Source organism: Haemorhous mexicanus, chromosome 1 (genome assembly GCF_027477595.1).
Source record: "Haemorhous mexicanus isolate bHaeMex1 chromosome 1, bHaeMex1.pri, whole genome shotgun sequence".
Classification (NCBI taxonomy): Eukaryota; Metazoa; Chordata; class Aves; order Passeriformes; family Fringillidae; genus Haemorhous; species Haemorhous mexicanus.
Window position 1 is genome coordinate 146,574,617 of NC_082341.1, and position 288,358 is coordinate 146,862,974.

General features: G+C 42.2%; 4 protein-coding genes across 26 annotated transcripts; 1 reads left to right on the top strand and 3 right to left on the bottom strand.

The window, feature by feature from the left end:
• Window positions 1–22,376: 22,376 nt before the first annotated feature.
• Window positions 22,377–52,979, bottom strand: TMEM65 (transmembrane protein 65). 2 transcript variants are annotated; one of them, XM_059866579.1, is made up of 8 exons: window positions 52,585–52,979; window positions 49,665–49,904; window positions 32,015–32,059; window positions 29,905–29,972; window positions 29,091–29,145; window positions 27,878–27,920; window positions 27,139–27,244; window positions 22,377–25,618 (listed from the first exon to the last, which is right to left on the bottom strand). In XM_059866579.1, the coding sequence occupies exons 1-8, from the start codon at window positions 52,901–52,903 to the stop codon at window positions 25,526–25,528; spliced, it is 969 nt and encodes a 322-aa protein (XP_059722562.1). In that variant the 5' UTR covers window positions 52,904–52,979; the 3' UTR covers window positions 22,377–25,525. The 2 variants fall into 2 exon arrangements, with proteins under 2 accessions (XP_059722562.1, XP_059722572.1); XM_059866589.1 differs by lacking the exon at window positions 49,665–49,904 and having other exon boundaries at window positions 52,585–52,931.
• Window positions 52,980–85,262: 32,283 nt separating this feature from the next.
• Window positions 85,263–93,618, top strand: RNF139 (ring finger protein 139). The gene is made up of 2 exons (XM_059866602.1): window positions 85,263–85,589; window positions 90,509–93,618. Exons 1-2 carry the CDS (start codon window positions 85,409–85,411, stop codon window positions 92,317–92,319), a joined length of 1,992 nt encoding a protein of 663 aa, XP_059722585.1. The 5' UTR covers window positions 85,263–85,408; the 3' UTR covers window positions 92,320–93,618.
• TATDN1 (TatD DNase domain containing 1) lies at window positions 93,089–109,140 on the bottom strand. 9 transcript variants are annotated; one of them, XM_059866625.1, is made up of 13 exons: window positions 108,915–109,140; window positions 107,598–107,663; window positions 106,966–107,015; window positions 104,537–104,600; window positions 103,191–103,334; window positions 103,048–103,090; window positions 99,367–99,452; window positions 99,220–99,260; window positions 97,792–97,868; window positions 97,044–97,114; window positions 96,064–96,190; window positions 94,302–94,430; window positions 93,089–93,341 (listed from the first exon to the last, which is right to left on the bottom strand). In XM_059866625.1, the coding sequence occupies exons 1-12, from the start codon at window positions 109,117–109,119 to the stop codon at window positions 94,340–94,342; spliced, it is 1,065 nt and encodes a 354-aa protein (XP_059722608.1). In that variant the 5' UTR covers window positions 109,120–109,140; the 3' UTR covers window positions 93,089–93,341; window positions 94,302–94,339. The 9 variants fall into 9 exon arrangements, with proteins under 9 accessions (XP_059722608.1, XP_059722598.1, XP_059722618.1 ...); XM_059866615.1 differs by lacking the exon at window positions 94,302–94,430; XM_059866635.1 differs by lacking the exons at window positions 94,302–94,430; window positions 108,915–109,140 and adding an exon at window positions 108,399–108,730.
• A 5,992-nt stretch (window positions 109,141–115,132) lies between these two features.
• On the bottom strand, window positions 115,133–240,016 carry MTSS1 (MTSS I-BAR domain containing 1). 14 transcript variants are annotated; one of them, XM_059866786.1, is made up of 16 exons: window positions 239,316–240,015; window positions 223,120–223,181; window positions 220,314–220,387; window positions 149,623–149,707; window positions 148,085–148,176; window positions 146,347–146,421; window positions 140,583–140,594; window positions 135,260–135,417; window positions 133,896–134,003; window positions 132,841–132,938; window positions 130,652–130,862; window positions 122,982–123,101; window positions 121,784–121,978; window positions 119,631–119,795; window positions 119,129–119,291; window positions 115,133–118,080 (listed from the first exon to the last, which is right to left on the bottom strand). In XM_059866786.1, the coding sequence occupies exons 1-16, from the start codon at window positions 239,385–239,387 to the stop codon at window positions 117,389–117,391; spliced, it is 2,382 nt and encodes a 793-aa protein (XP_059722769.1). In that variant the 5' UTR covers window positions 239,388–240,015; the 3' UTR covers window positions 115,133–117,388. The 14 variants fall into 14 exon arrangements, with proteins under 14 accessions (XP_059722769.1, XP_059722686.1, XP_059722779.1 ...); XM_059866703.1 differs by lacking the exon at window positions 122,982–123,101 and having other exon boundaries at window positions 239,316–239,452; window positions 239,603–240,014; XM_059866796.1 differs by lacking the exon at window positions 140,583–140,594.
• Window positions 240,017–288,358: the final 48,342 nt, after the last annotated feature.

Consider the following 288,358-nt stretch of genomic DNA (forward strand, 5'->3'; position numbering starts at 1 on the left):
GGCATTTTTATGAGAGAAACAGCAGTGTCTATGTGAAGACAATTGCTACTCATCCGCTCACCTTGTAAAGGTTTCTTGGCCCCTGCCCCTTCTAATTGCATCCTGTTGATGCAGCTCATTACTTCCAGCCTGCACTGACATTTCTCACAGTCATTTGATGCTTTGTCACTGCTCTGTAAAGGAGGAGATGAAGCCATAGACCTCCTCACCTCTTAACCAAGCCCATACAAGTAATCATCAACCAGATCATTTGCTCTCAGCATGATTTTGAACAAAGCTGTCAGAAGTTGCCGTTATTCTCCATTAGACAGAATTTCAATTCTCCATCAGACACACACACAAAAGAGCTGTCCCTCTGCTACTGGATTTGGCACAGAGGCCACCAGAACCCAGTGACTGGCAGCTTTCCCATCCACAAGCACTGTTGGTGCTCATCCAGCCTCTGGATATTTCTGACCCATGTGAGACAAGTGGGTTGGTGCCATTACCTCTTTTTAGAAGTGGGCACTTGAGGCACAGAGCTGAAATGGCTGCTGAAGGTCACCCACAAAGCCTGATGAAGGAATGGAGGACATCATTTCCCCTCCCCTAGATTAGACCAAATCCTTCTATTTTGGGGGAAAGTGAGCATCCTTGCCCAGCCTGCTCCTAGAGCTGCAGGAGGTTTCAGTGGTATAAATCTTGGGAAAACTTTCCCTGCTTTTAAAGCAGGTACCTCCAGTTTTCTTGGTGGAACACAGTGCTGGGGTCACTAGGACATACTGTTTGAGTTCTAAGGAGGTAACTGCACAGTCTCAGCATGCACAGAGAAGAACACTTCTCATCAGCCTTGCACAGGCAAGTCCACTTCTTTCCCTATCACTGCCAGCCTGCAACAGGACAGTACTGATGAATATGGCAGTCTCCATTTCTGCCACAACTGAATGACAATGTCACCATCTGCTAAAGAGTGTCACAGTTACTGGTCTTATTTTGCATTGCAGCAGTTTTCAAAGCATGACCCATGTGCCCTTGAGCAGTCTGGAGCTGGCAGGTTTTCCACAGTAAACACGCTTACAAACTGAACAATTAGAAGTTGGATGCTATGGATATCTGGCAATCCATCAAATGAGTTAGCCCCAAAATGGTTTGGGATTGTCTGGATCTTTATTAACAAAAGGAAAAATGTCTGCATCCTAGCTTGTGTTCCAGGTTTGGTTTTATCATTATTTGCAAATTAGAGGGAAGATAGTGGGTATCAAAATGAGCTGAGTACATTACAAGGAATGGAAAATATAAAGGGAGGAAAGAAAGGAGTCATAATGGTGGAAAATCATGAGGGATGCAGCTTTGACATCAGGTGAAGTGTTGGGTAAATCCTGTGAATCCTGTTAAGGGGAATGAGGATATGCCTAGGCCTGGGTGTGCTCAGAAGCATCTCTTTTCTGGGTGAGCTCAGGAAATCACTCTACTTTTCAGGTCTCCAGTGAGCTCTTGATCTTCCCCTGGCCCTTTCCTAGCAGTGCCTTGGTGCTGCAGAGAACTTACAGTGGCTGCTGTGAGACCCAGCGAGGAAGGGCTCAGCAAGGAGAATCACAACACCCTGGGACTGGTTAAAGCCCCTCCTGCTGTTTTCCACTTCCCTAAGTAGCAGCAACACATGTTTTCAGTGACACAGGTGCACCAAGTGGAGTTTTGTAGTGATAACTCTGCAGTCTCACTAGCTCACAAACACAAAATTGATGACTAGCACTGCTGATCTTCATCCTGAGCACCTCTCCTTCATGCTGAGCTATTCCCAGTGTGGGATGCATCCCTAGGACGTGTTTGGAATGAGAATCAGCAATCTGCACAGTGCTTCAGCTGCTTGGAATGGGATATACAAACATTTGTTTCTTCTTCTGCCACCTCCCAACTAATTAATGCATGAGAGCTTCAGAGGGAAAAAATGCTTCTGATTTCATTAATGATGTGTTAACTGGGTGGTGTGAAGCAACCAAAGGAACACTGAATTTCAAGAGTACAAAACCAAAGTGTGGAAAGTGATGGAAGCAGATAAGATTTGTGCTATTTGGCTTTCTATCAAATAAGGTAGAAATTACTCCTGCACAGGAACAGCAGCAAAGTATTTACTCTTGACTCACCTTGTCCTGCCCAAGTAGAGCTGCTCTGGCACATTCTGGTATGGGCAATCAAATGTGGAAGCAGAATGTCTCTTCCTGGCACCCTTCAGCAGCAACTCTGCCCTAAGAAAGTTTAGTGCCAATTCTTCAGAAAGGTTTTATCAGTATAACACGTAGTTGGATCCCAAGAACAAATTCATGGCTCTTACATAGCCACATCCAGACCCATGTCACTTTCAGAATCATAGACCAGGTCAGGAAGGAACCTGAAAGGTCACCTGAGGCAGCCTTTTGTGGAAGGGGGAGCCTGGGTTAAATTACCTGGCACCATATCCTCTCACACCTTGAAAACCTCCATCGATGGGGACTTTGCCACATCCCTGAGGAGGTTGTTCCAGTGATTGTTCTCACTGTAAAAAAATTCATTTTTATACTAGGATGGAATGATGCCCTCTGATACTTGGTGACTGCTCCATCAGAAGCACATTCCATTTTTCTGGTCATTTTTCCAGGGCACTGCTCCTTGTGGCTTCCAGCACAGCCTATCATGACACTTGACAGGCATCTGGGTTGGTGAGAGTAGCTGATACTTGCTACTCCTGCAGCAAACAACTGGCTTCCCTCTGCCACCACAGGACACATGATGAAAATAACTTTCCAGTGTAAGGTTTCTACAGACACTTTAGCATGTTTTTCTCCTTTTTTGCCATTTCATTTTCAAATATAAATGCTTTTGTTCATAGAAGGACATGGACTGTCAAAACACTCACCTATATTTACAGGCACCTCAGCTCCTTCCTAAAGCTCTTCCTGCTGTGATGCTTCACCACCTGCATTATGATGTTAATGCTCTGCACAAGGAGAGAGTGGAAGAGCTCCCCTAGAGAGTGGAAGAGCTCCCCTAGGAAGGACAGCACCTGAGGCACCAGGTGCTTGTTCAGATCTGCGCTGTGTTTGGGCCCCCTCACAGTGTCACATCCCCTCTGTACAGATGACAATTCTTGCCTTCTGCTATTCCTATTTCAAGCAGAGCAGCTGTGGCTCATCAGACATCCCTCTGCTGCCCCAGCACTGACAAACCCATTTGGGTTACAGATGTGAGTTGTCACCATCACATTAATAAGGCTAATTGATGATTTTTCATCAAGTGAGCAATCAGGTGAGCCATACATTAATTAGTCTCCTTCACCTGCCCCAGTTGTACTGGTGGCTGGTTCCTGGTGCTGATCTGACAAGTTCTGGCAGACCATGTTTATGAAAAGGCAAATGCTCTATCCTCCATCCAGGGTAAGCATTTCCAACTTACCCAGAGAGATACAGATTTTACATCCTTGTCCAGCAAATCAGATCCCAAACCAGATCATTAGCGGGTTAAGTATTAGTTCTAATATTTTTAGAGCCTCCTAGAAGAACCCATCAATACATTTTTCCCAACCTGAGCAGCTGGATTTGTTACTAAGCCAATTCACAGCAAAAATATACAAGATAAAGTACTGGTATGGAGTCTTATAGTCCATCTCTTTTCCTGTGCAAGTCTGGCAGAAACAAAATTGAGATATTTTTTAAAGGGAGCCCATATGATTGAAGTCAATAAAATATTTATGCCAGCTACACATCTGAAAGAGAAAATCTAGACTTCTTAAATTTAACAGAATTCAAATGATAACTGAATCCATTTGAAGAGGGCATCAGTAAAATGCTTTTCTATGTGATTCTAAACACCTAGCTGTTCCAAAGGACAAGCACAAGCCCATCCTAACCCAGGGATTTGTGTGGCTGTAATAGCTCATCTCTAGGGAGGTCTCTCTTCCTCCACTAAATATGGGAATCAGAGGTTTTGATGTGGCTAGACACCATGAGTCCAATCCTACCTTCAATTTTCAAAAATCTAACAACAGAAAGGCAAACATTTTTTAGTAACAGCAAAATGAGCTTGAGAAGTATCTTCCTTGAAGAAGCACAAAGCATTGATCAAAGGTGTTGTTGACTCATTTATTGCTTTGTCTGCCTCTGCCAGTCTTGCAGCTTTTGACAAATGTAATAGGTCAGTCTGGCTTCCAGTGTAAAATTGCAGTAATTATAATTGTTCTCAAGTTTGAAATTATTGGCAGTATTATTTTGCTGTCATTACTACTGATGTAATGATGATTCATGCCCAAAAGATTCTGATTTGTTCATCACAACCAACCAGATGACTTTTATTTAACAGGCTAGGGAATTAAAAAGTGAAATTTAAGGAAATAATTTATAACAGTTCAAGCATTAAATCTGTTGATTAGATCACCAACAAGAAGGATGGCTTCTACTTATAGAAGTTATGCACACTGAACTACTGAAAGCAAAAGGCTAAACCAAAGCAAATGTGACCTTTCAGGATGAGAGACTTACTTGCTCCAACAAGTAAAATGCTGGACATCCAGACTCAGACCTAGAAATTAAACTGAAGATAAAATGTTCAAGAGCACTTTTTTTTTTTTCAAATAACTGCTACCTGCCTAATAAAAATGTGTCATGACAATATGCTATGTTAAGACAGATGAAGAACTTGGCATTTTGAGAAGCTGTCCTGGGAGTCCATCCAGCAAACTTTGCCTTTGAAACACTGAGGTGATTAAATCTAATGTTAGCTCATAATTTTTAATGGCATAATAAGTCATAACAGAAAAAAAAAAATATTATTTAATCTGAAAGGGTTGGAAAGAGAGAAAACCAGACTACTTCATAGGAATTTTTATCTGTATGGGTAACCACAGAAAAGCCAGATCACAATGGATTAGGTATATCCATGCTTAATTTGGAAATTTCATTTGTGAGATGTGTTTAACCTGTATTTAACCTACAGGCATAAAAATAATTTTTGCTTTGCTATTTAACAAACAATTTAGAATCCATGGGACAAAGCTAGCCAGGGAAACTTTTAATGAAATAGAGAAAATTATTTTGGCTATTTGGAATCATTTTGGAATCATAATGCACTTAGCTCAGAGTTGAAGATTTGAATCAATGAATATAAGGGCATTTAAGGTCACCTTCACCAGACAGAAAATAAAATTATGAAATTACAGGCCCTTTTGAGAAGGTCTTCCCAAAATGGCCAAGGTCCTGCTGGGCAAGAGGCCTCTGAAAAGCTGAGCAATGAAATGTTTAAGTGAATATCTAAGAGCTGTCAGGTGGATGTGAGCAATATGCTGAGGAGCCTTGAAAGCTGTTGACAGAGTCACTGGAGATTCAGTGAAAAAGTACAGTCTTAGCACTGTTCATTCAGACCATGCCAGAGATAAGTGCAGCACCTTATCAGCAGGAGAAAAGCCAATTTCCTGTGCTGGCCTCAGCCCAGCTGACAGCGACCCAGAAATCCCTGGGGGCTTCTGCAGGCTCAGGAGTCCTCCTGCCTGATGGCATCACCTAGCAGGAAGAGGACACTGCAGGTCAGCAAAGGTCTTTAATGAAATCCAGAATTTATTCAGAATTTATTCAGAATTTATTCTGTGTTTTTTGCTGTGTTTTTTTTCAGAAAGCTGGACAGCACCCATTAATAGCAGGGGGGCTTCACTCTGGGAAGCAGAACTAGCAGAGCCAGAAGTCTGAATGCCATCACTGCATCACACTGAAAGGAAAAGCAAAAAAGCATCAAAAGGGCACTTTTATTGCCCTGTTCAGTGAAATTAAGATAGAATGTTTTGTCTTGTTCTACAAATGATATTTTATCAGCCAGCAGTGATTTTCCCAAAGAAACCATTTACATCTGACCATCTCACAGCTCTCCTCCCACCAGCTCCATTTCCAAGTTTGACAGCTTGCACTCTAATGCCTCTAGATTTTGGGAAAGGCAATACCTTCTACATCAACCACCAGTTCAAGCAGCCAGAAACCTGACCCAAAGTTGTGTATTTATGCAGTTAGAGAACATGCCAAGGCTTCTGAGAAAACAGATACACGTTTTAACCTGTTTTCATTATTCATGTTGTCTTTTAGTCAATGCTGTGTACATAACTGGCCAGTTACCTTCCCCCCTTGCAAGAAAATCCCTGCATTGAGAAAAACAAGAAAACATATTTACAATGGGTTTTAGGAAATTAGTAAAAAGTCAGATGCTCACCTGGCAAAAGGCCAGTAAAAGCTTCACATTAATTGCACAATATTTATTCCAGATGAAAATGTGACCCACTCTCTAAGGAAAGCCTTAAAAATTCAGTAACCCTGAAAATGACACATAAAACCTTTTTTTCTTTTTCCTCAAAGGCATAGAGTTTCTCTTTAAAATTCTATTTACCCTGCAAAAGAGATTTGTAATGTTCAGCCTTTAACAAACGCCAGATAAATCTTACAATCTCTGGAAATGAGAATTTCTTACTGCTCTGCAGCAACCCTGCATCTGCTGGAGCAGCCACTGGGCTCGCTCTGCCCAGCATGCAGAGGAGAGAGCACCCTGGGTGTGAGCTGGAAGATTGTCTTGGTCTCTCAGCCTTCTCAGGAGAAGAGGGTCAGACATTTTTTCCTTCACAAATACACTGAACAGACAGAGCAGGGTGGTCCTGCTGCCATCTCAGCTACCAGCACCTGCCACAGCACTTTGAGACATCCTCCCTAAGCTGCTGGAAATGTGCAAACAAGCTGCAATACATTATCATGAAGCCATTGATCAGGAAAAGCCATTGATGTCTCATATGCATATTTTTATGCATCAAATATTTGTTTTCCCCTACCAAGCCTGTAGAGAAAGAACTGCAACAGCTAGAGGGCCCTGACTTTGCAAGCTGTGGTATAATTAAAGAAAAAACACTTAAGTTAGTGTGGTGTTGCTGGTTTTCAACACTTGTTCAACAAGCCCTGAATAATTCAGTGGTACCTTTGCTTCTTATAAATAATGTACTCAGTCTTGAATTTGAGCCAGTAAAAACTTACATTGCATCACTGAATTTTCTGCCAGGCACAACACCAGCAGTGAGGCTTACAGATAAATGTCTAATGGTTTAAGGGACATGTTTGTTTTGCCTGTACTCCAATATAGCCATACCCTTACGAATAACACCTCCTTACCATTACTTAAATGCCCCATGACACATGTGACTGGAGTTTGCCATATCTTGAGGTGTATGTTAGCCTGATTTCCTGAGGCTGCTCAAGAGTCACAGAATTTGCTGCTCTGTCCTCTTCCTACTGATTCCTGGGCACCTTAACTTACTTTTTTGAGCACTGTTGAGCAACCCAGGCAAACCACTCCTGAATGGCAATGGTCAGCTCTGAGCCAAACATTTTATACATGATGTTAGGACTGGTTTTCCCCATCTATATCCCTGTACAATTACAAGTAGTGGAATCTCATGGTTTTCTGCCCAGTCACTATGTCTCCAAAGATCCTTCTTGAATTCTTCATACATGGTATGATTTTTTACTGCCCCCAGTAGTCTTGACCCTGCCTCCTCTTAGAATTTCTATTAGCTGAACACTGCTGCAACCAGGAGTGGTAGTTATGTTTATTCTTTTTTACATCTTTTTTGTCTTTCTCACTTTCTTCTTCTTCTAATTCCCTCTTGGGATTTTGAGAAACTTAAAATCAGACAGGCTTAGTGTTTGCTACTTGAATGGGCTAAGTTAATGCTTTGAGAAGGGCTTTATGCTGATTGAATGCTGCTCTAAATCTTTTGTCAAAGTTCTTTGATTTTCTAAAGTTGCCAGTGAAGTTCTTTTTGTTGTTTTGATCTCCTGAGCACATGACCAGTATTTCTCCTGTGTGTCTGACTCAGAGTACATGAACAACTCAGTTCTTTTAAGTGTCTCCTTGAGGGAGATTCTGGGGCCTTACACAAACCCTGAGGGGTTTGGTTTGCCTTAGTGCTGAGCACTGGCACCACAGTCAGTGCCTGCAGCAGCACCCAGAAAGGGAATTCTCCTGCTTGCCAGCAAGTGAATTAATTTGAATAAATAAATCCACATCCTGACTCCATCCAGAGCCTGGCATCTTTATAAAACAACAGCACCTCTTCAAAACTCATTGCTTGGGGCTGACTGCAGAATATTGTCCCTTTGGCAGGTCAGGTCCCATGCACCCAGGCCATGGCTGCTGGTGGCCCAGAGAAATGCTGCCTGGCCTCAGAGCTGGAGCCTGTGGGAAGACAGTCACCAGCAGGGGCACCTTCTGCACCCCACCTCCATGGCAGGAGGTCTGGGGCCCTCCACTCATCCCCTGTACCCCATGGAAAGGAGGAGGGAGGTGGATGGAGCTCTGGGACGTGCCAGATTCCTGCTCTGTGCCTTAGAAAAGCACCAGCCTCCAAATGCAACACCTTGCATTCATTCATTCTCTTCCTCTGTGCCCAGGGTTTATCTGACATTATAACCCACCTCTATTCAAGCTCCAACACAATGTATCAAGGGTCAATTTAAGGGAATAAGATACAGAATTTAGAAAAGAATACTAAAGTAAAATTCCAGGAGTCTATGAGATCAGACTAAGTAATCTCACAACTGCTCCAAATCCTTACTGAAAAAGCCCCTAAATACACCATACCTCAAGATCAAACATTATCACAGCTGAGGTACATTTTATTTATAATAAATTCTAAATTTCTAAATTATACATAAATTTTTACTTATAATAAATAATCTTTGCAGTAGTGCCTCTGACAAGAAACTTCAACACCTTTCTTACATAACAAAGTCTCTGCTCCTTCTGGCACTTTTCATTTGCATCTTTGCCACTCACTCAAGTTTGAATATTGCATTACACCAAAGGGAATACAATAACCTCTTTGCAGACCTAAGTCTAAAAGAAACTCCTAGACATTTCAGAGGAAGAAAAGAAATCTACCAGTTAGAGACCCATAAAAATCAGCAGGTATCAGGCAAACATTTCCATTTTGATGAAATTACACTCTTCACTGGGAAAATAATCCACCTGAAGATTGAACTTATTCTGTGAATAAGTGAAATACTACAAAATACAAATTTTAAATGCCTGCATGCAGGTGATGACCATTTAGTTCTGGTCATTCATCTATGAGGAATGACTGGTTTGCAGCACAAATGCAGGCACCACCTGGACCATACCAATGCAACCAGCCCATCATTCTCAAAACCATGGAAGAGACTCTGCACATCAGATATGCAGGTGCCCTGTGGTGTCTGTGGGTCTGTCCTGAGAGCTCAGCTGCTCAGCAGCCCAGGTGCAAATAGCCTTGTACTCCAGGAGAACCTGCTAGTGAGGCCCAGGAGACAGCTCTCTCTTCCAAAGCTGTAATAATGGTTCAGAGATTTTCCTTTTGCCCTCTTGTTTGCTACTCATTTATTCATGTTTATACCAAAAACTCCAAGGTGATACCCAAGATTTTACAACAGTCCTTACAGAGGTTTCAGGAAACAGAAATAAGATTTAATTGCTCACCAAGCTGCACAGTCCCCATCCTACCTCCAAGTTATATTTGATCTCATGTCCATGTTATGTAAAAGGCAAATGACCTCATGGGCACCTCTGTTGCAGGTTTAACTCAGCAGCAGGTCTGTGCTTGGTCTTACAGTGCACTAAAGAAGTTTTCTCTGCCCAAGACAGGCTGCTCTGAAGCAGTCTCTGAAAGTCCCCCTTGACCTGGCTCCTTTTCCTCCTCCCAGATTTCAAGCCCAGGCTGCACCCAAGCCCCAGCAGACAGGTTCCTGCACACTTCTCTGCCCATCTTCTCTCAAATGGCAACTAAGCCTCACCATTTGCTTTTCTAATTACCACAGAGAGTTAAATACTTTTTCTATCAGCATCCTTATTAGAGAGAGAGGGTCTGAATGGGTGAATCCTGCTTGAGGTTTCTCTGTAATGCTGCTGGTCTCATAGGCTCCCTTCTGGTGATCTGCTCATCCCTGGTCTCTGCATTTTCTTGGTCTTGACCAGCATTAGGGTCAGGTTCAACCTGAAAATCCTCTCTACAAAGGCACAGCAAATAATTCCTCCAAATGGGAAAGCCTCTCCAACAGCCTGGAGAAGTGATTGCAACACAGTTCTGGCTCTCTCTAAGCCTAATATTTACTTTTACTTGAATAACCACAGACGTGTTCCTTTCTCCCTATCATCTCTTGTTTGTTTACACATTGTTGCAAACACTTGTCAGCAACACCTTTCCTGCTTTTAAAAAGACCAGCCTCATTTCATGCTGAATTTCAAGTGTTCAGAGTCCAAGGCACCCTGAGACACCAAGGGAAAGGAGCACTCTCCAGCAGTTCAGCTCCCATAAGTGGGATTGAACTCACCAACAGCAAGTATCAGCTCTTGCTGTGGCTGCTGAAGGAGGCTCACGCTGATGCAGCTGGGCCCTGGGAAACTCCAAGGATAAACACAGAAGGATTTGTTAGCTGCACTTCCTCTGAGTTTCAGAATTTCTGAAGATCTTCAGTTTTTCTCTAAATTTTAAGTTTAGTTCCTTGCAGGTATCCATAAGCATTCCAGATCCGACCCTGACCCATCCTAGTGGGCCTCCCACCAGGCCAGCTATGATTCACAGCAACCACTGACTGTCTCATCATCCTCTGTTCTTGTGTATTTTCCACCCTGACTCTTCCTTGCCTCCTGCCCCAGGGCTTGGTGAAAGCCTCCTCCAGTGTCCAGCCTGAGTCCAGAGACAACAACTCTGACCAGCTCTGCACCAGCCTCAGAGTTCTCTGAGTCCTGAGATGGTGCCACAGGGCTGAGCACCAGCACACTCTGAGGAGACACAGGGAAATCAGCCCATCCTGAACTGCTCTCAGTCCCACTGCAAATGACTCCTCATCATTCACCCCTAGAGCTACTGGGCAGGGAAAGGCCAAGGGCCTGACCCTGCCATGACTGCTCTGAAAGTCAGGGAAGAAAGGGTAAAGAAGAAATGTTCTATCTACTTCTTGTCCATGCAGGAGTAGCAGGATTTCTTTCTTAATGGAGAAATCCAACCCTGCATCCCCAGGGAGAGGGATCAACATGAAGTTTCTGTGCCTTACCCAGAAAATCCTGCAGAACCAGCATAATTTCATATACTCTCAAGGTACTTGGTTACTGCAGGATTTGTGTCTGGATGCAGGCTTTGGTATAGTGAATTCACACTGCTTCCACATGGGCCCAAAAGTCTTGACTGTGAAAGAAACCTGAGATCCAGGAGTCTAACACAGACAGCTGGAAGAAATATGTTTTCATCATGTCAGGCTCATGCATTGCCCAAGGTCATCCTGTGGCTCAGGGTACAACAGTTTAACCAGAATTTGTCAGCACAGCTGTCTGAAGGCCTTCCCCACACTGCACAAAAACATAAAGCAGAAAATAATTGAAATGGGGAAAACAAGTGTTGATTTGCAATTAAATAACAGACTTCACATTTTCTAAGTTTTATTCCAGCAGCTTTTACATCTCATTGTGCACAGACACGTCTCTTATTTAATATTTGCATAGAGCTGATGATGTGCAACAGTTTTTATTAATAAAAAACCCCAACTCCTCTCCACTTTTTAAATTCACAATAATAAATACATTTAGAAGAAAATTCTCTCCTCCAGCTGCAGCCCCACAGCCCACTCACCCACTAATTACACTGGGGGTGCCTGTGACCAGGATTACTATTCAGCAGATAGTACTTCAGAAGCTCTTCTTGCTAACACCTTTTCACCTACACTACAACCACTCTTTTCCTCATGCCCACCACCAGTCAGCTGCAGATTATATCCCCTCCCCAGCCACTGTTTAAACCACACATTAATACCAAAGATAGTTTAGAATAAAATTCTTCAGTTTTGTTCTCTCCCCTACAGACAAAAAGAAATGCCCACTCCTGCTGCTGCCACCTCCAGTTCAAACAGAGCACTCAAAACCTGCCAAGTTATTCTCTTCCAGTGATCAATACTCTCCAGGCTTGATTACACAATAATGGCTTTCAGGAGGAAAGCCCAGAGGGCACAGATAATGCTCAGGGGTTGCTCAGAAATAAACTTGGCCCACAAGAGAATCACAGAATACCTCGGGTTGGAAGGGACCCACAAGAGCAATTTCATGCCAAGCCCTGCAAGCTACTGAAGGTTTAGACTGCATTTCTCACAAGTGTTCCAAGAAACTCATTCCAGGGAGATCAGACCCTGCAGCTGTTATGCTCCCAGCTTTCTCAGAGCCAACCAACTTAGAAAGCCAAACACACAAAAAGGGAGGTAAGCAACAAATCAGATGCATTTAAAAAGCAATAGAGATCCTGGTCCTCTGTACTGCTGGCAGGGAGGCACAGAAGCAGACAAGCTCTTCTAGGAGTTGTCCCCAGCTGTGGTACATCACCCACAAAGGTAACACCATGTGCATGATACACTGCTTGCAGGAGCTCATCCTGCTTGGAAATTCAAAATCACTTTTTCCAAGCCAGGCTTCCACCACCAAAATTCTCTTGGTATAACTGAAAACAAGTGTCCTTCATTCTCTTCCAGGGCCAGGCTGGATGAGGTCCTGAGTAACCTGACTTAGTGGGTGGCATCTCCTGCCTATGGTGGCAGAAGTGGAATTAGCAGAATTTTACCATTCCTTCCAACCCAAACCATTCTACGATTCTGTGATCCTCTGACAAGAACTGACAATCCTCTAAAAGGTAAAACATTGACCTGAACACAGCAATGTTTTCAAGTTTTAACTACCAATGAACTTTCAGCTACACAGTGCTTTTCACTCCTATTTTTTTCCTGACACCATCTGAACAATTACAGCTTCATTCCAGTGAAGATTTTTTTTTTCCCATGATAACAAAAAGATATCCTACCCACAGAATCACACAGCAGCTGGGGTGGGAAGAGACCTCTATAGATGGCTTAGTCCAACCTCTTTCTCAAAACAGGGTCACCTACAGCATGTTGCTCAGTGCTGTGTCGTTAGGTTTTCAATAGCTCCAAGGATGGAGACCCCACATCTTTCTGTACAACCCAAAGTGTTCCATCACTCTCACAATAAAATGTTGGATGTTCTGTTATGCTTAAATAGATTTTCCTGTCCTAACACTGAGAACTAGATCTCACTTCTTTACTCTCCCCCCAAATCAAGTACTCACCCATGGGTAAGGTCCCCTTGAACCTCCCCTTCTCCAGACTCTCTGAATAATCCCAGCTCTCTGAAGCCTTCTCATATGACACATGTTCCATTCCTTAACCACTTTGTGGCCCTTTACTGGATTTGCTCCAGTATGTCCAAGTCCCTTCTGTAACAAGGAGCCCACCTGTTGGCACAGGTCCCAGATGTGGGTGGTCACTCTGCCTCAAGGGCAGTTGATGGCTCATGGTCATCTTAGGGTCCACCAGGGCCCCAAGGGCCTTTCTGGGATCAGCCCCAGCCTGTAGCAGTGCATGGGGTGCTCCTGCCCAGGGCCAGCACTCACCACATCCCTTGGTTGGACATCATGGGGATCCTGTCACGTTCCTCCAGCCTGTCCAGGTCCCTCTGGATGGCAGCACAACTCTGGTGCATCAGCCTCTCCTCCCAGTTTCACATCACCAAAAAATGAAAATGTGCTGACACAGCAGCACAATCAACCAGGTTTGTTAACAATGAGGTTAAACAGCTCTGGCCCCAGTATCAACCCCTGGGCCACCAGTAGTGACTGTCCTCTGGCTGGACATGGCTCTGTGCCCAGACATTCAGGCAGTTTTCAGTCCACTTCACTGTCCATGTGCTAAAGGCAGGATAAACATCCACCACTCTCTGCTTGACCACTCTGCCCATCATCCCTGTAGGAGGGTGCCCAAATTCAGCCAGAACTAGAGAGAAGTGACACACAGGACACATTACATTGTATCACAGTTTCAATAATGATGATCCTTGAATTGTGATTCCATTTTATGATTACGTGGAACAACACACATTCCTGCTTTGTTTAAGAATAACCAATTTATAACATCAGAGTGAGGTTTGTGTTAGTCAGTCAGGTAAGTAGCTATTTCCTCCCATATCTCCCCTGGAAAAGCACACTTGCTAGAGCTCCAGCAGAGACGTCATCAAGATAAATCCGTTCTTGAGTGAAAAGAATATGCCACAGCCATTCATATGCTGACTTGCTCTTGTTGCCTCTTGACTTAAATTCGTGATCTATATTAAGATTAATGAGAAAGACTAAGTATGTGCTCTGAAATATGCATGCTAATGAAGATGGCTTCGTTTGAAGCCAGTTGAGAGGGAAATATCTTGACCTTTATCTGCTATTGAGCTACACAATTACCCCCCCCCATCAATTTACTCATTTTCCATTTTGAAATGCTGCACATCTCTGCCAAATTGCAACAAAATGCCAAACATTTCTAAAACAACCCTGAGATCTATGCAGAGGCCAAACTTTTCAAGCAGGTTAGAGCAACAAAATGCAGTCTCTCAAGCTCTTCAACCAAAGCATTTCTGATTTTCAACACCCACTATCTGAGCCCAAAGAATACTGGCAAGGTGTATTCCTGCTGCCTGCCTTAATACCCCTAACAGTCCACACATCCCATGAGGTTTTAATATGTAGGTTAATTTGATAACATTTTGAAGCATTTTTTCCTTATTTCTAATAATTTCTTAGAAGTGAATTCTCATCCCTCTTTCACTTGTCTGTGCTCTGTCCTACTGACTCATTTCTTTCCCCTCCCCATCAGCCAGTTTTTAGCACCCAAATACTGTTTTCTCTCACACCCATCCATTCTGTGCACACTAAGTAAAGCTCCACAGCAGCAGGCATCCCTCACATATGTCACATCCCTGTTTGAATAAGATTACATCCCATTTGAAATTCCATAACTTCAGTGCTACTTTTCCTCTTTTCCTCCTGTCTCTCCTTCCTCACTGACTCCACCTTTTTTTCCCAGTTGTGAGCTTTTAACAATCTTTTAGGCCTCTCTTCCACAGCACCAAGCATTGAGTATGAGCAGCTGGACTTAGCACTGAGCTGCTGTGACAGTTGGGTTTTGTGTCCAGTGCCAAATTGTCTTTTAAATGCAATAACATCTCCCTGTTGCTGGTACAAACCCAGTCTCTCCTGGTGCCAGACTTGGCTGGAACCTTTTGCTGTCACTGATGCTGCCTGCCAGCAGCTCCTCAATGAATGACTTTCATCAGCAGATTTCTTCACCCATGTGACTAGAGGCCAAACTTCAGGTCAGCAAGGGGGGCTGAAGCTATGACAGGATGAGTGAGTGTCTCAGGCAGAGGACAAACTGAGGCAACAGGGATAGAAAACCTCTCTCAATGTCATGACAAAATCCACCACACTTGTGACCAAAAACAACCTATTTTTTCCACAATCTAAGGAAAAATCTTTATTATCACTTGGTCAAAACAATCCTGTGGGCACAGTTAGTCCTCATCCTCTAGACTGAAGGGACATTCACATCTTTCATGTTGGTGCTGTACCTCAGATACTATGAACCTTTTACTCAGAACAGTCTGCAGGGAGACACTGAACTGTAACTTTCCACACCTGAGTGACTCCAGCTTCAGCCAACTGGATCCTTAGTAGTTACATATGAACTTTGGTGTTAAAAGCCCAAGTAAATTAACAAATAATACACCTACAGCATTGCAGAGGGCAGGAATGCACCATATGTATGGTTAGATGCTCTGTACCTATGCACAGATCTTACAGGCCCAACTAAACTTTAGTTAAAGGGCTCATCACAAGAAGGAAACTGGAGTGGCCCCAGCACAGCAGGAATTTATCCCAGTCTTGTGCACACAACAGGTGCTCATCCTCTTGCAGCTGCTCAAATTTAACTGGAGCTTATGCTCCTGGAAAAGGAGCTTCCCCAGTTTCCCAGAAAACCATCATGCACCTTACACAGACAAACAATGCCCATGGTGATCTGTGCATCTCACCTGGTGGAGAACCAGACCAGCAGCCACTGGACACAAGCCCTGCTGTCTGTTCACTGAATTTCACAGAGGTCTTTGCACATTTTCCATTCACTATTGTGTTCTGGATACAGCTCTGTCAAATCTGCTTCAAACTGTCTAGAAGACCTGGTATACCACTGCCAGAATCTGCTCTGCCAAGTTTCCAGAGCTGAATAGGGAACCAGAGGCTGCGAATGCCGTTTAGCAAAGAACCTGACCTGCTTTTCCAAAAGTCACTGAAGACATTAAGGCAAGTCTCCAGTAGGGATGAGGCACTGTTATTTCTTTCAGGCCAAGAATGAAACAGCCTCCCTCTTCATCCAGTGAAGGACAGCAGTCCTTTTATTGTCTGCCAACAGAAATGCCACTCTGCCAATCCCACACCACAACCAAAACCAGTGTCTTTATTGTTAATTTAGTAGTGTTTAGTCCCAAAGGAGAAAGGCTTTATTGTAGCTTTGCGTTTACTCCAAGTTTGGAGCACAGTCATGTTAAAATGAATTCTCATCCACCACTATTATTCTTCTCTACAGTCACACTGATTGCAAAAGTCACTCATCTTCTAGACCCTACAAGCTATGTATCAAAACTGTCATACAGCCAAGAGTCCCAGGAGTCAGGGAAATTAATGTGGGACAGCTCCAGGAGGTATCCATCACATCTGCAAATGTCCATTTCACTGGGCTGGGTCACCCCTGTGATTCAGCTGTGCAATAGATTTTGCTGGCTCATCTTCTCCCAGGATCCACACTGGGCAGCAAATCTTCAAAGTCAGCCCCACCATCTGATACACCATGAGCACAGGACCTGGTCCTGAGGAGCCAGAAACTGCACACAGCTCAAAAGCCATAAAGTGCTAACACTGGATTTACCTCAGCTTACCCACACATCTAAAGTTTGGGGCATAACTTAGTCAGCTATTCTTCCTCTTTGGAAGCAGGGGGATGCACCATCCTCCAGAGGTGCCTCTCTGACTCCCTGCATGGCTCAGAGAGATGTGTGACTTCTAGACAGACACAGTTAAGCGAGACAAATACCACCCTGCAAAGAGAATGACAAGCTGACATGCTGTAGACTCCTCCAGCAGTATTATTAAGTGATATAACTGCCAGTTTCTATAAATTGATTCACTAAGATCAGCAAAACCAGACTCTGCTCCTGTGGGTTGAACATTTAGTAATTCTTCAAAATTATGGAGGAAAAAAAAAGAGAGAGACACAGATTGAGGAGAAAACCAGCAAAAAATTGGTTTTGTGTGGGTGGTGAGTAATGCTGAGAATAAGCACAGTTTGACATAACTGGCATTTAGAAGACAGGAAGCAAAATATTAATGTTAATATATAACATTATAACATAATAAATACACTTTCCCCTTAACTACTGCTTACAGTCTGCCAGTGGCAGGATACTGTCAGAAGGATTCAAAGAGGTTAGGAGAAAATTCAAATGTTTTAAATACAAAAAAAAATCTAATTGCACAGGCAGAAATTTGGAACAACCAGTGAGTGTTAGGAGGCATCAGGGTTGGAAAGCCAAAGGTGAGTGAAAATGAAGGACACTCCCTCTGTGCAGTCATAAAGGCTGACACAGTTTTGACTGCACAGACAAGAGTATCAGGAAGAAGGGAACGTAACTTAAATCTTCCTACTTGTTGCAGCTACCTTGTGACAGTCCCTGAACTACTTCATGCTGTGTTTTAAAGCACTAGAAAATGGAACTTATTTACTTGCAGAAATAACAGTGCTACAGGGGATTAATGGGATATACAAAAAAGAGGGGTTATGTTCCAACAGTGACTAAGTGTAGTTAAAAAAATGGACATATTTCCAGTAGATGAATATTTTTCAATATGCATATACACTTACCATGGGGAGGAATTACTCAGTATGACACACTGAGGAGTACTAATTCAAAGCAGCAAACTGAGAGCAGTTAAAAAATGAAGGTTAGGAAGAAACTTCCACACAACTGAAAGCAAAATATATCAAAGCTGTAGGCCACAGTTTGTAAAAAAGCTACAACGTCACCATGCCTGCACCATCTGACACAATGCTGCCAAGTGCAAGCAGAAGAGTCATTTATGGACAGCAACAGCTATGGATGCTTTTTTTTTTTCTAACATTTACACATCTCCAGAGCATTGATCTCTAGGGATTAATTCTGGTGTTACTATGTGTGTTAGGGTTTTTTATAATCTCTGCTGGCTGTGAAAAAGGACTATAACACCTATGGAAATGACCATGCCCTTTGCTTCTGTCAGTTTTCAGTCAATATACAAAGTCAAAAGTAGCACAGACTGAAACAGGTGCATGATGGGAGAACTCAATGTTGGATTTTTATTTTCTTTTCACAACTGCCACATTTCTGCAGTTTCCTACTTCACTGCCATCTTCATTCTTTTAGGCCAAGTAAGAGATGGGAGACCTGGGAGATGAGTGGAGAGTGTACAATAACAAGAATCAATCTATAACTCTTGAGCCTGACCTCTGAAGGGATTCTATTCTGAATGCCACTCCCAGCTTTACCCTGAAGTGGTGTTTGAATGCTTGTTGCAAGAAGAAAGAAAGAAAGAAGCATATTTAGGAAATGCAGAAACTCCCCACCTTTTGTTCTAACCATCTGTGGCACTACTGCTCCTTCTGCACTTTCTTATCATGTGGAGGAAATAAAAGAAATAACCACATCACAAACTAAAGGACTCTATCTGCAAACTTTACCCAGAATAAGATGAGATGAGGATGTGAGATAAGATCTGCAAAAACCCCAGTGCATATTGAGAGTTTATCAGAGGACACCCCAGGTATGTTAGAAGACACCTATGACTTGTCCTGCAGCAGACTGTTTCTTAAACAGGTGCTTCTGGCAGCAGGAGCTTTCCAGCCTGTGAGTTGCTGTCCTTGCCCTCTGGTCTCTGGTTTTACAGTCACTAAGTTTGGGCACTGCCTCAGGTATGCTTTAAGCTCCTTTTTGTTGGATTATCTGTTTAATTTAGCAGTCTGCCTTTTTCGTGCAAAGTAATTTACAAAGAGATCCCCACTGCTGTGCAACACATAACATTGTCACAGCAGCTGAAACGACAACCAAAACAGAAAACCACTGTAATTTGCTGCTGACACGGGGTGTCAGAGAGAACAACGATCAAGAAAGGAGCAGCTCTTCCCCACTGGGAAGTTTTAAAGAAGTCATTTGTTTCCCTGTCAACCCTGTTTGCTACCAAGCTGCTCCAATCAAAAGGTCAGTTTGTTTTACAACAGTCAGCAGTTTCCATCCAATGAACCAGTTATTTCATGGGGAAATAAACTTCCATTTCATGGAACAAGCTACCTTGCACAATTCATAATTTCATTGACCAAAAGCAACATGGCACAGGGCAGGTCAATCGAAACCTGTGCAAACTCTGGGCAAAAGACAGGGCTGAAACTCCATTACACTCCAAATATTCACCATGGCTTAAAGAATATTAGAAGACTGTAGGAATTAACATCAGCACTGTATTTTTGCTGCAGAGGCTGTAAGCCAGTAGCCTCCTGCCTGCAGCATGTGAGAAATCTCACCCTGAACTGCAACACCTACATGAGACAAAATACACTCTGCAGGACTGGTTCTGCCATACACTAAGGGGTCATGAGATATCTAACACAGATGGAGCAGCCCAGTTGCAACACGGAAAACCTACATTTAGGTGGGGAAATCCCGTTTCAAGAATCCCCCCAACATATGAAAACTGAGCCTTGAAGCCTGAAGGATATCCACATGTGACTGAGTTTACAAGTACCCAAACCCCTCACATGTCATCTTGGTGACCTGTAGAAAATTGACATGCAATTGCCTTTTGGCTTTCCTAGGACTTTATAATCTGCAAATCATACAGCCAGGCCATTCATCCACTGCAGAGATTAGAGGAGGACTATCCTCTGAGATGTTAAGGTTTCCAATGGGGGGTCAGGAGGAACCTCTTCTTTTTTTAATAGCCACATGAAGGACTGCCCTGCTCCTCAGTATGTCAGCACAATAACCCCTGCCACAAATGAACACCATCCAAGATAAACATTTCTTTTCCCAGAGAAACTATCCCAGTGTCTGCTTCCCTTTACAATGCAAGTGAGGACTACAAATGAAAATAAGACCATTTATCACAGCATGGGCTCTTCTTGGGATGTTTTCCTACAAACAATGGCTCTGGTTACAGACTCTTCTCCAGTCCTGACATTCCTTAGAACATTGTGGAGCCCTCAGAGAGCACAGTGGTAGAAGGAAAATTATACTCCCTCTCCAGTGTTCCTACACAAAAAGGGGCAAGGAACTAACAGCAGAAACCATGCAAAAAAGCCAGTCACAGATCTTCATGAAAGCCTACCTGAAACTTCACCAAAAGAGATTGTTCCCCTTTTAATATGCAACTGGCTTTTTGGTGTGGTCTTTGGTAGCTTGTCACTTGTATAGCAAAGGGAAATCACCTGTAAACATTCTTCTCTTCCTGTTCAAGGACCCCTGACCTTTTGTATCCCCTTTCCTTTGATGGGTCCTTCTATGATTCAATGGCTGAGATGACCAGAGAAGCCAGTCTGGGGGAGGGAAATCTCCCCAGCTCTTTGGAATCTTCCAATGTTCCAGCACGTCAAAAGCACTCTCAAGGCACAGAGAACAGCAGGAAAGTACCATGAATAAGAATCATAGGGTTTTTTTCACTCTTTTAATAAGACCCTTATGCATCCCCATGTAGGGAAAATGACTGAGAAGAATCTCATTCTCCTCACTTTCCTTGCTACTAGAGGAAGTAACAGACAAGTCATTTTCACAAAACTATAAAGAAACACCATACAGCAAACAGACCACCCTGCCAAACCCAAGCAGCAGTGCTGTGCCAAGACAAGGCCACACTCCCTGTTATTGTTCTACCAATCCATGGTACTACTCAGTGGAAAGCTCTTCTCAACAGGAATGGCAGCAGTAGGTCCCATATGGCAAATCTTACCCTTTGGATCCAAGTTTTCTAAACAGAGAATGGTTCCACTCAGGACACTTCATATTCCATAACAAGATACTCTGTTTTCTAACAGACAAATCAATACTCACATGTTTGGAAGTGCTTAAGCTCTTCAGGTAAAAGCATAAGGTCCTTTTCATACCAACAGACAAAAACAAGACACTCTGATAAGCACAGTATCAAGAACAGAACACAAAATGGACACAAAATACATTAATTTAAGGTCTCAAATAATTTTGGTATTTTACAGCAACTTAATCTTTGCACACATACACAGAAGGAGTTACTCATGACTGTGAAGCAGCATTTAGTTCTTTAAGCCATTTGCTCATATACTGTCTACTACCAAGTTGAAGACTGTTAAGTCAGAACTGTTTCCTGCTCACAAAAGGCCTTACCCTGGCATCATCTACTTACAGGAGAAGTACTGCATCAGCACTCTAACACACACAGCTGTCTTCCAACACAAAATAAAAAAATCCCTTCTGCATTTCTCTTGCCTGGCTTCAGAATCTGAAGTTTGCCCAAGCTCTCAGCCCACAGTCCCCGCCCTGCCCCAAGGCTATTTTGAAGCCACACTCTGGATGCCAAGGGTCCTGAACAGAGAGACAAGGGAAAAGCCTTAACACCTAATAAAAACCTTAAAATGGGAGCTTGAATTTGTGTTATGAGGTCTAGCTATTTTCTTAATATTTTAGATTGAAAAATTCCAGAGGCATAAGACTCTCAGAGCAGGGTGATAATTCCTCCATAGTTTATTAAGGCCTTCAGTTTATATACTGCTGCTCTGTTAGCTTGTCATTAGACCATGTAAAACATCAGACCAAGAAGAGGGAAATGTCAGGTAGAAGTGTGACAGGCTCTCTGAACAGCAGGAACGAAGTTCAACTACACAATGCAACCACAATGGAGTAAAACAACAGCCAGCCTGTACAGGTTCTCAAAATTAAATGACACCATCCTTACAGTACAGATGTTTTACTCACAGCACTTCTTCTTGCACAGCCATGCACAAAAAGGACTGACCAACAAGTTAAAAAAAAAAACTGAAGAGCTCCCAAGTCCAGGAAAGTTCAAAAAGGTTTAGATTACCTACAAAAAAATTCAGTTAATTCTAAAAGTTCAAGTGCAAGTGAACTTCTGATTAATATTAATCACAAACACCACCAGTTTATCATGCAAATATTTTAATTTAAATTGCTCTCTTCTGAGCATGAAGAGACAGAAGTACCACTCCATGGTGGTATTTCCTATGACAGTGACAAAGGACCACTTGCTTATAACTTAAATATAATAAATTCCTGTTTTGTATAACTGAGGCTGAATACCCACAGGATATTATTAATATTTCCCCTCCAGCACCTGGTCTAATAAAGAAACACAGAACAGCTTTGCTGTAGTACAAAAGTTTACAGAAAGTTCAACAATTTAATTAAAGACAATACAAAATATGTTGTCTGAATTCAAATAATTTATGTAAAAGTACACACATGAGAAAATACTGGCAAGAAGATTTGGGTAACCCTATTATCATATGCACGTTCTTCGTTCCTAGAGATAACATACAGTCAAAAATACATTTATAATTTAAATTACAATAGAAGACAGTATTTCAAACACTATTTTGGGTCTACCAGCCCTTCAAGGCAAAAGAAATTCCTGTTAACACAGGACAAACTGATAGAATTAAAAAAAAAAAAAAAAAAAAAAAAGAGCAATACTGAAGTCACTTAACAAGCCTGCAGTGTTTTGTTTTTCCTTTTATCAAGGAGGGAGAAGATACCAGAAAGCAAAGGGGACTGTGTCTTCTCAGTTAGGCTTTTAGTAAGTGTGATCAGAGCATCAGGGATTACTTTCATCCATATACCCGAGAAAAACCCATTCTCCTTGTGGAGAGACAGGGCACAGATCTTCTCTTCCACACACAGCAGTGCCATGCCCACACAAGTGTGGATCCTGAAGTGGTTCTCAGGGGGGCAGCTTGGCCCCAACAAACACCTTCTCTGAGCCTCCAACAGCACCACTAATCCTCTCACATCACAAGTTATTCCTCACCTTTATCCAATTCTGAAACCCCAGAAGTCACCTTCTTCATTATGGTATCAGACTGAAATACCCAATATTTCTTACCATGTGTCACTTGCCCTCCACATTTTTGTGGTCAATTAAACAGTTTAACAAGACGACACATGATTAACTTCTTTCAAGATACTTTAGTTCATTGATTCTCAATTAAAGCACTGGTTGCAGTACAATAGTTTGACATACAGCAACAAAAGGTACTCAATTTACATGCACAAGCTATTTAACAATAGTACACAGTCTTTCCTATTGCCATTATGAAACAAATACTACTGTGACAGCTGGCACAACCTTCCAATTGTTCTCATGAGCTGTAACAGAGTGATGAAAACAGTGTTGCAATGGTACAATGCCAAAGAACAGAGATTTGGCCACTGCTGGAAGATTCCAATCAAGATGCCAGTATCGTAATGGGAAACAGTGTTGAAGTAATTGTAAAACCATCAACAAAAGAAGCTATGCAAAATTGCTTTGACTTGTACTTCAGTTTAAGAAAAATGTGAAAAATACATACAGCTATGTATAGAAACAAAAGTGCATGCAGAGGCAGAAAAGTTAAAAGTTCAAGGCAAGACAAATGTGTGGATGAGTAAAAAAACCTCTGAACACTGAAGTACTGTAAACTAGCAGCAATCTGTTGGTGAAAGAGTGCATAATTGCCTTTCTGGATTGTTTTTGTGGGTTGGGGTTTTTTGGTGGTTTTTTTTTTCTTTTTTTTGTGTTAGAGTTGTGGGGGTTGATGTTATTTGGATTTTTATTTAATTTAATAAAGCTTCCACCTTTGAAGCATAAGCTGAAACTCCTCTGCATTTGTGTTTGATGCTTGGCTGAGCTTTCATTCGGTTTTACAGCTTGGTCCAGATTTTCCTGGTTTAATGTGCAAAGTACAGCACATACTATTAGGACTACTCACTCCAAGCTTTCAACATCTGCTTTTTAAGAAACAGAGACAAGTGTCACCTTCATTAAAGTCAGTTTCAGTACTGCTATAAAAGGGCTTCTAGAAATCGGAACAGAGAAGTCAGATTTATAACAATGAGCTAAGCAATGAGCTTTGTAAAACACACATGTTACAAGAAGACTTTTCCTATAGCAAATAAAAATCATCAGGGGACTTGATTTTTTTTTTAACATTTGTTTCTAGGTTTCAGAAGTGCTAGCAATTTCAGCAACAAAACTTTCAAAGTGCCTTGGCTGTGCCACTTTTCAGTGGCTTTCCCAAATGTTATTCAAACAAGTAAGAAACCTTCTCCTCTAAGGGACAATTAGGAGTTTAGCATTATGCTATTGGCAAGTAAGATCCTGAAATATTATGAATATTCAATAGTTGTCATCATTTTATTCATAACCATATAAAAAAGCACAGTTACATGATGCTGCACTGTCAGGTCTATAATACGCCAAGTAAGACTACAAAAATAAAAGTAAAAAAAAAGTAAAAAGGCCTCAATTCTCCTAATTTTGTTGCTTGGGTTTTTTTTAACTAATTGTCTCAGAAAAAAAAAAGGTAGCAAAGGCTTAATCTTAGACACAAAGGTATTATCATCAAATCAGGTCCTCTAATCCAGACTGATGGTACACTTATTATTTCAACTGAACCACTCATAACAAACTTGCAATGCCAGCATTCATTCATACCCTGAACTGTTCCCTGGCCTCATCTACCCAATCAACTATTCACACCTTATATTAAACAGAACAATTTAAAAAGTTGTTTGTGGTTTTAAAACAGTTGGTCTTAATTCTTTAATACCACACTCAAAACGAAGGAAGACAAATTAAGGATATTTCAACTCAATTCACAAAAAACACTGTTTAGAAAGGGAAAAAAGAGGCATGAATATGGAAGTACAGAAGGTGTTAAATCACCACTTTAAAAATGGACTTGGTAGAGAGCCTACACTGGAAACACTTACCTTGTCAAAGCATCAACATGATCATCAGAAGACAATTCAGACACACTTAAGTCAGAATTGTGAAAAAATGAAACTATACTGTCAAAGATACTGAAATATCTAATCTAAGGCAGTGCAAAATGATGCCTGGAGAGGGGCAACCAGTCTCCTTGCAAAGTGAGGGACTTCAAATTACTCATCACTGACCTTCTTAAAAATCTGTATTGAAGGACCTGATGAACACCAGTGATATTTCTGTCATGCAATTACAACTGTTAAGCAACCAATATGCAACTCAAGAGTGATACTGTCATCCATGGTGGATTATTGAAGTAATAATCCGTTAAAGAATAAATTCAAAGGGGAAAGTGGTAAACATCTTGCCATAAGTGAAAACACTTTGAAAATTTACAATTAAATAAAAAGTTAGATGATATCTTATAAAAAGAAGTACTGAACACAACAAGGCCACAATAAATTAGTGTTTCCATAAAATGACATGCTGAAGGTTTTGTTCCCAAGTCTATACATTTTTTTACTGTCTGTTAATTCCTAAATATTGACAGCATAATTGAATAATTGAGGTACAGTAGTTTACATTTGTATATGTCTTGTAAAAAGATTATTATTTTTCTTCCAGTTTTTCTTCCTCCTCGCCAAAGAACAACAAAGGAAACATTCCTAAAATGCAGCCAATGGTCACTCCAATAGCTTTACCCTAAAGAAAGAGGGGAAAAAAATTAAGTTTTTCACTGATCAGTTATTACTCATTTCTCATGTACCACCACAACCAGGGGCACACAACCCTTGTTCTAGTTTTCAGCTGGGAATCACGTTTTTCTTAGCATGCAGACTAGAAACACAGTCTATGAGAGAGAGAGAGAGACAGATATGACAAGGTTAGACAGTGTTTGCTATGACAAAAGACAATTCTGAAGAAGAAGGAGGGCAATGATCATGAAGAGCTGCACAAGTGGTAAGGGAGGAAACAGACATTACAAAGGATTAGCAGAAGGCCAGGAAGACAGAAAAGGAAAAAAAATAACCAAAACAACAAACCACCAAACAACACCTACACACATTTTAGGTGCAATTATAAATGCATCTGCTTGTATCTGATACTGCAAATCATCAAAGGAATGAGTGGCTCCTTGCAAACATGATGGCTTTCAAAGGCACAAGGTAAAACCAACAAAAACTGGAAAACATTTCAGTTGACCTGAATGTATAAGTCAAGAGGAGAGGAAATAAAGTAAGACCAGCAGCCTCCAAACCACATCAATAGCAGTAGGTAGACAGTGTTGAAAACTTGAGACAGCAGGTAAAAAAGACAAAATGCTGCAGGCAAAGGTGCACAGAAGTCTTTTCACAGAAAAGGAATATGAACAAACTGAGTGCAATGACAGGGTTTTGCCACAGGCTCAGCTTTTACTGAGAAGACTCTTGGACTATGGGGCAGCCCCCTGACATGCCAACTCTTCACTGCTCTGTGCTTTGATCTATCACTGCTAAAACCTGACTTTTTCTACCATAACTTTTCCTCAGTAAGTGCTATTTCTTTTCCCTTACATCTGCAAAAGTATTTTTCCCAATGAAGGCTCATTCTGGCAAAGTGAATTATCTGTTTTTTTACTCAGTTTCTGATAATCTATTTCTTTAATCATTGCTCCCACTGCTGAAGTGGGACCACTTCAAATATTTAAATGTTAATTAAGTAATCACCCTGAAAATGCATCTGCAAGGTGAGTGTCCTGGAACTATAAACACAGGCAGTGAATACTACTCAAATGCTAAAAGTTTGGCCAGAGAAAAGCTGATTTCATATCCAAGCAAATTACAAAATATTAGAAATTGGTACAAACCAGCACGGTATATGAATAGCAAGCACTTGACAAAGAATGCATAGGAATAAACTACTAAGTGCCATAACTTCCAAGTAAATTATCACCATAGCCAGAGCCCAGACCAGGTATCTGCACAGCATACACAAAGTCATTGCAGAGACTAGCCATGTCACTTGTCACTTGGGGCTTGCTGCATACAAAAAAACCACTCAAGCTCAAAAAAATCCAATCTCTTGATTCTCCCTGAGACGGGCTCAAGACTAAAACCCTCTGGGGAACATGCACAAAATTGGTGGTCATTAAGGAATAAATGGAAAAAGTGACAAAAAGCATTTATCAGCTAGTTTAAACACAAAAGGCTCCACACCAGCAGTGCTGCCCACAGGGTACTCACCAAGTGTGCACTGAGACGGGTCTGCCACATGTCAGCTTGTTTGGGTGTCAGGTCAGGGATTGACAGACCCAGCCGGGAAGCCAAAGCTTCCACATAACCTGCAAGACTGAAGAACAAGAAAACAAGAACAAACGATTTTGAATGTCACAGTATATTCTAGTGAGAGTTTTAAAATACTTATCTTAAAAACAAGAGATTTTCCTTCAGCTTACCAATAAAGTGATTGAGAGAAAACTATGGGACACAGTTCAGACTTCTAAAGGTCACGTTTTGCAACGTAATTTAATTATCTCACTGATTGAAGACACAATATTTCTAAAAAACCTTATGCAGTACAACACAACTGGTGTGAATGTTAACGCATTTTTACAGAGCTTTTTAAGTAACCTTTACTGGAGGAAAGGTCGCACACAGACTAGTTAGTGGCAAGCCTTGTAATTTGCAGAAAACAAAACAAGAGGGAAAGTGGGAAAAACAGGCATAACAAACAGCTTTACTTTCAGCAGCTATGCAGGAACTTCCTGTAAAAACTAAAATAAGCTGTATCTGCTTTTATCAGAAATAGATATGCCTAGACCTGAAGACATTGCAGAGATATTGTTTTAGCTGAGGAGAAGGAAATCTCTTCAGATCTGGTGATAACAGCCTGAGAAGGTATATTAGGCAGAGCTAAAAAATTATTTTTCCACTTTGCATCTCAATGAATGCACTTAAAATATTAACATAAGTTAATACGTACCCCAGTCCAGCTAAATCTGAAACAAGGTTTCCCAAAGCTGCAGCTGGAGGGAGGAAGAGGGAAGAGAAAAAGGTGTTATTTCAGCTACAAACAAAACCAACCAGCTCCCACCCTCCAGTGACCTTCGCATACTCTCAATTTATAGAGAATTAAAGACTAGACCTAAGTTCCTCATATTTTAGTTTTTATTCTGACCTTATTACAGTTTAATAACAGCAGCAGATTAGAATTACTAAGAGATGCAACTATTTTTCTCAATTTACATGGAGAAAACTTGACAAATACAAAAAGACAACATTAACACCTGGAAATCAACATAACTTTTGAGAACAGCTGTGCATAATTGTCAGCTCCATGCAGCTAATGCTGGACACCAAGCAAGGCCTTCCAGTGCCTGAAGAGGCACAGGAGCACTGGAAATAGGAGCTGTCACTCAGGTATGCAGCTTTGACAAACATGTCAATATATCCATTAACTGTGTCAATTTAAGAAGAAATACTGTACACAAGTGAACAAAGTTACACACAAAATACAAGATTTCACCGAAGACCTAAGAAAAGCTTCCCTGTGACTGTCTCACATTGAACCAAGGCCTGCAAATTTCCAAATCTCTAACTCGCCCTGCTGTAACATTTTCAGTTCAGCTCTCCCTCCTCGTGCTTTTGAGCAATGCTGCACCTGCAGTGGTGGATCCATGAGCACCCTCTGACACTGCAGAGGCACCAAAGCTGCGGAGCAGAGCTTATCAGTCTTGGCCCAGGGCAGGGGCAGGGTGGCTGCTTGGCCTTCCTGTGCTATCTCACCAAGGCAGAGGAGCCACCAAGAAGTGCAGTAAAAAGACACCAACACTGATCTCCTCTGAGCACTGCAAGCCAACAGCAAGGTACAAACACATATATCCACATACATTGACACTGGGCCCTGGGGAATTTAGAGCAGTTCCATTACAGAAATGCAAATACACTTTCCCAACTGACCCAGGATTTGAATTATTAGGCTGAAATCAACAAACAAGCACTTCAAAAGCTATCTGAACTGAAATTCCATTTCTACAAATGGAATATGCCCTAGCTTCACCCAGAGCTTGTTTCTTTATTAGGAAAGGCAGCTGCAAGACTGAGGAAGAGCCATTTCCAACCCTGTGTGCTACTTTCAGCTTAAAATATAGGAGTGTGCCATATTAGTCTAAATGTACTGCAATTTTAATACTTGCCTGCCATAGTTGAAATTCCTAAGACAACTCCAATTGACAATTCTATCTGGGTTCCCTGAAAAATAAACAGTTTTCTCGTTATTTGAAGGATTTGGAGTTAAAATAAATTATATTGATACAACTGACAAAAGTATTGTTTATTGCTTGTCTACACTAAAAGTGAAAGGATAAATGGACATTTCTTCTATTTAGATCACAGAGATCTTATCTTCCGGGCATATATTCCCCCTAAGCCAAGGGCCTACTCCTGAAAGTCTTTTAATATTTCATATGTACTCTCCCAGGCAGCTGGGGGACAAATCTGCAACCCCTGTCCCTGCACAGCATCTTCCCCACTGCAATTCTTAGCTGAATGTAGAGCTCTGAACAAAAAATTCTACAAATACCGAGCAAACAAATAAAACACAGTATCACAGCTCCTTATGTTTTCAGCTGAAGAAACAAAACCACATGGTCTACATTATGAAACACCAGTATATGGTCAAAAGATGAGAGACAATGTGAATGAACTAAAACAAGACAGGTTCCAGCTGGATAGAGCAAATCATTTTCGATCCTGAGGACAGCTGAGCATTGGAACAGGTTGCTCAGACAGGCTGCCCTTGGATTTCTCAAGTCCCTCAGGATAAAGACATGAACAATTTGGTCTCATCTTACAGCTGGCTCTGCTTTGAGCAGGAGGTTAGACTAGAGACCCTGAGAAGGTCCTGAGCAGGGGGACTTTCTAGACTAGACCTCACAGGCCATTCTATTTTGTTCTCTTGAAAAATATGAATCTTACAGACTTGTTCAAGGAATTAAACAGTGAACTTACCGCAGCAATCATAATTGCGTTATCCAAAAATCCAAACCCTACAAAAGGTAATGCATTGTGGAAGAACACTAAAAGAAACAAGTAACAAAGAAAAATTAAATATTTATAAGAGAGTTCACTAGTGCACAGGAACAACTGAAATGTCTAATACTGGGTTTAAAAGAAAAAAAGGCAAAATACACAAAATTCCTTTCCTATAAAAAGGTCACCTTTTTGTTGCTGGCAGGTGTGGTAAAACCCTTTGCTACACAGAAATGTTACTAATGGCTTGTGAAGAACCAGTTAAAAAATCTACTTTGCAAACACTTTTACAATTTTAGGTGGAAACCACTTATGCCTATCAGCGCATAAGAGAAATACTTAAAACTAAACGAACTCTGGTATTATTTGCAGACCTTACGGTGATGTTGCAGTATCACTGAAGATCACCAGACTGTCTCACCAGTTACTGTTGAAATAAAGGTCCTTTTTCTGCATGTCCCTCACTATTTCTGTGCAAGAACTCCATCTTCTTCACACATTCCTAACATTTAGTATTTCAATTCTTGTCAAAACTCCTTCAGCCAAATCTGCAAATGCTAAGGTGGGTTTCACCAGGGTGTCAAACACTGTTAATTATCTCACAATTTCAATTGTGAATTGTATCTTGACTTTGTGTACTATCCTCAGAGCAAGTTAGACTTGTAGCTGCTTCTTAATACACTGCTTAAGGAACCAAGCTCCACCTTCAGTTTCACACATTTTCTTCTTGTTTACTTCGAAAAACCAATTAAATCCTTTCTGAAAATATTTTCTGTTGCAGAAGCTTGGAACATGCTGGTCTGGGTAATTTCTCAGAATGAGCACAGTGCTACTGTTTCATTCCTTTTTGTCTATGTTAATTTTCTCTCTCAGGTTTTAGCCTGTAAGCTTTTGATGGGGGTGGGATTGAATTTGCACAGCACTGCCTCCAGCTGAGTTTCAAGGTGCTCACTTCGTAAGATTAAATGCAGCACGAGAACAGACTACATGACAACAATACAGCTGAAAGTTGAAATTTTTCATTTTTTTAACATTTAAAATGCAGCATTCAGTTGGGATTTGGTTTGAGTTCAGGGTATTTTTTTTTACTCCACGTTGGACTGTAAGTCCTACATTTTATAAATTTTAAAGAGATGCAAACCTAGAAGAGGGACAAAAGAAGAGTGCATGAACCTCAGAGTCATGTGAAAAGAAACTGGTATCCAGTACCTTCTGGGTTTCCTTTCTGCAGACAGTATGAATTCATGACCACACAAAAAAAACCAAAGCTACATTCAAGATATTTCATGCTTAGGTACTGGAACATGAATGCTCATCTGTAACTATTTTGTGAGAATACACCTATTTTCTAAACTGCACAGGTAAAAGACTACAGCACAAAACCTATGAAATGTTCAAATTATTTTTAAACTATCACAGGACAAACCCACCAAAACACAAATAACAAAACAAGCACACAGATATGCTCAGTATTTTCAAAATGTGTGTACTGGAGCTAAACTGGGACCTCAAATTCTTGTTGAAACGCACAGAATTTTGGAATTCATAGAGTAAACAGAACCACATGGACAAAGGAATTGGGGGGGGACAAATTGGAAAAAGAATGTAGATAATTAGAAAAGGAAAATGTTTGCCTAAATAAATTTGCTCACTGCAGAGCACAAAACCACAAAAATACACTAATTTGGAAACTAAATCAGAATTTGAATCACGGTATTATGAATGCACAATCTGTTTCCAATTTCTTTGCAATTTTATACCACTTCTCAGTCCTTTTAAAACACAAAACCTGCACACGGCACTGCAGCACCAACACTGCTTGGCTTAGAAAAACAATGTTTGCTGCTGGCTTTGAACAGCATGCTCTCATTTGGGCTTTCTGTCCTACTTTCACTCAGTGTTGCTCATTCTCCAGCCGAGGTGTTATGAAACAAAGGCAGCAGGGTGAATGTTGGTGCTTGCTTTGGTTTTCTCTTACTCCATACAACAGGGATGAGGACAGACCAGCACTTGTGGAACAAAGATGAAGCCAATTCAAAGAGAGACTGCACAAATACTGAACCACATTCAACAAACATTCTTCTTTTACCATGTCTCAGTTGTCCTGGAGAGGGTGGTGCAACCTCCAACTTCTCTAGAGAAGTCAAAATGAAATGAGAAAGTTAGCTGCTTCATCACAGATTCAGTTTATTATCAAGTCTTTACCAAATTTCTAACAGGCAAAAAAGCAGTTGTTATTTAACAGCTTTCAAATGGGAAAGAAAAATACTTCACACCTACATCTTTATTATTTTTACAAAAGATAACATGGTATTAAAAGCCAAAATGTCTTAAGACTATTACAAGCTTACACCAGTATAAGTGATTATGCAAAGTTCAACAGCCATCAGAAGCAGTTCAACAGCCATCTTCATTGGAAAATTACAAAACCACACCACAATTAGAAAAATCAAATCTTCTACAGACAATTGTATGTTATTTTTTTAGAGGTCCTCTAAACATGTAGTAGACAACCTTCTTTCCCACAGAGAGTCTGCAAAACAAATACTGCCATTGATATTCTCACAAAAGGTATTTTTCACAGCAATATAAAAATGAAATAAAAATAGAGACCACTGATTTTGGTAACAGCAAATTAAGTTTGGTCATTTGGTGCATGTTTCAGGTATCCTGGACCTAAATCAGCGAGAGTTTGCAGGGACCAAGGATCACTCCTGAACCTGACAAAGTACTTTCTCTACAGGAAACCAGCTCAGTTGTGATCAGAGATGCTGTTCAGAATGCAGCAGCAAGTTACTCGTTTAACAGCAGCAAGGGAAAAAACCTAGCTACTTTTTTAGGTTTCTCTAGTGCATTTTTTAATGTAGATATAAGTCCTCCTTTTTAAAACAGAAAAAAATCATTCCCCAAGTATTTTTTAATATTATGAACCCTGAGATTATGACAAGTTGCTTCCATACTTCTGCTGAGGTAACTTCTACAGACAAAGGTTAAAAATGGTAAAATGTGGAACCTACAACATTCAAGTATTCAAATTTTACTTGGGCAGACAAGCACATGGAAAGACAATGCTGCAAACAGAGTGTGATTAATTAGAGTCTATGTCTGAGCACTGCAGACTGGAGTGAGAATTCTTGCATCCAAGCCACTCTTATACTCAAAGCTATTTTAAGGAAGAAAGGAAAACATTCACTTAAAGTACCTTTGAGGAAAAAACATTCAATCACAATACCAGTATTTAGCCAACCAGGACACTGACTTCCAAAATAATTTCACTAATAGAAGGACTTTAACACTTTCAAGCTCTAGCAGTTACTGAAGAGGTGCTTTCTCTCTCTGCCCAATATAAACACTACCTAAGCTTTACAAACACCAGATGCACTCACCATGCAAATGGGATAAGTATAGCCCAAATACTACAGAAATGAAGATATTCTGCTCTCCCTCAGAAAATGCCAAGGAATCCACAGGTTCAAAACTCAGGCTGGAAGAGGAACATGGGAAATAGAGGGGGCCCCTGTGAGAGTCAATCTTCTGAAGCCTCAAGTATAGATGGAAAGAAAACGTCAGACCAAAATTTTCAGCATGTGTTCAGGGTGAATGGGATTGGGGATGGGACCTACTTTGATATGGTCTCCTCCTGTTTTAACAGGTTAAGCAGATCTTTTACAGAAGCAGGGACAAAGAAAGTACTGTCTATATACACCAGTACTGCCCTTTGGGCAGCATTTCTCAGAGACAGTAAATTTCCACAACACTGGGGAAAATCAGAGCCACCTTGAAATAAAGAGATTATTAGCTGAGGCCACTGGTTCCAAAAGCTCCAGATGCCCTGAGGGTGGCCAGGAAACCTAAGTCAACACTGTCACATTCCTAATGAGGCTTCCCTGAACTCATTTGCTCCATCCTGCTGAATGCCAGGGAGAGAATAGAAACCCCAAACTGAACAGAAGCACAGGAGGTCACAGAGTGCTGCCCTCCATGGCTTTCTGCTCTGATGGGAAGTTCCCACACCAACCACTGTGGTTCCTGGGCTTCCTGTGGCACTGCCACTGAAACCACCCCCGCTGCAGTGCCCATCTGGTTTTCAGATCTAGGTCTCCTTAGACAGGATTTTGTGATAAGAAACTGTAAAAACATAAATTTCCAGGAAACACTCCACCTCTAAGAAAGACATCTTTTCAGTTTTCCCTGATTTTGACAGCCAGTTAGATTAGATAATTTCAATCTATTCTGGGTATCAATACAGAATACAAAAGATTATTCAGCTGTCATAAAATTGTCACAAAATACTACAAAGCTCTAGAACATCAGCTCTCTGGATTTAACTACAACTGAGTTTGATAGCACCTGTCAGTCTACAAAATTACATTCTACTCTGTCTAGCTAGACAGCTATTAAAAAAAGCTGTAAAAAAGCCAGTGACTATTTGATTTCAGAAGCTTACTATCAAAAGAAGGAAGAATTAAGGGTGTTTGGTAGAAGGACAAAGAAATAAAAATGTCTTACCTCTAGACATAATGGGAGTTCCAAGTTATAATAACTAAAAAGAACATCAGCTCCTCCTTCTGAACATACATCAAGGGCTACCTTGGGATGTTTCTAAAAGAAGGGAGGCTGGGGGACACTACTTTGAGGTTAGAGGAAAGACAAGTTAGTGCAAGCTAGAGGGAGATACCAGGAGATCAAATATAAACAAAAATTACTTAATCATTGACATAATCTGTTTCAGTAGCATGGGATTCCTGCTAAGCAGGCATTTTATCAAGTAGTCCTTCAACACTATCAGGGCAGAAGCTGCAAGAGAGGTCACTGGGGACAACATGGTGGCACCATGCTCTGGAGACCAGACGGCTCCTGATCAGCCACAGGGAGCTCATGCCAGTAATGGCATCTTCCTACTGCACATGCAAGAACTTTATTTTATAAAAGGGAGTCTTGTAAACTCATGTGGAAGCATGCCTAGTTACAGCTTCCCTCATCATCAAAATAAAAATTAATCTGTGAAAAAAATCTGTGATTACACATATTAATGAGACAAGGATGGGAGAAGCCTGCCAGATGAAGTTCAGTAACTGGTGCTGGTGAGCCCTGCAGATGGTCTGGACAGGGCAGCTCCTTCTCTGCCTGAGCCAGGACAGAGCCTGAGAGAGGATCTCTTTCCTCCCAGCACAGAGCAGGGCCAAGTCAGACCAGGGGGCTCAGGACCTTGTCACAGGGTACCTGCAGGACCAGGCTCATGGGAAAGGCTATTCCCTCTGGAGCACTAAAACCAGGCTCTAAAGCACAAAGACAACTTCCCTGAGAACTGATGCTCTGCCTCTGCCAGGTACAGAGCACTGCCTGCTGCAGGAAAGGGCTGCTCCAGCTCAGCTCTACTTGCAGAGGCCAAAGATTGGTCTAAAGCTGGGACATGGGGAAGGAAAAACTGGCATGCAAGCCAAAAACCTTTTTACAGAATCACTTCCAATATCACCTTTTTAAAGCGTAACACACTTTAAAACTCTGCAAGACATAAAAGCACCAAGAGCCAAAAAAATTCTTTAAACCAATTTTTTAAAACCCTAGATAGCAAAATGTATTTCAATATAGGGTATTTATTCATAGGAAGTTGTTCTGACTATTTGAATTTTCAAGACTCAGCAAAAAACGAGAATAAAAATATTCAGAGAGTACAGAAAAGGAAACGTGTCCTTTGTTTATTTTCCCAGAGGGAAAACAAAATCCAAATTGCAAAACCCTCTTTAAAGAGCTGAATTCAGTCAGAATCAAACAATTCAGAGTTTAAATATCTGGAGGAAAAAGAAAACAACTCTAAAGTACTCCAGAATTGCATTTCATGATGGCCATTCACCAGCCCATCCTGCGTCACAGCACTCAATAAGACACAGAATTCATCTTACTGCAGAGGGACTAAAATGAAATGAGGGAGTGAGGAATTGCTATTTCCTAACTGACATTCATTACCATAAATGAGGTTATAAACCAAGGTTCAAGTGCAATACATGTCATGAGCCCTGAATTAGCAAAGTCTGGGAAGCAGAAAAACATTTACTGCTTCTTAAATCTCTTCTTGATATTTTTACAATTTATACTACCATATTTTTCGCTATTTTAAAAATAGTTAGAACCTGGGGGGGAGCACAGGGGTGAAGGAGTGAAATATAAAACCATCAACATAAACAATACCATCATCCACAACTTGGTCCAAACCCAGCAAGTTAAAGTCATTCTGCCAATTGTAGACAAGTACTTGCAATTTAGTTTTAGAATTATTATTCTTAGCTGACAAACTAACCACAACTGACTAACAGCTAATGGGAGTGCATTTATTAAAAAAAAAAAAAAACTAACAAAACCCAGCAAGTTGTCATCACCAGTTTCTGAATTATCCATTTTTTAAGAACTGGCTTACAAGAGAACTTGCAAGCCTAAAGGCATGTATTATGTTTTATTCAAATTGCAGCTAACACCACCATAAAATTTTATAACTGAATCTGTTACTGTCACTCAGGGGCAGGAAACACTAACACTGAATGCAGGTACTACTGCCAGAGGTACCCTAGGAAAATACTAGCTTCTGCTGACTATTGCCATATCTGAGACAAAAATATGAGCAGTGTTTTATAGATTTTTAAATAGTGACTGAATTGTTTAAATTAATTATTTACCAATGAGTATCACTGGAATGGGAAGAGGAATACAATGAATATTAATAATCTAGATCAATTATAACATCATTTTAGGCTCCAAAGGCATGTAATCTAGAAGTTAAAGAGGGTTTTGTCTTGAATTCATCAATTGGTTTCCTCCAAAAAGCCCGTCCAGATCATTTCAGCTAATCATTCAGATACACATCACTGAAACAGCAAAAACATCACTTACACAGAACAAGAAATCAGAACAAGTATTGTCTACTAAAAAGAGGCACTCCTTTGCACATGAGTTCATGAGAGAGATCTATACAACCAAAATTCTGGATTGGAGCTTAAAAATGAGATGTGTTACTGCTTTGTTCAGAGGTGGATCCTCACAAGCAATTCCTGACTCTGATGTATGAGTTCATTCATGGAATAAGATCATAAGGCACCTCCTCATCATCCTTTTTTCTTCCTCTGCTCTTCCTCAGTGTTTTTACCAAAACTGCAATCGAGCAAAATTGAAAAATCTTGTCCCATTGATCTTCAGTTGGGGTCCCTTAGAATTCCAGATGGGGAAACAACAATTCCTGAGTTGACAGTAAAGAAAAAATCTGCATCATTTGTTATAACTCACAAGTGGTTCCCTGTTACTACAGCAATTAAGGCATGAAAGGAGGCTGACTTGTGCAGTGCTAAATATAAACCTGGCTGCCAGCCCCTTCAGTCACATGCCCAGCAGAGGGAAAACTGGGCGAAGCTCTGGTACAAATAGACAGAGGAGGTGATAGAAAAATTTCTCTATTACTATGGAGAAGATAACTATGTCGAAGCAAATATTCTGCATAAATAAAATTGGATAGTGATTTTTAATACTCCCTGTAACTTTGCAGAGAATTACACAGTGATCATGTTGCATCACCTTCCCTGAAAAACCCTGAAGTAGCAGAGAATTATCACCTTTATTTGCAACCTTTGTTACATCTACTGAACAAAGAGCTGAACAAGCTTTGCAGGAATGCAGTGTGCTCCCTGGCCAACCAATTCCCTTCAGAACAAACCCCAGTAGTGACTTCAAGCTTTAGTTCATTCCTGTGATCCCATGTAGTAACACTCTTATCCTATTATCCCTTCCAAAAATGTGGCACAGCATGCAAATCCTTTTAAAGATGTTTGACAAAACAGAGAGACCTAAGATGGAAACCCCAACTGGAAATGTAGGAGAAAGCATGAAATGCAAACAGGTATCCAGAGCCTCAAATCACTGCCCTCATCATTAAGAGGGTTTTATCCTTGACCTAATTTTCATCAGTGCTGTATAAATGTGAAGGTCAGCATTTCCACTCAAACAGGTTAATGCCAAAGTAGTATTTGCAGTGGTTTGCTTAAAAAAGGTCTCAAACCACAGCTGGAAATAAAAGACTTGAGATGCTTGCCTTGGGATTCAAGGGGGTTAATCAGCTAAAGTGATGACAACACAGAAAGGACTTGCAGCTTGTACTAGAGAGCATAATAATAGAAATAGAGTTTGAGCTATCTTCTTCAGAGAGAAATAGAAAATGTCAGAAAAACAGCTGAAGTGTTTGCATAAAAGTGTCAGCAATGTAGTAAAACTGATAGGAGAGCAAACAGGAACAATAATGAGATCTCTGTTCCAGAAGTAAAGGGTTACATTATTATTTATTGAAAAAAAAAAAAAAAAACCAAAACCATAAGAAGGTTCTTGAGAGCTGCTGAGAAACAAACTTGCTATAGCAATTCCCTGACTGGAAAGAACCATCTTCAGAGTTAAAATTCTCTGCCACAAAAACCAAATACTCATCCTACCAAGAGGAGGCTGGCTCTGTCTTCCCTCCTCACCCGCTCCATTACAATGCCTGAGGACTGCAAGGAGTTCTTGGGAGCCAGAGGAGGGTCATCTCCCAGTGGCACAGCATTTTGGATGAATGAATCTTTGCCTGGGATTATTAACAACCTCTCCACTAGATTTGGAAAAAGACAAATGAGTCCTTCTGACTAACAGAGTGGAATTAATGTCACACAAATATATTCATTTAACTGTTTCAGTAAGGTGAGGTTTTGGCATTTCTCTGCAGCAAGGTTTTTTCTTGGGCCCCTCTCGTTCAAGGGAAGGATCTATCCATCATTTCATGGGTTTGCAGTTGAGCAGAGCAGCAGCACAGCAACAGTGCTGAACTGGAAACAAGACCATGGTATCTGTGTATTATCAGAGTTCAATACATTCCCATTAAAGGACAAGCAAAGCAATTCTGTGGGACACTACAGAAGATTTGCTAACAAAAATTATCAGCACTCTGTGTACAATCAGAGATCTCATCTACTAGAGAACTTTCATCACCTTTAAATAGGGTTGTGTTAGGCAACACTGATGTCTAAACATGAGAGCTCATGAATTATCTAGGGAGTTATATGTACAATATCCTTTATTCATTTATGCTCCCCCCAGCCTTGCTTTAACAAGAAATCCAAAAAGCTGCCGAGAGACAAGCTTGGTTATTCCTGCCCTCCTCTCCATTATGCCCTTTCCTATCCTGCACAAAACTGTACTTCTTTCCCCAGGAAAGAAAGCCAGTGGGAGAACAGTTTTAAGAACAGGGAGCAGCTTTGGCTTTCAAGGCCAGGTCTGGTATCTGCAGCCAGCAGCAGAACCCCTTAGAGGAGACAGCTCACCGACAGCAGCCTGTGCAGAATGCAGGGGAACCAGGCACTCCCTCCTCTCCTGCCCTGGCACAAAACTGAGAGTGCAATGACACAAGGGGCTTGTGCCTCAGCCACAGCTGGGCTTCAACAGCCCCTGGCACCAGCAGTACCTGCACTCAGACAGCAAAACCCCTGCCCACAGCCACCACCACCTGCAGTCAGCTGCAGCAGCACCAGGCAGGGGCAGGGGGGGTCTGGCTCGTTAAATTTGTTTGGTGAGATTATTCTTTTCCTTTAAAAAACTCAACTACAATCTTTACAGAGGGCTGAAGACAAACTGCTATTAAATCACATACCACTAAGTACCAGCCCTCTTGTAAGCAGAAAGTTCCATCCCCTGCCTGAGGACGACCTTGGAAGCAAGAACAACTGCAGAAATAAGCTTCTATCTGAAATAACCTTAAATGCATGTAGACTTTATTGCTTTTCATCTGTCTCAGACTTAATAAAGCAACCCAAAATAAGAGACTCAGAGAGGACAGAGAAACTGAATGACTGTCAAACATTCTGTTACAGACTCATACTAAGTATAATGACATTCCTCCTTTTCATTGCATTGGGGCATTAAAGACAGAAGTATGAGCTGCCTTGAAGTCTGTAAGAATCTGTTCATTCCTGTCAGCAAAAGGAACACCCTAAGAAACCACTGACAATTTAAGTTCCAGCCATAAATTACACTCAAGTAATTTGTGCCTCTCTATATAAATGCCTAATGAATGCAGAATGCAGTAGCAATGAAGCTATTCTTAACTCTTCACCTGCTGCTAGAGGTAGTGCAGTAGATTCACCACTTTGATACCCCCTTCCCTTCCCCATGTAACTTAGCAGAGCCTCATTTGTGAAACTAGTCTGACACCCCCATCTGACTTCCTGCATAGTCAAATTCAAACTGCAATGACAGCTTCCCCTGGCAAACAGCTGAAGGAATTATTATAATATAAAAACAGATAAAATCACTCCACATGAACTTCACTTTAAAATATTTTCTTTTAGCTTTTATGTTATAAGAGTATGAAATATGGACTCGGTTGTTCTGCAGCTGCATTATGTAATAATTTATTCTGCACAGGAATTTTAAGTTCTAATAAAAAACTCTCTCTGTTCACAAAAATTGTCTGAAATATTAAGATTGCTGGTTTTGTAAATAAAGTCATACAGAAGGAAGAAGCAGAAAACAAAGGCTACCATGCTCTACTCTTCCTAAAAGTTCTGAGTTCTAAGTTCACTTTTTATTCTTTCAATCAATTGCCTTTATTCTGCAAAGCAAAAAAAGGAACACCCTTCTCCTGGTCAGTGTTTCTCCAGCCTCTGGCAAGCATGAGGCCACTCAGGAGGCTTCAATTGCAAGTGCATCCCTGCAATTCCAATTGCAAGTGCATCCCTTCCAGCTCTTCCCTGCAGAGCCAACGCAAGCTTCAGCTCCTGTCACACACCTACAAGTGCCAGCTGTGCATACACTCTCTCTAAAGCTGCTTCAAGACCTCTGCTCCATGGAGAGCTGCACACCTGTCCATCTATTTAATCCCAATGCTTCTTAACTTTTCCAGAAAGTACCCAGGGTCAGTTTATGAAACACACGGTTCTGCTATTTAGGACAGTTTGTTTTTCAACTTTACGCATTTCCCCTTTTCCACTGACAGGGTTTTTAACCTGCTCTTCTGTCACAGCTTCACTGTAAGCAGGCAGCAGAATCCTGTGGGTGCTGAAATTACACCCTTCACCTCCAGTTCTGCTAATCAGCTTGAGAATTAGTGAAGTACAAACACAAATCCTCGGCTCAGAGTTTTCTGCATACCAAAGCCTGTTTTGTTTTCCACAGGACAGGAAATATGGAATCTAATGTATTTAACACTTCTCCCCACGGCAATGGAAAGTATGCTGTGGCACTGCCCCCATCAGTGACATACTGCAATGCCACTATTTACTGGAGATCTTAATGAAATATGCACTCCTGTAGTTTTTCATAGTGTGCAATGGAGACTGATCACTGTGTGCCTCCAGCATCCTTCCCTGCCTCATTCTCTTCTCCCTCTGCTTCTCCAAAATCTGTGCAATGTTTACACAGCCCCTTTTCCAGCAGCAAAGAAGGGGATGGATTCAGGCTGAGGTTGCTTTTTGCAGTGCTGAAGCAAAGTACTGTGTGATGTGGTGGGCAGCCACTCAGACCACGATGAATAATCCTGAATAGACAGCCAGAGGAAGGAAGAGGAGAGACAGCTCCCTTCCGAGGCACAAGACAAATGTTGAGATAAAAACTGTAATTGCAAGTAGTTGCCAAAACTTCAAAGGTAACCTGGGAGATGAAACCAGTATTGCTCACTAGTGTAAGTCACCACATGCTCTTAGTGACACAGAGATCCCAGAACAGACTCCTGCCTGAGACCAAGAACCCTCCTAGCCCTACCCATGGAAACCAGAAAGGCAGAACCTTAGGTCAAATACAAAACTGCACCCTGAAGTGATCTGAAGGGGTGATTTGATACTTTTCCTCCTGTTTCTAAATTCCCTCCTGATCATGTATTTGGGACTTCTCCTTAATTCTGGCACTTGCTCTTAGTCAGGTACACAGCCAGGCTCAGAGGAGAACAGCAGTGCTAGAATGGGAAGCAGAATTGAGACTTCCATACCCAGAGGTTTTTGGGACAGGGAAAGAACAGAACACTCTTTACAACAACACAGGTGAAACCAGCAATAAATCTACACCCATATGGCCAAGTCACATCTACTACACATCACCTCATCCACAGCTCATCCGGCCTGCTCTTACCCACTATGGGAAACCCAGAAGAATGCTTTTCTACTATGGCTGGGAAACAGTAATTAAAGTGAGCTTTCATTTAACAGAGCTTTTAACACAGGATCAGATAGAAATCATAGTAAAACTCAGCCATAGTCATGTGCAATTGCAAAAACTGATGTAAGCATGGGAAAGAGGTAAATACAATAGGTTCCTAGAACCCAACCCTGAGATGTAATCCAACAGTGAAAAATTTACAAATCCAAAGACTTTTTAGTTTTGTTTTGGTAAGCCAGATCAAATAAACAAGTAAAAAACTTACAAAAGGTCACATATAATTCCCAATAAGAACAGTCTTTTTCAGCCTGGACCATCTGTGATTTACCAGAACTCAACTGCACATTGGTACACTTCTTCTGTTCAGGGAAAGAGACACTGAATCAGAAGAAGTCTGTTGAATATTTGCAAGAGGAAAAGGTCACCAGGCTGATTATTTACAACAGCATTGTCACTTTTGCAGCTACCTATTTACTTGATTTACTTTACTCCATAAAATAATATATATATATATATTTAAAAAAAAAAATGAAATTGCGGAAGGAGTGGTGGAGTGGTGGATTTCAAGCTGTTCTCCCATCTCTTATTTATGGCAAAAACCTCTATTAGACAACATGGCAGGAAATCTAGCTGGAAATTGTTAAATCTCATTCATGAGCCAAACAGTTAATTTTATATTTGTAACATCAAAGCTTTACTTGCACTTTGTTGCCAGAACCGAAGCAAAGAAACAACTGGCTCAAGAGGTTATCTGTAATCTGAAAATACAAGCTGATGGTATTTGAAAGGGCAGCGGGCTAAAGAAATTGGTTTGTTACATGCACATTTTTCTCTAGTCTTCCACAAAATTAAATAAAGCAGGAAAACCACAGTTTCTACCAATTCAGATTGTTATGAATGATGAGATAATAGCCTCCTGGAGACTGATGATTCACACCCTTAGTGTAAGATAAGTTACAGCAAACCAGCCAGCACTAAGGGATAGATCACTGCACAAAGTCAAATGCTATCAAGTGCAAATAATTTAAAAAGTTACTGTAACAGTACAATAACCAGAAACTGATAATGCCTAGAAGAAAAATGTAGCAGGTCAAAGTGCAGCAGTTGTTGGCTCCCAGTAAGCATCTGGACCTGAGCTATGTGGCAGTACAAGTTTACATACAACAACACAACCCAAAGCACAGACCTATGTCCATAGCACAGACAGGAATCACATACCTGGGACTATCTCCTAACCCTCCCCCAACATTCCCAGAATGTTTTGGGAAGCCCAGACAACAGGTCCCAGACTATCTCCAAGAAGAGAGCTTTGGGAACCTAAGGCCAGGCTGTTCTGGACACTTATCTGGCTCCTCTTAGTTGAAGTTGGTCTCACTGTAGAAACCTTTTTGTCTCAAACTTTTCCATATTTCCTGAAATTAGAAAGAATTTTCAAAGCTGTGTCCTTCCCCCAGGTCATGCAGGAGCCTTTCACCAGGATCACTGCCAAACAGTAAGGCATGTTTTAATTCTGGAAATGCCTAAAAGCCATGAAGTATTTTAACACCATTAAGGAAAGGTTTTATCCCTACACACAAGCAGTAGGAGATAATACAACAAACTACCTACTTCTTATGGCTGCTTCAAGCCAATAGGATAGTTAATACAGAATATGATCCATATCAAAATACAGAGGCTTAAATATGCTTCTATTTCCCCTTTCAATTATCAAGAGAAAATAATATGATTTTTTTAAAATGACCTGTTAATATTTGCCAAAAGTATCTGTCTAAATAAAATTTAATAAAAACTCAAAAGATACCAAAAAATAAATGAATATTATGAGCCTATCACATACATAATGAAACTGGCAACTGATGCAGGAGAAAAGTATAGCAAGTAGCAAGAATCACTATGTATTATGGCTGCTAGGGAGGGTATTTTATTAACAATTAACATATAAATATCTAAGATTCCGAAGTAAATGAACACTGGAAAAAAAACAGCTATGGTTTTATATTCCATAGTTTTTGAATGAAACATGCACTCTGCTTGAGTTGAATAAAGTATTTTGTGGGCTTTGCCTTGAAATACTCCCCATGTTTCAGAGGAAGCATGTGTTTCAGGCATGAGTTAGTCACGTCTCAAAAATTCCATGTTCATTCACTGTTAAAGGAAGTTCTCACACACAGCAACAAAACAGAAACAAAAAGGCATGCTTTCAGAATATTTGAAATATCACTGCGCTAATTTAAGGATAAAGTAGAAGGGAGGCACAAGGCAGCTCACATATTTATGTCCAGCTTTCCCCAAAATGAGCCATTTTCGTAAAAAAATCTCAACAACAGCACAGGGACCCAAGACAGCTTCTTTAAGTACTCTGCTTGCCTGATATATTTATTTTTCCATTTACTTGTTGTTTTTAGAAAGGATATTTTTTCTGGAGATAAGAGATGCCTCTGTAGTTTCATATTTGGATTGATTAAATAATAAATAAAGGCTGACTAAAGCTAAGAGTTTTCAGTTGAATGAGTCAGCTTTAAATAATTTCTTTCTTAGAGAAACTGGCAGACATCCTTTTCTTTTAATTGAGGTTACACACTGGAACCTCTGTGTTCACAGAATAAACATGATCTATTTCATTTGTTCCTGTTGCAGGGAGATCTAAATGTTTTGAATCTATCACTCTCAAGGGTTTAAGTTGCACTCTAAGTAAAAGCTGCATTTCAAGTGATCTTTCGTAAAAAGCCCTGATTCAAAAGCAGCTTTTGTACTGGACAAGAGAGTTCTTGGGAGACAGATTTTCTTTTTAGCTCTAAAATGTACTATTTTATGAAAGACACAGCTGAAGAACAATGGCTTAAGAATCAGATATTTTTTCTGATTGGTGATATAGAAGATATTTGTGCATGTCACCTACTTTGTATTCATCACATGCTTAAACACATGCAAAAGACAAAACAAATTTTAATGGAAGCAATCATATTTTACCTCTGGCAGGAAAGGGCAAAGGCAGGTAACTAAATATTTTTTTTTAATTATAGTATCATTCCTGCATTACATTTGGACCTCGTAATTTAATGCACATCACTTTCCAGGAAAAAAAGCATAAGGTAGCTGATACTGAGCTGCTTCAAAAAAATGAAGTTGTTTCATCTGGTCAAGTATTAACTAGAAACTCTAAAATAGTGCAGCAGTTTCGAAAAGACCTGTGCTTGAAACACCTTGGTCAAGTTAAGTGTAAGTACCTGAAGATGTGGATTGCTGAAATTCTTGAGACTGAAGGCTTTATATGAACACGAACAAAAACTGGGCACTTTTATTTCTTGCAGCAATACATGCCAAATGCATCAAAACAAGCATGCAGGAGGTCTGTCAAACCAGCAACCTGCTGGCCTTATGCAATGCACATATCAGCAAACACACTTTTCCATTTGGGTTTTTCTACTGTACCAAATGCACTGGTCGTCTCTGGTGACTCTACATCCTCTGCTGGCTTCTCAAGTGGTACCAGTGGTTTAGGATACCTTAAGGCTACAACAAGTTTTCAAAAGCAAAACAGCAATCAGTCATTATTTAAAATCTTCCAATCAATACTGGAGCACCTGCCAGCAAGAAAAAAATCCTTCATAAATATTAAGACTGGATTTCTGTGGCTTTTACATCAATTCCACTTGATTGTTTGCAGGGTTTTCACTGCAAAAAAAGGAAGACAAAGTTTCTGCATTTAAGTAGACTAGAACCTGCTTTAAATTATGCGAGCAAATAAAATTTCAGAATATGGAAGCAAACTAAACCACAACAGAAAAATCATGAACTTCAGAAAACATTACCTTGCTGCAGGAGGTTAAAAGGTAGAAAGTTACAGCTGATGTTTTCAGAATAGTTCTACCATGAGTGACCATGCACCAATTTTCTTGTTTATGACATTAAACTTCAGCCCCTAAATTACCTAACAGTCTGAGTTTGAAGGGATTTAATGATCATCTAGTTCCAACCCCATGGGACACCTTCAACCAGATCCAGTTGCTTCAAGCCCTATCCAACCTGCACTTTTAGGAAAGGAGCACTCACAGCTCCTCTGGACAGCTTATGCCAGCGTCTCACCACCCCCATAGTAAAGAATTTCTTCTGAATAGCTAATTTAAACCTACCCTCCTCCACTTCAAAGCTATTCCTTTTTGTGCTATCACTAGATGTCTTTTGTGAAAAGGCCTCCCCAGGACACTTGCAAACCTCACTTATGTGCTGGAATGTGCTACAAGGTATCCCCAGAGCCTTCTCCTCTCTGGACTGAACAGCCCAAACTTACTCAGCCCAGAGAAGCAGAGGGCAGACACTGATCTCTTGTCTGTGGCAGACTCAATGGAAAGGTCTGAAGTTGTGTCAGGGAAGGTTGAAGTCGGATATTAGGAAAAGTTCCACACTCAGTGGCTGGGAACTAGAACAGGCTCCCTGGGAAGTGGTCACAGCATCAATCCTCACAGAGCTCAAGGAGTGTTTGGACAATGCTCTCAGACACATGGTGTGATTCTTGGGGGTGTCCTGTGCAAGGCCAAGACCTGGACTCAATTAATCTTTTGGGACCCTTTAAACTCAGGATATTCTATGATTCAGTGATGCATGAGGTTCAGATATTAATGAAAATGATCAGTAGGGCCTCAGTAGCACTCTTCCTTCTGCACTCTGCCTTCATGAGAGAGCTTCAAGACTCAGGGCAGGACATGGAGGGTATATTTAAAAAAAAAAAAAAGTTTCAAAAGCAAAATGTAGCACATCCTTCCATCTGAAACACAATATTTCTTTCACCACCTAGTATTTTTGACACAGCAGTGAGATTGGTAACAATCCTGGTGTAGGCTGCAATGGTCTGAGAGCATAAAGGAACTCATATAGGCAGGCCAGCAAGAGTTTATCATTTTACCAGCTTGACAGGACACTTCAAACTTGTGAACTGGACACTTGCCAGCAGTCTGCCAGAAGACCTTTTCCTAGAATAGCAATCAAACACTAGAGTTAAAAAAATGTATTGACCTAGGTCACAGCAAGGGAGAGAAGTAGATGACACTGCTCCACACACAGCATGGCACTGACCTGCATGTGCTGGGTGTGTGAAGGAGAGAGGAGAGAGAACTGTGCTCACCAGGTGCCATGGTACCTGGCACAACAGCATGAACAGTTCCTGTTCTCCAAGCTCAGGGGCTGAGGGCAGTGCTTACCACAAACCTCACACTTGCACTGTGAAATCACTCTTCAAACAAGACAAGTACTTCCAGAAGGAAGGAATTATGCTTTGTCATGTTAGCACAGATTCAGTTCTAACAAAAAGAAGCCCTAAAATCCAAGCAGACCTAAACCACCATAGCAGATGAACCATTTGTTCATATCAGCAAGAAGCATCTGACTCATGCAACAGAGGGAATCTTTTTCACAGGAGACTTGTTTAGAGTGTCTAAAAACCTCCATGAAATCCACTCATCTTTGATGACTTTGCATCTTTTGAATTAATTTTTCTTGTAAAGCTGTGGAAGTAGAGGCACATAGGCTCAAACACTCCCTAAGCTATTCTAGTAAACTGGGGAGCTCATAAATTTATCACCAAAACATAAGCCAGTGAGGTTTCTTCTGACACCAAATGAGATTTCACCCAACAAGAGCTAAAACCTTGTGATTTCCCTGAGATTCTGCACCAGCTGTCAGCCCAGCTGAATGCAAGGAAGCAGAGCCCTTTACGTGCACACTACGGTTTTGTTGTTGGTTTGTTTTTTTTTTTTTAAACAAAAACAAGGTGCAGTAACTTGAACTTAGGAACAGTTTTCTATCAGAATGCACCCTCTTGGTCAGATTATTTATGTATCTCAGATTATTATAGATTATTATGAATAGTATGACATATCATGCCTTCAAAGAGAATCTAGCTAGAAACTGCATTCTCCAAAATCTGCAAATTAAATTACAAAACCAGTCATCAAGACTCATTGCTATGGTGTTTTTGCATGTTTTCCAAGTAATACACAACTTCACCAGACAGAGGAAGAAGGAATTCCACTTCAAAAGACCTTTCATTTAGTGATCATTTCACAAAAGTCTTCCACTTAAAATATAAAATGCAACTGAGTGCTTTCAAGGAATTGTATTCAATATACAATGTACATACATTACATACTAAAAGCATCTATTTTATGTATTATATACACACATACATATGTATTTTATGTGTATGTACAGAAAGATAGGAAAATAGGAATTGTTTTCCCATCTTTGCAACAAAGATGGGGAAAATAAAGGATTCTTTCACTGTCAAGACCTGAGATTTCTTAGAGGCCCTAAATAATCACTGTGTTAGTAATATTAATGAAAAGTAGTTAGATCTGGGCTCAAGAATATTGCAAAGCAACACATAGAAGACCAACAGTACCCTATGAAGCAATAAAGACACAGCAAAAATGCCAAGTTTAGTATTTCTTACCTAAAGTCAAACCCTTTAGTATTTTCCCACCTCATTACCAGGCTTGCTGCATTGCTTACAAGTGCATCTTTCATGAATCATCTCACATCACACACTGGAAACCAAAGGTAGAAACCCTAAATACGAGCTCCTTAAGAAAGAGGTTCCATCTTCTTCCTAATGCCACTTTTGTCAATGGAATATTGCTATAGAAGGTCAGAAGCATTAAATAATTCTCCATATTTCCTGAAAGATTTTACACTTTCACCTCCATCATGCAAGAAAGAAATAAGAGAAATCTGATTATCTGACGCAAACAAAACTAAGCCTTGTTTACACGGCACCACTTCTAGAAACAGAAAGCAGGACTATTACATTTGAAATCAACCAGCCTACTTGCTACTTCTGTGTTCCTGTAACCATGAAAATAGAAATATACAAATACTTGCATTCAATTCCACATGTATCATCTCTATCTGGTGTGGCTGACATGCTTACAAGAAACATAAGCTAAAATTTTAAATCTTTGTTTCAAAGCTCCTTCTGGGAAACTAGGACACTTTATTCATCTTTCCAAGGTTCAAAAGGGGAAAAAAGAAACAAAGAAAAAAACTTAAAGATTTCAATGCTGAAGGAAAACTAAATCCAGATGAGAAAGGATTTGCAGCTGTCTTCAGAAAGAACAGCTCAGTGATGTTTTGACTAAATTTCAAGATAGTAAGATACATACTATAGTCTAAATCAGGACAGTTTCCAAAATATTTTCTGAGAACTATTCTATCAAGATTCAGTTTCACAGTCTTCCCCCCAGCTTCTACTATGCAAAACACATCTATGAATTTAAACTCAGGCTTTCAGCTCTCAGCCATCACATTCTCACAGACAGAGTTCTGTCTTCTGAAGCACTACAACAAACAGCAGGGTTTCAGTCAGTGTTTATTCTTAAGCTAGGCTGCTTAACCGACCTCTAGTGCCCGGTATCTGGAAGCTCCATGACCCTGCAGGTAATATAGGTGGCAAGGTGATGGCAGGCAGGAACACACTCACAAACCTCTCCCCACCTACAGTTTTTGTGACTACAGCACAAACAGATGTTTTAAGTTTCAAAAATGCTTCAGAGACTCAGCTAACTTACAGGTAACAGCTACAGCTCACCTACCTGAGGACCGTCCTTCCGCGTAGCAGCCGCAGCAAAGGATGGGTTTCCCCGCAGCCTCTGCCATTAGCGGAGGCCACAGATAGTGTGTCCTGTCATATTTCCTGCTAGGGCAATTAGCTGCTGGAACTGCATCCTTCTGGTGGTAGGCCTGGGAATGGGCTGAGGAACTTGCCCCATTTGGTTCTTGATGTGCCCAGGTCTCCCCATATTGCTGACAGCCTCCCCTAGCTGATATGGGGTCTGTTAGGGCACAGAAGAGGTAGTGAAGGAAGAAGGTCAAAACTTAACCCAATAAGGACTGTGTTAAGAAGGGTATGGACTAACACCTCCCTTTCCATAAAGAATTATGAAAAGATCACAGGCACAAAACAAGCTTAAGCAGACTAGCAAAACTACATAGGCATTTCATGATCAAGGAGAGACTGATTTTTCAGACTCAAACAGAACACGGGAATTTACACAAGCAGTAAAGAAGAGAATTTGAAGGCTGTGTTTGGATCACTTTCATTGGAAATCAACACAAAAGTACAACCAGGGACCTCAGCTAAAGAATCAGCTGCTGGGAGCTACAGCATGCTGCCAACGAATGAGAGGATTGCTAACATTGCTATAACAGTTTTGTCTTGACTGAAGTCATGATTTGTAAAGATCAAAAGTGACACAAGTCAATCAGAGAAAGTACCTGGAAAGCAAGGCACAAATAGCTCTCCCCTCATCTGTTACTCACAACCTGTGTATCTATTCAGGTCATTGCTACACAGTCACCATTTCAACAGTGGGAAAGAGCAATCATACCAAATATTTCTAAACATAGTGAAGCACTTTAAATACAGAATACAAACACCTAGCTCAGAAAAGTCTCTAATTTTCTTTCAAGTGTCGCCCTTCTATCCACCTTGTCTTCTTCTGGCACTGCACAGCATTGACAGTGATGATACATATCCAATACCTCTCTGCCCTTCTTCACACAAAATCTGAATTCTTTCAATAATCCTCTACAGAAAACAGCTATGAGCAAAAAAGTCAAGACAGGCTTTTTCTCCAATTTCTATTTAACAGACTTACTAGAAGCCCTTTTCAGTTATGATTTTTCTTTTTTCGTAACACATGAAGAAACAGAATTTGTTATAGGTAAAAGCTGACAGCTGTTACCATGCTGCAGTCTGGTAAAAATACCCCATGAATAGAGCTGGCTAAAGGAAAAGGTTATCTACAAAAAATGTCTTATCAAACTAGATGGGCAGATCAAGAATCTGACTCCAAGGATGAGGTCCGATAGCACTACAACACTTTGTGCAGCCCTTACTTATGAGACTACTAAGCCCACAACTGAGATTTTGCTGAAACAATCTTTCCAGCAAAATTAATGATTACAGTTTCAGGCACAAGTGAACTGCAATTTCCACTAGTGGAATAAACTTAGAACCAACTAATAAACTCCCATGCAGAAAAATGTCTAAATGCAAACTGATGCTATTGTTACTTCGCTTCTACATCCTGGATCATCAGAAAGTCACAACATTTTACACAACAGACTTTCACATTGTAACTAACAGCATCTGAGCAGCAAGATATTAAATACAACCATCTGTTGATTTACATCTGTATAAAAGTTGAGACACTATACTGAAATTTTAAAGTCTCATTTTGATATCCACCACATAATCCTCCACAGGGTTCCGTTCTATTTAATCTGAGCAATAACCGATGAGACAGAAACTCGCACAAAAACTTCACGGCAAGAACCCTTCAGACGCTGAGAAGGATTTCTTTGGGAAGAGTATTAGTTGTTAGTATTCAAAAGTTAGTGTCAACTTACAGTTCAAAGCATTCTACCCTCTGCGCTGTAAAACAAATAAAACTGATTCACTGTCTGCGAAGCAGAAGCGCTGCTGCTCCCATAATAAGGCGTTTAAGCGAACTATTCTCACTCTAACTAGAAACACTAGTGTTTATATGCAAGTATGCTACAACAAAAGAGATACCTGGAAGGGTTCTGTCTCTTCCCAAAAGCAACACTTTTACAGCTGACCCTCAGACCTGCTCTCTGCCCACCCAAATTTTCTTCCAGACATCTACAGAGGAGCCACCAGACACAGAAATGCCCTTTCCAAGGGCACGCTACTATCAAAGTCACAAAGAGGCCTAGATCAAATGCACACTGATCTCTTAAGTACCCGCTATCATCCTCGCTGCAATAGGGATTGTAAATTACAGCTGAGGATCAGAACTAGAAGTAAGGAGGCTGTAATTAAGAGGATTTGGTTTTGTCAGGTTTTGATTTGTTTAAGGAACAGTGTCAAGTTGGCAAGAACAGTTGGATCGGACGAGAAAAATCACTGTGAATTACTTCAATTGGCGTTGCATAGTCCTGTATTCAGAGACACATCTGTAAACCTCCCCAGCACATACACACCTTCCCGAATGAGAACCGACACTTCCAAGAAGCAGCGCCGGCAGCTCTCCGGGCAGGGAAGTGTAACTCATGAATGAGCTCCCAGAGCAGCAGCAGCCCGGCGTCTCTTAAGAGGTCTGAAATCAATTTACTGCTGCCCTGGTGTCAGGGGGATTTTATGAGATACACTTTCCTACTCCCATTCCGAAAAATGGCCACTCGTGACTCTCTGAACCACCCGGTGAGATGAGACCCACCGAGGATTTGGCACTCTGGGCCGATTTAAGCTCCAAAGGTGCTGCGGATGCTTCTGGAAACTAAATTTCAGGTCGTGGATCTAATTTACACCCAATTACGCGAACACACAGGGGCGAGCGCTTCTCGATGCCTTCCGCTGGAGTTTCCTACTCGCCCGAAGGAGTCGCTTGGGCGAGGGCGGGAGCACCCCCAAACTTCGGAGGCTCAGCCCCCGCTCCGGCCCGGCCCTCCCACCCCCAGCCGGGCTCGGGGTGGGTCGCGGCTCACCTTGGGCGATGGCGATGGACTCGAAGCGGTGGAGCTCCCGTAGCAGGCAGCTCCGCTCGGTGGAGTGCAGGCTGTAGATGAAGTCGCGGGCCCCCTGCGCTGTGTTCAGCGCCTCCATCGGCTCCTTCTTGGGGTGGGTGCCGAGCGCCCGCGACCCCCGCGGGAGGAGCAGCCCCTCGGCGCCGCCCCGCAGGCTGCCCAGGCGGCGGCGGCAGCAGCACCGCGGGCCCCGCAGCGAGCCCAGGCAGGACGAGGGGACGGCGGCGGGGCCGCCCGGCCGCCCCAGCAGCAGCGCCGCCCGGCCGAGCCACGCCGACATGGAGCCGGGGAAGGGCGCGGCGCTCGGGCCGCCAGAACCGCCCGCGGCCGAGTCGCCCGGGCCGCGCTCCCGCGGCTGCTCCGCCGGTGGGGCCGGGCGGTCCGCACCAGGCACCGCCCCGCCGAGCTCCCGCCAGCAGCGGCGGCAGCGCCGCCCCGCCCCGGACCGGCCCCGGCCCCAGCCCCGCTCCGCTCGGGGAGCCTCGGCCGCAGGGCGGGGCGGAGGGGCCCGAGGGGCGGCCCCGCGCAGGCGCCCGCCCGGCCGCGCTGAGGGGAGAGGGGCGGCAGCGCCCGGCGACCTCCGAGCGCCGGCCGGGGCAGCGCCCCTTCCCAAGCCTTCCCGTGCTCCCGTTGCTTAGTGCCTGGGAGCTCACAGAGCTTCTCGCAGAGCCAGGCTCCAGCAGCTTAGCAGGGCAACAGAAATGAGGTTTCGCTTGTCTTTCCCGTTTTCCAGGCCCTTGCCTTAGAGTACTGTGGTGTTGCATCATCCAGTTTTAGGTTAAGTCCACTCGCTTGCATATAGCGGTTGTATTCTTTTAATTTAGTTGGCAGGTACTCTACCTGACACACCCGGAACAGTTATTTTAAAAAAAAAAACAAACAAACAAAAAAAAACCCCACCAAACCAAACGCATTAAGGACAGAATTTATATCTTGAGGGAGCAGAGGTTGCTTTGAAATCAGGTTTGGTTTTAAACCTCTCTTAGCTTTGCTGCTACAAATACCATCCATGTGGGTTAATCCACAATTGTTCACTGTTTTGTCAAAACACTGTATTCAAATTGTGTTAGATATTGTAATTAGACTGCGAAGAACCTACACAACCACAAGAGACTCATGTATTTTATGCCTGTATTTTGTTTAATATGAAGGTGACTTCAGAAGGCACTCAGAATTTACTGCTGCATCTCTAGCTCTTTAACACCAGAGGTAACAGACCTATTAATCTCCATCCAGGTGGTTTCTTCAGCCAGGGGGATCTGCTGTCTTCTTGGAGGAAGGCAAACAGAAAGTTTTAAGTTTTTATGAAAAAGCATCATTTTATTTCCAATTTCCATGGCTGTAGAGTTAACATATGGTATAAAGACAAAGATCTCATGATAAACAGAGGTGCCTTAGACTATGCATTCAAAACTATGGGTGTTTACATATACTACGTGTACAGGACAGAGGGAGCAGAAAGTGAATGCAGAAATATAGAAAATAAGTTGTAAAGGCCTGAAATATAGTATTTTAATTCTCACTCTGTTAGTGAAATAGCAGAGATAGATGAGTATAGGCTGCTACTTTCATTTTAGGGCATTTTCCCCATCCATCTAATAGAGCCTGCCTCTGAGAGAGAGATTTTATTCAATTATGTCTCTCTGTATACTCCTGACCCAGAGCCACTAAGCCTTTGATGGTGTTCAGAACTGTGCTTATATTCCCAATTGCTTCATTGAAAAAGTAGAATCTTCTGCTACTCTTTGGGGGAAATATGGAAATCAGTAATAGTTTTCAATCCCAGAGAACTGTAACAACAATATTCATAATTCTGTTCAAAAATGCTGTTAAAATTTTGGTAACCAGATTGCTTTTACAGTAAAAATGCATGCTTCCACACGGAAAGGCAGGACATGCAATGGGGCTATAAACACCTGAAAAAAATGGCACATGAAAATAAGGAAAAACCAAACTTTCCAGAGGCCAAGCCTTTGCTACTTCAATTTGATTATTTTGGATTGTGTTATATATTATATATGATTTTACATTCACACAGCTGGATTGCACCACACTACAGAGAAAGAGCAAATCAGGAACACTGGCCTCCGGCAAGAAAAGAGACTTTTATCTCTTTCCCACCACTGCAGCCCATGTCACACTGCTCAGATATTACCAAAAGGGATTGCATCTGAATTAGTCTTTGGGTGTTTTGACAAGACTCAAAACACTGCAGGCCTTTTCAGACACTGAAGGACAATGAGCAGGAAGTTTCTAGTGTAGCCTTTAGGTATTTGCTGTTAAAGAATATTCACTCTAGAGAGGTGCAAGGACATTATTTAAGTAGACAATATACAATATTGTTATGAAAATAAAAGTACTTGTGTGTCAGGGTTGAGATTAGGGTTTAGCAGACAGTAAATTCTTCTGTGGCCATCAGCTGTGGTTTACACCTTTCCAAGCCTTTAAACTGCATTGAACAAATTGGAAAAAAAAATGGCATTGGAGGGACTATTCTGCAAGGACAGGAAATTACCTAAATAACCTAATAGATTTTTTTCCATATGTTTTTTGCTGGAGCTTTTATTTTGTGTAAAAGGGAAATTGAAACCATTGGCTGAACTGACACTTTAATTAATCAGACTGTCTAGTTAACTCTGTTCAGTGGGTGGTGTACAGTAACTTTCATTAGTCCCTGCCACTCCAGCAGAGCTTGAGAACCTGCTGAAATTCATATTTCTCACATTGTTTTTAAAAATGCAGAAGTTTCCCTGTATTTTTTAGGGTTTTTGCTGACAGCCTAATTTTCTCCTAATATGATTTATATTATGAGTGACCAAATTAATAGAGATGGCTTATACACCAACTGACAGAACTGGAAGGAAATTGTTAAAAATATTACAGAGAAAGTTAGATAAGTTCAGCCTTAAAAACTGGAAGGCAGTTTATGTAGAAAGCAGCAGAAAAATGCCAACCATTTTTAAGAGAATTCTGCAAGGGCTTCTAAAGACTGCAGAGCTGAGAGAAAAGTCTTTTTGTGGATATTGGCAGGAAATACTTTGCAGTCTTCATCCTATATAAATAATGGGTGTATAATATAATATAATTATATTCTTATGTGGTCAAGTAATAGAATACTAATGAAGGAACTTTCTATTAAGGATGATTTCTCTGCCCAGTGTAAAGGTAAATATTGTTAGTTAAGGTGAGACCAAGATTTAAAGGTTGATAATTGATAACATAAATTGCAGCTACACACAGTTTGTGTTTTACTAGTTAAGTACTATATTTTTATATAAAGTACTGTATTTTGACCTATGCAGGTCAAAATTTCTAGGTAACTTGCAGATAAATAGCCCCAGAGAACAGAAGCTACTTTTATTTTCCCTCACATGATTTTGCCTCTGAAAAACAAGAGGCTCCTCTGGTCCTGCTAGACCAGCTAGGGGCTGACCCTATAGTCCTTCATGTGCTGGCAGGTGGAAGAATCCACAGAGTATGAAACACAGCTGCTCACCCAAAAAAGGAGCCCTGAAATATATTGACAATTTGCTAAAATTAAAAATTCTATCTACAGTCTTAAATATTAATGTAAGACAAGTATAGGAGGTTAAATTACCATTAATTATTGCAATAGTGCAAAAAAATTAGCAAGATCTTATCATTTAGGAATAAAAGAAGAATTTGTAGTAGTCTTAGAATAATAACCATAGAATCACAGAATGTCTTGGGTTGAAGGGACCTGAAAGACATCTCATGTCCAACTCCCATGTCATGGGCAGGGATGTCATTCACTAGACCAGCTGCTCAAGGCCCCTTCCAACCTGGCAATGAACACTTCCAGGGACAGGGCATCCATAATTTCTCTGGGCAACTTGTTCCAGTGACCCACCACCCTCTGAGTAAAGAGCTCTTTCCTGACATCTGATCTAAATCTTTTCTCTTTTAAAAGTTTAAAACCATTGCCCCTTTTCCTATCATGATCTGCCTGTGTAAAAAGTTGCTCTCCCAGCTTAAGAACTTAAAGGAGATCAAGTGCAGCCAGAGGATCTTTCTCACCATCACCACTTCCCTCCTTGTAGAGCTATGTACAATCATATGCATTATAATATTGATAAACACTTATAAATAATTTGAAGATAATTTTTGGCTTAGACTCTACTGGCTTTGTCAGGGACAGAGTTAAAATTCTTTGCAGTAACTGGTGTGGGGCTGTGTTTGGGATTTGTGCTGAAAACTGTTGATAACACAGAGATGTTTTAGTTACTGCTGAACAGTGCTTACACAGTGTCAAGATCTTTTCTGCTCCTCATCTTTCTCATGTAAATTATTCCATGCTTTGAACAAACCTGAACATTGTGGTAGACAATCACTGAAGTAAGCTCCCTCTGAACGCTGTGCCTGAAAGGGATAGTGAGTTTTTTTGAATTATAAACATGGGGTTATCAAATACAAGGTGTGAAGTTACATATATTCTGTCTTGTCTGTCTTTCAGGGTAAATGCTTTCAGAATATTGTATTCAGCTTCAGTGTCCTCAATCTGGGATAATTTGCACAGAGTTAAAAAAATATTGGGAAAATTAGTAAAGGTTTGGAAAAATGCTGGTTAATAAGAGACTTCAAAGATCAATTTATTAGTTGGAAGCTTGTGAGTTTAAAATAAACACAGTCTCTAAGACACTTCATAAAACAGCATTTTCATCACACAATGAAATTATACAGTACTCTCACAGCCACCCATGTATATTGATGTATGGCAATTCTTGAAGCCAACACTAGTCAGAATTAAAGTTTTATGTAAGCAGTTAAAATAATAACAACTGGAATGATTTTTGAAGGGTAATTTTCTACAGGATGGGATCTGCTTCATATAATAATGAAGTCTTATCTTAGTCAAGCTCTTAATTCTGCTTAGACAATCTCTTAGTTCCTTTTTTAACTCTGAAGAGCCAAATATAAGTGTTTACTGTAATTCCTCACACAATTATAATATATGGTTCACAACATTTCTTCAAATGAGTCCTGGAGCTTTTCACACTAAACATAATGGAAAATTTTGCCCTTGTTCTCCAGTATTTTTGTTCTACTTGAAAAAGATAAAGATCAGTACATCCTTTGAGATTAAAAAAAACAAAAAAGATTGTGTTTGTAAATTGGTTAAGGTGAGAGCACTGAACTGTTTCAGTTAGCTAAATGCATTAAAATGTGTCAGGGAATGTATGAAAGAAGAGAAATCTTCCAAGAGAGGGTCAGGAATGTCAGAGGAAAGCAACATATATAGCTTACATTTATTGAGCCAACTTAGCTGTTTTCCATTTCATCTCTCCCAAAAAAGGACCGGGTGGTCCAAAATTTTCTCTGGTAATTTCTGCTGTACAGAGGGTCTCCAGCATCAGTGTGAAGCTGTGACTGTCATCAAGGGGTACTTAGACATACTTCCAGGTGTGTAAGATTGATTTTTGGGTCTGTAAAAATGCTGAGCAGGGCGTGGGGTGGCTGATGTCCTGCGAGGAGCGAGCAGCTCCTGCCCAGCTCTGGAGCCAGCTGAACACGTGGATGCCCTAGAGCAGCTTTGCCCAGCGCCTGCATCTGGCTGCTCAGTGCTGGGGTGGTGATTCACACCCAGGATATCATACCATTGCCTTCCTTTGAAACATGAAAGAAAGATAAAGGTCTCAAAGCCTTACAACAAGCTGGGTTAGGGCCTTGGAGACATCCACCACTTTGCAGAGTAAAATGGTTGAGATGACCTATAGTGACCCATCTTGATAATGTTTTGCTGTGTTGGAGGCTGCTGCTCCCTCATGCTTTAGAGAACATCGCCGTCACCATTATCCACATTGCCCCTTGATCCTGTTTACTTCTAATGAGCAAAGCTAATTAGTCACAGGAGATGAGAATTAAATACCACCAAAAGGGCAGCCCAAGCTGTTGTTCAGCCTATTTACACATTCGATGAAAGAGGTCATGAGCAAAAGCTTTGTTACATCCCCCCAGAGGTTTTCAGGCAGTCTGACATCACAGATTTCTCTGTTTTCCTTGCTTTTCCTTTACACAAGACTCTTACTTTCTTTGGCTCTCTCACTTTCTAATCTAGAAGTCTTCCACCCACACTACCCTGTTAACATAATCAGCCTGGCTGTGCCTGATCCGGTACTTTAGAAAGGCCCATGGCTGCATTTTAGAGGCTTTCTCCAGTCCAGTTGCTGCTTGCTGGTCCCCTCTTTTTCCAGAAGTAACCATGCCAACTTGTGTTGAAGCCTTCAGTGCAATTTTCAATCTCCATTCCCTAATTTCTTGGTAATTAGGTTGCTGTTTGAAGCTGCCTTGTTATACAAAAGCAAATATGATTATACACCGTGATAATGTGATGGCCCCTGTCAATAATTGTAAAATTTCATAGCTTAAACTCTTTTATGAAAATTCAATTTTAAAAATCACATGAGTTCTATGAATACAAGTTCGGATGCCAATTAATCAACTGATTCTATCACCTAGATGGTTTTAAAGAAGGAAATAAACCGGTGTGAGGTACCAAAAAATCCAATGTCTTACTGTAAAATTATTTGTATCTTCACTGTCTGGAAGCTTGAGTGTCGTCTAAAACCAGTGAATTAACTCTTTCCTGAACAAGGTCACATGTGCATATGCCCTCAAATTAAAAAAAAAAACTAATATTCAGAATATATTAGAATCCACATTTAGATGTTTCCTGTTGAATAGCTGCTGTGCAGATTTAACTGCTGGATTAATTCATTCTGAGAGTGGCAATGAATATTTAATTACTGTCTGTTTAAATTTCAGACAACTTCCACTGTTTCAGTGAGATCATCAAAAGTTCTATTGCCTACAAGATTTATTTAATTGTTTGTAGAGGACATATAAATCTATGTAAAATAAGGAGATATATGATGACAGAAAGATGAGAAAATGAGCAGAAACAGGTGGTGTGTAAGATCATGATGATAGTTTGCACTAATATTTCATTTAGAAATGGGAAGAAAAAGCTATAGGCAGTTCATAATAACTACAGAGATATAATAATCTCTAAATGTGCAAGTGATTGTGAGATGCTAAATCCACCATTAAATCAAATGGTGTTTTTAACATGTTTTATGTCGTGGTGGTTTTGTTTTTCATCATCCATTTTATTTCTGCATGGATTAATATAGATCAAAATTTTGAAAGTCTTGATTTCCATATCCTTTAGTAAAAAGAAAGTAACTTCCTAAGGATAAGAGTTACAAGGTAGAGAACTTTTACAGTAAATGGCAACTCACAGCAAAGAATTGGAATGTGCGTGTTATGCCTGCATGACTGACTCCTGTGCAGGTAAATAATGATGAGTTACTCCAGCCAGCTGCTCCTAGTATTGTATTCAACCTAATAGCAAATTGGATATGAGAGGAGGCAAAGAATTTGTTCATAAAGAGAAACTTCACCCCAGAAAACCAGATGCAAACGTGAAATAGATCAGTAATGACCAAAAGCCACTGCTTTGCAGTGTCTCGGGCAGTACAACACCCTGAGCTCCTTCCTGAACAGCAACATTTTGTGTCAAACTAGAAACAATCTGAATTGTCAGGGGCAGCTGGCTGGGTACAAGGCACAGCCTGATGTTCTGCTTCACTGTCACTGAGGGTTCCCTGCTGTCAACCCCAGGGAGTGCTTGCTGTGCCAGAGGGGTGGACAGAGCAGTAGCACATGGAAAGAAGTCTTGCCTTGGCACTTAATTCCAAATGACCCAGTGAAGCTGATCCCCAGCTGTTACAGGTAAGGAATGGCTATTGCATGTGTGTTACAATATTAGCATGTATTCTGTGAAAGTTGGTATCTGTGATGTTTTAGTAGTTTAGATTATAAATGTTATACATGTTTGTATCTTTGTAAAGCATACTAAAGAAAGAACCTGGTTTCCTTCCCAAATTTTGAATACACAGCCTTATCCAGGAGACCTGGGCAAGCAGCTGACAGAGGGAATTCTCTCAATCTCACAGGCAGGGGCAGAAAAATGTCAATATTCATTGCAACAAAGTATGAGGTTCTGGGCACTGTATTTTGGCTCCTTTCCTGTGTTCTCTTGATGTCCTCACCCCTTGTTTTCTGGGCTATTGCTGGGAGAATTTTTATGAAACAAGATGAAAGGTATGAAATTTGTCCTTGTACAAGCCCTTAAGATATTGCTCTGAAGCTAAAGAAGAGTCAGAACAAGATGAGATGTTTAGCAGAATGGTTATCAAAATTAAATGTGAAAACGTTGGAAAAGAGAATGAACATTATGAGTCAGGAGTGAAGCAAACTCTAGTTATGAGCCACTTTCTATGGAAAGCAGGTTATTCCATACCTACCTGCTGTGGGTTTCTTGCATTCATGCAAAGGTCAGGTAGCAATCACTGTCAGAGGTGAAATTTGTGAACTAGAGGGACAACGAGCTGCATGAACAATGTCAGGATCAATGCTTCTGGATTCTCTCACACCCTTAGCCATTTGTTTGGAAGGAGTTAGAGTGGATACACAAGCAAACAGTCCTGTTCATAAAGGAGAATACTTGCTGTCACTGAATCTCACTTGTGAAATCCAGGGATTTACCTTCCTTTTAAACTGCTTATATTTAACTTGAATTTTCCAGCACCTTCATAACCCATGGAGGAATGTAGTGCTGAAATACGTTGACCCATGCTCTCTCAGACAGAGCAGTGCCACTGTTAAGAGTGGCTGAATTGTTCATTGCTCTGATCTTTTTAAATAAAAAAAGGACAGATCAATCTTGCAACCATTCATTACCAACACAGTAGGCCACTATTGCACTCTTGTTTTTCTCTTTTGGTCTCAGTCTACAGCAAAGTGTCTTAGAATTACTGTCTTTACATACAGGGGATTAATAAATGTACAAAATTTGCATTTGGACTTAAAAGGGGCTACAACAACTGAAAATATATTTATTGACTTGTTTTCTTCAGGTACTTTAATGCTATATGGGAATTCTTTTCAAGATGATTTTTCTTCTGAAAGAAATAACAGATGGGGAGGGAATAAATTGCCTTTTGGGGGGATTTGTGTATTATGTAGATATTTGGTTTTGATAAACAAACAGACAATTTTAAGTGCAACACCAAACTTTTAGGTGCCTGGAGGTAAAGAGGCTCAGTGGAGCTATGACACTTCTATCACTCAGTGTAATGCTCCATAACCATTCAGTTTATAGTCTAGTTTTAACAGCAAAATGAACTGCAAGTTTATATTTCTATTTTTTTTTGTTTATTTGCCTTATTCGACTGTTTTTTTATATGCCTGCACAACTACAAGAAATAAAGATCTTATGCTAAAAAAACTTTTCCCCCAACAATGCTTCTCAATATCTAAGACTGCTTGCCCATAGGAAGAACACAGTCTGTCCTGCCTGGTTTTTTCACAACTGTGTAATCCAAGAAGCTATTGATTTTATTTTATTACTCTACTTCAGTACTGCCTCACCTCAATGATCTCTGCCAGGCATGTGTCTCTTGCATTTCAGTTCTGTGCTGCCTCACCTCTTACTCCCTGCAGCCTACGTGATCTGGAGCAGCAACAGAAATTTTTACAGTTTTGACCCTGCGTCACGCTCTTCTGTCAGTCTCCTTAGTCTGGCTCATCTGCAGTTTTTCTTCTGGGCTTTACTGCCTGAACCTCAGGTTTCCATGGACTACAAAGAGAGAGTAGAGCAACCAGCTCATATTTGCACACCTAGCTTTGTAGATATCCAAGGTAGCATGTAAGTGCAGGTGTATGTACAGAGGTGTCTGGCCTCCCAGTATTGGTGGGGAGGGATGCAGACAATGTGGAAGACAATTCACTCGATTTAGCTTAGAGGCTTGTCCAGTGAGGAGCTTAACCACCTTTTAATGGTGCCTGGGTATCTGCACAGACTGCAAAGGGAACTGGGAGTGACTATGACTTAAATGCTTAGATGCATAAGCTTTAGCAGATAGGCTTACTCAGAAACACTTTTAAAGCACAGATACTACTTGTGCTCACATGCTACTTTAGTTTATTGACTCTGCTTTTTCTACTGCAGACTCTGGGTAGGATTTTAAATGTGCTCAGCAGAGTGCTTGCTCTTCAGGAAATAAACCCAAAGGACAAGAGGACATGAGTTTAATGCATGGACTCTCAGCTGGTTGGCTGATTTGTGCAGAACGAGGGAACCTGCATCTTCTACGAAATGTGTCAGAAGGTAAATCTCACAGTCCAGAATAACTTCATCCATATTTATCTCAATCTTTTACACCCTCTACTCTCAAATTATTCTGGAATATAAACTAGTCTTGCCAGTACAAATTATTATCTGAACAACAACTGCTATTTTCTCAACTATGTATTTTGGAGAGAAAAGGAAACAAATAGTCTCTGCACATGAACTGCAACTGAGGGAGAAGCAACTACTTTTCTAGAAGTTTCCAGTCATGATGCTCCAGAGGAGCAATTTGTTGATATCAAGCATTGCTATTTTCTATTGTATTGCCACTCACAAATGTGATTTTTAAGTGGTTCACAAAATTATTGCTGTGGAGGGCTCCAAAGCACATTGTGTTTGACAAATATAGGTGGTAATTAGACACAGTGTTAAGGACTGGAGGCAAATGTTCCTCTCTAGATGTACTGAGGATATGGTGTCCTCCAGAGAAACAGCCTTCAAACTGGAGACTGCAATGCCACTTAAAAGTACAAGTGGAATCACAACCAGAAGTTTTGCTCTTGGCATTGCTACAAGCCAAGTAAATGGTAAGTTACACACCAGTGGTTATACCAGTCATTGCAACACAATTTTTCCTGATTTCTGTCCCTCCCGATGCAAGATAATTGTGTGATTATATGAGAAGAAAGAACAAACTCTTCAAAATGTATGACAAAAAAGGCACTGTGTCTTCACTTGTGTTCTTTGTGTATTTTACCTCTTCCTCTTTGCAGTTCAATGAGCTTACTGTACTCACTTTTAAGTAAATACTTCCCAAGGCACAGAAACAAATGAACTTGTGATTTGAAACTTTGCAGTTTAACATTGCTCATAACCCATAAAACCAAGATATGAGATGATTTTTTTAGAAAATGCAGTCTGAGCTCTAGTGATAGAAAAGGTTGTTTTTTTGTTAAATTGACATTGTATATCAGACACCACAAAATGCATGTGAAGAGTTTCAGAACAGAAGAATGTTACTTTCCCAACAGTGGAAATTGCCCTTGGTTTTTCCACAGCACAAAAGGCTGAAGTTGTTGCTTCCATGGTTGTGTTGTATTTTCATTACCAAAGTAATGAAAATTACTGGTTGGCCAGAGAGATTTATAAACACAGATACTTGATTTGGGGGATAGAATACAAGAAAAACAATTTTTAACACATCTATAAACTGGGAATTGCTTCAGAGAATTAGCATGAAAAATTGTTCTCTGTTTTTTTTATTCCAGTCCTGTATCATTTTCTGCTTACCTATAGCTCTTGCTTACATTCACTAAATGGGAGACGCTGGTCACGTTAAAATGAGACTACAGACTGCACCTAAGTCAGAAGTTCCCTTACAAAGTTGTACTGCTTCACCTTTACAAAACACCATTTAGGTTATGCTCCCACTTTTGTAATTCTTGGGGAGTTTGGGGCTTTTAAAGTACATTCTGTCAATGTTCTAAAGGTTTTTATTATAGTCACAATGAAGAAACAACAATGAAAAAGCAGCTATTATGTAAACTTTAGACTTGATCTCTCCCCACCTGTTATCATGAGCATCATTAAAACTATTAATGATTGCCCAGATCAGAGTTTTACTCTATGGAAAGGTGATTGAAACTGCTTGCACATAGCTTTTAGGTTTGCTAACCTCATCAAATTAAATGACATTAGGGGGATCATCAGCACATATAAGATCAGATAGAAAGTGAGACACTGGAAATTTAGGGCTATGTGTACTCTGATTTGAAGGTCAGAGGTACTTAGAGCGTAGCCTGGCGCCATGTGCCCATTTTGGCTTTACAGCTCTATTTATAAATATTGTTTATAGTCAAATGAATAAATTAAGATTTTTAGGAGTGTTTTGAAAAAACTGTGCCAGATTTCCAAACTGTCTATATAATGAAATTTTCCATGTTAATGGATTTCTGGGTACATTTAATCTAAAATGCAGATCTACGACAGAGCTAATGAAATCTCCATGAACTCTTACAAGAGCTCTGTGCAGCTGAAGCACAAGCAGCCAAGATTATCTAGAAATTTGCATTTCTTATATAGAATATGAAATTATGCCTGAAGTATGTTACAGAACTTGTTTCAAATTCTGCTTGAGCATGCACTTTACCTCTGGGTGTGTTCTGTCTTGTTTTGGAAGATCTGACTGAAACTTCTCTTTTTCTATCATGTTCTCAGCAAATAATCAGGAAGGGAATTGCTCAATAGAAGACTTAACAAAAAAAAAAAAAATTACAGCCTGTGTAGGATCTCTTTATAATCATAAAATGAAAAAGGAAAAACTTGGCTCAGTATATGGAAAGATGTTCTGTAAGGACCCAATTACACAGAAGTATAGAATTAATGCCAAATAGGTAAAATTCTGTAGGCTGAAATATGGGAGAACATACAGATATTCATGAATATTTAATACATGATCATCTGTGTGGATTAAATTACAAGCCGTGGTTTTTGTTTGTTTTACTAGTTCAAAGTCTCCACAGAGGGCTCCTTGCTGCAGCTGCTGCAAATATTGTGAGGAAATAAGAGAATAGGGTCCTGACTTGGAGAGGTTTGTGCCAAAGGAGTCTAGCACTGACCATCCTATTGATAACCTTGATACCAAACCTCGAAATGGTAGTGACAAGAATACACAGCTGTCAAGGAGTCACTGGTAAATTTCCCTCCTGCCATTCTGGCATCATGTTTGAATAGCACTTTATACTTCTGAAGAGGCAGATAAACACCAGTGCATTAATTCTCTCTGAAAGAAGGTACTTCCACTTTATTTTACAAGCAGTGAAAACACCTCACAGTGAATCAGTGATTTAAGACCTGCCCAGGTGTGTCCACTGCATGTGAGGCTTGACTCATTTGATTCCCTCTCATCATCCTCTGCTGTGGCAGTCCCGAGTCAGAAGCTTGCTGTGCAGCCCCGTTGCTGGCTCCTGCTCTGCAGCTGGGTGCTTTGGTCTGTTTGCCAGCGGCATCCCAGAGTCCTTTCCCAGCCACAGCCGCTGCGAGGGGTAGGAGCTGCTCTCTGCAGCTGGGGGCTGTGAGCTGGGAGCTCTGTGAGCTGCTCTCTGCAGCTGGGGGCTGTGAGCTGGGAGCTCTGTGAGCTGCTCTCTGCAGCTGGGGGCTGTGAGCTGGGAGCTCTGTGAGCTGCTCTCTGCAGCTGGGGGCTGTGAGCAGCTCTGTGAGCTGCTCTCTGCAGCTGGGGGCTGTGAGCAGCTCTGTGAGCTGCTCTGTGCAGTTGGGGGCTGTGCCCTGCAGTACCCGAGGCCATCCAGCACTTCCAGGAGCTACAGCCCGCAGCTGTAGACCTGCACCGCGATCTGTGATGCAGGCTTACCTTGTTGTGTGATCTAACACAGCCAGCACTGGGACAAGTTCATCCTGCTCTCAAAGCCATTGAAGTCCTACTGTAGGTCATGTGCCAAGCAGCCTGAATTGGCTTTAAAGCCTTCTAAAAATGGCTGTTAAAAATTCAGTAAAAAGAGTCCAAGGCACTAAAGCTTTGTCCATCCAATAACCCCAATTGAGTTTAAAATTGACAAAGCAACTCCCCAGTGTGCAGTGGGTTTTAAAAAGCTAATCGTAGCAATTATATCTATCCAGAAGCCTCAGCTTTGCTGTAGTCCTATAAAAAGTTTCCTAGAGACCATCAGCTCTCTGAAATAGCTAATGAAGATGTTGAGCAACAAACATACAGTGTCTTGTTTTGGGTAGATTTCAAAATATTTCCACTATTTAAGTGTCCTTGAAACTATGTATCAGTATAAATTATATTAGGTTAGTAATGAATATTACTACACTATGCACACCTTATTTTCTGTTATTTATATATATAAATTATATATTTTATATATTTACCAATTAAACTACTTCCCAAGACAATGATCAACTCACATAAAGTCTTTTTTACCACCCTTAAAGAGGGTCAAATTGTTCTGGTCATGCAGACATTCTCTGTGCATGCTGAGAGTGGTCTCGTTAGCAGTGTGATCTCTACCTCTTTGCTGAAATCACCCCTCTCACCTGCTTACTCAGAATCCTGAAGAAAATTTAGTTCAAAAGCCCATCCTCAGGCAGCCACCCAGCTTCAGCTCAGTGGGGCTTTCCTCAGAAGTGTGGCAGGTTACAGCACAGCTCCGTCTGGAGGTGATAAAGGGCAGCTCTCATGCAGAGCCGAGCAGGGGAAAGCTGAGTTCAGGGGAAAGGGTGACAGAGAATAATTAGTGAATTAGTGTTTTAGTGATTTCATTCATTTTTGGAGTTCTTATGGTTTCCATTGTGGAGTACACAAAATGAATCCCGTGTGAGACAAATACAGGCAAAGGAGGAGCACCTTCTGTGTTTTTCAGCACAAAAAAATCATGATCTTAAAAGCTGTCAGCCCTGTTCAAAAAAAAAAAATATGTGTTCACAAACACAAACAGGGTGCAGCATGCCTAACAGTGACATGCACAGCCAGGCCTTTTGATGAAAGTTTGGAAAATCCCCTCTATTTTTCCCCATTTACTTTAAAAATCTTTTTAAAATCTGTCATATGTTATGCCTATGATAATAATGAGGGAGATTTTGGGACAAAGAACATGTTCTTAACTCTTACGTGATTTTTCCACTGGGTTATTATTCTGTAGTCATGTGATGTTCTTTGTAGACCATGAAGCTTGGAAGATGATATCCTCAGCAAATGAGGGAGAAATCTGTATTATTTACAAGAAGGAAATGTTTCTACACACTGATCCTGGCATTTCACTACAGCTGAAGAAGAACAAGCTCAACAGTGTTTGTCAGATTTTGTTTCCAAAGTAGCCTGTCTCCGTATTCCTCTTTAATTTCAAATTAAAGCAACATTTGACCATTAAACACCTAGACCTTTATGCAATCGTTTAAAATAGCAAATTTGAAAGTTTGCATTACTTGATACTTGCAAATTTAGAAGTAATTTCAATGAAAAATCAGTTACATTAATTTAAAAAATTTCTTCTAGATCCCAAGAGAATGATCATACCAAATTCATCCATACCAGCTAGATACTTGATTATCTTGTCCAGCAAAAATATATTGATATCATATAATATACTATAATTGCAGTGGGATGGAAATTAACAAATCCAAATGCAAGATTCTGCACCTAGGGTGGAATAACACCAGGCACAAGTATAGACTGGGAGATCAGCTCTGAAGAAAGGGATCCAGGGGTGCAGTTCAGCAGCAGCTCAAAAGGAGCCAGCAGTGTGCCCTGGCTGCCAAGAGGGCAAACCCCATCCTGTCACAAACACAGCATGACCAGCCAGGGAAAAAGAGGTGATTATCCTGCAGTGTTCAGCCTTGGTGCAGCCTCAGCTGGAGCTCTGTGTGCAGTGCTGGGACCCACCAGTGAAGAAAGATGTGAAGGTCCTTGAATGCATCCAGGGGAGGGCAACAAAGTTGGCAGAAGAGGTGGAGGACAGGTCCTGTGATGAGTAGCTGAGGGCTCTGGGTTTGTCTGGTTTGGAGAAGCGGAGGCTGAGGGGCAGCCTCATTGCTCCCTAACAGCTTCCTGGGGAGGGGAGGGGGAGAGGGAGGTGCTGAGCTCCTCTCCCTGGGATCCTGTGGTAGGGTGCAGGGGAGTGGTTCAAAGCTGCCCCGTGGTAGTAATAGACTGGCTATTAGGAAGCACTTCTGTACCAAGAAAGTTCTCAAACATTGGAACAGGCTTCCTGGGCAGGTAGCCAAAGCCCCAAGCCTGTCAACAGGCCTTAACTCTTGGTCAGCCCTGAAGTGGCCAGGCAGTTGGACTAGATGAGCTCTGTAGGTCCCTTCTAACCAAAACTGTCTATTCTACCCTATATTACTCTGCTCTATTCTACTCCATTCTTCAATACAATATAATGTAATATTTACTCATACTCACTGTTCTTTGACCTTATCCCAGATTCATCTGTTCCTGCTCTATAACTCCATCTTGCATGTATAAGCAATAGGGAAACTTTTTTCCAAAACCTCTGAAGTTTGTGAATGAAGACAGTTACCTCTCCTTGACATAAAAGAAGATCCTTTCACTGACTGGTTTTTACACAACCATAGTGGCAGTGCAGTAGTGCTTGAACTCAGCATCCTTCTTAATATTCCTGTCCTCTCACTTCTTTTATCTGTGACTAATGTGTCACTGTTCTTCCTGCCACCCACTTTCTGTCTAAACTAGGTGTCATTTGTTTCTTTCTTTTTTGAGCATTTCCTTTTCACCATCAACTTCATTAATATAACATTTCTCATTCTCAGCTTCACAGCCTTGCAGGAAGTCCCATTAACTTCCTTTTCCCCTTCTTCCTGCATTCATTGACTTTGTCAATTATTTTGTGTCTTTTCATTCTCACAATTCAAGCCTCAGGATTGAATCTTAATGAAGCAACTCCACCAGCACACCAGGGCCTTTTCCTGATGACCTCCTCCACTCACACTTCTGGCCAGCAGCAGCAAGAGAAACAGCTGGATTTAGGAACATGCACTGGTTTGCATTCACAGTCAGCCAGACACATGTGTGGGCACTAATATGTAAATTGATGGTTTATGTGGCTACAAATGCTTTAGGAACAGCAAATCACCCTTGATTTATTTTGATGTTGTGCTTGACATTTCATGTTATTTTTGCCAGTTCTGGAGGAGGGAAAATGATGAGGGGGAGTGAAACCTACTGTCAATATCTCTCCTGTGAAGATACATGGTATCTTTACCATTAACTGTCTTAAAAGATTCTTAACTTTAAAATGATCACTTTACCGTGCAGAGTGGGCTGAAAGGAATCATATACCTTTATGCATATTTTATTAGTTATTATGCATCTCTTAAGTTTTTGTACTGTGTGGTGGATTCTGGCTTGCTAGTTTCTAAATTTCCTTGCCCTGGAATATATTCTAACCTTGGACTGACAGTGCTGTTTTTTTGGTTTTTTTTTTTTTTTTTTTTTTTTTTTTTTTTTTTTTTGTGTGTTCTTTCATCAGAGTCAGAAAGATCCCACTAAAATGCAGTTGTTCAGACTTAATTTTGATGTTATGGAAGAATTCGTTGGCACCTCAGCTGAATTCAATCCCAGAAGAGGAATTTTGGTTATATATAAAAATGAGACTGTTACTTTTTATCATAGTTCTGTTAGTTTTTAGGACACCCTTGGGGGGAAAGAAGAAAGCAGTTTTCTCAGCCTTTGCTGTACACATTCAGTTTTACAAATTATAAATTGGTGGAATGTTCTCCCTCTTGATTACTGACAGAAATATCCCATACTAAATTAGTTCACTACAAATTTCTTTTCTATTGTCAGCAATGAAGTTTGTGTCCAAGTCATGTCCATATCATATCAGCAACTCAGACGGTTTAAAAGCAATCTGGAAACATGGGGTTTTATACAAATTTATTCTTACTGCTTAAAGTGGTTTCCACTTTTTTTATGGAAAAGCAACAGAGGAACTGAAATATGTTCCATTAAAGAGGATAATATACATAGAGAGGCACAGGTGAAGCTGTCAGGTGATTTTCTGTAATACTTTTATCCACAGTGTTAAGGTCAGCCATGTGTTACAGGGGAGAAATACCATCCTTCTCTCTTCAGCCATCTCAGGAGGCTGAGGCTGTTGTGTACAATTACTTCAGTTCTGATCCTGGATGGGCACTGGAGAAACAGGAGCAAGGAGCATTCCAGCTGGAGACCTTTCAGATCCCAATCCAAGCCTGCAGTAGCTGAGACAAAGAGGCTGGGCAAGGACTAAGAAGATGCAGAAGCTTGCGTGGGACATAACTAAAGGTGACCAGTGCAGGCAGGTTACTCTGCTCTTCAGAAGCCATCCAGCAGACCAGTAAGGACACAGCTCATGACACAGCTCTCACCTGTGCTTCTCTCCCCAGCCTCCAGAGCCCACACAGCTGGTGCAGCTGCAGAGCACTGTGCCTGTATCTGTACCCACTAGCAGCTGGAGACAGCACCTTGCAGCCTCAGTACCCCCACGTGGGAGCCCCTGGACATGTTCCCATGCCTTTGCTTTACTTTAAAAAGCAAGTAAAGCCTCAGGAGGGGCTTGGTTTTCTCCCATGTTAACGACATTCAGCCATCACAGTTTTTGCAATACCTGACAAGTTGACAAAGACAATGGATGAGAGGCATTTGAATCATAGATTATCCTGAGTTGGAAAGAACCCACAAGGATTATTGTTTCCAGCTCCTGGCCCTGCCTAGGACAACCTGGGGAGTCCCACCATGTGCCCAAGAGTATTGTCCAAAAGCTTCTTGAACTCAGACAAGCTTGATGTTGTGACCAAGGGAGCCTGTTCCAGTGCCCAGCCACCCTCTGGGTGAATAGCCTTCCTGATATCCAACCCGAACGTCCCCTGACACAGATCTGTGTGCAGCCATTATTCTGTGGAGAAGAGGAGCAGGGCTCTGAAGGCTCACATCCATCAAGTGACGTGGAACCACATTGCACCAAGAGTCAGAGCTGCAGGAGAGCCACCTGCCCAGAAAATACATGCCATCCTGGAACTGGCTCCAGCAGGCAGAACAAGTGGTAGGAATGGAAGCATTAACACACGAACCTGCCCCAGTGAATTCAGTTGCAAAATTCTCATTACTTCAAGGGACTAAGATGTCATACATTGCACTTGGGTATGGGACCATGTCTTCTTAAAGTGATTAGGAGAGGCTCAGCATTTGCTTTGAATAGCCCATTATGGGATAAATTAATCCTAAAAGTCTGCTGGCTCCCATATCTTACTGTAACTGCTTGCTTGAGCTTTACATTGAAGACTATGGTAAAAAGCAGCTAATAGGGAAAGAAGGAGGCTTTTTTCTCTTCCCAGTTACAGTTCAGCTTATTTCATTCCTTATTTGCCATCTCTATTGATGTCTAAGCACATATTGAAGTGGGAAACATTTAGAAAACAGCAAATTGGTCCTTGCTCCAACCACCTCCGTGTACATGGCAGCAGAGGTGATAATGTGTCCCAGAATGGGGACTTAATGTGCTTGTCTGGTGGAATATTACATTTTGGGGACAGAGAAGTGAGAACAAGAGGTTTCATGTGGTTAATTGCTTAAGTAATATGAAAACTATGTGAGTTTGAAAACAGCCTGTATGAGAAAACGTGCAGGCAAATGAAAGTAAATTACTCACTTTGCTGCTCTCACATCCTAGAGAAAAGCTGCCAGGTATGTGGTACTAGCAAAAGTAACAGTGTGTTAAACTTTGTTGCAGTGTTGATTAGCACTACAACCAGGTCTGTGTAACCCAGCATTTACTGTTGCATTCTGAATTCTTGCAAACAAAGTGTTTGGCTGAGTAGAGTACAAATTCATACTTATATTGTATTTATCATATAAAGCAGATATCTTTCTGGGAAATGAAGGGTGAAATATCTTTACACATAAATCACTGGGAATTTTTCTTTCAACTTCAGTGAAGAAATCCAAAGACATTAGGAGATGAAGAAAATTAGCATAATCAGCTCATGTTGTTTAATCCCCCTAGTCCAACCCAGGAATGTTCTCTATGTGCTACTGGTTAACACTTTTATCCCAGCCAGGTTTAGATGACCTGTAATTCCCCACTCTGCTGCCTTTGGTGACTGTCAGAGAGCTCACAATGTGCCTCTTGGATCTCACAGAAAGACATGCTGCACACAATATAATTTAAAAGTGTAGTTATATTAAGTATAATGAGAAAGACCACAAGAAAATATGAGAGCTACAAAAGAAAATGCTTTCAAATCTGATTATTTTATATGGTATAATACATGTGTATATTTTTGATTCCTTCCTTTAAAAGAGCTGTTAAGATTTGATAGTGACTGGAATGATGAACGCAACAAGAGAAGGAGGGCTTGTAGTAGGAGATTTTTCAGAAAACAGACTTCCATTGAAAGCTGTGGAGTTTCTACTGGACAGCACAAGCATTGAGGGCTCAGAACTGCCACAGGTAAGAAAAACAGCTTCTGTTATGCACATATTTGTATCTTGCCTAAGTAATGTTTGTCACATGTCTCTATAATGTTTGTATTAGAAACATAAAGTCCTGTCAGGTTTCATTTCAAATAAAAGAGCTTCGAATTCTATCCCTCAGATCAGTCAATTTTCATCAACTAAGGTGAAATCACCCCCAGGTACCTTCCATCTGAAATGAACTGAATGTGCACTGATTGCAGAACATGCAATGCATGCCACAGTATTGCTGGAATTTATACAAATCACTGTTATTAATGCAATGCCTGCTGTTACAGTAGAAGAAACAAGGTAAAGAGCTATATTCTAATAATTTTCTCTTGAGAGTTGAAGAAAAACATTTAGATCTAGACACCTGTGGTTGATTTTTGTGTCATTAAACAGAAATAATGCCAATTCTGGAGAAACTTTCCCCATTTGTCATAGACTCAGCTGGTTTCCTTCATTCCACTGAGCTCAACAATCTGAGAATAGCTGACAATTTGTCCTTATGGCTAAATGTTATTCCATTATATAAATCCTGGATGTTATTCTAATACACAAAATCTAAAAGAAGAAAAGGTAAAACTAGGGTATTAGGTTGGTTGCTGACATAAAAATCTTGACAGAAATGAAATATTGATTAAATCTAGCAACATAACTTGGTGGGAACAGAAATGGGTGGTTCAAAATGTCTCTAAGAATGTTTAACAAAGATGTAACAATATCAACACTATAGGTGGTCCCTGTATAACAGACTTTGGGTAACAGCCACAATTATTTTGTATTTTCTAGAGATTAATTTGCCTTTGAAAAATGCAAAGTTCATAAATACACATACCTATGCATCATTTTCCAGTGGCACATTTGTATTTTGTTGTCTTCCAACACAAGAAGAAAAGCATTCCAGTTATGACAGTTTCTATTTTTAAAATGGCTTGGGGGAAAAAAAAAAAAGCCCAAACAAAGTGCTACAAAAATCTGCAGCAAGAGACAGAATAATAATGGGATGGGCTACTCAGCCCTGGATAGTCAGAAGCATTACTCTAAGGTCTAACGTACTAAGCTACTAAGCTCTTTCCATGGCTTTCTCCTCCCTCCCACAATTACCACAGGCCTGTTTGGTTAGGTGTTTGTTTGAGCCAGTCTGACCATATGACATTTATTTTTCCCATGAAGAGCCTCACCAAAAGGGATTACTAGTAGTTGTCAGGGTTGTTTGTTTTTTGGTTTTGGTTTGGTTTTTTGTTTTGGTTTTTTGCTTGTTCGTTTGAAATTTATTTTGATAATTTCTTTTTTTAAAAGGCCAGTTCTGACTCCCAAGAGATATTCCATCCAGGAATATCAAGGAAAGATAATGGAAAAGCTGCTAAAGCTCTTAGTTCCTGTAGTTACAATCTTTACCATATGTGAACTGCAAGGTTTTGGGACACTGATAATGAAAAAGTACAAACAGGTTTTCAAAGATTGTTCACCTATATTCAGTGAGGAGGATCTGGCACAGGTGGATCTGTCCATATCCCTTTTTGTGTGTGATCCCATCTGCTTCCTCAGGCCAGAATTGCAATGGTGTGTTCATGGGATAATGCAAATCAGGGAACTAATCTTGGGCTGGGAAAAAAGGATGCTCAGTCCATAGTCTGGTTCATTGTGAAGCCACATAGAGCTCCCTGCTGGGATGAAGGGAGGGCAAGGATTAGACCAGGGACCACCCATTTCACTAGTGACACAGAAGTCCATTGGTTCAAACAGATCAAGGAAGTTTAGCCAGATGGCCTGATCCAAATCCTGCTAAAGCCACTGTGAGCCCTCCACATTATCTCCTCTTGGAAGGATTTCAGAGAAGGGTGAGCAGAGAGAGAGACTCATAGTAACACTGTGGACACACTGGCCAAAACATCTGGGGATCATCCACGGCAACTTTGCAAAGGTTTCTCACAGCACTGACCTGTAGGGAGTGAATCCTCTTTAACAAGGTCATTGTAGGGACCAAGGATTTGGCTCTCAGAAAGGAGAATACACCATATTTTTTTGCTGAAAGTGTAAATAAATCCTTTTGTAAGAATTGTCATGCCAGACAAGACTAAAGGTGCAATTCCAGGAACATTTCTTTAAAAGCAGTCCTGGCACATGGCTTTTGTGGAAACACTAAGATGGACACAGGAACTTCCAAGCCAGAAGAAGAGAAGTATTTTTTCCTTCCAGATTTTTTTTCCCAGCAGGATGCCGTTTAAAGTTCACTGCACCTTGAAGAGATGCTGTGCAGCTAAATAGAACAGAATAGGATAGAATAGAATAGAATAGAACAGAATAGAATAGAATAGAATAGAATAGAATAGAATAGAACAGAATAGAGCAGAATAGAGCACATCACAGTGGCACAATACAAATGTTAGAAACACTCCATCATTTACTATATAGAAATTAATAATGAATGTTATGTAAATCAATACACTGATAGGAGGCATAAAAATAAATCTTCATAGCTACTTCCCTGCCCTCCTGTTACAAAAACCATCAATAGTAGAATTTCCACATTTCACTAGGAAGCTCATCACTGTGCTGAGCTGCCTTTGGAGATGGAAAGCTTTCTGTAATACTTAATTGAATAATCTTTTGGTGCATATTATGCAATACAATTTTTTCCTGCCCTCAGAAGGAATGCAGAGAATGTTATCACCACTGGTCATTTTGTCTTCAAAAAATCAACTGATGTTGATTTTGATTGATATGTTTTCGTCTGAAGGCTGCAATGCTTTTAGCTAGAAAAAATACATCCTCTGTTAAATGAAAAAATGGAGATGAGAGGGTAACTCCTTCCTCAACCTCATATATAACATCAGCCTTGTCAGGATTATTTGAAATTTCTGGCAAAGCTGCAGTGTTTTAAATAAGCAGAAGAAATCTACCCTTCCTGTGTCATTTCCATGCACCCTTTTGACTACTGAAACATCTAAAATTTCTGTTTCATTCCTTGTTCATGACATTCCTAGCTGCTCAGAATGTGCATATGAAAATCAGCTTAGCAAAAGTCAACCATAATGGAAATGCATGGAAAAAAAGCCTTTCTCCTCTTTGTGCTATGTTCTATTTTGTTTGCATCGGCCTTCTTTCCCAAAAATTCTTTTCCACTGCTTAGCTCCACCGCAAGCAATGACAGACTCATAGAATCGTAACGGCTGGATCATTGAGTCCAGCTGTGCCCAAAGTGACTGGAGTGTTTGGACAGCATTAGTGTTTGAGCTCACCCTGTGCAATGACAGGAAATGGAACATTTTACAGAGGATCCATTTTCTCTCTGATCCTTGAGTGAATGCAGCCCCTCATGGCCTGGTCAGAGGCATCCAGTTCAAGCATTATCAATACTCAAACCCCACCTGTCTGAGCCATCATGTTCAGCCACTTCTGTGGCTAAAATATTGTCTGAGGCCCCCAGTAGCTCACCTAAAACATTCTGCAGCAGTGGGAAACATTCTGTGCCTTTGAATCAGCTGCAACACAGCAATACAACACATCTGGCCTTAAACCTTTGACAAATGTCTTTGTAATATTGCCCTATCTCTTCACAACCCAATATTTTGGTCCCTGTGACAGTTCATATTACCAAGTGTAATTAAGTTCAAGACCTCTGTCCTGACCCTTAGGGGAACCAGTGACCTGTGCCGAGGATATCTGATAGATCATCTAAAGGCTTCAAATGAAAATCAGTGCCAGCAATTCAGCTCTCTACTAGAGCAGATTATCTTACAACTACACTAAACCTCTCTGGTCTAGAAAGTCACACTTCTTGCAGTTCTGATCCAAAACTCTGACATGATTTCCAGTAAGTTCAGAGGCATTATGAGCAGCATAACATTTTGCCCTAAGTGGTAAATGTTTCCCCTCAATTTAGTCTTCCCTACAGAGACTATTTCCACTATGGAGAATGTTAGGTCAGTGAATAGGAGCTTTGTAGCATCTGAATGTTCAGCCCCTACTGGGAAGCAGGTATTTTGCTTTCTCCAATTTGCACTTCCAGCCAACTCAAAAATGAGTTGATAAACAAAGAGCTTTATCCAGTTACCAGTGGCTGGAACACTAAACAGAATTATTCTACTTCTAAGGAAGTAAACAGACTGTGTAGCATTCTGGAAAGGATTCAGGAACTGCAAGTCTTTGATAGCTGAGAGAGAGAAGTGCCAGGCTGTAAAGCAGAATCTAAATTCACTGCATGCCTGTCCTTGCCCCTCCCCATGCCAAAGGTATGGAAAGCAAGAAAGAAATAGCAGAACAAAGCAAATAATTAACTGAAGATTGTAATTCACTGTCACTTCATAAGGCAAGGAATATCTCCTGCTCATTGTGAGGGCAGATGCTGGGTCAGAAAGCCCAGAGCTGGGAGGAGAGGCTGGGTACTATTTGTAACCTGTGTGGGATTCTTCTGTGGCTGTTTTAGAACTGCTTTTACAGAGACAGACACTAAATGTGGGGCAGCAGATGTGCAAGGCTGGCACCTGCTGCATCCCTCAGGAGCACATCCCGTGTCAGTGGGGGGATTTGCCTCCCCGAGTGCTTCCTCCCTCCCCCTGTTGTGCATATGCAGCTGTAAATTATCACAGGTTTTGTCTCTTTTCTTATCTCACAATTCAAGCCTTACAAGGATCACGTAAGTAATGTTAACATTTCTAGTCTTGACTGTGAATTGTTTGTTTCTTACACCACCAGAACACCTGTCTGCCTGGCACAGTTCTGTTCTCCCACAAAACACGCTTGCCATCTTCTGGCCAGGCCACCAAGCATCACAGGGCTGGCTGGAAATGCACTCTTCAAGTGTCTATACCACACAGACTTTCCCAGCTGTTTATACAACCACCCAAGCAAACAGTTTGAAGTGAAATTTTGCTTTGGGAAGTTCCCCTATCAAGAAGAATTTAACTTTCAAGCTGTGCAAAGTTTGTCTTTCTTGATTCATAAAGATTTGCATGAGTTTCAGCTTCTGTCTTCATACCTGCAAATATCCTGAGTTCCATTTATTCGAGGCTTAAAGAAAACAATTGGACTAAAGTCTGTATTATTATGCTAATTTTACATTTAAACCACAAGTTTCAGTGGTTTTTGTAGGAAACTAGTGTTGAACAAAACTGGAATTACAGTTTTCATTAATGGTTATTAAACACTAACCTTGCAGTGGAAGGTGAGGCTGAACAAAGTTCATGTGGTATCAGGTTCCAACACAAATATTTGATGTGGCTGTAATTAAAGTCAGTGCTATAGTTTGATATTCACCTTGATATCCTCCTCAGCCAGGGAGGATCTTTCAGGAAGATCACATCTTCTGCAATGGCAGATCTAGTCTCCTGTATAATTCTGCATTCTCTCTACTTTTGTCTCTCTCATGTTGTCTATGAACACATATCTCCCAGATCAACTCTTCTGAAGACTGAAATCATCCTCAGAGGTGTATCACTTCAGACAAAGGTATAAAAATTATTCTTTCCAGTATGTAATAACAATAATAACAATAACAGTTATTAGTGTTACTATTACTATTATTTTAATGCTACTATAGAGAGCAGCTGACACAGTCAGTTGTTTGCACCTAGTTTTGTATCAGCTAGCTGGTGTTATCTGGCTGCAGGTACTGGTGACCAGCAGTACAATCTGGTCTGTGAGCTGTTTTCAGCTATCAAGAACCAGCTAAATTTAGCAGCCCACAGATTAACAAACAGTTCCTGTTTGGGACTGCGTAGGCAGAGGACAGGGGAACTAGGGGCAGGCTTGTCCTGTATGTGACTTCAGAAAGTAGAGCAGAGGTTTTCCACTGTGATTTTTTCCACCAAAGCTTTGTGCTGACTATGAGTTTGGTGAGACTGGGAATGGCAGCGTGAAGCTCAAGGCAGAGGCAAGCCTGGCAGGCAGGCTCAGCTCAGGTGTGACAGGAGCCTGGTGTTTCACAGATCACATTTCCTCTACAAGGCAGGGTTTGCAGGAAGACCACATTTTCTGCTGTGGCATGGCCAGTTCCCAGTAAAATTCTGATTCTCTCCACTTCCATCTTCCACAAAACAAGCAGCACAAATGGCAAAATGAATGTTGAGCCCCAAACTAAAGGAACTTGCCTTGCCCTCTGTTATTTCACTTTGTAAATCAGGAGCTCCATAACTGCATTCCAGATGTTACTAAATATCTGAGCAAATATTGAATTAGAATAAGCAGATCTTGCATTTCAGTGATACAGACTCCCCACATACAGACATGCATCACCTTGTAAGGGGAAAAAATGTTGAGTGTAATGCTTAATTAATCTCCTTAGCTACAAAAAAACAACATATAGTGCAAGGTACAGCTGTTACTTAATTTGTTGTTTCAAAGGGAAAATTTTAATTAATGAGTTTAAAAATTAACACTAGATCTGCATTTTATTTCTTATATTTACAGCTGCCTAAGACAAAGCATGGCTGAGGTCAGAAAAACTGCTATGATGGCAGCATGTGCTTTTCCATGTGCTCCACACACAATATCACAATCATTTCCATTCCTCCCTCTCAGGCACACCATTTCTGAGCTGCTGTCTGGCAACTGAAAAAATGTGCTGCACCAGCTGTCAGGGTGTTCCAGCTTCCCGCCTGTTTTAGCAGATACATTTTTCTTTGAACAAATAGATACTGAACTTCTATTACAAGTAATAGTCAGGAACAGCTACAGAACAGAAACTAATATTAAAATACAGAAATATTAGAAATATAATGAATATTAATTCCCAGGAAATATTTCTAGCAGCTGGTCTGAGATACTTTTAAAATATTTTACTACTTGAACATTCTAGACCTGTTTTTACTGCGTATGCAATTTGTAGGAAAGCATGCTGGTTTTTTTTTTCTATGGATTAATAACAGGATTAGGGGGCTGGGAAAACCACTAAGAAAAGGGATGATATGCAACAGGCAAGCTCATAATACTGCCTGTCTCAGGCAAGATGCACTCAAATACTGGAAAACAATGGCAGGAGACAAAAAAACACATGGCAATAATGAGGGGAAAAAAGGGATCTTCATTCTTTTTGTTTCTGCTTGCTTAGTTATGTCATCAAATCAGGCATAGGATACAGAGTCAGCAGCTCTGGGAAAGAAGGCAGAACTGCAGGAGGAGCTGCAATGTGTGTGTGTAAAGACAGATATTTCTCCGTGTAGTGCTTGGAAAACAAAAGAACAACAATTACAAGGATCAGGAGGGATCTGGGAGGAGCGATCTTAAGTGGTGCATTTCCCAGAGCCCGGGCAGAGAGGGGATGTGGAGCCGAGGAGGCTGGAGGGGAGCGCTGCCTGGGCACGGTGCCTCGGGCAGGAGCTGGCAGAGCCACGCGGAGCTGTCCACCAGTACATCCCTTCCGGAGACACGCAGGAAGGGGGCTGCACTCCTGAGACATACTCCTTGTCTCTCTCTTTCTCGTCTCCTTGCTAAGTATGCTGGTCCGAGTTAGGAAATTAGAGAAATGTGCCAATGAACAACTGTTAATATACTTTGTTCTCTTCGCCCTTTTATATTTTCACAGAAGGCAAAAGCCAAAGGCCTTTTATCTGCGCTGTTTTGTTCCACAGAAAATTGTAAAGCCATATGTTACAGACATTGTGAAGATAAGAAATCAAAATCAATCCTTCACATAAACAAGTTATTGCAAATTGGTTTGTTACATGCTAACTATAAGTAAATCTCTTTCTGCTTTGTTTGCATCTTTTAAGACATGCTATCTAAGCCCATGGCATTTAGCTGTAGAGAAGGAGTAAAACCTAAACTTAATAACTAATCTTAACCACATGGATTTTTGTAGGGAAATTCTTAATATGTTCAGAAAATCCCTAGGTCAATAACTATATTTACAGGTTTTATCTTAGCTTTTAAAATATTACTTTGATTTGCTTTTTTTTCTTCATAAGAAGACACAGATATAAACTACTCCTGGGTAAAGAGTAGTGGTGTTGTTAATAATATTAAAAATACTCACATGAATGTAAATAATTTCTATTGAACTTCAACCAGCAATATGTTCACTCATCTTTCAATATTTTGCCATTACTGCATTGGCAGTGTCCCATATGCAGGTCCGTCTACCCTGAACACAAGAGATGTAGGAGAGCTGTGCATCTTTGTGCCTGGGTGGGCCTTTGCTGTCCCAGCAGTGCTCACACCAACAGCGCCAGGACGCTGCAGCAGCCGTGCAGAGCTGGGGCACAGACTGTTCTCTGCAGGAGGCACAGAGCTGCTTCACCAAGGCACAGCTGCCTGCTCAGTCCACCAAAGCCCACATTAATAAAACATTGATATTTGGCTTTTTAAAAATGCAGATCAGTCTATTTAATGCAAGAAGATCATCCTAGGAGAAGAAAATCCATATTAGGTTCCTTTCACAAGTCTGTGGTTTTTGTTTCAGTCCAAAATATAGATGTCCTTAGTGATCACAATGAAAAACTTACAAAAAAAAGAAAGATAGATTGTACAGAGCTTTATTTTTGTACGAGGATTACAATACAATATCAGAGAATCCTCTGAGAAAGGTCTCTGGAAAAGAGAAATGAAATGTGGGAATAGTTAATGGATTGCTGCACACATTGCAAACTAAAACACAGTTTTGACATGCGCATTTGCACTGTTTTTCTTAAGAGGCAACTGTTTTCATTCTTTCAAAAATTACTGTTACTGAATCAGGCTAAATTTACACAGGGTGTTTCAAGGCAAAGGTATTATGTGCATTTAGTTTTTCAGGATCTTGTCATTAGGAAAAAAAAAGCTAATCCTCTTAAAACCCTCCCTGCATTTTTATTCTTTTAATTATCAGAATGTGATTTTTGCAAGACCATGTGATTTTTCACTATCTGATGTGAGCACTTGCATTAATCCAATAAAGCCTTTGGCTCAAAGGGATCATGAGAGCATTCAAGCAAATGGGGGAGTTTCAAGAAACCTAAAGTTGTTTTGCTAAAAAGTGGGTTTAGATTTGATCATAATATACAGGCATAGCCCCTAAGTATGGTCTCAGCAGACTGACATAGAAAATAGGCTGTTCTACCATTCCAGAAGATAATAAAAATTCCCTTATGTCCAGTTAATTCAAGACACGTGACTTATACAGCTGATAATTTGCATTAATGCAATTCCTCTTGTTCTAAAAATCTCAGATGAAAAAAAATGCTAACGTTTTTTGAAAAAAATTGTATTAATTTTGACCCCTCCAAACTACCTTAGCAATCATTTTTACATGACAGAGTAAAACTCAACCTTCTGCCACATACTGTAAAGAACATCAAAGAATTCCAGTGACTTTTAATTGAAATAGACTGATCTGCATCTGACTCAGCCTCGTACATGAGGTGTATTAAATTATTCTGAAAATATTTTTGAATATTATATTCTTATTTATTACGAAACAGCTCCCTAGAGCTTGTTCTTTTGTGCTGCCGTGTCCTGGGTGTGGGCCTGACACCTGACACCAAGCCAGGGCAGGTACATCCAGTCCCAGTGATACTCCAGGGAACAACCTTCATCCTGAGCCAGCACTATTTCCTCTTAACAATTCATCTATCCAGACAAATAAAGCAGCTTTCTTCTTAATTTGAATATTAGTTATGAATGAGAAATTGAAGAATTCCTCAACCAAGGAAACTTTTTTTGGTGTATTTATAGAAATGTACTGGGAATAGTATTTAACCCCCAAATATACAAAGAAGTTGAGACTGCATTTAACTCACAAGGTCATATGCCAAATTTTCCTGCACTTGCGTCTATGACTGAAGTGATTTCAGCAGAGGTTTTCTTGTGTAACGCTGAATTTGGTTTATTACTCTACATTTGAAGCTAGGTAGTGCAAACTGCAAAATGAAATATATCCAGTAGATGTCATCATCCTGCATCCCATGTGCCTGATAATCCAGTTTAAATTTACCTTTTTTTAATTGAACTGAAACCAAAAGTAGGAGTCCTAACATAAATAGGTTTTCTGAAAAACTTGTGCAAAACATACTCATTTGATGTGATGCACCTTACTAGCACTAGGATTTCTGGAATGTTTACAACCTGGAAGTGTTCATGCACAAAGTAATTTGCAGACATCCGTGACTGCACTTACATGCCCAAATAACATCTGTAAAATATGCCAGTAAATGCATGTATTTGAACCTGAAAATCTATTTAATGGGTTCCATTTAATCCACGTGTTCTTAAAGCAATATAAATATGTACTACAGCATCACCTCTGATCCTAAAGCCTGTACTCCAAAAATAGATTTAAGATCCTCTTTACAAATGAGAATATTAAATGAAGTTGGAAGGGCTTTGGGAGGTCAGGGAATTTCATTTCCATAAATAGTGCTTTGAGTTGTTCATTTATTGAAATTACACCTCATATAAATTAATATCTTCATATATATTACTGGGATTTATCAAGTACTCTGATGTACTTTATTTACATTGTTTTTAATTTCAAATCAAATTGTGTTATTTACATTCAGCAGCTTTATACTTAGTTGAGAAGCAAAATGATTCAGTCAAGTCCAAATCACTGTGATTCAGCCATCTTCAAACCTTTTCACAGTTTAAACCCTGACCTCTATTATTTGCTGTGGGGAGACTTACTAGGTCAGAGTAATGCCTCTCAGTATGTGATTAAAACATGCACTTTGTCCATGTCCATGGATTTTGTAATACAATCCTTTAGCAATCTGGCAACATTTCTGGCTTTGTTAGCTGGGGCATTGCTTAGGAAAATTCCTGTGCAATACTGTTGTGGTCTGATCCAAACCCCTTTGGAAACAATAGAAAGGCTTCCAAGGGCTTAAGCCATGGACAAATGAGGTTCATGCAGAGGCTGAGCCCCAGCAGGTGAAGCAGCAGGCAGACACTGGTGGGAAATTGCAGCGTGGCAGATGCCAATAGGCTCACAAGCTCATCTTGGTTGTGTCCTGGAACAGGCTTTTAATTCCCACAATGGAAGGGGTGGGAAATGTCCCAGTTTCAGATGGGCTAACATTGTTACACATTGCTTTCAACTTAGTAATCATTTCTTTCTTTAGTAAAAATGGTACAATCACAAAATGTTAAGGGGTTGGAATGGATCTTAAAGATTATCTAATCCCAGCCTGCCCTTCCATGGGCAGGGACACCTGCCACTAGACCAGGTTGCTCAGGGCCCCATCCAACCTGGCTTTGAACACTGACAAGGCTGGGGCAGCCTCAACCTCCCTGAGGAACCTGTTCCAGTGTCTCACCACCCTCACAGCGGAAAATTTCTTCTGTATGTTTACCTTGATTTTTCCTCTTTTAATTCGTACCCATTACTCCTTGTCCTATTACTACAGCTCTTGATGAAAAATCAAGGCAGCTTGAAATTTCCAATTGCCCTTGTATCTGTGGTTTATATGAAAATGCATGAGGAAGGAGAAAGGATTTGAAAGGAAAATGCCCTTCTTCCTCTGACCCTTCTCTATGTTTATGCATTAGCTAGGACAGGTCTTGTGCAGCCCACTCAAGAGAAATAGGAATTCTGACTAAAGCCCATTCAATCAGGCTGCACAGCTCCCTGACAGCCCTGGATGGGGCCGAGCACTCCAACATTCCCAGACACCGTGGGGCAAAGCTGCAGGGCAAAGCTGCAGCCGTGAGAAGCACTGCGGGATGGGGACGCGGGGCTGACCCCTCCCGAGGGGCTGCAGCACGAACGCCTCTTTACGGCTGGGAGAGGATTCCTGCCATTAGCTTGGGCTTTAGGGGCACTTTAGGGACACAGGGGGCCAAAGCGTTCATGGGACCAGGCCCGCTGCCATCCCGTCATTTGAGCCAGCGCGTGCCCTCACGGGCAAGGAGGCCAGCGGAATCCAGGATTGTGTCAGGAACAGTGTGACCAGCAGGACCAGGGCAGTGACTGTTCTTTGGCACTCCGTGCTGCGGTCACAACCTCACCGCTGTGTCCAGGGCTGTGGCCAGTTCTGGGCCCCTCAGTTCCAGAAGGACACTGAGGGGCTGGAGTGCGTCCAGAGAAGGGCAGCAGAGCTGGGGAAGGGACTGGAGCACCTGGAGCAGCTGAGGTTGCTGGGGGTGTTCAGCCTGGAGAAAAGGAGATCCAAGGGGGATCTTATAGCTTCCTACAATTCCCTGAAAGGAGTTTGTAGCTAGGTGCGGGTCGGTCTTTTTTCCCACGAAAGCAGCGACTGGATGAGAGGAAATGGCCTTAAGCTGCGCCAGGGGAGGTTTAGGTTGGACATCGGGAAGTTTTTCAGAGAAAGGCTGATTAGACGCTGGAATGGGCTGCCCCGGGAAGCGGTGGGGTCACGGTCCCTGGAGGTGTTTGAGGAAAGCCCGGGCGCAGCCCTCAGGGCGCTGCGGGGTCACAGCCCTGCCCAGGCGACCCCGCGCCCTTCCTCAACACGACCGACCCCGGCAGTCCCGGGGGCGGGACTGCGCATGCGCCCCCTCGGCGCGGCCCCGCCCCCAAGCCGGCGGGCGGCGCTGCCGCGGGCGCGCGCAGGAACATGGAGGCGGCGGCGCGGGAGAGCCGGGCGCGCCGGGCGGCGGGCGCGGGGCGGTAGCGGCTCTTGGCCGCCCTCCCTCCCTTCAGCCCTCCCTTCCTTCGCTCCCGCCCCCTCCGCTACTCCAGCGGCGGAGAGAGGCGGCCCGCCTGCCCCCCCGCGCAGGGCATGGCGGCCCCGGGCCCTCCGCGGCTGCCCCAGCTGCGGCTGGGCCCGCGGCTGCGGGCCGGGCTGGAGGTCGCGCTGCGGGTGCCGAGCCTGTTCCTCATCGACGCCATCTTCAACTCGGCCCCGCTGCCGGGCGGCTCCGTGAGCGCCGCGCTGCTGGGCGCGCTGCTGCGGCTGCTGGGTGAGACGCCTTCCCTTCCTCCCCTCCCGAGAGACACGGACCGTGCCCCGCCGGCCCCGCTCACAGCCGCGGGCACGGCGCGGCCGCCGCTGCTCCCCGCCCCTGACCCGCCGCCTGGCTACTGCTGCTGCCGCGGCCCGTCTCTCCCCTTCCCCCGTCCCCGATTCCCGTCCCCACCGGCTCCTATTGCCACCGCCGAGCCCCTGCTTGGCCGCCCGGGTTGGATCATCACCTCGCCCCCTCGTGCCCGCTCCGGGCCCGGTTCATCCCCCCGATCTTTCTCCCCGTCTCCTTCCGCCTCCTCCTGCCCCCGCAGCGGTGCGAGGACCCGGCGAGGGCTTGGGGCTATGACCGAACCCCCCCCCCCCCGCCCTTACTCTGGGGGCTTTCAAGGCGGAAGACATGTGACTTAGTGGGTATAGGGTTTTCATGTGGTTTTTAAAAAACCCTTTGGATAGCGTGATGTCTTCCTGAAATACGGTTTTAAAGCCTTATTTTAGCAACAGCAGTTCAGAAGTGCCGGGAATTTGGTTCTCAGAGGAAAGAGAAGCCTCTTGAAACTTGCCAATGGTTATTTTCAAGCTTTTTTTTTTTTTCCTATGATGGATGAAAGTCAGTGGTATAACTAGGTGATACTGTTTCCAATGTCGTTAACTTGGGTTCTGAGCCTCGGCTCAGTGGGAGTCCCGTTCAGCGAACTGCTGTACAGGTGATACTGTGCTGCCTATCACGTTTTGGAGCTGGCGATCCTGAGGCAGGAAGGAGAACACAAAACAAACCAAGTTGTTGTTTCGGTTTTATTTGGTTTTTTTTTTTTTTTTGCAGGCCCGAGAGAGATGGATTTTATTTGACGTTTATAGTAGAAGAGAAACAGGAAGGAAATAGGCAGTACAGCTTTTGGGGCAGGAAGCAGAGAAGAGAGGGTTAAAGGAAATGTGCTCAGTGAGAAGTGTGGTGTGACTGCATCGAACAAGTCGAGGAGCAGAGGGGGGAAAAAGTAAACAATAACCTATAGCAAGACAGCAGAAGAGGAGAGCAAAGGAAGGAGGTTACAAAACACAGCAGGTGTTTTGTTTTTTTACATTTATTATATGTTTTATGTTTATTATTATTGCTTTGGTTAAGGGTGCCAGGGAAAGTCCGTGTTCACATCAGAAGTGATGCTGAGGAGACCCTAAGTTGCCTCCTTTCCCTGCCGTGCCACGGGTATGGTGTATCTGGGATGGGGAGCAGGGGTTCTTCCTCCCTGCTTTCCATTTTCTTGACCCTTTGTTCAACACTTATGGAATTGCTAAGAGTGATAATTCCTTTTTTAAAAAATTACATTGCAGTGCCTCACCAACTTAATTTTAGGAACCCTTCATCATATGATCCAGATGCTGTGAGAAGAGCATCAAAATTAATCCCACCTGTGTAAATGAGTGGTGGATATATTGTTCAATGATGTCCCTTAAGTGTGTGGTACTGGGATTAACAGATTCAGCCACTTTTGACGTTTTAAATATATGAGCACTTTTCTGGAAGGGGTTGGGGGAAGAAGTGGGTAACTTTTGCCTTCTGCAAAAAAGCTTTGGGAATGTTTTATGCCAAGAAACTTATCTTGAACATTTAGAAAAGGGGTCTGTGGTCCTTGGCTTTCCAAAATTGAAGATTAAAATGTAGGCACCTAAAGATGATCTTAAACACCTTCCATGTGGTTCAGACAACAGAGTGCTTCTGCATGTTTTTTTTCTCATCTGAATTTGAGGATTACAGGGTTGGGTTTTTGCTGCTGTTAGGAAAGTGATATAGTTATTTTGGATCATTCTGTATTTAAATAATGGGAAAATATCTTTTTACTTAGCATTTGCAGACTTTGAAGTACTGATCCAAACTTTCCCTGTAGCACAATAGCACAGGATAAATGGGCAATCTGTCCACCAGACACAAAGATTGAAGCTCTGGAGAGACTGATGATTTTTGGAGAGGATATTAAACAGTTCTGAAATATTCTGGGAGTAAAGCTCTTCAGGAATGCTAATAGAGATCTGCATGGGTGTTACAAAGTTTTACAGCAGCATTCCTCAGTCTGATTCTTCCATCACTCTACACAAGTAAATAGAGTTATACATGGCACAGAACCAACTTCCACAGCTGGAGCACATTTTCTTTTGTGTTTTTGGTTAACCTTGCTTTGTCCCCAGCACAATGTTTACCTTTTGTATCTTTGCACCGGGTTTAAGTATCTCGATTCCAGCAGAGCCACCACCCCCAGGAGTGTGTGACTGTCGCCTCAGGCAGCACTCCCTCCTCAGTGAGGACACTGAGTTTTGAGAAGGGTTCTATAAATACTTGAGTCTGCAGAAAGATGTGGAAGTAAATAAAATGACTGGAGCTAAGGAAAAAGAGTTTGGCAGTTCCACATGAATGAAGTGCTTATGTGTAAAAGTGATTGTCCCCTGCACGTGACTGAAAGTAGAATCCTAAGTGGTGGGCTGCTATAAAGATACTGACAAATTTCAGGGTTTAAAGGAAAAAAAATGAGACTGAGACATTCATTGTAACACAAGAAATTATTTTAAAACTAAGTGCATTGTTTGGAGGCCATACTGGGACAGTTGGCAATGGGGTGGCACAGGTAGAAAGAGTAAAGATGAGTAGAGAGACGAACCTTATCAAAGGAGGAACTGCAGCATTTCCTAGCAGAGGGAAAATGGAAAAAGACTTACTGTTGTGAAAGGCAAATGGGGATGGGTACAGGGCAGGCAAAGTCTTCTTCTGTTGAGATGGACTGTGGCATAAATGGAGATGGGGGAAAGGAGTGCTCACTGTCCCTTCTGAGATCCACTACCACTTAGGGTCTTTTGAGTCTCCTTCAGTGAGTCTTGGCTTTTCCTTATATGTATTAACAGAGACATGCTGTGCTTTTTGTTAGTGCCTCTTCAGAGGAACCAGTAGGACAAGCTCTATTGACTCACTGTTGTACTGCTTTTAGAGATGTGTCTTGCATGTGAAACGTCAGTGTTTTAGGATGACCTGCAGTATCTAAATACAGGCCTGTTACTGCCACTGCAAGGCACAAAAATAGGTTTTGTTAAGGCGTGTTTCAGAGCAGCCTGCTTACTGTAAAATGCATCTCCTTTGGCTCAAATGATCAGAATTACATAAATAACGACCTTGTACAGGCATGTGAGCCTTTTCTGTGACTTCTGAGAAACGACAAGGCTACAAACTCATCAGCAGTATTGACTTTCCTAAAGATGTTTGTGGTGGTTCAAATGACAAGGAAACTGTCAAGCTTATTTTTTAGAAAGTGCTGCATGGAACCAATATTCAGCTTTTCCTGGAAGAACTGAGCTATGATGCAAGGGGCTCTCTGAAAACTGATAGAGGCTTTTCCTCAGTCCACTTCACACGGTTACCACGTTAATGATTAATTAAGGAGAATGTGTTTATATCAGCCAGTGCTACTGGCAAGGAATATTGCTCAGGCAAATTCATAACTTTATTTGTTGCCTGCCTTTTGCAGTTGATTCATGTTGGTCCTCTCCATAGTTCTCAATCCTCCAAGATCTGAAGGTGGTTTGGGGTTTTTTTTTGGTATATTTTTGTATGTTTGGTTGTTTTGTGGTTTTGGTTTTTTTTTTTTTAATCAAATGTTATTTCAAAGATTCTATTCTCATGATCAAGGGGCTATGGCTTAATTTTTTTAACACTTGTTTATGGTGGATTTAGAACAGCCTAAACTGTCAGAAAAGACCAACGCTGCCCTCCAGCAGAAAGAGCATTATTCTTGATTTCATTGGTTTTAGTACAGAGATTGAAAGCAACTTAGAATCAAGTATAAGCTGTGGAGATCAAAATCTCTCCAAACCGGTTTGGATGAGAAAGCAGTTGCATAGGGTGGAAGCTGATTGAGAAGTCCAAAACAAAGGCAGTGTGTTTCCCAAAAAAGAAACTGTTTAAGGAAATTAATCTAGTGCTAAGTGCCATTTAATTTAACACCTCTTAGGGTAGAGCCCTTACCTATGTGGTGCACAGTGATGGAATTCATAAATTACACTGCAGAAGTTTACTGCAGGGACATGTAACCCCAAACTCCCAAAGCTGCAGTTGCTCTGATAGGATTTCTCATAGGAAGGTGCAGACTTCCCAGGCATGGTCAAGATGTGGCCGTCGTCAATAGGAGGCAGAGGTTAGCAAACAGGAATTTCAAGGCCTAAATCTGACTTCTAACAAGACAGACAAGTTTGCACTGGCATTGGCAGAGAGGCAATTGGTGCAGTTTTGGATTCTGTGCACAAAAGCTGTATACTCTGGAAGGTCTTCCTCATGTGACCTTTGTCACCACTCTCACCAGAAATAAAAGCAAACTGAAGGCAAATAGAAGTGCCTTCCCCACAGCAAAGTACAGCAATTTTTCACTATTTTCCCATTAAAGAGTTTAACTGAAGTGTTTTGGTTACTTATCTTTAGTACTCCATCTAGGACAGCTGTAGTTGAGTGCCTTGCTCAAGTGAATTAGGGGACTTACTAAATCTTACTTATTTATTTTTTATGAGTTTTCCTTATAAAGGTGATGCTTTATATGTTGGGGATTTTTTAATTTATTTTTAGAACTTGTCTGCCCTTGGATTTCAGGACTAAGGCTGAAAGGCTGAGAGTTGTCACTATTCTAGTCTCAAACTGCATCAGACTTCATAGTAATTGTGATTTTAGGGCTTACAGTGGCTTTGCATCACAGCTCTAGTGCACAGATGTTAAATGCAGAGATTAACTCGTCCTCTTGCCTGTTCTCTGAAAAGGGCACCACTGGTAATGCAAAGTTACAAGTGACTAATGGGAAGTGATACATTAAATAAATGTAGCTCTGGAAGTAATAGGTTAAAATCTGCTGTTGAACCTCTACTGAAAACTAAGTGATTTCAATCTGGTTTTAGGTGTCTTTGTATCCAGTGTTGTTCTGGTCTTACAACAGCGAGCACTTTTCAAGTTCTACATGATCACCTCAGCGTTTCTGCTGGCTGCAACTTCAGTGTTGGTGAACTACTATGCTGCTTTGCACATAAACTTCTACAGTGCCTACAACACAGCTGCATTCGGAATTCAGATTTTCCCACATAAAGGACCTTCGCTATGGATGGCACTTTCCATCCTTCAGCTTACCTTTGGAATTGGATATGTTACATTGCTAAACATGCAGTCCATATACTCTCAACTCATCATCCTGGATATACTGATTCCTGTAATTGGCTTGGTTGTTGAATTACCTTTAAATGTCCGGCAAGTACTTGTTTTTATTTCAGGCCTAGTTCTGACACTAAATACCACAGCCATTTTAGCTACAAAAATCAAGTGGTTCTATTATTCGGTACGATACGTTTATCTGCTGGTGAGGCACATGTATCGTATTTATGGATTACAGCTATTAATGGAAGACACATGGAAAAGGATTCGCTTTCCAGCTGTACTGCGCGTCTTTTGGCTAACAAGACTTACAGCACAAGCTGTGGTATTAACTTATGTAGTAAAGATGGCTGAAAACAACACGGAAGAAAAATTCTTCTTGATATCGTGGGATAACTGTTGGGAACTGATCTGCAGCCTGATCATAAGTGGGTGTGACTCCACTTTAACTGTATTGGGCATGAGTGCCGTCATTTCCTCAATAGCGCATTATTTGGGACTTGGTATCCTGGCCTTCATTGGGTCAACTGATGAGGATGACAAAAGGCTTGGGTTTGTAGCACCCGTCTTGTTTTTCATCTTGGCTCTGCAGACTGGTTTAAGTGGACTGAAACCAGAGGAACGATTAGTTCGCCTGAGTCGAAACATGTGCCTTTTGTTGACCGCAGTCCTGCATTTTATCCATGGAATGACAGACCCCGTGCTGATGTCTCTCAGTGCCTCCCACGTGTCATCGTTCCGCAGACACTTTCCTGTACTGTTTGTCTCAGCTTGCCTTTTCGTTCTTCCAGTTCTGCTCAGTTACATCCTCTGGCACCACTATGCACTAAATACTTGGCTTTTTGCAGTCACAGCTTTCTGTGTAGAGCTTTGCCTAAAAGTAATAGTTTCTATCACTGTTTATATATTGTTTATGATTGATGGCTACTATAATGTGCTATGGGAAAAACTTGATGATTATGTCTATTATGTTCGGTCAACTGGCAATATTATTGAGTTTATATTTGGAGTAATCATGTTTGGAAATGGAGCTTACACGATGGTTTTTGAATCGGGAAGCAAGATTCGTGCTTGCATGATGTGTCTGCACGCGTACTTCAACATCTACCTGCAAGCCAAGAATGGCTGGAAGACTTTTATAAACCGCCGCACTGCTGTGAAGAAAATTAACTCGCTTCCAGAGGTAAAAGGAGCTCGGTTACAGGAAATTGATGACGTCTGTGCAATCTGCTACCACGAGTTCACCACCTCTGCGCGCATTACTCCGTGCAACCATTATTTCCACGCACTTTGTCTTCGGAAGTGGCTGTACATTCAGGACACATGCCCAATGTGCCATCAGAAAGTGTATATTGAGGACAAAGAAAATGCCAATATCTCTAACAACAACGGGTTTGTAGCACCAAATGAAAATCCTGTACGGGTTGCAGAAGAAGCTGCTGATGCTGAAAATGAATTAAATGAAGATAATGACAGTTCTGATAGTGACGAGGAAGATGGCGACTGTGTGGCACAGCACTTGAATGAGACTCTTAATGTTGACTCTAACTCTCTTGGTGATTAGGATGTCCTTTACTAAGCCGTGAGGTATTTGTTCAAGATTGACTCCAACAGAATAAAAGTATCACTTTGTAGTTATTGTACTTAAGCACAACAGCAGTATCTCAATGTGGAGTCTGTGAATGGTGGTTGTTTACTGTGGTGTGTGCTACTGTAAATATACCTCTAATTTTTGCTGGTCTCTTTCATGACCACCTTAAAATTATGTACATTATTGTACATGGAATAAAATGTTTTCACATTTTTAAGATGGTTGGAAAAACACTCTTTAATTGATGTAGTGATAATGCTGTGCCAAAGACTGTATACCAGTAATCCCCAATCAATGTCTTCTGGATGCAAATGAAAAATACTGGTGAAAATAGACTGTTCAGCCGGTCAACTCAGAAAATGAAAGCCTGAGCCAAAGCAGCTTTACTTAAAAATTCAGTATTAGCAGAGCTTTATTGCAAAAAACTAGTGAGTTGTGTTTAAAAAAAAAAAAAAAAAAATTAGGTTGGTAGACTTAATGCTATAGCATTTGCGTATGTGGAACAAAAGGCGACACTGCTCAGCTTTCTGGTGAAGCAGCAAAGTGCATGCCATGGAGGTGTCCGACCCTCCTGAACTCCCAGCAGAGGCTTGAAGTGCTTTACATGTGAATGCAGTGGCCTGGGGCTCATCCTGTGCGTCCACTGCTAACTGGAGTTACAGGCATGGCCTGGCCTTGAAGTCAATCCTGAATCTTGACAAAAGGGGAACAGGGCTGAGAAACTGCACAAATGCAGACCACCTTTTCAAAAGCAGCTTTAATCTTGTACCATAAAAACCCCAAACCCACTACACATTGGCTTCCACTGATTAGAACTTGCAGGAATGACAATTTTTAAATTTTTGCAATACCTTTACTGAAGTTATGCTGAATAAATGTAAGAAAAACAGCTTTACATATTTGGAAAGAAGACTTTAATGGTGTTGTTATATAGAGTATTGGCCAACTCAAGCGGGTCATCTTCTCTTACTGCTGCCATTATTTCCAGTATTTGACTAAAAAAGAAAGATTTATATTAGAAGACTGAAACCCAGTACTTCAGAATGTACTTGAGATTGCTGCATGTATATGTACAACTCACTAAGATTAAGCTGGAATAAAAACCTACACTAAGAGCAATAGGGCAGGGTGCTCAGATATGCAAATAGCTTCACTTTTAAGTTACTAACTGCCATTTTCTTTACACTGCACACTGGTTTGCTTACTGGTACAGATTCATCTTTGGTCTTTTGACTCTTGTTTGGAGGTAATTAAACAGCTTTCTGTTTTGAAGGAAGTGTCATTTTGTGGGTGTCTTTATCAATGATCTTCATTTTTCAAACAAAAATTCATTAGCCTGTCAAGGCTAAAGCTGCACTATGAATAGACTGGTCTATGGTAAATCTTAAATTCCAGACACAGCTTTATCAGAGCACAGTGCTGCCAAAGTAACTTACTCCTACTTCCCAATTCTTTAGCTTAATTGTGATTAATGTGGCCAGGTATTTGCAGTAAATATTAAATGAGCAATTTCAAAAGGCTCAGGGCCTTGATACAAGCCAGGAAGAAGAGGCAAAAGAAATGGAATGAACATGATTAAAACCAAGCCACAACCTTTTCTCTGCAATTGCTTTCTTGATTTTGTATCAGTCATTCTTAAAAAAAAAGGAAAAAGTAAAAGTAATATTCTGTACCCTTCCAGAGATGTGTCATACTTTGATTTTTCCAGTATCAGCAAAAATCTTCAAACTTCACTTTGAAGAGTAAGAAGCTTAAGCTTGGTAGTAAGGTTTGGTTTGCTGAGGCAACAGCTAAACTTCTTTTTGCGAAAGACAGCATAGAAGAAGTTGCTCTTAATAATTACTGCAAATATTTTCCTAGATGCAGAATTAGCGATGAGATGGAGTGAGATCAGGTCTATACATAAATAAGTACCAAATACCAAAGAATTTCACCCAAGAAGACTTAGAGCTTACTTATCTCTCCTCACTTGGATGCAGTAGAAGGCTGTATGTTACTGTAACAACTGTGTATGTGAAACTGCTGAAGGAGGAAAGTCTCTTGTGGCTAAACTTTTAAAAAAATAGCTTCCAAGGGGAATAGTTCTAAATAAATATATATGAAACAGAAATATCACTATCAAAACTGAAAGGTGTCCAAAAAGCTCTACCAAAACCAGACAAATGGTAATTTTCTCCTGCCAAATGAGCTGTATTAAACTGTATATATACCCGAAACATTAAAGACACTTTGTGGACTGAGTAACATTCTCTCACACAGGATTTTGCTACTTGAGAAGTCACAAAACACCAATTATCAGTTACCATTCTTCATTTTTCTTAAGGTTTACAAGGTTTTTGAAATTCAGCTGCTTATAATGAACATTACTGGGATAATTATTTCAAAGGTTGAGCCAAACAGTATTTTTTTCATAAAAGAAGGGAAAAGCCAAAGCACAGCATTTGTGTAATGATATTGAGTGCATTTGTGCACTCTGCATCTATGCAGAACAGACTGTGCATTTTGAGTTTGGGGGTTTCTGAAACATTTCTGTAAATGACAACTAAGGCAGCAGACAAATATGTGGGGGGTGTTCTTGACATTATGGGCTGGTTGAAATAGTAACAGTGGAGGCCCTTCACTTGTGATCAGAAGAGTGTTTTCTATTGATCTCTTCCCCAACTCCAAAATCATGGACTGACCCTAGACAGTCTTAAAATACTGAACCAACCCTTCTGTGCTAATGTGTCCTCTTCAGTTTTAAAATTAAAAAGAAAAAAAAAATTCAACAAGTATTACAATTGACCTAATCACATTGATTATATCTGAACACTAGGAGATGTCACCATGTAAGCTTAAACTGAGCTTTTACATCAGTAGTGGTTATCCATCTTCCTTCATGTCTCAAAAAGCATCAGAATTCCCTTCACTTCTCAATTAAATTCTTGTTTAGACACCTTAGATCCAGATACCTGGATCTTTAGTATTATCCTGAGCAGTATTTCAAAATCTAGGCAGAGATTTCTGAAAATTCAGTATTTCATCTATTAATGGTATTTAATGCCGATAACTAAATATTTCACTAAAACAATTACACATTTTCCTGTTTTTCAAACTTCTGTGAGGAACTGTGTGGAAAGGAGGAAGAAAACAGTGTCAGTGCTTACCAATTTGTTCATAAACCCCTGGAGTTTTCTTTCACTACTCTGTATCTTGGCTGCTGTCATTCATATCTAAATTGCACAGGATTCTTTGAAGCACAATAGCAGAAGGAAGAAACATCCCTGACAAAATGCATGTTGTGGCAGTTCATGTCACAGGCCTGTGACAGCAGCAGTGTCACAGGCACTGCAGGTGCCTCAGCACTGTCCCACCTGTGGGACTGTCCCCTGATGCCCAGGGCTGGATCAGTTTTAAAAACTACCTGAACAACAAGTGAGTGAAATGAATATTCAAGCCAGCTTGCTACAGAGGGTTTAATCTCTTCTACAGTACATCAAGGGAAAAAATAAAAATGGTACTGGTTTCACTTTCAGGGAGCATTGTATATCCAAAATAGCTGAAGTAGGAAAATTAAGATCTCTAATTTTTTCCACAGCTTATAAAGCAAAACCTTGCACAAGAAATTACTTTAGAATTAATTTCTATTTTCTACGTTACTAGTGAACTGGGATTTTTCTATGTTTTTTTCACGTCAGAGTTGAAGTATTTAAAGTAAGAGTGCAGTGGTACACTTACATTATATGGCAGGGTTCATTTCTGTCCTTCAAGCAGTACCCTTTTTCCCATTTCTTTTTTGTAGGAAATGTAGTTTTAACATATTTTGATCCAGCATGAGTATTTTTCACTCCACACCAAGGTGCATCTAGTTTAATTTGAATAAAAGAATTAGGAGTGCAATTGTTTCAGAATAGCATGAGATAGTTTGATCAACTACTTCTACAGACAAAAGTTCCTGCAATCTCCTTCCAGCAACAACCTCCAGCTCAAAAGGAAATTTAAGAGATCTGGAAATTTAACATCTTGGATCTTTATACCATTATCTTCAGGATTTTACACTTGAAAAGATCAGCAATAATAGTACATAACACTAATTTCCTCTGACAAGATAAAGAGAGCCAGACACACTGCATGCATTCCACAGAAGCTTCCTGTATAACAGGTCTGTACTTCACGTGCATACAAATTTAAGGATTTAGCAGTTTGCAATTTTCCTTTCTCAAGAGTCAGAAATTAAAATAAATAACTGTATTTGCACTGTCAATTATTGATAACTGAACATGAAAAAAGAGAACATGACATCCCTGGTCAGTCCATTAAAAAGACTGCTCAGTGGGTTAATTTCACCTATTCCATTTAAAGAGCAGTTGTTTCCAAATGCCATTACTGCTGCCAGTGGCTAACTCATAGCCATTGCCCTGTGCTGGGCACATCTCCAGCAGGCTACATTTCAAAAGATACTTAAGAAGGATTCTGGTACATTTAGAAATCCAAGTTGTGAATTTGTCCTTTTCATCTTCCCCTGCAATGTCAGGAACTGACACAGCAGCTTATTCCTTCCAGCAGAAGGCTGGAAAGGAGTAGTTCTGTAAACTGCTTTCTCAAGCAAAGAAAACAGCCAGTGTTCTTAATTATTTAGGTCTTGATTCTGCTTTATAATTGCTACACTAGTACACCATTGCCTATTGTCACAAACTGACCAAGATAAAAAATCTTACCAGTCTCTATCATTAATCGTTCACTAGGAATTGATTTCAGTGTTTCCAAGTTGGCTTCTGTTTTCAGTGAACTAGAAAATTTAGAGTTTGGTTTAAAAGAAAAAAAACCATAAAAAGCATATTAAAGTAATCACTGTGCCTATTAAAGTGTTTTGCAGCAAAGACAGTTTCCTAAATAATTTTGTTCATTAGTAAAATTTGCTTCCTTTTTTAACAATACCGCCTGTAAATTAAAACTGTGCAGAAAACAGGAAATTTAGAGTTAGTGGGAGAAGCCATCTCACCCCAGTAAGCTGCAGAACCCCTTTGGCTGCCCTTGCTTGCCTGGTGACAGCCTCTGTAGCTTACAAAGTGGTGCTGGCTGGCATTTGGCCAGGTGACTGCTGAGAATCCAAACTGCATAACCAGGAGATGAGGCACTCAGGTTACAAGTGCATTACTCCAGCATTTGACAGGCACCTTAAAGTCAGGCTGTTTTTTAAATGCTCCTCAGAAGGAATCTTTCCATGTTCAACAACCTTATTTAATTACAAGCAAGGATTGTCCTGAGGGTAGTAGAGTGGACGTGGATTAGCTCACTGAGCTGCACAGCAAGAGCTCTGATGGCTAACAGACTAATGTGAGCAATTCTAAATCTGTCAGATGACTAAGGAGAGCTTTGAAAACTTGACCTCACTGTTTAAAAGAAAGCAATGAGTTCACTACAGCTGCCATTTTAAAGCAATTGTATTTCTTGTAAAGAACTTACCAGCCATTTATTCCAATATAAAGATCCAAATCTATTAGAGCTGCTGCTTGTTCCTTTGTGCCATCAAAAGAATGTACCTAGAGCACATAAATATAGATACACAGACATATAAAAATACTAATGTACTTTTATTAAAACTCCAGTCATTCAAAAGTATGTATTACCTTTTAATAGCATCAAATACCTTCAACAGTATGCATTAGACATCATTACAAACATCAAGATGGGACATGGTTCAGTTAATTCTGAATTTGAGCAAAGTTCAGGCTGAAGTCACCCGAATGCTGCACTAGAAGTGGCTACTACACTTAAACAGTAAATATGTGTATAAAGGCCTATCCAGTGATACCCTTTTGGCCCTGGAACTCCCTGTAACTGGGTAATCCTGTGCATGCTGAATTTTTAGATTCTTTCCTCAGTATTCCCTTCAGGGCACTGTCAGGGCCACCATAAGAGCAGCATTCTGTTCTCCACAGGTGTTAGTTAGTCCACTGGAACTAGCAAGACAGTCCACTTAGTCATTCCAGAGAGGAAAGTGGAGGGTCACAAGTTACACAGTGTAATGCAGCTGGGAACTGCATCTCTTCAGCCTGAGTGGAGCAAAGAGACTGTCTGCTCTGCTTCCCTGTGCTGTGACAGGGACAGGCAGTTGCAGAAGATGCCTGCTCATTTTTCCCCTCTTTCCCGGCTGTGCAAGAAAAAAGAAAGGGAGGAAGGAAGGAAGGAGAGCCTTCATAGCATTACACAGGACATTACACATGCAAAGCACTGAGTGTGGGAAAGGGTTTTGTGGGAACAAAGCAAAACCTGGGAACTCCAATATTCTTGTAGGAGGTGTGGTCTCATGTGAGAATCAAGAGCATTTATTACTTTTGAAAAATTCAGTCATAATAGAAACCTGAAAAAGCATTGCTGGACTTCCCATTTCACCCAAAGCTTTTCCTGTTAGACTTTTGAATTAAAAAACGTGATCTGAATATCTAAAGACATAAAGTAATCAAAAGTTCCATCTGGATCTAATTTGAAAACGATGTCCAACGTCAGTTGCAAATGTCTGAGGTTATGGCTTCCACTGGGAACATGCATCTAAATGATCTGTGGTCTGAATGCATTGCAGTTACAGACACTGAGGAGTTGGGAAAAGGCCAAAGTCAATTATGAGGTGCTTAGACTGTCCTGCTGGCAGGCCAAGAAAAACTGCTGCAGAGCTTTTTCTCAGCCTATCTTCTTACCTTGCAAAAATCCTGTTGAATAAGCAATGAAAATAAAAACAGCAAAAGGGACCGGAAAATTTACTAATTAATAACAGCTTAAATGATGTAACTGGAAGCCTATGCAGATCCATGACAAACAAGAAATTGCATATTAAGCAACAATATTCACACACAGGCATGGAAAAATGAATGCTACACTGAAGTCCATACTTACCACCCCTCCTACAACTCTATCTCTGTTTCTTCGCATTATGTCTAGGAAATGAAATAAAAATATAGAACAGCTTTAAAACAGATGAATATAGAAGAATTTTTACATTCAGAATTTGCTCTAAATAGGAAATTCTCAAACAAAACCCACCTAAAAATTCAGCATGTGAGTTTCTACAGTGCAGAAACATGGGCAACTGCATCTGTTCTGACAAATCAAATTGTTTTTCAAAATACCTGTAAAATAAAATTCAGCTTTAAAGAGAAACTCAGTGTAAGAACAAATAAAGATAGTAAAAGATTTTTTTACCCAAGCTTCTGTCCTCCAGAGCTAAAGACAGCATTAATGGATTTGCCATGAAAAAGTTCTTATTTGTGCAAGGATTTAAAAGAACCTCTTTCCCATGTCTATTTCCACAGCTGTGACCTATGCTTGAACACAGGTAAGTGGCCAAGAGCCTCAGTACTGCAGAATGTACATGTATACATGCTGAGCACATACTCTTGAGTCGTGTGGGAGCTGGAGTTAATTTTTATTTATTTATTTATTTTTCGCGGAAGAGGAACTGACTGTTCCTTCCACAAAGTTCTGAAATGTCAGGATTGGGAGAGTGAGAATGACAGAGGCCACTATTTCAAGAAGCACTCATAAACACAATGAGGGTGAGCAGGGGAGCACTGTGCAGGCTTCTACAGCCTCCAGTGGCCAAACTGCATCAGAGCTGCTGATCTGTGAGTAACAATCCACTCTCTTGGGGTGGAAGAAATATCAGATTAGACATCATACTTCTGCCTATTGTCTTTACCTGTTTTCCCTCCCTTCCTCTGTGCTCCTGCATCCTTTCCTTTTCACTCCTTTTTATCCCTCTCCAACTTTGTACTCCTCAGAGCTGCTCTTGATGGGGTGGTAACAGGGAGGCCCCACCCTGTGAAGAGACACTGGAATGTGGGCAGAAGGAAGGTAAGGAGGTAGCCAGGTTCCCCAACGCAATTGCCAAAGGAAACTACTCAGCACTGAACTAACCTGTGCTTGTCATTAGCAGGAGCTCTGCAATTACCATTCCACACCTCTGCTGCCCAGCTCCACCCAGGCAGGGGAATCACCCATGCTCAGGGAAGACAGCAGAGGAACTTAAGCATGGCAGAAGACCAGCAGTGCATGGGTGACTCAGTGTCCTCATGCCATTTGAAAGATGATGTTACTTGGGTAAAGCAGGAGAACAACATTGCCCATCCCAGCAGGCTGGGGCTCTAGGCACGTACTGGATTTCTTGAGGTATTGCTGTTAAAACACAGCCCAGGGCACTGGGAAATTCCCACCATCAGTTATCATAGCCATTTCAAGGGGAAACTCCAGTGATCACACTGCTGTGTATCACTTATCCATCAGGGGAAAGTGACAGCAAACCATTAGTTTGATTTACATTTTCCTAAAAAAACCAACCCTAAACAAATATGCAACTGGCCATTTAATTTAACATCATTTTCACTATTTTCTGTGTATTACAAGTTGATATTTCTCAGATCAAAGTTACCTTCCCTGTTAATCAGTGCAAATCTTTGAGATAAAACAGGTTAAACAAATCAGCTGCAACCCTGAAAACTGACATGAAAATTCATGAGAATGCATTACACCTACTTTGAATCTTCTTTGTCTAGATATCTTGCTTAGTTTAGCTTGTTTGACTAAATATAAACTATTTGCAACTCATGATTGCTCTTGTGGTTAAATAGCTACAATTGCTTGATTTTTGGTGCCAGTTTTCTTTTAACAGAATACTTGTTTCATATGGGAAAGAGGTTTTAGAGACAGAATTGCAAGTAAGCTCCCTAAGTAATCTACTGGCCAATTTCCATCTAATTTTGAGAAGGGTAGAGCCCTTGAAAGTACAAAGTTTAGTGTCCCTGCAAATGGAAATGTAACTCAGGCTTCTTCCATTCCTAGCAACAACAAAGCCCAACTCATGCTGAAAGAGGAGGTGGATGGGGCAGTTATTGAAGAGAAAAAAATAATAATTAAAAAAAAAAATTAAAACCCCAACCCCTGGAAAAGCATGACGAAACCAGACATACAGTGACTGGAATGATAAGAAAATAACTCAGTAAGAAACTAACCCTGAGGAGTTACAGTGCTTAAGGAACAACCTACTCCTTTGAGCAAGCTTAGTTTTGACCATCACATTCAAATGCAACAGGACCAAGATGGCAAAGGAGCTAAAGCAAACTGGCCTTGCTGAGATAGATCTCCAGACAAACACTTCTGAATTAATCTGAGTAATGGTGCATGTGATATTGTGATTATACAGACCCCTCCCAGTAGTACAGCAGATGTGAAACTTCTATATGCTTACCAGGGCATTTATAATACAACTTTCACCTTAATATAAGGCAGTACCTTCATCTTACTACCATTCAAATCACCGCTTTCTGTTGGAAAAGTTTTGAGAATGGGGAAGATTTCTGAAATAAAGAGTTCTTAGGAACACAACAGCAAAGAAATTTCATCTTTATTAGATTCTTATTAACTTTTAAACTGAAAAAAGCCATAAAAAATAATGTACAGGTGAAAATTATCCAAAAGAAAAAACAGCATAACTAACCAGAAAAATGTTGATTAAGTACTAAATGAAACAGAGGTCATGCTCTGGTATTTGCTGGGAAACAAACCCACTGCTCTTCTGTGGGGGAACTGTGCAGCTGCGTGCCAGCCCTCCCCGTGACTGCTGCACCTGGACTCCTGAGCAGCTGCAAACCAGTGACCTGTCTCCATGTATTTCACACTCTGCCTTCCTCTGTTTAGTTCACTGATCAGGCCTGTCATCTCTTTCTTACAACTCAATTTCAGTGAACCCAATTAGCTGCTCTTCAGCTGCAGTCCATTGGACAAGGAAATGAGATATATGTATTTTCTCTAACATCAAGGCAGTTAAGGATCTTAAAATCTGATACTCCATCAGTATTTTAGTTTGCCACACAAAATAAACAGATTATGCTCTGAGCTGTGCTTTGCTGAACTTCATGTACACTGAATTCTATCAGGAAAAAAAGTCCTGTCCCCTTTGCTGAGAGTTTCACTGTAGGTCTGTAGCATTATGAAGAATCCTCCTACTGCTAATATGCAGCAATTAGAAAAAACACAACCAACCACTGCCCCCCAGTGACTAATTTACTCAAAACAGTAACATGCAAATGTAATTCCTTAATCACTCATGTGAATTTATCACTTGTATCTTTCTATCGGTTCCCTCTGCAGAGAGAAGTTCTCAATAGAAGAATGCAGGCTGATTGTAGGGGCTGTGGTAGCTTCCTTCCATTCAGCATCTATGCTGCACCTCCTGAGACAACCTTTACCATCAGCTCCCCATTATCTGCTCCCAGCTAACACCTTCCTTACTAAAAGCTCTTTTTTATCCACTACTTTTATCACTGCTTTTGATAGTTCTGCACCCCTCCTCATGCCTTTCACTCAACAACCTAATTCTTTCACACACTACATTTATGGTTTTTTTTTTTCTCATAATTATCTTATAGCTCTTAACTATTAGCAAGAATAAACATCTCTCACACCCAGAAACCCACAATTTCTGGTCAGTTTTACAGAAAAGGACATGTTGACATAAGTCAACACCAGGGAGGTAGCAAAATTTAGCACATTGCACTACTTGAATGTAGGCATATTTCTTTATATTACCATTTCTGCCAAATAATCTCTGAGCACAACCCTGCAAATTTTAGGGCTAGATGTGACAGTATGTTATGTGGCAGAACACAAGATAGAAAACACTACTGTAAATTGCTACAAGTCAATTCACAGTCATCATAAGTTTCTTACTTGAGTTGGATGTCCTTTGGGCAAAATTCTAATCTATCGAAATCTACAAACAGAAAGAACAAAAACCCCATTTAGTATTTTAGGATTTTTTTTTAGTATATGTCTAGAAAAAATAAATATTGAAGTAGTAAGAGAACACTTACCTAAGCCACATTCTCCAACTGCTACTACCTTTGTCCTATTTTTTTCAATCAGATTTTTTAATTCAGATAAATACTGTTCAGGGCTACTCTGCTCAAATTCTCCACAGCGAGTAGGGTGACAGCCAACTGTACTGAAAAACATGTCTAAAGAAAGAGAACATTAGGAGATTTTAAGAAAAAAAAAAGAAAGAAAATTTCTTTAAGGCACAGACAACATCTGTCTCTGGAGATTTTTAGTGGTCCAATTTTAAAAGAAAACTCCCTTTGGCCATATTTATCTTAGTGATAATTTCATTAGACAGACTGTTTCTGCCTTAAAAATGTCAGACAGTATCTCCCGTGGGGGGCATGTGCACATGTCTTCTTTTAGTACACATTATTTGGTGCACTCCAAAACTGCAGCTTAGAGCTGAACTGTTCTGGTGGAGCAGCCCCAATAAATCATACAATTGTTGAGGCTGGATGAAACCCCTTGAGATCATTTAGAAATACATCTTGTTCAAAGTGCATTAGGCTATCCCAGCTGTAAGAACTGCAGAGAGCATTTCCCTCAAGTCCCCTGCATAAGCTGTAAGAGAATTTCAGAGCTCACATCTCCTGATTTACCCAAGTATCTGATCTAGATTACCATGCCAAAACTAACATTTCTGCTAAGTGTAAAAGCACTGGGGAAGGGAAAAAACAGGTAAGGCCCTGAGCAACTTGCCCTAATGTTCAAGTCAGTCCTGCCTTCCTGATGGGAAGTGGGAATGTGGATGGCTTGGACCAAATTGTCTCCTTGAGTTCATTCAAACCAAAATTATTTTATGTTTCTGTTAGTAAACAGTACTTTATCATGTGTTTTAGTTCAAATACATATTTAAGTGATTAGTGGAATGAAATCTGCCACAAGAAAAAAGAAGAGCCATTGCCCTTTCACAGAAAGGAAAAGCCAGGGGAATGATCAAAATAAAGATACCTCTCTTCATCAAGCTAGTCATAACAGACTGGTGAGTAAAAAAGAAACAAAAAGCCAACAAATCCCATATATTTCACAACATGTAAGTACTTTATCTTATTTCTAGAACAGAACCTTGTATTAATATTTTTATTCCAAAAATTTTCTATAATTTCTATTTTTATTTAGAAATACAACATGCAGGAAAAGAGTGATTCCTTCCAGCATCAGGGATCTAAAGAGCAACACACAAACTCATACACAATGCATTCATCCCACTCCGAAATGTAATTTCTCATTTTAATCTGAGAGTCTGTAAACACCTCTGAGGCAGGTCCTCTTGAACTCAATTCTGAGTGCAGAGAAGGTTATGTTTTTGACTGAAAATGTAAATTTAAAGTGAAAATACCATTTGTCTGTGCCAGCTGCAATGCATCTTTACTATCTTCTAGACTCCCACCTGTAATCAAAAACTTGAAACAAGAGAAGTACTGTCAGTGTGGATGTTTTTTGAACATCAAACAGAATGTTTAAGTAAACACTCAGATACAAGGAAGGATCTTGACAGAGAACATCTGAATACAATCACTAATATACATATAACAAGATTTCATAAATCAGCAATAAACCTCAATGGTCCTCAGGAGCTAGTAAATACAGTCAGCTGCAAAATATGACTTTTTTTTTTCCCCTTAACCTAAGTATCTTGTATGCTAAACATTTATATCACTAAAGGAATAAAATATTTCAATTTTCAGCAATATTAGCTTCCTCACACAATGACTGAAGACTGTATTTGCACTCAAGAATTGATACTTAGAAATATTCTCCCTGGCCTGCAGCTGGGGAAAGTATAGACTCTCAAAGACCCAAAACAAGACACGAGTAAATAGTTAAACCAAAACATGAGTCTGTATCAGAGCTGGGATTATAAATTTAAGCATTTCCATCTCTGATCTTTTATTTTTACCTTAACGTTATCACATGAGAATTGTTGCCTACAGTGTACTTTTTGAACCACCACTTGCAGAATATTACAACCCTAGGTTGTAACAGCCATGTCTACAGTGGTTTTGGACAACTCTTCCCACTGCAGGTGCTATCCAGCAGGCTCTGTCAGCACCAGCTCAGACATTCCCACATTCCCAGGGCACTCATGACAGACGGACACATCCCAACAACATCACCGAGAAATATTAAGCTGAAAATGGCTCAGTGTATACCAAAACAGAGCAAAACTTCACAAAAAATTACCATAAAGCAGCAGCTATACAGAAAAATAACAGTACTTTCTAATCAGCAGATTAAGGTTCTAGGCAAGCAGGAACAATCTGTGATTGAAGAGATTTCTGACACTGTACAGGCCAGTAGCAAGACTGAGAACAGCTAAGGGCAGGAACTCCTGAATAACATTTCTCAATCCACTGTGCATCTAGAAAAAGTTATGCAGCTTATCTATTTTTGATGATAAAATTTTTAAAAATGCCACTTCTTTTCAGGGGGTGGTATAAAAATTAAATAGCCATTATACAGCACATATAAATGTGACCTCACTCCTGCATTTGCTGCAGTGAGGTAAGTTCTCCATCACTAGTTTTCTTCTTTTGTTTCCCAGTACATTTCTCACTCTTTTCAGATGAGAGTTTTTCAACAAACTCCCAAGATGCCTGTTCCTCTGCTATAGGAGTGTTTACTTCTTTATTTCTGATCTGGTAGCCTTAGTAGTGCAGTAGAACAGTTTGTGACAGTATGCACTGTATTCTATGGTAATTCATACTTTTATCAAAAATTTATTCAGTTTAGAGAGAAAGGGAGACAGGCTAAACCATGGGATGTGTTGCACTGCTGGAAACACCCATTTCAAGTTCAGAGTCACAAATTCTCTCGTAAGGATGTTGTTTTAATACATGTAAGCCAGTATTTACCAGCAAACATGCAGATGTCTCAACTTTAAGAGGGCACTCCCAGCCCTTCTGCAGTTTCCAATTTCCTTTACATGGAGAAATACTTGAAGACCTCAATCAGAAGAGTTTGATCTTCAGCAGTAATTGTTGATTAAGAATCATAGAATCATTAAGGTTGGAAAACACCTCCAAGATGACTGAGTTGTATCTCTGACTGATCACTGCCACCTTGTCAACTAAACCAGAGCACTGAGTGCCACATTAAGTAGTTTCTTGAACAATTCCACAGGAAGATAACCAGATCTTCCCCGAGCAGCCAGTTCCAGTGCCTGACCACCCTTTCCAGGAAGAAATCCTTCCTTGATGTCCAACCTGAACCTCCCTGGCAGAGCATGAGGTCATTTCCTCTTCTCCTGTCACTTCTTGCCTGGGAAAAGAGACTGATCCCCACCTGGCTACAGCCTCCTTTCAGGAGTTGTAAGGGATGAGGTCTGCTCTGAGCCTCCTTTTCTCCAGGTTAAACAACTCCCAGCTCCCACAGCTGCTCCTCATAGGATTTACTCTCTAAGAGCCACACAGAATATAAGAAAAAATATTCTAAACATATAGGCAATATTATATTGTCTATAATACAACATGGAAAATTATGAACCACTTCATTGCAGCAGGTCAGAGTTCTGTTGAAACTGTACAAAATAACTTCTACATCCACATCACCTACAGTATCACTGAACACCAACAATCAGCTTCAACAATGACCTGTGCAAACGGAAAGACCATGCTCTGAACAGAACACTTTTGTTTTGTGCTACTAAAGGAAGTTACTGCCTTTTCCATTCAAGTCCCACAAACACTGTTTTAGTGGGAGAGCACTAAAAACCAAATATTGGAAAGCAGCTTAAAATTTTAATGCCATTTCATTGTAAGAAATTACCTTTTTAATGCCAACTTTGACTGCTCTCTCTATTACATCCAGAAAGTCATCTGCAAAAGTTCATAAAAATGTCATGAATTGAACTTGAGGTTTTACAGCATAGTTTAACTACTTTTCAATTTTCATGCAATCAAAATTCTTATAAATAAATCTTTAAAACATACTTAATTAATCTTTATAAGACAATAACAAAGTGCAATAACTGGAGATCCAATTTAAATCCATTAAGTCAGTGGAAGTTTTAACATATACTTTATAAGGCTCTCTGCTTTTACACCCATATCTAAAGGCCACAAGAGCAAAAAGCCCCAAATTATAATTAGTAACTGTGATTCACCAACACAATACTTTGACAGACCACTGTTCATAACTCTCATATCAGTTTATCAATGCGATTCTACGTAGATTAGCAATTGTCCATTTTGCTCCAGAAGCAGAGTTGCCTGCATGTAAAAAGCAATTAAGACAATGCAGTTTGGTTAGAGTACCCAACTTAGTTAGTCAGGCTTTCTTTTTTAAGCCCAGGTACATAAGGAGAAGAAAGAAACCCTAACATCATGTTCTGACATGCAAGAGGCTTCTAATTCAACAAAAGGGATCCTGTTTTCCAGCAGATACAAAGAAATATTTACCTTGATGTTTCTGTGTTCCCCTGTAGACTCCTCTGAACATAGGATCTGTCAGGTTAATACCAATATCTATGGAAAACCAAAGACAGAAATTAGAAGGTTTAGCTGTTCTGTATTTTACTCTGAGTATTAATAAGCTAGGGAAGACAACAGAACCCTATCTAAACCCTGAACCAGCACATTGGTGAGTCATAAAATGTTTAAGCATAAGCTTACTTGCATAACTTGAGAACTTACTCCTTACGAGAAGTGACAGAAAAATTAAACTTTTCCCTCTGTACAACTTCAGACTTTCTTTGAGTGTATTATACACACCCTCATAACCACCAAAGTGAACACACATATGCTTTTTATTGCAAACAAATCTGCTCCTCACACGAAAACACAAATTTATGCAAACAGACATTAAAGAAGGGAAAATGCAGCATCTCCATACAGCCTTCCACGGGTGGGAGCAGCAGCAGCAGCATGCCTCCTAAGGGCTGCGTGTTCTCCCTCCTAGTGCCATCCCTGGGCCATCCCAGCCGCCCAGCAGCACTGACGGGACACCTGCAATGCAGGTACCGGCTGGCGCTGCCCGGCCCAGCCAGCCCAGCCCAGCCCAGCCCAGCCCAGCCCGGCAGCCAAGGCCTGAACTCCGGCTCCAGAACAGCCACCTCTGCAGCTGCCAGCGCTTCCAGCGGGGATTCTAGCGGACAGGGAAATTTTCCAAGGAAATACTAAGCTGCTCCGTAGGGCTTCCACATGAGCCGACCTTTTTAAGTTATTTACAGGTTTTCCGTCGAATTTCCTAAAAATACTTACATTTTCACTCAAGCCAGTTGCATACAATCAGAAACAACCACCACTAATATAGCAATGCAGGACAGGGAGCGAAGGGCGGCCGAGCCCAGGGAGCTGGGGGTAACCGAGGAGCAGCAGCCCCGGGGCCGACACAGCACAAACATTCCCAAACGCTGCCCAGGAGCTCCAAGGCCGCCGAACCTCGGGACACCAAGAGGGACCGCAGGAGGCGACAAGCAGGGACTGGGGTGGGGAGCGACGCCCTGGCAGAGGTGCTGGGACAAACCTAAGAGACTGTAATAAGTCTGAGGGACTGGGACAACCCCTGGGTAAGGGGCTGGAGAGGAAACGACAAGCACTGGATGAAGGGCTGCGACAAGCCCTGCCACTGCCACAGCACAGCCCGAAGCTCCGTCCGCTGCGCGCGGCCCCTCACGCAGTGGGGTAGCGGCGACCGTCTCGGCCTGGCACCGGGCGAGGGGCCTGGGTCGAAGACACGGGGACAGAAACCCCCCGCCCTCCCCGCCGCCCCCTCACCGATGAACTTGGCGCGGCTCATGGCGGCTCCGGGCGCGCTCGGCGGCGGCAGCGCGGGCGGGGCCGCGCCGCCCTCCCGGCATCCCCCGCGCGGAGGGGAGGGCCCGCGGAGCCGGGCGCCATGGCCGCCTACCTGACGCACCAGCAGAAGGTGCTGCGGCTGTACAAGAAATCCCTGCGGCACCTCGAGTCCTGGTGCATCCATCGGTGAGGGCGAGGGGAGCTGGGAGCGCTGGCCGCCCTCACATCGGGGCGCTCAGCCCGCGCTTGGCTGGGCCCGGGGTGGGGGGTGGTTGTTTTCCTCCTCACTGTGCGTGACCTCTGTCCGTAGAGACAAGTACCGCTACTTCGCCTGCCTCCTGAGGGACCGCTTCGATAAGAACAAGAATGTGAAGGATATGGTGAAAGCCACCGAGCTGCTGAAGGCCGGCGAGGAGGAGTTCTGGGCCAACCAGCACCCGCAGCCGTACATCTTCGCCGACTCGCCCGGGGGCATTGCCTACGAGAGATACGAGATGTACAAGGTGAGACAGGGAACGAGGCCAGGGGGCTGCCAGCCGCTCGTGCTGGGAGCTCCTGCGCTGGCTTTGCGCGTTTTGTGTCACCTGACGTGGACAGGGCCGCAGCTTGGCTCAGCTGTGTCACTTCACCGCTCCATGGACATCTTGCTGCTTGTGTGGGAGGAGCTGCTCTGGTCCTGGAAAATGGAGTTTCTTGATCAGTTAGAACACCGCTACTTGTTCTTTTGGGATTTTGTTCTGGGGATAATCATCTGCTCTTTTGGCAAGCGGGTCAGGCTGGCGCAGGAAAGGGCTGGAGCTGAGCTGGGGAAGTGAACGGCGCCGAGGGAGCTCTGCTGCCTCCCGAGCACAGCCTTGGTTCCTCTGATCAGGGCAGGTGTCACCTTGGCTGTCGGGGACTTCACTCAGTCCTGTGGTTCTTCCAGCATTTGAGCAATGATACTAGTTACCGTTTCCTTTCATGTGCTGCAGTGCCAGATTGTGCAGTTTGTGTGCTGCTGTGTGAGAGCAGCACTGCCTGGAAATAGAAGCCTTATGTTTAGACTCTGAGGCACTTCTACAAGTATTGACCATTAAAATTGTTTTATTTAGGAGCAAAAGTTCCATAGAGAAACACAGGGACTTTGCTTTTTTGGCATAATCTTTTTAATGCATTAGAAGTTAATACTGGCCTAGAGACTGCCTGCACCCGTTTCCTCACAAATTTGAAGAAAGTGCTGGCACAAGACTGGATCTGGTCAGATCTTTCTGCATATTAAGCCATGAAAAAAGAAAAATATGACATAGATTTATCAGGGGCAGAATAAAGAATATATGAGTGAAAAGAGAAGTGAAGAACTCATTTAAACTTGTGCCAAGGTCAAGGGCCTGAGCAGTAGTAGAGATAATAGTGACAGAGAGTGTGGACAGAAAAAAAGGCAGCTGAGCAATAAATGGTCAATATTAGTCTTCATACAGAAACACAGACTGGATTATGCTTTCTTTTCCCAGTTTGATGGGCTAGAACTGTCTTAACAAAATTACTGTCACAAGGCTGTGGCTGGTTTGTATGTCAGTGACTGTCCATTGTGGATGCTGCTCCAAATGTAGTTTTCAGAACTCAGGCTGATTGGTGGTATTAATTGGAGTTCTCTGTGTGTGGATATTTACTTCAGTAGCTGTGCTATTTCCATTCAGTCAAAAGTTTGTTCTCTGATGAGCCTCACAAGAAAAGTGTGAATATCACTGCTAGTATGATGGTACTGGAGCAACTTCTTTTTTTTTTCAGTTGGGAGTTTTGGTGGGATTTTGTTTTTTAATCAGTGTTTCTCTCTTTAAAATGTGAACAATTTGGGGGTTTTAAATCACTGCAAAATTCTGAATTCAAGGGTATTTTTCCCTTGTCAGAAGGTCTTAGAGTTCAGACCATTTTCAAGATCTTAAGGGCCTAAGAAGCTGCTCATTTCTTAGTAGTTGTAGATAAGAGAAATAAGCTGTAATGTTCTGTCTTTGTCAAGTAGAATAAATCAGTAGTTGGAGAGAAGGATTCCTTTAACCTGCTGCCTTTGAGAGAAGAAAGGGAAGAAATCAGATCTCCTCCACCAGATGGAATTATTTTGAGAAGTTTAGAGTAAACTGAGATGACCTGGGACTTGTTTTGGAATGCTGTGATTTAAGCAAGTCACTGTGATGTCTTCCTGTGGGTCAGGATAATGTGTGAAAAGTTCTGACCTCTGCCACATGCCTTGAGATAGGCAGCTCTTAAATGGTGTTTTTATGTAGTCCTTCAAAACGGAAAAAAAAACCTAGGGAGTAAGACTGGCTTCAGCCTTTGTGTTTTATTCTTCTGCATGTGTGTACAAATGGGATTTCAATATAAAAAATAGTATTTTAATGAATATTTTTCTTCAACAGCTTCCTGAATGGTGCTTGGATTTCTGGCACCCTTCTGAGAAGGCAATGTACCCTGATTACTTTGCCAAACGAGAGCAGTGGAAGAAGCTGCAGCGGGAAAGCTGGGAAAGAGAGGTCAGTGCTTGCTCTTTGCAAAGGAAAGTCTCTTAAGCACACAAGTATCCTGTGTGGCACAGATGTGGTGTTGGAAGAATTACTGAATGCCTGCTGCAGTATCAGACTCTTCAGTGCTGGAGCCCTTGTCAGCGTGAAACAACCTAAAATTCCTACACATTTGTTACAGCTTCTGGAGGGTTGTGAAGGGAATTTGAAGTTAAAGCTGAACCTGCAGCCTTGTGTCAGTTAGTAAGAGCTGTTATAGCAGTTTTGTGGGGAAAAAAAAAAATAAATCCAAAGTGGGATGAAAGGAGACTAACAACCAGAGAATTTCTCTTCTGCTGCTGTGGAGCTCTGACACTTTCTGGGTATACCTTTGAAAGTGATGTGCTGCAGTGGTCATCAGTTGGGCATTGAGACCAATTTCTGGGCCGTCCTGAGCTGAGAGTTGGTTGGAAGAAGTTGGTGTTCTCAGAACAGTCCTTTGGTTCAGTTGGATTGTATGGAACATGGCACTTGTGCTGCTTAAAGAAATGGGTATTGAAAGCCTGTGAGGGACTGCTGGTGACATGCAGGAACAGAAGTGTCCTATTTGCTGACTGCAGGGAAACTTGGTCCAGACTTGGAATTATCTGTCAGCTTCCAAAGCAGCACAATTCAGCCTGTTTGAGAGTCATGGTAGATGTGAACTACATGGAAATAATGACCTTTAAAGTGAAATTTCTTTTGTAAATCACTTCTTGCTTCTAGAAATTCCTTCTTAATTAGGTAGTATGAGCCTACAGTGATTAGTGAGTGGAAGTTAAAGTTGGGAAATGTGAAACCTGTCAGCCCAAGTTGTTACCACTGATTGTTCGCTGTGGAAATAGAGAAGAACCAGTGGTTCTTTTTGCCTGAGCACTGAAAATGGAACTGTGTGTTAACGTGCTAAAACAGTTCTGTGTCTTGTCTTCTAGGTTAAGCAGTTACAAGAAGAAACTCCAGCTGATGGTCCAAAAACTGAAGCTTTGCCTCCAGCTCGTAAGGAAGGACATCTGCCCCCCATGTGGTGGCATCATGTCACTCGACCTCGTGAACAGCCCATGTGAGAGCACCTTGGGTGTGAATGGCAGCAGTCTGTGTTGCAGGCAGGTGGCACCTCAGTGACCGCTTGCTCCTCAAAGTAATAGAATAAAGCCAAATAAAGTAACAGAAAAGGTGTTTTTCTGGTACACTGCTCTCTGACACACTGGCACTTCACTGCCAGCTTGTGCAGGCAGTTCAGATAGAATGTGGTACTAAATACAGGCCAAGTGTTAAAGATGGAGTTAAAGACAGCAGCACACGTGGGCTTTGGGTGCTCTTGTAAGGAGGGTATTTCTGACCTTGCTGCCGGATAAAGACATCTTTCCCTCCCTTCCCTCCTCCTTAGGCTCTTTGCTGCATTTTTCACTTTTGTATCAAATCTCACAACACACAAACTTTGCTTACAACATGGTGCTTTTCTCATGGCATGGATAACAGTGCGGTAGAGCACCAGAAGAAAGTTGATCCCCACATAAACAGAATCCCAGATAATCACTGAGCTGTATCAGTTAGGATGCTGCTGAGGATTGTGGCTGTTGTGTGCCCGTTCATGGGTTACAAATGGTTCTGGCAGTGTGACACACTGAAGTGGGGGCAAAAAGCTGTTTGCTTCTGGCCATGTTCCCAAAGCACTGGTGCAACACAGGGGAAGTTCTGCTTACACTTCCAGTAACTGCCCTGTGAGAGAACAGATGCAATACAGCCACTGAACAAAAGCTCATAGGAAAACCTGGCCCTTCAGCTCTTTTCCTGTTTTTAGGGCTAGGAGATGTAGGTTGCCTAATCTGACTTCCATTCTACAGAAGTTACTTGACTGTGCCCATGTTTATGCCTAAAGCTTAATAGTTCTCTGAACCCCTAATTGAACAAAAGATGGCAAAGTTTCAGCTCATCTAAGAACCAAACATATGTAGCTCAGGAAAAAGGCTTTAATCTGGTTGATTTTTAGAAACTTTTAATCTGCTTCTTTCCAGTTAGTCTGCATGCTAAAATAGGTATGAATTTTGAAAATGTAACTCCAGAAAAACAGGTTTACATATTCCACAGCTGAAATTTCATTCCTGCCAAGAAGCGGGATCTGTTCTCTGTGCTCAGTTAGTCAAAAGTAGTGCTAGAATTGAGGTGTGCCCTCTTCCAGCAGAGCTGTTCAGCCCATGCCACACATCAGGCTGGAGCTGTCACTTGGAACAAGTGCCTTCAGTATTGGAACAGCTGAGCAAAGCACTGACAGCCGAGTGAGACAAGATGCTCAACAGTACTTCAAACACAGCCATAGAGAGAAGGGGGAATCAATCCATGATCCTTTTGGAGACATGACATTTCCAGCCAAACCACATTGGTTTTTCCTTTAACCTCTTCCTGACTGTATTGGGATGGGTTAATGTTATACACAGCAGCCCTCATAATCCTGGGAAGGTGTTAAGAGCACACCAGTGCTCTGGCTACTGCTAAGCAGTGCTCCACAGCACCCAGGGTGTCCACTTGGCATCCCACTCACCAGTGGACTGGGGATGGGAAAGATCTTGGGAGGGGACAGTCAGGACTTCTGGACAGCTGACCCAAGCTGACCTAAGGGCATGAGCTCCTCTCTGCAGGGCTCCAGAGGTTCTGCCAGGAGCCCACTCCAGCACAGGCTTCCATGGGCTCTCAGCTTCCTTTGAGCATCCGCCTGTTCCAGCATGGCCTGCAGGTGGATCTCTGCTCCCCCTTGGACCTCCATGGGCTGCAGGGGCACAGCTACATCACCTGCAGGGGAATCTCTGCTCTAGCACCTGGAGTACCTCCTGCCCCTCCTTCCTCACAGACCTGGGTGTATGCAGGGCTGTTTCCCTCACATACTCCCACTCCTCTTCCCACCTGCTATTGCTGTCCCACAGCAACTTTTTTCTCCTTAAATCTTTTATCCCAGAGGTGTTACCACCGTCACTTTTGGGCTCGGCCGTGGTCACTGGTGGGTCCATCCTAGATCTGGATGGCACTGGCTCTTCAGACATGGGGGAAGCTTCTGGCAGCTTCTCATAGAAGCCACTCCTGTAGCCCCTCCTGTAGTCCCCTGCTACCTAAACCCAGCCTTATAAGCCCAGTGCAGTAACAAGGATACCTTTAGATAAAAATGAAATCATTGCAGTGGCAAACAAACTAGGCTATTGTGTGGGAACTCGAAAAAGGGACAACATACTCCCCTTTCTGCTTTCAATGCTGAGAAAGCTGAACAAAATAAAGTCTTCAGGGGGAGCTGTGGGAGATGATGATGCTGTTGTGTTTGATAAATTCTGGCTGTAGCACGGGCAGTGTTGACAGCAGCAATTTTCCTCCTCTGGCCTAAGGAACTGTGGTCCAGTACTGACTGAGATAGATGCACAAAAATGCAAAGTCATCTATGCCTCCTGGCCAGATAACAGCAACGAGATGCAGGGAAATGTCATCTGTTACTGTTTAATGGGAATTTCCATCGTTAGCACTGCACTTCTCCACTGCTACCCTGCTAGTGCCCATCAGTAAAACACAGCATTATGCAATTTTATTTACTTGGGTTTTAATTCTCTCTTGCTTCTATTACACGCAGATGGAAGCTGCATGATCTTGAAAGCCACCATTGATATCCAATGCTCTGGAAGCAAAAGGTCTTTAAGAAGCAAAATATGGGAGTTTTTCAGCAGTTCTTTATTTATAATGTAGGCTTAAGCAATCATTACAATGTAGAAGGGAGACACACTTACAGCAATTATTTATACCAGTTTAGAACAAAAAACTGCACAGGGAGAGGTCAACTCTCAGTACAAACTAGCAACTAAACCACAATAATTTACCATTAGAAACAATTTATTTTTCAGCTGTGACACTGCTTTTACAATATGCAAAAACACAAACAATAGAACTATCCAAAGTGTTTTGTCACATTCTTTCTACATTGAATTTGGCAACATTTTATATTAAATTTTACTGATTATACTAACGTTTAAGAACTAAACAAGTGAAAAGCTGTACTTGGGTACAGTTACATCCATTTATTTCAAAGGTTTAAATAACACTTTTAACTATTGAGATTATCTCCTAACAGTTTTTGTTTATGCAAAAACCATCTCAAAGCCTCATTTGCACAATGCATCAGCTACTGTATCAAGATTGGTGGGCTACACCACAGGCACTACTGTTTATTATATTCTGTAATAAGGAGCTTGTTTTTCAAAGAAAGGAAGGTTTAATATTTTCTAAGAATCATGCTTTTTTTTTTTTTTGCTTTTAAGCCATAACAAAAAAAAAAAGTTTAGCAAGCACAGCAGTGTAAAATGTCATATAGAACACAGTGACTACACAGTTACTAGAAGTTTCACATCCAATGCAGTTATGTATTAAAGCATAAGAGGTCATGTAGACAAGTCTAGAGCCAACAGAAATCTGCAGTGTGCAGTGGAAACCAGCCCCTTACGTGTGTTATTTGGTGCATTTTTAAACAATCCCGGATCCGCAAGTCTGGCGTCCCTCCACATGTGGGTCTGCTGTGGGTGGGCAGACAGCATCCTTCTGGATTGTCTTGACTGGAACACGTGTCATGCCAAGGGCTCTGCACATTTCTGTCAGCTTTAGGAGACGGGTATTGCAGCAATAACTTACTTTTATTTTAAGGAAAAAATCCAACTCTTAATGATTCTATCAACAGCATTCCAAAAAACATTACTTAAAAGTACAAAAAAAGAGATTATAGTGGTCAGACTCCCGGTATTATCAAAAAACCAGTATCACCCCCCACCCCCCACCCCTCAACCCTTTTCTTTTCGGTATTTAAGAAAAGCCAATCAACTGCCGTTTAAAAGAAGTTAAGAAAAACAAGCCCCTGTATTGGAAAGAAACATTTGTAGTTTATTAGATCACAAGCTGGTTTCACCTGTCAAATTTTTAAGTGTTTTCTCAAAATAGTTGGGCTTTCTAAGGTGCCCAGCCTGCTGGGCACAGTCAGAAAAAGGCATTTTGATAACATTTAAGAACTCCCTGCTTGCATTTTACAAATGTTTTCACACTTATAACTGCCTTAAGCCTGTTGTCCTTGTTTGTATTCAGCGGAAGGATGAGTGGAACAAAACATGAAGGTGGAAGAACCAAGCCTACACAGTTAAGGCTGCATGCATGTGACTGAGAGTTGCTGCTGTGCAGTCAAAAAAGAAATGTGGAAAAACCCAGTTTTTAAAACACCCTACAGAAACAAAACACTGCAATCCAATATGGCTTATTCTGATGCATTTACCATGAAGCTACTAGTAATTCATCCTACTAGGCTACTTTGTGCAACAGCATCTGCTATTTTGATGGCATCTCCCTCCCCCACTACCCCCCAATAACTCTACCAACTGCAGGTTTCTTCCTTGCATTATATATTGCTTTATTGTCAATTTTTATTCCTGCTTTTCAAACTTTTTTAAATACTTAAATGACGATCCGTTCCATATAGCTTGACTTAAACCGTAATAAGTCCCATTGTTCTATTTTTTAACCTCACTATTACAAGGCGCTCTACAAAAGCTTGCAAAAAAGCCAAATTTTCATTAAATCCCTTTACTGAAGTTAACTACTCGACAATTTTTTTTTCTTCTATGATTTAAAACTTTACAAAGAGAGTTATAAAAAAGGTAAATGGGATTTGGCACCTTCAGAAAAAATTAAAAGTGTAACTTAGATCAAAAAAATGCAGAAACAAAATCATTGATATTTACAAATTAAAACACCACTGAAGATTATGTCTTACTATGCTCTTTCATTTGTTTTCTCTTTTAGAGTACTTTCAGACTGTCTATTACCGAGTATCTTAAAAAAATCACTGATTACAGATTGGAATGGATAGAGACAGATTAGTTTTCTCACAGTTCCTTCTCGGCGTTCAGCAGTCTGGCAGCTTCTCCGCTCCTAGGAAATACGAGGTGCTGAGCGATCGTTCGTGGTCGTCTTCTTCAGCTTGACCCCGCGCCGAATGGCGTTGAGCATATCCTCCCCCTGCGGGACATCGCCGGGGCTCAGCTCGCCGGGCTCCAGCTCCGCCGGCCCCGCGGGCGCCAGGCTGCCGAGCCCATCGCGCTCGCCCTCCTCGCCCTCGCCCTCGGGCACCGCCTGCCTCTGCTCCTCGGCAGCACCCGGTTTCTGGCCCGACGCCGGAGGGTTGACAGCTGCTTGCCCGCTCCACGAGGGCATGCTGGTGACAGCCTGCCCACCATCTCCAGCTGCTGGAGACTCCAGACTTTGCTCAGGGCACTCTTCTGTGCCAGCGAGGGCGCCGGGCAGCCCCGCCGGGATATCAGGGACAGTCGGTGTTTTGACGGGAATCACCGGCGTCTTGATGGGGATGGGGCCTCCGCCGATGGTGCCGCGCCGGACCGAGGGCTTGGTGGAAGGCGTCCGTCGGATGGTGGCGACGCCGGGCGTGGCCATGACCGGTCCCAGCGTGGTTGGCAGACCTGCGGTGGAAGCAGGACGCTTGGTTTGAAACATTCTGCGATAGGACTGGCTAATGTCACTGTTTCTTGGGATGGTGGAAGATTTGTCAAACTCCTGTTGTTCTGCCTCCTGGTCACCACTCACAGAGAAATAATCATAATCTGAAACTGATGCCAAAAGACAGAGTTAGGATCAAGCTGGAGCAGACAGCTGAGTCACGTCAGTACGTACAGGTAACCAAAAAAGTCTGGAGTCAGTAAGAATGAAAGGACCTTTAGAAGGAAGAAAGTCCAAGGTTCTGTGACCAAGATTTGATGCTTGAAGGCATCACAGCAGACAAATCCTACAGCTGCAGGGAGCCCATGGCTCTTGTGAAAGAGAACGAGCTCCGTATTTGTCACCAACATGAAGACACCAAAACCTACAAGCCACGTGCCACCACTTGTAGACAGAAATACTTGAAAAATGTCTTCAGATTAGGCAAGTGGGTTCAGAGGACCGTGTACCAGTGATTTCAGCAGCAAATTTGTTTATTTTGCAAACAAAGTAAATCCCAGCTGTCAGCTCTGAAAACTCAGCCTCAGCTTTAATAATTTCACTGGGTCCTTTCCTGTCCACATAAGTGCTGAGGAAACAAGGCTTGAACTGCAAACACCAAGTTTGGCCTCTCTCAGCTTACTGCTGGTTCTGAAACAGGGTACAAAACCCAACACCTTACTTCAGCTTCCTAGCTATGCCTAAGTCTCCAATGGAGTCTTTTTCCAATTACAACATTTTGGCTTAGGCAGGAAAATAAAAGGTCACCAAGGGAAACCAAGAGCAGATCAAGAGTGCTGATGGAAGATGGCAAAGCTCATGAGTGTGTATTTGCTGAAATAATAGCTCAGAAAGGACCCAAGAAGTATTGGATGCAGCATCAGTGTCATTTACAATTCCAGGATCCTCTTAAATGGTGGCATCCTTAGGCTGAAACTCACTGGAGCAGTGCACAAGAAAATACAATTGTTCAGTACACTATGCAGCAGTGCAGGTTTCTATGTAGTCAATAAATCCAGGCTGCATTCCAAGCTGGAAAAATCATCCTAACAGCAATGCCAGCCTTCCTTCCCAGCTGACTAAAAAGCCAGCAAGTGATAGCTGCTCCTTGCACCATGGGGTGAGTGTGTGATGGCCAGGTGGGAATGCTATAAAAAGGAACATCTCCTGCATGGGTACCTTGAGATGGGATTGTGTCCTCTGAACAGCACGGAGTTGTTGTCTGGGTGCTGTAGCCACTGGAGCACTGCAAGGAATCCCGACTGCTCCTCTGGGTGTCCAACTGCAGCCCTCTGGACAGAGCGAGTGCCAGCTCCTCACAGGCCTCCATCTCCTCAGCCTGCTGCTTACACACAGGAGAGAGACTCATTACACCTGGAAGGGTCAGTCACCTTCATCCACTTTTAACTCTCTCTCCTCCCCATCAGAGCTTGTCACCATCATAATCCAACAGGATTGAGCCCAGCCATTTCCTTGGGCATAGGAACAGGTGCTTCTTTGGAGCACATTGCTTTATGAAAGTCAATGCCCAACAGTGCATTCCCTCCTGCCTGCATGATTCTCACCGACCACACCAGCACCACTTCCCAAAAAAAACCCACAAAGGCATCCAAAGTACTGGCAGGAGCCAGCCCGGCCATTTTCTTTGCACCAAAGAGGGTATGTGAAATGAGAGCTTCACCCTTGTGGCAGCTGACACCGTCATGCTCCGAGGTCTCTGGGCCTCCTCGGGGGGCGCGGGGGCTCCGCTCGGAGCGGCTCCGTTGGCGTCTGGCTCGCGCTTGTCCTTGCGGCGCTGCAGCGTGTTCACCACGGGCTGATCGTACGGGCCTGGCTTGGCCCAGTCCTGGGGAAACCAGCTCGTTAGGGACAGCCTCCATCAGAAACTGTGCTTCAACTACAGGCAAAACTAGGCAACAGGGCAATTTTAATGCAACAGACTGTGTATCAAACTGGATATGCCTTTCTGAATAAGGTGAGAAATTAATTTTGAAGATATTAAAAATCCTCATTTATTAAACCTATTTCCTTTATTAAAAGGTATCTAAATTTCCCATTCTACCTAAATGTTCTTCTATGAAGGTATTTAACGTTTTGATACTATAGTTTTTATCTAAATGAAATTCCATGGTGTCAAAGCCTACATTTTCAGAATTTCGAGCACAAAAATCATTGTCACAGCAGAAGATACAGATAAATGTCCAATCAGTGATGAAACTGTTCCAGATAAACACAGGTTCTAGTATTACATGCTGTTACAGATGTCTTCAGTTCTGAAAAATTAGGCTTGAACAGATTTTTCATACACATTAGCGGAGCAAGTTACTGTGAGTTATCTCTCAGTTTACTTACTAACTGAAATCTAGTTTATAATGATAGTCTGTACTGAACAAAGACTAACCTCACTCTGAATTACTGGTGGTAAATTTGAAAGAGAAATTCCTCAGGCCATGAGGGCTGTATTCACTTGAGGCTCTATTAAGCAAAGTCCTGAGGGTGTCCAGAACCCTCAGGACTTTGCACACAAAGAGCTTGACTGATCCAGGCCCTGGGATGCAGAACCAGAGCTAAGCAGCAGCCCCCCAACACCAGGTGCTGCAGGGGCAATCCCAATCCTAAAAGTTTTCCTTCACTGAGACAAAGGCTGCTTTAAAAATGAAAAGAACAACTAGTGCATGAGAATGGGCCCCACACCCTCCCAGCTGCCTGCTGGGCAGCATCCCACAGCCTTCTGATGGACAATTAATGATGGACCAAGACCACTCTGTGGGGTTCTTGAGGTGTCTCAGTCCAAGAAACAAGAAGTGCGAGGCTGCTGAACTGACAGACCCCCTTGGACAGACAGGTATTGGTTTTGTTAACTCATGTGAAACTCTGCTTTGCCTTCACAGCTATGTCTCTGCTCTCAAAGTGTTTTGTTGTGAAATATGCTGTCAAAGTGCTTCTAGCAGAGACACAACAAATGACCCTGAAGCCCCAGGACCACTGTGGCCACCCTGTATGTATCCCAACAGTCTCCAGCTGCTGGAGAGAGAGTAGGGGCATCTGTGAAAGGTTATCTCAATTTAGATGTAAATACATGGGTCCTGTGGTGCATATGCAGTATTACATAACCATCCACAGCAACAGACAAGAGACCTTTCCTCTTTGCTCTAGGGCGGAGTCTCCCAGGGGAACTACCTGGCAGGGATGAACTTTCAGGCTCTAGCAGAGCAGATATGTTTTGATGCCAAGTAAAACTCCTGCAGATCCAGCTGGAGCGACTGAAAGAAGTTACTGCACTCCTTTTTGGTGGTCCCCAAGAGAGCAAAATGAGCCGAGTGAGCACATCCAGTCTGTGGCAGTAAAGTTTCAGTCACCACTTGGGTTTACCTGGTGCTGGAGCACCTTCTTAAACCACTTCAGCTGGATCTAGGAGAGTGGGCCTGCCTACAGCCACAGGGAGAACATCAGGGTGTCCAATGTATGGTCCCACTGAAACAACTGGATGCCCTTCCCTGCTCAAGAGAGCGTTTTGACAGTGCTAAATAAGCTTTTTTCCCCCCTGAATAGAGCCCAGGTGTTTTCACCAATGTTTCAGAGCCAAATTATTCCTTCCTACCTAGATGTTGTCAGCTTTGGTACGTTTCAGTTGGTGCCAGAATGCACAAGGTCATTCAGAAATACCCACAACCAGATTTTAGGTGTGATTTCCACCATGCAGTGCTCATTCAGAGTGATATCAAACAGAGCAAATCAACCAGGAATTACATGGACCGAAAGGGAGCAACAACTGCTGTGTGCATGCTGTTGGAATGAGGAGGTGAGGACTGCCACAACAAAAGGAACACAAACCTTCCAGCTAGGGATCTTAGATGATGGCAACATGCCTGGCCCAATGGTGTAATAATGAACGTAGTCTGGAAGGAGGGCTGAGGGAGCCCGAGTCCACGCGCGGGAGACAGGCGGGAAATGAGGGAAAGGACCTGCACCAACTGAAGCTACGGATGGGTCACTTGATAAACTACAGTGATAAAACCCATTAGACAACTGGAAATGAAACAAATAAAAAAAACAAAAACAGAGAAATTAATATAAACAGAATGAACACGAAAATACACTGTGACTGATGTTCTAGGGAGAAAATCTCTGTATCTTAAAACAAAAGAAAGGAAATTCTTCAATTTGCTGCAAATAAAAACCAGAAAATTGATACGATGCTTGGTTCACAAGTGAGATCCCTGAAAATTGTTATCTATAACAACTTTCAGGCATCAATTTAGCAGTCACTGTCTCCAGGCTGAGCAGCTTTTCCTTCTGTCCATGAAAGCAGCACACTGTGGAAAAGCCTTTGCTATTTAGGTACCCTGCAGACTCTGAACACAGAAACAGAACTCTTCCAATCCTGAAGGCATTTGCATTGGTGGAATTCAGTCTGTGTAGCTGGACAGAGAGGAAAAGCATAAAGCCTTCAAACATGAGGTGTTCTGGCTGTGTGATGATATGGAAGAACAAAACAACAAAAACCAACAGCAAGGATTTACCAGATGAGAAAGGAGACTGCTATCACTTCCTCCCCCAATTTAGAGTGTATCCCATGTAATTTATTCCAACCATGTGAATTTTGATTTCCTTTTTGGTAAAAAAATAAACAAACCAACCATTAATCAGTGTAAGGTATGCTATCTAATGGGAGAGATGGGAGAAGCCACAAACAGCACAACTTGGGTAAGGTGCTTTTTGTCAGGCAACCAGCTGGGTTTGGGCAGCATTCCACAATCTCTTTGAGTAGAAAAGCTGGAAAATGACATTTTCTTAGAAAATTACCTCTGTAAAATGCCCAGTTTGTAGCTTCTCCTAGTAGCTAGTTCAAAGGCAATTGTGGTTTTTATTCAAACATATTGACTTCTAAGGGAGCATGCAGCAGTTCCTGGTCTCATCCCCACAAAGAGGAATCCTGGCTGCATCCCATGCATGGAGGTTTTGTCGAAATGTTGCACGGTTTGGATAACGAGCTAGTAGGTTTGTATGTCTTGGAGATGAAGTTTTTCACCTTATCTGTGGAGGCCCAAGCCCCCATGGTGGAGCCTGAGCTGACTGAGGTGGGGGAACTGCACTCGCTCACTGACTGGCAGGTTTCAGAGGCTTCTGAAGAGGCAGAGCTGGACGAGTTCTGCAGCATAAAACAGCACCGCAATGCAGGGAAAGGATACACAAGCCACCAGAAAAGAAAAAAAATCACAAACAAAAAGACAAAAAGCACATACACAGAGACACACAAGAGAGGGAAGGATGAGAGAAGCAAAGGGTTAGGATTTTAAAGATCAATTAGAAACTGCTCAAAACTATTGCTAATGTTCATGAAATCTATGAAAAAAAAAAGCCACTTGCTTAATGCGAGAACTTGGCACACTGCTTAGGAATGAGGAAATTGAGGCAGCGACCTCAACTCCTCATTGCAATTTCAGCGTCTCAATTCTGCTGCTGTCTCAGAGCAAGAAGCTGAGGGACCTGAGGGCACCTGTGGTCCAAACATGCAATATACTGAGACAACTGATTTATACAGAAAAGCAGATCATCAGTATTTCAAAGGCACAAAGTTTAGATTAAAAACATGGAGTAGCAAACGTCACTTACATTCACAAGTTCTTGTACATTCTGATCTGCAAAAGTGCTTGTGAAAAGCTCATCTGAGTTCAAGTATTATCTGAGTTCAAGGAACAGAGAAAGAAGTGATACTTACCAAAACTGGAGGTTTCCAAAGTGTATGACCTGTATGCATGTGCCTCTGCAGGTAGGATGCATACACCAAAAGCACTCTGAACTCTGACTCAAACCCTCCTGCCCAGCAGCCAGCAGGAAGGTATATGAACTCTGCTGAGCGCGGCAGTGCTGGCATGTGCTTGCCACCTGCCTTCTCTCAACAGCTGAAGCAGAAAATACCAGGGACTTGGATGAAGAGTAAAGGAAAATGCAGGACACAAAATGTCCACTGACCACATCAAACATTTTGCTCCTAGCTAGGAACTTCTCCAATTTTCAGTGCATAGCTTTATGTACCTTTGCTGCTGTCAGACCTCTGCAACAGCACGTAATTCAACTACACAAAGGCCAAGGGGAATAACCACATGAACCATTTTACCAACTACAATGCTCTTCCACATCTCCCCCTTGGAAGTGGCATCCTGCTCTGCAGGGATGTGTGTCCAGGTCCGACTGAGAGCTTGGACATGGTCACAAGTACTGACAGAGTTGTCAGGGCAGTACTGAGCTCCATTCACTCTCAGAAAGTCAACACTAGCAAGACCAATTCACCCTTTAGCAGCCAAGGACCTGTGAAACAAATCTGTCTAAGGTGTTTTATGGCAGCAGAGAGAATGTGCTGCTGTATCCAGTTTGTGTAGCAAAGACAGTGATTTCAAAGAATGACATGTTGCAGAGGAAGGGAAATCTCACCTGAAGTAAAATTCCCCAGTTAACCTTAGGTAAGATCTGGGGTGAGTTAGCAATAGAAGGACAGCTGGGTACGAGGCAGTGTAGGGGAGCAATTTCTCCTAAAACCCATAAACTGTCTCACTGCTCACCAGGAACTACAGATGGGTAATGTACAGCCAGCACCTGGGTAGAAGGAAATGTAGGTCTTCCTGGATGGAACACTGTCACCAGAAGGATTTTGGTGAACGCTGCTAGGACAGCTGAGAAGTCAACACAGTATCAGCATCTTGAGCTTACTGGTAAACTGTGATTTAAATTTTGCAAAGGCTGCTAAAATTTTAAAAAGCATGTAGAATGATGGAGTATTTTATAACACTCATGCCACCCTATGCTGACATGAGATGATCTGAAGGTGACCTGTCAAATGTCCTTAGGGTACAACTCTGCTCAGCTAACAAGGCTGTAATTCAAAGTGCAGTTAGAATTGAGGTGAAGGTACAATCAGAGGAACAGCAACAAATGACACATAGCTGTTAAGGACAGCAGTGAAAGTGGTGTACCTGATGATGCAGTGGCATGATATTTAGTGGAACTTGTCAAATTCTTGATTTAATGCAACTCCTTTTACTGGAGGCTAAAAATAGTAATACTGACGAAGACGAGCTGGAGTTGACTCTGCCATCAGTCATAACCATGGTGCACTAAATGGAGATGAGACTATTGCCTCTATCCCTAGAGAAAAATACATTATAGAAAACTAGCTTTTACACCAAACTCCGGAGTTCTGCCTGACATTCCAGGTACCTCAGCAAAAGAAGCCTCAGGAGAATACTCACACTACTGTTATGGTTTAGCCAAGGAAAAAAACAGGACAGAAAAATGCAATTGCAGAAAATACTTTCTGAAACCTCCTACTTATGGCCTGAATAACCCTCCAGGGTCTGCATGCTCTGCACGTGGCAGGAGAGATAGGAAGGGTCCAAGTGCCAAGCATGGCATCTCCCACGTCACCTTGTTTTCTACAGATGCCCCATTGGTGACAAGTAAGAACATGGGAATTTACATTTAATACACTGTTTGTGTTTACAAGACAGAAATTTCACAAGGTTTTGTCAAGTAATGGTAGAGAGAGCTCATGAGGTTTCTTACCAACAAAGATGCATTTTAAAGGGTCGAAAATGTAGATACTGAAGATGCAAACTATGGGCAGAAGAAAATGACTGGATTTGGTGAACTTATTTTTGCAATAAAATGATTCCTCCAAAGTGAAAAAAAGATTACAAAAAGGACTCTCCCACTAATTTAGTGTGCCCATTTTTACCACGAAAAGCTAGACAGAGGCAGAACCAAGATGCCATGGGGAAAACATCCTGGAAGCTGATGGAAATGCAAGAGGGAGTGGTACAGAAATAGGGTCTCCTCATCTTCAGAAACTTGCAAGGCACAGAGAAAGGGAATCTCTGGTCTTGCTAAAAAATTATTCCAACAATGGAGAGCGAGGCAGAAGAATACTGAACTCCTGAAGGAAAAGCATAAGGAAAACATGACTGGCAGCAGGTGAAAGGATGCTTGGATCAGACTGGAGAGCCAGTCCTCAATGGCTGCACCCAGGTGTGGGAAGCACAGACTTCCCTTCTTACCATGAAGTACAGAAGGGACTGAAAACAGAAACTGCACAATGCTGCTCGGGCAAAGAGTCTCCAGACTTTGGAGTGCTTGTTCTAGATGCACAAGCCTTGCACACCCTCTCCTGGGAGTGCACACACAGGGCAGACCAATTTCTACTTCCCAGCCTATGGTGTGAGAAATTTGACTTTCAGACTTTTTTCACCTTGTTTTAGTAGTTTCCTTTTTTAAAATGACTGTTTTGTTTGAATAATTTTTAAAATCAGTTGCTCCATTTTAGCTGTTTTTTTTCCCCACAGCTGCAATAATGGCAGTTCTGCTCTGTTCTAAAATTATCTTTTCTGAGAAAAAGCTTAAAATTATCAGTATAAAGCTAAAGCTCTGCAGTGACAAGCAGTGCCCCAAATGTACATTTGTACAAGTGTAGCTTGGTCTCTGGTCTCTCAGATGAGCCATGGACAGTGTCCCACTGCTTGGTGTGATATGTATAAGTGCCAGCAGGGATATAAAAAAAAAGATTTTCTGAGCTACTGGACTGTACAATTATATTTTCCATGTGCTGTCCTACTAACCTATAAAAGGACCATGTTTATCTTGGCTTACTTGCATCCTTTATTTGCTGTGTTTTCCACTCAAACATGGCATTGCTTTCTTAACCCTCTCCCATTCTCAAAGAGGAGACAGAGATTCCTGAACAAGGGTTTCCCAGGAGACCAAATCCCAATGATGAGCATGGTCCAATGTCCCTCTAGAGTCAGTGGAAGATGGGCTCAGCTACTTTTAGAAAAGCTCTGGATACTGACTCAAGGTCACCTCCTGAATTTGTCTAATTTCCAGGAATCTGCCTCTACTGACTCTAGATAAATATCTCTCTATTTATCTTTCTAGTCAGGGACAAACTATTGAGAAGGAACTTAGAAAAGGAATTTTGGAAGAAAAAAACATCTGGTGATAAGTTACTGATGTAACTTATCACCAGATAAGTTGGAACTTGATTTTTGGTTTTTGCTTTGTTTCTTTGCTTTTGGGTTTCTTTTAAGGTCTGATTTGGAAGCATTTCTAAATTTAAATGGAAAACTGAACAGCTGTAACAATATATTTCCCCTATTCTAATTTGCAGCTATTTCAAGCAATGGAATCTACTAAAAAGCAGACTCTTTCCAGCTTTATAACCTGTACATGCAGAAGCAACTTCACATTCAGTTCCCCTCTGCTTCACTGTTTAAGGAAAGCGCTTTCCAGATCATTCTTACAATAAAGATTTATCTCTCTGCTGTCTGACAGCACATCAACATTTTTATCTTCATCTGCTTCTTTCTCTCCCTTTGCTTTCATCTCCATGAAGTCACAAGCACCCTGTAAAATCCAACTGTGTAAGCGCTTCCCCCAGCATGTTCACTTCAAATCCAGTGGATCCTACTATTATCATGCCCTGGATCAAACATCACTATACTCCTATCACATCATGTGATCACAGGTACTCCCAGGCCTCAGTTTGTCTACCACACAGGGCAAGGTGTGGGTTTAGCAGCAGCAGCCACATCCAATGCCCATCCAAGAGCCACTCTGAGCTTCCAGCAGGTCTGTCAGAAGGAGTTTGTATGAGGTCTCTGTGTGTCATAGGCAATGCTGGCCATGCCTGACCTCACACCTGGCATTTAAAGAAACTCTTCCAGACCAGAAAGAGACCTGTGATGCTTTTCCAGCTGTTCAGCTACACCCAAATGTACCCCTTTAATTAGGATTAAAGCCTTTTACAGTGACCTTCCCACATGTACAGTCATGTGCTACAGGCTAACACTTTAACCCCCAGCAACTGTAGAAAGGTCCTTCTCACACACCAGTGAAAGAGCAGTCTGTTTTTGTAATTGCTCTTTTTCCTATCCTCTATACTAAGTGTGATAACAACAAAGACTTACTACTCTTACTAACAACTACAGGCTGGAAAGCAATCTCCATTTTGTCAGACATCTCTCCTCTGGTATAGTCTGTATCTTGTTTCAATCTCCAGTTACTCTCTGTTTGAGATTCCCACCAACTCCCCACCCCCCATCTGTGATTTTAAGGAAATTCAATTTAGTTTTCAGTGACACGTGCTTGCCTAAAATATAGGTGAGCTTATATACATAATAGCTTCACAGAACTCATATATTCACATTCCTATAATACGGGAATTATACATGGCCCCCTTCTACCTTTTTTCCTAAAACTCATTATTAAATGAAAAAGGGCTTTGTTGGTCCAACGCATGCCACAGCATGTAGCTAGCAAACACCATCAAAGTGTCCACCTGCACAAGATATACAGCTTTTGTTCTCCTTTGCTGGTTCCAGAGCTTGCTTTTCTGCCCTCTCAGTGTCACTACTAGAAACAATGTCATCAGTGTTTGAGATAGAGCAGCAGCCTCCTCCCACCCAGCACCAAGCACAGCCCCAGGGAGATCTGTCAGTTGGTTAGAGACACACAACACGGGGTAATGCTGCCCACTGAACAGCTCCTGCTCAGCTCACAGTCACAGTCACCTGTCAGCACAACACACACAATTTACTTAGTGCTGAACATACAAAGCAAGACACTTAAGCAAAGATGAAGCAGCCAGGCAATGATCTGTTACCTTTTCCTCTGTGTAAAGGTAAACAGAACCAGAGACATACAGAGCACATACCTATTTGTTATACCAACACACTACACTTGTCACACTGCTGCAGCCTTCTACAGCTCATGAAAAGCTCAAGTAATGCTTGGATCAGTTTGCAATCTTATGGAGAATTTCTAAAATGAAGTGAAAGCATATGAACTTAGCTGGTGTAAATCAGCGTGACTCCCATCGACTTTCAGGATGTTCTGCCACCTGATACCAGCCTAAGTTCTCTCCTCTGCTTAACAGGGGAATTTGCAAAGAGAGATGTTGGTTTTTTTCATGCTAAGAGCAATTGCAAATTTACATCCTTGTCTGCAAACACGGCATCATCATGTGGATTACTGCCCTTTTATGCAGGTGCAGTGGATACTATGAAAACCAAAGATGATGCTAGCATGTGTAACTGATGTATGTATCTTAAAAGTCAACTTCCTTACCTTGTTACTATTCCAGTTTACTTTATTATTGCTCATTTACTTTTTTGCATTTCACTTAGGTTAGCCATAGCCAATCTAAACAAAACATTCATTTTATTAGTGTGCACAAAGTTCTTCAGGATGTCATCTATAAAAAAAAGCTGCTGTGTCCAGACTGGGGACAGAAGAGGTAGCGTTTGAAAAGAAAGCATTTCTATTAAAATGAAAGAAGGAAACAGATTTTAAAACCACTGAGTTTCCCTTGAGAACATGTTCCAAGCCTAAATGAACCAGTGTTGTTTTGGATGATACTTTGAAAATTTCTCTAAAGGCATTACTTGCTAAATGTTCTGCAAAAGGCAAGGGTCTGTGTGCCATCAAAGGGGGTCTAGGGTAGTTTCCATGGGCAGGTGACACTTGATAACCACTAACACTTGTGAACTATGTGGATTAACACTCCCCAACCATGCCTAAAAAACTACCTAATCCCCAACATGTAAAAAGGAGTGCAACTACATTTTTGAAGTAAAAAACAGTTTTTCTCCAGTGACCTCAGGGTGTATTAAAGTAAGTAATACTCAACAAAAGGATACTAGGTCCTTTTCAGTTTTTAGGTAAGATTTTCAATGGGATTTATAATTTGAGAAGGCAATTCAGCCTTGATTAGAAATATAACACTTGCTGTGTGATTTCTTAAAAAAACCCAAAAAAACCAGCAAAGATAATTCAGGTGCTGAAAGATACAGGCCACAGAGCATTTCAAATCTCTGCCTGAAGATAGCCAGTAAGTTTTTAGAGGAAGGATGCCATGAACAAATAGAGTAGCAGCTTCCTTATTGGAAGCTTTGCTTATATTTGTAGTGAAATCCTCTCCATCTGACTGGCTTCAGGATGTTACAATATATGATTACACAAAAACTCATTTCTTATGAGTTCCATAAAGGATTAACAATACCTCCCATTTTCATGCAGGAACCTTATTTCTGCAAGGTCCCCAACTGAGAGTTCAAAACTCAAGTCTCTCCACAGAAATGGGCGTCATAAAAAATGGCAAAACAAATTCCATATGATAATGCTGGTAGCATTTAGAGTATCCCAGACCCACTGCAGAGGAGGAGTTAAAGAAGTCTCTCTAATGTCAAAGGCACCAGTATCAATACTATGGCTGTCCAAAGGATGTTCTGGCATCAATATTTGCCCATTAAACTGCAAAAAGCCGCCAGATATTAATCACTTGCAACCTGGGCAGGATATTAACTGGCAACCTCAGTGGGTAAAGTGAATATTATTCCCTCGTGAGGTGAGTCTTCTTGCTCTTGGTTGTCTGTATTTATCTCAAAGTTAGGCATCTAGGCTCCCTCAAGGACCAGAGGGAAAACTGTACAGCCCAAGAGCGACTCATCTCTTTTATGCCAGAGCAGCATAAATCACTCCAGCTAGAGGCCCAACTTCTGGATAAATGAAATGCACTGAGACAACCCTTACCCTCAATGTTTAAACTGACTCCAGGTACCCCAAAACCACACCAGATCCTTTTCCTGAAAGGTGAGCCAAGTTAGAGAGTCCAGCTCACACTCAGGTTTTTGTTCTCATGCTTGCACGTACCTGGTTAGGTGCTTCTGGTGGCATGGGGGATGGCGATTTGGACTGGAAAGCATCCTGGGACATGAATCCAGAATCATGGGAGGACACACTGGACAGCCTCATGGGTGCCTGCTGAGGCAGATTGGAGCTGCGATAGCGATAGTGTGAACTAGGTGAGTGCGAGTGCGAGCCACTGGACCGGGAATCACTACTGTTAACGCTGTTCAGACTGCTGTGAGAGACAAAAGGAACAGAGAAAGGAAAGGGGAGAGGAAAAGACACAAGGGTGGGGTGGGGAGAGACCCATATACAGTACAATTAACATTCCACATGTCTCTAGCAACAGGCAGCATAAACCGGAAAAGAAAAATGTTGACAAATTAAATATATATATATATGCACATATATATCAGTAAAGAACCATAAGCAGCTGCAGTATCCCTGGTGACCAGAGAGAAAATGGCATTTTATCTTGATTGTCATTCAAATGATCAAATCTTAACCACTCAGACTTCAAACTCAGGTTAGGGATGAAGGAATTGCTACATGCCCTCCCTGAGCATGGCACTTGCTCAGAAAGTGTCTGCTGATGGTTCTCTCCTATTTCTGACTCACAGTCAGACCAGATTGTCAAGGGGATTTCTAGCAGGGGGACCAAAGACAACGGAGTTCATCTAAAAGTCTGCCTCTGGGCATGCTGCTGCAGACAGCCAGCAGGATAGAGTGTGAGACTTCTGAAAGCATCTCCAAACCCCCACAGCTCAGAGTACCTGGGACACATTTTGCTCACTTGAAGGCTTCCTACCAGATAAAAACACATGACAGCACATGGAGTGAAGCCAAGCCACTGGGTATGGAGCTTTAGTCAGTAACAAGGACAACCAGAGAATGAAACCCCAAAATTAATATCCATTAAAACAAACCAAAGTGATTTTTCAAAGGAAAAGACTGATTTTTAATCCTCAGAATCCAAGTGGGACAGCACGGACATGCCTGCCACAATGTGGGAGCTTTCAGAATTTCCTCCTGGGTGGCTGAGCAGGACTAGCAGGATGCACCAATCTCATGGCAGCTCCCTGCTGCACTGGCAGCAGCCTGGCCTAAGGATGGCTCTAAAGGATACACAGGTGAGGCTACACCTCCTGTGCACCAACACCACCTACAAAGAAGATGTGCAAGTCAGCAGGGAGCAGAGCAAGAGGAGCTCTGCTTTGTTTTACCCACACATGTCAGTCTGTGCCATACAGGTTTTACCATACAAGAAGAATAATTTGTTTAGGAAGAGATGATGAATTTTTGGGGTTTTTTTGCCATTTTCTTTTATAGCTTCAGGATATTGCATCTTTAAGCCTGTGCTCATTGCTCTAAATATGCACGTTTTCACATATATATATATAAAATACTGACTTTTTTATATATATCTGCATGCAGAGACAAGTAGGTGCATAGAAGTTGTGTTCACTTGCTCTGACATGCTGTAGGTAACTTTGCTCATACACAGGGAACCTGCAGTACGTAGCTCATAAAGCAAACTGAAAGGTAATCATTTGAGAGCAGCTAGAGAGGTGTTGAGCAGAATACACAACAGGGTATCTTCCTTTTCAGTAAAAGGAAAGAGTAAATGTGGACACCAGGATATGGGGGCAACATGCTAATAAACTGTTTTATGAGAGAAAACAGTTTTTACAGAGAAAGCATAGACAGAATCCAGTGTTTCAACATATTTCAGGACAGCATTAGACAGCATTAAACAGTCAAAAAAACTTGTATCAAAAAAGCATTTCCATCTACCAGATTGATAGGGCAATTGTCAAGGATGTTTTTCCCCTTTTCAAATAGTTTAACTTACTGATTAGTAACAGCTACTTAGAATAATCTAAAAAGTCATCACATGAAAAAACAGAAAAGGAAATTATGAATGGACAATCTCAAGAGTTTAGATCAGTACAGTCTGCTCTTTGATCCAAAATGGATTCAACAGAACTGAAACAAAAGCATCTTCAAGTTGTGTTGAGTTCAAAAGCTGTTCAGTCCTGCCCATCCTTTTTAATATCCCCAGCACACACTTAAATGAGTAAAGACCATGAGGGACTGTTTCACTAAGACTTGCTATTTAAGATTTAAGAATGTATACAAATCCATTTCACAGTCTGAACTTGCCTCCCTTTGTCCCCAAACAGGTTAAAAATAAATATTACCAATTGACTTACCTGCAAACACTAGATTTTCTGGACATGGTAGTACTGGGAGAGGATGGAGGAGTCTGGTAAGACCAGCTGTAATCAGAACCTTTCAAATCTAAAATTACCTGATGAAAGATAATCAATAGCATCAAGGATGTGGAAAAATTTTCACCCTATTAAAAGAAAGCATCTGCTTGTCATACAGCATTCATCCCTGCCACAAACTTTCAGTGCCAACTGAGTCTCAGCTCTCTTCCAAAATTACACTTTATCACACAGGTGAGTCAGTTTCATCCTTGGCTTTCCTGGTATTAGCATACCTCAACACTAAGGCTGCCACCACAGAAAGAAAGTTGAGATCTAAATGGAAAAAAAACCTTTAGAAAGTAAATTGGAGATTTATTTTTTGCATTAAGGAAGCTTTTCCAGTTTTTGCTTCTTTGTTTTGCTTGTTTTGACTTAAAAAATTATTACAGCCTTTGAGCTGAAGTACTGTAACATTTTAAACAATTAACTGAAGATTCAGTATTCAACCACAACACGGCTTTACACTTCTAGGTCAATAATAAGGTGATTATAAAGGATGACAAAAAACCTGAGTTCACACAGCAGGGTGGCAGATAAATGTCCTATTTGGATTCATTTAATGACACACATTTTCCTATGCATTTTAAAGACAGCATGGAAAAATGCTCAAATGTGAGACTCCATCAAGCTACACAATCCCAGCAACTTTGTGACTACAAAAACACAGGGATGCTCAAACGCAGGGCAAGGAGATGACACTCATTTCTCCAACACTCTCCACAGAAATTGGGCATCTTCATACCCCTCAAAGTGTTACTGCTACCACTTCAGTCTGGTCTCACCAAATATTTTAGGGGCACTCTGCCCCTGAAAACAAATTTTCACAACAAAACAGTTTTTTTTTTTTTTAATTGCTCATGTTAAAAATGACCGAAAAGCTTCTACACAACATCACATTAAACCACTAAACACTAGCAGTCAATATTCCTCACAACACAAAAGAAAAAGTGGTGCAAGCCACAAATAAAAATGTTTTTCAGGTAACAAGATCTAACCTGTTCACTTGAGGATGGCAATTTGTGTGGATCCATGGTCAGACTTTTCAGGTCATCTGATATGGTTTGTAAATGGGTTATTTCTCCTAGCATTGATATTTCTTCTTCCTGAAAAAAAAAAAAAAAAGCCAGGCTAACCACAGCCTTGGTTTTAAAAATCACACCTGTAACACAATATATGACCTTTATCATTTTGCTGATGACTGTGGGGATGCCCAGTGGAGCTGCATTTTCTTTCCACATTAAGTAATTAAGAAAGGTTGAAAATATTAATTTAGAGTTTTGTAACTACTTTCATATTTCTATAAATTCTCAGGCCCAGAAATTTTTTCTCTCATCAACAATATAATAAGTCTCAGCCTCCTTTTTGTGATATCTTCAGAATAAGGGTGTCAGTTTTGCTGCACTTGACTAATACCTAACTGTTCTATGTATACTCACTAATGTGTCCTAACAATTTTAAGCTTGAGTGCTTGAGTGTAAACAGGGGTTAAATTCATAGTTTTTGATAGTTAAGTTAAAGGCATTGTACAAGTACAGAGCATTAATACATCTATGATTGATTCTGGCTGAAATTACTTTGACAGCTAACTCAGGTGATGATTCCTGTACTGTAAACTACCACAGTAATTCCTCAGCTACCATTTCTTCCAGGTCCTCTCAGTCTGGAATTCACCTCCTCCTGCTCAACCATGACTTATCTCTAATGATGGTTTTCTGTTGAGACTGATGCTCTTTGTAAACAAGCACTGGGAACATTTTCCCAGTGAGTTGGTGACCCTTCAGAAATGCACCTTGCTCGCACAAAGCCATGAACAATTCCTTGTCAGGCTTCAGACTACCTGAGATGATGAAAATTTACCCAAACCTTTCCAATGAACTGAAAAACTGTCACGTAAAAAGAAAGGAGCTATCAGAAAGCTGCATGGAAGCAGCCTGCAATTTGTCAGATAATGTCATTATATACCCAGGGGAGGTCTTGAAACATTTATCAGTCCTAGCACTGGAGTAGGAGTAAGGAGGATTTATATTAAAATGTGATGTTAAGAAGGAAAGCAGTGGAAAAAGCTGGATTTGCAATGTCTCAGGCTGGAATGCATAAAGAACACAAACTGACTTCAGTCTTTGTGCTCATTGTTTACCCATCAGTCACCTTGAAGGTGTTCAGTGTTTTCCATTGCTGAATTACTCCAAGCACCTACAAGAAAGGCCCCAACTCTCACCACTTGCTAGACAGAGAGAGATACAGGCTGTATTTTGGCTCTAGAAATTAATTCCTGAGACACAAAGAGATACTCTCTCAGAGGCTTCTGGCCACTTATCTAATCTGTGAATTGTACTGAGTGAAAACGAAGAGCTCTTACGATCACAGGGCGCAGCATGGAGATGAAAGCGCAGAATCGACCGCGCTCCTCGATCAGAGCTTTTCTGACAGCTTGCTTCTCGGTTTCTTCAAGCAGCAGGTACTTATCATTGACATCTTGTAAAGCACTATCCAGCTGGGGCTGAATATCACCCCGTCCTGTATGCAGGAAACAATCAAGAGCACATATTGTCAAAACTGTGCCTCTCCAGAGAAGATGACATTATTTTCAGCCAGCACTGTTGCTGAATTGTGCTTTTGCAATTTGAGTCTCAACCAGCATTTTCCCTTAATTCAAATCAGTAAGGATTTGTTTCCCCCCTCAATTAAATCAAGCATTTCAAAGCATTTATTTTTTTCCCCTTTTGCACAGAATAGAAATCCAGCTCAATTCAAAAGGTTTCAACAAGCCAAAGACAGCATTTTATATAAGGACTTTATCAGAGCATTAGCTGTAGAAACTCTTCACATCACCCTTGCCGAAACCCAACATCTTACTAACTGGGAGAGTATAAATCACTAGCCCAGGTGTACTACTCTGCCTTCTTGCATTTGTGCCTAACAAGGTCCTAGTGAGAATTCTGTGGAGCCACTAAATGAATGAATAAATCTCCTATACAAAATGTTACTATGGACATGTTACTGATCATTGGACCACTGGGTTCGAGTACTCTGCACAAACCAACTGCTGAAACCATTTTCTTCATTTCAGAGCCCAAACTAAACCAAACCACTCAACATAGGTTATATATATACATATATTTTTGACATATGTATATATATATATGTCCAATATATGTTAATGGATACAATTAAATTCCAATGTTTTGCAATGAAAAGCTTCACTGTGTTAATTACAGTCAACTTTTAATACCAAACTTCCTGTGATAGCTAAGTACCTTATTCTGTGCTGACTGCTTACGCTGCATCCTGCCAAAAAAATATTCCCCGAGGATTTAAGAGCTGCAGCTTAGATATACTATAACCAAAAATGTTGCAGTTGCAAGATGTTTTCATGCAGCTTACACCCCTAAATATTTTAAAGGACTTCAGTTGTATAAATTTGTTGCAAATCTCCCAGAAATGCCATCATATGCAATTTAACTAAAAGGAAGATAACACTGAAAAAATGGTGGGTGAGTCACAAGCAGCTACCTAAAATCAATTTTTTTCATGATAACCTTTCTGCACAGAGGATTTAAAGCTAAGAGCTAGAAGAAAAAAGTCTCTTTATGTGTGTGGTACACAATGCAGCTGACTCAATGTCAGGCTTAAAAAGGAAAAACCTTTGCCTTACTATTATATGTATTTCCTTAATACTCCAGAACAAGGCGAAGCCATCAGCCTCCCTGCACTGATACACAGCCAGAACTGCAGGAAAAGAGAGCAGCAGTGGAAGCAAAGAGAATCACGCTGGCTTAGTGGAATCACAGGCTGGATATATCCAAATCTCCTCTGCAGACAGTTAGACATAGTCCAGATAAAATGCACTGACACCCACATGCAGAGCTCTGCAACGGATCCCAGAACAATCACATGCAGTGCAACATGGACATGGCCACTGCCAAGGCCACCTGGTACCAAACTTCCAGCAGTGTCTGATCCTACAGATCATCTGGCTGCTCTAATGTGGTCATAAAACTTACTTACTTGGAAGTAAATAAACTTTAAGAAGAGCAGAGTCTGAAGGTCCTCTGCTTCCTCCATCGAAGTCAGCATCTACCAGAAATAAGTTATAGCAGAGCTTTGGGTACCTCCCTGAAGGTCCTGTGTCTTTTTGTATGGAAGACAAACTGGGCCTTCTGCTTCAAGACCATTCTGCATATTTCAGGCTCTCCCCATACTCTGCCATCAGATGCAGTGCATAAACATTTCATACTGCTCTGGAGTTGTTCTTTCAAATTCTTTAGGAAACAGAAACTTACATCATTGCTCAGGCCCTTTTTGAGAGCAGCCTGAAATTACAATGGGTAAAATAACTACCTGCTGTTCAAGCCTAGATACTGGCTCACTACCATGGATGTACCAAGTGCAAAATATATTAGCTGCAAACTAAATGAAACACTCATTAGTTTGGCTCTGGAGAACTGCTATAAACATTCAGCTGCTCCACCATAATCATGCACATAATGCAGTAAAGCCTTGTTAAATGCATTTGCCTATGCAGTGAGAACACACACACTTAAAAAGCAACTGGACATCATTGACAAAGTGGGTTCAATTATAGTGAACTTTGGTACTTTCTCTGGACCTTAGAGCAGGACATCTTGGACCAGAGAAACAAAAGCAGCCAAAACCTGGGGCAAGAATAAACTCCATTTGCACCTATGTAATTCACTCGATTCAACAAAGTTACAAGGATAATGTTCATATGTTCGTAACAATGCTGGTATTTTAACCCTTTGGTCAAAGCATGTGAAAAACTGCACCACTCTCCAACTTCCTCTGTACCTCTACAAAATTCCCATTTTATTTCTTCCAGTGAGTCAGTACAGTAACAGACACACAGCTTCTCACCAGTATTTTCACACACCTGTTTTTATGCATTTGGGCAGTCTGTGAAAACACAGAAGCTGTCTCAGGTACAATTCAGAGCAGGAAACAAGCTTAGGTGAATCATTTAGATGAAGCTCTGAAGTCAGATGTTTACAGATGAATACAGCTCTCTCCTGGTGACTTCTCATAACTCATCTTTTAGGAGGAGGAAAGCTTTATCAACATCCTTTGAAAGCTCCACAATGCAGACATCAATCTAGCAAGTCTTTTGAAAGCAGGCATAGTTCTTCCCACTCCCTGAATCGCCAGCTGCACTCAGCTCAGGAAATTTGAGGGATGAGATCTCTGCCTAATTGAACCAGTTTCCTTTGCTAAGCAGAGCAGAGCACATCCCCTCAGCAGCACTCCTACACGCAGAGAACAGCAAAGGTATGAGGACCAACTGCTGACCACCTCTGCTCCTCAGACACCTTGGGTCTCCACTGATTTGAATCTGCTACTTATCTCAGATGGGAATATTGACAACTGGAGAGCAATGCAGTTCTTTTCCCCCTTGAACAACGAGGAGAAGATTAATTGGCCAAAGCAGTACTTTTGATTGCAGTATTTTTGCTGTGGTCACAAGGCACACTTTCATGAAGAACATCAGCAAGTGATTACTTCCTCCAGCCCACATTCTCTGGCCTTTAGGTTATGCATTCCAAAATACTTCCAAACCAACACAACTACCACAATGACATAAGACAGTTCCAGAAGAGTCTTATCATGCAGCAGCTATGGAAGTGCACCTGGAAGGACACTCCTACCCCAACTGCAGGCAGGTTTGAGTGACCCACCACAGCAATCAGCAACAGCAATGGTCAAAACCATCCAATGTAGTCACAGGTCACTGGTCTGCAACCAGCCTGACATGAAAGGGAGGTAGGGATGGCTCTGCAGTGTGTGCAACTGCAGCCAGAAGAACAAGTCAACAACCTGAACCCTGAGGAGGAATTCAAATCCAGCCTCTCTCAAAGAGGAGCTCTGGTGATGCAGAGAGGAGCACAAATGCAAGACCAGAAGTTGTGGACTGAATTCTCCAACAACACCATGCTCCAACAGCCTGGTGACCGGCACCTGGACACAGGCAAGTGACAGCTCATCATGTGCAGGGAGCTGAACTGCTCATCAAAAGTAACATGGATCTGCTCCTTCTTCAAGGACAGTCTCAGTGATATCCTCACAGCAGGTGCTTTACATCATTACCGTGACATGCAAGGGCTTTAAAGGATCAACATGCAATAGAACTTGCATTTTACAGTGTTTTGCGTGAATCCTGGCTAAAAGCCTCATGCAATTTCTTTAACTATTGTTAAAAATAAACTTTAGTGAAGGGAAAATATTAGGGGAAAAAAGGAAAAGGCAAATCTAATTTTCAACTCAATTTCATACCTATATTTTATAAGATATACTAGCAAAACTCTCAGCAATGCCAAATAATTTTTAAATTCTCTCTGTGCAAGTCAGACTGCTAAAGTTACTGCTGTTAATGACAATGCAATGCAGCAAATATTGGTGAAATTACTGTCTTCCATGTCCTCACAGAAAGACAATTTTTTAAGCATCTGCACAGAGCTTGAATATTCAATACTGGACAGTCAACAGAGTGTAAGAATTTACATGAGACAATGCTGAGTACACCTCTACTTGTACAATCAAAGTAGGCTCCATGGCAGTCATTCCCAAACCATCATTTTTACAAGAGCACACCTGCTCCAGCTGCCAGAATGAACAACTTCCTTTAAGTTCTGCAGAGTAAAGCCAACAAATGAACTAACATGGATCTGTGCTGAGAACAGAAGAATTCTGCCACCACAAACCTCATAGCTGGGATTAACCTCCGACTCCTTCAGAAACCGAGTCTTTCTTTTGCCTACTAGAGATCTGAGTCAGCTGCTCATGTTCAAAAGTGCAAAGTTTTGCCTTAACAGAAAAGCTACAAGTTGCCAAATGACATTTCTAGATTGAATTACAAACCAGGAAAACCACAATGTGTGGTTTCAAAAAAATGGGGACAAGCAGCAGCCTCAATAAGGCCCAGCTCCAGGAGCCCAGTGGAGGCACCTTGTTTGAGAGCTTGCTGATTTAATCAATTCAGGCTTCTCCCAAAGGCAACACCTACATCACTACACTTACAAGTGCAGGTATAAGTCCTTCGCTCAGATTCAGAAACACCATGCTTCATTCACAACGGGATCCCAAGGCAGCTACTTTAAATTTGCAAAACAGCTGAAACAGCACCCCAATTTAAACATATTTGAGACGTGACCAGGCAACAGGAGACAACTGTGATGCTGAATTCCAACCCCTTCCCCAGCATGAAGTAAATAGAGTGATTTCTTATCTATCAGGTAAGAAAGATGCATGCGATTCTCATAAAAAGGGAATTTGGATCACAGGTTACAAAGACCAACATTAAGGGCTTCAGGCTCTAGACTTTAAAAGTCATATTAACAATAAGATAATTATTTGAACATCACCTTGATGACATATCTATTCCATTTAACTTCTCTCCCAGCTGTGACAAGATTTATCTGTCCATGTTATCCCTTTCTAAAATAAACCAGAGGTTTATCGGCAATACTGTTTTTCTTCTTTTACAGGGTTCCAATTGGATGCCAAAAGAAAATAAATCAAAAGATGGTTTGTTCATCAGGATTAGGCAGGATTATTTTAGTTGCATTAGAAATTAAAGTCTAGGCAGTTAGTGGAGACCAGACACCATAAAGAGGCCACAGAAAGGGCTACAATAAACCAGCCACCAGGGTCACAGCATGGCACAGACTTACCCAGAGCCTCAGCTGTCAGGCAGGTGCGCATGGTGAGAAATTGCAGGACACAAAATTGACACAGAAAGGAAAATAAAAAAAGTCAAACTGGTATTCCAGCATTCCTAGAATTTAGACATTATCATCAGCGCCAAGACAAGAGAGTGAGCAGTTTGGACTAGAGGATTTTGACTTCTTCCATTGCTGATAAAGACAAACACATTGGTTTTGCATCCTGGTGAGCTGTTGCAAATTAAACTCCTGATTATTTACCACACAGTTTTATTTAATGAAACTTAAATCAGTTTAGATTAGAAGTGAGAAGACGTAAACCTGTGCTTCAGAGAAAGTGCACAACACAGATAACCAGACCCTGGTCAAGTGGCACAAATCATTTCCTCCCAGGGAAATGATTTCAAACCTGCAGAACTCTAGACTGGTGCTGCGTGAGTAAACCACAGCATTTTTCATGTTCTCTACTGCAATTACATTAACAGATTGTTAATTAAATGAAAACCTAATTGCTGATGCAATGTGGAAGAACATCAAAAAGATTAACTATGATATGTGTATTTTAATTAAAAAGCTTTATATAATAAAATTTTGCAATAAAACTGGCTTGCTGTCAAAAAGAGGGGAACTATCAAGAGGCCTTCAAAACTCAAGGAATGAAAGTAAATGGAAGAAATGTCTTCAGTCACTGATTTAGTAACATGTCTTCACTGCACTTTTGTAAATGAGAGCTCACATTATAAGCTTGCAGGGGAAAAAACCCTAAAAAACCAAAACACACCAAAAAGCCCTGCAGGCACCATGGCCTCATCCACACAGGAGTTTTTTTCCTGCAAAAGATAAGGATAATTTGCTCATTAGCTTCCCTCCTTCTGAGCTGCATCTTCTGACTCACAGAGTTTTGGCTCTCACTTCAGTCATGGTGCCACACTTGATCAAGTTAGAGGAATGAGGCTCCCTCCTGGGGAGGAAGGCTCTGGCCAGGGATTCTCCCTCTCATGCCTGCCACTCCAGATGGGGCAAGTGCCACGTACAGAAAGAGTGCAAAGTGCTTGAATGAGAAGGTCAGCATTTGCTGAAAGAGCTGAGACATTCTTCACTTATACTTGCATTGAAGAGCTTTATGCTTTTTAGTTTAGAGTCATGGGCTTTGCACAACCATCCCTGAAAGCAGTCTAACAATATTACAAAGACCAGAGGATAACACAAAAAAACCCTAAAAAGGCTCTAAAACACAAAGACGTCATCTTTGCTAAACAGGAGGAGGAAGAAAAAGCACTTTTGGCTGTATTACAGTAAATTAATAATCATGTTCCACAGTAAATTAAAAATCATGTTCTATTCTCTGAATTTCATTAGAATCACAGAATACTTTCCAAAACTGCTGCATACTCAAAAGGAGAGACTGTCAGTTTGGATACTCAGTATTGATGGGGACACAAGAAGAAATGTTGTACTGAATGTTAAGGGAATTCTGCAGAAACTTCTACATGTCTTACAGATAAAACTCAGTTTTCTTATTAACATGTATTACATTATTGGGAGTGTTACATCCAACAACTTCTCACATATCCACTTGGATTTAAACATCTTCCTCAAAGCTCAAACAGTGTCATATGAAGAACATGAAAATGAAACCTACCAGTCATGTTACAGGTAGGAGGGAAACCTGTTTATTTGTTCATTAATAGCCAAGCTGAAATACAGAAAATACACCCAACAGGCACTCCAGATTTTACACACACATTCAGATCTATTTTAATTTAATCACTTGATCATTTTTTCTTCAATACTCATGCATTTTGTTAACCTTCCCAAATGGTTACATGCAGAGCCACAGCTGCTGACTCTCTCCTGACTCAATATAGCATCAACAGCTTCTAGCAGCTATGGATCCACTTATGAGGCCCTGAATCAGCAGAAACCTAAACATGGAATTTATTTTAAGTATATGCATAATTATTCTGCTGATTCAGCTTAGCTGGGCTGACTTCTGATGGCCAATGTTTGTCTGAAAACAAAGAGCAATTTAGAAGATGTCTGCAATTCTATGTACTACTCAACTTCATCTGTTCAGACAGGAGCTAAGTGTCAATGCTGGGGTGGGCAACAAGCCTTAGGGGCCTGCTCTCCATGGGAACAAAGGTATAAGGAGGCCTTGAAGAAAAACCTTGAAGATCACCATGAGACCGTCAGGGACTGCATGGATCTGGGAGGTGCATCAGGATCCTATTTAAGACTATAGAGATTTAGCTTCACGGTTTTTTTTTTGTTTGTTTGTTTGTTTTTAATAGTTAAAGACAACAAATAGCATGAAAATTTTCCCTGTGAGGTCTTTTGAAATGCAAGACTTTCATTTCACAGTTGTGTCACTTTACTAAAAATATGCTAACAAACTTCCAGAAAGAACCCTGGACTTCCTTTTGTTTTGTTTGGAAAGTTTGGTGTTTTCCCCATCACATCAGGCTTTGGAAACACCCTTACTGCAATGAACTTACTCTGCAAACATAATTTCTAACACATGATCTTAAATGCCCGGCCTGAACTCTGACCTTGGCCACGTGAAACAGGAACAAAGAGATCCCGCAGAAGCCATGGAACAGGCAAACCCCCATGGATTCGGCCCCCAGAGCTAAGGCAGGGAGCCCAACCTGCAGCACTCCTGCCAGGACAAGCCCCACAGCCCATGACCCTCCTTCCTAAACGTCCTTGGGATGCACACAAGGAGCAAAGAGCTGCTGTGCATGCTTGCAGCATCAGCTGTGAGAGAGCCCTGCAGCCCGAGTCAGGGCTGGGGGACGCCACTGCCAGGATGGGAACGAGGAAAGGAGAGAATTATATGTGAGCTCCTCCACATGGAGCTGCCCAAAGCAGAAGAAAAATACTTTCCCATAAGGTCAGATGGGAAATAGCAGAATAAGCTTGAAGGATCTTTATAGTGGCATGCACAGTGTTGAAGCAAATCCAGAATTCAGCACACATCCCGCCTGCCCACAGGTGATCATAAAGTTAATTCAAAAGTATTCTTACAAGTGCTAGGGAGGGAATGAATTGGTTGTTTTAGAGTTCCCATAGGTGAGTCAGTAACTTTACAGAAAAATCAAAGGGACAGGTCCTGCTTGAGGAAGAACAGAACAAAAAAAGTCTGTAAAACAGAGAAACAGGAGAGTTGAAGACACGGGAAGACTTTCATGCACTCAGCCACATGCCTCCAGCACAGTTTTCCCATAGTTCAAACCTCATTTGTGTCCTAAAGCAGAATCACTTCTGCAGCTTTATCATGTTATGAAATAAACTCCTGCTTGATTTTTTTTTTTATCCCTCAGTAGAAGCAAGAGCAACATACTTCACCACACAGGACACTGAACAGATCTGTCAAGATCAGTACATACAAAAACATTTTCACAACATTTGACACTGCAGTCAGACCAAAGCCTTATTTCCTCAAGAAAGGGACCAAAACAACAAAAAGGAGAAAAGGCATCTGCTCCTGTTTTTTTCTTCTAACTCAAGTGTTGTTGATAACTTGCAAGAAGGCAGAGAGAACTTCCTCCCATCCCCTCTCTACTCCTGCTGGGGCCAACAGCTTTGGGCATTCACACTCAGAGCCTTAGGAGCCAAGGCCTCCCTTCACCAGGGCCCATGAGAACAACTCTCAGCTCCTCAGAAATATTGCAGCTCCTGCTTTTCCCTGTACTGGCTGCCTGTGAGCCCTCAGCTCTTCCACCTGCCCCATACACTCAAACATCCCTTGACTCCCTGTGGTTTTGTGCTCTGGAGCAAACACCATGAGTCTGATAGCAGCTCCCAGAAGGACAGCACAGAAATACAGCACCTTCACCACACCTCCAAAAGAACATTGTAACAGCAAAATTAGGCAAGGAAATTGGATTTGAAAAAAATAAAAAATAAGCAAAGCTTCAATCACATCATGGCTGCTACAGCAAGAGCAAACTGAAGCCTGTTCCACTCTTCTCTAAAAGATGTTTAATCCTGAAGGAGGACAAAACTCCAGTTTCCTGACTCTCATCGTGAGACTTGGTTCACATTTGAGGAGGGGGATATGAAAGTAGAAAATCTAAAGACCAAGTCTGCTTGCTTTAACCACTGCTAACAGATGCAGATAGCATCTGCAGTATGAGAACAGTGGGTTGTTTTTTTTCTAGCAGCTTTTAAGTACTTCTCTTTCCTCTTCACACTTCACAGAAAATGATGTCTCCTCCTTCAGTATTGCAGAGTGATTTATTGAACACTCAGAAGCAGGATAAAGGGGAGATGGAGCCAGACAGCTGTCAATCCATAGAAACAGGCTCAAAAAAATGGCTCCCTCCTCCCAGATCCCAGACATCCACCCAAACCATTCCATGCTTTTAGGTTTTTCTCAGTGCCTACCTACCATGCACTGATGAGTTGTTTGTATCACACAAGAACAAGAAGAAATAAGACTAGAAAAGGTGGGGGAGAGACAGGAGGAGACATGGAAGGAATACCACAAACTCTATAAAGCTGTTGGTTTGCAGTCAGACATTTCATCACACAAAATGAGAAACATGTTTACACATTATCCAAAAAATAAAATCTTATCTCAAAAAGTCTTATCTCAAATGGTAACGGTCACCATTCTGATTTAGGACACCGAACTGATAGACACACAGAACCTACTGAGCAGCTAAGCTCCCTCTTGGTGGATTTCATCTCTCCTCATCTCTTATCTAAAGTCAGCTAACATTCAAGAGCAGTTTTCCAGTCATCTGGCTTTCCACCAGTATGATTATTGATTCACCTATATGGAAGGACAGCTAGAGACAGCTCACCTGTTCTGGGTAACACACAATTTCAAAATTTCAAGAAACTCCCCACCCCAGCATTAACTCATATTTTGCTTGTCCCTGGGTTCACAGATTTTAGGCAGGAAGGGAAGGACAAGTTTCAACCTGCAGATTGAGAGCTGCTCAAAGCACACTTCTGACCCAACTGGGAAGAGGCCGGTGCAGGAAAGGGAACCAGAAGTCTTCTGCACAAGCTCTCTATCATTGTTCCAAAGCCTGGTGGGTTTTGCACTTGGCCAAATAAAACCCTTAGTGATGGCAGTGCTGCAGCTAGCAGTGCTGCATGTTTCCATCAAAACAGTGATGAAACCCCTATGACAAGGTGGAGGTGGGAGAGCAACATGAGATACAGCTGCTAAAAAAGATAAACTGTCTTTCAGGAAAATTCCCTTTTTCTTCTCACTCATCTTTAGTTTTCTATGATTGCCAAGAGCCCTTCTCCCCCAAAAACAACCCATGCCACTGTCTCAGTCTGATCGATAAAGTAAGGTTTAGGAGATTACAGGCTGTTAATAAAAAGAAAAAAGAGGAAAAGTGGCAGAAAGGAAGAACAGTGAGAAACATGAATAGTTAGGGAACATTTACATAATGGCTTTTTTTTTTTTATGATTCCAAAAGATTCTAGAAAATTTTACAGGTAGCTGCACAAGTCATGTTAAGAGTGTCAGTGTTCCTAAAAAGGAAAAGTTAGCAGTAAAGGCTCTATTTTAAAACATGATTGATTTTGCACAAACAGTTTTAAGGCTTTTGTATAAGAACATTAGACAGCAGCTTCAGAACATGATTTAAACGACACATAGTAATTGTATCCTGCTACCCAAGTAGGAACCAGGAATACATTAGAGGGGCGGGATTTTTACAGTACAAAGTCCTATCACTGTTCAATCTTTGTCAATGAGCACAGCTCAGAAGGCTGCTAACAGTAGCAAGTTGAAGCAAGTTACCTTTCTTTGCTTTCTTCTGTAGCTTCAGTGTATCAGACGACTTCTTTTTAATCTCTTGGCGGGCTTTTTTGTATTCTAAAAAACACACATAATCTCTATTATCAATATAATCAATGCCAAAATGAGTGTTTTTCACAGAAAAGGCTACATTTAAAGACGTTAGACTACAAACTTTTTGAGAACAGCTACCATTAAACAAAGCGGCCTAGAACTCACATTTTGTAAAGCCTATACGTTTGGCTTAATATAACATTTTAGGGTGTGAGCACATTCACATACCAAAATCCTTCCCAAATAAACAAAGCCTTTACAGAAATAACAACTGAGAACACAGTACAAAATTAGAGTGCTTTTCAGTTCATCCACTCTCAGGAATGGAATACAGAGATGACAGGTTTCTTGAAACATCTGTGTGCAAAAAACAGCAATCCAGAAATGGCATGGCAGAGAATATCCTGTGATCCCTCTCCAGCATGAGAGTCAGGCAGAGGAAGAGGTTGCTAAAGCTCTGCCCAAGGAAGGGTCACATTGCCAGCTCCTTCTGATGAAGTGGAGCACACTGCACTTGTCCTCATTTTCAGATGAGCTATACATCCCAGGAGAATTCAAATCCCAGAACAAAATATTCAGCCTCTAGTGCAGGAACACTAAAGGTACCACATATGAAAACTGATACTTAAAAAAAAAAAAAAAAGATACAAGGCATGTATGCATGTATATACATGTACACATACACTTTAACAAAGGATATCAGTGTTACTACCCTTCTGTAGAAGGAAAAACAGAAGCAGATTCATGGCAGGCACAAGAACTGTACTGAGGCCAGCTGCACCCCCAACACCCAAGTCTGCCCAGTAAACTCTAAATCTCACTGCCACTTTGGCCTGGGTCACCCCTACTGGCAATGACCCCATGTGATTCCTCTCTCCTGCTCACTATATGCTCAACAGCCTGCAGTACAAGGCAGGAAGTTTTTCACGAGCTGTTGATTCAACTGCTTCAATTTGACCCCAGAAGGAAATCCTCTTTTGGAGGTGAAGCCTGCTCCCTCCTATCAGTTCCCATGGTGCTGTTGCTTCTTTCATATATAATAAAAGTCTTATATTTTCAAGGGTCAGTCAGTGGTGAACTGCAATCTGCTTTCAGCACCTGTACAAGGCATCTACCAAGATGTGCTTGCTGTGCAAGACTTGGCTGCCTGCAGCTCACTCCCCCAGGAAAGCCTCTGGAGCCAGCATCAGCCCTGCAGCCCAGGGCATCCCAAGTCCCACAGCAGAGCTCTCCTGCTCCACGGGTGCACTCTCTGTATGGCATCAGGTACAAAAAACCAATGCTCAGTGTTCTACAGGGCTGTGCACTCTCTGGGGACGCTCTGGTTGGGGCATAACATGATCTTACAAGCTGCTTTTGACAACACCCCAGGGCTTTGCAGGGATACACGTGGCATCTCCAATTCTCAGCTCATACAGGGAGAGTGGGCTAACAGAGTTAAACCCAGTCACTGCTTATCAGTCTAGAAAAACAACCCACCCCGGGGTCCAGCAAACTAAACCTTCAAAATGCATACAGCAAGGGTTAAATTTTTGTTAGGCACTTTGGGAGAGCAGTGTTTCAGAAGAGAGAAATTGCCGTACATATTTAAGCATGTCATTCAGTTCTCCAGTACAAACATGAAAAGAGGAAGCAAAACTGATATTACAATCTTACTCCTATTAAAGAATTCTTCCTCTGTAACTACCTTTTGCATGGTCTTTATCCAGCTGATTGGCCACTTTCTTCCACTCTTCCATCTGTTCTTGAAGTGGGTTTATCAGACAGTCAATTAAAGCACTAATTTTGTTGAAAAAACACAAAGAGCAATCAAATCCTGCAGATGCCCTTATTCTTACAGAGAGAGCCAAGGTCAATACTGGAGTATTTTTACTTTTTGCTGTGACAGCTACCAGTGTCACAATGTAAATATCAGAACATAAAAATGTTTACACTAGAGAAAGCAAAAGAAAAAAGTAGATTAAAAAAGAAATAAAAACTCCACATCACAAGATAACCAGAATTACGAAAGCTCCAGACAGAGAGGAACAGAAAACAAAGCAGAGGAGTGACCCGAAACAGTTCAGAGTAAACAGATCCTACTCAACTGTCACACAATTTAAATGGAAACTCTGGAGATCAGAAAGGTTCATGCAGCCATGGAGATTGTAAACTCAAATAGCACATGTACATACACAAGAAGACAGAGCAGCTGTACAAAAGAACAATATCTTGCCCACTGATGTGCCTCACCTCACACTGGTGGAGTCCAGCACCAGTAATGCTCCACTAATTAATGAGACTGGGATCAAACCATTTAAACAGCTAACTCTGTGGTAAGTGGAGACTAAAATAGTCTCCTCATAGCCCATTTCATAAATAACTTTATTTTAAAGCAATCACAGCATAATCTGTTGTTAATCACAGCATAATCATAGAATGTCTTGGATTGGGAGGGACCTCAAAGGTTGGAACCTCATCTGGTTCCAACCACCCTGCCATGGTCAAGGACACTTTCCACCAGACCAGGCTGCTTATACCATCCAGCCTGGCTTTGAACACTTTCAAGGATAGGGGGGGAAAAGGGAAAAAACACAGCAGGTCATCAGGCAAATGGTGAAGCATCATTTTTATTTACCTAAGATCATGTATAATTTTTAAGTCTGGTTAAAAAAGGCACACATGCAAACTACTACTAACTACTGAAGTAGGTTGTGTTTGTAGAGCCCAGGTTGCACAAGTTAATGTTCTCTCATCACCTCTGCAGTCTAACTTCAACTGCAAAAACAGGATGAGAGAAATTGCATTTCCTATACTGCTCTGCTGAAGGTTTTTCCCTTGGCCACAAGCTATCTGGGCTCTGCAGTAAGCTGAGGAAGCAGCACAACACTTACTACTGCTGCTTGTTTAAAACCCAGTGACAAAGCTTAAAGTCCTGAAACAAAGGCAGGTCAGTTGGTCACATCAGCAGCCGCCTGCTCAGCACTGAGCAACAGGGACTGACAGTGGGAATCTGCAGCATTTAGAGGTGATTTGAGGTGAACTGGCCCAGCCCCACAAATGTGCAGTGAAATCCAGCATGTTCACAGCACCTAATGTGCTGCAGGGAGAAAACAACAACTGCTGCTCTCAGTGACATGGGCAGAGGCCAGCTGAGAAGCCAATGCTGAGGAACAGCTTTAGATGTTCCCCAGCAGCACACGAAGGAGGAACCTCCAGTGCTGGGCCAGGTATGGAGCCACTCACCTCGAGAACTGCCTGAGTTTGGACTCTATACTTCTGTGCCTCATACACATCCTGGTGAGAGCAGACCCAATCTCTCTGGTACCACCTGAAAAACAAAAACCACAAGGCAGGTGAGACCCCTGATGAGATTCCTGCCTGTGGGGTAGAGGCATAACAACCAGGAGGCGGGTGCCAAGTCTTCCAGAGCAATTGGAAAACAGATTATTAATAAGGGTATAATCAACTAGGCTATTAACAGGGCAGATCTCAGTGGTATCTGCCACACCTGAAGAGATTAATTCCTGTTCACCTAGAGACCAGAACCGAGCAACCAAACACAATTAAAACACAGTTCTTCCAGGCACCTTCGGCGCCATGAGGCTCAACCCTGCAGCACAAGACTTGAAAAGCAAGGGTTTGAGATGTCAAAAGCGAAGAAGCACAGCTGTCAAGGGAGTGGGTGAACAAATTATTTCCACATTTTAGAAACAGACCTAGGGGATTCGATGCAATTTTCCCGTCCCTGGATTCTTTAGACCCGACGCCTCAAAGGGGTTCGGCAGCCGCAGAGCCCGGCCCGGGTCCCGGCATCGCCAGCAGGTGGCGCCCTTGGCCGCCGGGCGGGACCAAACCCTGTCGGCCGAGGGCTCCGCCCGCTCCCGCCGAGCCTTCCCGACTCCCTGAACGGCCCTTCCCCGCTCCCGCCGAGCCTTCCCGGCTCCCTGAACGGCCTTTCCCCGCTCCCGCCGAGCCTTCCCGGCTCCCTGAACGGCCCTTCCCCGCTCCCGCCGAGCCTTCCCGGCTCCCGGCACGGCCCTTCCCCGCTCCCGCCGAGCCTTCCCGGCTCCCGGCACGGCCCTTCCCTCCCCTCTGCCACCGGTAACACCGACTCCGAACAGCCCATTCCATCTCCATAGAACTTTGTTTTGGTTAGTGCCAGTTTTGGTGCTTGCTTGGTTGTCAAATCTACTGTTTCAGGATACAAACATCACCCTTCTTACGAACTGTTTCCCAGCTGTAGTGCTCTCTGGAATAGTGAATGTATCAGCAGCTATTTAGAAGTCTTATTTGATTATTAAAATAACCTTAGACTTGTATCATGGAGCAAAATCTTCCCTAGGCTTTAAAAATAGTATTGCTCAAGTAAGCAAAAAAATCATCCTAAGAAACCTTAACATTTTTGGTAATTTTGATTTTTTTAAACATGAAATCAAGTCACCATCTTCCTGCATTCTTGTAGAATTAAATCCCATGCCCACGAAATGGCTCTGGAACAAAGACACTAAATAACTGGAACAAATTGTGGCTATTTGGTATTGTTCAAAACGATAAACACAAAGTCCTTTGTCACTTGCCTGATTAATCATGTTTTTATAAGGAGCTTTTGAAATATTATTATTTGGTAACATCAAAGAGCTGTAGCCTCGTTGCATACAGGTTGCATACAGGTTGCATACAGAAACACACGGACTCCAGGCTGGATCTGTACCCAGCTCTTCCAGTGATGCTGCACTTGCACAAGCTGAGACAGACTCCAGAAACTCAAAAAAGCAACACAGAAGTTGGGGAGAGGTGTAACAGAGAGAAAGCAAGTGGAGAAAGAGGACAGCATCCACAAAGAGTGGATTCTTCACTGGATCCACTGCCAAATAAAAGTAATTTTATTTCAGAGGCTAATGAACACAACTGCAATGGCAGAGAAGAAGAAATTTCCCTGGCTACCAGCACTGAGTTTAAGCAATAGGTAGGTTTTTAAGGTTGAAAACTCACTGAAATACTGGAATATTAAGGACCATGAATGGTTAAGTGACACTACTTTCCTAAGTCTGTAATATGAAAAAAAAAGAAGGGTTGTATCAGAACAATAAAAAGGAAACTGTGTGTTTGGGGAGACTAGGAAACAAGGGTCAGTTATTATTAAATTCCAAGGTAACAGAATTTTAACTGAAACACAATCAACCAAAGTATAAATATATCCCCTCAACACATACAGATGGATGGGCAAGGTCAGCAGAACAGCCAAACAAAGTTCAGAAAAAAAAAAAAAAAAGAAAAAAAAGGGGAAAAAAAAAACTCAACAAAATGAATTAAGCCTGGAATAAAGAGGTTTTTCCATGGAAAAAAACCAAACACAACTGGTTGGTGATGAGTGGGCTACTGGTTCTTCCCAGCTTTTGAAACTTCATGTTATCCATAAGTGTTTACAAGAACATCAAACGATGAGGTGTTAATTTTATTCTGTGAATGAAGATTACTCTAATGAAGTGAAGGTAAAAGGAAAAAATGGTTCTGAGAAATCTTTGATGTAGCTTCTGGAAACAAGGTGTTGCTGAAGATGGGTTGAGGATTCTGCTTGGGAAAAAGAAAGAGGGGAGCTACTAAAAAATTTGGGAGAGCTGAGCCAGCTCTGCTTGATCACCATGGACCCAGGGAGGGGTGCAGGGGCTGGCAAGGGTCACCAGACTGAACAAAGGACAGTGCCAGCCCATCTTGTCCCACACCTGAATCCCACTGCTTCTCCTCAATGACTGACTCCAACAGCACTGGAGTTAAACAGAGCTTTACTTCCCTGTTCCCAATTGTATTAACTGTCAAGGATACAAATGCTTCCTGAGAAAGTAAAAAAAAAAAACAAAAAAACCCAAAAAACAAAAAAACAAGCCTCTCACCACCCCTTGATTTATTGAGCTGCAGGACCATGGCCATCACCAATGCATTCAGCTGTTCTTCCAGGAACACCCACAGTGCAAAGGGCTCATCTCAGCTTTCAGCAGGCTGTTGTAGGGCTGGTTCCCACCAGCAGAACTGCACTGATGCTCCTGTCTCCAAAGGTCTGTGATCAGCTGGCTACACAAACTGGCAGAGGGAACCACTTTGTACCACTGCAGTGGTATGAAAATATCCAAATGTAACAAGGGATGGTAATTTGGATTTGTTTCTTTTATCCAATATCAGCTGCAGTGAACAAGACTCATCTAAGCTTTATAGAAGTTACAGTTTGATGAGTAGTTTGCTCACAGCCAGAGCAGGGAGCCAAGATGTGCACCCTGCACACAGGGATGGGCATTACAAGCAGCATTAATGTCTGGGCAAGTCCTGGAACTGGCTATGCACCTGAGCAACCAAAATCTAGGAACGAGGTTATTGCAGTGGGTAATGCCACAGTCACACAAGACCTGCTTCACCTTCCAAATTAATTTATGCAAAACCTGCTCCATAAATGACCAATTGCCTACTGACCCAAGGATGGAACCATGAGCCAGGCAGACAGAAGACCGGTGGAGAAAACTTCTTTTTCAGTGCTGTCAACCCCCAGATGTGGTGGCAAAAAGAACATCTGACAGAGAAGTGTCTCAGGAATACACCAAATGCACTGTCCACCTCCACTCATAAGCAGGTCCCTGGAAGAAAGTCAGGACATCTCCTGCTGCTGTGACTTCCCAAAGAGAAATACTGAGGCCACACTAGCACACCTTTCACCAAACCATGAGCATGTTGGGTGGGTGACATGGGCTCCATTTACTGCCCTGCAGCTCTGCAAGTCAAACTGCTGTGCCTTGGACTCTCAGTTTATAAAGTGAGGCCGTGAATCATCTGCTTCTCTGACATAGTATAATAATTCATCCAGTAAGGCAAACAATGCCTGGGAACAGTGTAAAGTAATACTTGGAAACCGGAGATGAGAGCTGTATTCATCAGAATTCCCACTCAGAGAAAGTGGTTTAACAAAATGCTCCTGTCAAATTTGATTAGAAAGTGGGTGATAACATCAGCCTTACTTCTCAAAAGTAAAAGGCAATTCTGCAAGGCAAAACGTGCCTTTACTTTCACCTTCCCTGCCTTTCCCTTTCCAGCCTAAGCCTGTAAAAGACCATAAAGTTTTTTCATGTGAGATAATTAAACAAAAGTCTGTGGACCACAACAATACAATGAGTCCACTATAAAGGGCATAAATTATTTCTTTCGATGCTTGATTGTCATTCAACATCACAGAGAGACCACAGGGAGAGATTGTAGGAAAGAGACTCAATTGTTTTATGGAAGTCATTATGTTTGTATTTAATCATGATCATATATCAAGGAAATGATTATTTGATGAAATGTGCAGCTGTACAACTGTACGGCCTCTATATACTCCAAACAACTCTCTACAATCAACCTCTTATCTTCCTCTTCTCACTTCACTCTTGAGCAACTCCAGCAGCCTCAGAAGATGCTGCCTTTCAGCAAGTGCCTTTAAGGTTCCAACTTACTAACGAGCTCACCTTTATCTTCAAGGCCATAGTCCAAATGTGTCAGCCACTTCCCTCTTTCCCAAAAGGGAGAGAATAATGAAAAATGGCTGTAATATTTTTGTAATTTCTAAGTTATCAGAAGAGGCTTCTATTTCTGAGTAAAGATCAAAGCAGGAGCAGAATGGAGGCTGGATTATTAAATGCAGTTCTGAACATGGAGGCTATGACAAATTACTAACAGTAGGACATTTTAAGCTAATGGCCATTTACCCAACCCTTATCCAAACTCACGCTGCTAGAAGAGCAAGCAGTTTCCATCACTGATTACATGGGGCACAGACCTTGATCTTGCTGAACTTTTTATACAGATACCTCCATGAAACTCAAGGATGACGGGATCAGTTCCAGGGTGTTACAGCAAACAGAGAAAAAAGGACAGCTTTTGCTTAAAACTGACTAGCACAGGTATTACAACTGGGACAGAAACCTGAAAGTGGAGCTATGGCAGCTCTCTGTGTTCAGGATGTCAACAGTCTCCAGGTAAGGCTTGCAAGTTGGAAAAACACATCAAAAACTGCAGATAGACCAATGTTGTTCAGCATCCACAAGGCACGAAAATAAAACAGGACACCCTTACTCCTACAGCTGTGAGCCTTTCTGAGCAGCCCTTGGTAAAGTCTTTGAAAGCTGCTGCTCAAAATGAAAAACAAAAATCCTGATGCTTTTAAAAAAAATTTAATTTAGACATCTCTCAGTGAAGACTGGATCAACAAATGCAGATTCAAGGTCAAGCTCACCTATGAATTTTAGATTAACCAAATTTAATAAAGCAGTTCTGGCAGGCCACTGTCATATACTGCACTTCTGCAGGTGTCATTGCAAAGAGCAGACTGCTTGCAATGTTTGGTCCAGTGCCCTTTTGGGCAAATTACTTGGAAAACATGTTTACAGAGGCCTGCTGAAGTTCTCTGTCACATATGCCAGAGCCCCACACCATCCAGCTCAGAGGAAAATGCAGGGGATGGCTTATTTTCTCGTTTGCAGAAGAAACTACCATTTGTTCATGGATGGAACTAGCAGGATCTCGAATTGCATTGTCATTGATCTTAGATGACAAAGGAGTTGAGAAGAGTGGCAGTGGCAGTTAGTTAAAGCAGCAGAGAAGCCAAAGGAACAGGAAACCTGAGCCACCCCTAGCCCACAGCCTGCCCTGGTGACCACCAGCTTTCAGAAGTCCTTGTAACAGACTATGATCAAACTGTGACCATGTTCCAGTCACTTTGTTAAAGGACATGCAAGAAAGCTCTTGTGACTTCTGAGCTTGCTTATTCATTCAGTGAGCAACATTTTTGCTTACTTTTGCTGTTCTAGCTTAGCACTGAGTAAAATCCTCGCCCCATGGGAGTCAGCACAAGCACTGCCATTACAGAAGCAGGGTCAGAAGTTCACCCATGCGCACAGAGGTCACTACACAGTTCATCCAACACAGAAACATGGTCATGAACCAGCCCTGCTATCATCTCTGGACACTTTGGGTTTAGTCAGCCTTCAGTGCATGCAAAGCCCACCTGTGGCCCTCTGCTTTGAAAGAGGATGTCACACACACATGGATGGAAGTGCTTTGGCAAGGTTTAAGTTATCATAGGATGCATCAGTTCAATTTCTGAGAAACTAAGTCTGTCATTGATTCACTAACCTGTAAGGAGACACAAAATGCAACACTGAACCGTGACATCCTGTCAGGGAGCAGAAGTCCAGGCAGAAGTGTTTCCCAGGAACAAAATGCTCAAGTTTGAGGTGTTTGTGTCAGGAGTGCAAGCTGGCTTGCTCCCTCCTCCTGTCCCTTTCACAAATGGTGTTGACAGCACAGACAGAATTTTGCTTCTGGTGATTTTTGCAAGAATTAATAACCATCCCTCCTAAGAGGTGCCTGTTGTTCATTTTTATGAACCTAGAATTCTGCATCAAATTTTCAATGTCACAAAACCAAAGCGTGATTAAAACCAGATTTATTTAAAAGAGCAAATGCCACAACAGTGTTTTCCATTATTTACATTTTATTCTTTCGAAAACAAATATTTTCAATACTGAAAACATACAGGGTCTGCTAAATATCTGTACTCACAATCAAGCTGTCCACTAATACTGCCCATACTTTTTCCCCATTTCTTTTCAGATTTATAGCAAAATGTATTTCCAGAAACAGTCTATGCACAGCTCAGTAAACCTTACAGTGTTAATCTGTATGCCACACCCATCAATGGCTCAAGGGAAGCAGGTGACACAAGTCACCAAGCTGGTGCTCTCAATGACAACCAGAACAAGCTACTAAAAAGAACTCTGTAAGGAAAACAATTCCTGAAGCTGAAGAACACCAAGCCAAGCCTGTGTGCTAATGTGGAATAGCCCTCACCTGTGCAGAACCCTGGAGCTGAGCTGCCAGCCAAAGGGCAGGGAATGGCAGCTCCAGCAGCCAGGGACACTCGCTGCACTGAGAACCACATTCCAGTGCATGCTCCAGATGGTGCAAAGATGGAGATCTGGTTCAGGCCTATTTACATAGCCAGACCCATGGATCTCCATACCTCCATGAATCTGGCTCTAAATGAACACTTAATGTCAGCCCAATGTGTGAAGAAGGCAGCAACTCAAGATATTTATGTTCTTTTGAAGCACAGCTCTTTATTGTGCCTGGGCCCAGCGATGAGCTGCCATGTAATCTGATTAGATTACAGCAATATTCAGTGAGGGGAAGGGATAATACACTTACAGCAAATGGCTTGGAACACCAACTGCGATTCCACTGCACACATGGCAAAACACATACTGCTTATTTTGAACTGACAACTCCCCTAGAGGCTCTAAAAAGCCTACAAGGTCTTTCTCCCCGTTATGTTTAGTTACTGGCCTCACAAACACCTCTGGCCTCAAAAGCCCCTGAACTCAGGTCCCCCAACCACCTGTGCTGCTGATCCCAATCCAGCAAGGATTTCAGCTACCAACAAATGGCTGCTGCCTCTGAAGCACAAGATCAAGCACCGCCAGGACAAGCAGGTGCAAAAAGCAGAAGAAAAGTTTATTTTTAAATCCAAGTCAGCAGATCTAACTGAAACCCCACAGCAAGCAGATCTGCAAAATAAGGCAGTGCTATTTTTACATGCTGTCACTTCTTCCAGCAGAGCACACTTCCTTAGTGAACTGAGGGAAAGATCATGAGGGTACAAAGGGAGGTAAAAATCATTCAAATCACCTTAAGAAATTATCAGTTCAAGACATTCTGGAGAATGTCTATCATTTTTAAGTTAGTTACACAGAGATAAATCATCATCAACCCATCAAAAGGCTCAATGCACACCTAAGCATTGAGTGCAACACCTCAGGCCCTGGGTGCAAAGGAAAGCTCTGTCCCTGTCCCAGGTATTCAGGGACATGGTTTCCTCTCCTGGGGCAATCTCATGCCTTTGCTCAGGGTTAATAATCTCTAACTGCAACTCATCCATAGGTGGGGTATGGTGGTGCTTCAAAAGGCCATACATTCTCTTTCTGGTACTTTCTCAAGGCAGCTGCTCTGGGTGCTCCAAAGGCCATTTAAAAATAATCTCAAATATGTATTGAAATATCCGTTATTCAACTTCATCCCCACTGATTTATTTATTATGACTCCAAGCTCAATTCAACATGGTTGGGAGAAGAGATTAAAAACACATGGACTTTGCAGACTCCTCCTCTAAACCCCAGGAGACTCTGCAGCAGGCCCATGGAGAACCTGTGCACCTCTTTAACCAAGTGGCAGATAGCAAGACGGTAGCAGGAACCCAGGGCACTGCTGTTTAGTTACCCAGATTGCCTCAAAACTCCTGTTGCCTGGTATAAAGACAGCTGTGATGCTTATCAGGTCAGCTCTCAAACAGTTAACTGGTTTTGTCCTCACGGATAGGCTGCTTTTATTTTAAATTTGGCTGCATCCCACTTCAGCTTCCTCAGCCTTACTAAAATATAATGAATTTTCACAAAGGCAAAGGAGAATGTCACTGCATGGGTTTGACACCAGCTGGCTGCTTGAGCCTGCAGTACAAAGGGATTTGATACACAAGAGTGAACCCAGCTTAAAAAAGAGATATATTCCACCTGTTAGAGAAAGTGAAATGAGGACAGCCATCTCCAAGCAGAGAAACTGGAGGTCCATGTGCTTCTGGCCTGAAACTCAGTAAAAAGATGTTCTTAAAAACACAGCAAACTCTGAACTTTTGAATTTAGAAAAAGCACATTTTCTCCTTGTAAGCAGCAAGTGAAGTTCACAGAAGGCTGCAAGCAGAGGTGAGACATCTTACAAGCACAAGGCTGGGCTCACCAGATCTTTGGCTGCTTTGAATGCACAGATTCACATGCTCTGCAGGCAAACTCCTGTTTATCCCGTGAATCCTTCCAAATAATCTGTCAGGCTGCCTTTAAAGTGTGCCTGCTTAAACCATGAAGAGTGCAGCAGGAGAAAAGCTTTGATTCTCTGAGCCACAAAAAGACACATCTTGCAGAAAAGCTCAAATGAAGCTGCCCTGGTGTACAGCACGACCAGCACAGCGTACAGCAGACACTCAGCAGCACTGACTGGCACACCAACCCTGAGGATGGGCTTATCCCTTGCTGTGAGGGCAGAATAACTGCATTTCCTCTGGCAAACAAGCTCTGTTGAACTGCAGTGAACACACCCCGACCCCTGGAACAGCAGATGCACCTGACCTGGCTGGACTTGCCTGCTGTGACCCACACACCAGGTCTGTAAGACCTGGGCAGGAAGGCCAAGCTTTGAAATATCACTCCATCACCCTTAGTAGTGAGGACAACTGCAAGAAGCTTCAGAAAGCCAGGACCTGAAGCAATGAGAAAGACTAGAAACCAAAAGGCAGAAGAAAAGCAAAGATCAGTTAAGAACAGGGCTTTACAAACCTTCAAATTTAAGCCCTGAAAGAGGAGCAGAAGCTATCTTTCTCCATCCCTTTATCCACTCTCTCACTGCAGTGCAGAACACCTTTAGAACCCCCTCTCACTGAACAGCCCCCAGGGAGAGGAGCAAGAGGGTATTCACACCTCACACAGGACAAACATTTAGAGCACTATTACTATTCTAGCCAAGTCCTGCTCATCTCACAGTCCTTGATGACTAGACCAACTGGGGCTGGGCTGCAATCCACATCCAGAGTGCTGCTAAGGCTTTAGCAGTAGCATGTAAACCTATATTAGCACTCTTCCTAGGGGATGCCCCTCTTTCAGAGGAGGGAAGTCCCTGCCCCCCTCCAAACACTGAAATAACACCTTTGGTTGTTAGTCCTTCCTTTCAGTATGTCACTCAGCAAAAACCAGAGAGACAAGACTGGGAGTGACCTTGGGAGGCTGGCTGGTCTGCTCACTGCCCACTAAAAGCAGGGACAACTTTCAGAAGGTTCCTGGGGGTCTGTCCAGTCCAACTTTTGAGTGTCTCTAGGGGTGGAGATTCCTGGGCTTCTCTTCCAGCTGCTGTTTAGTGCCACTGTGAAAATTATTTTCCTTACCTAAAATCCAGAGTCCACTGTCCCAGCAGCTCAAACATACAGTTTTTTTCCAAGCAGCCCTGGCACAGCTTTGTCAACATAACACAGCAAATATATGTGGAAAGTGTTTATTTGTTTTATGCAAGTAAAAGCTTTGACATCAAAGGAATGTGAACACCCACCAAAAGTACACAAGCCAGCATTGTCACAACCCAGTCTATGAAAAAATGAAGTCTATGGCATTTTGAAAATTACACAAAACCAATAAAGTTTAAATTTTACCTACAAAAAGCAGCCAGACCAATTGCTAACTCGCTTCATTTCTTCCGGTTTCTCAAAAAAAAAAAAAAAAAAAAAAAAAAAAAAAAAAAAAAAAAAAAGAACAGTGCTTTACAATTAAGTTGATTTCAGCAGAGAAACATTCATCTGGTCATTTGACATCTCTGGTAATGCAGGAAATCCATCTAAACCTCACAACTCATCACATGCTCTGGTGCTCCCTTGTTCTTCTAAAAGACCTCATCAGCCTGCACCTACAGAACAGCTGGCTGTGTCCTACAGCTATTCATTTGCCCATTAAAGACAAGAGTAGGTGCCAAATTTGCATGGAGGATTTCCGACCTAGGCTTTAAGCACTGCAATGCACTGGACTAGCATATAAATTATGAGTGTAGCTAAAGTGCTCAGAAAGGGTCACCTCCTATTCAGAATTTATGAACTGTGTTCCCCCAGAGACTACCCTGATTTTAACACCACGTAACCCGTGTTCCAATATTTCACTATGATTTTGCTACATGAAAGGCTTCCCCTTACTTGCATCCTGCTCAGCCATGTGAAGCAGGATCAATTCCACCAGCTCTCCTCCCAAAGAGAGTCAGCCTGAGGACAGGTCACTCAGAAATTACACACACAAACATGCACACAGTCACAGTCTGTCTGAGGAAACCCACATTTGTATTACTGTGCTGGACATGCTGAGAAAAGTCTTGGATCACTCAACTCTTGCCATATGGTCTCAAATGCAGTTTGTAACACGAAGAGCCAACAGAGATGACAACATTTTAGTCTGCGAACCAAAGTGAGAACCTCCAGGTTTTGGAAGCTTTCACTCTTGGGCTTTAGTCCCACATCACCACAAGTAAGCTTGACTCAAATCCACCTGCTGCTACCAGCGTGATCAGCTCAGTCCTAGACTGAAAGGTTGAAATCTCACAAGACGATGGAAAATACAGGCTGCAGTGTAAGAATGCAGCTGCTCTGAAAAGGTGTGCAGGGAAAAGGGAGTTACTGAACTGCCGGCCTTGCCCTCACGGGTAGGCAGCAATGCTTTAAGGCACTGACTCATGAGCAGTGCCTTTCAAGACAATGGTGTGTACCCTACGACAACTCCACAGGCTGTGCAAAGCCCAGGCTGCGACACAACTGTGTTGAAATCCTTGCAACCAAATGCTCTACAGAGCAAAGCTCTGTCACTTTGTATCCAGCAACCTCCATGTGAGCTGCTCAACAACACTCCTGTGTCTGTATTTAGCATTTGCATTGAGAAGTAATTTATGGTTTTATTTAAGGAGAGCTTCTTGAAGAGGGCAAAGGTGCCTCAAATTGTTTTCCCCAGAGTAAAGTGCATCAGCAGACAGTTCCTGAGGAGCAGCTAACACCCAGTGTTTAATAACACAATGCTGTTCTGGTTTCTTGACAATCTCCTGGGCATTGCAGGGTCAACCCAGGCCAAAACTTCTGCAAATTTAAAGCTGCAGTTAAAAAGAAAAACACATATACTTTTCACATTATTTATAGACTAGATACAACTTGTTCCAGAAAGATATCAATCTTCTGTTTCTTCTGCTTGTACAAATACCCACTAACCAACTTAACCATGCTGGACAGCCAAACACTTGCACTGGTAACTAGTTTTGTTACAACAACATGCCAAAGTGAAAAAGGAACCTTAATAGTGTGACAGAAGCAAGATTTAAAATATTTTTTTTTTAATGTGGTCATTTTTCATGTGGTCAACTTCTGCAGTTACGCTCTGGTAAGCGTGTCATATCATCAGTCTTAATGGACTTCCAATGCAACAGCAGTTTCTGATTTATTCCTCCCCACCCCACATCCTTTTCAGAGTCCATTTCTATTTCAAGCATCAGTACCCAATGCTTGCAACATCTGCAGGTTGCCAAGCCAGTTTAGCTATGGAAAAATGGATACAAACTACTTGCCAACTGAAGAAAATACACTCTGCACTGCAAACTGGCTAGCTTGTGTTTTTTTCATCTATCTATAAATAGGGCAATGCCAACTGCTAATTAAAACAGACAGGTTCAAATGGTGCAATGCTGTAATCACAGCATGACATGTGTAAGTCTCTAAACATATATTAAAAAATGAGGCTAAAAAGCCCTCCAACCCAAATGCTGTAAATGGATAAGCACTCACAGCTTTTTACATTGCATTAAGGAGAACAGAGAGCTGCTGACAGAGGCTTCTCTGCACAGAAGGCACAAGATATGCACTGGGAAGCGCAAAAAACACAGACCATGAGATGTGTTGTTCCATGGTACTAAAGCCACGCTCTCCTCAGGCTCCTGAGGAGCCCTTGGGCTGCTGGAGTGTCTGGAGTGACGTAAGCTGACAGTAACTGCAATGCAGCACTTGCACGGGCCATGAGCATCTCTGGATTCCTCTTCTGCAGCAGCACTGCCACTCATGCTGAGTGAACTCAAGGGCATGCCTTCCACAGAAATCACTGCCACATTTAATCTGTCCAGCTGCAATCCATTTCAGATACAACTGCTTGCAATAGGCATTAGCCTACATTTTTTGAACAGTTTGTTTAAAATAGGTTAAATAAATTATTCAATTAAAAAGGTAGCCCCCAAAGAACTGGTTTTTGAAATGGGAGTAAGGACAGCATAATTGGGTCTTGATGTAAGGAGCATTTCTCTGCTTAAGAAAAAAATCCGTCCAAAGTAAGTAGTTAGTCTCATTAATCTGACATTCCCAACAGGATCAAAAGGCTATGAAAGGAATGGCATGCAGGTCAGATGATAATAAAAGAAGAAAAAGATGCCTCAGTTGTCAACCCAGGATAAACCACCAGTACTCACAGGGTGTGCATTATTTTCCTGTGTGGAAGATACGGCAAAACCCTATGGAAGCAGAGGTGGGAAGCACTAAAAAATCCTGTAGCAGACTCCTGAATTGTAAACATTAGTAAGAACAGAATCACACTGAAGGAGCTCCAGTTAATCTATTAACAAAGCTTTATACCAGGACTGCTAAAATGCAGGTGAACTAATGGGAGATTTAGGCATGAAGCAACTAAAAAATACATTGAGCTACAAAGAAAGACATGGAAGTTATCTGCTATGAAAACAAAAGTAAACCTAATACTATTTTAAAGCATTTAATAATGTGACTTAAGAGAAAACAGAAAGTACAATCTGCTCATTTAAAAATACATCTTTCATCAATTTATTCTACCATCTGTTAGAGAGGTCAAAGGTCAATCCAAATCTACACAAGCCACCAGCCCTCACAAGTGAGGTGCCCTTTTCTCTACAGCCAGCAGCACACATTTGATGGGCTCAGGATTCAAGCCAGCTCTTTGGCCAAAGTGACATGGTGCACTTTGAGCAAGGCTGGCCAGGGACAGCCTCAGGCACACTGCAAACCCAGACACCAACAGGGATCTCTGGATGTACAGTACGATGCTGTTATCCACCCTATTCCTTTAGAAGTTTTGGGCCCTTCTGTCTCTGTTTTACATCAATGCCTCCCAACCGCAGTTCTGCAACCCTGGAAAAGGTGACTAGGGCATCCAAGGATCCCTCCTAAAAATATGAACCACTACAGATGAGGACACCCACTAGAAAGATGGGCACAGAGACAGAAACCAACACAGAGCATCCCCCAACACCTCACCACATGTCAGACCAAGGTCTATCTTCCCTCACTTCACAAGAATGCTTCACGTGGTTGCTGGCCACCAAGGTATTGCAGAATCTTAGGTTGGGAAAGACCTTCAAGATCATCAAGTTCAACCTTTGACAGAACATCAACTTGTCAACTAAACCACAGCACTAAATGCCACATCCAGTCGTTTCTTAAACACTTCCTGGGATGGAAACTCCTCCACCTTCCTGGGCAGCGGGTACCAACACTTAACCAACCCTTCAGTGAAGAAAACCTTCCTGATATCCAACCTCAACCTGCCCTGGTACAGTTTGAGGTCTTTTCCTCTGGAGAAGAAACCAAACCCACCTGGCTACAGCCACCTTTCAGTGAGTTGTACAGAGCTATGAAGTCTCCCTCAGCCTCCTTTTCTCCAGACTAAACACCCCCAGCTGCTCCTCTTCAGACTTGTGCTCCAGCCCATTCACCAGCTCTGCTGCCCTTCTCTGGACATGTTCCAGCACCTCAAAGTTCTCCTTTTAGTGAGGGGACCAAAATTGGATAGAGGACTCAAGGTGTGGCCTTACAAGTGCTGAGTACAAGGAGACAATCACTGCCCTGGTCCATAAACCCCAGGTTTGTTTCTGCTGGGCAGCTTTCCAGCCCTGCAGGATTGCAGGGGGGTGCTGTGACCAAAATACAAGACCCAGAACCTCACCGTGTTGAACCTCATACCTGGCTTTGTCTCATTGATCCAGCTTGTCCAGATTGTTCTACAAGAACAAGAACTTGGCAGCTGATAGCAAACATGTTGTTCTGACACCATGCTCTCTCTGGCCCAGTCCAAAGTAAGGCAATGGTCAAATGGTCAAGCTTAAAACATGCCAGTGGTCTATCAGTTTAGTACAGCCAACACTTCCAAAAGGAAAAACTTCCAGGCTTAAGTCACACACAGTCTTTAATGCAGCCTCTCAAACAGAGTAATTTATAGCAGGATATGCTTCCTGCCATAAAATATACATATGCAGAAAATATTATAAACTTCCTTCAAAATCTATATTTAAATTGGAGTGCTAACACTCTGCTGATGTCTCTGGTGATATCCATTGCACTCACAGCTTTTGAAGTGACCTAGAGGTTTAGATGTTTTAGCATGGCTTCCTGTTATTTTATCTGAAAGATTTCCTCCACCACTATCTGAATCCTTCTCCAGGAGAGCCACCAAGGCAGACACCACCTGTCCTGGTGACTCACAGCAGTGAACTGGATGTAAGGAGCATAAATCACTTGGAAGAGCTAGACCAGCATTTTGATAGAAAAGTGTATCACCTTCATCACCCTGGAAGGCTCTTTTCCAGCAGACTATGGGAAGATACACCAGGCAAAGAGCCACGTCCTCTCTCTACAGAACCTTCCTGACAATGGCTGCTGCAACTGGAGACGACTGCAGGGACAGTAATGATTGTTCCATCAACATGACACAGTTCCTCTGCTCACCCACACAGACAAGTTAATGGCAGAAAGAAACGGTCTGTTCTTTTCCCAGTCCACTAGAGAGGTCTACAGCCCCTTTAGGCAGGACCAAGAAAACTCTGTCTCCTTTAAGATGCTCTTGCCCAATGAACAAAGCACTATTAATTGAAAATACTCAACTTCCCTGGCTGTGGGAATAGGGACGTGAGCACCAGTTTCACTCCTGGAACTCCTTGTGACCAAAATGAACCCCCAAATATCTATGACTTCAAACTGGACTCTGCACAGAACACCAATGTCATACTGGTGATGTTTTGGGGAAATTTGTGCAGAGCCAATGCAATGTTTTTCAGCATGGTCTCTCTCATAAATGAACGCCTAGAGGTCTGCAGTGTGAGCGTGAAAGATAAACCTGCTGAGTCTCACCTTCAGAACACAGACCTCCAGAGCATCTGCTTGATTTCCCCTAGTAACTTCAGGCATAATGGGGTTGGAGGAGGAAAGGAGGAAAGCAACACTAATACAGCTAGGATTATGACCTTTAAATGTTTAACTAGGAATCTATTCTTTGCAGTCAAGACAAAGCAGCAGGTGATTAGCTTCACTATGAGTCACTCCACTCCTGTAGCACCATAATTCAATGAGACATTTTAACAGCCTTCAATTTCGTTTGGGATCTGCTTACTAGAGCTGTCGTCCCCTAGCTACAATTTTGTTTTGCCTCATGAGCTACACAGGGTCAGTCCAGGTCAGTGCATCCTGGATGCATCTCCTGGATTGAAGGAGATGCCTTTCAGAAAATCCCAGATGCTCCAAGAAATGGGCCTGTTTCCGGAGCAGGCACTGGGATCTGGGAGAAGGTCTGGAGCTTGTGCCTGGATACAAGCTGCAAACTTCCAGCAAGCTACAACACAGAGCCCGACCTCTCTTTCTCATTGATCTCAGGATGCAGGTACTTCACTTGCTCAGGCTACCCACTATCCTTCAGCCACCTCTGACACACCATTCTTCACTTTCTGCTGCAGCTGCTGCAAAACACTCTTAAGGAACTCTCTTGCATCTCCAGAAATGGCTTCAATGTGACAGTGTATGAACACCTACCCACCCTCACCTTCTGCCTGATCATTCCTCAGCTGCTGTTATGGTACGAGGAAACTGCTGGAGAAACTGAATAAAAGTTTCCCATGTAATATGTAACACATAACTTCATTGTATTTCAACCACACCTGGATTTCGGAAGTTATACAGGAAAGGATCTGCAAGCTCTAACTGCCTTCTTGACAGACAAAGCTTTTTCCACTTCTCCAGAGCAGTTTCTTTTTCCCCAACAGCTTGACAAGCAATTCTGAAAACGAAAAACATACATCCCTCCTCCCTGTAGCTGAATCAGCAACAGCAAATTCCTGAAGCATGCCTGTACCCTGCTGGCCTCTGGACCCCTAGAATTGCTTCACTTTCCCTCAGCACTTGAGTTCACCAAGCCCAGGCACAGCACAGTTTACTCAAGTTGCACTCATGCTTGCAGGACCAGCCCCAGTTTCTGCTCACAGTCCAGAGGGTTACCAACACACAAATATAAATTAGTGGGCAGAGCACATGTTTCTTTCATCACCCCATTGTCGAACATGCTTACTGAGAACTGAACTACACACAGTGTCTCCTGCTCCAAACCTGCACCATTAGGCACACAGGTCAAGTTTTTATTTAAAAATTACCTTTGGTCACCTGTTACCATTTCATAAGGCTTAGGAATCTCTTACTGGCTGCAAGCTAATAGGTAAGTGCTTAACCTTACAAAACATTTGCTCGTGGGTTTTGATCCAGAAATCCTGGGTTCAAACTCCACTGCTGTGGTCTGTTCATTTGGGTTGTACAGTTGCAACAACAAGGAAAAAATAAATTACAAGCTTTCCCAGAGAGCAATGAAACATTTTGTTCCACAGCAGGTAATTAAATAGTCTTCCATTTCTTAAACCAAGCATTCTGCCTTATGGAAAGGCTTATTTTTATCTCATACCTACCCTGGTTGTATTTTAAGGCCACACTGAATATATTTTTTAATCCAGATTAGACTCACCAAGACTCTTGTCAGGGTATCACTCAGGGGTTTGCAAGTAAAGTATCTGTACTGTAAGCTCCAGCATGTATGAACATAGCTTCATTAACATAAACACTTCCATGCCAGTAAAACTGCATTTTCATTAGGCATTGCACTGCTATTCACAGAGGTGTCAAAGCAGGGTTACTGCTTAATGGGCATAATATTGCTGCGACACAGGGAAGCCCTAATGAGAGTTTTGCAACACACTATTGCAAAAGGGCTCCAGAACCAGTTATGACAGGAAGATCTATGTCTGAGACATCTATACCTATTTGAATAGGAGATATTTTGTTTTACAGGGGTCCCTGTAACAGAAAGTGAGTCAAGAGAAAAAAAATTCATCTTACACAGCAAGAAGATAAGCTGGCCAAAAAAAAGCAGGTGAAGAGTGAAGTCATGTATCAACCTCATGACTAAAAAGCAAGCAAGATGCAATCTGTTTGGCTTATACTTAAATTCAAATCCTCATATTTCTTTCTAAGAAGGCCTTGAACTGTGTCTCTTGAGTGCCATTATATTCTTGTACCTTGGTTTGCTCAGTAACTGCAAAGTTGCAGTACATAGGCACCACAACCTTTGCTTTCAACTAAAATCACCTTCAGTGCTTCAACCCCTCAACACTACTACAAGAAAAACCTGGTGAGTTACCACAAGCAACCAAAATACCAAAATACTTGTTACAGAGCTGTGAGGCTCTTCTACCTATGAGATTTCCCCTCCCCACCAGATGATGGCCAATTCTGAGATGGCACAAATGCCTTCAAAACTTGAACTAGTAACTTAGGGAGCTTTCTGCTGAAATGAGGCATGCCACAGTCATCACAAGTAGAGGTTTAAGGGAGAAAAAGTCTGAATAAAGCAAATGTTTGACAGCTAGGCTAGAAGAGGCCCTAAACCTTTCCATTTCAAAAGCAGTGCAATCTCTAGACCACATCCCATGTCCTAGGAGTGTGGAAGCAGATATATCCTTGGCCTGGCAGTCTGAACACACTGTAACCTCCTGACTCTAGTGGGTAAAACATAAAAATCATCATCAGCCTGAGAACAGGCAGAGGTTGTGCTCATGTACGCTCAGCACAGGGGAGATGGTCCTTCCCTCCAAGGAGCACAAGTGATTGACATTTGGTCAATTAGTTCTCTATTAACATGCAGCCAGGGACCTGGTAACAAGAACATTTTTTTTTCTTCCTGATTTGATAGAAAAGACATTGAAACATGTATTAATCTGCAACACAGACTGATAGAACCAGCTGCCCAACAGACAGGCTTAATTCTCCTTGAGGGCTTGAGAGAAGCTTTACTGCCTGCTGGATAAGTCATGTTTACAGCAGATCCTCTGAGCTGCTCAGCCTCCTGGATGAATTTAGAAATCAGTCCAGAGAGTAGATTTGCAGAGCAGTAATCAGCACAGGAGACAGTGGAGAAGTGATTGAGAAGGAACATTTAGTCTGTGTCAACATGGGGAGACTTATCCAAACTTCTGGGCAGCTTATGGAAGAAAGGTAGAGAAGGATGAAACAAAGCAGATCTGCACTCCAAAACTACTTTCCACAGACCACCTTGAGGAGCCTTAATCAGCTTTGCAACATTTCCTCCTTCCCATTTCAGGGCTTTTTAATTTTATTTTTTTTTAATGTTAAAAAGAAATAGAATAGGGCAGGCCATGGGCATCCCTGACAGGCAGCACCGTGTTGCCACAGTGACTGTGACAGTACACGGTCAGTTGGCAGGCAGAGGATTTCCTCACCACTGTATTTCTGCTAATGAGTCAGCAAGTGCCTTAACTTAAATACACCACCAGCTTGATCAGGCTTGTTACTGTGCAACTGCACACCAGAGCAGAGCAGATGGAAGAGCTCCTGTTGTGCCAGCTGGATTTAACCCCACTACCCTCTAAACCACTTCCACAAAAAGCCAGCATAGGGAACACCAGAAACTATTTTCACAGAACTCAGCATCACTGTTTCCATCTCAGATGGACTGCATCAGCATCAAAACAAAACAGAGAGATCATTAGAAGAAGTTAAAAAGATACAACCCCTCAGGTCAGAGGAGGGCCAGGAATCACCAGGGAGTGCAGCTCCTTCTGGGTTCTTCTGAAATAAAACTCAGCAACGGCAGCAAAATTCATTTGGTGCCTCTCATGTGAAAAGAGAGTAGAGAACACGTGAAACAAGTTTCTGTAGGAAGGGTTGGTTTATTTGTACTTCTCTCCATTCTCAGGAGCTACACATCTTTTTTCCAAATCAGTAACAACCTGTTACTGACATTTCAGTGACAGACAAAAAGCAGCACCAACAGTGTCCATTCCAACACGTGCTCCTCCGGTTACCCCTAATATGTTCCCATTGCTGGATTTAAATTTGTGAACACAGGTCCCAGAGTACAAACAACCACTGCAAACTCAAAAGCACAGAAACTAAGAAAAGCATTAATTTACCCTTTGTAAATGGTTTAAGTACTCATATTCCTTACATTTCAATATGTAAAACAACACAAGTAGATTCATACTAGACTTAAATATGGGCTTATGAACAGATCAAGTAGGAGGTGGGCAGGTCTTCTTGCCAGGGGTATTTACTGACTTTCTGAAAATGGCAAATGGGCATTAACTCAGGAAGTAAAAAGTGGTTCAAGAAGAGAAATAACATCACAAGTAAAAGGAGATCAGATGCAGCCCTTTCCAACTTCCAAACTGACTTTGCCCTCTCTCTCATTTTCCAAGGCATTTCCCATCTCTGTCTGTGCCTAGCTGAGAAAATTGAGTCTGACACAGCAGACAGTCTGCTCCCATTTGATGAAGGAACAGCAATTCCTGAAAAAAAAGCAGGGCTAAGAATAAATCCCAGTGGTCAGAATAACTACATGAACTAAGTACAAGGCACACATAAGATTTATTAGGTCTCACACTGTAACAGCACCATGAATCCTAATGCTGCCCTATTTGCTATCTGTGTCTGCCTTTAAATCAATGATAGATGTCCACTTGGCACAGTAGCACATCATGAGGAGTTTCACCTTCAGTGGTTTACTTCTAGCCCTTCCCAATGCACTTGTGTTAAGCCAAAAACTGGTGGAAAAAAATGGAGAATTCCTGCAGCATCTACAAGCTGGTGAACATGTAAGGCTGCCAACCTACTCACCAGACTGGAACAGCTGTATTATGACCAGTAAGCTCAGAATGCACACTAGGCCTGTGAGTTACTCAATGACCATGGGAAGGAACACTAACAACAGGTAATTTTACCTCCAAGGACAGACTCCTTATTTGGAACCTGTGATTTGAACCCTGAAAAATCAAGGTATTACAGAAATTGTGCTGGTGTTGCTGTGACAGACAGCCTGCAAATGCTGCTGGACAAGGCACCTTGGAGGGGAACATGGGCTGTTCCAGGCAGTCCTGTTTGCAGGTGTGCCAAAAGGGCCACCAAAAATGACTACACAGCTGCCATCACAACCAGACTCCTCTGCATGGCAGGATCACCACCTCTCAAGGCTCCAGAAGACTTTCATCTCTTACTGAGCACCTTCGAGCCTCTGGTGCTCTGTATATTCAGGACAGGGGACAGTGACCCTCTAAGGAGGTCCCATAACCACTACCCCACATCCTGCTGTACAACCTGGCCTTCAAGGCTAAACATAGGTAGTAGCCCAAGCTTGTTTGCTGTGGTCCACAAGCCTCTGTATTGCTCATCTGAATCAATACCACCACATCATGTGATTTAAAATGATATCAACACCTTCAGTTCACAAGCAGACACTTCCATCTAACACCAACTTTGGTGTTGGCTTCTCTGCCTGCTGAGAGCATGTCTCCAGTGCAAAAAGGATAGTAAACAAATTTATGTGCACAAGCCTTTGGAGAGCTTTGAAGGTGAAGCAATATCCAGTCACAACCAGTGTGCTCCAAGTTAAAGTACAGCTAAATAGTCCTGCAGCCACTCATCATCTCTTAAATCACTATTTTCCTGATACATTATAAATGTGAATAAAACAAAAGAAAATATATGAAATCATAATAATCCTGCCCTTTTAAACACACCTGGTATTTGCTGGTCCTGCATCCCAACTGCAGGAACTTGCTTGGGATCACTGGGGAAACAAATAGATGGAAATGTTAGCTCCAAGGTTTACATATTTTTTCCATGATGAAAAGGGTCCCTCCAGGGCTAGTTCAGACACAAACTACAGGAGAAGATGAGGAACATCCTGGCTAATGCCCAGGGGTCTGTTCCCATTCACTGCATGTTCCTTAGTCCAGCTGCCCACAGTAGCTCTGACTCCACAACGGGTTCTTCTATCTGCACAAGTTTCACTCAACCTTCGCTGGCCGAGGACAAACAAAACCTAATGGAACCCCACAGTGTTCCCAACAAGCTGCAGCTCAGCTCTTCGTTTCTCCTGTTCTGCAAGAGACTCAAGGTGACCAGCTTACATGAGCTGTCTGGGAAAACAGTGATCTCTTCTGGCAGGCAGTGCAGGTCTTGGAGAGACCATGTTTGCTAGAAATTTCTCGATGCTCAGCAGGGAGAGAGGCCTCACAGCAAGAGGCTGGAAGGCAGCAATGGGATTTTGCAGCAGCTCTGAGCCCTCAGCACCAACAGTGGCTCTGCTGTGTATTTAGGATTATTGATTATCCTCTCCTAATCCCATGACTGAATGCCCAGGGTGAAAGAAAAAAAAAAAATTGTATTATATACAGATAGATAGCTATTTAAAATCATTAACAGAGATTTATATCTCTGAGCTAGTCTTCTGTTCTCTGGGGAAACCAGACAGCTACATAGTAAGAGACTGAAAGCTACAATAAAATGAAAAAATGAGTTTCAATAAATCATTAAGGTAAAGTTTACAATGTATATTTGCCATGTCATGTCCTCACAATCTACAAAAGCCGATGCATAACTTTTTGTTTTTCTTCTATTAACTGTTAAACTGTCATGTAACTATTACAAAAGATTGAAGCTTTTTTTTTCTTTTTTTTTTTTTTTTTAAGCATTGAGCATCAGGGACTGCAGTTTCTTGTCATGGAAGGAATGGATACTTGAATGCCAATTTGTATTTTGAAAAAGGAACAGGAGATAAAACATGTGCAAATAAAGGTTTGAGGGTGAGGCTGTTCACCTTCTGTTGATGATCCAGCAGCTAGATGTGCCCAAAACTTCATTAACAGGGCACCTCTGCGAGATTATTTTTACCAATTCTGCTCCATCTTCCCTCATTTAGTCTTCTGGTACACTCCATCCCTACATTTCCAAGTATATGATACATACAACAAGGTAAAGGCAGCAGCAAAGCCAGTTTAAAGCTCCTCAGCAATGAAGGAAAGTCCTGTGAGCACTCCTGCCACGGGAGAGGAGGACAGGCAGAAATCCTGGAAGAAGGCAGACTCATTTCAAGAGCAGAAAGAGTTTTTCAGGGTCAGTAGTTGCTTTCCTACCCCCCCCCCCCCCCCCCCCCCACCTTGCACACAGCACTGGTCCACTCCAGACAGCTTTGCTCTCCTTCCCCAGCCCCAGAATAGCTGGGAAGATGGAAAGCCCAGGGCTGGGCACTGCTACACAGGCAGAAGTGTAGAGGAGGAGGAGGATGGCCCTGCAGACATCCCTCTGAAACACCAGCTGATGGCAGATGCAGACAGCTGTGCCCCAAACAGGCTGGGGCAGGTGCACACAGAGGGGCAGCTGCAGCCCAAGGGGACATGTGGCCATGTCCCCAAGATTCAGCAGTGATCAAAACAAGGGACAGCCAGTGTTGCATCAAGAGCAATGTGTCTGCATGATCTCTCTGTTAAAAGCTCAGCTCTTCCCACTCTGGGTCACTCCATGAATGCTGCTGACATTTTCCAGCCCGCACTCCAACAATCCACAGGCACAGACCCTTCACCTCTCCCTCTGAAGTTCTACTACAGCCACCAGCACAGAGGAAGGAGAAATTAGCCTCAGGTATTTTAGGGATCCAAATAATTATTTTAAACCTTGTTTCCATTTTTTAGAAGAGGAACAGAGCAGTAGAACTCTCTGCTCCCTCAGGCTTGACATCCAAAACTTTTTAGCATTTGTCTGTTTCACAGAACAGGACTTACTCTATTCAATTTAGATCCAGTCTGTTAATCTAGAAACAAAACCATTAAAAAATACTAAAATTATGACTAAGGGGGATTTTAAGAAGCCTACACTTTACACTGTTTTTCTGAGATATTAAGAATAGACTAACACTTATTTTACTCTATCTCCTGCTGGCACAAATGCAAAATTCAAAGCTGCTGTGCTGCTTTTGTTGCTGCGGCTGATGTGCAGTGTAACAATGTGTTCAGTCCTGGGAAGGCTGCTCTTCAAAAGCTGAGCGGAAGCACGATTTCCAAAATCTTGGTCATACGAATCTGTGAGCAAATCTCTCAACTGCTCTATGCAAACCCTCAAATTACTGCTATGCTCAAGCACTTGAAGACCACCAAATTAACAAGCTCAAGCCCACATGACTAAGGTTCACAGAAGTTCAGCCCCAGCTTATGTAAGAGACAGAACTTGTGTGTTTGCCTTTAAAAAAACCCACCAAGATAAATCCTAGGGTCAGCAAACATGCTGTGCAATATTTAACAAGAAAAAGCTGTGACCTTAACAGGATTTGCAGCCTAAAACTGCTCCTGAAGGCAACAAACATGACATGATCATTCTGACAGCTGTGACAAATTAGGTTTCATTTGCCTGAGAGCCAGCCATGTTCATTTAACTGCAATTACAGGCACATCATGATCCCCATGCTGGGGAAAGCACCCAGCCATGGAGCCAGACAGCGGAACAAAGCGTCTTCTACAGATCAACCTCTTCAAATGCTGCTTCTCTAACAACACCAAGTCTTCAAAAACAAACACTTGTCAACATGCACCAGTTGCTTCCCCAGGTGTTTATCATGGTCCCTCAACCCTTTTTCAACCAGTGGAACAACAAAACCTGGTTCAGATGCTTTAAGTTCTGCATCCCTTCCCTGCATGCCTGGTTGTAAAACGCATGCTTGCAGGGGAACATGCTATTTATAGCTATTTACTGTTGGGTCCAATCCAGGAGATTTGAAAATTGTTTCATCCAGCCTGAAATACTATTTTGAAAGACTAAACACATAAATTAATTAGTCTGGCTTTTTTTTGTAACTTGTCTTTATGCCTGAGAACAAATCTGGACCTTGTGATCTTTAGAGCAAAATTCTGCATTCTTACCCTTAATTTCATAAAAACTCTTTCCTTATCTGCTTATACTTCAGCCCCACCAAAGAAAAAAGCTTTGATCAATTATACATTCACCATTTCAATGTATTTAGTTGGTGAGTTAATTTAAAGGAAAAAAAACAACCTCCTCTGGGATCTGTCCATCAGCTTCCCATTCCTAGACAACAGATCCACAGTGAGTCTAATCCATTTAGACTCAAAAACCACCACTCATTTTTTCTTAAAGACATCATTTCTTTATTCCCAAGCAGGACTCTCCGAGCCTACGCAATGGGTAGGCAGGAATGCAGGAGCCCTGGTCCGTCTGTCTGTTTGCTGTTGAGGCACCAGCTGCCAACACTAACAGGTGTTTTCTGGTTTTCTTCTCAAGAGAAAGTCCTGGGCGCTATCTGCAGTGGAATGCAAAGCTCCAGCGTGGCACGTCGGGCCCGGCACGGAGCCGCATTCCTCCCGGAGCGCGCAGGCAACACGACCTCCAGCGCAGCGCCCTATCTCGGATGCTTTCCTGGGGAGGGAGCTGGGTTTGGGTACATGCACTCCAAACATTCAGCCAAATCACCACCTCATGACCACTTTTTTTTGCAAGGAAAAGCTTGCTTATCAACAGCTGTGAAGCACTGTACATTTGTGCAGTACAGCATTAATTAACAGGACAGGGTCAGCTGTTAGTTCACCGAGGCTGAAGGTTCTGCCCTGGCAGTACCTAGCTTCTATTCAATGTTTCTCTGCAGGGAAAATATTCAGAATTTATTTTCAGTTACAATGTTTTTATTTTCAAAGTCTTCAGTGAGCCAACTGAGCTAAAATTTCTGAAAGTAACATACACAGGAGAAAAATGAAAGCAGGAGAATTAAAAAAAACAAGCAGTGCAGATGAGGAAAAATGTGGAAATAGATTTGTGAGAAAAAAACTGCAAAATAACCCATGACCAAAGCAAACAGCCATGTAACATGCCACCAGCATCTTCTGAGAAATACTTAGCAGTGAGGCATCACACAATGTAACACAAATTTGAAATTAAATCAAGTTTTCTTCTGATCTTCAAAGCCTTATAAATGCATTAACCTTTACTCACTCTGCCTGGTCCTACATATCTACAGTGAATTAAGCTTAAATAACTGTAAGATTCCATCACAGACTCCCTGTAGGAGTGATTTTTCTCATCCCATTGTACACTGGGAATTTTTAGACAGCAGTTTTCTCATGGTAGAAACAGATGACAGCACCTAACATACTCCAAATGGGAATGTGATACAAGCAATAAAGCAGCCACCCAAAACCTACTCATGCTGTTCATGTTTACGATGTAAGAAGTTATGTTTATACTGATAAACACAGCTTTTGAAAAGGTTATTTCCCTCCTCCTCTGCAAACAGAAAAGGTTAACTTCATCATCTGCTGCACACACGTCAAACTACCATGCAAAGGAAGAAGCTGCAGAGCGCAGCCCTGGATTCCTCTGCACCAAAGGACCTCTCGGAGGATCCCAGCAAAATGCCCCAAAAACCATCCTAGTGCTAGACTAACCTGCCTCAAATTCCTCTGACACAGCCTGCTTCTTTAAAAGACTCAATTTTAACAGCAACCCTCCAAGTTACAGTTTATTGACAAGTCCTCAGAGCAGTAAATTCAGAGGTAAAACCCAGCTTATCTTTTTGTTTAGTGTAGTCATTAACAGTGTAGTGACAGGAGAGTTCCTTCTCTGCCTGCTTTCAGATTAACCCCACTGACATAGCTAAATCACAAAAATGAATGTACTTTTTCAGTGATAAATGAGTGCTCTTCTGCTGAGAGCTCCATCCATCTCAGCTTATTACTTCTTTTTTTTTTAATTTTCTTTTTTTATATAGGGCAGGGACATCAGCACTGTAACAGTAAATACAGCAGCACTCAAGTTCAACTGCTGCCTGTGAAGTGTATCAGCAAAGTTCAGAACAATCATTTCATCCACAGGCAGGCAAGATGCTCAAAATCTAAGAGGTCATTTCAGCAAAGCCCAGAGATGCAGGAGCCACAGCTCCTTTGACAGTTGCCTGGCAACACTCTGCTATCTTTTACTCATTTATATTATTTTTAATACACTTATACTTATCCCCAGATCTCACTCCAAAGAGAGTTCAGCATTTTCAGTCATTGGGGGTGTCTCCTCACTACAGATTTTCTGAAAACAACTGAGTCCTGCCGAGGAGAGCACAGAACAGGAGGGCTTTCCAAGGCCAGATTCTGGAATGGGCTGTTTGCTCCTTCCAGCCTCAGTTTTGCGTCACACCGTGCACTTTGTCAGGATGTTTCCCAACAAGAACCTCTTATGACTGCTGCCTTTCGTCAGCATCCAGCCAGCCACTCAGTGCATGCCACGAAGACATGAGCTGCACAGATTTTGTGAGCTAAAAATACCAGTTAATGGGAAGCTACAGCAATATTAAACACATTTTTATTCTGAAAAAAAAAATCAAGTTTATTCCCTTGTCAATAAAAACAAGGCAAACTTAGAATTCAAGACGACTTTGATTTGCTACTAGGTTTTCCAAATGAAAGAAAAAATATTCAATTATTTATTTCTGGAGAAAGAAATCTCCCCTTGTCCCACATCCTCACTTAAAGAAAAAGAAAACATAACCAGTGCCCACACAGAAAACACCCTAAAGCCCTTTGGGCATGTTTTGAAGAAGCTATTTAGAGTAAGGAACATGGGCATTCTCTGTCCTTGTATTTATAATGAGGCTCCACCATCCCCAGGAGCTAAAGCAGAATGAAAATGGGTCACATTCTAATTAGCACTATTGAAGCGTGAAGCCCAAACATCCCTGAAATGGAATAGATTTCTTTTTTTTAATAACTCCAGCTTTACTAGAATATCCCACAGTCACCTATGTGAGCAGCCAGAAGCTTAAAAAAGGGTACCATGAAGCAGGCAGATATCCAGCATCATGCTGCTTTACTGCTGGGGAAGGGGAAACAGGGCTTTAGACAAAATCTAATCTATTAACTAAAAAAATTAAGCAATCAGTCGGTCTAGCACAGCCAGTTCTTTAATCACTTTTTATTGTAAAAAAACCAAACCCAAAAAAACCCCAACATAACAAAAATAACACAATCCTCTTGACTACAAAAACTATGTAGATCCACTAGCATGGATGTGGATGAAACATATTCAAGGAGGGCAGCTTCTAAAGCAGACAAATGGACAGAAACTGCTGGATTCCCACTTCCTCTCACTAAAGATGCCATGCTGCCCCATGCTCTGCCCACTCCTGCATGTTTAGTCAGAGCTCTGCAGCAAGAACCCCCGGCTCTGCTCTTGGCTCTGCTCCTCATCCACACCTGTCTCACACACAGCACCGGTGTCAGACAGCACCAGGCCCAGGGGCTGTCACACACCGTGTCTGAATTCCAGGTGAGTGCACGGCAGGGAGCACTGGGGAGCTGCTCCTCCTGCTCACCCAGAGCAGGCACAGGGGATTGTACAGGTGGCTGGAGGGGAGGAAAGGCAGCTGCCAACTTCTCCTCGGTATGTTCACAGCACACACGGCTCAAACCTGCACACTGGGCTGCCACACTTTGCTTTCCCCCCTGCTTCAATAGCCAGCTCCTTGCTTTTTCCTCCCAGGGCTTGCTTTAGCTCCAGGCAGGCTCAGCCTCCTGTGCCCAGCACCCAAAGTTCCATTTGCTTTGGGCGAGATGGATGCCAGAGAAGCTGTGGATACCCAGCAACTCAGGCCATCCACCCAAAATGACATCCAGGGAAGACTTTCACATGCAAACTCACTCTGGTTGTGAGCAGCACTCTGCACTGCACTTCAATCAAAGTCAACAAGCCATAAACACCACTCACCCGTGAGGGTTTGGAAGTCACTACAGCCTCCTGGGAAAAAAAAATACTATGAAAAAAATCAGAGGGGTGAATTAATTGAGCCTGCAGCTGTCTGCTCTACATATGACATGTCACAAAGTTCATGTTGCTGCACAGGATTTTTTTTTACAAGGGATGAGCAGGTGAAAGCCGGGCAAAAACCAGAACAAAGTGTTTACTCTGCTCATCCATGACTGTGCTTTCACCCCACAGGCAACTATGTCTTTTCCACGACTTGGCACATGAACATTGTGATGCATCTGCTGCAAAAATTCTGCAATTCTGTTTATTACAACTAAAATATTTGATTTTTTCTTTTATTCTTTTTGTTTAGCTTCTTTTGTCACAGTTGAGAAAAAGGGATGCCACTGCACAGGAGTGAAACACACTGTATATTACTTGGTTTTATCTAGTAACTTCTTGATCTGCAAATGGAAACAAAACAGACTCTCAGATACAGAGACATATATACAAACGCATGTATTTTTCAATTGCATGATGTGGTCATTCACCAACCACCAAGTTCTCTAAAAGTGCCTGGGAGCAACAGAAGTTATAGGCAAAGCAGAGCAAACAGCAATGCTTGATAGCAAAGCAACAATGCTCAATGATCAATATCAATGGTGGAGACCAGCAAAGGCTGGAGATCGCTGGTCCAGTGTCAAGACCAGATCTTATGTTGTCACATCTGGGGTAAAAATCATCATTTGTATCACTTGTTATTGTGAGAATTTCAATTACATCAGTAAAAATACAGCTTATACCAAAAGTTATTCTTCACAATTTCTTCTGTAACCAGAACTTGCTCTGGCTGTAAGGACACTCAGACACTAGAAATCTCTAAGTGGCTCAAATGGTATAATGCTTGCTGTACCTACTTTTTCCCCATCCAGCAAATTGCTCAGCAATTTCTTAAAGTGGCTCCAGAAGTCCTGACACCATTTCCTGAGAAGCTCAGCATCCACTGAGGCTCTCCCTCAGCAGCCAACTTCACACACACTTCTCAGAACGAGCCCTCCTGCTTAAATATCCAGCTGGAAGATGACTGTGATGTGCTTCCCACCATGTCTGATCCTGGGACCCCTCCAGGTTGTTAGAAGTGCCTTTCAGGGGATGAAGCCCATGCACCAAACCAGCCTCCTTGCTGCCTGAATTGCAGGTTTGAGGCTTTCCACACAGCAATGGACACAGCCTCTGAGGAGCCAGGAACAGCATCCAGAGCCTGTACCACCAGAAAGCCCCATTTACTATGGAACTAGAAATAGCAGAGGGGAGGCTTTCAGTGGGAAATGTGATGAGAATAGAAAGCAAGAGAGTAAAAACCCTGTCAGCACATTTCATAGACAGTCTTTTTAATGAGGAGATAAACAGATAAAGCTTTCAATCCATGTATGGAGGGTTTTTTTTTAATTTGAAAAGAAGCTAACCAAGCACAGAGGATTCAATATAAAACAAAGGCAGAACAAAACATTTTTTATCAAGGCCTAAACAATATGAAAATTGTCAATTCTAGTGCCACAGAAAAACCAGAGGTCTCCTCCATTCCCTACCCACCCTATTTATTTTTCTTTAATTATCTTTCCTTTCACTGCACACTGACTGTGCAGTGAAGTTAACAAACACACACAAAAACCATCCCCCAGTCCTGTGTGGGCCCCCCAAGCTTTGCTGCAGCAGCACTGCAAGTCAGGGCAAAGCCTGGGAGGAAGCTGAGCTTCCCTGCTGGAGTCAGCTCCATACCACACAGTGTGGATCCAGACCTCCCCAGATGTCAGAGCTCAGCGTGACAAGACTTTGTTCCTATTACTCAGTTCCCAACTGCACTATCTGCCACCCTCTATAACCATTTGATGCGCAAAGAGGCTGCCCTGCCAATAACATGCTAACTGTTTCTTAATCTGATGCAACACATTTAAATCTGGTGTAAGTAGAAATTCAATGTTCAAAAACCCGCCTGAAGCTGCTAAGGAACAAGAGAGACTTCTTCACACGAAGATGATTTTATACACAGAATTTAGAAAACATGAGATGGGACCCAGAAAAGTCACTTTGCAAAAGAAAGTCCTCTCTTCACATGCCAGGCAGCAAAAGCAGAATTCTCTCCCCCCATGGTTTCTTCCATCATAACCTGGAATAGTAACCTCAGACTGGGAAAGGGGTGGGGGGGACTGGTGGCAGCTTATCTCCAGTGGCCCCCTGAATGTCCCCTCCCCTTGCTGCTGACACTCATCCTTTGGGTGAAGTCTTCAAATGAGCTTTCTCCCATGCACAAAGACATTAAAAGCCAGCAGCCTCCAGTGAAAGGCTTTATACTCTCTTTTCATCTTCGATGCTGTGCTCTCCTGGGTGGCTTCCAACACCTTCACATTTCATAAGTGGCACCTTCAAAGATAAATGATTTAGAGGGGCTTTCTGCACAACCTGCAAGTACCACCACAGTTTTACCCCTGCTCTTCTAAGAAACTCCATGCAAACATATAGCTCAAGACTTTTCCCTAAACAAGGTTATAGATACATATCCAAGGCCCAAACTTTAAACTGGAGACACACCAGTTTAATATACAAAATCCAACTGACAGTCATACTTGACAGAAGATAAATATTGTTGGGGGGGGGGGGGGGGGGGTTATGTTTCAGATGCTGTATTTCAGGTTAGCAGAAGATGACTGCATCCTAAAGAATCAACCACAGAAATCCACTACAAACACATATACACTTAAACATGAGATACTGCTCCCAGATATTTTCAACAAACTGCAAATCTACTGTATATTCAGACATCCTGAATAGTCCCCAGGAACCATTTTCTGTGTTAATATTCAGGATTTGAAAGTTCCACTCTGCAGGAAGCTGCACAATCCTGTAACCTGTTACCCAGGTTGTACACAACATGCAATTTAAAGCATGTAGGTTTTTATTTTGAAGCAGTAAAGTAGGGTTAAAAACTGCCTCCTGCAGATAGTTACTAATATGGAAAAGCCAAATTTAATCACTGACTACATGACAGATGTCATAAAGTCTAATGCGGTTCCTAATTTATAACAGCTGGGCCAAAATTATCTCCAGACATTAAGGGTCATGATCAGAGCAGCAACTGCACCACCATAGCCCTCCAGAGGGGTATTCCAGATTTCTGCACTGCAGGGCTGGCAGTCCCTGTCTCCCTGCACAGCAGAGCCTGTGCTCAGAGCTGCAGGTACAGCAGCCTAATGCAGGTGCTGTGCCTGCAGCCCCAGTGTGCAGGAAGCCTGGGCTGCTCTGTGCTCTCCTGAATGATGATACCATGGTGTGGGACTTTGTGTGTCCTCACCACTGTGCAGTGCAGTCTGAAGACATCCCCTCCAAATCTCCCCCTCTCCTCTGAGTTTGTTCAAATAGCTTGTTAGAATGGTGTTCCTTCCCAAAGGACAGAGTAAATTAAATATTTCAGTTTGTTTTGCGAATTCTTGCTTTCTTGCTTCTCTTCAGCAGAAGCGAGTTGGGTCAGATTTACCAGTGTACCAAGGAAAGCAATAAATTCATCCCTACTCAGGCTTCCAAATCTGAGATTTGAACAGCCTGCCCAAATGCTCTGGGCACAAAAGCTTCCCAGTCAAATCAAGGAGATCTCATTACAGGAATTTCTATGTGAAATTCTGGTCTGAATTTAGTAAGAGATCAGGCAAGATAAAGAGACAGGGTGTTTTCAAAAACCCCCTCAAAATGCACATGCTCTCTGAATAGATGCAAAAGTTAATATATCTACTTAGGACTACAGAGAGATATGTCCAGTGATTGCTCTTGAACTCACAAAGTAAGCCCAGATGAGGGCAAAATTATAAAATTAAATACTCACAGCAAGGTCAACCATCCTAATTTATTATAATAGCAGGCCAATCCAAATGATTGCTCTTTTTTCTTTCACCTAAACCCTAACTCTCAAAATACACCCTGTACTGCCTTCCTCCAACACCTTTTTTTAATTTGTACACTGACTTTGGTATTGAAAAATCTGCATATGTTACTTAATTTTTTAGGAAAGGAATTCAACAGTTAAGCACTTTTTTTAACTGGGTATTATAACTGGTCAGAGCATTCACCTCTTACTCCCATGAAAAGAGGAATTTTTTAATGGACTTTGCTTCAGTCCCACTCATTTTCATGGTATATATCCACAGCAAAGAAGTTTCTCCACAGATGGAAAATTTCCAGCATTTGCTTTCAGGCTGCTTATCATGAAAAATATAGATGTATTCCTTAAATATTATATGAATCAGAGCCAGAACTCAAAGCCAGAAATAATTACCTTCTCTGGACAACATTCAGCAGCCCATTCCCTTCTTCCCCAGCCTGCCAGCTGTCTTCAGAACAAGCAGCCATCCTCCTTCTTTTAATTACCCTTTCATTTGTTTCTTGTGGTTTAGTCTTCTCCCATTTTTCTCCTCATCCCTCCCGCTCCAGCTGTTTCAAGGAGTCATACATGGCTCCATCCCCCAGGCTTTTTGCTCTCTGCACTCTGCTCAGCTTCCTCCTGGGGAACCAAACTCCCACTGAAATGCTTTTGTTGTGATCAGCTGGAGTGAAGCATCCTCAACCACTGAATAAAGTATCTGTGTTTTCAGTATTCTCAAATTCAAACATAAAATAAACAACTTCATGCGGATGACTCAAATTAGCTTTTCAGTCTTGTTCCCTGTCTTACATCTTGGATCACTTCCATTTTTTAATGAGGTTCAGGCATTACTTTAAGAGAATCACTGCTACAATAAGGTCACAAAGTCCCCTCTAGCCCCATTTTCTGATCACTGGAGACACAGCCACCCAAATGACAGACCCAGCCATGGGGGGGCTGCTTTCTGCTTCTCAACTCTTTCTCCTGATCCTTACTTTCCTCCTGAAAGCAGCAAAGATGGCTCGTCCCATCCATCTGAGCACTGTCATTCGTAACTAAGTTTGGGTTTTGGTAATACTAATATCTCCTTATTTGATCCATGTGTCCTGTGCTTTGTTCAGACCTGGCTTTCCTTCCACTAGACTGTTATTACCAATGACTCCTAAAATCATTACTTGCATTCTGGTTTTCAACTTCTTCTTTCCTTTCATCAGGCTTATGCTATTTCAACCTTCACAGACTGACTACACTGAGCTATTGAAACGTCAGCTACAGTCTCAGGCTGGCCAACCTGATAAAGCACAACATACACAATTGTGAATTTGCTCCAGTGAATTCACTGTTCATCTGTCATGTACAAACACACCTGTCTGTCCTCACAGCTTTTGCTGTGCTCAAGTCAGCTGGAGCCTATCATATCCATACTGTTATCGTGATTATACATATATATATATAAAATATATATATGGATTATTTCCACCATATACACTGCAGGTCTGTGGGGGGGGGGGAACTTTCACTGTGTTCAGCTCTGTACAATCTTGACTAAATACCAGCAACAAAGTAACCCAACATTTATTAAAAACTAGCCACAAAATAGCTCAAAAATATTCCCAAATATTAGTATAACTGAGAATACTCCCAAGTATTTCATCAAAAACATTCCCTGTCTAATTACTGCTTATTTCTTTGGAAGGCAGTCACTAATAGCAACACTGATACTAGCATATGGAGCAGACTGCAGCATTTCAAAGTTGCCAACAAGTTTAAACAAACAAATTGCAGGAATTAAAGTTTTGCTTAAACTTTCTTCCCAGAAACAAATACTGACACAGGATACAAAATATGAAAATGCCAAGCCAATACAAACACCAAAGGAGACAAAACAAAACCAGGCAGGAATTCCACTTTTACATAAGTGACAGCAGTTTGGTATCTGGATCACAAAGGAACCCTTTCGCTTCTTAAAAATTAAGTGTCTGTACCCTCAGGTAGGGAGTGAAGCACCTGGCAAGGCTGGGGAGGATGATGCAGAGCTCTGCTTCCCTCTGCCCAGTGACTCACCAGGGAGACACTCGCCAGATCTTTTCAGTTTTTTAATTGTTTCACACCGGGCAGACTGGCAGCTCCTGGAGGTAGCTTTTCCTAGTAAATGTGATGCCAGGAGATCACAGACTGCATCAGTGGACAAGCCTTGGAGGTAAAAACCTGGGTATGCAACTTCAATGATAGAGATATCTTTTGATGTGACCTACAGGATTAGCCATAATCCTGGTGTGACTAAATATGTTATTTGCCATCTTTATTGCCCATGAAGGAAAATTTAAGGACAGCCCTACTTCTTTCACTATTCCAGGCCAGCAAAAGACTGGACTGGAGATAATATGCAATACATTTAGGCCCTATTTCACAACAGCCAGTTACTTTTTGTCCCTTGTTTGGACAGATGCTGAAGTAAATAACTATCAAGACATTAATAAAAAGAGCAATCCAACTATCAAAAAATTAATAAAAAACAAACCAGGCATCCTTAGTATTTTCCTCCCAACAAAAAACATTCTGTAGTCCTCAGTTCCCAGTGAACTGCTGACAGGCACTTAAAAAGCATCTCCATTTGCTGATGCAGGCACAGGCAGAAGGGAGCCCTCTCTGCAGGGAGCCCTTTGAGTTACCTAACAGGAGCCAATAGAACTAAAGCACCCACAGCACCTCAATCTCGAAGCATTGGCATTAAAGTTCAAAAATCCCATGCAGAATAGCAAGCTCAGGCTGAAGCTTGGCCTTTCACTGCTAGAGAGGGCTGCTTTAAGAGCATGCTGAATAGAACAGCTAATTTTTTCAAGTTATTTTGCTACAGGACACAATCACTTCAGACTAACATTAAATCTGACCACTGCAAATAAGAGAAGCCAGCAATAATGCAGATCACAAATAACCAAATCTTATTCCATGACCTTTTCAATCAGATGCTACACAGCAACTTATCTCTGTTGCAGATCATTGGTATCATCAGGGTTGCTCCATCAGATACTTTCTACAGTCCAGTCTAATATTACATCAGCAAGTCAAGTGAGGACACAGACATTTGACTTTCTCCTTTAATTGAGACTTTGCAAAAGAGGAGCAATTCCTTAGGGCATTTTTTCCCTGCTCAAAGGAGGCCATCATATTCACATTTAACTATCTGAAGCAATTAAAGCCCTAAGTGGTCCAGGACCAGGTGGTCTCAAAGACATTCCCTATGGGCAGTTCTACACTACCTGTGCATAGTAGGGTCTGGGTATTCAGTGTGGAACCAGCAGCACCTCACCCAGAAGTTTTCATTCTAACAGTCAATACACAACAGACTGGCTTCAGTTCCTTCTGGCCATATTTTCTAGAACTAACTTTCAGAACTTTACTCATACCCTGGCTTTGCCTCAGCCCGAATGCTGCTGGCTGAGAAGGTTTGCTGGTTGCTCATAGCTCCGTGGTGGATGTGCAGCCCATCGCTTCAGGCAGCACTGCACCATCACTGAGAAGCCATCCAGACAGCAGTGAAAACCCAGGCTGTAAGAACATACAGGTTCCTGAGCCCAGGCAGATACTTTTCAACTTAATTGCCTTCCCTGTTCTTCAGATTGCCCCAAAGCCATCTGTCCCAGCCTGCATTCCTTCAACTGCTTGCTCATGTTAAGTACCTGCTTACTTAGCTGTCCTCAGTCACGTACACAGCTTGCACAGCTCCCTGCCCACGCTCTGCCTTGCCTGGAAATACAGCAGCTCCTTCTTGAGCTGAGTTTGAGTAACATTACACTTCAGCTCAGGGCTGAAAACAAACTCACACAGATCTGACAGGCCACAAGACAGTTTAGTGGAGGGGAAAAGAGCACAAAGGGTAAAAAGGCTAAACTGCCCTATAAAACCACTTTGCAAACTTGTAGGAGGAAACTTTTGTTAAGTATTAGAGGATTTAAGCAATGAGAAGTCACGTGCCTAAATAACCCTGTGGAGTTTTACCCTCATGCCGAGGCTTGATGGTTTTAGCTTTATTGCAGCATAGTTGTCTTGCACAACTGCAGGATGAACCTGGGAAGGAAAATCAGCTGTGCTCTACCCTACCTAAAAGCAGGAGGTGCTGTGTTTACTTACTCACGTCCAAACAGCTTCACAGAAGTCCACATTGGTAGCTCCTATCAGAAGCCACAGGATTTCCTCAGTATACACTGTCTTTTATCTGTTATAATCAACAACATGAAATCGGGCACTGTGCTTACAGGACAGACAGCAGGCTGCTCTCCAGTGTTCCCAACAGTCTGCACAAAGTATAAACTATAACTGCTACCCATTTCTATCCCTGATAAAGCTCCCAAGATAAGAAATCACAGCATCTGTAACTTTACACTTGAGGATGGTGGAGGAATGAATCATTCAAACACATACAAAAACTCCTTTTTTTTTTCATTATTAGCCTCACGTAGCCATTTCTGCCAGAGAGACTGGAATAACCCAGATGCAGGAATTAAATTCAGTTTCACTTCTCCCTTGCTGTTACTCAACATTATGTCCTGCTATTAGTGCTATGCAGAGACTTCATTTTTTATACAAATGCCTGGATCTTCATTCCCATTCACAGTACCCCAGTGGCCACAGCAGCTAAACAAAGGACCACCAAAGCAGAGAACATAAAACTTTGGTACTGCTAACATAGAGCACATCAGGCATTTTAACAAGACTAAACAACAATAGCTACAGCAAAACCCAATCTCATGCCCATTTATCACTGCCTGCATTTAAGTCTGTTGCAGCCTGTCAAGTATCTGGAAGCTCTTCCTGCCATCTGTTTCCTTCCTCCAAGGGTGGTGCAGTTTTCCATGATTACTCTCTCTCTCTCTCTCACACACACACACACACACACATTTAAAAGTCTTTATTTCTGTGACTTGTAAGAATTATTTCTGAAGAGGGCTATGAATTTTGAACCTGTCTGTGCAGCACGTCATTTGCTTGGATTGATAAAATTCATGGTTGCCTGTCTCCACCTTCTCAGAGTAACACCAAAATCTATTTACCCCACCTTTTCTTTGTGCACTGGTAATACTAAAGCCAGCCAGTTAAAATGACAAGAATTTACCGAGATGTTTCCAGTATGCAGTGGCTTGCTGCTTCCACAGAAAGCTGTCACAACAATTACCAAACCAATTAACAACAACTAAGCAAAGGGACAGATCTGTAGAAAGACTTGCTTGAGCTTCAGTGCTGAGTGGGAGTCTTATTGCTGCCCTTTGAACACCAGAGTTAACAACAGATTGTAAATGGTAACTTTTCTGCAGTGCGGCGATTCCAGCAGATGAGCATCTGCCTCCTTTCTGTATGTAAATATTGCCCTTTTCCTCACTTCCTACAGAAGGCACCTATGGATTTTACTGTCTCAGGAAAAAGGCTGCCCTAAATATTTATGGATCCTTTCAGAGTTTTACAGCAAATAGCCCTAAATGTTCATAAACCTCTATCTGCACTTTTAACACCCTAGCCTAGTTTTAGGGTATCTACATTTATTTGTACTTTTAACACCCAGCCTAGTTTTCCCATAATGTGGAAGTTATATTACATAGTTATCTGTCCTCACACCAAGAAAAAAACCTCAGGACTTTTGGCTGTAAGCAATACTCTAGCAGAATTAAAAATCTTTTAAACAATTTACTTTCTGCAGCTATTAGCTTTCTGCAGCTATTACCAAAAACCAGGGATGGACTGGCTACCTAGCATTCATTTTACTTTTTGTTTTATACTGCAGCCCTCTTGCATAAGTAGGGCAGGATTTCTCACAGGAAAATGCTTTCATTTTTAAACTGAGCCTAAACTTGTAGTGGAACATTTACATTAAGAATACCATTGTAAAAGAGTCAGCAGAAATACTCTGGTGTTAATATCAAGTTTGAAAGTAAAGAGAAAAAAATCTCCTTAAGAGTATATTTTGCAATAGAACCTCAGGAAGCAAAGAGGAACACACACAAAAGACATCCTGCCCTAGGTGCATCTGCAGCATTTGAGAGTTTTGATAGTAATAATAATGTGTTTACATAATCTCACTGGAAAACATCAGACCAATGTGACCATGTTTTAAATAACCTGTTGCTTCTACTTTATGAAGTAGCTGGTATTAAACCATTAAGCTAATAGTCAGAGCTGGCTACTGTTTGGGTTTTAATAAGATCTGGTGCAGCTGATAAGAAGAAGTGAGAAAGAGTTTCGCAAATGGAAGCTTTGCATGAACGCCTGGTCATGGTAACACTAACTCGATTTCCCCTCTCAAAAGAACAGCCATAAAGTCAGCACACTAAGCTGACTTGCTCCATCTTATAAAAAGGTATCAATATCCACCCATATTCTAACAGGTTGTGGGAGCAAAGGCATTTACAGAACAAAGATGTTGCTCAGAAGGGTGTATGCTTGGCTGTTCATACAAAGAGAGTTGAACCTTATCCCAGTTCCCCATGTTTTGAATACTGAAGACCTATCCAGCATGAAGGACCATAGGCCATGTTAAATCAAAAACCCAGCAAGATAATTCAGCACATCTGCCTCCAGAAACTGCAGAAGTGCATAAAGAAGCCAGTGCTGAAACGTTTTTAATTGGGAAATTGTGTGGGAAAACTGGGAGGAGGCTGTGTTGTCAGACAAAAAGGAAAACAAAATCCAAGCATTCTTTGAATTAACTCCCAACTGCCAAGCACTGCTTGCCTCCCTTTTTCCACCCTTACAACCTCCCCACTATGAAAGAGTAGCCCCATGCAGCCATTCCTCTGTGCCTCCCCTCATAGCAGTACCAAGGGTGTTTGTATCCTCCAAGTCATCAGCCCAGCATCACTTCTTTCCCAAGAACAGAAAATAGCAGCAATTCACAGGATCATTAAATAGGAGCTGGGATATGCTGGACAAATGAGCCCTGTGAGACTGGGAGCGCTACAGAGTTCAAGATGACCCTCACAATTTCACCTGTGACCATGGGTCTGGCTGAAGCTGCTGCCTCTGCTTATTAGAGGAAAGGCTTCTGTCTGCCCTGCTCTCAAATTCTCTTCCATCTTCTAGCTCATCATTCTGCAAAGCCAACACAATTCTTTCTGGACAGCAATGACTAAGACATTTCCCAAGGAATTTGTTCCACAGCATTCCCTGCATGCTGCATCTGCCCAAAGAGAGAGCACTGAACTGAAGGCCCAGCCTTGCTTAATCCATCATTTTTACAGCAAAGGCTTACCTGTCTACCATGACAGCAGCATATCCAACATCAACAGTAAAAAGGTACTGTAGGTAAAGAAATTGAGCTGTCTTCTACCTTTTCAGTATTTACAGCACATTCAGTTCGTGTTTTCACATTCTCCTGTACTGGAATTCTTTTAATCAAGTCTTTAGTAGATTCACAAAAAACTGAAAAAATCGTGGAAGACATGATTTGAATAAAAGCCCAGTAACACTCCATATCTGCTGCATCCCACAAAGGCCACCTTAAAAGAAAGGGCTTTCTAAAATAAAAAGCAAATAGCATAGCACTTTTAACCCCTAAATGGTACATCTGCTTTGGGTTCAGATGTTTGGTGTGAGCTATGCTGTCTGCACAACCCTAACCATTGCCTGCTGTCTGCAGTTCCCTTGAGGAATATAATTAACATCAAGTTAAAACCCCACCTCCAGCATCAGGGAGATAATTGAAATCTAGGCAGTCCCAAGACTCTTCTCAAATTGAGAAGTTGCTAAACCAAAATGTAAAGCTGTAGCAAGATGCTCATATTAATTATACTAACCAACCACCAAGGGGCTCCTATCTAAGGGCTGTTTTCCATGGATAATTCATGGCAGCTTTTGAATGATGGTCCATTCCTCAACAACACAAACAAGCTGTTCAAGCCACTTCAGGCTTCCAGCATGAACGTGCAGTGGCTGCTGAATTCCCCAGAGGAAATAATCTTAAAAAATACTATCTTTCAGTGACTACTTTGTCAAAACAGAGGGCATTTCAAAGGTTAGTTTCCAGCAAAGGACTGTCTTGTAACACCCTGGAACTCTCAGCACTCAATGAAGACACCCATGAGCTGACAGTCCAAAATTTCAAGACAAAACATCTTTGGACTTGTTTTTAAAAGACACTTCAGTGGTCAACTGCTTTTTGCAATGCCTTCCCTATTAGGTTTTGGGTTTTCCCCTTGAGGTTCTGTACAAGCAAAGCTTTTCACAACTCCTCTATACAAAACTACATAGTGAGTTACACCAATACAGTGGGTAAATATGCCCCCCATATATGAGTAAATCAATTTAATTGACCACCTACAAAGTTAATCAATTAGATTAACGGTTGACCTACTTAAAGACAGGGAAAAGTATTTGATAGTTATTTTCTGGAAAACAGAATGCATAGAGCATCACCATATAAATACTCAGGCAGTTCAGATAAAGCATGCTGAAGGCAAATGACATGCACAATACTGGAAGAACACAGGGCTCAGTGGGAGGCAAAGGACTCCATTTCATATTGATGCATTTACTTGATGTTTGAAGTCTTGGGGGAGAAGCAGCAGGATAAAGGTTCTCTGTGATATATGAAAAGCTATCTCAACACACTGAGATTTTCCCAATAGGGGCAGCTTAATGATCAAGACATCCCCTTTTGGATTTTTTGAGCCCTCTTCAAAGTTTGTGGCTTAACGAGTAGAGGAGACAGGAAGAAATTGCTACAACTCCCTTTTCCTTGGTTCCTCTCTCAGACAACCACATGAACTCCACAAACCCACATTTCACACTGTTGCATCTATGCCCTAATAAGCCACTTATCCTGCAGCAAGCTACAGCAGGAGAAGTTTATCTGCATTCACCCTCAACTGCAGTCAGCAGTTATCTCACTGCACATGCCCCTAAGAGCCCCTGCTTCCGTGTAGAGATCAATTTATTGGACATCTGATTCTCCAACCCACTTTTTCCTGTTCAACTGACAGCATTTTGGGGATATACTTTATGAAAGCTGATTCACATCACTGCTACAAACTATGTGTTACTGTTGGGGGGAAGGTGTGGAGCTTTCATTGTTGCCTTTTTGGGGTTTTGAATAAAAAGCTTCATTGGGAGAAACAGTGCCCAGATAAAGGTTACAAGTTCATGCTCCCCAACTGAGCAAGCAACAGCAGCTTGGCACCATCAGCCTCCTCATAACACTACAGCTCCTCAGTCTGCAGTGTGGTTTCACACCTGCATCACTGGACTAAGGCAGCGACTACGGAGCAGAAAGCCCATTCAAATTGTTTGATGAAAGGCTCCTGTGGCAGTGCCATGCTACTCAAAAAGACCTATTTGTACTGAATGCTGGAGCCAGAGCAATCCTAATAAGTCATTCCTTCAGATATTTGTCAATCAACAGAGGAGCACACAGATGAAGGCTACACTGTCTCCTAGCGAAATGTGCTTGCTTTCCGTGCAGTCAATCTGGAAGTTGTTATTCTAGCTCATATCAGACTATGTGTAACATCACTTATAATTAACAAACCTGAAAAGCAGCAAATAATTCTGAAAGACAACTGAACAAATGATGTCAGGTTTTATGACAAGACAGTTGCACCAGAGGCAACCTATCAAACAGCTACATGACATTAAACTTTCTTCTGAAGAAACACTCACCTGCTCTCTATTAATTCACTTACTTGATATTTAAGGACTGACAGTGCTGAAAAATGTGTCATTCCATTAGACAGATAGCTGTCCTGCCTCAGGGGAAATGCTGATAGTGTAATGGAAAGAGTTCCAAGACTGCTGTGTTGTCAGCCTGGGTCTGCCCTGAGCAGCTGTTCAGAAACCCCACACAACCATTCCTCAGGAAACCACAGACACAACAGCAGAGCCAGAAGTTTCCAAAAAATGAAAAGCATCTCTCATCCCCTCAAGAGAACCTGGGTAAATAGAGAGAAGAACAAACAAGGAGGAGAGGCAGAGGGAATAGCTGGGAGTCAAGGCCTGCTTCTGCTGAATGTCCCTTGAATGAGGCAATTCCAGACAGAGGATACAGGGAAAACAACTCTGCTTTGCAAGGTAAATTAGAACAATTCACTCAAGGTTCTTGCTTTGAAGGCAGTCAAACATATTTCATTCAATATCTAATACACACAGAAAAAACCCATTTATTACTTGTATTCTAATTTACTCCCAAGAATATCCTTTCCTTTCAGTTATGTCATGCTTTGCACTGGTAGCTAGAGAGTTGTTGATAACACACCACTGTGTTATTTTGGTGACTTATTTTATTCATTCCTTCCTCATTTTTCCCAAAGGTTCTTCCTGAGAGACAGTCTTAGATGGCTTCAGATGCATACTTCCCTTCAGTCCTGATCTCCTTAGTGAGTCTTAGGGTCTCTTCATGAGACATTGCCAGACAATTAAGTTCCCAGTCACCTGAACGGCAGCATCCAGTCCTTGGGATGGATTAATTTCACCCTCCACCAACAGCAATTTTAATACTCACAATGCAAGATGAAAGGTAAGAAGTAGAAAAACAAACACTTGGGGGAACCTGATTACAGGAGAGTCCAGCAGTAAAGGGAGTCTCCTGCCATTTCCCTTTGTCTATATATTCAATGGTGGCAGATCCCTCCCCTCCAGAGGGTGTACTGCTACTCCCTGCTGAATGAAGTATGCAAGATAAGAGATCCTGACTATTAGGTTGCAGGCTGCACATTACTCCCTAATCCTTTCAGACAAACTGACCAGGCCACTGTTTTTCTGATGCCTGGATTTGTTTCCTGGCACATACCTATTTCCTAGCTTAGAGGTGTGAAGAAAGCTGGGTTTGATATCTTGAAAGCAGCATACCAGTACTTCTCAGCCCTTCCCAATCCCTCTATCTCAAAAGCACAGCAGTGCTGGTGGAGTGCCATCCTGACCAGCTGGCCTCTGAGCACTCTTTACAACTGTCTATTATCTTTCTTTGACCTTCACAGCACTATTCAAGTGCAGAGAGGACCAGGCAAACAACTCAAGGAAGAACACTAAAAATATCCCAGACTTGCGTTAGTCACAGGACTGTGGCCCAGCTGAGAGCACCAGGCACTGCCCAGTTGAGCCACAGCCCTGCTCTTCTGCCTCAAAGGGATCTGCACATCAAGTAAGCTCAAACTCTTTCATTTGGGTTATTTTAAAATGGCAGTGAAGAAACACAGATCTCTACTGCTGAGTTGTGTCCCATGACCAAACCAGAGTATTAAGAGGCAGCTCACTGATCCCAATCAGCAATGGCATAATTTAATGTTCAATAGCTTCCTTGTGCCAGTGCACCACCACATCAAAGCTCTGCCACTGTGGGTCATTCTCCTGTGATTTAGTGAAACCAGGCTTCCTCTCACCAGTTTGTCAGAAGACTCTGCAGAGGAAAGTATTTGTTCAGTCTTTAATATGGAAAGAAACTCCCTGCAGACACAGGAACCAAGCCATACAACCTCAACTGAGACAGGGAATTCCAGGAGCTATTTGGAACAGCCCTCATCAACTGGATTCAGCTACTTAATTCTCATCTGGTGGATGAGAATTAATTCTTATTTTGGATGGATGGAGGCTAAAAGGAATTAAAAAAAAATTATTTTAAGTTCCTGGACCAGGCAGGGTCCCAGGGATTAAAGGGCAAGCAAAGCATCTAAGACACGGAGAATTTGACAAATGGATATGAAACACAGAGTGAAAACCAACTTTTCTGCTACTGTGAATGGTCACCTGTAAATGAAACCCTTTCCTCACCCACAGAAAAGCTGGCTATAATAAATAAAGCATCTGTATTTTCCCCTCAGTTTTAAAGTACCCACTCACAGAAACACCAGTGCATTTCCCAGGCACACCAGACTTGGGTGCTCTTTTAATAACCTGCAACGAAGACTCCCAGCCAGCCAGCAACCCACAGGCAGTTCAGAGGAACAGGAATGTGTGGGTGCAGAGACTTTTCTCTGTGGCTTCCCCACCAGCTGGTGCTGTGCAAGGGAGGGCTGAGGGCAGCTGCTGTGGGATGTAAATAGGCAGCAGCTGTTTGGCCATGTGCTCAGTGGGTTCCAAAGGGTTAAACTCTGTCACCAAAGCAGAAGCACACAGGCCCAAAGCAACAGCCCTGCCTCTGTCTGCAGGATCACTGCTTCCACCCTTTGGGGTATGGGCGGGGGAATGAGAGGGAAAAACACTGTCTCTCAATTTCTTAATATTTTATTTTAAAGTCAAAGGCAAACCTCTGAGGGAAGTCAAAACTATTAGCCATTGCTCCATGCCACTTGTCATGTGAAGGCACTGATGCAATGCTGCTCACATCAGTGCTATTTCAGACCAACAAATTCAAGTGCATTTCAGTGCATGGTGACAGTCATCTTCAAATATAAGAGACACTTCTTGCTGCCTATCTCTGCTCAGCTGGAAGCAGCTCCACACCCCACAGCAGCTTGCTGCTCCACTTCATGTTTACAGCCCACATCTGAGCCTTGCAGGCTCAGCTACCAGTCCCCTACAGAGGTTTGAGTTTTGCTTGGCACCCTTCTCCTTTCGGGGTGCTGGCAGTGACCTTCCTCTGCCTCCCACCACCATACATAACACTCCAGTTTTGGTGGAAACAATCTCCTGACTGGGACACACAAAGGCAGCAGCTCTTCTTGGAAACAGGCTGCTCAAGAGGAGTTGAGAGCAACCACAAACTGCAACTTTACAACAAAATCGAAAACACAGTCTCAGCCTGGCCTTCCCGTCAGCCACAAGCACAAGGAGAGAAGCATTTTGGGGGAATCCTCTCAGACTGGGGTGAGACAGACTGACCCACTGGGTACACAATTATAGCATTGTATTGAGTGTTACACAGGGGCAGAATGGAGCCTGAAGTGGTTTTTAGACTGTGAACTTTAATAATTCTCAAATCCTTCCAACCTTGTTTTAAGGACAGCTTATGTGCTGTTGTTTGTTGAAGGAGCTTCCTGAGCTTTGCTGTTCCAATGGGGCTGGAATGGGGCAGACTGAGCTGCTGCCACAGCATCCCCCATCCAACTATGGTCACTTACCATCCCAAATAGTTTGCATTCTGCCTCTAATGCCAGGAACTCATTTCTCTCATCACAGTACTCATGCAAGATTTAATGAAGACACACACCATGCCTGAAAAGAAGTGACTGAAAGAAAAGAATGAATTATTTAAACTCCCAGTGTCTCTCTTTTCCCCATCAAGTGCAATCATACAAATGCTCTCCTCTGGTACAAACTCTTACCAGTTAACCAAGTCCCACCTTCCCTGGAGCATAGACCAGAAGTGAACTCTGCTTCTTCCAAAACCAGTTCTGACACAAACATTTAAAAAAGAAATAAAAAAGCAACACAACCAGCTGCCTCCCAGAGAGCTGGAGCAAGACACACGGACAACACAAACCACTGTACATTAACAAGAGCTGCTATTTCTGGTACAAGCCTGGGCCTCTTGTTTCCTTTGGCCAATTATGATAATAGTATTTGGCAACAGTACCAGGACTAGTACAAAAACAAGACCAAAATGTTTATATAGAGAATCTGCAGCACATTTGTAACCTCTGCAGATACTGATCTCACCAAGCCAGTAGCATCCCCACCAGGGCTGAGAAATGGAGAACCCAGAAGAAACCCAGGGAAGCAGAGTTAGGGGCTCGCAGGGGCAATGGGCATCACACCATAGATTTACACCCAAGTAAAGCAACTCCATCCTGAAATTCCCTTACATGCCAACTTCAGCTGTGGTGAAAATCTTAAGGATTAAACACCATGCAAAGAAGCACCCTGAATGACCAGGTGGAAAGCCTGTTTTCCCTGTTTATCACCCCACCTTAACATAAACTCTGGTATGTGGGCCAAAACTTCTATTAAAAAAAAAAAAAGGAGGGTAAATAGTACTGCAGTGGTCCTGTGAAAGAGGCCACGGGAAAAAGGCATGTGTAATGGGTAGGATTTGGCCAGGATCCTCCAATTTATTCCAATGATTTCTCCTCTATGAAAAGATCCATTTATTTCTTTGGGCTATATCAGGAACATCCTCTCTTGTCACTTCCTATGACAAGCTGTAGTCACAATGTCAAAGACCACAGAAGCCAAAATGGTGATTCCCCAGGAAAAAGATAAGCAAGCTCCTTTTTTTCAGGTACTGTATGGGAGACTTTAAAGTCACTGGTACAGAGAAACCATTTGCTAAATCTGGTCAAGACAAACTACATCATTCCTGAGTGTGACTACAACACAACTTTCAGTTCCAAAATTAATGCCAGAATGCAAATAAATAAATGAATGAAAGAAAACATACAGTTTAGCATGATGTGGGGTTCTCATGCAGCAAGTACACAAGGTGATTGTAGAAATCACCTAATTACATAAATACTCACTTCCCCGTTACTACTATTTCACAGTGCTTGCTGTGTTAGCACAGCAAACAGAACACAAAGTTCTGCAATAAACACTGGTGCTATTTATTCTGGTGCTTTCTCTATTTTGGATGTAAATACACCCATGATAATATGATCACATGAGAACTATCCAGCTTCCTAAGCCTTTTCCCTGTCCCTCTGAGGTTACGGGTACCTAGCACAAATCACTGACGAAACTGGCCTGTCAATAAAGCCATGGCACCAAATCTGTTTATCTATAACTATGCATTCTACAGGTATTTTTCCCAAAGCTGTGTCCTTAACCAAGTGCAGCTCCTTTTTATATCTTTTTGAAAGTTAAAGGTAATGAAATTAACTGCTGTAAGTGCATGCACCAGGCACACTCACCACCCCCTACAGAGCAGACAGTTATCCTCAGCAAGTTGAATTCATACTCTCTCCAGTTTCACTACTCATGGTGTGGCCATATTTAAAGGAACTGGGAACTGTTTCACCAACTAAGAGCCTCCTAGGAGGGGACAAGTCAGGCTGCAGACAGCTGGCATCAGCCACTTGGCAACTGCATTTGGGAGAACCAAAGCTGAGCTTCTTAGAGAGAGGCAAGGATTTTCTCTAGATTCTGCATGAAGAGGTCAGTCTCAGCAAGTCAAGGATGATACACTTTCATGGAAGCCATACAGCCTATTTTAAGACTCCAACAGTGTTTCCCTAAGGTTGGTTGACATCAACAGGATGCAGCTTTCTGCTAGCAAGTGCAGGTTACCTCTCTCCAAGGCATATCTTCCAGAACACATTTTATGCCAGTTATGCACTCACATTTAGATTAATGTATTCTGTGTGTCCTATTGTTTCTCCACAGCTTCCTTCCCAGGAGTTCATTTTCCTCTTGCAAATAGTCACAGGAAAATAAATTGCTCTTTCAGAACTGAAGGGAAATTCAGCAGTTAATTCATAAAACAAGAAACCTATTTGAACCCTTCCTTTTCAGTTTCTGAAAATAGTTATTTTCCTTTCACAAATTAACTAACTGGGCATTAAAAAAAAATGGGGGGGAGTGGTGTTTTTTTTTTAGTAAACTACTACTGGAATAGTTACAACTGTATCAATGGTTATCAACTGTTCCTTTTTATGGTGGTGAAAAAACAATGCCAAATTCCAGAATTTATGCTGTTAGTAGACACTTGTTTGGCTTGATAATTAAATAAGAAAATGTAAGTTTCCAAGTGGCTTTCTATTTGAGGCTTGGGTGACTATGTATTTAGATGCTGCTTGTTTTAATATCTACTTGATTCCCATTCTCTTTCTGTGGGAAAGAGATTCAAAAGAAGAAAGTTTTCCTGACTGTGAAACAGAACTTTCTGATGCAGTATTTAAAATGGAAAATATAATTCCACAATTGGAGCAACATAAACTAATCTTCTTCTTGGCAGAGAAAGCAAAAACACTTCTGGTTGCAACATGTGAAAATGGATAATGACAGCGAAATCTCAACTGCACCCTAATCTCCCCTTCTTAATACTAACTGTGCCACCTCAGCATTACCTTAGTTCTGATAAAATGTATATGAAGAACAGAAACTGAAAATCAAATGCCAAAGTCCCCCTTCACTGAAATATCAAGGATTTCTGGTCCAACAGAATATTGAGGGGGAGGCTGGGAAGAGATCAAGTTCCATCGGAATGTGTAAATTAATTTGAGTTTTTACATCAAAGGAGAAGATTGAACATTCCTTTTACGTGTCTGGGAAGCCTCCAAAGTAATTCCTCAAATTTTTATTCCTTGTCTTCCAGTATGGTAACAAATACACTACCATACATGACTGATGTAAACTCTGGTTTTCAGAAACCTATTTTTGTTTGTTCAACAAGTATTCAAAACTAAAAGCAGACACCTATTATACCTATGTGGGTGTGCAAATATAGCAAATACACTTTTTTGCAGGGACTTGTCTTGGGAAAAAATGTAACCTAAACAGGTCTGTTACTGGTTTTTTTACTGCAAATAAGTTTAATACACTGCTGTAATTAAATTAGTAAGGCAGAACAAACACGCCATTTAATTCTTAATAAAACTAAATTCACATATCCGTTTAACTCTTACTTCTTCCATCCCCACGAGATTATGTGAAACTTTTCAATTCCTCTTTCCCTCCTGTTTAAAATGTTGATAGTTTTCAGCTTTTACTGTTATGTGAATGTAGGGAATGAGAAATCAAAAAAAATTATGTAGTTTTAATTACACAGTTACAGATTTACATTTTACCTCCACAAAGACTAAATTACAGCATTTCCTCCAAAAACTAAAGATACAGAATGTTATACTGGGCATTCATGCTGCTTTATGGATTGTCATTTATTGCTAAAAATGGCACCAGCAAACACAGGTGCAGCACCAAGGCATGCTCTCCAAGGGGGACTTAGTAAGGCCACATCTCATGTGCAGGAAAAGGCACATCCATTGGCAACAGCCTGTGTTCAACCCAGGAAAAGGCACATCAAGGCCTGAATTTTATAGCTTTACTTATAAACTTTCTAAAAACACATGTGAACCTATTGAGCCAGACTTGATTTCACAGAATCATCAAAGTTAGAGAGACCTTCAAGATCATGTGCTCCAGTCATCAACCAGCAGCACCACAGTCACCCCCTAAACCAATCCCAAGTGTCACATCCAGATGGCTCTTGAGCACTTCCAGGGATTATGACTCCACATCCTCCCTGGGTAATTTATTCCAATATCTGAGCCCTCTTACAGAAAACCAGCTTTTTCTAATATAGAATCTGAACCTTTCCTGGCACAATTTAAGGCCATTTCCCCATATCCTTTCACCTGGCAGAAGAGACCGACCCCCATCTCACTACAACCTCCTTTCAGCTGTAGAGACAGTGAGGTCCCCCGAGCCTCCTTTTGTCCAGATGAAACACTGCCAGCTCCGGGCACACTGCAGCACCCCCAATATCCTTTTTGAGCTGAGGGGCCCAGAGCTGGACACAGCACTCCAGGCATGGCCTCACCACTGCCGAGTACAGGGGGACAATCCCTACCCTGCTCCTGCTGGTGACACCATTCCTGACCCAGGCAGGGTGCCACTGGCCTTCCTGGCCACCTGAGCACACACTGGCTCATATTCAGCTGCTGTCGAGCTGCACCCCCAATTCCTGTTCTGCTAAGCAGCTCTCAAGCCACCCTTCCTCACGCCTGCACCGATGCACACGAACTTCCATGAATCTGAAGCTATGAATTTACTGTCAAACTCGCCTGTTTTCAGTGCTGATGGGACTGTGATGTTAAATACCTTAGACCATTATAAGCATTGCCTATTCCAATGTTTCCTCTCTTGCAATTAAAAAAAAACCCACCCAACCCCACAACTCTAGAAGTATAAAACATTGAAATCCAACTAGGCTTTTTTCCTTCTTCTTTCAGGCACCGACGATGAGCTTCACACTAAGGCAAGTCAGTGTTGAGACCTGCAGTGAGGTTGCTGTCACCTCGATTTCCTTCAACTTTCATTCAAAAGTCCACTTGAATTGAATCCTGTTTCCTATTCTGTTCAAACACTGGAAATCCTGGGGTCCTCTTCCAGCCCCTCCCTGCCCCTCAGCCACTGCAAGGAGCACGGCACCACCAGCATGAACCCGAGACGCTCCTGTCATCTGCTGGCACACGTTCCCAGGTCAGCTGTGCAATGCTGCTTCCTCTAAGAAGAATGAGGAAACGCTGCCAATCTCTTTTCCTCCTCTCATTTTTTAGACACTATTTCACAACAAAGCACAACCCTCATGACATTTAAAAATAAAAATGCCCAACCATCAATTTTCTCTTCCTCCCACCCAAAATGTGTTTGATGTGTTTACTCAAATATTTAAATTATGAGGTTTTCCTGTGCCTGATGTAGTCATATTTAAAGTATTGCTGGTATTTTTACAAGATGCAGGTGTAGCCAAAGTAATCACCAGTTAAAAACAGATTGATCTTTTACCAGTTATTAAGAAACACTGAACAGCGCTATTTAAATAGATAACATCCTGCTTCCAAGAAAATATGATTAAAAATGTATGCTGGTGAAAAGGACCTAGTATGTTATTACAAAAAAGAAAACAATGGAAACAATAAGCTCTGCAAAATGCCCTTTTTATAATAGACACTGTGCTGAATGCAATGCAGATTATCTGGGAGAATATGCAGATATCACAAAAGACAGATGAGACAGGAATTTTCACTGTGACAGAGAGGATTTATTGCGAAGTCAAAAAATAAATTCTTTGTCAATCGAGAGAAAACTCCTTTTACAACTCTGGCATCTGATACCAGTTCAGCACTATTTGGATGCTCTGGATTCTCCTTTTTGTCTTAACTTGGTCTGTTTTAGAGACCACACAAACATTCTTCTGCTAGAAGCATTTGTTTCTTGAAGTTATTATTAGCCACGAAGATCCAAAGCAGATCTGTTCTCAGCTACATTCATAGCCCAGATGTGGATATTGTGAAGACTCTGCACGAAGAATCAAAGCCAAGATTCCAGAGTCCTGTACAAGAGACCCACAGGAGATGAAAAGAAGGCTGTCTTCAGCATTTTCATCCTACAAGCTATTTATGGGACTATGACTTCATACTTTTTTGTTCTCAAGTAGCACAGATGTGCTGTATCAATTCATAGATTTGGAAAAAGACATGTAGAATGAGTGAAAAAAAAAAAAATCACTTTTTGCACCTAAAGTTGCAGCAAAACAAACATAGAACTGATAGGATGTGCTATATTATTACTGGGGCAGATTGTTTATTCACTGAAATGCTTACATTATATTTTGTCTGACCATCATTTGTCTGAAGAGATTCTGAAGCCAACAACAATAAAAAGCCTATTTTTAGTACACAAGCTGAAAAACAAGTTATTTTGTCCCTGTTCTCAGCTTGTTTAATATGCAGGAACAAATCCTGTCCGAATTAAGAGTGCCTTGCTTTTGACTTGTATGTTAGCTGCATGGTAGCCATTTTGTTGAAGGTTTGTTTTATATTTAAATCAAGCACTGTCACTTTTAAACAACACATCCTGTCTTCAGAACTCAAGAGAGATAAAATTTAAACAAAACCTGAACAGTATGGTTAGACTAGATTATCCTAGGTCTTTTCCTGCTTAAATGATTGTATGATTCTGTCCTCTATAAAAATGAATGTATTAGTAATTCCAGAAAATTGACTTGCTGTGCCATAAAACAACCTCCTAGTATGCTAAAGAGGGTGTAGTAAAATTCCTTATTGTAGATGTAAATTTGCAATACCTTCTGCCAATAATGTTTATGGGGAAAATATAAAGCAACCAATGAAGCTTCCCTTCCTATAATTTTTCCTTTACATACCACATTACTATCTCTTTTGCATACATGAAAATTCTATTTGCCACCAACTGACAAACATACAACATCCAAGGACAAAGATCAAAATGTATGATGAATTCAAGAATTTGTATTGGGATGTTCCTGAACACCAGGATGCTGCCCCAGAAACCCTCCTGACTCACTTGAGTCTTCTATAGAATATCACACAGCATCACAAAGTCACAAACAGATCTGCAAAATTTTAAGGAATACATTTTCAGTGCACAGCCCTTATTCCACTCAGTGGTACAAATTAGCAAGGGAGGCTCCTTAATTAGGAAGTGCTAAATTTAGGATTTCAATATTCATCTCAAAGGGTCATAGCCATCTGTGTTTATTTCAGCAACTACAAAAATGCAGCTTATATATGTGCATTACAGTGTATCATTTACTGCACATAACTTTAAGGTTTCTGAAAAATATTTGCCCAAAAAATGTGAACACCCTCCCATTTCTTTTTCCTCTCCCAATCTCCCACTTCTACTCAAATGAAGTTAGCTCAGAAAAACCCTATTCATAGGATTTAAGAACTAAATATCAGTCCACTCTCACAATTAACAAGTAGCCTCAGTCAGTGTCTGTGCCACAAGCCTGGCTCTGGAGGTTTACAAACAGGCCCCTGTATATTTTAATTTGAATGAAATACGTCTGAGCTGTTAGAGATGCTCATACCAGTAAGAACTACTCAAAAACTGAAAGACACACGTTTTGCATTTTATTACTAGAAACAGAACAGTGATGCCTTAAAAGTCATGGATTAAAGGAAGTCAAGCTCTGGGCTAAATTCGTATGCTTTTGATTACTTCTGTGGTGTAAATGTCTCAGGAATTGGAGGAGTGAAGGGTTCTCAAACTGTTATTCTGATGGTACCAGGCACATAAATTTTCCTCCCTTCAAGACAAGCCAGCCACACACAGTGCTGAGGATGCAATCACAATGTTTCACAGGTCTTGCAATCAGAAAGTTCATTAAACAGATTGTTAACTATTAACTTGCAACTAATGACCTGCAATGGCATTGTCACTCAGCTTCCATGCCCCTCATCCAGCTCTGAATACAGTCTAAGCCTCATCTTGTTTTCAGGACATTTAGCAATTGACAAGATCAGTGCCCTGACAAAGCTCAAAGCAGGGCAGATGTATCGGTCTAGCACTAACACTATCTGCAGAGCATCCCACTTAAAGTAAAACACTGAGCCTCAGTCCTGAGACATAAACCTCTGTAGACCTGTGCAATTCCACCTGTGAACAACCTTAGCTCCTCAAACCACAGTTTACTAACAAAGAGGTCCCTGCATGCCAGAAGCATCTGATTATGGGAGGAGGATCATACTTCCTCCTTGTCTCCTCAAACCTTGCACACAGAGAAAGACAATAGTTGGATAATGGGTATGCTGCAATCCTCCCCATTTTACATACTGTCTTGGTCCACCATTTTTTCCTGCTTATTACAGTAATTAATCCAGCAGATCCATGAAGGCACCACACTGGTCATTGAAATCAGCTAACTTGCAGGACCTATACATCCTTTCAACAAAGCTGTGGAATAGCTCATTCTCAGTCCCTTTAGAGCAGATGCCAGGTCATACCACCTGTAAATTTATGACCCATTGGGAATGTATGATGGAAGGCAATGGAAGGCTGCAGCCTGTGGTACAGACTAACTGCCCAGGTCACAGGAATTGGATACAAACCAGAGATCCACCTCTGAAGCTGTTATTGCTTTAACACCAAAAATACAATGCTTACCACTCAAAAACAGGCTCTAAAGAGAATAACTGTGAGACTGGTATGCCAGAGGAACAAGCAACCTTAAGATGTTATTGCAGATAACAAAAGTATTCCCTGCCAGTTTGCATAGAAGCACTAGCAAATCTGAAAATGCTAAGAGTGTTTACTCCAAATATAGTGGACACATCCAATTGAAGTGGTTTAGAGGGGAAATCAAAATTTCAAGTAACAAAATCATCTGTTAATTATTTCAAGTCTTGTCAAATAGATCTCTCAGCCTCTACCAAAAGAAAAATCATCTAGCAGTAGTTGATATAATTAAATTTAATGCAATAAAAAAATTACCCAAACTCTAAGACCAGCTCATAAATATGTAAATTTCATTGTTATGAAAAGACTAGTCAATCAACTCTATGAAGAGAGAGTGAGATATTAACTTCTTTATATTGTTAAGTGCCCATCACTTTTGCCTAGATAGTTGAAATTGCAATTTGCAAATACACAAAGCTAGCTGAATAAAGACCAGCATCTCATTTCTCTCCAGCTAAAAAAAGAAATGAATGTAATCAGCACATTTTCTCTCTAGATGAGAATGACAAATACAATCGCTAATGCATTGTGCTGCATTTCTGGTCTTACAGCTGCCTAAAGCTTCTACTTCCAAAAAAAGACTCAAAAGTAGGCAGCTGTGAATGTAACTTGCCCTATGCAAATGTTTTCAACTTTAAAAGAAAACCACTTTCCTCACTGCTTAGCTCCTTCTTGTAGTGCAAATCAGGAGGAAAAAGGAGGAGAGACAGCATGCTTAGACTCCTTCTGTTAGTCCAGGAAGCTGTTTGGGAAAATAACTGCTCAGGCTCTATTTTTCAGAATAGCATCAGCTCCCCCAGCCACCAGCAAAGGGCTTTCCTCAGCCAAAGATCATGCTGCACCCACGCACTCTTCAAAGCTCCTCCTGCTGATCCTCATGACCATTCCTGGAAACCGTTATTTGTGCAATCCAAAGCACAGCTCCAAGTACATCTCTCAGGTCAGAACAACACATGCCTAACTGCTATAAACCACTCTGCACACAGTGAGAGGAAATCTATGCAGCTCCAAGGCATTCTGTAAACAAGCAGACACGCTGCAAAACAGACAAAAAAGTTTAACAGCATAGAAGGACTAGGAATTTTAAATGCATACAGGACATCTCTGACTTAATTATAGCAACCATCACATTTTATTTTTCTTTTTTTAAAAATGCTTATGGTTACTTACTGTACTTATCTAGCTTTAAAATGTCAGAGCACAGGCATAAAAATGGGTATTAACCACATAAGCAAGCAATGCAACATGCTGCTGCTTTTCTTCTCTTTATATATTTTATGCAAGAAACACCTGCAAATTTTCTTCTATTTTTTCCACATCTTCTAGAGAGCAGACGACAAACCTGCTTAAAGCAAAATGGGAAGAAAGTACCTAGAAGACTGAACATGCTGGCAGGGAACTACCTACATTCACCCCTTGAGCCTGATGCAATTTCAACTCTTACACTTTCACAGACTTCTGGCTAACCAGCAAGGCGGCAGAAGCTGGAGGAAAGCTAAGTCCAGTTACTCCTGTTATTTTGTATTCTTGCTCCTATTTCTAGTCAAATAGCCTGCAAAAAAAGTCTCCACAAAGCCTCACCACAGATGGCAGTTTGGCATTCTCCAGCCAAGCTCACACCTGCAGCTTCCATGACCGCTGCTGCAGCTGGGCTTTTTGTCTCCTCTCACTGACAAAAACTGTAAAAACCACAAGTGTTAAGTGACCCACTACTACCATCCATTTCATTAATGAACTAAGTCCACAGGAAATCAAGATGCAAGCCTCTACTCTTGGCTCTGCTCCCACCGACACAGCTCTGCTTATTTCCCAGGAAGGGGTAACCTTCGGGCAGTTTGGGCATAGAATCATTTGCTGTGGGGAAATTCCCATCCACAAGAGGAAGGAAAGAAAAAGCATACAAAACTGACAGTTCTGAAGAGGACTTCAGCCACCAACACCAGTGTGAGCCATGGGAGCCCTGAGCTGAACAGGTCATGATCCCTGCGAGGGCAAAGGCAGATCTCTTCACAGCAGTCTCACCTGAACTCTTGCAGCTAGCCACCCCCAAATGGGAGTCACCAGGACTTCCACAGCACTTTATTGTCTCCTGGCCATGACATTGCACTCCAGGCCATGGCTTGATGCAGTCCATGAGCACCAAGACAATCACGTTATAGAAGGCGTTATGTTTTCTTACACAAGACCATCTCTCCCTTTCTGTGAATTTTATGCAAAACCCACAGATGACAGACACAGCCAAACCCAAAGACTGTATTTCCTTCAGAAATCCAAGCAAGAATTCTTATGGGTACCAGTTTGCTTTAATTTTTTTCTACATATATATTTATACAAAGAAGATGCACCTAGAGCATTTTGCAGCACACCTGCACTGCAGAAATGCTGCCTGTTCCCACGCCTCTCTGCGCTGCAGGGCCCCAGCCATGCTGTGTCCAGCTCAAGGCTTGCAGCCGACTAAGCCCTGACCAGCCCTCCAGAGATAATCAGGTTAGATGATCTAATGGTCCTCCTGGTCCTTAAAAAGAAAATGAAGTGTGAATCACTTTGATGCTTTGAAGCCCTGGTCCAGTTTCTCCCACAGACAGAGACCAGCCACTGCAAGATGAAACTCAAATCAAAGACAAGTTTTACTTCTGTGGTCAGCAGCACAGACTTATTTCAAAACCAAGGTGAAGCAGATGACCAGAGAAGAGAGGTGAAGCCAGACAGGCTTCTCTGTCTGTAGGACAGGGAGGCATTCAGTTGGCTAAGAAACAAAAGGGTAGGGAGACAGAGAGCCTGAGAGGCTTTCTGGCCAGATGCTTTCCATAAGTAAATCCAAAAATGGCAGCCACTGGTCCCCACTATTCATTCACTCAGTCATGCTCACCAAAGAACAGTTCTCACATCAGCTGGACATAATTTTGCCTCTTGTACAGGTAACTGAATAATCCTCTGATCTTGCTTCACCCTAATACTTTATACAATGTCTTTTAAAAAAACCTCTGAACTGTGCAGTAGATGGATATTAACAAGGATAACCCAAGAGGCTTTTTTCTAAGCTTAGAAGCTACTTTTTCTCCAAGACTGACCTGTCCAGTTGTCCATACTAAAGCAGCTCGCAGGTATTTAAATCATGCAAGGCCATCACTGTTTAGTGCTTTCACAGAAAGCTTCCCAAACAGAATTAATTAGCTGATAAATTATATTGAGAACATATCCATCAAACCTAAGGATGCTGTTCCTCATCTTTGTGCCAAAGCAACTCTACTCCTACTCTTCCATCAGCATAAATGAGTTTAAAAATAGCCTTACAAGAATATTTAAATGGGTTTCATTATAGCTTAAACTAGTGAGAAGACTTTGACAACTATTCCCACAAAGCAAACTCCCTGTAGAACCTTTTTAAATATCCTAAAAGGAGTTGCAGCTCTACCTGCAGAATTGAAATCAAAAACAAGTTAAGAGAAAACAAAAGAGAGGGTAAGTTATTTCAAATAAAGTGTTCATTGCTGCATGGAGAAGTCTTTGTTCAGATACACTGCATGTAAGAAATCTTATTATTGTGTAATTAAACCCTGAACTAATATGGCCAGGGAAGTGGAGCCTTAAAAACAAGGCTTTCAGGATTGTCTAGTTTGACACCTTCTTTACATGGCAGAAACAAGTTTGTCTGCCTTAATCCTTCCTCTGAAACCACTGAGAAAGGTCTGTATGTGCTACAAGAAGAGCACTGAAGTTTTCAGGGATCAAGAAAAGAACAGTATAACTTCAGTCACACCTAGTCCCATTCAACCAATCAATACTGCATCTTGCTCATCTCTTGTTATTACCAATTCTCTTGCAAAATGAGGCTGTTCTACACACATTTCCCAATCGCCCATCTTAATGCAAATATGCTGAAAATGTTGCAGGGAACATGCATGGCCACAGTCAGAAAGGAAAAAGCACAGAAACCCACAGAAGCAGAAAACAAAAAACCACAGGTAAGCCTCTTTCCAATAAAAACAAACAATGCCCTCTGCAAAGCAGAACTAAGTGCACCAGAGAGGGAAATCCAGACAGAGCCATGAAACACCAGAAAGTAAGTTACCCCAGACTTCCTTTCAAAAAAAGGAAAAGAAAAAGAAAGTGGAGGGAGTGTGAAACTCTAGCTGCCCACAGGATCCTGTGAACAGTTATCCACCTATATCCACCTGTCCAGTCCCAGTAATGCTTTGGGGTAGTTCTGGGCATGCAAAGCAGCATATCCAGGATCTTAAATAACATTACTGAAGGAATTGGGTACCAGGAAATACAGACCCTCCATTTTTAATGTAGTCACTTTGCAGGAATTACATGGCATCTCACACAGATCTCCAAAGCACCATCTCACCCTCCAAAAAACTTGAACAAACTTTGCAGATCTTAAGACCAAAAGAAATTCTCATTGCTCTAGACAGATCATACAAAATAGATGTGCCTGACATCGAAGTCTTGGGGTCAAACTACCACTTCTCACCCCCATCCCAGGGTATGTCAAAACCTCTACAATTCAGGATTATTCTTGGAAGTCTTTATTTCATTCTCCCTTTAAACAGAACTAGATCTCCCTTTAACTAGAAACCATTGCAATTATGTAAATTGCTGTTATCATATTGCTTGCTTTTAAAAAACAAAAAACAAAAAAATTTTATAAAATATAAATTTTGCGCATCTAGTTACTGAAACTATTGTTTGAGGCAAAATATGTCATCACAAGAAAGCTAAAGGAAGAGACTCCTCTTTGCCTTGTGTCCCTTCAACCTTTCCTAATGGCTGGAAGCAGTGAATCAAAGGTAAAATGAACTGACTTGCCCCAGTTTGTTTCCATGCAACTTAAAGCTGCATCATCAATGTTTAATGCTTACTCCCATTGGTCACAAGAAGCTTTTTATATGCTGAATATGCTCCATCTAAGAGATCTTTTCTCTTAAAGAAAGCTATTCATACAGCTTTCACCTTATAGGTACACCTAGAAGGCACAAATTTTGAGTCCGGCTTCCTTTTTCGAAAACAAAACGAAAACAAAAAAAATATAAAATCACATGTGAAAATAAGTTGAAACCAAACTAACTTGAAGTAAATAAAAGTTAAGCATTAACAAGAAAACACACATTGCTTTATCCATGATGAAAAACTGAACTCTAGAGAGGCTGAAATTTGGACCAATTTAAACAGATTAGGCAACAGTAAACATTAGAAAGAAGGAGCTTTGGAAAGGATATTGAATAGATGAATTTCTTAAACTGACCAAGCTTCAGCCTTCATTAATCAGTCTAAGAGGACAGGACAGACTTCTTGCCACTTGGGCTCAAAAATCCCTTAGCAATATTCATGATGGACAGATGGGTGGCTGTCTGCTCTTCTGAAGGCATTAGCTTTTTTCCTGTGAGAGACCCCATTAACCCTAACATAAAACCTTAACAAGAAAGCTTTGTTCTAACAGCTACATTTGCTTTAAAATACTCAGATCTAAACTTTAAGCTTAATTACACTGTGCATAAAGTTACCATAAACATCTCAACGAGCTTCTTCATTGTCTCTAGAGATGCACACAAGTTTACTACTTTCACCCTAGCTGGGAATATACATGAACAAGGCTTCTTCTCCCACTCCTAATTTTGAAAGCCATGTTAAATTAGTAAGGTTGCCAACAAAGAAAACATGTTGTGAAGAACAAAGTCTCTGAAAGCAGGCAGCCACTTCAGACAGAACAGCTAAAAACACTTGTGAAAGTGCAGCTTGAGAAAAATGGAGTTTATAGCTCTGAGTGAAGCCGGCCTCAAGCTTACAATGAAAGATTAAAATCTGTTCTTCTAAATCAATTACCCATCCTGAGCACACATTGTGCACTTCAACCCAACAGTCTGGGGAGGGCTTTGCATCACAGTACACACTCAGTGACAACACTCATTTCCCCAGCAGCAAGCTACATTTCAGCTTAATAGCTAAAACATTCCCTTGACTATATTCATAACCAAGGCTCCTGCCTCTGCAGCAGCTCCAGAAGAGTTACACATGAACTCTTTACCTTTGAACCAAAGTGACTAACGCTCACACAGAGCAGCTATTCTCCATGCAACACAAGCTAGATTTAAAATGGATACACAGTCACAACAGCATCCAACAAAAAATGTGCTCTACTGGACTCCAGTGATTTTGCAAACTAGCAGAAAATGAACAAGGACTGAAAACAGGGATAATCCATCACAATATGCACTTAAAGTATTTACTAAATTTACTTGGGATTTAATTTATTTATAATAACTCAATGTCTGGACTTCCATCACTATATTGTGTAAATGTAACCAAGTCTTACACTAAGATTCTCATTTCAGCACTCTGCTTGGTACCTGCTTGAAAGAAAAGGAGAATTTTTTATTTCTATACAAGAACAAAGGTGAAGATGATTTCCCAGCATCATGAGTCATTATAGTCTTAAAAGACAGTTTCCAATCCTAGTTCTCAAACTGTAATCTGGTCATATCTCAGTGCCAAATTCTCTCAGATTATTCAAATGCATCATTACTCTCTTGACGCAAATAGTTTAATCCAGTCATTTATTGGGTTTTTTAAAATCACTGTAATACTTTTACTATGGACTTGCATACGTAAACAGTGAATATAAAAGATAACCTGTCTGAAAGGATTTTTTTTAAAAATAAAACCCCTCGCTTCTTCATGGATATGTATCAATGTCTCCTAAATATTCTCAGCACAACACACCCAACTCATCTTTGTCCACCATACAGTTCCTCCTCTCTACACTCACCTTCCTCAGCCTGCTCCAGCATCCCTAAATACCAAATGAGTAAGAGGCTGCTCTGAAGGTAGCCAAGTCAAGGCTCCCCTTAAGCTGGCTGAGCAAATGGCACTCCTTATGTGTACACACGTGTCCATGTCTTCAGGTACACAGGACACACAACTTCACCCTCTCCTCAGAGATGCTTGGCTTCTGGGGGAAGAGGGCTTGGAAGACAAGCATTTCTGATATATATCTCCTTTTCTAGCACAGCCAGGAAAAACAACCTTCAGTCATACAAAATGACATCTTCATACTTCAGACTATTGCATCAATGCCCCAAGTTTACTTTAGAGATCAGGCTCTATCTTATCACGATTTGGGGAACTTCTGGGGTCAGGAAAAAAGAGACCAAACCATTGCTGCCTGCCTAAGTCTAGTTTCTGTACTTAAAGGACTTGTCTGGACAGTGAGCACTGTTCTGAATTCCTTTTTCCCCTCCATCACATTATTCAAATTTTAAAAGTGAAGACAGAATAAATAGAAGAGTCAGTTTCATTTTCATGCACCTGACCCCTGGACTAATTCTGGACTAATTGTAAATGGTGCAAATCAGACTTTGCATATTGCCTGGCACCCTAAAAGTCTACAGTCTCTACAAGCCAAGCTTTAACACCCCCACCGCTGCTTAACCCTGCAAAATCAAATACATTAAGCAGGTGTGTCTGGGACTAAGTAAGGGCAGAAGCTAGTCCTGCAGACAAAAACACATTAACAATGCTATTTATCATGCTCAGCAGAACAAACACCAGCTCTGCTTCAAAACAGAGTAATGGCAATACCAATGGCTGTTAGTCTTGGGAGAAAATGGACCCAGTTCTCAGGCATATCTTTCACTTCAGGGTGGGCTGAAGTGACTCCAGGACAAACACTCATTTATGTATTCTTCAGTGCTTCCATCTGGCAGCTCTGCCAAGGGAGGGGAGTGGTGTTAGAGAAAAAGACATCCCCCCTCCTCACCTCCAGCTTCATTTTGCAAAATGCCTATTTTTAGCCCCCAGTGTACACGCCAAGGTGCACAGCACCACTACTGTAGTAATGGCAGCCACAAACCTGCCTGCTTGTTTGTCATTCATCAAGTACTCGCACAGGGCTGCATCGAACTGCAGAACAGGCTCAAATACTGCTCCAAACTGAAGTCCCAGCCAGCTCCTTGATATTAGTTACTATAGAAACCAGTCCCTCGGCACAGGCGCTCACAGCAGGAAATCATGCAGATTTCAATTTTACATAGTAATAAATGCTGCGGGAGAGGAGAATTTCACAGCAATTGCAGGGGCTGATTGTACAAACTCAGACCTCTTCTACCCCACGACACTGCAGATGAACGTGCATACGCACACAATTGCCACTGCTCCCAGTTTTGAAGTGTTTTTCACAAAGCTTGAGTTGGGATGGATGCTGGAAAGGTGGTAGCATTTTTCAGTGGCTTCATTAGACTGGAAAACGTACTCATTTTTACATGCAGGAAGCCCATGTGAAAACAACAAAACAAGTACCAACTGCAAAGCAGTAGGAAGATTTAAGCATGTGTGTAAATACAGGCAGTCCAAACATTTTACAGGAAGTACTGTCAGGTCACAACCAGGGCTTGTTTGGAAACAGCCCATCTTCCTTTTCTTCTCCACCCTGTCCAAAAAAACAACCTGAATGGAGGGCAGGTCACAGATTAATTTGTAGGAAAAAAAATGTTGTAGAAAGCACAAAGACAAGAGGGAGGACTCTGAGCCCTGAAATGAAACAGTGAGGTAATATTATTTTAACTTTTCAGAAGTAGTTCTACAGGTTGGACTCCATCATGCGTGGGAGTGGAAGAGGAAGACGCGCAGCACAATGCGCTTCTTGTCCCAGGCAGAACTTAATTTTCTGCTGAAATTCAAGAACCAGTGGGGACTCTTCCCCATCTTTCTAAATGAGCCTATAAGCCTGAACAGGGCAGGTTTTACTGCATCAACCAGGGAAGAAAAGAGCAGGGAACTGCTTCACTGAAGAAACCTACATGAAGGGAGGAGGGAAGGGGTGAACAGCTTGCACAGCAACAGGGACAAACATTGGTGCTGGCAACAACCGACAAATCATCAAGCAAACAGAAGGACAAGAAAATGAAGGAAGCTGGTCTATTTTTAAGTAAGACCTCATTATTACCATGAACATGCACTGCTTCCCAAGAAGCAGCAGGTATGCAAACATGAGATGAATCATATCACAGAGTAAATCACCTGGCAGCAGCACACTCGTTTGCATGGACACACACAGAGTGAACACATACGATCTATGGTCCTGACACCTACGAAAATGTGTGGAAGAGCATCCTTCTGGGAGGCAGCCTGAATTATGGAGAGCAAAAAAAAAACCTGTTAGACAATGCAAATGTTACTGCTGCTCCTGAAATTGACTTTTGTTACTGCTTTTGTTAATGATTAGATGGAGTCCATTGTTATGGACACTCCATTTGCAATTAGTCTGCTGCAGCTTATAGTTTCACTTTTTGTATAGCTCTCTCATATCATTAGAAACAAACACAGTTTTTGTACAGCCAGGGTAGGAACAGACTGAGGGGAACTGGAAAAGACACCCCAAGTGAAAGCACATACCACAGCCTTTGCACAAATTGCCTTGCTGATACAAAGGAACTCCACAAATGTTCAAGGACATGTGGAGTGGGGTGCAATGAGGTTTACTGCAGGACTCTGGTCAGTCCACACTCACACCCCCAGAGTCTGGTGGGTTTGCAAGAAGCCAGCTGACAGCACCAAATCTGATACTTCACCAACAGGTCTTCTAGGAAGCCACCACTGAGGTGACCACCAAAAGGACAACCCCCAAATCTGCATGTCCAGGCAGCTGTGAGGCACAAAGCATGAGGCCACAGAAGCTCAGCAACTGCTCTGCAGCCTCCACAGGTGGTTATATGCAAGGTCCATGAGGCAAGAAGCACTACTCTACTTCACAGAAACCTTGCTAGGCTGAACTGATTTTCTAATTCTCTTCCCACGACACAGAATTCCCTTTCTCTCGCATGGCAAATAAAAAAGATACTAAATAAAACTCTATGTGAACAGATCTTCAGCTACCTTTGTTACCCAGCTGGTGACAAGATTAAAAATAAATAAGTAAGAGCTGCAACAACTCTCTTGTTGTGATTACTACAGGATTGTAACTATGTGCCAACTAGTAATTTATCACATCAAAAGGCTGCTTGAATTAGCCTGAAAGGGGATCTCCCACCACAGAAACATGTGCTACACTGGGAAAACCAACCACCAACCAAAACCTCAGCCTCCACTTTCAAATCCACATCCCATCATCAAAAGGATGCTTTTGCATCTTTGATTCTAAACTAATAAATCATCTGAAGGAAATCCTAGAGCCACTTACAATTTATCCTCCACTTCCCAAACTGGATGATTAAGACATTAGAAGTTTGGTTCTGTTGCCAAGACTGAGAAAATTCTTTGCAGCTACAAAACCAGTATTTAGCTACTGAAGTGTAGGTGCTCTGCGTGAAGATGCCCACAGAGATATAAATTCATAATGTAGCTGGAAACAACAATCAATCCATCCATCCCAAGCCTGCAGAAAAAACAGAATCTGATATTCTACCCTCCTAAAAGCAACACAGCTGTATAAGTAAGGAGAGAGAAAGAACCACAACCAAGTGTATGAAAAATTAACTCTGAGCTGTTCCACCTCCCCACACTACCAAAGATTTCCAATTCAGATGATAGACAGCAGACTTACATTCAGTCATGTGAAAAAAGTCCAGCCACTGCTATCTTAGCCCACCAGCCCACTTCTTGGACAAGGCACTAAAGAAGTTTGTTGGCTTCTTCCTTCCTCGCCCTTTTTTCCCCCCCTCATAGAAGCTGGTCTTGCATTCAAATTTTCTGTTTAGCACACACAATCACCTGGTGGCTTTACTCCCTTTCCTAACAACATTTCAGTCTCTCAGCACCTCAGCAAGCATAAAAAAATACTGGGTAGTAGGGCAAATGCAAACTTCACTCCTGCATCACTCTCTGCACCGTACAAAGGGACATCTGACTATATAAGTTATTATAGCAATTATTTTTGTCTATTGCCCTGAATATTACTCCTTAGGTAGGGACAAATCAGCACAAATGTTGTCAATGACCCTGAGCTAGATTTTGTCTTGACCTCAAGGAAAAAAATTAGGCATAAATAAGTAATATTTTTTATACTGCAATGCCTGCACTCATCCAAAGAAAAGACAATGGCCATTTTTTACCTGCAGTGCAGCTCTTTTAAGCCCCTAAATATAAAATCTAGTCATTAATAACCAAACCACTTCTCTTGCGTTTGAGTATTTTAAATGTTCATCCCATTTTGACTGCTCCAGCCACACAGGCTCACATCAGAAGCAGAGTTCTCAGGGCGACACACTTGTTGACAAATATGGACTGACATTTGCTACTAGTCTAGAGAGAGATGGGAACACAGAAACAGTGAATAACACAACATGGCCTTTGTGTTTTGTAGTTTTAGGTGTTGTTAAGCAGAATATCCAAGTCCACTTCTCCAAACACAACAGATATGTAATACGCATCCAGCTTCAAAATTATCTGCCAGTGATTCTGATTTTGGTCCTGTGTTTTGCATCATCTTCATGAAAACACAATGGAAGACTGATTGGCTCATTTAAATACTTTTCTTTCTGATTATTTTATATATGATAATCCACAAAGAAAAAGTCTGGACTGTATCATTTTTCTTCAAAGACTCCACAGGAGGAATAAGTACTTATGACAAAGTCTTATCTTAACTGACAGGAAGCTCAACAAAGGTTTTGCTATTTGAGTATGAGCATCTGAAATTAAAGAGGAGTCAGACAAAGGAATGGGACAATGAGAATGCCCTTCCTCTTGTGACCAGCTGTGTTTTCACTCTGAAATTAGGCACAGATCACCATCACATCTCCCCAGTCCATAGCCAGGAGCAAAGCAATCTATTTCAAAAATTTGATACAGCTGTATGTCTACTGCTGTAGATTGTGATGTTTTTCTCCTCTCCAAGCTTCAATTCTGTTCCATCTTTTTTCTTCCCTCCATGAAAAGAAATAAATCAACAGAAAACAGTACTGTCCATTACATTTTGCTGTAGCACCAAGACCCTACCATACCCTGGCTCACACTCTGCCATATTTGCAGTGAGCGAGGTCCTGGTTCAGGAGGCCTAAGCACACTTACTTGGGAGACCACAGATAATTCCAGCCCTGCAACAGTTTGTGCAGCTTGGCACCTTGGGAAACCACTTCAATACGTACAATATACATCCTGGCCAAAATAAAAATGGATCACCCAGACTAAGGACTGTCTGAAGGGGTACTTACTACCTGGAACAACATGGATGCAGAGTCTGTCCAGGAACACTGATCTGCAGCAAAGGAACTCTTTTAAGCAGCCTTATTAAACATGAAGAGCAGTCACTGAGTAGTGTCATAGAAGAGATACCTGACGTAGACACTCACAAATATTAATCAAATTTAATTTTGTAAGTAAAAGTGTTAAACCATATTTACATTTTTGTGTGCTGTTGAAATTTAATGAGGCCTGAAAAAAGTGCAGGCACTTTAAGGTAGCATTTCTTCCACACTGATATATCCAGCCCCTCAAAAGGGTAACATTAAAAACACTATGCTGATTTTGGTCTCTGCTGCTGCATGCCATACAGACACAAACTGAGTTTTGCTTCTAGATCTACTCAGTGCCCCATGGTAGCTAGCTGACTACCTACAATGTCCTCCTTGATCTCAAAACCCTCCAGTCCAGCAGAGAGGGTCTCCCACTAAAGTGGAATTTCCTGCAACTCTGCATTGCCTTAAAATCCTCCAGACATCTGTAAAACGAAAGAGAAGGAAAACATACTAGATGTCAGAATTACCAAAGTCAGGGATAACATATCTCTAGCAGCACTTGCCAAGAGGGAACTTCAAACAGCATTACAATCCATGGAATCCAACTGGCCAGAGAAAGCTGTGTAATACACCGACACCCTCTTGAAGTGATTTAACTAATCTGCTAATATCAAGCACACCTATGTATATGCAAAACCCTTCAATACGAATGAAAAACAAAAAACCACAAGACTTGAGTATCAGCCGCCTCATTAACAATCTCACTTTGAAGATCAATTTTAAGCTTGGGTAAATCAAAGCTTTTAGATCATCTTTCCATAAATTTTAATTTACACCTGTGCAGATGCAGGTAGGCAAGATTGGGGCAGGGTTTTACTCGGAAGCTGCTGATGGTGTAGTAAGTGGATACAGAAGTGTGCATATCTGCACATTAATCTCCCTCATAACACAAGGAGGATAGTTACTTTTCACACCTACTTTTTCAAGTTCCTGAGCCTGAGTACTTATCTACAAAGGACATTCAAATGCAGCAGAGGCAGAAGAAGACTAGCATACAGAAAGCAAAGCAATTTACACACACTCTTTTACATACTGTTGAAAGCCAACTTGAACATATATCACATGTAAACACAGTATATGGGATGCACAGTTCTTGTCTTCATAAGGAATATATTTTTATTGCACAAATAATTAGGTAAACAGAAATTAAATCAAATTAGATTTAAATTTCTTCCATGCTTCACTAAGAACTGATGCACGCAAAAACATTCAGAATCTCAAATATTGAAAGAAATAAGCCATATAAGAAAAGCCTGAACTAAAACTCATGAGCACACATCTCCCCAAAAGGAAACTTCACTTTTAAGGTATTCAAGAGTTATTATTACACTATTTAAGGCATATTAAGGATTTAAAGGTATCCTGGAGCACCTCATTCATTTAATATTTTGTAAGCATCCTCTTTAATAATCATAGTGAGAGATAATACAGATTCCACTGCAGACTATCAAGTTCTGCTGGGCTGTATGCCAAACAGATGCAGCTTGAATAACAAAAACTGCTACATAGATGTCTCTATTTTGTCAGAGCTCAAAAATCAAAACATCTGAAGGAATTTTGTTTTCAAAAATCTCTGATGCCAGCAAAAAAAACACACACTGCTATACAGCTAGCATTACTTTAAATTAGCAACATAACTTAACAGTCTCCCCCATTCAAATGATGATTCTCAGATGACCAGATCCACAAAAATCTAACATTTTGGTGATACATGCATCAGAACTTATTTCCCTGTGTTTTCCCTTGCCAGGCCAAAATCAAAGCATTAAACCAAGGGAACTAAACTGAGGATAAAAAGAGACAACTTTGGGTTGATGCACATCAAGATGGAGAGACAGCAAAGGAGGAAGCAAAACCTGAACTGAGCTGGTTGGGAATTAATTTGTGTACTGAGTCACCACAAAACGTCAGGTACTTCACGTTCAGGGCTTTTCCTACTTCAGAAGCTACAAAGAGAAAAAATACAGCAAAGTACAGGTTATCTGACTCATCCAATCACAGGTCTTACCACAGGCAGAGCTTCAGTTATGCCTTCTATCTGAGCTCCAGATGGGAACGTGAAGATTAACACTGCTACCACTGCAGGATTAGAAGTAAATGGCATGGAGAGAACAATGCACCAGAAGAGCAGAAGATAGTGTTTGAGAACAGCAGTAATGGCACACAAGGTAAGGCTACCAGTTGGAACAGGGACAACAGGGACTGGCAATGATGGAAATAAGCTCTCATTCTTGAACACTTGGTGACTGAAAGGAGATTGTCTCCCCTTGCATGTGTTGGACATGCATATCCAGGCAAACACGTTTTCTTCTTTCAAAGCTAATGCTGCTGCAAACAGATTAAAGAGTAGCCATAGTTGTTCTGTTGAATGATAAAACACTTTCATCAGCTAGATCAATGAGTCTTAAAATAACAGGCCACTTTCTGTAGAACTACAAGCAATTACAAACAAAAGGCAGCACCAGCTTCACAACACTTCAGTCATCCTACAAGGAACTAACACTGCCCCTCCAGAGCAGGCACCTGCTTCAGCATTTCCATACACAGTTAGTTCCCAGAAGAAGCATTTTGGCTCATGCAATGATAAACCAGCCTCATGATGTAAAATGTACCAACCTCCCTGCCTTTGTCATGGGAAGTGCTACTCAAGTCTCACATATCCCAGCAAATGAACATGACTTTGTCTGACTTTGGTTAATCTGTTAACTGTAAACTTTGGTATATCTGTTAACCGTCTAAACAGTGTGAAACACAGCCAGATGTTTGATTAGACAATCAGATACATAATTTTATATACTGAGTACATAATTTCATATACAGGGAAAATTTAAGAAAGGATTTTTCACTTTAGGTAACCACTCAAAGGGAAAACTGAGAGCCAGCTAAAATTCCCATATCAGAGAAAAGAAGTATTAAGTTTTTCTGTTTCAGTTTTGGAATAGAATTCCTTAAACTGATGACAAAATATATTTTTATTGAACTGTGCCCACATAAGCCATAGGGATTTTTGCCATCACCTTCCCTGGGGACAGGTGTTTATTCCTGTCCACAGCAAGGTAGAATGATCAGTATTTGTTAAAGGAGCAATGTGCAACCTCAGAGATAAACTTGAATGGGCACAAATGGAAGTTGGGTTGGGTGGCAGATCAGAACCACCAGCTAACTTGGGAGTTTTGATTCATTGCCCAGAACATCACTTTCTAAAAATAAAAATCAAAATTCCCTTCTATCCTTTCAGTCAGGGAAGGCAAAAGACAGAACAGAAGAGCTATACAAATTTGGCATGCCTGGATTCACAGAGCTCCTTTTGTAAAGGATGTGTTCGAAGAGATAAGAGACAAGACACGACACAGCAGGAAGTGTAAAATACCCTTCAAAAACCCACACAAGCCATTTTTGTTTGAGAGTGGGAAAAGTTTCAGTCATTCTGGTATCTCAATGAAAGTCCTATAAGCCTGCCAGCATAGCTAGAAGACAAGTCTCAAAGATTTTGGTAATTTACTTTCTCCCTTGGGGAAAGCAGAAGAAAGAGAAGAGAATATGCTTGAAGGAAGGACATGATAGAAATCCAAGTGAAGTTCTTGAGCCTCATCCTTGGTTTATTCCACTTTCTGTCATGTTTATTATTTTATGTGAGTAGATTACCTATAATTTACAGTAGGTATTCACATAATGAGGAACTTCTTATCAGAATGTAAATATTAGCTTTAGACAGGAAAAAGAAGTATTCTTCCCTCTTGTCATTCTATGACTTGGAACTCACTCCAGCAGCTGCTACTCCTCCTGTTAGCCAGAGGTAAGCAAAGTCTGACTGAGCTGGCACTCTGCTAATGGGAATGAATACCCTTCATGTCAGCAATATTACTTTCTTACTCTTCAAGTCAAATGTCAACAGCACATTAGAACTTTAAAAAATGCTACAAAACCTTTAGGGTTAGAGGCGACCAAGAGCTGCCCCCTCAGCAGTGATTTATCTGCACTCTGGATTTACTCTTCAGCAGCAGTCCAAGCACAGTGACCATGGGGAATGCCCTACACCACCGCAGGGACATCTGCACATGATGCCTTGGTCACTGGGCATCCAGCATCAGAGAGAAGCAGCCTTTTGTCTCCTTCCAACTCAGCAGTCTGGAAAGAACGCCAGCTGCACTATTCTCGCTCTCCATACTCATCAATAAGCTAAGACTGCTACCCAGAGAAGCCCACAGCCCAGGAAAATTCAGTTTGACCAAGAACATCAGACTTAATGGGGAAGCACAAGCAAAGTCTTTGCTCAAAGATTTAAGTACAGGTCACTGTCATAATTACTGGCAGATACTAAAGGCTATAGCATCAGGCAGTATCTGCTCTGTCTCCAGCAGCCCTACAGTTATTTATTCCAGCTGAGTATCAAGCCTTTTACATTTACACAAGGTACAGAGGCGTCAGTGAATACAGATTTCTGTAAATCTTGCTTTCTAAAATATTATTCATCAACGTATAATTCAAATGGTAATTAAGAAGTGTTCACATGATTGATGACACATTTAAATTACAGGTTTCCAGCATTTTTTTTTCAGTAAAGACAACTTCCTTTTTCACGTGCCACTTTTTCAAAGTGCAAGTCCATCTAACAGATGTCTCACAGATCTGCTTGTCAATGTAACAAGACTTCTTTTTATTACTACAAATGGCATAAACCACACGGCATTCTGTTAAACTCAATATTGACACATCTGCTTACCACGTGTATTAGTAGCCATGTCAGCCACTTTCTGAAAGGCATCCAAAAAGGCAGCAGCTGCTACTACTGTAGTCCTGAAATACACAGAGATAACAAAACATTAGCAGTGTCTCATTGATGCCTATTTAATTACTGCCAAAAACATTTAGGCTTATAAAGAATAACACTGTGAACTTGCAGAGGCCACAAAAAGTATTCTCTTTTATATCTGAACTTAGCCTTTTCCCTCCTTCATTTCTTAATCCCTTCCTTGCTTTGTGTTAGCACTATGGACTTGGAGGCAGCCACGCTAATTCCATGCTGAGAATTGCACAGGACAGGTGCTGTTTCAAAAGAGCACAGCCACCCTCCTTCTAGCTGATTTCCTCTGAAGAACTAATATTAAGCAGTCAAACATGAAAAACAAATCTAACACAAATTATACTTCATCCATTAGTGAACAAATTATAGCCACTGCTATTTTCAGGGAACATGCATATTTTAAGAATAAACATGCAGGAACTTCCTTTTATCTAGGATCCTAGCCAAACAATTGCCTGCATTTTTCAGGTGGGGAGCATGAGCATCCCTTGAAACAGAAAATTTTTTGGAAATCAGACTGATTTGGAGTTCTTGGACAAATGGAAAAGTGGGAAAAGAAGGAAAAAAACCCTCCGTTTCAAGAAAAAAACAAAACAACTCATACCCACAAAAAACTACCAACGCCCAAACCCCCAAAATTACCAAAACCCCCTTCTGATCTAGCGCTCCTCCAAGCAGGACCCTTCCTGAGAGGTACACCAGCAACCTCAGACTTCATAACCCCAAAGTGTCAACCTCACTAGCCCCATTTCCCCCCATGTGTGGAAAGCACCCCCAGACCTGTGGTGGACAGATCTGTTCAAGTGGACAGCAAACGTGAGTTACAATTTCCAGACACGTTTGTTCTAGATAAGCATGCCCCAGAGCCCTGAACACCTCAGGTCAGTCCCAATTTCTGAAGGTTTATAGTCTGGTTGACCCAATTAAAGAGAAAGTAGGCCAGGGCTCTACAATTGTGCCCTCTCCACAGTTACCTCATGGTTCTGTTTCTGCACATCTTTTCTAACAGTAACTCTGATTTTCACTCCTGGTGGTGTCAGTCAGCCTTTTCAAGCAAAATCCAGAACAGGGACTATCACATTCACTTTGTTTCAAGAGCTCCTTGGTAGCCTCAAAAAACCTAGCAGACCTGCAGGGAAGCTGATCCTCAGCCAGAAAGACCACAGGACTGCTTAATTAGGTCAGATTTTATGCAAGTCTCACTCCAAATATGCTTAAGGTACAGAGGACATAACTGGCAGTGTACTAAATGGCCTACTGACAGCACAAAAGATTTGAACAGACACAGAAAAAAACTACCCCAGGCGTGAGAGGACCAAGCAAATGCATAAGGACACTCCACAGGCCCAGGAGATTAAAGGGAGGGCAAACCCCCCCACCCTGACAGCTAGCTAGCAATATTGGGCCCTAGAACCAGAAAATCTTTTCTAAAATTTTCCTTAACACTGTTTGTGATGTTCATCTTCCAAACTTGTGGGTCACACTGTTATTCATGTACTATGCTGTTAATTATTAATTATGTTGCTAATAACAAAGTTCCATTTCCCCAGTAACAAGATCCAGAAAGATCTGGCTCCAGCTCAAATGACATCTGCTGTCCTTTATCAGAGCACACAGAAATGAAACAGCAGCAAAAGGCTCACATTTGCTAGAAACAAACAGCAAATCCTCAAACACAGGCTTTCAAGCTGCCTGCTTGCATGTTCCTGTAGCACTGCACTGACAGAATGCAGCACCACAGGACTGGGAAATAAACAAAACTATGCCTCATGCCATCCCAGAAGGCCTGTGTTTGGAGAGTACAAAACGCTGGGAAAGTTCTCCACTTCTCCCCTTTCTCTACTTCCTCTACATCTTCCATATTCCCTGTGAAATGATTGCTGGAAAAGGAAAAAAAACACAAGCAAGTGTGGCATGTTAGGCACAGTGTAGCAGAACAACATATTCCAGCTGTTTAGGACAAATGGAGCAAACTCCCAGCTTCTCTGTGAATGGTTCATAATGCAACATAGAACCACAAACCAGACTGCCAATAACCTGTTACTACTACAGCTGCTGGGGAAAAAAACTGGTGCTTTGCAGAGCAGAGAGGAGACTGTGGTTTAGGGAGAGTTGTGAGGAAATGGAGCTTGTATTTGTATCAGCAGAAACAAATTTTACAAATGAATGAATTCTAGAGGTAGAATTGATCTGAGTGTGATACTTTTGCCATATATCAAAAAATCCAGAATGCCATTTTCAAAGTATACCCTAACCCTTGAGTTTTAATAACCACCAACGTATGATCCAGCAAAGCAATTCTCTTCATTTTTAAGTCAGAAGAAAATGCTGTTAAGGCTACCAGAGATTTTTTCATTTTTTGAGCCCTCTTCCAACATAACCCCTTTGTATTCTACACTAATAAAAAGGGCAACATAGACCTAACTCCAACTGTGTGTTCACTAAGCAACAGTAAACCCTTTCCAACTTTTCATCAATATCCATGACATTTAGTTCATTTTATATTTATTATGTATAGCTGGTAGCATATTGTGAATTTTCCTAAATATGTTAAAACACCGGTAGTATTTAAAAAATTACATGCAATGCAGGTGTTGACTAAGAAATAAGCACAATTTTTTTAGGATGTGCTTAGAAAATTATCCTTGCAAAAGCTGCATTTAATCTTAATGTTTGCACATGCAAGGAACTGCAGGGGATCCTTACTGTGTAACATAAAACTTACCGAAGCTGAGACTGCAGTTTCCCAGCTTTATTTATAAAATCTTCCCACACTGGATAACTTCCCTGCAACAAAAAACAAAACAGAACAATGAACACTTGATTTGAGCATTCTGATTTTAATACTATAGATCAAATAAAACTAGATGTAAAACAATAACAAAAACTGTACTAAATCATAATCAATGAACAACAAAATTGACAGCTTCTGAATCCAGATGAAACAGTAGTCCTCTGATGAGGTTTTACAATTTTTTTGAATAGAAACACTGCCCAAGAGAGATTTCAACTGAAGCAGCAAAAAGAAATGTCTTCCTTTGGATGGATGCAACAAAAACCAAGCCCATTCAAAGCAGGGTACTAGTATGATTCGACAGCATCTACAGAGAAGCTCCCAAAACCAAAGGCAGCATCAGAGTTGTTCTTCTTTACCAAATGATCATCTGTGTTTTTTCCAGGTTCAGAGCCTATACAATGAAAGTGTGACTTGACCAAGACACCACCTCAAGCACTGCCTCAATAAACTCTGTAATTGCACAAAGAAAAGCACAGTGACAGCTCAACACAACCAGCTTTCCCAACAGCTACCTTGTCACTGCAAGACCTGTTTCCAAAACAGTCAAAAAGCCTTGGAGACAATTTCTGAATTGAAGCTGATAAAAGCATGGCACTGAGTGTATACAAAGTGCTTAATAAGGTTTAATTCTTCCTGACTTCAAGTTTCCTATAGAATTTCCCCCATTTTTAAAGACTGGATTAAACCCCAAAGTTCTACTTAGAATATGAACACAAAGTATTCTTGCAGGTCTTGATCTTTATTTGCCAAATTTAAAACAAAAAATTGCTCTCTCCTCTAAAATTGCTCTCTGCAGAACAAGTACAAATTTTCCGCAAACAGCAAAAATGTGGTAGAAAGAAACCTCAACATTTCCCTTTGATTGGAGTCTAGAGAGTAAAATAAAATATCCCTGCTTCCTTTAATAAAGGTATAAGACTTGGTGTTACCAGAGCAACAACACAATAAAACCCTGATAAGGCAGATCCTCAAGGCTAACATTACCCCAGCTCTGACTGGAAGAGGTTGCAAGAAAGTGCAGTTGCTTGTAGCAAACTCAATCCACCCTTATAAATCTGTCTGATTTTTGTAAGTAAACCAAAATCCACTGCTGTGAGAGACAGTGGTTTGTTTTCAGGGCAAAGACAGGTTCTTCTCCAAAAGCTGTCAGACAAATTCCAGCTCCTCAGTACAACCTGGCACAGCAGCTCCCAGACACCTGCTTGGAAGCCTACTGGTACTCTATTCTATTTTTCAGCAAGACTTGTGGGGTTTTTGCAAAAAGGAAAAGAGAAAGGGTAATGACCCCAAACAATTCAAAGCAGGTGTTAATAAAACCTTGTTATATCCTACACATGACAGAGCCAGTGGCAAATACAGAAAGTGAAAGAGAAAATAGCAGTTATCTGGGTGGCAAGACCTAGAATATAAAGTGCTTTGTGCTAAGCAAAAAACTGTCAGACATTTTAAAATTGAAAGAAACCCAATTATTTAAAAGAGGCAAAAAATGCTATTTCCTTAAACCTATTAGTCTTACTGCAATCCCTGCTCTGAACCCGGTCTCTCACTGTCACCTGCATGCCGTGCATGCATTATGCATGGGCATGCCAGGAGCCCTGAAAGCCTTGACAATCAGCAGCACGGCCCAAGGCTTTACAGGATTCTCCAGGAAAAGGCAGGCCGGCAAGCAGAGGATACCAAAGCAGCCTGATTATGTTTCCCTCTCCCTGGTGTATTATCCAGCCAAACACACCTGATGGCACGCAGGAGACTGACACCAGCCCTGCATTTAGCCACTTCCCAGGCAAGCTTAAGGCACTCCTATCAAAACACAGATCAGGAAGAAACCCCCTTCTTTTTACTATTTTGTGGTCAGTCTGAAAGCAAATTTGGAGAAGTCAAACACTTCCACAACTATTTAGTTCTTGTCCATAAAAATGCTGTTTTCCTCAAACCCAGCCTGCTCAAGTAAGCATTAAGAGCCCACTTTGTTTAATTGTATGCTGTATTTGTTTGGTTGAATTCAAAGCAGTTTGTTTACCTGGGCTCCCTATATAGTGGCAAAGAGCATCTGATCTTGTTTTAGACCGTAGAAAAATTGACTTTTTGGAGGTTTTTAATGTCACTGAATTAATACCTTCGCTAGCGGATTTTGTTGGAGTTCTTTTTTTGCTTGTTTTTGCATTTTTAAAGAAAACCTTCCAGCAGTTTTACATTAGGAAGTCCTATATTATTTGCCACATCTTGATCTCACACTCAGCTGAAAGTAAGAGGCATGTACTTCATCTGGGCTCCAAAATAATTTGCTCTCACATTTCTCTGCTGGAGCCACATCCACAAGCTCATCTCTCCCTCAGATCTTGAAGTCACGCACCAAACTGCATCGTTCCTTTCAGCTTTTCCAAAGAACATTTCCACCACCACATCCCTGCTGAAACTGAAACCCCTTCATTCCTACATACAGTAAAAGTGCTCAACACCTACCACCATTTCACCAAAATAGCCAGGGGTTTACCCCAACTCCAGCAGCTAGGAAGCAAGGAAGCCATCTAAGTGAGGCCTGTGGGGACAAACTAAGGAGATGGCAGGAATCAAAGCAGTGCAGTAAATCTGCCAGTGCCCTGGGCAGCAACTCCTTCCCCAAGACCTCTTTCTGTGCCACCTGGAGCACGGCAGCCCTGCTGTGTCTCACCTCCAAGCAACTGTTCTCGCTGTTGTCAAAGCAGTGTCAGGAGAAATGTTAACAGTGGTGAAAAATACACATCCTTGATTCAACATGTATTACTTTCTCAATTTAAACACAAAGAAACAGCAGGTGGAATTTGACGTCTTTGTCCAAGACACGCTTTTGTGACACAAAGCCTTGTCTGAAGACTAATAACGCACTATTTTTAATGCTGCCTCTCCCAGAGCTTCCTCTGCTCCCCCTGCAATTTCCAATTTCAGCTGGCTGATAAAGAAACTAATTTTTCCCCTTTTAAATGTCAGGGTTACTCAGACCTGGTGTTATCTGTGAAAGCAGGAGGCCTCCCCCAGGTGCAGCCACGCTTAGGGAAGAGCCACTGCAGGATCCTGGGTCACAAATTCCCATTTAGCTGCTCATGGATTAAGCCAGGGATCGATTACAGTGAGGGTTTGTTTAAATAATTTTCTTTAAAATTGTTAAAGGATTAATCCAAGGACTATTTCCCCCAAAATAACTTTGTGCCCAATAATGTCTTATGGTCATCGAAAGAAGAAATCTGACCTGTCCTCCACGGCACGGGTGTTTCCCACCGCCATTTGACACTCCATGGCACCAAGGCCCCTGGAGCTCCTCAGCGGAGCTCAGCTGCCGCCCAGCATGTCACCAGTAAGCTGCAGCATGCCATTATCCTACCCCATGGCTTAATTAGTGGGCTTATAGGTGATTAGTCACCTGATCCCACAGCCCAGCTCCAGCTAATCTGTGCCAAGCACAGGCAGGGCAAAGGCGGAAAACACCTTTCTGCCTCAGGGCTGAGAAACAACCCGGTGCCCCGTGCCTGTCCCTCGCAGCCGGGCCGCAATCAGGGACATGAAACAACTTCCCTCAGGGACAGCAAGTGCGTCTGGGAGTGCCAGACACCAACACCCAGACCTGGGCAGAGCCCTCCAAAGCCACAGCTCCCGGACTGCCAGGGGTAAAAGGGTGGGCCATCATCAATCCATGAAATCCCATCTGGCACCCAGACCCACAGACATGGGCAGATGTCTCTATTTTTGTCCACCTTCCTCACCATTCACAGCTATGTAAACTGGCAATAAATTTCATCTTCTCCACTCAGGTCTGGTTTGCTCGTGACAATAACTAGTAAGTGATTTCTGTGTCTCTGTCTCAATCATTGAGCTTTTTCTTATGATTTTCTCCCCCATCCCACTGAGGAAGGAGAGATAAAAAGCAGCTGGCCAAGATCAGCCTGCCCCACCAGGGAAGAGCACAAAATTATCACCAAGATACAGCTTGAGAAAAAGAATTTAAGCCTTGGGTTGAAACTTTTTTATTTTGGTGAACTAGCACAACCCCCCCTACATAAGCACAACTCTACAAAAGGTTTATGGATGATAGTTTTTCCCTTCCTTTCAGGCCAGTGATCCCACACCAGGAATGAGAAGAGACATACCCGAGAAACTCAATGATTTCTCAAAAAAGGAAGGGTAGACTTGCAGCAAAGGATATTTACTGAAACTGTTATTGATGACATCTAAAGGCAAGAATAGGAACCCAGATTGTTGTATCTAAGATTACAACTTGAGTATCAGCAGCCTTGACAGTTTTAAAATGTTCTCTCACTCTTTCTGCCAAAAGTTATAATTCTTTTTTTCCTATTAGGCAAAAAGATGCTTACTTTATTAATTTATTTCCTTGCACCCCAATTCCCACGTAGAAGGCTCATTTCATCTTCAAAAAACTCTTGACAGTGTTGTTTTAAGTGCTTTCATTTATCAGAAAGGCTTTGCAGCCCTATTACCAGCTCCTGCTGACACATCAAGTACAAAGGCAGCAGTAACAATCTGGAATTTTATTCACAGCAACAACCCATCTAAACTTCTGTGGCAGGGGGAAAGAGACAGGGAGGTGCTCTTCAGTAGAGCAAATCCAGAATCCAATTCTGACTGTTTCAGCTAGAGAGGTATCAAAGAAAGGAACCAGGCGAGAGCAGTGCCTTGGTTTTATCTCAGGGTTATCAAACCAAGAGCTGCATGCCTTCCAGGAAAGTACTAACAATGACTAACTGCAAGACTTCAATGAAATGGAAAAGAAAACAACTGCACAGACTACAGGAGTTAGAACTTCTCCACCTCAGTGTTGTTGTTCAACTATGATAAGCTAAAAAGTTGAGTCCCAAACACACAACAGTGTTACAGAGCTCCACGCCCTAGTAACACATCCAAATGCCATAGATCTGGTTTTGGAATAAAAATTTTAACTTAGCTTGTCCATGTGTCCTCCTACCCCTCTAAAGTAAATCATGCTGGAAACAAAAGATTTCTTCTTATATTTACCAGATAAAAGAATCACAAGGATTGTTATGAATGTCTCATTTCTGTGGCATTCAATACTCTACCTCCAAGTAGCAAAGAGACTTTATTGTGCTAAACACCACACAAGGTCACAGATGTTACACGTAACAAATGGCACTCAGCAAGTATGGTTTGCACATAGAGACTACCACTTTTCCAGAATCCTTTAACAGACAAAACCATGAAAGAGTGGAGGGGAAGAGCACAGGAAAACAGTAACAGTCTGAGAGAAAAAAAAAAGGAGGGAGGGAAAAAAAAGAAAAAAAGAAAGGGGGAAAAAAAAAGAGAAAAAAATGCTTGCAGTCACAGATATCTCAACACATTGGAAGACACAACAGTTGACAGGCAGTTTCCCTTCTCAGGTAACATTTGGCGCTGGAAGTTCTTCCTCTTTTCTAGAAGAATCAATAGTCAAATGGGTGAAAGAGCACTTGGCCAGCCATAACTGCAAAAGTTAAAAACTGCTACCAAACACTAATACATCCTCCTCTGTACAATCCACTCATTTAAACAAGTCCACAACTCACGGACAGGACTGCCTAGACCCTTAACAAGTCACAAAAGGCAACATAAAGGTGAGAACAGAATCAGCATCATCTTGCCGAAGTTCATAATTGCTCTTCTCCATCCAAAAAACTCTGCTTGTTGGCTTTGCCTCTTTCTATTCTAAAAAGCATCAAGAGCCTGTCTCATGAATGTTCCTAAGCTGCATTTAAAGTCTCAAATCTTTCTACACACTGAAACAGGAATTTTGCTGGCAAGAGAACTTCATTCTTTAAAATGACATAAAGATGTACACAAAATCTATTCCATTACTCCTTTAGTTTTCAAATACACACATTCACAAAATGGCTTAAGTTCAAAGGGACATTTAACGACCATCTAGTCCAAACCACCTGCCAGGAGCAGGAATATCTTTCACTAGATCAAGTTGTTCTCAGCCCCATCTAGACTGAACATGAACACTTCCAGCGATGGAGAATCCACAACTTTTCTGCGTGACATTCTCCCCTGTCTCACCACCTTCACTGTAAATTAAATCAATCTCTGTCCAATCTAAATCTACCCTATATACTCCCTATTTCTTATATTCAGAATGAGAACTCAGCCAAGTCCCAATACTGATTTCAAGAGCATTCCCTGATGCCATCCATCATCCCTTTTCCAGTGGTGCAGAAGAAACAATCAGTTTGGCTTCAGCAAAGAAGTTTCAGATTGCACAACCCATACAACTATAAGACCAGGTAACAGCCAACTCTGAAAGGTCAGGCAGCTTCCTTTCACTAGAGCTCTTTCAGGAAGAGTAACACATTTGTGTAGAGGTCTTGCAGAAATACTGCCACAAGACAAGCAAAGGGACCAGCTGAATTCAAAGTCCCATCTGTCTTTCTAAGTTGAAGGTATTGCCACACGTAGTGGAAGTTTGAGCTTAGCTCCATCAGCAAAAGGGGCTCTTAGCTTATGCTGGGCCAGGAGTGAAAAGGCACCAGCAGCAAAAGACAGGAACTTCACCGGATCTCACAGCAAATGAACACACACATCACTGAAAAGAGGAGCAGACAGGTACAGACTCAGGGGCTGAGAGATTACAGTGCACACAGGTGAAAGTAAAAGCACATCAAAGATCAGAATAAGATGTCATTTAAGCAGTAACTATCCTTCAGGAAAGAAAGCAGGGGTAATTAAAAATCACAGTCTTGTATCCATACATTTACTTCCATTATTTCTGACTCTTGTTTGGGGAATGGCAGGATTAGAAACTAGTTTCCCTCAGCATGCATAGCATAAACAGGCATGCCAGGCTTTGCTTTTCAAGGACATACATTACCAGAACATTGAAAATTATGCAACAAAATGCTGCTGAAGACATCTCACATGCTATTAAAAAAACCTGTGAACTGGGTTCAGGTTTTCAGTATCTTCTATGCATCACAGAACCACACATTAAGTATTTTCAGAACTGTTTAGTTTTTAGTTTAAATAGTACATTAGAACAATAAAGAAAACAGATAATGACATGAAAAAAATCAAGACTAAAATCCAGTCAGCAAAGTCCAGAAAAGGATATTCACACCAGTAGGGTAAAAAACCCAAACAACACCACCACAGATTCCCATTTTTTCTACATTCTCAAACCACCTGAAGAACTCTAAAGAATGCCCAATTCCCTTACCAGCAGCATTGAAATGCAGCACTACTTTGCAAGAACACACATTTTTATTAGATCTTACTAACCGTCTAAAGGGGGAGGGAACCTAAGTCTGCTACCATTCTGCTGTCAGAGCTCTGGAGTCTTTAATTTGAATTATAATAATGCCTGCAGTGTGTTAGCCCATGCTTAAACATCCCCAGTGGAGGATACCAGTTGCTCTATGGTTGTGACTCCAATCTGTAGTACAAAAAGGACCTGTGAAAACTCATCCTGGCTTACAAATCCAACTCATGAGCCTCCTTCTTTGTCAAGAGGGACCACATCAAATCTGTACTGTCCACAGCTCAGTTTCATGGTTTATAAGATGAAGAAACTCTGGTCCAAAGCAGCCACTTCATGGTTTAAATCCAAGATTGGGTAATTAGCAAACAAAAGTTAGACTCATACTGTGAGAAAATACATCATGCATAAACATACAGTCTCTCCTTCTCTAAACATAGGAAGTTTTTCAAAAGACATGGGGGGGTGGTGGGAAACAACTAGCCACAGCATCTAGAGACCTTTTATCCCATGCCACATGAAAAAAGCTGGACATGAAGTAGTCTTCCAGAGGAAGCATTTAGTTCCACATTCTTCACTGCAGGTCTGAACAAGTCTGCAAGCCTGAATAGCAGATTTCTCCTCAGAGACTCATCAATACCGCCTTTCATCCTCTCAATCATTAAGTGGCCACTGTACATACTCAGCAGCTATTTTCTAAACCCACAATATTTCAGCTGGTTTAAAACGAAGATAATTAAAATATCAGGAGGCAGTCAGTCAAGTTAATACCGACACAGGACAGCCCCAAGCCAACAGCTCTGTGTTGGTAATGCCACCAACACCACTGGGGTCTCATCGCTTCTTTCCAAGCAAGCAGAAACCCTATTTTCTGACCATCCACTCAACACAATCTCCATCCCCCAAGCAGTCATAACAATCTCCAGGACCCAAACTACAAGCACTTGAGTTGACCAGGAAAGTACCTACTGGGAGAAAGGCAGCAGCTGGGTACCCACGTTTTTAATGCTTATTGACCTTTGCCTCATGACAGACAGTGAAGTGCAAGTATGCTTATCACAGGCTACTTTCTTTCCATTTTACTCATCAGAAGATAAATAATCCCTTTCAAGCTCCAAATTAGACCCTTGGTTTGCTCACGGACAATGAGCATTCATTCATGTGGTTTGCTCATGGATGGTATTGTTAGGAGACATCTCAAATACAGCTTTATTAACAAAAAATCCTAAATTATGCCTGTATACAGGCAGCTTCAGAGAAATTACAAAGCACACACGTGACTTTTGTGAAAAAAAAAAAAAAAACCAAACATCTCATGCTCGGGTGAGAAGCATGGTGGCAGTTTATGTGGAAGAAAGAACGAGAACAAATGTGAACCTTTCTGTACTATCAACCAAGTGTCTCTAGTTACACACTCACGAGCAGCATTTTACACACAACACAAGCTCATTCCTGCAAGAATGGTTTGTTTAAGGATGACTGTACTCCAGCTAGCATCCTAGAATTCAAATCAATCAACTACATATCACTTATGGCTGTTGACCAGAAGAGTGAAAAGTACAGAGCTCACAGAAAACCCCACAAGACACAAATTCCTCATTATCAAGCAGCTTATGGTTAAGATGTTCCAGTCAGACTTCTCCACAAAAAAACTGAGAGAGGTCCTTTTGTTTCAGTTACAGGAGAGGAGTTCAGGACACTTCTGTTGAGAATTTATCAGTCATTAGATATCATCTCTTCTGCCTGCAAACACCAGGTTATCACAGGGGTGAACAGCAACACGTCTTAATCAGTAAAAACAAAGTAGTGTGTACATGGAGATAGAAACCTATTATACTGGGAGCTTAAACAACATTCCCTCATTAACTCCATGTTGTAGATGCACCCAATTTCTTCTTGTCCTGGGGGGAAGGAGTAAAGTCACTAAACCTGCAGCCATAGCTTGCCTTTCTGTAAAATGGGAGCCATTCTTTGGAGCCAAGTCACACAGAGAGCACTTTGAAGATGAAAGCTGCTATGGTCTTAGCCACAAAGCTACCAGACATTTTGTCTCCAATCCTTCCAAACATCGCGGCATTCAAGCTATCACAGCCCAGCAGGAAGAAGTCAATCAATGTCCTGAAAGGTCAGCGTAGATCCCAGCAAACAAAGCAGTGCTTGGCACCTTACAGTATCAAGGCAGACATCATTTTCAAATTGAAAATGTACCCTTGAAGAGGAAAAGGCATTTCTATATATGTAGTCTAAAGAGACTACCTTATTCTGAAGGGTAGCCTCTTTATGATACTGACTCAAACTTCTCTGTACTCATCTTTGCACACTCTGAAGTAGACCAAGAAGCCTTTTTAGATATAGTTCTTATTTTGCTCCCTGTTTATCTTCAAGACCACACGGTCCTTGGGTAGACCATGAACCTTAAAAAATTTTCTTCAGAAGCTGAAAACACATAGACTGCTATGTTACAGAAGATGCTGTTTACAGATTCACACGTATACTCCATCAACTCTTGCAACTTCTGTACTTAAAAAATAAAATTAGCTTCTCAGGTATTTTATAACAAAGATTTGGGTTCAGTTCATGCACACTCAAAACTCAGGAAGGAAGCAGCAACCTCCACTGAATATCACCCTCTGTTAGGTATTAACCCACACTAAGCCCATAATTACATGGAGTTCTCGTTCTCCAACATTTGTTCAGTCAATTGTGTTTCATGCAGCACTGCACAACTCCTTCCACACTTAGAACCTCACAAACTTTATTGTGCAGCTCTTGGCATCCTGCCAGGTCCAAAAGGAGTACTCTCAAGAGATATTAAAAATCCTTGTTCTGGGTATGTCATAGGATAAGCCAGCCAGGTACACACTTATGTAGCAAATGTTCAACAGTTGTATGAATTGTTAACACTCACACAAGAGCATCTGGATCAAGAAAGCATGCGTCCCTTAAAAATAAATTGCTTTTGACCAAGTATGTTCCCAGCTATGCCCTGTCGCCTGAACCTCAGTGTCTGGGCAGGCATGCAGAGGCTCTCTTCTTGCACCATTTTGTCAATCCTCCCCCCTCCAAGATGTTCACAGAAAGATACTGCAGCTGCTTGGAAAAGGCAAAAATTTCAGTGTACACAAACCAACTGCCCAAGCAAGCAGGTTGTTTGGAGGCAGGGGGATAAGAAATCAGAGCAGCCAGCTATGCTCCAAATGCCTTGGAGGTAAAACCTTTGAGCAACAAAATAAATGGGAAGAAAAGCTCCAAATTAACTCATTTCAAACTTTTTGTGAAGGGAAAGAAACACCAGTTTGCTTGGTTTGAAAGAGATAGTTGTCCTAAAGACTGCTGTATAAGGGACATGCCAGTGCAACATGGCAGGTGTGCTTCCAAGCCTGGACCTACCTGTCTGTTGCACAGAAAATCACAAAATGCTTTGGGTTGGAAGGGCCTTACAGATATCTGCTCTAACCACCCTGCCATGGGCAGAGACATCATCCACTAGACCAGGTTGCTCAGGGCTCCATCCAATCTGCCCTTGAACTGATCCAGGGAGAGCCAACCACAACTTCTCTGGGAAATCTGTTCTCAACACACAGTAAAAAAATTCTTGTATTTAATCTAACCCTGCCCTCTTGATTGAAGTCATTTGCCCTTGTCCTGTCACTACATGCCCTTGTCAAAAGTCCTTCTCCAACTCTCTTGCAGACCCCTTTTGGTATGCAAGGTGCAATAAGGTCTCCCTGGTTCACACAGCTCCACCTCTCAAATCTGTCAAAGTCCCTCTGGATGGCATTGCTCCCCTCCAGCATGGAGACTGCACCACCCAGCTGGGTGACATCATCAGACCTGCTGAGGAACACTCAATCCCACTGTCAATGTCACCAACAAAGATGTTAAACAGAACATGACATTTGTTTTTCCTTACAGTAGTTATCATCCTTAGCAGCTGGATTGAAACTAACCCTTAAAATCATCCAACTGAACATTCCTAATTTCCACAGAGATCTCAAGCTTCAAATAAAGCACAGCTGGGGAAGAGCTGTTGCACTAGGACATGTCACGGTAAAATAAATTTGCCCAGGTTCTCTGGTACACGTGTGCTGTTCCCTGCATTAACGTACACGCTGAGGACTTGCAGCTGTTCTTGCTGTATTAACTGTCTCAGCAGTTCTAGTTGTTCTACCAAATACCTTTTCCTCAGTTTACACTATTTGTGTGACTATTACAAGGCCATCCCTTGTAAGCAAACAGGGCTACTTAACAAAAAACTCTCAATCCTTGATGTGGCCACCCCAGTCCCACCTTCTACAAAAGCAAGTTAAAATGCTGCCTCTCACGGATCACCTTCTAAAAGCAGGTAAGAGGCAGCAAAAACATAAATGTTTCTCATGCCCATATGTTCATGTCTCTCTTTTCTGCTTCAACCAAGAGTTTTGCACAGCTGAAAGAAAAGGTGCACCACTGCCTAGTCCAGGAGTCCCAGCACCACCTCTAGAGTATCACAGTAGAGGTTACTGCCAGAAGCAAAAAGATTATTTTATTGTGCTTTCAGCTAAACAAATATAAATAAGGCACACACACATATAATCACATATGCAGGGAGATGACTGAGACTAACTGGTAATACATACCTGACCCATAAAAATTTAGTAAATCCTCTAACTTGGTATAAATAAAGTCAACCTGTGTTCATACAACTGCTCATTACTCATCTTCCTCCCATGCCCAGCCCACAGGTGTCAGGTGCTGTACATACACAGAAAGCCCCTGCTCTGTCAAAACACATGCTGGCAGAAGAGGCAAGACAAATAAAGAGAATGCTAAAAGCCAAAGAAACACCATCAAGCAAGTGATGAACCACAAACACAGCCAATTTCAATGTTTTCAGAGGTGGTGCTTTTTTTTCTTCAGGATAGCAGAGAACAATATGATTAAAAGGAATGTAAAATCAACTCAGAAGGAAAAGAAGCATTAAAGAAGATCTGCTCTGCATGAGAAGACAAGTTCTTTTGAAACCCATCTGCAACAGGCCCTCCCAAAAATTAACTGCAATGATTTGCTTTGCACTAGAAGAGATACTGAAATTAACAGCACATTACAGCATCTCATTTCTCAATTGCAAGAAATGAGTTACAAACCATTCAGATCAAATACTCCCTTCCCACAGGGAGCTACTGAAAATTCGCTGCATTCAAAAACAAGTCACACAGCATCTGCACATAGCACACAGGACTACTCCACTGAGGGGACATTTTATTTTTGTTTTTATAAACTTTAATTGCTTTGAAAAAGATCTTGCATAAGAGTGTAACTAACTGTAAGTGCCACATGCTCAGTGATGTATCGTAGGAAACATCAGGGCTGTGACAATGGATCAAAATAAGGATGGGATGGGCACACACACTCCCACCTTTATGATTCTTTAATCAGGTCCTGAAACCTCAAAGTGCAGAAATCCAACTCTAGAGCACAACAGCCAAGTTCAGTTCCCATTGTGGACGTTACACAAACAACCCTGTCATCATGTACACCACCATATTACTCCACAAATCTGACCCTTGTTTGGCATGGAAAAAATGGACTTCCCTTGTCAGGGGACTGAAGTTCCAGATGTTCTGTTCAGCCTGGAGGAGACTGAGGGGTGACATCACTGCAGTCTACAGCTTCCTCACAAGGGGAAGAGGAGGGGCATCTCTGCTCTCTGGTGACCAGTGACAGGACCCAAGGAACAGCATGAAGCTGTGTCAGGGGAGGTTTAGGATGGGTATCAGGAAAAGTTTCTTCACCCAGGGGTGTTTGGGTCCTCGGACAGGCTCCCCAGGGAAGTGGTCACAGCACCAAACCTGACAGATTTTAAGAAGCATTTGGACAAAGCACTCTAGCACACAGTGGGGCTGTTGGGGTGTCCTGTGCAGTACTAAGAGCTGGATTCAATGATCCTTGTGAGCCCCTTCCAACTCGAAATAGTCTGTGACTCTGTGATGTACAATAATGTGCAGTACAAATGGGATGTTAATTAACTGTTCTTACATTCACTCAGTAACATCATTTCTCCAAATCACTTAGCTTTATGCTGAGCTGTTTTGGAGCAGGTTTTGTTGAGTATTAGACACAAAAATATTTTTGATAGAGGGTGGAGAGAAATTTGGTGTTTATGGAGAAAACATTAAATGCCATTTAAGATACCTCAGCCAGTGAGACACAATCTTGCTGTCAAAAAATTGTGATGTGTTAGTCACACTGACATATATTGCCCATATGAAGTTTCAAATCTAACACAGTATATGGAGACAAATGGAAACAATCACATTGCTCAGAATTGTAATTCCAGTTCCTGCAACCTTGTCAGAACCAGGCAGAGCTCAAAATTAACAACAGGTACACCTGAGCCAGTTCTGTGTTACTGTGAACAAAGACAAAAATCAGTCCGCATGTACTATGTCTTCATCACCTCAGCTGCAGCACCCATCTGCATCCACTGGCAAGACTTCAGAAAAATTAAAGCTGTTGATTAACCCTACCATCTTTATAACAAAGTTTAAGGTAGAGCAATACATATGATAAAAGAACCTGTGAACCACTTAGTTAAAAAAAAGGCGGATGCTGCATCAAATCCCTCAGCACTGCAGGGCATGTGGGGCCTTGATCGCAGCCTGCGATGAGAAATAGGCACGGAGAGAGCACTTGGGGATGCGTGGGCAGACCCCTACACAACATCTCCGAGATCCTGCCAGAAGCCTGCCCACACAGATCTGACTACGTGAAACAGCACTTAAAATGCTAATTTTCACTTTACTACTAAAGGTATGATTAGTTGAAAGGTTCTGGTTAACTATCAAAAAAATAGCTACTTTTCCTTAGAAATTGTTGCGCTCCTTTGTGCACAATTCACAAAGAATCCTAGTGCATGTCAGTAGTACAGCATCAGCTGCATCAAATCGAACTACAGGTAAAAATTCTTTGTTCTACTCATGCTAAATAATGAGCAGATTTTTTTAACCAAAACAACCACCATGCTGCTAAAGATCTGCAGCGATTCCTTCCAAACCTCCCCCTTCAGTAATTGCCACTTCACAAAACAGGTTCCACTACTATGGAGCATTAAGAAAAAAACATTCACACCTGTGCCCATCTCCATACACTCATGTCAACATGTTTTCTGATGAACAGCATTCCCATGCAAGTAGCAATGTGTAGAATAAAAAAAAAATGAATCCACACAGAGGCTCACTGGCTTAAGAGGAAGAAAAACCAAATGCATCACTTATGAAAACAAGGAAAGAATAAACGTACTCTGTGTCCCTCTGTGATGAAACCCAAAACCACACTTCATCGGGAACAGAACATCTCCTGCCTGTTCCCTGCACTGACCACTAAAATGATTCCAGGATTTGTGATCGTTTCCTGCTTTTTGGGGGGTTTCTTTTATTTTAAAGCGCAGTCATTATTAAAAATCCAAGGAGGCTGAGAGCTTGAGGACCACCACTGCCAGGTCTGCAGCATTGTCTTGACAGATAAACACAGACTCCCCCCTCCTCTCCGCAACCTGCCTACTCTTGACAAGCCACGCTTTTAATTAAATGTCTCCTAAGATCTGTTGAGAGGAACGTGCATATGAACATTTGCCAAAAAATAACTTCTAGTGCAAACAGCTTCTTCACCCTCCCCAAAAAATACACTAGAAGCCATTCACCTCTGCCAGGCTCCCTCTCAGAGCAGACCATGTCTTCCAATACTACCTGGCAGCTCTTTCTCCCGCAGCCCTCGCTGCTCACCAGCCCCGCATGAATTAAAACACCCAGAGAAATCCCATGCCCTGGCTGGGAAAAGCACAGCGTGCACGGTTGCCGCCTTTAAATTACGGCAGTCCCCATTATCTGACACGTCCCTCAACATCTCCCGACAACTGCACCCTTCCCAGTCGGCCCTGGCAGGAAGACAAGCTGCCCTTGTCCAGGGGAACACTGCAGTATTCTGCAGTACGGCCGTGTGCCGGAGGCTGGGCGCCTCCAGCCCTGGGGTTTGGGGGAGACATGACGGGCAGAACACAGGAACGCTTTTACGCTATTTACTTCCACGAGAGAAGGGTGGGAGGCACCCGCTCACCCAAAGAAAACCCTGCAGAAGTGGCCTTGGCTGCCAGGGATAGAGCGGGAGCGCCTCTCTCAAAGGGACCCTTTGGCAGAGTCGGGATCAGCACACTCAGGTTTCTGGTGGCTGGTGGAGAGACCGCCGCACTTGAAACCTTTGCATCCATTCACAGAAAGAAGGAAATTCCACCTCCACGAGCATATACAGCGCGAAAATAACACCACACTGAGCTGCAATTTTATTACAGGCACACATCAACTTCTGAGCATCTCCAGGCAGAGATTTTTTTCCATCGCGCCCATCAGCTTGGCACCGAAATGCTCACACTGCCCTTCCGAGCCCCACCCCAGGGCTGACATGCTCCGTGCCCGGCTCCTCCGCACCACGCTCCCGCCCCGCTGCATTCATTCTGCTACCAATCTGACAGCCCACACCAGGCGAGAAAAAAGGAGAATAAAAATATTTGTAAAATAAAGAGGAAAATCGCTGACCCTGGTGCAAGGTAACAGCTTTCATGTTTGAGCAAGACAAATAGAGAAAAGAAGAAAGGAGGAGGGAGAGAGAGGTGGTATCCTGCAACCAACTCGCAAGCCACAAACCCTGGGTGTGAAGCCAGGAGCCCCTCTGCCAGGCCGGTCCTGCCGGCGGGAACGCGGACCCAGCCTCGGGGCAGCGTCCCCCCGGCGCCGCGGGGAGGTCGCGCCGCCACCAGCCCCCGATGCGGCTGCACCGCCCGGGGCGAAGTTTCGCCGGGCCAGGTGGGAAGACGCTTCCCCTCCCCTGTGCTCCCCCACACACCTCAGCCTCTTACCTTCATGTCGCTTATGATGGTCTGGAAGAGCCCTCCGAGCGCACTACATTCCTTCTCTATCACAGCCTCCATTTTCCTGGCTGGAGCTCACAAGAGGAGCAGGATTTCACCGCTACCGCTGCAACTGCACTGCTCAGCTGGAGGAAAATCAGACACCCCGGGCTCCCACCTCACCCCAAAAAAAAAAAAAAAAAAAGAAAAAAAAAGAAAAAAAAAAAGGAGGGGGAGAAGGGGCAAACAAGCTGATGTAGGCAAGGAGAGGAAAAAAAAAATACACCCCAACACACCTGAACCCCTGTCTGCCTGCACCTCTACAAGGGGATAAAATCCAGCGCTACTGGCGCCTCTCTCCTACACGCACCTCCCCGGCACCCGGGCACTCAGCACCGAGCGGGCACTAGGAGCCCATGCGGGAGAAGCCACAGGCCCCATCTCTGCGCATCGCGGCCCCGGCCCCCCGCGCCTCCTGGCACGGCAGCGCTCAGGGCAGCGGGCACCCGCGGCGCTGGGCGAAGCGCACCCCGAAAAAACAACGGGGGAAAGATCGGTGTCTAAAAAAATTAATCGAGCGTCAAGCCGATCCTCGTGGAGCAGCCTGGAGGGGGGTCTCTGGCAACCCCAGCGCACCAGACCACAGCCAAAGCACCCAACCCGCAGCCTGCCCTCTCCGGGAACAGCCCGCTCCGCCCGCTCGTGCCGCTCCCGCGGCGGCAGCGCCCGCCCCCGCCCGGCCCCGCGCCCAGCGCCCCGCCCGCCCCGCCGCGTCACCAGCGCGGCCGCCGATTGGCCCCGCGCGGCCGGTGGGCTGGAGGCCCCGGGTTCGCGCCGCGCTGCGGCCGGGGCGGCCCCGAGGACTCCGCTGAACTCGGTCCCGTTCCCGTGCTTCAGGGCAGAAACTGACTTGCATGTTTAGCATTCTGCGAAGAAACTGTTTTATTCTGGTGACATTTGCCGAAATGGCCTGAGTTCGGCTGTTTCTGGTGACAAGCGTCTGCCTGAGCCCCCCCGATACCGAGCTGAGAGGCCTCGCAAAGCTGCAGCCTGGGGAGCGCAGCCGGCAGCAGCTGTGAGGCTGCTCATTCATCCTCTCCCACAAATGCCAGACGATAGGCAAGACTGTGAGAGTGGGTTGTGTAAAACGTGGGGGTTTGAAGTAATTCAGTTGTCACATTAACTCTCCCAAATTTTAGGAAACGTGGTCAAAATCCCCTGTTTCCACACGCAGACGGGCCGTGGCTCACACCGTGCAAGATTGTGACACTGGCACCTGGCAGCTCACGCCGAGCACACCGAGGGTCTGGGACCCTCCCTGGGTGTGAATGGAGCACTTCCCGCATGGTTTGGGGTGCAGAGCTCCAAAGGTCCTGCTACTGCTCCCCCAGGGAAGTCTCACACCGAGGGAACAGCACGGGCTGTGTTGTACGGGTTTTAGTATGAAACTACTGTAGAACCAGGAACATGGATGTACAGAAGAATAAGCCTTAGGCCTTGAAAGAGGTGCAAGGGTCTTTCCGTTCATACACACAGTGGTGCATGAACAACCACGGCTGAGACAGAAATTTAGGAATTTGAGTTAGGAAAATTTATCTTACAAACTCTGCGCAAGAACCAGTGTCTGTGCCAGTGCATTTTGCTTCATTTCAGCCAGTACCTAGGCAGGTGCACATGAGGGATTGCATCCTCTGTGTTACTGATCTCTGAAGGAAAAGGCTGGGCTGGTGCCCTGTCTCCTGCAGGGCCACAGCAGCACAGGCTGCCGCAGCAATTTCCCTCTGCTTTGACCACCATGGGTCTGAGCCGGCGATTCATTTGGAGCTCTGCATGACCCTCGCTCCCAGAGACGAGCCCAGCAAATGTCCCCAGCGGCTCGTGATAATGACACTGCTCCTCTCAGGTGCTGTCACACAACCAGCGAGACGGCGTTCCTGTGGGACATGCTCACAGCCAGCAATCCGGCAGGGAAAGTTGGTGGCCTACTTTGCTTTCTTCAGCCACCCCATTTCTGGGATGATCCTTGTTTTAGTGCAAACAGTGGCTTGGCTAACCTCATTTCTGGAAAGGTTTCGGAGTGCAACGATGCGCATGGGAGAGGAGGGTGAAAATCTCTGTCTGCAAGTAAAGCTGTTGTTTAAGGACTGCACGGATGCTTTAGCAAATTAATCAGGGCTGCCTGCTCTGTGGCATGCAAAAAGTCTTCATATAGTGATGAAAGAATATGCAGGTACAAACAGAAAACTTAAGAATTTTAAATCTCAGTCAGTTACAACAAGTAAGTTAGGAGTACAATGTTAGATAATGGGTTTTACCTTGCAAATAAGCAAGTGCACCTCACGATAAGTAACTTTTTAAACCACTGTAACTTGAGTGTACCCAGGCACAACCTAGAGAGACCTAATCAAAACTACTCAGGTGGAATATTTTTTCTCTCAGAAGGTTCTAGGGCATGAAAAATGGAAACATGATGATTTCAACAAACTTTTATATTCATAGGACAAAAAATCAACATGCCAACAGGAAGGTGTTTGTTCTTTCCAGAATTTTAGTTTTCAAATCTATTTTATTAAATATTCTTTGTATATATCACTTAGAACAAAGATTGTGTTAATTTTATATTAAAAATTTTTATTTGTTTGAGGCCTAACATAGCTAAAAATAGAGAAAGGGCATATAGCCTGAAGGCATCAAAATAGAGTCTTGATAACAGAATTTTTTTTTCTTTCTCATTGAAGGACATTTCAGGCTTAATTTTATCCTGCCTTTTACTGATTCTAAGGATAGAATTTTCTGTGGGGTGACAATTCAGCTTCAACCAGCTGTAGAGTGAGAGTGAACATTTTTCTTTAAAGACCTGAGTCCAAATGGTTGTTTGAAGTGCGAGTAAGAAGTAGTTTGGTGATGTTGCAGTAATGTCGGGTTACCATCTGCCACATTATTTCTGGGCTCTGCTTGATTGATTCGTAGCAAATCACTTCCTGCAAGCATTATTTGCAAAACTTTATTATGGGCAAAGGCTATTTCTGTATTTGTGAGCCATCGTTACCGGGGAGCATTTCATTACCAAGTGATGACATTCTGTAAAATATCCTGGTGCATGGACAAATGCCAGCAGCACTTCTTGACAATGGGTCAGCTGAGTGCATCTTGCTCAGCAGCCCCCAACAGATGTCAGCCCTAAATTTGTCAGTGGTGCAATAGTAGCCCATGTTCTGACATCCTTCAACACGTTGTGTGCTCTGCTGACAAAAATTCTACTGAAACCCCAAGAAGAAGGATGGTTAGGAAAGAATTTCTCCAGAAATAAGTGGGCAGGTTGAGCAATACCTTGGTCACTTTGCCTGGCCTGGATGGTTCCTGCTGCTTCTCCCATGCTGAGCACCAAGGTACAAAGTACAGTTGGAGCAAAGCTGGACACAAATGCATGAGGGTCAGGAGTCCACAGTGTGCTCCCAGGTGTTCCAGCAGACTTGCCTTATGACCAGAATGCATCCATTCACGTTCCTGTTCCTTGCTTTCTCCTTCTGTAAAATGAAAATCCCAATTTTAGAATGCATTCCTACTGTTTATGCACCAAGCACAAGTGTGAAATGTCATTGCAATCAGAACAAATACATGCTCTGTCAATGTGCCATAAAAGGTTTAACTGTGGTACTTATTTAGGTCCTGATCTTATGAGGATTTAAACCCACTTATGAATGAGAGTAGCCCTGTGGAAGACTAGATTACACATGCACTTAAGTGTTATCAGATTGAAGTCTTAGAACAATAATCACAAAAGGTACTTAATCACCTTTAAATTACAGTGTTCCTAATTTAGCTAATGTTATTCCCCAAGGAAAGATTGCCTCATCTAGCTTACAATCAAGAAAGAATCAAGGGCTGTTCCTTCAAGTGGTTGACAGTTCAAAAAGAGATATGATTTTAAAAGAATAGGTTGCTAAAGGCTGAACTATTTAATTGAATTATCTCTTTAAGAAATTGATGCAAATTAATATTATAATACTCCATTATATTGCCTCAGAATCTTTCATCCTTGAGCCTTCATGAAATATATCAATAAACGTGAGAAGAAAATGCATGCTTTTTTTTTTTTCTGAAACCGATGTATTCTCTCCCCATTTGAGGCTTTCTAATAATGATTTCTATTTTGAAGGATGATGGTGTTTTCCTGTTTATAGATTAAGAAAAAAGAGCCCAAGAGTTTCCATGAAATGGAGTCTCTTACATCCCTCCAGTCCTCACGGTGCTCACAGGGTATGATCCTGCTCTGTCCATGGAAGCAGATGAGCTCACTTTGCAGTGCCCTGTTGGACAGAAAGGTAGGATAGCAGGCAACACAGCCGCAAGGATCACAAAAGGAATTGATGAAAAATGGAGCAAACCAAACAGAATCCATTTCACACAGCTGTCCCAGCATTATAAATAATATATTATTCACTGGCCATACATAGAAGTGAAGGAATTCCCTTTTTTTCAAGGATATGTGTTTACAGTCTGCAGTTTCAGAAGAGGAAGAATAACAATGCTGTGGTTCCTCAGCCTTATCTGGGTTATTTTATGTCGTGCATTGTTTTCAAATGACCAGGTAGCATTGCTGTAGTGGGGGTACCTCTGCAATTGTTTCTGCCTGCTGCATGCTGGCAAAATAGCAGCTGTTATTGCTTTACCAGGATTGATTTCCATAGGACAGCTCCATCTAAAGCCTACCTACAGGCAACAACTCTGCAGCAAAATATCAATGCAGTCTCATTTTCAGCTTTTCTCAGATGGAAAAAAAAAAAAAGCATTTTCAGCAAAGTTCAACATGGGATGCCATTTTTTCAGGGCACATAGAGGACAAGATGCTTATTTTTAAGAGACTAAACTTGTCTTCCATTTCCCCCTCACCAAAAAATAGGGGGGAAAAGTGCTGCTCCTGGGTATCTCTGTGCAAGGCACAAAATCTGAAAATTGGGGTTTCTGTGTTATGTCAAGGGCTTTACAGAGAGGCCACATTTTGCAGTAGTGGGAAGGTAGGATGTCTTTGCTCACATGTGCCATCTGAGGGTGGCAGATTCAGAAAAGGAGCTCAGGTCTGTCACGTCCTTCCAAGCAATGTTCCCGTCATTGCTTTTAAATCTCCCCCCTGATCAACCTCAGTAAAAGGCCAAGGGGGTCCCATGGCCAAGGTGATGAAGGTGCTTGCATCCTGTGCAAGTCTGCAGTAGCACAGAGAGTGTATTTCCACTGTCACTTCCCATGCATGGCCTCCTTCCTGCCCTGTCCATGCCACCAGCACCAGCTCAGGCTCCCATGGGAGCTGATTTGGCAGAAAACTCAGCCTACAAGGAAAGATCATTTTGACCCAGAGGAGGGCTCTTCCTCTTTGTGTTCCACAAAGAAGGGGCAGCTTGTATAACCCTTCCCGTGCTCATTCCCCACTAGATACCTTCTTCTTTCTCATCTGCAGCCAACACAGGTTTAGGAACTGTTGATCTGAACCCTTGTTCAAACTGGCTTCATCACCTTATATCAGGTTCTGGTGAGGACACATTCACTCCACAAAACCAGGCCTACCTTTTACATTTTAAAGCTGTTCAGCTGATGCATCTTGAAGTCATGCCCTAAATTAACTTGGATACAATTTCCTGAGTGCACCTGTGTAGTCAAGCAGTAAGTTGAAAAAAAAAAAAAATTGGGTTATTCTTGCAGTTACACAGATGCTTAAATGCCCAGAAGAAATAAAGCCTATAATAGGTGTCACTTTTGCAAATATTTCACATCCTCATCTCCAGAACAACATCAACTTTGACTTCAGGATAATTACACATATGTATCAAGTTGCCTGTTGGACTCTATCACCAGCACATATATTAGTCCAAGCCTTTGTTGGCCATTTCTCCTTTCAGGTGTTATATAAATGAATCTGAGCTCTTCTGTACTTCCCATCAAGCAATAGTTTTTAATAAATCACTATTCCTGAAATCTCCAAGATCTGTATCTATTGGTATGCACAGAAGTCAGTACATTGAATCACCTCAGAACATAGTCATGTGAAACATAATGCAACACTTTCTCCTACAAAAGAAAATATTATTTTTTTGCCAGTTCATAAATCCAGCTTTTAAAACAAGCACTACATTCACAAAGAAATGGCTTAGGAAAAAAAAAAAAAACAACCCAAACTTATTTCAATGGGCAGACTCCCAACTCTATGTAACTGGGGAATAGTCAGGCTTTTATCCTCCTGTCACTGTAGTTCTGTTTAGTTTTTGAAATTCTGAGGAAAAGAGTACTAATCCTCTTTCCCAGACCTAGGCACCTGGGATGTCAGTAAGGAGAAATTGTTAGGCAGAGGTCTTTGCTGCGAAACCAAGTTAAGGTTCTGCTGCAAACTCTGTGGCCAGAAAGCATTTTGGGGACATCAGATCATGCTGACAGCCTGCTAGTGTATACTTTCTTAAAAGAAAAAAAAGAAACAGAGGGATTAGAAACAAGAGGAGCCCTTCCAATGAATCAAAGAAGATGGACAAAAAGAAAAATCTAGTCTACTGATCCAGATAATACAGGCAGACTAGCACATACTGGAATTTGGGACTGAAACCAATGAGAGCTGACATGAGGACATACTGCAGGGAAGGACAAGCACAGCCATGAATGGTGCCATTGTGTGACTATTTTAATTAATTTTTGTAATTAAGCTGAAGCTCTAATTTACCACATCCCAAAAGTAAATAGAAAAGGTTATGACCTTAATTGCAGAGGTGGGGAAGGAAAACCTAATTCTTGAGTAGTGAGCTATCACTCATTACTGCAGTTGGATAGATACAGTTCGTGTGTTACTATGAATAGTGCAGATTCAACAGTCAAAATAGTGGGTAGTCACAGCTTCATTCCCTCTTCCCTTCATCTTCTTTCCAAGCCTTTGATTAGCAACATTTTATACCAGTTTTACCACGTGGATTGCAATACTCCTGACTCCACAAGACTCTGACTTAACATGTCTGGGAACATAGTAGACTTTATTTTCTTAGTAAGCAGATGTGTGAAGCCTCAGGAAGATGCAGAGATTACAGGAGGTCCTCCCTGCCTTCTTATTTTCTGCTAACCCCTCATGGGTATATACCTATGCAAGAGCTAGTGATGGACAGTTTTTCAATGTAACATGTCTAAAATGTGAAAAAAGTACGAAAGTCACATCTCTGTAACCATGGCCACTAAATAAATACAATTAAATGTGCATAATATGCTGTTCAGAACACGTCTGTGTATCACTCAGACTGTGAACAACCATCCCTGCACTTAGTTTATGAGGTCATCTCCGTGGACCAAAGCAAAAGTGCATGGATAGGTCTGAGATTGGTGTGAATCCTTATGCCTTGTCAAATACTGTACCTCTATGTGTCCATATAAAAAGAGTACAATACTATTTACTCGCTAAATTAAGGGGTTTCTGCTCCAGACCTTTTTGTCTTTTGCCGTATATTATCAGTTTGAAGAGGAAATTATCCAGAATCAGAACATGAAAGATTTGAGCAGAAATGTTCATAGTAAAAAATGCTGTTCTAGCAAGTTCTGCTATGGCAGAAACAAAGGAGTGAACTGCATTAGGCTGACTAGTTCAGACAAGGCATACCAGTATTAGGGTGAATATTATTAGATAAACACCTATAATGTGGCAGCTGTCATCAAAAATTCCAGTAGTAAATAGCTACTTCCCCAAAATCCTTGTGTTAATATCCACCCTCCTTTCAAGCATATGCAGAAGCAGCTGCTGTTATTCTATAAACACAAACATTTCTTCTGGCCTTGACCCTTCCTCAATATTACTACTGAAAATCAGGCACTTCTATATCGTGTCTTTAAACATTGAGTGTCAAGGCAGATTAGTTAGCTGGTTGGCATCACATTTTACCAGTTTAGGTCCTGAGCACAAAACTTGATGTATTCTGCCAGGAGTCAAGATCATCAGAAAAATTCTCCTGGTGCTTTCAACATCTGGAGAAAAAATCTGAATGACTTTCTAAACTTTGGTTAGTACAGGGGAATAACAGATCTTCCCTCTTCTGTGGCTGTCAAATCAAAGGTGGACTACCCTTTTTTGAAGGACATGATTTAACAAAACACAAATCAGCACAAATCTTGATGGCCTGTGCTACCCGACAGGATGATCTAACAGTGCCATTTGACTTTGAAGGCGGTGGCTGTGTGAATCAACCTCTAACAAAGGGTTTAGCACAAATCTTGAGAGACAGCTGCCAGTCTTACTGATGATCAGGGATGATATATAAGGAAAGCACTGATCCTTTCATGCTCCTGTCCCAGTGGGTTGAGGCACAGAAGCAGAAAGGGTAAAGATCCCATGATACATGATCTGTGTATGCCCAGTTGGCAGCATGCTAGTCTCCAAAGCTGTATCTCTTCTGAGGGCACTACAGCTGTCAGCAAAGGTAATGTCTCTCATTAGGCCTAGCAGGATATTTGGGAAAAGTAGCCAAGTGTTTGAATGCATGAATGAGCTTTTCCTAAAGCCTGCCTGAAACGCAAAGATCTTCAAAGCTAAGTGAGGACGTTTAAAGTACAAAACAATTTCTCCAGGTAACCTTTGACATTGCTCACGTGAGTAAAAAAAGCAAAATCATGTTTCTTAGAGAAGAGCTTCCACATCAGGTTTAGTTAGAGCAGAAAATACCCTCCCTGTTTATCTGGATACTTGGTTGACATCCACATCTTTTGGCCTTTTGTAGCTGAATCCCATGGCAACGCTGATTTCCCAGCCTGTGCTCTGCTGAGCAGGGATGGGTGAGCGGAGCCGACGGCGTTAGTTACAGCTGACAGAGGCTGCAGCATGGGGTTCCCTCCTGCAAATGCTGCTTGAAAGGGGGAGCAGATTTTGCATCCCTTCAGTTACAAAAGGAGCCCTTGGCTCTATTGCCAAGGCTGGCCTTCGGCTCTGTCAGTCTCAGTCATCTGCGAAGAATTGCTGCACGCTGACCCAGATACTCCATCAGCTCTGCTGCAGCGCTGGCTCAGCGACGGGGCTGCCATTTCCCTGCTCTCTGTTCTGCCCTATATCCTGCCTCAGAGATTAAATTTAAAAAAACCAAAAAAAACGAGGGACAAATTATGGTAATCAGAATAGCCTTTTCCTCCAATGATTTTTCTGCAAAACAGAGTTTCCCAGGGAAATCTGTTGCCTTAATTTTCCCCTTCTGTTCTCCTTCCTTGACATCTCACTATGCTGCTTTAACTCAGGAATCCTGACACATTTCTAACATATGCTGTCCTTAAGAGAAGAGAAATGTGCCATCTCCACTCTGTGCTTTCCTTGCATCTCCTCCATGTGTGCCATAGTATGTCAACAGAGAGTAGGGAGACCAATTTATGAGCTAAAGAGGGGAGCACGGAGCGAGGGCAAGCCTAGGCCCCTGACAGCAGCCACCTGAGATGCTCCCGTTGCCCTCCAGGGGTGTGTTGTTAACAGGGCACTCAGTCCAGCATGTGAGGACGCACCTTGAGTCCTGTGTCCAGTTCTGGGCCCCTCACTTCAAGACCTTGAGGTGCTGGAGTGTGTCCAGAGAAGGGCAGCAGAACTGGTGAGGGGTCTGGAGAGCAAGTCACACCAGGAGCAGCTGAGGGAGCTGGAGGTGTTTAGCCTGGCTCAAAGGAGGCTCAGGGGAGACCTTATTGCCACAACTACCTGTAGGAGTGGCCAGGTGGGGGTTGGACTCTTCTCCCAGGAAAGGAGTGGCAGGATAAGAGGACATAGTGTCAAGATGTGCCAGGGGAGATTCAGGTTGGACAGCAGGAAGAACTTAATGGAAAGGGCTGCTAAACATTGGAATGGACTGCCAAGGGAAGTGGTGGAGACACCATTGCTGGAAGTGTTCAAGAAATGAGTGGATGTGGCAGTGCTGTGGCTTATTTGACAAGGTGATGATTAGTCAAAGGTTGGACTTGATAACCTTGGAGGTCTTTTCCAACCTTAATGCTTCTGACATTATAAGTAGTTTAGTGGATAATATTAAAGTGTCTTTATAGCTGCTAGTGTCTACTAGAGAAGAATTGAAAAAAAGCCAAAACCTTTAATTGCCTCTGAAATTTCACTAGAATCAAATTGCATTGTCAAATCTAATTTTTTTCTCTAAAAAAATTACAGGTATAAAGGTATATGTGGGAATACCAGTAAAGGGGAATGTTCATCTTTGTAGTCTTCCTGTAGAGGACTACAGGGCAACACCAGCAGAAGATCCTAGAAAGCAAACTTCCTCCTCCTGGTTTGCTTCGTGTGAGAGCATGAGGCCTTCAGAAGTCACAGCATCCTTCAGCAGGATGAAGCAGGTGTTGTGCTCCTTTGCCACCTTGGTGGTACAAGGAGAAGAGCTGCCTGGGCCTAGAGACTCCTTGGTTGAGCCTGGTCCACTACTGACTGCTCTGAATAAAATCCCTGCCCTTCTTTCTGCTCTGAACCATGTGGGGCCACAAGCTTGGTTCTCTGCTCCTCCATGCCACTTCTGTGTGTCCTGAAATGAATCGTTTGGACCAGAGTCCTCACACTCCATCTCTTGGTTTCCTATCTTCATTAGAATGCTGCTGCAGCCTCAGAGGTACCAGCTGCCCCTGTGTGCTGCACCAGTGGTGTCTGTCCAGTGGGATGGACAGTGTGGTTTTGGCTTTGTCTTTGGTGGCATGAAGCATGTGTTCAGCCACACATGACAGAAGAGACCACTACTGACAGGTTATCTTGCAGGCAAGATTATTCAGATAAGTGGGAAGAAAATACTGCAAGGCAGAGGAATAAACATTGTAATCCACTCAGCAGGATTTGTAGGGCAGTAAGTGAATAATGCAGAAACTGGGGGAAACAATGCAGCCTTATTCCAAGAGATATAAAAATACAACTTTGGAGCTTGACAATTTCTTAGCATTTAAAAAACCCAATGCTGCAAAGATGACCATCTCGAGAAAAGCAAAGGATTCCCTGACTTCAGGAGACATCTTTTCCTAAAAAGGAGGAAGCCAAAAGGAGATGAGTTCTGAGAACCCTGGCCTACGATCTTTGTCTGCTGCTTTTCTTCTTGAGATAATAAAAATAGCAGTGTTTCCTGGAGGGCTCTTGCCAATGGAGGGACTGTGACAAGGACTGGTCTGGGGAAATGTCAGCCTCAGTTTTAACTCAAGCCACTTATTTTTCCTCCCTCACTGACCTCTGATTAACCTCTGATCTTTCTTCTACATCCACAGTCTTGCCAAGGCCAAATCCTCTAACACAGAGTGAAGTCAGAGTAACAAAGCTGTGGGAGGAGAGAGTGATGGAGAAGCTGTGTGGCAACAGGATTGGGTTTTAAGAGTAGATCCCTAAGGAACAAGTGTATACAGGATGTTTTCTCACTCCCTGAAGACTTCAGAGCACTTGTGTCATTAGGCACAGAGGCTGGACTCCCTCAAAGGAAGACTGGCAGCCTTGAAAGTCAGTGCCCAGCTGACTTTTGTGGAGATTGTCGGGTGACAGAGGAGACAATGCCCTAAAGTTTGGTGCCCCACTACCATGGGGAAAGGCTTCATGTTGCCCAGTGCCACACAACTTCATTTCAGCTGAGCAGAACCGAACTGAGGTGAAGCTTGCCCCAGGACAAACAAGTGATATCTTTTGTTCCCATCTTTCCCAGAAAGGGCTCCTGAAGCTGGGAATTGCCTTGCCTCCCCACCTCTTAGTGCACATTGCAAGTCCATCTTGCCCAGGCTGCAAAGGCAGACAGAGTAATGTGATTAGAGATGTAGGTCTGGAGGCTATTTTAAGCAGACATATATGATTTGGAAGTATAGACTATATTTGGGGTTTGTGGTTGGTTTTTGGTTTTGTTTTTGTATTTTTGTTTGTTTGGTCTTTAGCTTTTGTTTGTTTGCTTGTTTTTGTTGGTTTTGGGTTTCTTTTTGAGGGGGAGGATGTTATTAGAAGCTGTTCTGTTCAAATTGTTGAATTGAATACCTCATTGAAAAGAGTAGATTATTTACTTCTTTCTGCACACAAAATCCACTGCATAGCATTGCAGAGGCACCAGTGGATTAAAAATAAGGTAATATGAGAAGTCAGTGAGCTGAGTTGTCTGTCACCTGTCATGAATTTAACTTTCAGTTGAATTCAGCAACTTTATTCTTAAAGATACTGAGCTTTCCAAGTAATAAAGTAAATGCAAAGATGGCAAGCATTGCATTTAAAATATTTATCAGGGCTAGCAAAATAGATATGTTCCATTCTCCCATTTTTATTTATGAATTTAATGCAGCTAGATGAAGTAATTTTAAAAGGAGCACAGTAATGTTCCCCTGCATTAATCACTCATTGATTGCCAATGCAATCTGAGATAGTGGTACCAAACAGGAAATATGCTTCCAGGTTTTGTTATCTCTCTCCCACTGTGATCACTCACTGTGCTTGCTTTCCTCCTCCATCCCATGCCTCCATCACAGACAAGAAGCTGAGTGTGCCAAGGAGGAACAATGGTTTGTGTCTGTGTTGTCAAACCTGGTCCTCCTGCTCCCATATGGACCAAACACAGAGTGCACAGTACATGTCCAGCTGCTGCAGCATGAACTCTTTGAAGCACTGTGTCAGTTGTGTCTCTGATATCCCAATAAAACAGAGATTTTGGAGCATTAATTTTTCAAGATGTGGGTGTTTATTTATGCCATTGCAGTCTATGTAATGCCTGAGCTGTATTTTGCCAGGTTGCTATTTTATTTCTTCAGTATTCAATGCACTTTCTATTGGTGCTGATGGCAAGTCTCTCACTTAGAAATGCTGGGAGGAGGAACTGTCCATTGTGATAACAGCATATTGTATGTAAAATCTGATAATGAGGATTTTGTAGATATGGCACTGCATTATTTAATTGATTTAATGTCCATGCCTTGATCTACATTAAGACTCTGAACTTAATGTAGTCCTTGGAGCAAAAGCAGACTTTTCTAAAATTATTTTCTGCAGTGGCCAAAATAAAGAAAAAAAAAAAAAGAAAAAGGGATAGTTTGTGTGCCAGAGGCTCCTGCATTTCACAAGTGACAGGAGAATTTTTCTCTCTCGAGACACTGAGGGTATTATCTCCAGGTGGGAGCTGGGAGGCAGGAGCAGGTGTCTCTCCCATGGGCAAGCTCTGTGAAAGCCTGCATCCACCTCTGAGCAGAGAGCTCAGCAGGCCTTCCTGTGGTCCCCAAATCCCTGCCAGCTGTCAAAGTGAAATGGTTCAGCAGTGAGTCTCCTGGGCTGCATTCTGGCCAAAATTCAATTGGATTACAAACCCATTGCTCCAGCCTGTCCCAGAAGCAGGAAATCACCATCAGCTGGCTGCTGGGATCTGCTCACAGTGACAGACAGTGCTGCTGCTCACCTGCTGCAGTGTGTCTTCAGGAGCTTACTGGGACCAGTGACTCTCTTTGCTGGTCTTATGAATGCAGCCCTCCCTCCTTCCCCAGGCTGGGGGAATGATGACTTCCTGGGAAAAAAAATAGATTAAAAAAATATAAAGTTGGAGGAGAGGCAAGGTATACTGCTGCAAGCAGCCTTCTCTGATGGTCAAAATGTCCTCTGAAACTCCAGCCACCAGATTCTCTCAAAGCACTATCACTCTGACTGAAACAACAAATAGCTTTCACCAAAATAAGGAAATTGCTTTTATTTCACATACATTTTGGCTGTGGACAGCTTGGCTGTAGGTTGACTCTAGAATCAAATTAGAGACCTTGCCAATTCTACAGGTAGCAAGGCCATCTAATTCCAGTTTGTCATCAATTTTGAAAAGGAGAAAGAAGTTTCCTGTTTGGGGACTAAGTCAGGCTCTGATTATTTGTAATTAAAGGTAAGACATTCATGAGAAACAGACTGTCATAGATACAGCCTGTCATGTTTCTTCCCTCTTCAGCACTCACTGCCTACAACACACTGAGGGATTTGGTGATTTGGGCTCAGCTAAAGCCCCACTTCAGCCCATTTGTAAGCTGGATCTTCAGCAGGACTCAGTTGAAAGAAGAAGTCATTGCCTTTTCTTCACTTGTGGGTGCAGTGAAGCCATCACATTTCTGCCTTGTCAACCTTTTATGACTAAGGAGAACAAGAGAGCAGGATGCTGTTAAGCTGTTGGCTGATCCCACAGAGCACGTGCCAGCAGTGGAGCATTACCAGGCTCAGGGGTCCCATGGGCTTCTCTGCATTGAAGGGATGAGACCTGTAGGAGAAAAGGAAGAGGAGAGCAGAAAGATGTGGACTTCTGAGGGTAATCAGGAACATCTTCCTATGAAAGAGATGGGGGAAGGAAGCTTTGATTCCTCTTTCTCCAACATGCCTTCACTTCCCTTTTTCCCCTCTTTATTTCTAGTTCCATGGGGAAAACATTGCTATTAAAGTAAACTCCAGTGGCTTAAAATATGCATAGGGATTCTTTTGGGGAAATCTTGGCTCTGGTGAAGTCAACAGGAGTTTTGGAATCAACTTCAATGGTGCCTGAATTTCATCTTGTTGTAATACTGTCCTAAAACATTTCCAGAGCTCTACAAAAACCACTGTCTGCTCAATGCTGACCTTTCTATCACAGCTGCACAGAACCTGGTACCCTCCTGTGAAATTCACCATTCTTTTGTGATAAAGCACATCCTTCTTTCAAGGGGTAACAACAAATAAATACCCCCTACTCATCCTGAAAGTGGGATCAACAGTGTCATATATCAGTGGGCACCATGAACAGGCCTTTGTAGCTTCAGTGGGAAACTGTTGGAAATCACGTGTTGCTACAAAGGTTGTTTATTTGAGGGACAACTGGAATATTCCAGTGATCCAGATTTAGTTATTTTTGATGTCCCTTTCCATAGGGAGTTGGCAATGTATTTAAATTTGGGGGATCATGACTAGTTATTCAAGTTTTGCTCAGCTCAATTTGGGCTGTGTATATTTTGGAAACACTGTCTGCTCTGAGCAGCAGATAGCATGATGCCACAGCCCACATCAGTGAAAAGCTCTTGTGATTATTAATTTTTTCATCTTCCATGTTCAGAGAAGGCTGTGCTCTTTTCTCCCTCTCTCTGTATTTTATTGCCAATGTGAAATGCTTTAAAAATGCCATTAAGGAATGTGTTACCCAGTGGGATGTAGGCTATATTTCACTTTCTAGGCTCTTTCCAAGAGCAGTGTAGCTCTGAAACTACAACATAATTGTGATGATTGAAAAAGTACAAGCATTTTCTTTTTGGTAAGTGTAAGTTTGGGTCTATTGACAACAGGCTTCTGATGTTATGTGCAGAGCCCATGTTTCCATAAATGCACAGCGATTTCGATCCGATTGGCCTGATTTTCCAAGATACTCAAATAGCTGAGGATCTTAAGCTGGTGGTCTTCAACTTCTCAGCAATGAGTCCAGACACTGGTGATTCAAAAGCTAGATCCAAAGAAGGAACCACCCAAATTTGTGAAGTCCAATGACTCTATCTTTTTCTTTACCCCCCTCCTTGCCTTTCCTATTCCGAGAAGAACTCAGACTGATTTCTTCACTTCCACTCTACCTTTCAAAAGCACTTCTGGAACATTTGTTTCACCATCCTCGAAGAGCCCTGGGATCAGGGAGTGTATCAGCAGCAAGGGGTGACTCAGCAGTGAGAAGTGGTTTTCAGCCAAACCTGCCTCCCACAGCAACTCTCAGAGGGAGTAAGCAGCCCGTGTGTGCAAACACAGCGAGAGGGGATGGCAGCCGCTCCTCACACGGTATCTGCCTCCTGTGTCAGCTCTGTGTGTGCCCACGTAGCACCATCCTCAGCAGCCAGCACCAGAGTGGATCTCGCCCTGCATCCTTTCCCAGCCTGCAGCTGAGGATCCCTTCCTGCCTCTTTCCTGTCTCACAGCTGTCTGACACCTGTGTCTCTCTGCAGACCTCACCTCTAGTAGGGGACAGCAGCACTTTGGGAAGCCCCTGAGAGAAGATGGGACTATAGCTTTTGTACATTTTACACTCAAAGATGATGCGATGAAGTGAGGTTGCCCTCTGCCCTGCTTTGTCACCCCCAAGCCCAGCCTCATGTTGGTTTGGCTGTGTGCTGTGGGATGAGACCACTGCACTGGCTGTGCAGGAGCAGGATGCTCAGAGATGTCCCCACCTCTGCTGTGGACTCACTGCATGAGGCTTTAAGGGCAGGTATCTTCTCTGTTCTCTGTATTAAAAGGCTAAAAAAGCAACTCTGACCTACCAAGATTAAAATAACTCAAGAGCCTGGTCTGTGTCTTATTAACTGATCATTGCCAGAAAGGAAGAGAAAAAATAAACTGGGAAATTAACTCTTTCACTTGTTTCATTCCACTGCTGTTTAATTCCCACAACCTCTACCTGCCTCCCTGGGCCCCTGTATATCTCTTAGCACAAGCAACAAATTTGGTTGTTCTACTGAGAGACAGAATTCTGGTGCAATGCATAGGGAACCCATCATGTAGCTGAGAGTTAAGTGCAAATTTCATTAAAAATGCTTTTGAAAGACAGAGAAGGTAGATGGTGAACCAAAGGCTAGAACAGAGGGGCTCCTGCTGACATCACTAAAACTACTTTGGTGTCTTCAATAGGAGTCACACTGGGTGTGGAGTCCAGGACATTTTGTAGACCTCAGCCCTCCACTGCTGTGATCAATGCTGCAGGAGGATGGTTTTGAAGTCCCTTTCAGGCAGTTTTAGGCCAGAGAAATGTATGTATCCAAGATGCTAGAGATTATTAGAGTTATTTTTGCTAGCACAGTTCATTAAAAAACATCCTTGATGACACAGTTTCTTTGTTCTGTGAGTTATAACATGAGAATAAACATTTCCCTGCCTAGGGAAAGGCTGATTACTCTCTACTAAATGCACAATGAGTAGCACCAAGATTGTGACCTTGAGGAGCTTTTGTCAAATAGGGGTAAAATGTTCCAAAGCCTAAAGCCCGGCTTCCACTCCTGGGAGAAGCACCCGTAGTGTGCTGTATGCTTCAGGATTCTGCTGTGCTCCTTGCAGGTGCTGGCTTGCTCCAGCTGATCTCCAGCAGATGATGTCCTGAGTTTAGTATCTGGAGTCTGTGGAATTGGCAAGGCAAGCAGAGCACTCACAAATTGTTGGGGAGGGAAGAGATCCTTCAGCAGACCCTCTTCCTCTGATTTCCATCACAACCACTCACTTCTCACAGGCTGCTCCTGCTTGGCCACACTGGCCCATTGCTGCAAAGACAGTGTCTGGTGGTGAAACATTTTTTTAGCTGCGAGAAACAGAATCCCTTGCCACTTGCATCAAGAAATTCCTACAGCATAAGTCTATGTGCTTGTGTTTTTCCTCTGTTTACATAACTATAACTATTTTTAGCTAGGCAAGGACTTTTCATTGTTACCTCTGCTTATTTTCAAAAACTTTAACATGCAGTATCATATTAGTCCCAATTATTTTGTGTTGCTTTTGTTCCCTATTCCCTTCATTTCTTGCCCCCTCTCCTCAGTGAATCCTAGCCCATGGTCTCCTTCCCAACAGGCATAGGCTGGTTTCAGCATGTCTGCTCCACTCTGATTTAGACTAGCCCCTTCCCCCAACACAAAAATAAGAAACCCTTCTCACAATACCCAGTCACTATTGCTGGTGGCTTATTTCCAGCTCTTAAACTTACAAACCTATTTATAGCTCGAAACGCTTGAAAAGAAATCATTAAGGGAATACATTTGTGAATGTAGAACAAAGATCTGATTCTGGGATTTTCTTTATGCAATTACTTAGTGTAAATAACAGAGTTTGACACCTGCTTTCCTCTCCCATGAAGTCTCAAAGCAGTTTACATCTATGAATCCATTGAGCCTGAGTGCTGCAGAGAGAGGAACCATTCATGAGGATCTAACCACATGTTCTGATCTACTGATGTTATTTTTCTTTTAAATTCACAGACTTGCTCTTACTCTGTCTGTGACCCCACTCATGCTCCTCCTCACTTCAGGGGCTGAAGCATGGGTGAATTAGACCTTCACAGATTCGAATTACATCAAAAATATACCACTACAGCCCTAAATGGTGACATTCAATGGAGACCCTCAGCTCCTTGCTTTATTCTAAGCCATTAAGCATCATCATTCATCTATAAAATACAGCACAGTTGCACACTGATGCAGAGATTATTTTTTCCCTATTTCTTCATTTCCCTTCACTATTAATGTAATGTGAATATCATTCACATTGTGAGTGTGGGGCTAAGGAGCTCCATCCTAGTGCGCTCTGCTGTGACAGCCTTAATACATTTCTTGTGCAAATTATGTTTTGCTTTTTTCCTTTGATTTTGATGAAAAACTGCAAACTTGGAGTTAGTGTTTGAAAACCAGTGCTAAGTTGAAAAGTTCATGCATTACTCATGGGACTGAACTTGAAAACCAGAATTTCTCTTCTGGATCATATTTCTACACAGGGAAATCAGGACTCAAGTTAACAATGACAAACCCCAAACAGGACTCAAACTAAGAACACAGCCACATGAGTTTATCATGACTTTTTTATTCTCAAATTCATTTTTTTCCATTTCTCTGTCCCCTTTCAGACCTAAGTGTCACTTGGCTGCAGTTCACAAAAGCTCAGCTCTGTTGTGGGCCTGTTCACAGTTTCTTTCCATGGAGGCCAGGGTTACAAGGACAATCAGGTTGATTTAACCAAGCAAAACCATCCACCTGCACGGCCCAACAGTTGGTGAAAGTACACCAAGGCCAGCTATTTCAAGCAGTAGATGAGTTCTTTCATAACTGTTTTAACAAGGTATTTTGTTTTAACTTCAATCCCATGTTCCCAAAAAGTGTCTTTTGGTGGAAGGGTTGATTTGCTTGGGAGAATTTACTCTTGCTGTGAATCATCCTTTCTGTTGAATCTTTACTGCGAGCCTTGACAAATGTTTCAAAGTCCATTCAATTTTCCCTGGGCAATCATCAACATGCAGATCAGAGGCCTCATTCTGAAGACTTCTGGCCATGCTCTGGCAGACCTGAGTTCAGAACTCCTCTACTACACAGATTTTTACGTAGGTCCCTTGTACCCAGAGGTGTGCCTAAAAGGTACACCTCACATTATGTCCACTGGAAAATAAGGCAAAAATTAGCTCCCTTTATGAAGAATATTTTAATCAAGTCAAAGTATTAAGCCTCATCTATGAGAATTCAAGTGTATTGCTGTTTTTTGGGTGCCTTCTGGGCAAGGGATGTAACAGTGATAAAGGGGGAGGTAAAGGGTGGGGAGAGCACCTAGAATCACAACTCTTTACTGCATCACAAGGTGTGACTTGAGGTGAGACCAGAAATGCCTGTGTAGATATCAAGCACATGTCTAAATCTCCTCAGATTCCACAGAGGTTTTCTTCTACTCGTGTGCAAAGCTAGCTTCACCTTGTTGGTCTTCTCACAGCTCATGTAATGAGATGGATTAAAAACCTTCTTACCTTTTACTTCTTCAGTCTGTGCAAGGTTCCGTCACTTTGAAACCATGATGGACTTGGCAAAAAGACTTACTGAGATTCTTTAATATTCTTCCTTGTTATGTTCACTGGGCTGTGTTTACATGTTTTTGCCCACAGCTTGTGCATCATCACTTTTTATACACCCTGAAATATGCCTACACTTTGCGCATTCAGAACTTTGTGGTACCCTTCTGTGTCTCATCCTCCATCCTTGGCCCAGATACATCTCCTTTACACCTTCACAGATATTCAGTAGAGCAGAAACCTGTTGGCTCTGTAGTGGTGCCAGCTGCTCTTTAGGGTGTAAAAAAATGACAGCCCAGAACGGGGCCAAGTAGCTGATGAATAGCACTGGTGGGTGCCAATTCCCTGATGGCTGTGGGGCCTGTTGGCCTCTCCTGGGTACCCCTGTGCTGAGGAGCTGGCACCAGTGCTCACCCTTGGGTCCTGGGGCCAGCTGGCATCATCTGGCCATCTCACTACTTTTAGCTTTGCTTCCCAAACAGGGTTGCAGGCTTCCTACAATTACTATTAGTCCCTGGTCCAGGCTAACTGCTGAACCTCTGCTGTGGATACCGCTGGTTACCCTGGGCCATGGTCATGGCCAAGACTTCTCCAGAGTTTCACAGTGTTGATGTTCCAGTATTTGACCCTGCTCCCCAGTACTCTCTATGCCAAATGAGTGCTGATTTGCTTTGTGGTGTAGCAACATCTTATTTCCAGACATGAAGGATTTTTTTCCCTGTTTGGTCAGTGTTAATTTTTGTGAATCCCCTCATTGTATCCCAGTTTTCAGTGCATGTGTCCCTTAGCATATCTGCAGCAACACTATGTGTGTATCTTCACTACAATTAAAAAGTGGCAGCAATATTGTAGAGATACAACAGAAATCTCTGGTTTAAAGTAATCATAAACCATAGTTCGCTAATTTCCCTTGTTTATTTACAGCAAGATAAACCAATCCCTGCTGAATCCCAGGCTGCACATCCAGCTGGTATTTATGCAAGATAGACACATCCTGTGCCCCAGACCTTCCAAAGTTTTAAGACCCTGGAGGTTCAGATCCTAAATAGCTCACTGAAGGCCATGAGGAAAGTCTGAACAGGATGTGGAAACAGCTCTTCCAAGAAACAAGCCATCACAGCAGCCCCTGGAGCATATTCTTCTCTAATTTAATAGGTGATGGGACCTCATGAGGTGATGGCCTCATGAGATCCCACCTGGTGTACTGCATCCAGCTCTGGGTCTCTCAGCACAAGAAGGATATGGACCACTTAAAATGACTTCAGATGAGGATTATGAAGATGATTAGTGGGCTTGAGCTCCTCTCATATGAAGACAGATTGAGAGAGTTGGGGTGGTACAGCCTGGAGAAGTGAAGGCTCCAGGGAGACCTTACAGCATCTTCCAGTATGTAAAGGGGCTGCAAGAGGGCTGGAGAGGGACATTTTAGCAAAGGCATAGGACAAGAGGGAATGGCTTTAAACTGCAAGAGGGTAGATCCAGATTAGATATTAGTAAGAAATTCTTTACTGTGCGGGTGGTGAGGCACTGGTCCAGGTTGCCCAGAGAAGCTGTTGATACTCCATCCATGGCAATGTTCAAGGCCAGGTTGGCTGGGGCTCAGAGCCACCTGGTCTAGTGGAAGATGTCTCTGCCCATATTTGGGGGAGTTGGAACTAGATAATCTTTGAGGTCCCTTCCAACCCAAACTATTCCATGTTTATGTTCCTTAAATTTTTTTCTTCTGTAAAAATATATGCAATTGTATGGAGGAGGAGGATTATGAATGAGTTCATAATTAAGGAGCAACCTTAATTTATACAGGCCAGAGTCATAGTTGCAAAAGTAGAAAGCAAATCCCAAAGAAAAAGAAGGGGCCCCATAGGGCAGAAGAATGGTAATTCAATGGTCCAAAGGTCTGGGTTGTATGTGTATTCATATATTACAACTCAAAGGAGAGTAAAACAACTCCCATGACAGTGATATACTGGAGAAGTCTGAAAAAAAAAATGAAAACACTATAAAACAAAAAGAATGAATGGAAAAGAGCAAGGAAGGCCAGCTGTGCACCCTATTGACTACAAAGAGCTGCTACAAAGGGAAATCCAACTAATGTTTGCTGACTCTGGTGTGGTAGGTATGTAGGTCCTCTGTGTGAAGATGGGAAGTAGCACACATAGCTCCAGACACAGGAGCACCCTCTGCACCAACTGTGGGTGGCTCCCCAGCACCCACAGAGGATAGACACACTCAAAGGCAAATCAGGCCTCTTTATGAAGAGCCCCAGTAAGTCCTGGAGCAAATCCTTGCAGATTCTTATCACATTCAGTTTGTGGTGGTTCAATCTGCCTGTATTAGAACTGGGGGAAAATTAGGGTGAGGTAATGGTAAGGCAATCACCTTCTTAATAACAGAGGGTTCATCCCTCACTTCCCTACTTACTAAAATAATTTATTTTCTACCATGCTTGGATCCTGGGATCTTTTAATATTTTAAAATAACCTTTTCATTTTCCACCATGCTTGAATCCTGGGGTCTTATTTCTGCTGTCACATTCAGTTTGCTGGGAGAGGTAGGTTCTGTATCTTAGTCTGAGGTATGATTTTCTGTTTGTTCTTTTGAATGACTTTGCCCAAAGGGATGATAGTAAAAAAATGTGAGAGATGGTGTCAAAATATTTTTTCTGAGCCTGGAACACACATTTTTTCATTATTCTTGACATTCTTTTTTATTTGTATCTTTTCCCTTCTCCACTTACATTCAGTATTAAAGAAAAGTAAAACACATAGCACAGATTATTCTCCTTTCATATTTCTTTGCTAGCATTGGCCCATTCTTATGTGAATATTTGGGAGCTCTGAACATCACATCTGGTCTTTATATTCCTGTGATTTATGAAGACATGATTTTCCATTCACAAGTGCACAAGAGCATGGTCATATGACTCCTGCTATTGGGAGTTCTCCTGCTATTTAGCCAGAGCCAAAAGCTACAGAAGCATCCCAGAAGCAATCTCATCCAGCACCAAACTGAAAAAAAAAAAAGAAAAAAAAAAGAAAGAAAAAAATAAATGCTTAATATTGTCACACAGATCATCCAGAATAGATCTCATTGTGTCCTCCCATTCTGCTGGCCAAATGGGATGATGCTTCCAAGAGGAGGGGGGCTAACCCAGTGCTTCATGCTTGTTATCCATTTGGTTGGAAAGCAGGAATCTGGAAATGCTTTGGGAACAGACACTCCCTCCATGCTATTTCAAAGGGTGTCAGGGATGTCTGCTGTTTTCTTGGTATATGGTGCTGAAGAACTGAGAGGAAGAGGTCCATGCTGCTGCAAGGCTGCTGCCATGTGCTGTCAGGCCTTGACTGCCCCTAGAGCAAGGTCTGTAAGTGGTGCCAGTGCTGGTGCTCCCATTCCATCTGTGTGGCTCCCAGATGCCCTTAGCATGGAGAGGGCAGATGGCAGCTCAGCCAGGCTGGAAAGGATTGAGAACAGATGATGCTATCCAGAGCCCATCCTCAAATAAGGCTGCCTTAGGAAGAGAGTTCATCCCATGGTGTAACCATACTGGCACACAGTCACTGGCACAGCTGGCAGGGCCCTTCTCCCTATTTCAGGCCTCTTCACCTCTTTCTAAGTTGCCTCCTCCCTACCCCAGATTTTCTGTTTTACAGCCTGCTGTAAGGGACCTGGCCTGCTTCTAAACACATTCTCAGCTACTTCATGCAGTCAACAAAAGCAGGGGCTGATTTTTGAATGAGTGCCACTCTTTTGACATTTGCATTTGGGAAATAGCATCTCCAACCTGTATGCCAGAGGTGACATCTCAGGATCAGGAGGTTTGGCTGGCACCATGGCTTTGATCCTGGGCATGGCCACTTCTCCCAAAGCAGTGCAGGGTAAACATTCATGCTCTCAGTCTAAATAAAACAAGCTGACATGTTTTCAGTCTTTGGTATAGACATTTTAGCCACCCTTTAAACACTGTATTAGATAATGTAGTGACGTGAAGGGCACAGTGGTGCAGCTCCCACATCAAAGACAATGAAAAAGGTGGAAAAATGACAGATGCTCCATGTAGGGTTATTTCCATTCACCTATGACTTTAATAGCCACAGCTGAAAAATTGTTCAAATGAAAATTATTGTTCACTCTGGATTCCTTGGCAAACCACAGTGCCACAAAACTTGTAAAAATGAATTGGATGCTACAGTCAGTAGGTGCTAGTGAGCTACTGATGTCTCTGCAAAACCAGGATTTGCCTTGTGGCTGAAAAAAGGGACTGGGAATCTCCTGGCATTTGTTCATTTCCACCCCTGATTTGAAATGCTGGCTTAGGGCAAGGCTTTATTTTTCTTGCTGTTCTCCTGCCTGCACCAAACAGTATTTCCTGCCTTGCAGAAATGCTGGTGCTGGAAAATTAGCAAGGTGTACCCAAGAGCCTGGCATGAGGTGGCCGCTGCTGAAAATTCCAGGGACTGTTCTCTACAACAACATGGGTTAAGTAAAAGTGCTATTTTTGTTTCCTTGTGCTTGTTGCTGTCTGTCAGCACTAGGAACACAGCAGTGAGCACATCATCCCTGTCCTCTGGTGTAATGGAGGAGCGGGGCCGCAGGCTGAGCCTGGGAAGTTTACAAAGGTAGGGTACACTGTTGGTTTTTACATGGGAACACACATTTTCCTGGCATGGCTGATGCCCACAGTGTGAACAGTTCAGAGAATTGCTTTAAGCAGACACACTCTGCAAACAATGTTTGTTTTGTTTCAAAACAAACAGGGAGTGATTGAAAAGCACAAAGGTATTGGCAGTGCCACAATGAGACAATTATAAAGGCAGTCACACGTGAAGTGTTGGCTGAGTTCACATACCAGGACACCTCTGGAGCTCAAATTTGCAAAAGAACAGGAGAGAGCTGGGTCTTCAGATCCTGCAGTTTTTCAGTGGGTTTTGAGTGACCAGCTCCTTTCAGCATTTAAAATAACAAACAATTCATACTTGAATTTAATATGAAAATGGGCAATTATGCTCTTTCCTCAATTCAGACCAGTGATTCCTGGCTTGGGCTGCAGCATGGAGAAGGTGCTGTCACTGAAAGTCAAAGGTTGATGTTGGTAGATGCAGGGGGGCAGTGACCTGTCTGGCTCCCAAGTGGTGGGACTGGCAGGAGTGGACGGATTACACCAGAGCAAGGGACCAGGAGTGCTCCAGGGGAGAATAAATCAGCCACTGTAATTATCCACAGGCACTCAAGCAAGGACAGAGACTGTTTCCCCATTGCACAGCACACCATTTTTACAGAGCTTTTGTTGGTTAGATTCTTTCTCAATATACAGAATTTCCTTATTTTTTGTTCCAGTCCTGTGGTTCACCAGACAATTCCTCCCAGCAGGTATTTCTGAGTAATAGAAAGTGCTGTGAGATCTCTTCAGGACACAAGGATGACTAACCCTGCAGCAAGTATCTCCAGCATAGATCAAGCAATGAGATGCAACCAAAGAACCTAGAAGCAGGTTCTAACCTCCTTTACACCAGCTGGATTCTCAAGTAACTCCAGGAGCATCAAAGGCTTTATGTATCTTGTTTTAATATAAATAATCCAAAATCTGAGCTGACCTCCTGCTGTCAGCAGCAGCAATGATTTCATATGGGCAAGGGTGGATCCTACCCCAGCTGGTTTGGAATGATCTCTGTTTTTCACACCACTCTGGCAAGCAAGGTAACCTGACCCACTTTGAGTGGTGCCTTACCATAAGATCTGCTTCTTGAGCATGCAAAGTATGAGGTTCTCCTTGGTGGGCTGCCATCCCACCTTTCTCTCAGTATGGTGAGTCAGAAATAAGACCTGGTCTGTCCCTTGCTGGGACACAGGTGGAGGGACTATATCATCGAATAGAATGACTTGAATTCTGCCTTCCATTGCCTCTTCACCAAAACAGAGATTTGGATAGAGGAAGAGGAGGAGAGCAAGTGGGGGGAAAATTTAAGGAATAGATTTAAGTAATTTCAATATGTAAGCTAGAGTTTTCTGTTATATATATTTTGGATTGGAGACATCCTGCTTGGATCCCTCCCTACTGCAGTCTGGAAATGTGGGGAGCTGTCTTGGCACTTTAGAGAGAGACATTGTGATATTCTTGCATTATTTTTTAGTACAAACACAGCCTTTTTTCCTCCAGCATTGATTGCATGAAGACTTCGGCTATCCACGGGTTTTGTGTTGTCTGCAAAATGAGTTTTATTTTCCACCCCAAGCCTTACATGGCAGGATGTGATTGTTAGACACTGGTCTACTTGCTCCATGCACATGCTCTGACAGCACTGACATGTTTATTATGATTAATAAACATTATTATTCATAGCACAGTGGCAGCTAGAGATTCTAATGATACATTAGGGCCCTGTTACTCTAAGACTAGTTGAAACTCATAGGAAGAACAAGTAATTTAAATCGACGAAGAATGTTATTACTGTTTTACAGGTGAGACCCAGAGAGACTTGAAAATTCATCCTATGCCTCACAGGAAGCTGTGGAGAATCAAAAGCTGAGCTCACATCCCCCACACTCCAACCTCTAATTTTACTGAGATGAAAATGCAGTAGGAAAACCACTTGCATAAAACCAAATGCATCACAAGATACACACTCATTCCCTCAGCCCCACAGAGCTGAAGAACTTCTGGGGGTTTTTGGTTTTGTTTTTGTGTTTCCCTTCCCTTGTGATTAATTTTTCTTTTCTTTTTGACTTGCAGCTTGTGAGTCATTGTTGTAGAGACAAAATTTTCATTCAAAACAAATAGAGCTCAGTTTTAATCAGGAAATCAAACACTGTTCCTTTTTTCTTTTCGTTACCTCCCTTTTTTGTATTAAGCTGTATGAGATCAGGCCCTACAAAAAGAAACCCAAGTTCCATTTAGATTAACGTTTGATTGCATTTTACTGCACCAAATACCAGTTCACTTCCACAGATGCTGATGTGGAGCAATTTATCACCTCTTTACTGCTGGCTTTTCTCATCCTGCTGGCAGTGGGATGTTCTTGTCCTGTCCAGGACATTTGGCATGATCACATAGAAATAGCTCAGTTCTCTCTAGTTCACTTGCAGCATGAAATAATATCTCCATGATCTCTGCCACAAAAACTTAGCTGAGATTCAAATCCATCTTGAAATCTTAGCCCTGTCCTCTTGTTCCTGAGAATTTGCTGACAACTGTGTCCTGCCTGGGCAGCAGCTTGAGAGACATCTCTATATGCTGGCCTGTATCTGACTATGACTGTGCCATCCTGGTTTTCCCCATTCCCCCACTGTTTCAATTTATATTTTCAGCCCCCTCACTGCAGGTGGTTTGTTTTCTACCAGAAATCCCCTTGGTGTTGTAATTTGGATGAGGAAGGGGATGGTGAAGGGTTATTTCCACATTGGTATTTGCTTTCCTCTTTCCTGTGCTTCCATGCTCCATTTCATGTCATCCTCAGCCAAACAGGTCATAACTTGCCAGCCTACAGCTGTGGATCCTACATGCTGTGGGTCCTGTCCCAAACACCACTAAGCTCCAGCCTCTTTAAAACCTTCAGCAGACCTGTGGGCCAGATGGGGACATCCAGGCATTCAACACATAACCTGGGACTGTTCCTGGTGGGATTTCCGTGGCTGAAGAGAAGTCATCCCTTCTTCCTCTTCAGGAAGGGGCAGCAGTTTTAGGATACCAAACGCATGTACAGGCAATGGCTTGAGATATAACATTGTGTGGTCATTAATGTTCCTGCACTACAAGCTGCACAGTACCAGCTCCCTGAAGAGAGATGACCCTTCAGCACAGAGAGGTGGCTTTCTGGCACTCTGCTCCAGCCCACTTATCACTTGGTCTGGATACCTTTTAAAGGTTATAAATACACCCATGCCAAGATATTGCAAATTTGATCAAGGATATGGACTTGGTGGTCATTTTGTCTCCTGGTGTACTGCAACCCAGTACAGCAAAGTGCATTCCTCTTTATGATGTTAATTTTTAAAGGAGATAAAATTAAGCAGATTTTCCTTGAGGAAACAGAGCAGATAGCAAGATCTCAAGGCACGCTGCATTTTGAGTAAAAAGAAGGCATCATGAATGGCTGGATTTGAAGGCAAAGACCAGATATTATTTAGTCTGTTCTCTCCTATTCTATTTATATAAGGACAACAGATGACTGCCTTTCCACTGTGTTTCAAAGGGTGTGCTTGAACTCTAGGCATCTGCTTCTTCCCAAACACTGAACCACCATGGTGCTTCACAACAATTTTTATAGCTGTGAAGTTCAGGGGCTCTAAGCACCTGACCAAAGAAAAACTTCTGAGTTGATATTCAAGTAGGGAGGCACTGGAAACTATGTGATGCCTTGAAGATAAGGGACTTCTTGTTTTCTTTGGAGAAATGAGACTGTATAACTCTTGCTGATCAGTTCTGAGCATATCAAACATCCACAGATTTAACCATAGATGCCAGGCGGCAGGAGGGCACAGTGGCTGTGAGGAAGCCTGTTCATTAAGACTTCAAGCCTGATCATCTGTCCCCTGAGGACCTGCTTGACAGATAGCTTGACATTGTTCCTGCACCTTCCATCTCTCTTGGGTGTAATAGACTCATCTCCTCTTGAGAGCAAGAGACACTGCTCTTGGTGGCCCATTCACTGGGTACACACAAGGAAGGGAATTCTTGTGCCATTTCCCCTCCAGCACCCTCATGAATACATGTTCTGATAGACTGTAGGGAAAAATGGAGCTTGAAAACCCCATGCTTTTGATTTACCTTGACAACAGTTGTGTTGCAGTTCCCCTATCTTTGTGGGTTTGCTTTCTCTGTGCTTTGGCATTTTAAACTAACAGCTGATGTCAAAACAGAGTTGGGCTTCCCCGAACTTTCCACTTTGATGGCAGACTTGTCAGACCTCTCAAACCACAAAGATGTATGGGTGGTGAAGGAGTTCTCTGAAAGGCCAGACACTGCGGGGAGCGGTGCTGACTGTTCATTGCGCGTCACTCTGAGTCACAACTGAACCCATCACAGAGATGGAAAAACACAGATCTTCTCAAGGTACCATTTCTGAATGAAACATGAAAAACCACCTTGGATTGTGGATACTAAGACTTCTGTGGAGAAAACTTTGCTATTTGAAATGAAAAATAATAAAGAGCAAGCTCAACAGGATCAAGGAGCCATCTGGGGGGGTAAGGCTGCGACATTACATGGTGCCAGATCCCTTAGAAGACTAAATGAGGAGTTCACCAATTAGCAGTGTATGTGAGCAGCTCTCTGACCTAAGTTCACTTTACTCAACACACATTATCTGGTGGCTTGGAAGTGAGAGGGAAGCTGTTCCCAGGAGGCAGACGGTCACTGTGATCTAATGTCTGCATTTGCAAAGCCAAGGCTTGTTACTCATCCTTTAAATAGCTATTTTAAATAGTATTATTTTTAAAAGTAGCCACAAGACAGACTTGTAAAGCAATTCTTTGTACAAAACCACTGGTTCAAAGACCAGTACTCAAGTAGCCTTTTCGCATTGTAAATATGTTCTGTGCATTTCAGATTCTCCCTGCAGTAAATAATGTATTAAGTAATGAAAATCCCATTATAATGAGAATGACATGTGGCTTAAATGAGACCAGAGCTAGGAAAACTAAGCCAATTTTCTGTTTTCCTCAGAAATCAGGCTGAGGTTTATCATTAACATATAATGACTGGCTTTAATTAGGTAATTAATGAGACTAACATGGTAATAACAAGGTGCTTAGCAGTGGTATTCTAGCTGATTTATAGACACATCACAAAAAACCTGAGCTTTGTCTAGAAAAATTTACAACTGAAGAGTGAAGACTATCATGGAAAGTCAAAAGCTGCCAACTTTGGGAACACCCCAACAACAAGGTGGACTCTTCCTTACCTTTTCCTGTTGGAGCTGAAACCTGCACAAAGAAAGACCAAGATAGAGAATAGACCAGCTACAGTTAGGGATGTGGATGTACAGAACATTTCCTTCTCTCATTGACCTTCAGGAAACCTGTGAAGATGCTCAAGTGGAAAGGGAAGCAGAGGCACTGAAATCTCTCAGGCTGAGGGTGAAATCCAGGTCTTGCAATTTCAGGGCAAGTGCTTGAATTAACTGGTTTTTATACAAAAAAAAAAAAAAAAAAAAGGAATTACCTGCTTCAGGTATATTTAGGAAGAAAAGTTTTAAAAAAGAGCTACCTGGTAATTTCCAGCCAAGGGAGGATTATGGTGATGTATGGGAGGGCTCTGCAAACCTCCAGCCTGGATGATTGCCCTTGCCACATCCTGACTGTGCCATGGGGACACCAAGGTGTGTAGTAACCTTCCATTTTCTTCCACTCTTTGGATTTCATGGGAAGAAGACGTGGGTGTGTGGGTTGGAAGTCCTGGCCCTCCCCAGCCGGTTCCTGGCTTGTCTGTGTGGAGGTCTGTGGGGTGAACTGTGCATCATCAGAGCTCTGCAGCCACAGAGCCCAAGCTGACACCAGATCTGAGCTTTCACATAAATACCTAAGTCAAAGACAGCATTTTCAGGATTGACTTCTTCACATTTCAGTCTCTCTCAGCAATGTCCTGCTCAGAGCCCTTGATGTGTGGGCCTCATTCTGGGCTGCCAGCCCCCTCATTGTGGCAGTGCAGTAGGTGCCTTAGCCCATGGCATCCTCAGGGCCTTCTGGCTGCCATTCCACAGCCTGCCTTTCACCTGCAGCTTTGTACCCTTTCTCCTAAGATGCCACAGGAATGTTTCCCAGCACTTCTGGGGTGGTTGTTTCCTCTGTTGTCAGTTATTCTCACTACTGTTGTTCCCATGCTGCTACTCTTATGGCCTTGAACCTGCCAACCTTATACTTTTCTTTAGGTGAGCAAGGGGAGCAAGTACCACTGGGGTGAGGCTCATGCCCACCCTTTCTCTTCCTCTTGGGGGTATCTTGCAATGAGATACCCAAAAATAATCAGATTAACAACCAGCAGGCCTGCAATACCCACTCTGGTCAAACTGTTCTCCCAACGGCATGGTGAGCAGGAATGAAGCACAAATTCTCCCAAAACAATTCCTGATTAAAACTGTTTGGTTATTATGGGACATCATGGTGGGGAGACCCTCCTACACAGAGAGAACACCCAACGATGGGGACCCATTATTTGTCTCCCAGCTGGCTGCTCAGAGAATTTTCCTTTCTCCTTATCTCTTTCTCTACTTCAACACTCATGCCTTGCTGTCACTGATAGGGTGATAACAGCAAGGGCTGCTTGATAAGATGACTGCAAGCATGGTGCCCTGACTCAGGATGTGGTTATGGCTGTATCTGAGAAAATTCATACATCCAAACCCTTGTCTTCATAGTACATTGTTCTTTCAACCAGCCGATTCAGAAATGTGCTGAGCTCTTTCCAGGAAAGGACTCATGAAATGTTCAAGTCAACTTAAGATCAGGCCTTAAAAAGAATTCTTTTTCCCTATTTATTTTAAGAAAGATCATCAGCATCACCAACTCTACAGTGATGGCTTGGTGTTAAGGTTTCATAATGTTACAGAAATGTGGACCTACTTCTTTGACAGAAAGAAGTATGTCAGTTCATGGCTGATGAATTTTTCAAATCCCCTTTATCTTTAGATCCACCTAGTCATTAGGATTCAGAAAAGGACTATACAAATATGTTTATATGCAAAAGATGGTGCTCTGTGTGGAGTAACTGATTATATTAGCAGCTTCAATACTGACGGAAAAGTTCCTTAGTCCAGCCAAAACTCAGAATTCAAGGAGTCACTCCAGCTAAGAAAGATGTGATTTCTTTGTATATTTTCCAATTGTTGTTGGAGATTCACTTCAGTCAGAGTCGTAACCAGCGCAAATACAGACAAAGCATGGTGAACACACAGAGCTAGTGAAGGTTCAAACTGAGAGAGCCTAACTTCCCAGCACCCTGAACGACAGCAGTGAGAGGGTTATTACCGTGATGATGCATGAGATAGAAGGAAAGATGACTAACAAGCCTTTTGCCTGAAGTTGTGGCTGAGTCTCTCAAAACTAGGAACACTCAACTGCCTCTAGGCAAAACTCTCCATCAGTCCCAAGGAGCAGACTGTGCACTGAATGAGTAAACTGAAGACAGGACACAGCGATTTCTCAAATCACTTGCCACTGGTGATTTCCACCCCTGGTGCTTTGAGCTCTATGCAATGCCCTGGCTCCAGATCATTGTTGGCTCGACAATGTCTAACATAACTCACCCATTACACATTGTCTAGGGTTCAGCTGTCATGGCTATAAACAGCAAAGTAAGAAGAGATAAGAGATTACCCAGATTACTGGCAGCAGTAGAAGCTGTAGAGCAACCTTGGCAAAGCTGCTTTTGCTATCTGGAAGAAAGCTGAGTAGAGAGGAAAACAAGGCTCTGCCCCTACTGGGGCACAGTCCTTGGCATCCTGCTAGGAGAGCGTGACACGGGCTGCCATCACCCTGTCAGCTCAGCAAGGCTCTGTACAGCCCTAGGACATCTCCCCAAGAGGAATATTTGCCCACAGCATGGCCCTGCTAAAGGCTCAAACATGGAAGGGAGTTTTTAAGGAGCCCCAAATGATATCAGGGACTATTTCTCCATCATATGCTTACCCTGACCAGGCAGTAGAAAGGCTGAGGAGCTAACATGCTCCTCAGCCCCTATTTGCAGCAGGCTAAGCCTTGTTAGAAAGGGGTTGGAGTCATGGATGGGAGCTATGGATGCTCAGTGCAGTGCTGGGTGCCCACATTAGCTGAACTGCAGGAACAGCTCATGATCATGCTCTCACTCCTTTACAAGAATCAAGGAGAACACGTTCATCCAACCCTCTTCCACTGAGGCTTAACATAATGTGTTTCACCTCCTGGCTGCCGTAGGCCAAGTGTGTGAATCAGTCAGCTCTTGCAGCAGAGCTGACATGTAGGAACTCAGCCATGTGTCTCAGCCTTCCGGGCTAACTATTTGTCACAGTGTCCTTCCTCCTGTATTTATCTCGGCTTGTTTATGACCCTGCGTGGTTGGGTCACAACAGATTTACTTCATGCCCTCCCTTGGCAGGGGACAGGTTCCCATTCCATTTTTGCCATGCAGTGTTCCCTTTTCTGGGCTGCTGTGGCATAGGCTCTTTTTCCTCTATGCAGGGGAGTGGGTTGCTGAGCTTCAGAAGTATTTTTTAGGATTTTACTTAAACCCACCATTTCTGACCCTCCCTATTCATATTCAGACATGTTCCTCTATTGCTCTCCATTCAAGTAATAAAAAGTTCTCTTCATAAGAAAGCAAACAAACAAACAAAAAGCTTAGCACCAAAAGCTGTTTAAAACAGATAAAGTTTAAAGCCTTATATAAAAAGTGGGGCTGATTTTTGCAGTCCTCATTGCACTCAACAGAGCATTTTGTCATTATAACTTTGGACTACAGAAAAAGAACCTTGCAATAAAAGGCTGCCATAAATTGACCCATTGTTGCAAATTCTGCCATTCAAGCATAAAGCAGCAAGAAAGACTACATAAGCTGTGTTAAAAGTAGGTCACTGTACATCCACTGTTGCCATGGCTGGGCCTGGCTGCGTGTTGCTAACAGGGTTTCTTGGTTTGGGCAGCAGTACACACACAGGAGAGATGTGAACTCACACCACTTCATACAGTGCAGAAAAGCCAGAGTGGTGTCAGGGGGGATTGAAAGCTTTGTTCCTAGGTAGGGCAGGACTCCTGTGGACCATCTATACAGTTGCTTTCTGAGAAGCAGGGCATCCTGCTAGCAGGGATGGTGTTTCTGCAAAGAGCCTGGTAGCTGGCACTGCCAGGGTAGGTTTTAGGCCAGGGTGTTCCCTTTTCCTCAGCAAAGACCTTGCTCTGTTATGCTCTGGCAGCTACAGGGAAATAGGGGTGAATAAATGACTGTTCTGGGGGGTCTCATCTCTTCCAGTCTCATTGGTTTAGTCTCCGCAGTCACATAAAGTCACCCAGACCACTGTAATATTAGATCTCTCTCAGCTAGAGGGCAGAGAGAAAGAGAGCCTCCACAAGTGTGTGAACTGTCATTGACTCTTCACTGTTGGTCCTCTAAAACATTCATATGGTCTCATCCCTGCAGCTCCAGGACAGTCCAAGTTAAAACAAAACAGTGGCTTAAGTCAACCTGTCCCCTTGTAGGGCTACATACTATGGATGATCCCTGGGTTTTTTCAGCATTGTCAACATTAGTAAAGAGAAAGCTGATTCCAAGAGTCAATAGTATCTTTCTCCATTAGCTCCACTGGGATGGCTACAGACATTACCTCAGAAAGCCACCACACTCCAGAAAAACATTTAAGTGCACAAAGCTCCAAAATGCCCTTCTGAATTTGAGTGAACAAAGCTCAGGGTCATATGTTTCCTTGACTCAGACCCTAACTAGCATACTACACATAATAGGAACTCCTCAAGAGAACAATTATAACATCCATGTTTCCCCTGACTGACCAAGCTTATCTGGCTCAGCTGCACTAACTGGTTCAAAACAAGACTGGATTCAAGATCCAAGCTCCCCCTGGAGATTGACAGTAGACTCTGGCAGGTGATGGAGAGTAAGAGCACTTTCCCAGAACTGTTCTCCCTTGTCCTCAGCTTAAGGATTTCCTGTTAAATCTTTTTCTCAGCATCAGGGAAGAGCCTTCATTTACTATCCTTGACATACAGTGACATGATAGACCGAAGGGGAGAATTTTTTTCCTTTCTATCTCCATTACAGACTTACACAGTGTAATAATACGCAGCCTTTGATCTTGCTTTGTTTGTGTTCTGCATCATCTTTGCAGCTGATTGGAAAATAAAATATAGAATGTGTTGATTTAAAGACATTCAAAGTAACAGACTAACTAGACTTTATGATTTGTGCTGAATTATTTACAGCACAATAAATAACTTGTTTTAATAGACAATCTGCCCACCCATTGCCTTCCATGGGCTGCTGTTCAAAAGGGCCTAAACACTGTCAGAGGAGAGAAGTGATGGAAGCAAGATGCTGGTGCCTGGTCACCTGAGGAAGGAACAAAATGTGGAAGTTGTTTTTAATTATAGCACTAGATAGATGTTAAGCAGGAAGGTCCTTCTCAATATTTCTGTGGCAGTTGTGGGTGGTCCCAAATTGATGTGTGGCTCCCTAAACTGAATAAACACAGGGTAGGCAGACTGGGCAGACCTGGACCCCACAGAGCTAGAACATCATGACTTGGTGAGGGACATTGTAAGGCAACCAAAACCTGGACCAATGTGCTTAGCTGACACACAAGGTGTTGCATTTAATATGCATTTTCCACTAGTGTTGAAGTATTTGCATCAAAATACATTAAATAATATTCTGGATATTATATGCTAAAAATTCTGTGGCCTGTATTGCACAAAAGACCCAAACCTGAACACAAACTGATTAAAACAGTGCTCTGCATATGAGCACCAAACTTCTTAACTCCCCTTGAAACAAACCTCTCAGAATTTCTGTTATCTTTGTAAGCCTGATTTTCTGAAGAGTTTTTGTAGTCATACTGTGTGTTCACACATGTGTAAACATACAGATGTGCCCATCCCATAAAATCACAAAACAGTTCAGCATTTTTGGGGACCATCTGGTCTGAACCCTGGTCAAAGAAGAGGCAATTAAAATAGCTTGCTCAAGGCTGCATCCAGTCTTTTAATATCTCCAAGGATAGAGCCTCCACAACCTCTTCGGGCAACTGAGTCCAGGGTGTTTGACCACTGAACAGTAAAAATTTATTTCTTTGGTTCACACAGAATTTCCTATATTTCTCTGTGCACATTGCCTCTCTGGTGGTATCACTGGGCACCACCATGGAAAGCATCTGGCCCATCTTTCTTACTCCCCTCTCCTCTCCAGTCAGATATTTAAAAACACTGATAAAGTCCCCTGCAGCCTTTTCTTCCCCAGGCTGAATAATCACAATTCAACCTCTGCTTCTATGGCCCTGAACCACCTTTGTGACCTTTTTCTTGGACTCCTTCCAGCAGGTCCATGTCTGTCTTGCACTGGGGAGCCCAGAGCTGAGCACAGCACTCCAGAGGTGTCTCACCAGGGCTGAGCAGAGGGACAGAGTCACCTGCCCTGACCTGCTGGCAGCACTCAGCCTGACGCAGCCTGGGAGGCTGCTGGCCACCTTTGCCACAAGGACACTGTGGCTCTTGCATCACCCCTCCCAGTTCTTTGTCATCTGCAAACACACTGAGGGTGCATTTGGCTCCATTTTCCAGGTGACTAATGAAGAGAATTAACAGTAGTGGCCCAGTATCAGCCCCTGGGGTACTTCAGTGGTAAGTGGCCTCCAGCTGGACTTCAAGCTGCTGATCTTCACCCTCTGAGCCCAGCAGTTCAGCCAGTTTTCAGTCCATCTCATTGTCCACTTATCTAGTCTGCACTTCAACATTTTGTCTTGAGGGTGTTACAGGAGACAATGTCAAGAGCCTTGCAAAATAAACAGCATCCACTGCTCTCCTTTCATCCACTGAGCCAGTCATCTCATTGTGAAAAGCTCTTGGGTTAGTGAAGTATGATTTGACTTTTGTAAATTTGTGCAATTGGCATTATTTCCTCCATTTCTGAAGGATCATGATGAGGCGAATCAGCCTGTAGTTCCTCAAATTCTCCTTGCCTGAGCTGAAGACAGGAGTAACATTTCTTCCTACCAGGCCTCAGGAACTTCCTCAAGTTACCACAACCTTTCAAAGATAACCAAGAGTGGCCTTGCAATGACATTGACCAGGTCCCTCAGTACTAATGGGTGCATCCCATCAGATTCCAGGGACTTGTATATATCTAGACTGGCTAAATGTTCCTTAAATTAATCCTTATCCATTAAGAGCAAGTCTTCCTTGCTTCAAACTTTCCTACTGGTTTCAGGCACCTGGGATTCCTGGAGGCAAATATTACATGAAAACAACAAGGGAAAGAAGGCACTGAGTTTGACCTTTTCCATGTCCTTTGTCACCAATTTTCCTGCCTCATTCTCATCTCATCATCACTGCAACCAAGGCTACCCCTGATTTTTCTACTGCTGACCAGTTTTTCCACATTGTTAAGTATCAGGCAGAGCAGATTCTTTTTTGCTGACTTCTCTGTCACCTGTGTCTGGAAAACACTTATCAACAGCCTTGGTTGCTTGTGCCCTGCTGTGTTCTTCTCCCAGCAGCTACCACGGTGGTTCAAGAACCAGACCTGCAAACATGACACTTCTCCCAGTTGCCTGCTGCTTCTTCCCAATCAGATGATCTGTAGCTGACACCCACCACAGTTGCTCACACTGGTCTGCCCTTTAATCCCCACCCATAAGCTCCCAGCTTGCTCATCACCCCTCCCTAGGCAAGGCTACAGGCACTGCCACTGCTCTTTCTCAGGAAGCTCTCCTCTGAATCTTCTAGTTGATTTCAGAGAAATTTCTATCTCAAGCATGCAAGGCTCCTACTACATTTTTCATGGAAAAATGTCTCCATGAGGGGAGCAGAGTGAATGGACAGACACATGGCAGGACAATGGGATGCAGGAACTACTCAACCCTTCTTAGACAATGCAAGTCCAGTTATAGGACTCAAATAAAGGGGAAATCAGACTACATTATTTCTACTGTGTATGAGAAATTCTGCATTTTTTTATAGGGGCATTGCAAGGCTTTGGACCTTCTAAAACAGGAAAAAACCCTTAATGTTATTCTCAGAAAAATGGAACAGCGACATCACAGGACATCCTATGTGAGATCTCCTTACACAGCAGGAGTCCAGATCACAAAGTCATTATCCTGTCCTATCATTGCCTGTACTTTCCTCAAGAATTTTAACTTAGCTACAGCCTCTTAAAAATAATGTATGAACTTAAGGATTTTGTACTACCAGGGAAAATGTGAAATATCATTCCTTGGGTCATTCACATTGGGGCTCACATTTTTAAGTATCTCACAAGCACTGGAAGCTCTCACTAATGTCAGTTGTTCTATAGTTTTGGCACCACACAAGCTATTGCTGCTTATTTGCTCTTTACTGAAGGCAGTGACAGGCTTATACAAAGCTTATGGAGAAGAATGAAATGAAAATCCCTAAGACTCCAAATGCAGACACAGGTCCCACTTGCTGTTTCAGAGCCCTTTGTTTCTCAGATTTACACAGAAGGGAGAGGGAATGAAGCCAGTCACTCAATGAACAAACTGCCCTTCAAATCCTAAAGAATTAATCTGATGGCTCTTGTTGACACTATGTTTATTAGTTTCCTGGTGTAAAAAGATGTATGTTCTGTGGAAAAACAAAAAATTGGATTTAAATCAGAGTTCCCACAGCTTGTTTGCGATTACAAACTTCTTGGAATTGTTTTAAAGCTTTATTGCTATTTGCCTGCTTTCTAAATAAGCAGGAATGAGGAACAAAAACATCAGTTGTTACCTCAGGCAGGTATATCCTTCAACAGGGCTACTCTAGTGCCAAAGTCCAACCTTAATTCAGCATCCTGCTGAATGGAGCTTGGTGCTTCTCCCAGCAAAGCAAGAGCAGCCCTCACCCCAGGGAATGATGGCACAGCTGGCCTCGTGCTATGGAATTAGAAGCTTCTCTTTTGAAAGGGTTCTTTGTTTCCATAAATAATGGGTAAAATTCTTAAAAGTGAAAATCTTCTTCTCAGAAGTGATAGGAAGCCCTTGAGCTCGAGTCTCTGAGGCAGCTGCAGCTGAGTTACCTGATCATAGGAATCCGTAGGATTCAACATGCCCAAATACTTTTGGGACTCTGTGCCAAGAGCTTGAGTTTCACAAACAAGAAATGGAACAAAGACTCCAAAGTGCTGGGTTTTTGGAGTCTTTAGCTGTCCTAATACGGCCTTGTGAAACACATCAGCAAGACCAAAGAACAATTAAGTATATTTTTGTCTGGCTTTTGCTGCTTTTGAAAAGTTTACCCCGACCCCAAAGCTACTTGCCCACCTTGTTTAAAAGCCCAACCATTCTTGAGAAAGATCTGCTGTCAGTTGCAGCCTGCAGATGATGTGGGCATCACTGTGGTGGCTGGATGTCCCTCTCAGGCCAGAAGGGCACGGCTGAGGAGAGGCTGCACAGGGGCAGTCCTGCATAACTGCGTGGGCTCACCCCTCTCTGGTACTGTGTGACCAGCACTCAATAGCATTGCAGGCAGAAATACCAGTGTGTCAGATGGATGATGAAAAACAGCCTTCTAGGTTTTGTAAATCTGTCTTGTAGATACAAGTTGGTGTCTCAAAGGACTTTTCTATTACCTGCAGGGGAATCACTCCAATGTCAATGTAAGGAGATTTTGGTCATCACAGACTGTCCTCCTTAGGTGATTTTCTGCAGCTCTCAATTGTTTGTAATGAATTATTGCCACCACAGTCACAGGATGTCTGAAGCACAGATGTCCTTTCTCTTCTTACTGCTGACATTCAGGATGTCAGTTTATTTTGTGTTTCTATAAACCTGTTTTTCTCTCACATGCAAACAAACATTTCAGGTAATAACCTTGCCTCCAGTAGAATATTGCATTTTGTCCTTCAAAGAGTTCTTTTGATATGAAATCCCAGAAACATCCAAAAGGCATTGATTATAAAACCAGGAGTTCTTGAATTAGTTATAAATACAATATTAGGCAGGCAATATTAAAAAAGATAAATTAGGAAAACCCCCTGGAGCTGTTATTTCATTCACTTGCACCTGCCCATGCCGCTTCCAGGTGATAAGACTCTAGAATTAAACACAGAAGTGATATAAAAAAATGTCATCACATTGGACCATTTTTAGTAGATGCAAAGCTGATCTGGCCTTTGTGGTTTCTTTTGCTAAATCAGGGGTGTTGTTTTTATTGCTGCTGTGTCCATGTCCAGCAGAAACTTATGGCATCTGCATTCCATCCCTCCACAGTGACATGCTGGAGACCATTCTGTGGGAATGCCTTATGTTAGCAGTACTGCAAATGACATGATGTGCTAGTACACATGTCAGGTGAGAATTTCACAGCTATGATAAAAATCACTACAAAGCCTGGCCAGCATACCAGGAAACCTCTGCAGACTTATGCAATCCTGTTTGTTCCAGTTACATCAATCAAAGTTGCCCTGGCTCAGGAAAAATAAAGCAACTGCAAACAATTATTTTCAAATAACTGAACTCCCAAAATGTAATTGAAGAAACTCTGAACTCTGCTTTATTCCCATGTAAAAAAAACATTCCATACATATCAGGGATTTGTCAGAATTCCCCTTCCTTCGTCTTGCGTTCTTGTAAAACTTACTTTTAATAACTGTCAGCTTCCTGAACCACAAAGCTCTCTCTTCTGTTTTGCTGTTATTCACTGGGGCAAAATCAAATGCCAAGGCAAGAAGAGAATGCAGGTGTGTTTATCCTGGGTCAGAGCAAAAGGAATTTGCACTCCAGCATTAGCAAGAGGCTAATGGGTTGTTTCCAGCCTTTGCCTGCTGCAGTGGGAGGTCTCCCAGCAGGACTAGCTAAAGGATACCAGCCAAAATTACACCTCCTACTCCCACGTGCTGCCCACTGTGATGGTTGACCTTGGAGGGAATGTGATCATTGTCTTCCTACTGTAGGAAGTCCCAGACTTGGAGAAAGCAGAGGGGTTGGAGGCACATTCAGCACGGCAGTTTCCCCCTCTGAAACCATGCCATTTCCCTTGCCACCTGAAACCTTATCATTGCAATCAGGGAGTGAGCGCCAGGGAGAGGCTTTGTGCCTTTCATCCCGCCGGTGCCTCCTAGCTGGAAGCTTAGAAATAACATAATCCAGTGCAGCTCCCTCTTACTGCAGTGCTTTTCTGATCTGGCCAGAAACCTGCCCTGTGCCCAAACTGCAATACCCTTACAGAGGAATATGACAGCCCAGAGCAGAGGTGACTGGCCAAGTTTTACAAAGCATTGAGCTCTCTGCATAGGTAGACAGATTTTGGGGAGAGATTTTCCAGTTGGTTAAATCCCACTGATTTCCATGGCAATGCCGTGTTATTCACCTTTCAAAATTCTACTAAGCACCACTGCCTCATACCCTGGCTCTTAGTTACTGAAGGACAGTGGCTGTAAAACCATGTTTCCTGACAGTGGGGGAAGAGTGTTGAGGCAATTAATTTGCTGAGACAGTACAGGGAGAAATAAAGCTTAAGAAACTGAAGCAAAACAATTACACTTTGAACCTACGGTATAAAATTCTATATAAAACATATGAAAATACTGTGAATATAATTCAAATTATTAGCAGCTCTTTTTTTCTATACTTTCAAGACCTTGCTATAAAATTCTTGTACAATTTCATTTAATATCCAACAGAAATATTTCCCAGATGCAGCTCTCTCTTTCTTCAGCAGACACAGCATGTCAGTGCAGTAGCAGCAATTCCTGCTGCAGGATGATGAGAAGATACATCACTGGTACACACCTAGTGTTATATTGACTTGGAGTATTGATTACAGCCCCACATCCCATCATGCCAGGACCTGCATGAAGAGTAGAAAGAACTGCAGCTTACTTGCTAAGGATATTCTTGCTCACGGATTTGTTTGTCAGGAAGGTGCACAGAAAGTTTCTGTACATATTGCAGAATGCTACAAAACCAAAAGCCGGCATCCCGCCCAAGCAGACACCAGAAAACATCCTTCTCTGCAGATACATGGGGATGGTTAAGATACTCTCTGAGGAAGTGGAAACAATGCTCTCATACCCTCTGAGGTTGCCATTAGGATAAAGGGAAGAATCTTCCTCCTCTTTCTAGATTTCACTGCTGCCCAGGTTCATGAGACAGAATTTGAATGTATTTGGCTTCCTATCAATACCTCTGGGAATTGAACAGGAGCATTGACCTAGGCTCCCATGCAACTTATTGCCTCTATTTTCAACCATCAATTGATTTTAAGATTTGTTTAAACTTCTTAGGCCACATGATCAGCCTTAATAAAGAGTCAATTAAGTGTCTCAAGTCACGGCTAGTTGACATTTAAATCTTATGTATCTTTATATATTCAATAGGAGCAGCTCAAATGTTAACTGCTAAATGTTTGAAATCAATCTTTAACAAACATCAGGGAGAGAACTGGCAGAAAATACGCAAACCAAAATGTAAAAAAAAACCTAACAAAACAACCCCAACTCCCCAAAAAACAACCACTAAACCAAGTGTGTAAAAATGTAGTCTACTCATGAACAGTTTACAAGTGAAGTTGCTCTGTAAAATCTTTAGCAGGAGTCATAGCTTGAATTATGCCAAATGTGCCCTCAAATGCTTGATTTTTCTCCCAGTTACAGCAAAGCCCTCCCTGGTCCTTTAATGCAAAGAGCCATGGGGATGCTGTGTATGTAGAAGTGACCTCTGCCATTAAGAGAAATTAGAGACTGCAAGAGAAGCAGAGAATTCAGAGTTTTGGTTCATTTCCTCCCTGTCCATCTGCAAGCTGCTGGGCTCAAAAGGACATGCAGCAGCCACTGAACTGCAGACCCATGAGTTTCCCTCCCCTGAAAGCCAGGATGCAGAGGGCTTCTGCCTGCTGGAAAAAGTCCAGGCACTTCTTCCTCCTCCTTCCATGTCACCAGGAAGTCCCGTGCAACCTTTTTTTCCTGTCCCCTTTGTAAGGCAGGAAAGGCCTGAAAAAACCCAAGCCTCAACCTCCCGACTATAAAACAGGGACTGAGGCATCCAGCACACCTGAGTGGGTGTAGGTGTGACAGAAGGCAGCTTGGAGACAGGGGAGGGGAGGACTGGAACAAAGGCTAGGTGAGGAGGCTGGCAGCAGCAAGACAGGACAGGTCTTCCTGCAGTAGGGATGTGAAGTTCAAATAGGGTGATGAGCAGAGAGATGCAGGTTCTGGTCTCCTATACACTGTGTGGTGGCACCAGGGAAAGTGAGGCCTCCTGAGATACAGCAGAGGGAGAAAAGCCAAATCAAATGAGAGCAAATACATTGTAAAAGTTTGTGCTTTGACAAGAAGAAAATGATCTGGCAGCTCTGGTGGCTGATGGGGAACAAAGTAGACTAGAGGTCTTTTTTTATATCTTGCTATAAAAGTATCAGCAGTTAAACTACAGACCATGTCTCAGAGGCCTCTTCCCAGGCATTATCATTTATAGACATTATAAAAAATACCCTCAAGTTCCATCATATTATCATTAGACTATAAGGAAGCACAGAGAGGGATCCATCATTTCCCTGCCTACACAAGGCTTGCCTGTGAGCAGAAGTATTAACTCAATCTGTCTAAATAATTCTTGAGTCTCCAAAGAATATTTTCCCTCCATTAAAAGAGTTAAATAGTCAAATGGCAAACCCCTGAAATCAATTAATATAGAAGCAAGTTTTTCAGGGGGTGCCTTGACCCTCAGCTGTTTTGCTAAATTAGACACTAATATGAGAGAGAAATGTGCAAAACTAAAACTGCCCAGACAATGGTAACACAGCTGTCTCCTTCTCTGCCTCACACCTGTGCTGCCCAGCAGCAGCAGCCCCCTGCCACCAGGACAGCACAGCCATTTCTGTGACCCCTGCACCTGCCGACACACTGCACTCTGCTTCCAGCTCCCAAGCAGTGAGGCCACGGGGGGCCTTTCCTTCTTCATACCCCATGCAACAAGGCAACTGCTGGCTCATGCTGTTTTCTCTATTTCCTGCATTTTCAGCAGTCTGCAAAGTTAAAACATACACATTTGCTTAACCAGGGCCATCACCTGGAACACAATCAAGATTACGAAATTTGCATTTTGAGTCTCTCTGAACAAAGTGCCTCTAGGTGAGATAACACTCATTTCCCGCTCTGTGTCAGCAACAATTTTGTCTCACTTCTCTATTTTTTTTTTTTTTGTTTTAATATGAAATGCATTGAAACAGAACCCAAATCTTTCCAAAGCTAACAAGGAAAGGATTTCTTCCTCTGATTGAAGCTGAGTTAGTAAGACTGTCATGAAGCACAGCGTGCTGAGACCTGTACAATGCCAGCAATGAACATGTATTGAAATGAGAGGAGTCACTGTAAAACTCTGGGCAAAGGGGTTGGGCCCATTTCTCTACAGCCCATTGTCTACCTCATTGTTTCAAAAGCAGGCAAACAGCAAACCAGATTGTTTACAAGAGTGTGGAGGTCAATCGTGATAGTATTTTGTTTTTTCCGTAGTTAGTGATGACAGAAAAGTGATTATGAAAAGCAATTAAAGTATTTCTTCTTAGATTGGATGATTCATAATTACTTGTTGAAGCTGTTGTCAACCAAAGGTTGAGCATGGTGAGAGGAGAAAGAAAGAGACAAAGAAGTAACACAGTGCACTTAGAGCAATCTCTTTGAAATCCTCAGGTTGCACACACAAATGAGCACACAGTCCAACGCACAGGCAGGAACAGCAGTAAAACATTAAACAATGTACAAAAGCAATGTCTACATGGAAGGCAGAAGATTAAGTGCCAGCAGTAGTCTAGACACTGGGTCACACACTTAAATCTCATTCATAATTTCTAACATTAAACCATCACTCAGAGTACCCAAAAAAGGAACAAGCCTGAGTAAAGCTCAGAAAAGTCTGTCAGAGCACCGGGAACAAGGAGGGCATGGGTAACATGTGCTTCTTCCCCACCTGCCTTAGCCAGGATAACGAGAACAAAGCCACTGCAGCTGTGCCAGTTTACACCAGCTTAAGCTATGACCTGTTTAAACATTTTTGGATGGCGTCCAGCAATAGTGTCTAGACATTGTTATTCAGAAATAACTTGATCTTCATCTTTTGCTTTTGTACAGAAAGGAAGAGGAAATGTATGTCACAAAGCAACATTTCATGCAGAACTGCAGGGAAAGACAGGATGGTAACCCAATTAAAGGCAGATCAGAAATCTTTCAAAGCTGTTTATAAAGAAACATACTATCTCCAGCCTCTAGTGACTGAATGAAAAGAGATTGCATGGAGCAAGGAATCAGGTGATCTGCTTGCAAAATCTTCTTTGCCTCAGAGAACAAAATCCAAGAGCCCATTTCATCAGCCTTGCCCCTTTGGTCACTGTTGAAATCTTGTGCTTTTATATTCCTCAGTTCCTGATCTGGCAGGCCCAGTACCCAAGAAAAAAGCCTTGCTATGTCATGCTAGCAAGGAAAAATCTAAGGAGCTTGCAAGGTTTTCTGTGTTTAGAGGCTATGTCAAACAGCATTACTTTTTTTTGTCTCTAGCTGCTTACTAGAAAGACTGTCTGTAGCAAATTACCTTCTTTAATTCTGATATTTTGTATCTTTCTGTTCTTCATTGCCTGTAGGTCTCCTGGTCAAAAAATGTTATTTTTAGATTACTTCTTTTTTATGTAACTTTCATGGAAGAATTCAGCATGCTCCTTCCACATGAATATCTGCACTAAGAGCAGGCAGATGGGGGATAATTTGAAGGGAACTTCTGTGGAGTCTTTGTGCTACAGCTTCCTGAAGGCTCTGACTTTCTGTCTTTTCCTTTGCTTCTACATCAGCATCTTGTCTCCTCACATGCAGCTTTAAAGTATATCTTTAGACAGTTGAACAATTCAAAGAGTTTGCCTGGAGCCAGCATTTAAACTTAGACCTGTATTTTCAGAAAAAAATAGATTAAAAGTTAGAATGGCTATTTAGAAGTTTCAAAAAGGTCAATCTCCTGCTGACATTTTTACATACCTTATTTTTGTAGCTGCCTATATTTAAGATGAAAAAACCTGTATGTTATAAAGAAACATATGTTTCAAGAGAAAGAAAAAGAGGTCACTAAATTCTGTCATAAAATGTAGGCTTTTATTTATTTACTTTTACTTCTCAGGTTAGATCAGTGGGACTGCTCTAGTACAACCCAGACAACAATTTGATGAGATGCTAAAGTCTGTGTTCAAGGCCCTTGTACTGCATCTCACACATCATTCACACAAGAACTGGTTCAATTAATACCTTCTACATTTGCCAGTTCTTTTTTACCAAAACCATTTTTGTAGATGAAGCAAGGTAAGCAGGATTGTATTGCTGTGTTGCATGCTGTCTGTTCTCTTGTAGCAGGCCAAAACCAGCACAAATCTCTTCTCAGAGTGTCTGAAAGCTGAACAAAAGCACACTCATGGCCCACACCCTGATTTCATCCAACAGGACACAGGTTCTGCTTGCAAGTGGGGAACCATAGCCTTACTAGGTACTTGGAGATGAAAACCAACTGATCTCAGCAGCTGTCAGGACTAGAATTGCTCATCTCACAGGTCCCAGACCACAGGATTCATTGGAACACATCAATCAAGCTGAACACACAGATCAGCTCTCCTTTAAGAAAACTCCAGCACAGCCTCTCTTCCAGTTAAGGTATCTCATGGGAAATTGTCTCCAGCAAGAGTATGAAGATGCTACAGAGAGATGACTGATGGCAAACTCCAACAGATTTTGCCAGGAAAAGAAATCAATGATTTCAAGGATGTAATTCCTTCCTTGCCAGTAAAACCTGTCTTAGGTATCCAGCTGGCCTCCAGATGATCTGACGACACCAGCTTTGGCAGCTGAAGACTTGCTTGATTCCAGAGGTGAAGTCTGACCACAGGGAGGCTGTGCTGGCTGTCCCCAGGTGCTGTGGGACAGGAGTTACACAGGAGCTGCTGAAAACCCATGTGTGGCTCCTGGATGTCAGCACAGTTCCTGATGGCTTAGCCATATCTGCTTACCTTTGGGGTTGCTGCTATCACCTGCCTCCCTGCCTGAGCTCCTCCATTGCTGCTATTTCATTAGTATAAAACTAAATAAAACCAAACATTGCAGTTCTTTCTTTATTCCAGCGCCACTCCTAGTCTGACTCATCCACCAGTCACCTCCTCACTTTATATTTGCAATTTCTGCTGGAACTGCATGTCCCTCTCATGCTTCCCATACAAATGACACTAGCAACTACGAAAACATCAGGATTTTCAAAGACTGACACAACTACAGGCTTGATAGATACTTCCCTTTCCCACACTTAGCAGCATAGCTTTTCCTGGCAATTACTTCTGACATATCCTAGGATGTTGAATTAGAGGAGACTGAGCAGAAGGAAGATCAGAACACCAGTGGTATGACTTGACTTTGGCAGTCAAGGAAAATAGTATTCAGGTTACTAGGACAGTGGATAGAAGTGTTCCAACAGAATGGGACTGTGTAAGGAAAAGCAGTTGTGATGGGGCTGTACTGGATGGACAATTTACTGCTTTTAGGTTCATCTGTGTTTTCTCTCTGTGGTAATAATATGTTGTTATCTAAAGCACATGTAAAGTATTTCAAATAAACTTAGTATTCTCATGACCCCAAAATGGAAATCCAAAACAACTGGATATCTTTGATATTTGCTTAACCGGGCTTCAGCTCTGCCTTAGTAAAACAAGGAATTATATTCATCTCCAGAAAGGTATGAAAATGAATTCAATATTGATGATAGTTCCAAGAAACACAGAGGAGGCTGTGAGGAAATTAACATTTGTGACATTTGTAGTATTGAACAGAAGACATTTCAACGTGGTCTGAAGCTGCACAGTGAAACTGTTGAAGCTGATCATTCAACAGAAGTCACCCCTCCTTAGCACTAAGCAAAGCAGGCATTGTGTGGAACACACGGCACAGAGTGATGCAATGAAAACCTGTATCATAACACAGACAGGTAATAAACTAAGGAATGTGGCAAATGTTAATTTTAGCACTTATCATAAGAGTTACTGCATTTGTAACTCATTTTTTTCCTCATAGAGTTTCTTGGATGAAATATTGGTATTTGCTAGCAAAAAAGATATTCAAACACGACAGCTGGATGTCATTTTTCCCCTCTAAGGAATGTCACATTTGGAATGGCCCAGTGGGCAAAGGCGAATACATAATGGTTCTTCAGAAAGCAATTAGATTCTGACCGCAGGGAAATGTTTTCTGAATGGAGTGAGCTTTAATAGAATAGACCCAACTGTCTTTTTTGTTCCTCTGTTTCTTATATAAGACTCTTTTTTCCCTTAGAGTTAAGATCTGGGTTAAGGATGAACACATAATTATACTCTTCACACAATTTTTCACTGTGAACTCAAATGTATCTTAACAGTTAAAACAGCTGCATTTTAAGATAGATGAAAATTTAAAAAAAAAAAAAAAAGATGCTTTGAGGTAAATTACTTAATACATTACCTTCACTACAAGCACAGTTATGCTAGTAAATTTTTTTGCCTTTTCACTTACAGAGACAGGGTATCATAGGAGTAGTCAGTATTTTGGGCTGATACAAACAACAGAAGTAATAACCCAAGCCAAACACAAGCCAAAATTAAATGAAATTTGGCTATTGAGCGAATTCTAATGATTTAGAAATCTCACCTCTTCTTGTGCTGTTTCTTTCAGTTCTAAGAGAAGAGAAGCCAGACAGGCCTAACTCTTCTGTCAACAAACAGGCAAATCTCAAAGCAAAAGCAAGAGGGTTCAGGTAGGTTATGTAAGCCAGCACTGCTACCAGACCTCATCAAAGGCTCATCAGCAATGGAAAGCAATAAGGCTGCTACAAATCAGTATTCAATAATATAAGGAAAGTTAAGTCTTTACAATATCTAATCTTATACCTGTATAATGACAAACTGTAAATGTCTACATTACCCAAATTACCAGCAGTAGACAAGATTATGCAGTAACACAGCACAGGCAGAACAAACACTGAAGGAGGGTGGAGGGAATGAAAAAATATTTTTTCTTTGTTTTTCTTAAAGGCACTGTTGTATGAAGGGCAGGCTGACAATTTGCCCCAGCCTAAGACCAAGGCAGAAGAGAAATAGATTGGCTGAGTAGCTGCTGAGAAAAACATGCCCTTCTAAGCAGTGCAGCCTCATCAGAGTAGCAGCTATGGCTATTTTCTGCATAAATTGTTATTACTCTTTTTTCACTCTTCCCAGTAACACTCAGAGGCTCCTCTAAAACAGCACAATACTACAGCAGTTCAGAAAGAACACCTAAAAACTCATTTTTTCCATGGGGGGGTTGATAGTTCTCAGTTGCAGCAGTGAGTACATCAGAGCAGATTCTTCCAATTTGAATGCACCATACCAGCTGTTGCTGGCCCTCAGAAAGAATCAATTTCAAGTGTTTCTAATTAGCCAGTGAGATTAGGTGCTGCAGTGTTAGATCAGCTTCTTGCTGTATTAAAGCCAGTCTTCTCTGTTTAATAGTGATCAACAGCTGAGGTGTGAGTGAAAATGCCTGAGGTTACATCATCTGCTTTTCTGACACCAGGTATAAAGTACGATGGACAAATTGCTTCATGTCCCATTTAATTATTTTGATTTTTTTTTTTTAATGGTCGTGGTGAAGATTTTGTCATTCAATACATTTCTATGTCTGAGCAGATAGAATACTTGTAGTACAACTCACTGTTGATGTCTGTGATGATTTAAAAGAAAAATAAAACTTCTTTGATTTGGTAATGATATCTATAATATTCATTCTCCAGTGAACAGTATCCAGCTATTAAGTAGAAGAAGGGGCTTTTTTTTATTATTACTGACATGCAAATAGAGCATGAATTCTAATCATGAAAGCTGTTCATAAGAAAGATAAAACACCTGCTTGGATAG

Excerpts from the sequence above, each read along its gene's own strand:
- TMEM65 (XM_059866579.1), bottom strand. The coding sequence starts at position 52,903 with ATGTCGGCGTGGCTCGGCCGGGCGGCGCTGCTGCTGGGGCGGCCGGGC. Across the intron at positions 49,905-52,584 it reads GTCCATCGCCATCGCCCAAG|ACCCCATATCAGCTAGGGGA; the intron begins GTGAGCCGCGAC and ends GTGCCCTAACAG. Across the intron at positions 29,146-29,904 it reads ACGCAATTATGATTGCTGCG|GGAACCCAGATAGAATTGTC; the intron begins GTAAGTTCACTG and ends TTTATTTTTCAG.
- RNF139 (XM_059866602.1), top strand. The coding sequence starts at position 85,409 with ATGGCGGCCCCGGGCCCTCCGCGGCTGCCCCAGCTGCGGCTGGGCCCG. Across the intron at positions 85,590-90,508 it reads CGCGCTGCTGCGGCTGCTGG|GTGTCTTTGTATCCAGTGTT; the intron begins GTGAGACGCCTT and ends ATCTGGTTTTAG.
- TATDN1 (XM_059866615.1), bottom strand. The coding sequence starts at position 109,119 with ATGGATGCACCAGGACTCGAGGTGCCGCAGGGATTTCTTGTACAGCCG. Across the intron at positions 107,664-108,914 it reads GAGCCGCGCCAAGTTCATCG|ATATTGGTATTAACCTGACA; the intron begins GTGAGGGGGCGG and ends GGTTTTCCATAG. Across the intron at positions 99,261-99,366 it reads CTCACATGCTGAATTTTTAG|ACATAATGCGAAGAAACAGA; the intron begins GTGGGTTTTGTT and ends TTCATTTCCTAG.
- MTSS1 (XM_059866786.1), bottom strand. The coding sequence starts at position 239,387 with ATGGAGGCTGTGATAGAGAAGGAATGTAGTGCGCTCGGAGGGCTCTTC. Across the intron at positions 148,177-149,622 it reads AAACTCAGGCAGTTCTCGAG|TGCTTTAATTGACTGTCTGA; the intron begins GTGAGTGGCTCC and ends CAACAAAATTAG. Across the intron at positions 119,796-121,783 it reads CTAAGATCCCTAGCTGGAAG|GACTGGGCCAAGCCAGGCCC; the intron begins GTTTGTGTTCCT and ends TGGTTTCCCCAG.